The sequence below is a fragment of the Lonchura striata genome, chromosome 2 (genome assembly GCF_050655825.1).
Source record: "Lonchura striata isolate lonStrDom1 chromosome 2, ASM5065582v1, whole genome shotgun sequence".
Classification (NCBI taxonomy): domain Eukaryota; kingdom Metazoa; phylum Chordata; class Aves; order Passeriformes; family Estrildidae; genus Lonchura; species Lonchura striata.
The window spans coordinates 104,710,837-104,999,194 of NC_140704.1; the positions used below are offsets into that span (position 1 = coordinate 104,710,837).

The 288,358-nt window shown below is 38.4% G+C and overlaps 4 protein-coding genes and 1 long non-coding RNA gene across 8 annotated transcripts; 3 read left to right on the plus strand and 2 right to left on the minus strand.

Moving 5' to 3' along the window:
• Positions 1-7,226: 7,226 nt before the first annotated feature.
• On the minus strand, positions 7,227-28,999 carry IMPA2 (inositol monophosphatase 2). Its single transcript, XM_021527782.4, has 8 exons — positions 28,755-28,999; positions 22,621-22,754; positions 18,132-18,236; positions 16,122-16,167; positions 13,829-13,937; positions 10,266-10,374; positions 9,969-10,120; positions 7,227-9,163 (listed from the first exon to the last, which is right to left on the minus strand). Exons 1-8 carry the CDS (start codon positions 28,863-28,865, stop codon positions 9,048-9,050), a joined length of 882 nt encoding a protein of 293 aa, XP_021383457.3. The 5' UTR covers positions 28,866-28,999; the 3' UTR covers positions 7,227-9,047.
• Positions 29,000-29,049: 50 nt separating this feature from the next.
• Positions 29,050-52,254, plus strand: LOC146768359 (uncharacterized). Of its 3 annotated transcripts, XM_085573733.1 has the most exons (8): positions 40,561-40,696; positions 41,543-41,682; positions 42,258-42,338; positions 44,181-44,271; positions 44,962-45,148; positions 46,024-46,121; positions 47,437-47,587; positions 52,055-52,254. In XM_085573733.1, exons 1-7 carry the CDS (start codon positions 40,562-40,564, stop codon positions 47,563-47,565), a joined length of 861 nt encoding a protein of 286 aa, XP_085429859.1. In that variant the 5' UTR covers position 40,561; the 3' UTR covers positions 47,566-47,587; positions 52,055-52,254. The 3 variants fall into 3 exon arrangements, with proteins under 3 accessions (XP_085429862.1, XP_085429861.1, XP_085429859.1); XM_085573736.1 differs by lacking the exons at positions 40,561-40,696; positions 52,055-52,254 and adding an exon at positions 29,050-29,080 and having other exon boundaries at positions 47,437-48,964; XM_085573735.1 differs by lacking the exons at positions 40,561-40,696; positions 52,055-52,254 and adding an exon at positions 40,393-40,522 and having other exon boundaries at positions 47,437-48,964.
• MPPE1 (metallophosphoesterase 1) lies at positions 52,158-60,174 on the plus strand. Its single transcript, XM_085573732.1, has 9 exons — positions 52,158-52,432; positions 52,793-52,901; positions 53,535-53,638; positions 54,168-54,248; positions 56,001-56,109; positions 57,038-57,109; positions 57,223-57,345; positions 58,142-58,282; positions 59,695-60,174. Exons 1-9 carry the CDS (start codon positions 52,158-52,160, stop codon positions 59,875-59,877), a joined length of 1,197 nt encoding a protein of 398 aa, XP_085429858.1. The 3' UTR covers positions 59,878-60,174.
• Positions 60,175-61,448: 1,274 nt separating this feature from the next.
• Positions 61,449-240,086, minus strand: GNAL (G protein subunit alpha L). Of its 2 annotated transcripts, none has more exons than XM_031503998.3 (12): positions 239,606-240,086; positions 173,819-173,891; positions 172,941-172,995; positions 172,647-172,766; positions 116,165-116,262; positions 74,521-74,575; positions 72,039-72,112; positions 71,138-71,196; positions 70,774-70,894; positions 69,412-69,542; positions 67,350-67,417; positions 61,449-63,413 (listed from the first exon to the last, which is right to left on the minus strand). In XM_031503998.3, exons 1-12 carry the CDS (start codon positions 240,069-240,071, stop codon positions 63,267-63,269), a joined length of 1,467 nt encoding a protein of 488 aa, XP_031359858.1. In that variant the 5' UTR covers positions 240,072-240,086; the 3' UTR covers positions 61,449-63,266. The 2 variants fall into 2 exon arrangements, with proteins under 2 accessions (XP_031359858.1, XP_021383456.1); XM_021527781.4 differs by lacking the exon at positions 239,606-240,086 and adding an exon at positions 174,247-174,959.
• LOC144246514 (uncharacterized) lies at positions 174,743-188,467 on the plus strand. Its single transcript, XR_014953395.1, has 2 exons — positions 174,743-174,882; positions 175,378-188,467. It is a non-coding gene; the product is annotated as an uncharacterized LOC144246514 (long non-coding RNA).
• Positions 240,087-288,358: the final 48,272 nt, after the last annotated feature.

Genomic DNA, 288,358 nt, shown 5'->3' on the forward strand with positions numbered 1-288,358 from the left:
AATTCAACAGGGCTTCTGCATAGTTATGTTTGTTTTTAATGACCTGCTTTTAAGCTTCTGTCCCTCAAAGCCCTTTGATACAGATAAAGAGAAAAAAAAAAGTGACAAGAAATGTTGTTTTCCCAGAAAGAGATACTTCAAACTTAATGTGTGAATATACTTGGTTGTCAGCAGATGGCTCTATGTTGAGAGTGAGCTCTTGTTCTTGATGGATGCACAGAACTGAAAATGTTTAAAACAAATGATTTTATTTTTTCAAGCCAATGGAAGATGATAAAGGTCTATAATTTGTCAGTAGGAATGATAGTGGTCAGAGGAAAGATAATCAGTAAGAAACTCCTGCTTGAAGGAAACTGTGACAATAACAGTCTGCTGCTAGAGGAAATATCTGGTATAGAGGAAATATCTAGCAAAGCCATGTCAGCTTTGCTAGATATGCAGGTTTTCAGGCATGGCATCAAGCATTTTATTTCTGTTTGAGGGTTTGGATTTTTGGTTTCTTTTTAAAGTTCCTATTTTCAAGGTATGATGTCATTGAATGGAAGCACTGGGACATAGGATCATATCTATTTGATTGCAGTAAGTGGGAATCTTTCCATTTAATTCAGTGGGGGTAGGACTGGCTCCTCATTGCCTCGTAGTATCAGGCTGAGGATTGTCACGGTGGCTTTCTGGCAGGGTTGGTGTCTGAAAATGCTGCAGCAGTAGCTTCATGAATATATAAAAAGATATTCTTATCTGAAATGATGTTTTATTAGATAAACTATATAATGTGATTTAAACAAGAGGAATGTGCTTTCTCAGTATTTCAGCTGCCTTCTTGTTTTAATGGTGGGGAGCAGTTGTCTGTCATAAGCAGGTGAGAGGATCTTGTGTGAAAGTATATTTAAGAGCTTTTATGAGAATGGTGAATCTGAGAAAGGTTTTGAGGAAGAAAATTGGCTTGCACTGGATGAGTGGACTGTGAAGAGATGTCAGTATGTAAGGAAGGGGCAAAAAAGGAATATGTTAGCCACGATTCAATAGTACTGGCCATTTCCATACCTTAGGATAGATTAAATGTACTTATAGCATGTAAGTACAACAAATGTTGAAGATTTTTCAATGTTTTAATGAAATTCAGATAGAAATTACCACCTTTTTCAAAATTCAGCCCTGACCTTTCAGTCTTCCCTATCCTGTTCTGTGACATTCTGCTTGGCCATTAATTTCTTTGCAAGGTCCTGCATGTGGATTGAGAAAATCCCAAACACAGATTACACCATGGATCAGTTAAGCATGATTTTCCTTTCATAAATCCATGCTGACTCTTTCCAGCCACCTCCTTGTCCTTAATGTGCTTTAAAATGGTTTCCAGCAGTATTTACTCTATCATCTTCCCAAGGACTGAGGTGAGGTTGGCTGGCCTGTTGTTCGCAGGGCCCTTCTTCTTGTCCTGCTTGAAGACAGGAGTGACATTTGCCTTTTCCCAATGCTTAAGAAGGTCCCCAGATGACAACATTTCTAAGACAATCAAAAGTGGCATCAGACTGACATCAGCCAGTTCCCACTGCACTTGCAGGTGCCCTCCATCAGCTTCCATGGACCTGTAGTGTCTGGATAGAGAGGGAAAGCTTAAAAGCTTAAAAGCCTTAAGCTTTAAAGCAGCTCTCATGGGGAGAAGCCTCATTGTTGCTTTGTCCAGACCTTTCTTCAAAACAGATCAAATCACCTTTGCCTTGGATGTGACCAGCTAAATTCCTAAAGTCATGACAGTGAATATGTGAGGCTGGCTCTTAGGATAAACTGCCTGATTTACAGGAATAAAGGGGAAGTGGAATTCAAAGGAGGCAAACCATAATGAAACTCTGGGTTTTGCACTTGTGTCAGTGGGGAGAAGAGAGGATCTGTGCAAAATTTGCAGGTTTTAATTAAATTCTACTCTTCTATGGCTAGCATGAGTAATTTTGTTTTTATATCATCTGAGCATCATTTTGGGGTGTGAAGTTTGACTACTCTGCCTCCTGAGTGGATTTACTCCTTCTCAGTCTCTTCAGGAACTGGCAGACTCAGAGCAGAAATAGCTTCATTTGAGCTCATGTGCTCACAGAACTTGTTTAGAGAGGTGTGTCCAGTGTAAAAGCTATTTACACAAAGAACCATACAGATTTTCTTTCTTTCCTTATTACTATGGTAATATTGCCAATGCTTGTTTGGTTTTTTTTTTTTGGTGTTTTTATTTTTATTTTTTTTTTAATAAAAATGAAAGCTTCATTTGTGAATGTTTCTAACATGTACACTGGTCTAATGATTTCTCTCATCGTCAATTTGTAACATTAATTTTAAAAATAACAAGAAACTCTTGAACTTGTATAAGATACAGGATGAAATGCTCGTTTCCAAAGAACAATGCATAATGTTGCAAAAAATAAAGAGGAATACAACATGGATATTTTTGCATTTTTAAATTATGCTTCCATGATGAAATCTCTGTATGATGGAGATGAGCTTAAATTCAGCTGGTATCAGTGGGTGGAGAGCATTCTTTGAAATTGCACATGCTTATATGATGAGTTAATAAGGTTTGTTGACTTAGATTATTAGTTGTAAAAACTATCTTTCCCTTGCCTGTATAAAATATTTAAAAATAATTATTCTTAGCTTCTAGTATAATAATTACAGAAGGATACCTTAGGTAAGAAAATTTTATATGAATTATTAGGAGGTCTACATGAATTATAATGACTTTCATATTTTGTTCTTAGTTTACAGATGTACACTTAGGTTCAGATTTACTACAGACTTAGCAAATCAGTGGGGGATATCCTGATGTGATTAAGTAGCCTTAATCTCTTTTGAAATCAAGTTGCATTTGTAAGACTAATTCTTCCTCCCACTGATTTAAGTATAGATTAAATAGTGCGGGGATAGAGTGCATCTGAAAAAGTCTCCTAAAAGTGAAATATAAGTGCTTTTCTCTTAAACTTTGGAAACTAGTGAACCCTTCTATATTTATTTCTATGTCTGAAAAATGAATGTAAAATATTAATATTCTGTTAACGTTGCATGTCTTGTCCATTTTACAAATAATAAACACCAGGTGCAAAGCAGGGACAAACCAACATTACATTTTAAAATTTCTACATGTGTGTATAATAATGACTGTATTTTACATGAAAAGGGTTCTTAAAATATTTGTTGTCTCAAATGTTAAGTGTGGCTCTGAGACATGCTGACCACCTGAAGCAAGACTTTAGAATCATTTGGTGTCTCCAGAAGTCCTGGCTGTGTGTCACCTGATGGATGTACGTGTCTGTATCAAGGAAGACTTGGTGGTTGTTTTACCATAAAGGCAATTGATAATTTTGCTGAGTTACAGCCATGCTGTGCCATGAGCTTCACAACCTCACTGGAATGGTGGCCCCTTGTGCCAGTAGAGGTTTTGGGCCCCATTTTCTTCAAATTGGGCTCACTGGCATCATCTGGCTGTCTTGCTCAACATGACCTACATGAAACAGCTCCTGGCAGGAGAGAATACATGTGTTTCTTAGGAGAACAAAGAGGTGCCTATTGCAATGCACAAACAAAAGTGATGGAATTCTGATTTTAGTTCTGTGTTGTCAGGCAGCCTGGTTAATAATGCTTGAATTCATTTCATAATAGAATAAACCAGAATTTCCACCATGAATACATCCAATTCAGGGTCCTGTAAGTCACCACTAATGTCAGTTTTTCCAAGTCTTGCTGCATCACTCATACAGCAACAGTGCACTTTCATACACAGTTTTGCTTTATCAAATATCTTCAAATTCAAATACCACCATTGCATATTTTTGGCTAAAAGAAAAGCACTGCTGAAGGACACAGACCTTTCACACTTTAAGAGGTTTCTAGCTTAATGTGATGAAGATTATCCTTTCCCTACTGACCTCTGTAATACCTAACATAATCTTTTCTGTGCAAAGAGTGTGTTTGCAAATTTTTTTATCTTAGAAAACATCTCTGAATAAATGCTTTTCTTTCCACAGATTAACACTTTGTATTTGATTTTGACAGGTGGCTGGAGACACAAACACAGAAATTTTAAGACTGTTTTTTTGAACCTTTGTATTAATAATTTGTATTAAAAAAACTTATTCCAGACTCAATTTTTATCTATCATATCTATAAATTTATATGCATATATGAATAAAAATTATTGTTCCAGCATTAAATTAATACTGAAATATAAGACTGTATTAAGTATATGAATAGTATTTTTTTTTTCAAATTGTATTGTCACATATCCATTAGCACTGATTTTTGACAGTAAGTGCTTGGAGGAGGAAAACATTCCTGTTTGGAGCTGATTAATGTTCCATGTTGCAAACCAGGCATTGCTGAATGAAAGGAGGTTTTCCCTCCCTGTGACCAGATAGAAAATTCTGCCTGCATGAAAAAATGTTGGCTATTTTATTTCTCCTGAAAACAGGTACAACTCCACCGATTATTCCAATTCATCCTGGTGTTTGCCTTAATTTTGAATCCTTTTGTTTCAGTGAATTGGGAAGCAACAGTTTGAATAGAAAAATACTAGCTTTTAGTAAAACTAAAAGTCAGTAGCTAACTGAAGAAGCACAGTGCAGTAGGGAGCATGAAGTAGCAGTGTGCATATAAGGCTGCAGAGAATGATAATTGTATAAATGCTGTTTAGAAGGGTACGTACTAAAGTATTCAATATGATAGAAAGGATTTCAGTAATTGCATAGAAGTGACTGCAATAAAAGAACCTCTGATCACTGACCAATTCCACCTGTATGAAGAGACCCACTCTGGCTGCCTTGTTACCAGGCCACACTGTGGTACCTTTGTTGATATGCCTGGACTTCACAGCTGTACACAAGGGAAATTGCACATGATTTTTTTTTGTCATTGAAATAATAACCTTCACTATGCTGAGATACAGAATTCAGCTTCTTCATGTTGTGAAATATGCACCTTCCTGTTCTGTGACAAGAAAGGTCACACATCCATTTTAGTCTAAAATTCACTGTACAAATATAATGGGATGAAAAGGACAGAAGTACAAACCCACCATTGTAATGCATTTTAAAATTAAAACTTCAGGAGCAAACCCCATGGAAATCCAGAGTTAGTGTCAACAGTTATTCCTTTTTGGAATAGAATTAGTTCTTCTGCTATGTGAACACAGCATGCATATTAAATGCAGCATCCTATAGTGCTATTGTCATGCCTGGTGGATGGATTAAAAGAAAATGGAAATTCCTTCTTCCACTGCTGGTGAATGATTTGTTGCACTCCTTAGTGTTGGAGAGATATTCTATGAAAGACTTGACTCTGACATGCTGTAAAATGGAAACTGCTGCAGGAACAATAATTTTGACTTGTCTACATTTTCAGTTTTGACAATATAGTCCTGAAGCAGAGCACATTTTGGTAAACATCTTCCCTACTAGCATTAAAAAAATAATAATTTAAACAGTCTTGGCAGCTCTAGGAAGGTACCAGGAAAAAGGTGTGGTCTATGTTAATTTGATATAGTGGCTTAAGTGTTATTTCATTATTCAGAGATCCCCCTTGCACATCTCTATGCAGACATTGAACAGATCCAACCATGCTGGGGGAACAGCAAAACTCTAATTCCCACACTAGAATGGCTGCTGGTAAGTGATATTTTTATTCCTTTTATCAAAGCTGTGGCCAACCGGAGCCAAATTCTAGATGAAGCATGGAGAATTCTGCCTGTGGGCCCCTAGGTAAGTGCCCCAATACATGCATATTTTCTTCAATAGTGGAAGAATAACTACTATAATCAAGGGGAAAATATCAGTCCTTCAGCACACCTGAAACATGCTGGGACTTGTTCTGCACAATCTGACAAGCTCAACAAGATACACACTGCAGAGGAATCAGCCACTGACCATTTCCCAGAATTTACAGCTATTTTCATTCTTTATTCTACCAGAAAGCACCCTTTGAGACCAAACCAGCAGACTGCAGGTCATTCTCTGCCAGTGAGCTGGTGAGTGCTGCAGGCGTGAACTGGAATAGCTCTGGGAAGCTGAGCACCATTTGCTTACAGAGGAAGCACTCACTTTTTAGAGCACAGGCATCTTTGCTGAGCTGATGCTCAGGGAGAAAATCTTCATCCATCTTGGATACATTATGTACTCCATAATGTATGCAGTGGGAAACAGTTGAAGCATTTTAGGACAGCTGGCAGGAAAGAGTCCACGTGTTTCAGCGTTTTGGGGGATTTAAGTTTTTGGCTAATGTTCTGCACTATGAATGCTTGCACTCACAGGATGAGCTGCTGGGCACATGCTGAGCAAAATTTCATTTGGCTACCAAGAAATAAGGAAGAGGACAAATTCCAGTACAGTTTATTGCAGTCAAATAACTTTAAGGCTGCAATTTGATGCAGACTCTGAACTGGGATACTGTGACACCATCTGTGAAGGGAGTGATCCTGCTTGCCCCCTACTATCCCCTTTGGAGCCTGAAGTCAGCCGCTCATGGTGACCAGGGACTGAATTGGCTTGGGAAAATGGTGTGCCTCGAGAATAATCCCTTTGTTGTTTACTGGGGCACTTTGCAGGCAGATCACTTCACTCGTCTGGTCCCCTGGAAGGGTTCAGAAATGTTTGTCCTGGCACACAGGCAGCAGAGGAGGTGGGGGAGGCAGGATTGTTGCTCCCCACACACAGGGTCAGTTTAACATACTTGGACTACAGTCCAAATAAAAACGCAGACTGCATCCTGAGCACAAATGAGAACTTGGGACTGGGTTTCCACACTTCTCCCTTCCTGCCTTGCCTGGCTCCCAGCTTTGCAAATCGCTGGCGTGTGCCATTGAAGTGGATGCACAGATTTCCCTGCTTTGCCAAGCTCCGGGAACGCCAGGGCACACCAGCCCTAAGTGGGTCAGAGACTTTCTTTGTGCAAGTGAGCTGAGCTGCAGGGAAACCTCGCAGAGCCATGAAGCAGCTCTCACACATGCAGCGGGGGGACGGGGTGAGGAGGGAGAGCGGATGAAGTGGGGCTGAGCTCCCACCACACTTGGTTCCCTGCCAGCATAAGCTTCCTTCCAGGGCTTACAGGCATGGCACAAGCCTGAGTAAAGCCCCAGCTGCTCCCACGGCTGCCAGGGCTAAACAGCCTGGAATCAGAGCGGTGCCACCAAGCCCCGCATCTGTCACTCTGATCTCTGTGCTCAGGAAGTGGGGGGAGAGTGAACAAGAGACAAGTGAGCCTATTAGCATTTATTATTTGTATTGTTATAGCACCTCAGTGCCTAGTTGTGGACCAGAATCTCATCCTGTTAGCACTGTGAAAATCCAGAGCCAAACTACTGTAGTCCCTGCCCCGGAGGGCTTACAATCTCCTTTTCCAAACAGGGGTACAATGAAATAGTGGGGGTAAAAGGGAGCAGTGACAAAATATTGATCACTGTAAAGAAAAGTGTTGATTTTCTGCATAGAACCACCAGCTTTTAAATGCTTAGCTGGATTTAGATGCTACTCACACAGTCAATATTTTGTATTTCTCATGAAAAAAATACCAAGAGATCACAGAGAACTTCATGTTATATTCAGTGAAAAATATTTTTCATTGCAATAAACACACACAAGGTTATTTTTAAAAATTATTCTCTAGTTTGTATCTTCTAAGCAGATACCTGAACACATTTAAAATGTCTACACATGCAGTGTACATAAAAGATTTCTAAACAACTCTTTTGGCTCATTCCTTTATTCAATTTTCATTCTTGAAAAAAAGAGATATCTCTTAATTAAATTTTGATGAAAAAATAGAGGCGATTTCATATAAACTGCTTTTCTCAATACATGTTTTCCCCGTGCTCACAATTTAAAACAAAATCTAAATAGAAATTACAGGGTAGATACAGGGATAGAGAACTACTGTGTATTTAGGAAATCCATGTAATTGATTTTACAGGCTTTTCTGATGAAAAAGTGTGGTTACAACATTGTGCAAGAAGGACATGTGATTTACAACATTTTGCAAGCATATCTTATGTGCATATTTTTAATAACTTGCATGTAAGGGGCCAAATCCTGCTGTTCTGCTTGAAGTTTCTCTAAAATCAACAGCACTTTGACACTGTGCTCTATTCTGCTGGCCTCCTACTGCTGCGTGTCATAGTTAATACTGTGAATAACTCAGCTTGAGATCAATATTCCTGGTTTTAACTATAAGTACTCTATGGTATTAATTGTTTGCAGGTTTGAGTATCTTACAGAGGCCTATAGGACAGTATGATTATGCCCATGCAGAGGGATGAAGGGAAACAAAACCAGCTGGGCAGTTTGTAAGACATTTTCCATGGTCAGCTCTGCTATTTGCCGTTTGGATAGCCCTGACAGGAACCACCTAAGTAACCTAAAAAAAAACATTACCTGAAAACAGCTCCCAATATTAGCTTTCTTCTCTCTATGCATCCTCTAAGTTGCTGTAAACATCCAGGGCATCCATAGATATACACATACACCCCTGGGGATGTGTGTGTATACATGCATAAGTGCATATATACACACATATACATGCACATATATGGATACAGAGCTATGACGTCGTTAGGAAATAACAATGCCATTTTTATTGCATTCTTAAGTATCGTGGAACAAGGGTATTATTATAGGCACACATCTCAACTACTCCTCCTTTACTACAGTCCTAAAGTTCATTTACCTGAGATCTGCATCTGTAAAAATAAAGTTCCATTTTTTAGCTGCGTGTTACAAAAGACTAAATATCAGCCCCACAGATATGAAATTACAACTTAATTTTGAGACTAATTTGCTACAAGTAAAATATTCTATCTTATAAAAAAGATACTGCTGAAAGAGATACATATTAAAAAGGAAACACGATCCTTAGAGGTCTAAAAATCTCCCTATGCCTTCCCACATGGTAATAAATTTATAAAAAATATTTGACACAGAAAATCTCCCCAGAAATAATCCTGCTGAAATCACATACCCTTTCAAGATACCCATCTCGCAAACGTTACATGGTTCAGGAGGCAAACTCTGCACAATGAGTATTTAATTCTCATCGTCCCGCTGGTAGTGAATAGTTTGTATTTTCTGAGCTATGAACATGGCCATCTCTCTCGTGCCTGCAGCAATCACTCGGCAGGACATAAGATCCAGAGGTCCCCCTGAGGGCAAGAGGATTAACAAGAAGTGTCTTAAATATAAGCCATGCTGTAATTAGATAGAGTCAGAAATACAGAAACAACTTCATACGTAGCTCCTTTTGGGGTGGGAAGGACAACCTAATTCAACAACTCCTACATGGAAATCTCCAGCAAAAAATTATTTTATAAAATTCTAGATACCGAGCCAAAGTATGCAAGAGGAGCAGTGAATGCCTGGATTTGTTCAGTAGCCAACCATAAATGCAATATTCTCCTCTTCTAGAAATGGGACAGAAATTAGTTCATTCAGCATACCCTTCTTAATCCACCAGATCTTTCAGTAACCAGGTACTGGTCACCAGTAAACCATTACTCTGAGATGTGTACCATCTAAATTAATTAAGTAATAATCTGGAGACTGTGCTGCCCTTTATTCCGAGTGGTTTCTAGTCATATATGTCCAAACTGGTAACTCAGAGTCCTTCTTTCCCAGGAAGATGTCTCTGTTGAAATCTAATTGGAACATCTGAGCATACCTGCCAATCTCCTGGGCTGGCTCCTTACTGCAAATACGAGGCTTTAAGGGAATCACTCAAAGTCATGGAAATACAGTTTGACTCAGAAGACCTTTGATGTGATGAAACCCCATGCTGGAATTACATCAGTGTGTTCTGAATAACCAGTCTGAGCCTGGTGGAGGCTACAGACCTTTCTACAGGACATTGCTGGAAATGAGGCAGAGCCACAAGGGTGACACAAGCTGCCCCAAGGCAGCCACTCACCCAGTCCCCCAGCAGTCAATGGAAAAGCAAGGGCATTTGCTCACCTGAAGTGTCTATCACAGTGCCACCTGCCTCTCTGATGATGACAGTGGCTGCTGCCAGGTCCCAGCAGTGCAACCCAAACTGGTAATAGGCGTCTGCAGCGCCGGATGCCAAGTGGCACAGGGCCAGCGTGGAGCTCCCAATGACACGGACCCTACACCCCACAGCAACACAAAGAAGAAAATGCTTTTGACTTCAACCTATGTGTACAACACACTTGTTTCTTTTTTTTTTTTTAATTACTTTTTTAAAAGACTTTTTGGTCACAAACGTGAGACATATGCTGTAAAACATCTTACCCATGTGCTTGGGCCTTGAGCAATCTCTCAATGTTACCAAGGAACAATTTCAAAGTTGCAGGGTCACGTTTAGGACCAATTTCTGTTAAAATTAAGGCCTTCGAGATATCTGCAATGGCAGAGAGATGTTTTCATTAGTTCAATAGCTTCCAGGTAGGTTCCATAAATTTGTTCTTAAATTTAACAATAATCGGCTTTTCACACAAAAATAATTTTCATGCCCCTTTTTCTACCCCAAACTTTTTCATAAAGTGACAACTTCGCATGGAAATTCAAGCAAGACTATGTTTCTCCTATAAAATGGTCTGTTCTAAACACACTTAAAAAATAAAACCCAAACCAGGAGGATTAAAATCAAGAATGCATTCTTACATTCCTTCTCTTTCCATACATTGTTTTATTTCATTGACCAGTCACCTTTCAACAAGTTCACTAATACTAGCAGTCAACTAAGAATAATCCAGTAATCTAGTAACTGCTAATGATGTTAATCTATTCATATTTGAAAACACAATGGTTCTTGAATAGGGAATTCTAATGTAATTTGTTAACCAATTATAAACATTTGGGAACCCAGTAAGAGGAAAGAAAAGTTTCTCCCTAAATCACCAGTCACCTATAGCTCATTCTGGCATTTCAAAGACTGAAGACACCTTATGACAGAAAAAAACCCCATCTTATGACAAATTAAAGCAGTATTTTTAATCATAATATTTGGTGAAAGTTCTATTTGTCTTGTGTTCAGCAAAGGCAATGCTGTCCTAGAGGAGATAGAGATACCAGCCTTGTGTACAGTCAAAGGAGAGACTCACAATGGCTTGAAAGGTGTTGAAGCAGTCCTCATGTGAGATCTGAATACTACAAGATGTGTGCCAGTGTAGGTGGAGATGGTTGATCAAATGCCAAGTGTCCCTGCTCCTGCTGTGCCAGCTGAACTCAGAGGCATTAGAGGGATGAAAAAACTCAAAGGTTTAGTGGTTGAGAACTCACTGACTGGGCTGTGTCCTGTGCCAAGTGTCACCTCCTAACCTGGGCTAAAGGTGAGGCATTCACTCAGGTGGGCAACCTATACCTGGTTCTAACAGCTACCTGCATGAGATGAAAGTTCTCCACACAAGAAGCAAAAGGGTTTTCAAAAGCAAATTAGGCTGGAGTGAGGCACAATTTAATTAAACAGGCTACCAAAGAATTTAGTATTGCAGATGAACCTTATTGATTTAAGCAATGTGGTAAAATGGTTGGTAAGTAACAGGTATGTAATTAGATTAAAAATTACAAGGTGTCACAAATATGAACTGTAAGAACATAGCTTCAACTGCTGCTTTTTAAATTACTGTGTTAAAACAGAAAAACACCAATCCAGGCACGCTGTAGGGTATTTGTTGTTTAGCCACTATTAAAAATTCTGGATGGTGAAAGCAATCTGCCTTAGATTGTTTTACATAACAGACCCAGTTTATAATCAGAGAACATTTAATGTCCATCTCATTGCTGAAATGCACCAAGCATTCACACCATGCTAGTCATAGTTAGGTTGTGACTGAGACAGTTATTCTTTTGTTATTAAAAACATTTCTAATGCATAGACATATCTCTTCAATTTTCCTCAAGGCTACAGCTGGAAATTGGACGAACAGACTAAGGCTGATCCCTGCTCAGAAAAAGGAGCTGACTGATCACAAGGCACTATGAGATTTCAGGAATTCAAGGTATGGGCTTGGTAGAAAAGATCTAATGGTGATATGGATAAATTTATGAGGAAAAGATCAGTTCTGTTGACTCCAGAAGATTAAAAAATATATATTTTTTTATAGTATTAGCACATGTAAGCCCTGACATGAATCTAAACATGAGAAGAAAGTATCACTTAAGATAACAGGGAAGATGGAGCCTCAATTTAAGTGTACCGTAGCTGCATGGACTCTGTACCAAACCTCTATAAAACTGGGTGTTGACAAAGAACAATGCTTGCCTGGGCTGTGATTTCAGATGATTAAGCCCGAACAATGAAGTATAAGTGTAGATCAACATCATACAACAATCACATTTCCTGAAAACAAATGGCAGCAAGTGACATGACATCTTAGATCTCAAACACATAATGGCCACTTCAATTCCAGTGGCAGGTAGAGGGAAATACAAGTCTCTCTTCCAAAGTTGGTTTATTTCACTGAAGCCACAGCCCTTAGAGAGCAACTGTGATTTAAAACACTTATCAGTAGAAGTGAGATTAAAGCAGATCCAGCTTCACTGGTAAAAATTTCCCACCACAAAATAATGTATCTCAAAACAAAAGAAAATTTCAAAGCATTTGGAAGGGCAGAAGGTCTATTTCCCTTGCTGTGTTCTAGACACCCACATAGACTGGATGTCTAGAGAAAGGAAGACAGAAGTGACATGTGCCAAAATTGTTCACTGCTCAGCTGGAAATCAGAACTCTCTGACTGCAAAAGCATGTGAGGCCATTTCCACAGTGGCTCATGCAGTCCAACTGGGAGCGACCCCAGGTCTCCCTAACTGTCTCTGCCAGTACAGGCTTTTTTTGGAATATGAGATATTTGAGCTCTGATAAAAATGCGATATGTAATCAATGATTAAAATCTTAGGGATTTAATATCTACAATGGCTTTACAATCTGTCTCTCCAAATATGTAGACCCCAGATCACTATTAACTTAGATGAATAGAAAAACTTCCCAAATTTCAGGTGAAATCTTGATGCAAGGTCTGCTTCAGGCACTAAAGAAATCTGTGCGTCTAATTGCTTGAATTTACTGTGTTTTGAGCTCATTAAATCTCTCTTTGGGGTGAAATTTTTTACCACCTTGTGTGTCCAGTGGTGCACATTTCTGGCATATGTCTACTTCCACTTACAACTGAGTGCTATGCTCTCCTCTGCGTTTTGATTAACTAAAAGAAAATGAAAACTTCCCTAAATAATACCAAATTATTGTTTTCTATAATCATTAGGTAAACAGACAGGTCTATAACTTGGTTTAAATATAAATAAAAGATAAAAGAATTCAAGTATTGGCAAAGTGTTGCTGGCTATTTGTACATCGAAACACACCTCACACACCAGAGCAAGCTGTTAAAGGACCCCTAATGAAGCATGCACCCTTTAATTCACTGTTAGCACATTTGCCTACAGACATCAGACACTCTGTGATGTACAAGTTCATTGGAAAAGAAGTGAATAGCAGCCACAATAGTACTCCGAATTCGATTCACCATTCTCATTGCATCCTGCTTATAAAAAGTTATGCCAGTGCTCAGCTGGAATGAAACTGGTGAATATACACATTCTTCCTTATTTTAAACAGGAGTTGTGAAGTAAAATAATTTAGGATTATTTAAATAGTTCATATTCAGATGTATATTTTAAAAAGAAAAGGAGGAAAGTGATTTTTCAGAAAAAAAACAAACACAAAACAACAAAATTATCATGCAGGTGAAATATTTTCCATCAGGATAATGATGTTCATTATCCTAATGATGATTTGCAACAACTCTGAAACAAAATTAATATATTCCTTTTAGAGTTCTAACAAAATCTAGACCAACCTGTCTCTTTTGATACCTGAAGCCTTTTGTCATTACAAAATGCCCCTTGACCTCTTCTACCAGTGTATAATCGTTCTTCAGTGCAGTGGTAAATTACACCAAATTCAAGCTTTAAGATTTTGAAAAGGAAAGAAATGAATGCAACTCAAATTACTCATCATAAATATAAACAACTACTAATGGCAAAAAGATCAGCAATATTTTAATTGGTACACATAATAACGATTACACTGATGCTAAAAAACTAGAATAATTTTACTATTACTGTGATATTGAGATATAGGTTATATAAAATTCAGTTTATAAAGAGAAGTTAATGCAATGTGTTCCTGATCCTCTAAATTCTTGCTCACAGTTTGTTTCTGTTCACATTAGAATGGATTAAACACTGAGTTGTTTTCAAATGCAATTTAAATGTTTTTAAAGAAAATATGCAAGACCTCTGAGGCAAGACTCTGAATGCTTTGCTTTCACTGGTGAGCAGTTACTCCTTGAAGAAACCCCACTGACCTTGGCTGGACCACAAAGATTTGCAGCCCCAGGATCAGTCAGGCACCCAAACTCTGGAGTCATGGCACTCTTTATTAACAAAGGATTCTTTTGTAGGCACCTCAGTTTTGTGGTGCATTGAATTTGCCTGCCTTCTCAATCAAAGCAGTACACTCTAGTCACTTGTTCAAATCCTTCTCCGCAAGGTATTTTTATGAAGATCTCTTGAAGTCACAAGACTCCAAGAGAAGGAGTTGGACAGAAATGAAATGAAAGCTGAAGAGTGTGCAACACTGGAATTTTTGTGGGAGATTCTGTTTACCAATGAAAAGAGGGTCAGAATGGTAGTCTTGGTATTTAAAATTTCTATTACTTTAATAGGCTCCACCAAAAGACTTTAAAGCACTTTACAAACTTCAAGGGTCAGCTCTGAAAATTGCCCCTACATCAGCAATATTAGCATTATTTAATTTAGGGGTATACAAAAATTAAGTGACTTGCCCGAGGTGTCTGAAGCTGGCCACAAGGTTAAGAAAACATCTCAGGAGTTCTAGATTTCAAATCTTCTCCTGCTTCACTTGGTGTTCATCAGAGACAATTCAAAGGGAATAGACTGTCCTGGCTCCCTACCCTGAGGTGTCATCTAAACCAAGGGTTTTTTTCTGAGGAACACGCCATTAATAGACTCTTTCCCTAAAGACGTCTGCAGGAATTTCTTCAAGGCTTATAATCAGGCCAGTTCCCCTGAGTGTACTTTGGCTCCTTTTCAGTTTACTCTTTTTTCTGCTTGTCCTAATTGTTTAACTGAGGGAGATTTAACATAATTCTTTACTTTTGTTTCAGCTTTGTTTAGTCGACATAACCCAAAATATGCAGCATCAAAATCATGATGGTGTTCTAGAAAACATAAATATCAGCGAAAACTGTCTGGTAACAAAATGTAGTGTTCAAAAGGACCTTTGGCAATGAATAAATTTCAGAAAAGCATAGAAGTGTTTCTCTGCAGTTTCCATGTTGGAAAAGTCTAACCAGGGAAGTACACAACGTTATTGTGTTTAAATCAGTAAGAGGTACTAGCAAATCTGAAAACTTGGATGTTACAGCACAGAATTCTTGCTGGCTTTGCATAAAGCTCTACATATATTTATGATTGTGGAATTAGGCTGAAAGAGGCACATTCATTGTCAATTTGAGTAACTATTTATTTCATAGATACATATCAAATTGCAAACCAGCAACATCTGGAGACAAGGCGCTAGCACAAATGACTATAGCTAGGAAACTCAAAAGCTCTCTTGTGGTAAATATAGGTATTTTACTATGTAAAGAAAAATATAAATGCAGATTCAACAAACTAGGCCCATTATTTTGCACTCTTCATAAAATCAGCTCTACATTGACTCCTTGCAGGAGTTAGCTTTCACAGATATTGCTAGCAGGAAAGAGGCAATAACAACAACACAGGAACACTGGAATATATGTTTAAATTATGAAGAGGCAGCACTAAATTGAACTTATTATGGTTTTGTCTAACTAAACCTTGCTCACACCAGTACTTCCTTTTTCTCCATATAAATCCTGTAATACTTTTAATAATTCATAGAATTATTTTTTAATTGCCAGTTGGTATAAGTAAGTTTTGCAGGACTGATTTTAGATGAGTAGAGTATGATCAGATGCATTTAAAAAGCATAGGAAAACCTGAGTAGTGACTGATTTTTTTTTTTTAAATTTAAAGTTCACACATGGTTTTGAGACTTCTAGCCAACTCTCAGGTGCCCATCTTAAAGAACATGCTTCATACCTCTTTGTTAACAGCAAATCCAATGCTCACTGCCACTGTTGGAAATCTGCGAAAAATAAGAAATGAAGTAGTATTGATGAAAAATCTTTCAACTTACTTCTTATGCAACCCCCTTAGGCAACAAAATCCCACATGGAACTCTATGAGTTTACTTGTCAAAATGCCCTTGACATTATATTATTTCTCCTTTGTCAGCCTCTTTGTCAATTCCTTTTAAAATGTAAGTTAATATTGGAGAAGGCAAGAAATAAACTCATGAAGACATCACAATTTTTACACTGAATATGTAGTATATTTTAGGGATGCTTTTGCTTTAGTGTAATTGAATTATCCAGTATAAAACCACTAATGTTATAACAAGTCATTGCATTTAAGAACACACTTCGTTCAAGCTATGCATTGAGATAGCAATTAAATAGCATGGAGATACCTTGCTGCTGACACCAAAATAAAAAGAAACCAATTCCTCTCTGCTGTCGTTTTTCAAAGTGATGGTCATGCATTTAATTTGGTCATTTTGACTACTGTATAATTATTACATTTTAAACAATGAAATGAATTCATTTCTTAAAAGCACATTTCAAAAATGACTTTGGAAGCCCAGAAAATATTGCTAGAAAGAGGATACGTCACTTAATTACATGAAACATCACCACATGAAAACCCCCACCTCCCCTGGAATTCTGTGCAATTGCTCCAAAAGTCAAGGAAATGTTGGATTTTTTTTTTTTTTTTTTTTTTTTTTGGCTTTATGGAAGTTGTAGTTATTTTAAGTCGTGAACTATAAGGCAGGGTTTTTAAGTAGAAGTATTATGAATAGTCATTAGTTCACAGCTCCTAACACTCAAATGGTGAATTAAAAGTCTTATTTTTTGCAGCAATGACCCCTAGACTTCTTTTTGCAGAGGTACTTTAGAAATGTAACACCAGCATCTCTGTACAACTCAGTTTTCAGTGCTGCTTTACACACACGCAGGGGTGGCACTTCCCAGGAAGAAGGAAGCGCCTGTGTCTGAAGGGGAGAACTCCTAGAAGGAATGTGCAAAACCCAGGCGAGGCATGGGGCCAAGTGTCCTCACAGCACAGCCTTGTTCCTCCGGGCTGTGAGCTGGGAATGTGAGCTGGGGGTGTGAGCTGGGGGGTGTGAGCTGGGGGCTGTGAGCTGGGGGTGTGAGTGAGCTGGGGGGTGTGAGCTGGGGGTTGTCAGCAGGGAATATGAGCTGGGGGTATGAGCTGGGGGTGTGAGCTGGGGGTGTGAGTGAGCTGGGGGGTGTGAGCTGGGGGTTGTCAGCAGGGAATATGAGCTGGGGGTATGAGCTGGGGGTGTGAGCTGGGGGTGTGAGTGAGCTGGGGGGTGTGAGCTGGGGGTTGTCAGCAGGGAATATGAGCTGGGGGTATGAGCTGGGGGTGTGAGCTGGGGGTGTGAGTGAGCTGGGGGGTGTGAGCTGGGGGTTGTCAGCAGGGAATATGAGCTGGGGGTATGAGCTGGGGGTGTGAGCTGGGGGTGTGAGTGAGCTGGGGGGTGTGAGCTGGGGGTGTGAGCTGGGGGGTGTGAGCTGGGGGGTGTGAGCTGGGGCTGTGAGCTGGGGCTGTGAGCAGGGAATATGAGCTGGGGGTGTGAGCTGGGGGGTGTGAGCTGGGGGTGTGAGCTGGGGGGTGTGAGCTGGGGGGTGTGAGCTGGGGGTGTGAGCTGGGGGGTGTGAGCTGGGGGGTGTGAGCTGGGGGGTGTGAGCTGGGGGTGTGAGCTGGGGGGTGTGAGCTGGGGGGTGTGAGCTGGGGGGTGTGAGCTGGGCGTGTGAGCCGGGGGCAGCAGCAAAAACTCCAGCTCGCCCCCAGATAATGGCACAAACACAGCCTCCCCCCCACACACCATACCAGGTACCAAGAGGTAAAGGGATGGCTCCTATGTGTGAGTCCCCAGCAGGGAAAAGTACATTCAGGAGGAAGGGAGGACTGGTGAGAAGCTACATTTTGGGTTTTGATGTGTTTCTCAGGCTGCTGGCCATTTACCTGTGCACAAAGTTGCACGTTCCATCAACAGGGTCAATAATCCAGGTTGGACTGTCAGTGAGGACACATTTTGAACCTGCAGCAGTGGATTCTTCTGCAATAAACCTGCATTTGGTGCAAGGGTAAAACAAGTATCCCAGAACATTAGCTTAGATACATGACTTGGAAAGTACAACCCCATCATTCTTGTTTTTAAGAGAGAACTTGTCCCTCTCTCCATAAAACATTATTGTATAAATTTAAACATACATACTGCTTTTTAAATTTAGGAATTGGTAACTTTCATACAGACTTCGAGGGAGAGTTCTCAAATCTACATGTCAAAAAAGAACTCTATTTATGTGCATTTCCCCAGTACACCACTAAGGAAGCCATGAAAATGAATGCAGAAATAGATCTGAACTGGCATCACTGGAACTCAAAGAGAAGATTGTTTTATGCAGAATATAATTTTATGAGTTAGGTCTGTCTCTTGCAGTAACTAATATAGACTACAAACTGTACCTGCTTCTCTTCTGCAGTCAAATGCAATCAGAAGCAAAAAATACACTCTTAGAAAATCCACAATCTTTCTCCTATCTGTATTTTTTACAATAATCTGACTCAGGAAATAAGGAGGTTTACAAAGCTGGACTTTCTTTTTCCCATGACCCAGAAAAAAATCAACAAATTATTTTTGTTTGTTTGTTGTTTTGATGCACAAGGCACAAAATCTGAGATCATCTTCTCTTCTGTTGTTCTGTCCCAGTTTCTTTTAGTAGTTTTTTTTCTCCTTTTTCCCTGGGAAACGAACATCCAGTTCTGGCATATTTCCTGTCAACCTTAATTATCCCTGTTTTCCCATAAACTGCCCAAGGTCTCTTCCTGTATGAGATGTGCAGGTGCTATTCTCACAGATTTTCATAAAATCTTTCATGTACAGCAGGAGTGGAATCCAACTGCTAGTACTGAATCTTGCTGGTTGTTTCACATTTGAACAGCTGGTAGTGGTATTCAGAATTCATGCAAATGCCTGAAGACAAAAGAGCTTCTATCAAAGACATAAAGAAAAAAAAATAGGATAAAATAAAGAGAAAATGTCTTTTGCAGAAGAGTCCTTCCCTTGGACTAAAGTAGTAGCTATTTTATTTTGTGTCTTCAACCTGTACCTCATGATTCCAGGTAGCACTTGAAGCCATGAGTTTAAAATGTTCTGCACACAGCACAGGAGGAGACTTCCTGAATTTTCCAAGTGCTACCCTGCCTCAACCTAAGTAGAAACAGACTATTTTGATGGCATTATAGACACCCAGCTGGTACAAAGAGGGAATTAGGAGGTGTTTGTTACTATTTTCATCCCAATTAAAAGAAACAGCTGAAGGACAAAGTGCTAATGCACAACTGAGAAACGAGAAAGACTTGAACAGGTGTTTGAAACTCTCAGTTTAACATAACACTTTGCAGGCTCCTTGCTCTAAATATTCCATTGTTTTTTCTTGTTAGTGCTGTATCACTTGACTTTTCCTTTCACAAATCCTGTTATCAACATCCAAACCCAACCATGCCTTGTCTGTGCTGCTGGATGCAGAGGAGGTTCATCTTGTAGGTGGAGCACCTTACATCCCACCTCAGATTATCCATATTCCACATGAATTATACCTCTGCTTCAACCTTCTGCAGCTCCCCCACCTGGAAATTGAACCACAGCTGCTGTCCGGCCGAAGAAAGGTGAAATGAGAACCTCATTAAAGACAGGAGTATTTCTGTGTAAGATGATTTGCCCTCAAGCATCATGAGCCAGTCCCTCGCCTTTCCCTCACAGTGGGGGTGTGATGCTGCAGTCCCTGAGCTCAGAAATGCTAACCTGGAGCTGGGGCATAGCAGTGCCACTGATAAAATCTTCATGTTCAAGAGCAATTTTTCCAAAATGAATGTAGAACAAATCAGGCGCACATTTTATAAAATCTGGGCTAACGGGTAACAAAAAAAAAACCCTTGCTGCTATACAACACTGGGAAATGTGAGAGTCCTGCAAGGTCACCTCAGATGTCTTGCTCTGTGTCCTGTAAAAACCTGCAAATGAAGCAAAACACTCAGTGTGAAGTACTGGAGTAAATTCTAGGAACAGCTTGGAAAGTGGGAAGGGTAACCACCTCATTAAAATAGTTAATTTAATATGCCAGCCTGCCAGCTCTGCTGACCTCTGTTCAAATCTGGATTACACTTCACTCCCACTGAAAATGAGTAGAGTAATTTTAGCCAAGTCTTTGACTACATCTGTTCATACCATGGTGCCACTCTGGAATTCATTGCAGGAACAGCAGGGAAGCTGTAACATACCCCATAATCTGCAGCAGGAATGATACCCAGTCAAATGCAGGAGACTCATTCTGGGCAGATCCCTCACCTATCCCCATATGGGGATCCGAGGACAGAACAATGGGAAGCTAGAGTTGGATGTCACCCTCTTAAACTCCTGTGTCCTGATTTTAATGTCTACAGAATTAAGGCCACAAGGAACACAAAAGATGACACTTTGTGTAATAATAGCAAAGGTAAATATTGGGACAGCCTTTTGCAACCAGCAGCCCGTGGTAGTCTGGCTGTACCTACCCATTACTCTTGGATCTGTCTGAAAAAATATCCTTTTGAAAAGACTCACTGAGGGACATCAGAGTACTAAAATGTGAGCAAAGATTAAAACTTGAGTGAAGTGTGAATGAAGATGATACATACCACTTAACCAAAAAGAAAAAAGAAACATGGGACAGAATTACTTTTTGAATGGATTTTCCTAGTATTTCTCTTTACTTCTGAGTACATTTCCAGTATCTCAAGACTCATAAACACCTCAGTGTAAATGGCAGATTCTAATAAGATCCCTTTTAATTTTTCTAACACCAAAATCCATTTTTGATTCAGAGAACATAAGAATCAAGATGATTTAGAAGAAAAAGAAATCATGGAACTCTTCAGTGTTGCTTTCAACAGCCTGGTTAGGGGAAAGCCTGAATACAATATAAATGATCTTCTAATATTTTAATTGTACTTCAATTTAACCCCTGACTGTTTTTGTAGACTCCTCATTGCATGTGTTTTAATCTAGTCTAGTGAAATTTAGCTTTAATCTATTGTTTAATCTAAATGCATTAATTATCTAAACAAATTCTAAGCAAACCCAACAACCACGATCAACAAAATAAATTTGACTTGAAGAAAGGGCAGTTCCTTCATTTACTTATACAGTTAGAAGTTACCTGTATGGAGCTGATAAAATCTGGGATTTTTAAGTTGCTAGGCTTATGCTGACCTTACAACCCTTGTTCCCATTCTGAGTAACTTGAGCGTGTCTGGTGATTCGCATTTTATGGGAAATGTGTAGGTTTTATGTTCTCTGCCACTCTGCTCAAGGAAGAAAATTAACGTAAGAGTGGAGATGAGAGAAGAGCACAGGCAGCAATAGTAGAAGGAATATTACACAAATAATAGGCTTGTAAAGCCTGGCACTCTCTTGAGAACTGCAGCCAAGAACCACACATACTGCTTCAGTATGCCATCACATACAGCATGTATTTAGAAAGCCATATTTAGTATAAAAATATGCTTTCTGCTCCTTCTTATGGTGGTGTTTTTTTGCCCAGCAGCATCACTGACAATTAGATTAGTATCTGAGCCCTTCAGATTTTTCTCTTTGTTAATTTCTGCACAGTGCTAGAATGTAAGGCTCATCCCCATCAGAGATGCCCCCGGTTAGAAGGGAGTCTGACACTATTTAAGGGATACACAGGCCTTCCACTGTCTCTGCAGGAAAATAAAATTTATCCACTGAAGTCAAATGTAGAAATCAATGTCAGTCCCAGCATCAAACCAAACCTGGCAACTAATACAAACTCTCCCTCTAATATGTACATGAGCTGAGTTTTTATTTTCAAGCTGACCACAATAATTCAAGAGCAATCAACAACCTGATCGACTTTTAAAACCTTGGGTTTGCACCTCATGTCATAATTTATAGCTTGTTTATGAGTAGGCATCAAATAATGATGATGATGACAAACAACCCTGCTTCTCACTGATCTTCTCAGTATGGAACACAGGGTTAATGTAATTAAATGCACTTTTACCTCTCCTGATCTGGCAAATGCATATGTGTGACAGCAACAGGAAAGGTCTGCAGGGTGGAACCTTTGCTAGCATATATTTCTATTTTTATAGATAGCATTAGCATAATTCTTATACAATAGGCAACAGACCAGTATTCTGAACATCATGGTGATCCACATGAAACCTTCATCCATAATGTCCCTACAGGGGAAACATTGCTATTAATAAAGTACTAAGTATAAGGAAATGGTACTTTTTTAAAAAATAGGAGTCCTGAAAGTGTCCAATGGCAATAGGTTGATATATAAGAAAGATACACAGACTTTTAAAGTTCCCTTTAAATATCAGCCAGAGATGCAGCATGTAAAGAAAAAAAAGTCTATTGATAGTTTCTATAGGCACTCACCTGTGGGAGGGAAATTTCTCTTTCAGCACAGAAATTATTAAATTTTCCACAAAATGATCAGTTTCTGTCACAAGATCTGCTGCAGATGTCTTTGTGGACACTTGCTTTTCCTCTGTTAGAGCTTTCCTAATAATCTGAAACAGACGTTCATAAATTAGATTTTTTGTGCATACTAAAATAATATCTTCAATGAAAAAAATATAGCTAATCCTGAAAACCAGCTGTAGGTCTAATTCTACCAGTGGCTGTTATAATTTTTTGACAAAAAAGCCTTCTGAGCTTTTGGAACACGGCATTTTGAATCACTCTGCAATAACCTCTCTTGACAGTTCAGAAAAGGATTGATTAAGGGATGCAACTAAGGGAATAGAAGGATGATGGCAGACATCATGATTTAGAAAATTACCAGAAGTATACACAAGGTAAGAAAAATACTCAAGGCTCAGGCATTTTTCAAGGGAAGCCCTTTTTCTTTCTTCTTTTCTTCTTGTTCTTTTTTCTTTCCCCCCATTTTTTGTTTTTTTTTTTAAATTTACAGGGCCAATACCCCACTGCTCTCTTACTTTAAAAGACATGCAATAAGGCAAATGTAATTGGTTTCCATTTTGCCAACAAAGACACATAATTTTTTGGGAGGTGTTTTTGGAAATTTAAATGCTGTCCACCCTCGGGTTCCCAAATAATTGCCATGTATTTAACAAGAACAAAAATTGAAGCTTTCCCTAGATATGAAATCAATGATTTAAACCTGGAGTCTCTTCTGGAAATGCCTTTATCTGATTCTCCAGGGTATTACTGTTACAAGCTCAAGTACAAATGTACATATGGAAAAACACTTAATGAAAGCTTTTCCATTTTCCATTTCCCTCTTTTTTTTTTTTTTTTTTTTTTTTTTTTTTTCCCACTTCTTCATTAAAAAGAAAAATAAAGGGACAGGATGCAAAAGGAGATAGCTTATTTTTTAATCAATGATAAATTATTTGAAATTAAAAAAAAAACAAACCAAAACAAAGCAAAAATTAAGTACCACTTATTTGTAACCCAGCAGCAACAAGATCAACATTCTAAGTCCCATCTAAAATTTATATATTTCAATTGTTTAACTAAATTTCCACTAATCAAAGTATTTTAAAACCATTGAGAAATGTTTGATGACCAAAGAAAACAGTTCTGCTGCATTATGCATGGGAAACAGACCCAGAAACTCACAAATGTCATCTCAGCTCTTGGTGTTTGTAGTATAAAATACTGTATTGGAAGGGTGTCCTAACTGTTCTGACAAGTAATGGATATGGCCAGCTATTGCCTTAGTACAGAAGGTATCTGGACTAATGTTTCTGCTTTGTGAGCTGTACCACATCAGTTGTGCCTATTTACTGTGCTTGTGAGGGCACATGGTACTTTTCAGTTTGAGGTCTAGCTAAAGTTCATTACTGTGTATCAAAATATTAACCACTCTTAATCTTTTTACTTCCCTCAAGGCCTTGTGTGGTTGTCTTGAAGGATTTACAATAGAAGCATAAAATTGTAACTCCAGCAAGACTCTTGGGCTCCTCTTCAGCCCAAAGCAAAATCCAAAACACTCCAACTATTCTTAAAAAAAACTGGTATGCTGATACCTTTTATTTTATTTGCTCTTCATTACTTTCCTATTATCTTTACTGCTTGGAACTTCACATAGTGAAATAGATGAGGAATGTCCTCCTTTTGACAAAGAAAATTTTATTTTCTTCTTAGCAATGCCATGCTCTTGACTTCTATTCAGTTTTAATGCATAGTAGATTGGGACTTTTTTGCAGACATTTAAATCAGTGCCACTGCTCAGCAGGGCAGTGAGATCATACCTGAGCCTGGCTGGAAAAGAAAAAGTGGAGATGAAACCTCTCTCTTGTGGATGTGCTCTGCAATCAGCTGATTTCATTGCATGCTCTGGCACTTGATCCCTCCAGTTTGAGTACAACCCTTTGAACATCCCAGCCTCAAATTTATTTTTTCATTTCTGGTCCTTTACCCAGTTGCTCATGACCATTTTTAACTTTAATCCAACTCTGGTGGCCAGCATGAAGCTCCAGCCACTTTGGAGGTGGGAGTAGCCAAGGGTGTGCCTGCACTATGGTGGCTGATGGCCGTCTCACCCATCTCCTCTGTGGGCCCATGCCAAGGAGCCACAACACACATTTAGCATTCACCAGCCCTGCAATGAGCCCTTCTCCCCACCTCTTGCGCAAGCGGTACATCAAGACAGGAGGAAGAGACAAGTCATGGTGCTGGGCTGAGGTCACCAGCCACCAATGGGCACCACAACTCTGGAGGCTCAGCCACAGCACGCAGGATGGACTGCTCTGATTCTGCCAGTTCTCTGCCAGTTACAAAGGGCTTGACAAAAGGGACCCCATGCGTTTGCTCCAGCTTGTACATGCATGCAATCCAAGCCAAAGTAACCCCATTCCTGCGTAACTGGTGAAAAACTTTTATTCTTTGGAAAAATGATCAAACAGCTCAGTGTAGAATTCAATTTATGTTGAAAAATCCCTAAAAGTCACCTGCCTACGAAGGAGTGTTAGAGCCTGCTGCCTCAGAATACTTTGAGAGCATCACTCAACTCCTCTCCTTGCAGAAGCTTTACAATAATGTCTGTGGATACCTGCTGCAATTGCCTGGTCTGTCCAGATGGACATGGGGTTCCCTAAAAGTCTCACTCTAGGTTACAGGTAGCAGGCAAGCAGAAACCAAAGGAACTACAGAATGATGAAATGGAAACAGCTGGTTGCACCTTATCTCCATTGTACAATGAAATTGGCAATCAAGATGCTATAATTTGGCTGTAAATGTATTTTACTAGACTTTATCCCTGTACTAGGGTTTGTCCCTAGATTACAGAGATTTTTCAGCAATTTCTAAGCAAATGAATTTTGGGAGTGTGGTTATTTAGAGCAGAGCCATTTAACACTCTTAGCCCATGCTGCCCCTCCTCTAATGCAGATCTTATCCTAATACCCTGCTTGGGAGCTTTTGGGGGGTTATGCAAAGCAAGGGGCATTTACATCATTACATAGAGACCACACCACAGAGCAAGACTCAGGCTCTCCCTGCTCCCTCCTTCATTTCCCATGGAGCAGGGGAAATGGAGACACTGGGGCTCAGCATAGTCAGTCCTGGACTCTTCCTTTTTAAATTCCTTTGTGAAATTTATTACAACAAAGCAGAATGAAGAAAACAGAAAGTCAAGATGCCTTTTCCCCCAGCACCTGTCAGGAGAGTCTCCTACAGTAGTGTGCTCATGTCAGATATTTCATTTCACCATACTGCTTGCACCCACCATACACTTCTGGGAGATCCAAGATGGATTATGGATGCTTGCAATGCTGTCCTGAAATATTTACTGACTAATAAAATCAAACATCTAGATAAAAAGCGTGAGTATCTGCAAATAATTCAGGAAATTCCAATCTGGTTTGCTAAAACATCTGTCCACGTTACATCAAAAATAGCCTAAAATTTTCCCCTGGGATCAAACATCATGGAAAAATATATTGGCTTTTTAGAATACCAGAAAAATTTTGTCTTTTTTTTTCTTTTAGTGGTATTCTGCTAGATCTTTTATGCCTCATAAAACTATTTTCCAGACAAAAAAGAAAAAAATACTAGAGAGAAAAAAAAAATCAAACTTCAGCATACTATGTCCTAGTATCAGTTTCTTACTCTTATTTTTACCTGGATGTTTGTTTACTCATTTTGGTTAAGCTTTTCCAATTCTGCAATTGGAGAGAACAGTGAAGATATTAGTCAGTGCTCTTAACAGCATCAAAGATGCACAGATTGGTCAGGCCTGCTTTTCTTGAGCAAAAAATAATATCAAACCTATGGCTATACTTTCATGAACAGAGCAAGCAGGTTACTTACAGAAAAAAACAGAAGGGAAATTTGAAAAAGTGAAGTTATTTGTGGCCTTATAGAGTGAATTTAAAAGCAGGTCAATTACAGACATTACAAAACCATGACCATTCTTGTTATGAAACAGCCATATATATTAAATGAGAGCCTGTGTTATTTCATAAAAGTAATAAGAACTTGCCACAGGGCAAGAGAATCAGTGATTTTAACCTAGTAATAGAGGTTACTCCAGCAGCAATACTTTAGACACATAATCAAGCATCACTTCTTTATTGGCCTTTTAAGTTTAGAAGAAACTATTCTATAGTGTAGACTCCTCTCTGTTGGGAAGAAGACACATTTTACCTACAGTCATGAAACATAATGCAATACAAATCAATTGGTTGTATAAGCCAAAAGGGAGACTGGAAAACTGTGTTACTGGCTGACTTTTCCTAGAAATCCAAAATCTGGAGGTGCACATTTTTCTTCAGGCCAAGACTCTTGTAGACATTTTCTAATGATTCCAACCCTTCCTAACCTGCCACACTCCTGAGAAATGGAGCACCTTAAAAAAAAGGCTGAAGTGGCAAAGTCTCATCCAGAGATGGAGATTAAATTTAGATGTGGGGAGACACAGAGTGCAAGCAGATTTCTAGGGATGGAGGTGAAGGTGGAAAGGTCTGAGGGATGGGAAGAGAAGCAGAAGAAAAAAATGAACTTGGCTAGTGGAATTGACCGCTTTTGGTGATCAAGATAACCCCCATTTTTATTATTCAGTCTTCAACAAACTGCCAGTCCTACCAAACACATTTTGCACTGCACTAGGTGTCCTTAGCTATAGTTTATTTTGGTAATAGCTGGAAGCAGATTGACACTTAAATAAAATAATAGAGCCATACCTGCACCTTTTCTTCCAGAAGGATCTCCAGTGCCTTTTGTAACAAAAAAGATTCCTTAACATGACAAAATAATTGGAAAAAAAAATACCCAGTTTCCAAAGTCCTACTTAAACAACATCCTTGGCTGGCTTAAATTTGGCCTGCCAATGAATCAGGTATTTCATGCCATTTACAAGGTAGCAATGGCAAATTGTGATTTCAGATTCAAGGATTAGTCTTACGGAATGTTTATTTCTTCCAGGAAAAGGTGCTCAGCTGTGATTTTCTGAGCAAGTAAAATGATTGGGGAAGCTTAAAGCTGGCTTCACAAATTGGTGTTTTGAGAAATAAGGTGTGGAGGCTTGAGCAAGTCATGAGTCTCTTCTTGTGAAACGGCTGGCAGAATGACTGCTGGAGAAACTCCTGTTTTGAGAGTCTGTGAGAGCATGACCTGTCATCCTGATTTGGATTATCCATTTAGTCCCTGTATTACTAAAACAAGTCTCCTCTGGCATTCTGTTCACTTGTAGTTGTTTTTGACTAAGGAGAAAATCTATTTGATATTAAATTTTATTTATTAATACTTTTATTTATAAAAGTTACGGATCTTGGACTCAAGATTAAAAAGGGGGCTTCTTAAATCACAGTGTATATGTACAAAGTGTGTTTCAAAATAGAGCAGAATGGAAGCGAGAGAGAAATATACATTGCTGAATAAATTTGTGTTTCACCCAGTTTCTCAATCAATCAATCTGCTGATCCCACTTCTTGGCTCTGTTAGACCTGGTGGAAGTTTTGCTGCTGCAGAGTGGGGTCAGGCTGCCTCCTGAGATGACTAACCTGCTGTGTCAAAACACGGATCTGAAATAAGCTACTACAGACCTTCCTCACACAGCTATTTGTCCCTAGCAAGTTAATTTTGGCCACTCTAACAAGAGAAAACCTCCTTGACACGGTTGTTTTTCTCTGCACAAGCTGCTGGAAAACAAATGCTGGCCCCGAAGGATGCAACCCCCAAGGGATGCACCCGAGGGATGGGGCCTCGCAGGGAAGGGGCCCTTCGGGGGCATGCAGCCCCCGAGGGAAGTACCCCCAAGGGCTGGGGCCCCCTACCCCGGGCTGGGGCCTCGAGGGAAGTGTCCCCGCGGCATGAGGCTCCCGGGGGATGTGGCCTCTGAGGGATGGGCCCCCAGGTTCTGGGGTCCCCCGGGATGGGGCCCCGCTGCCGCCATCCCTCCCGCGGCCGAAGGCTCCGCCGGCGGCCCGGCCGAGCGGGTGCCGAGCCCCGCCGCCCTCCTCCCGCGCCCCGGCTCGCACCAGCCGAGCGCCCGCACGGGAGAAGGCTCCTCCGGCCGCGGGGCAGCCCGGCCCGGCTCTCACCTGCCCGGCGCGGCGCGCCAGCTGCACCGCCACCTCCGCGCACTCCTTCCAGGGGTCCCCGCCGCCGCCCGCCGCCCGCCCTTCCTCCTCCTCCTCCTCGCACGGCTTCATCGCGGCGGCCGCGCTGCCCGGAGCGGGGCCGGGGGGCGCGGGGGGCCCGGCTCCCCGCCCAGGAGCGCCCGCCGAGGAGGATGCCCTGGGCGCACACACCGCCCGGCGCTGTCACTGCGCGCCCCGGCCGCGCCCCGCCCAGCGCGGCGGGGCGGAGAGAGGCGGCAGCCGCGGTCAATGGGGAAGGCGGGCTGGCTGCTGGGAGCTGGCTTTAGGTGAGCCCCGGGGGCGGAGGAGGGCCGGCAGAGGCGGGGGTACCGCGGAGAGCAGCGCCGGGGCCGCGCCGAGAGGGCGGGATGCGGCGGGCAGGGTGCGCAGGGGGGATGCGGAGCGCAGGATGCGGGATGCGGAGCGCAGGATGCGGAGGGCAAGATGCGCCGCCATCGCCATGGCCGTGCTCCTGCCGCCCCTCCTGACATGGCGCCGGGACCGCCAGGCTGGGGCTGGGGCGCTCCTGTTTCTCCCGGGAGAAGGAGGAGCGGCCGCGCTCCCGGGCCGAGCGGCCCCTCGGGGCTCCGCTGTCCCCGTGTGCCACAGCCACCTCGCCCGGCTCTCGGCGTTACCGGGACTTTGGGGGAAAAGCTGGCGGCTGGCATTGGCTATCTCCGGAATGAAAGGGGAAAAGTGTGGGAAAAGCGGCCTCGGGAGTTCAGCTTGTTAGTGATTGGGAGTTCAAGTGTGTGGTAAGAAATACATGGCCCTTTCTATTTTTCCCTTGTCTTCGTGTGTCATTTTGGATTTGTCAAGGATGAAAAGAAGAGAATTGAGAACTCGCTGTTCCAGAATCCGTATAAGCCAAATTGCCATGCCGGCAGAGCAGGGAACAGAGCTGAGCGATTCTGGATCCGCCTCTCCGAAGGAGGGCAGCCCAGGATGAATGCGTGCTTATGCAATAGAGCAGCCAGACTGTTGTGCTTAAAACACCGAGTGAGTGTTGGGAACACACACTTTATCTGTCAGAGTGAGGCTTTTCCAAATGACTTGTTCCGATGCACACTTGGCATTGAATGGGAAAAAAGAGAGCCCAGGGACTGAATCCATCAGCGTAGCTTTTTGAAAGAGGCATTAGGTATACAGAGTGCATGAAATTTGTTATTGTCTTTCAGCACCTGCTTTGTGGTTGAGGGTTTCATTCCCAGGGCTAGAATAGAGATGCTTTAGTAACGAATTTGCATGAAGAAAATTGGCTAACACCACCATTTCCTATCTCTGAGCACAAAATTAATTAATTTCCTAGAGACTAGGCTAAATTAAATTGATGTGGGTATTCTACTTAATGTAACAGACCCTAAATCTAGACCTATTTTCTTTTGTTTTTTATCTTGTAGGACAAAGATGACTTTGGGATGAGAGGGATATGCTTGCCTAGGCAGTTCACAAAAATAATAGACACTTTCTAAAATTAAACACTTGGATCTTTTCCCTCTAAAGCAAGGGAGTGAACTTTGTGGCTTGTACCACAAGAATTCAACTTAATTCTTTAAATTTCTAAGCTGCACCCTGGCAGTGGATATCAGTCTACTTAATGAAATATTTTGTAGTCCCCATTTTGAATCAGGAAAAAATGGTAACAAACTATGAAAAGGTGAATTAACTACTACACAAAGTGTGTATGTTTGGTTGAAGCATGAAATTATGAAATTTTGTTGAATAAATCTTCACCAAATATTTGTCAATCTTTCTGCTGACTGATTTGTTTCCTCCAAATGCATATTTGCGTCATTCCTATGTTAGATTAGTTAAATGCAAAAAACCCTACAAACATGCAGTATAATTTGGACTAGTATAGAATAGAATTGGTCTGGATTCTTCTTTAGTCTGAATTTCCTCTAGGTTTTGGAAATTTGTGTTTTTTATTGCTGCCATAGCATGAGGCATCTTCAGGACCTTCCCTAGAGAGTTTCTGTGCAGGGCTAGATGGGTAAATGTATTTCCTTGTGAAATTTGTGGACTGCTGAGATGTAGTATAGACAGCTTTAACTTTGGTGAAAAAGATGTAGAGTTAATAATGGTTTTGCATTCCAGGAAGCATCTCAGACCATGATAGAAGTGCTTTCTGTGTTTTTTCTTGAACTACAAAGTTTTAGTTACTGAATTTGCCAACAATAAACGCCTATACCTATTGCTGAAACAGGCTAGATCCTAATCTGATGTAGTGCAAGTGGTTTCTTCCTGTATGCCTGGGGTCTGCCTAAATGCCTGGAGATTTGTTGTTATTAGGCTGCCACAGGGGCGTTTGGAAGACTATTTAAGGCATGTTTTAAAAGCAGTTAGTGTGAATTACAATGCAGTAGCAGGATACACTGTATACAAGTATCCCCACTGAAGGTATCTACAGAAAGTTACACACAACTTCACAGAGAAGTACTGTTGCAAAGAGGGGGAAGTGCTCCCCTCAATATTTTTTCTTCACAGGAGTGCGTCCTCTTTCTAAGTAACGTCTGGAAAAATAAGCTTTCAACAGTAGAATTTTTCCAGCCTTCTTTTCATTCTGGTGGTAGAATAGTGATAATAGGATCACTGGAGGCTGAACTTGAGAGGCTGAAATATCTGAATGAGTCCTCATTTTTTACAGATTTACTGCAGCTATGTGGCTCGTGCAGGGAGATTTAAAACAGGACTAGAAGGTCAGTAAAGAATACTTAGAAAATCAGTAGCTACAGCTAGTATTTCAAGACTTTCCAAAATACTTTGCAAGAAAATACAGCTGCCTGTAAGGCCTTTAAATGGTAATATTTCTCTTTATCATTCTCCTAGTCCATGATTTTTTCAAACCTTCCTTAGCCTAGACCTGCCCAGGCAGTGTGAGCTTCCCCATGTGAGCTGCTGGCTGACTTTGACTGTCCATTCACCTGCGAGCTGGTTGAGGCTGCTCTCTGCCTTGCTGGATCAGACTCTTGGCTCATCTTTCACAACTGCCAAGGTCTTTCATAACCTCTGATCTTTCATAACCCCAAACTCTAGCCAGTTCCTCTCACATGCCTTTCGTAACCTACACACACACCGCGTGTTTAATCCACTTGGAATAGGCCCATCCTGATGAACCTGAAATACAAGTGTTTCTTGGGTGCTTTGTCTGCCTCAATCCTCCTGAGCCCCAGGCAGACTTGTGTGGATGTCAGACTTCCTTCCCCGAGACAATGGATGCTCAGTGGAGGGGAAAACCTCCTCTTTGACCTCAGAGGAGAAAAGGGAGACTAGTCACGGATTTCCTTCTCTCCCGGGGTGTGAAGCCCTAATTGACTTAGGTGTGGCTCAGCTGGGGGCGGCGGGCTCCTTCCCTTCCTGTCCCAAGGCGCTGCGCAGTGTCCGCGGCGCGGCCGCTCCGTGCGGCGCGCAGGGGTCCCCAGCGCGGTCTGCTCGGAGCAAAACCCAGGGTCACTCGGTGGGGCAGCTGCCGCAGCTGGAACTGGTTTAATTCTGCCTCAGCAGACAGCTTGCCATTCTCTACGCCGATAGTAATTGCAGGCTGCAGTGATGTAATAAGGTTGTAGTTTTGCAGAGAGAGGGTGACCTCGCTGTAGCTACCCGGCCGTCGGCATGGGATCCTCAGATGCTCTCCAGTGCGGATCTTTGGCACTTCACGGACTTGATGGATCTTTGTCATTTCTTTGGTTTGATAGACGATCTCCTAACAGGGGATAAAATGGGAGGACAAGTGTATAACAGCTTTAATAAAAACAGAGGGGTGAAGAAAAAAAGAAAAAGGAAGAAATCTTTTGCAATTATTATTCTGAGTGTGAAAGAGCATTTCCTCAGTGTGACAGCCAGAGGCTTGCTGCACTGTTATTAAAGTGCACTTCAGTGGGAATCCATGCAGATGGCTTTTTTACCCAGCACAGGATTATATTGGATTAGTCATATAAAATTGTTGTTTACCATCTCTAGTCCTTTTCCCCAGAGCTTTTATCAGGAATCTCACAAAGCATGTAGTTTCAGTCTGCCTTTACGCGGTAACCCAGCTTTTTGTTTGTGCAAACTACTACAATGTTGTAGTTTAATGTAATCCTAATGTTGCAATGGGAGATTTTATACCTGATAAAGGAGGCTGTTTGGCCCAGATTTTCCTTTTGGCTATAAGAAATGAAGTTAGATCTTAAGGAGATGCTCTTTCTTATTGCTGGACTCTACAGAAGAGCTGTGCTGATCCCACTTCTGCTCCATCCGAGACAATCAGGGATTCCTAACACTGGCACTGTTTTTCATAATGCTCACTAATGAGTTAATGCTTAATTAATGCACTGTTCTGAGTGATGTATGAGATATTTCTTGTGTTCCCTTTCTATCATGCAGAGCCGTACTCTGACCATCTTTCTTCTCTATGTCTAGAAGTCTCAGGGATCACTGTGTGAAAAACATCAATCACTTGTTTTTTTTTTTTTTTTGTTTTGTTTTTTTTTTTTTTAATCTTAAAAGTTTATTAGTAATAAAATAGTTATAAAAAGTGGCAGTAAAATTAGAGTAATAAAATTTTTGACAATGAGGATTAGGACACTATGAGACAATAAAAAGCAAAGAATTATTGATGTTTTTGGGCACTAAGCTGCCAAAAACATGCCTTGTATACAAAGGAAGAACCCTTAAAAGCAATAGCCTGTTGCATATTTATATATCTCATACATGATGCATAATTTCCTTGCAAATTAAGAATTTTTCTGGGTTTTGTCAACTTCTTCCCTTTAATCCTGGTGGTTCCATAAAGATGGAGAGAAGGTGGAAGAATGTTTGTCTTTTCTGATAAGGAGGCTGTAACTCTTCAGGTTTCATGTCACTGTTACCTCTGTGCGAAGAGTTTCTTGATTATCTTATCCTTTTCTTGAGCTAGTAAAAAATATCTTACATCACAAAATGTCTATTTTAACATTATGTTGTAACCTAAAACTATATTTAACATACTACTTAAAAAGGATTAATACAGTATTGCAAAATAACCCTCCATAATATATATAGTATTCAATTTAATATTTGCAAAGAGCCAATAATAAAATGCGTATTTTTCACAACTGCTTAGACAGAGTCCACATTTTCCCTCCTGCCATAAATTAAGAACCTGCCTTAAACGTACAGTGCAAGGCTCTCCTTTTAGATCTGCCCTGGGGGTAGGTTATAACAAGGACTTTTTTTTTTTCAAGGTCTGACAGATAGCTCTACTGGTAAAATTACATCCTTCAGTGTTTTCTGGAGTTTTCAGACTGGCTCTGTCATCCTGGGAAATTTTCCCTTCCAGGTGGTATGGCTGCAAGAACTTTCCTGAGGTGTGAGTGCCTTTGATTCTACAGTGTGAGACGTTCTTCTTCTCTGTAGGGGGTTCTGTGACAAGGTGATACAGTCCCAAACAAGGGACTGTATCACCAAGGTGATACAGTTACTCTTTGCCCTAGACAGGAACGTGGGAACGTGGGTGTAAAATTGTATTTCTCCCTGGCCTTGAAAGGAGAAGCAGCAGACTGCCACATGCATGCTGGTATTGTTTTTTGATCCACTGAAAACAATCTAGTATTATAACATGATGTACCTGTCACTGGAGGGGATACAGAACTTCTATCAGTGTGCTGTGATAGGGATGACTGTACCCTAATTTGGTTTAATAAATATTGCCTCTGGTTTTGTCAGCTTTAAGATTAAATTGACTTTCTTATATATTACGAGAAAGTATTTTTTTGTCTCCAGTTCTACAAATGGTCACCTTTAATCCAATCATGTCTTGGTGCTTTTTCTCTTGATATGCAGGAAATGTTCATGAACTGAACTCTAAACTTTTGCTTTTAGCCCAAGTGGTCGTTCTGAGGCTTGGGAAAGCCAGACTGTTTCTCCCTGTTTCAGGGAAGGTTCCTGAACACAAATAGGATTGTTACTCTGTGACCAAAGATCTAAACAAGATGGAGAAGGGCCTTTTTTGTTCAAAGGCAATTTTGTTCAAGGTTGTTCCATGATTTTTAAACTGGCATTTGTCTGTGAGACTGGCAGCCTCGACTGTGCCACAGAACATACCATGCAGAAAAATCATGTTAAGTTTTGCCATCTTCCAGCCTGAAAGAGACTCAGGAAGAAGTCACTGCTGACGCCGCAGGTGGATGGAACAAAAGAGATTCATCTGGGGCAGGTGAATTTTGTACATGTGTCCTGGACTTACAAAGGCATGTAGATTTTCATACAAAAATTTTATTTCCTGGAAAATCAGATGAGGATGGTAGCTCTCTCTGGGGGTTGAAAGGACACATATTGACCTTTAATCCATGTAGAAAAAGGCTACACTTGGGAGTTATTGTAGGGTTGCATCATATTGTAGGGTTGTATAATCCCATGCTTATATATCTTCTGACAAATCAATAATTTTTGTGCACATGGAGGTGAAAAAGGGTGAAATGTGTCACATTCTTGCTCTTTGGCAGCAAGTAAGAGGCTCAGCACCACTGTAATCAATGACATTTTCATTTGTGTGAGCCAGCATGAAATGTGTGTTTGTTCATACCAAACTACATTAAAGCAAAAATGCAAGGAAAAAATATTGTGTTCAACAAACGAGGTAAATAATAGTGCAAGGAAATGTTTCTGCTATCATTATTTACAGGGGAAAGTATCTTAGTAGCATTTCATACATTCACTGCCACTAAGAAGTTTTTTATAAGTAATGTATTGTTGGAATCTTTGGAAAATTAACATGTTTCCTAATCAAGTACACATAAGTCTTTTATCGTTTGTATAAACAATGGGATATTTTGTATGCACATAGGCTAACATTAGCTTTTTGATTTTTCAAAATCTGATGTCCAATGCTACGCACCAGCCTTGGGCCAATTTTAAAAATCGATGGAGTATCTTTAATTTGGAAGAATGGATGCTCACTTTGAAGTGGAGCCTCCCAAAAATCTCAATGGCGATTTTGAAGATGTTTTATCATAATGTACATGATTAAACCAACAAGAGCTTCAGCTGTAGCTTTTCCCAAGAGTTTCAAGCTACAAGTAGGGGGTTTTTAGTGTCATTGGGATGGATCAATCCTTGTTTGACAAAATCTGCGTCTTACACATACTCCTTACAGGTCTAGCTGCATAGTTGAGAAACCTGGCTGTTGTCTGCTTCCTCCATCTGTCTTCAATTCCCCTGCCAGGCATGGAAAACTGGGAAGGGGGGTTGCATGGCTCGCTTTCTAGGTCAGAAATCAGGAATTCTTGTTTCCCTTTTAGCTCTGTTGGTCTATTTACCAACTTTTTTGTGTTCTGCTCGTAACAGTTTTTGTGTTTTGAAAACACTTGGTTCTTAAAAGCTGTGTACAGCTGCATTGTCAACTCCTGGGTAAGCAGGAGAGCCCAGACCTGATTGTTGTTTTGCTAGAAGAGCTGGGGAAACTGGGTCAGCAGGTTTCACACATGAGAATCACAGAATGGGTCATGTTGGAAGGGATCATAGTGGGTCATCTGTCCAACCTTACTGCTCAGCTGGGGTCATCCCAGAGCACGTCGCACAGGATTGTGGATATCCCACAACCACTCTGAGCAATCTGTTCCAGTCCACAGTCACCCACACAATAAAGTTCTTCCTCATATCCCAGAGGAACTTCCTATGCATCAGTTTCTGCCACGGCCTCTTCTGTTGCTTGGCATCACTGAGAACATCCCAGACACCCCTGCTTTAAATATTCATACACTTCGATGGGGTCCTCTCTTGGTCATCTCTCCTCGAAGCTGAACAGGCCCAGCTCCCTCAACCTTTCAAGTGACCCAAGATTCATCATGAGCTTGTTTTCTCTGCTATTTCTGACCTAAGTTGTTCTCTGAGTGCTGCCTTTGCCAAGACTGCTCTGGTTTCTGCAGAAGCCCTGAATTAATCCACCTGGGCATTTTGTTTTACTTCTACACCCACAGTATTTGAAAAACCCTGAACAACCCCAAACCAAAAGCAAACACCTGGGTACCATAGGAATGTTGAGTCCTATTGAGCCTTACGCATACTTTGTACAGTATTATTCCTTGATATTCAAGTGGTCTTGTTTTTTATGGTTTAAAGTGATTATGACTAGTGACATTCCCAGTATTGAGGTAACAACTGTTATCCTACTTGTACTGCCTACAGTGAAATACTGGTATGCAGGATATGATGGACTCCACTGTGCTGATCTCTCTCCACTGCACTCTTACACTTCAACCTCTCTTTGGCACTGAAAAAATTATTTCTGAATTAATTTTACAAAGTTTTGCAAAAATCCAGAATCTCTACTATATCAGAGTGTGTTTTCTTCTAAATCAATGACATAGATTCATTGAAATGGTGGCCTGGAAGGGACTTTTTGTCTACTTGCTTTATGTCACTGTGCTGTGCATATTAGATACACCTGTGTTCAAAGGCATGCCTGATTATTCTCTGATGTGTTTATTAATATGTATAGTGAGGAAAAACTACATGAATTTTTCTCTTTGATATCAAGAAATTTTCCCTCTCATCCAGCTGAAGGGATGAGAAATGTCTACTCTGTTAGTAACTTTATTTGTGCTCATTCTCCTCTGGAAGACACAGGAAACAATTACTATTGTCCCTTACAATAACCAAAGTCAGTTAAAATGATTGTGATTTCAACACCTCCTGATATGCTGTATTTTCTTCCGTGTGTAATTTTTATTCCTGTTTTACAGTCTCCTCACCTGAGACATTGTTTGTGTTGGATAAACCAGAATAAAACTGAGTAACTGCATCTCGGGGTATTGCTACTTCATCTGAAAATGGGATTTCCCTTTCCCTAAAGCACCATTGCATTGCTGGCTGCTACTATCCCTCCCAAGTTTATTTTTTCCTTGCTGCTACTGTAGCTAGTTACATCCAGCTGTCCTTTTACCAAGAAGTGACCTTGTGGTTTTCACAGCATGAACTGTCCATTGCTAATTGGTTCCATGTTAGTTGCTGATTTAAGTAGCAATTTTGATGCCAGGCAATTTGGAGTCACGGTGAATTGTCATAGGATCCAGCAGTTAGCAATGTTGGGTGGGTGCTTCTGGAACCAGTGCAGAAGTCTTCACAGGTAGGATTCCTGTTAGCAGGTTACTCCATGGGCAAGTCCTTCCCTCACATGGACTCTCAGGTTGCTGACAGCCTCAGAGATGGGATCTTGTGAACATCCTGCTCGGCACAGTGAAGCCTGAGCTGAATATAGACAAAGCTTTCACCTTTCACTGTGACCCTGTGTGAACTTCAAGAAGTTGACTGGATGGGTGACTGGGTTGAGAGTGGAGGAGGAGAGATGCCAGGTTGTGCCTTGGAGCCAGAGGTGTGTGACACTTCCCTTAATCTGATTACAGTTCCAGTTCCTGCTCGCTGCCCAACCTGACCTGTCTCCTGCCATGTTTTCGGTGAACTGTCAGCTCAAAGCAGGCAGTGATGAGCTCCTGTCATGTCCACACCCTCTTCCCAGGCACAGCAGGCTGAGAAAGCTGGGGCTCTTCAGACCTCACAGCAACCTCCCAGTATCCAGGGGGCCTGTGGGGAAGCCAGAGAGAGACTCTTTGTCAGGAATGGTAGTGATAGGACGTGGAGTTCCAAATTGAAAGGGGAAATTTAGGCTGGATATTAGGAAGAAGTTCTTTACTGTGAGGGTGCTGAGGCACTGGAGCAGGTTATCCAGGGAGGTTGTGGATGCCCCAGCCCTGGCTGGTGTTCAAGGTCAGGTTGAATAGGGCTCTGAGCAACCTGGTCTGGTGGGAGGTATGCTTGCACAGGGCAGCAGGTTTGGGACTAGATAATCTTCAAAGACCCCTTTCCACCCTTAGCATTCTATGATTTTGTGATTGGTTCTATGCAAAATTTGCCAGGCACTGCAATCAGGTGGACGACATGGTCAAGATGGAGGGGCAGGTAGCATCTGGCAACATTTCATAAGACAAAAAGAAAAAAAAAATAAGAGAAGAAGGAAATGTGATGTGCTTTAAGAAATGATTGAGGCAAGATTTTGTACAAAGGCAGGAGATGCAGAGAACAAGAGAAGACTTAGTGAATGAGAGAGGAACAGGAAAGGTTTTAAACTGCCACTAACAAAGGTTTGGAAGACCAGCAGGCAATAATCACTGTTTGCGTCAGTCTTGCTGTGATAGCTGCTCTTCCTGTGGCTGGTGAGTGCCTGCTGTTAGTATGGTGTCTGTAAGGTCCAGTCCTGAGGGTGGAATGCTTTTGTTCTGCCTGTATGCCCTGCAGCCTAGTGTGCCAAGAATACCAGAAAAATAAAAAACCTAAATCACAGAATCACAGACTGAGTTAGGTTGGAATGTACCACAGTGGGTCTTATGCTCCAACCTCCCTGCTCAAGTGGGGCCATTCCAGAGCACATAGAACAGGATTGTGTTCAGATGGTTCTCAAATATCTCCTGTGAAGGAGACTCCACGTCTCTCTGGAGTGTGGAGAGAGAGAGATGTGGTCACCCCACAGTAAACAAGTTCTTCCTCATACCCTAGTGGAACTTTCTGCAGGTCAGTTTGTGCCCATTGCCTCTTGTCCTATTGCTTGGCACCACCGAGATGAGCCTGGCTCCATCCTCTTGGACACCTTCCCTTTAGATATTTATACACAAAGGGCAACGCCCGGCAAGCAGCAGCAAGAGCACCAGCAGCACCGAGGACACAGCCGCCGCTCCCCGCGGGGCAGCAGCATTACCCGGCACGCTGCAGCCTCCTGCCAGGGGATGTCACTGGGACAGCCTCTACCTGTGGTGATGGGGGAGATGCAGAACCTGCTTTGGCAGCGATCCCTCCCTTGGCGTGTGTCGGTGAATCCGTGTATGTGCGGCCGGCAGTTCTCACCTCCCGGTCGGTGCCTGTGACAGAAAGTCACAGAATGTGCTGAGATGGAAGGGACCCAGCAGCATCACCGAGCGCAGCTCCTGGCCCTGCGCAGGCCACGCTGGGGATCCCACGCACAACTGAACCTGCGAACAGCACTCGTGGCAACTGAACAGGGACTGGCTGGCACCGGAAGGGACTGGCGGGGGGGTTGCCTCGCCTCGGCCGCGGCCGGAGCACGCCCGGGCCGGGGAGCAGCTCCGCTCCCGGGCCGCGCACCCGGCCGCTCGGCTCTGACGGCGCTGCCCGCCGCCCATCCCGGCCTATCCCGGCCTATCCCGGCCTATCCCGGGCCCGTCCCGCCCATCCCGGGGCTCGTCCCGCCCATCCCGGGCTCGTCCCGGGCTCGTCCCGGCCTATCCTGGGCCCGTCCCGCCCATCCCGCCCATCCCGGAGCTCGTCCCGGCCTATCCCGGGCCCGTCCCGCCCATCCCGGAGCTCGTTCCGGCCTATCCTGGGGCCCGTCCCGCCAATCCCGGCCTATCCCGGGCCCGTCCCGCCCATCCCGGGGCTCGTCCCGCCCATCCCGGCCTCGTCCCGGCCTATCCCGGCCTATCCCGGGCCCGTCCCGCCCATCCCGGGGCTCGTCCCGCCCATCCCGCCCATCCCGGAGCTCGTTCCGGCCTATCCCGGGCCCGCCCCGCCCATCCCGGCCTACCCCAGCGGCCTATCCCGGCCTATCCCGGCCTATCCCGGCCTATCCCGGCCTATCCCGGCCTATCCCGGCCTGTCCCGGGGCCCGTCCCGGCCTGTCCCGGGCTCCTCCCGGCCTGTCCCGGGCCCGTCCCGGCCCGGCGCCCGCCATGGCCCTGCCGGTCGTGCACAGGTGCCTCCAAGTGAGTGCGGCCCCCGCTCCCGGGAGCCCCGGCCCAGCAATGCCCGGCGGGGCCGGGTTTGCCTGCGGCGCCGAGCTCAGGCTGAGGGCGCAGCGCGGGGCTCGGGGCTGGCCCAGGGCGTCGCCTCTACTCAGTCCCTCTGGGATAAAGCAATCTACTTTTACGTATATATTTGTATGTGTATGTCTATATATATATGCACGCATATCAAATAGTTTTATATATGCACACACGCATATCCTATATATACGCATACACTATAGTTATATATGTTATATATGTAACTATAAATACATAGTTACATGTATTATATATATGCATATATATAAAATATAGCTTATATATACAGCTTATATATATAGCTTTATATCTTATATATAACATATACACATTAATATATTAATTAATATATTGTTTTATATATATTATTTACATAATATATATTATTAATGTGTATATAAATATATATACATTAATTAACATATATACATAGAGTTATATGTACAAAATGATTCTAGTTATATATTGCCTCATATTACCATAATATATATATATTATATATATATATGACTTCATACTGTTGGTCAAGGTCCAGCAGACATGCATGCAAGAATTTCAGCCAGTGCGGCTATCTTTTTGTCTCTGGTGAGGTTAAGTAAAAAATAAACACCATCTTAGTTGCAGAGCTGATGTTGGTAGTTTAGGACTATAACTTGGGTGCTTTGTCCCTCTGTGATTAATTTTAAATGCAAAACCAGTACCCTATGTTCCTTAATGAATTATGAAGTTATATTAGGCATGCTTAATAGATACCTGTTAAAGGACCTTTGTTGTAGTCAAATGTTCTTAAAATTTGAGCCCAGTTGTTTTTCCTGCCATTTTTCCTTTTGGATGCTTCTATGGTTTAGGAAAACTGTAGTAAAGTTTTTGGGGAGAGTTTTAATTTGAAGTGTTATCAGCTTAATTAACATTTGATTTGAAAATTTTCCTTGATTTTTTTGTTTTTTAATTCCTTTTCAGCTCACTGAGGAAAATGAGCAGTTAGTCAAGAAGGTGAAAAAACTACACATAAAAAATACGGAGCTAGAAAGGAATCTGGGTCAGATTCAAGAACAACTGTATCTGCAGCAGTTAATGCATGTCTGTGGCACAAGCAGAGAGTAAGAATTGTCAAACGTTTCTCTTTTGCATCAAAAGAAGTGCAGCATTTCAGGACTTTTATTTGCACGTCCTTAAGATGAGCTAGGCATTATCTGGTGTCTGTATTTTGAGGAGCCATCTGTGAAGAAGGTGGTGGGGTGAAAAATGCTGGGGGCCTTTAGAGAAATGAAGGAGGTGGGGCACCTTTTACAAAATTTATTGTAGTGAAAGAAACCATTTTAATTTCAAAAAGAAATACTTCTGCTTAGCCAGTACACTCTCTCTTGGAAACAAAAGAAAAAGATAGGTAAGATATAGATAAGTTGAGTAACATAAATGCTGTTTAAAATATTTAGAACCTAAGGACCTGAAAAACTGTAGTGCTACTGGTTTGGAGAGTGTCCTGCCAGGATTTACACACCGGTTCACAAAAATCTTCCAAGGCTTAAGTTTTGGTGCATTTATGATCCTGCCTGGAAACTTCTACCATAAAATCAATCTGAAAAGTAACTTGGCCTTTTTCAGTTGCTTTGTTTAATTAAATTAAATTGGTGAAGTATGCTTTTATGAAGCTGTTGTGTTTGTTTCAATTAAGTGTTCAGGTTCAAACAGAAACACATTTATGGCATAAGGGTGGCGACAGCAAGGATCTGGTTCTAGAGAGTGACAGTGTCAGGTGAGTTCTTGGAAGCTGCTTCTTCACAGAATTATTTCTTCTCTGTAGAGTAGAAAATGTTCATGATTAAGTCAGTTGATTTTTTTTAAAGCTGTTATGCAAGTGGCTTTCAGCCTTTGAAACAATGGGAAATCATTCACATTTTAAAAATAACTACAAAATCTTGGATTAAATTTGAAAAGAGTACCAAGCAAAGAGCAAAATTTATTTCTTTCTTAGGTAGTACATTGAGAGGAATTAAGTGAGCTGGGAACCTCCTTCATGTGTTTGTATGCACACATACGATCTTTTTTGTAGATTTTTTTAACCTAGAACCTTTGTGGTTTCACTTCTATTTTGTGGAACCTTTCTCAGCTCATTTTATATTGCTCACTGTTTTGTACATATAAAATTTATAGTCTCATTTTGAAATGAGCTAGAGAAGCAGTTCTACTTTTCAGTCTAATAACTTTAGAGTTGAGCCACTACTTACTGTAGTTTGCCAATAAGTGATAGAATCAAACTCTTGCTTTTCTGATGCAAAAGCTACAAATTTTGTCTTCAAGAAAAATATAGTGGAACATTTTAGCAACTAGGCAAGCTACGTAAAATATTGCTCCATCCCTCTATGACTTGATCGTAAAATTCTAGGCTGCTCACCCCTTCAAAGGCTGCTTTTTGTCCACTTACATAAATGTGGATCTTACACAGATCTCAGTTGCTCTTTGGCCAAGTGCCCTGTTTTTAGTGTTTTTAGGTGGCTGTAGAAGACCCTTTTTCTCTCTCTGTTTTTTTTTTTTTTTAATATCTTTACAGTGTGCTGGACTCTCTTTGCAAGCTGGGTAGCTGGGTGACTGGCTCTGGGCTCAAACTGAGTTCCTAGTTAGGTGCTCATATAGAAGAATTCCAAGTTAGTCTGTGAATTGAGTGCTGTACCTGCCTTATGTTATTTTGCATATAGATAACTCGACCTAGCTTTTTTTCCAGCATCTGTTTGTGTGTTCTTTCACAAAGCTGTGCTGTGCTACAGTATTGCTCATCCTGCTTGTGCTGTGCCGTCATGACTTACTGTCAATGGCAGCTCTTACTGTAATTCCTAAAAAAAATAGGAAAAATGTCTGCTCATGTCCATTGGCTAAATTGTGGGCCTTGTGTATGTTGGCTGAATGCTATGAAATGTGGTAAGAAATTAGTACAGCAGAACTCTATGCAAAATAATATCTGAGGGAAAGGTAACAGCCCTAATCTGTTTATTTGACATTTCTTTTACCCACTCATTTTCACATAGAATTCATTCACTCATATCCTCACACCCACACACTTGGAAGCAATGAGATGTTTTGTGCAACACAGAGCTGGGAACTGCCTCATGTATCCTAATCATGGGTTCTTGATTGGTGCTGGACAAACTTTTAAAAATCCTTTAGGAGTGTCCTTTTGCTATTCCTGTTGTGCTAATGGGGAGAGGAATGCTGTATTTGACATGCTGCAAGGTCACTGCCAGCCTCCTGTTGTTGCTGTCTTCCCTCAAAGAGTGATTTGCACTGAGGTTTCATTGGAGTGTGGCCATGTATGCTGGACAAAAACAACGGGGTCCTCAGTCTGGCTGAGTAAAAAGGATTCTTTGCCATCCATACAGACCATTCTTTTAACTTGCTTTGCTGTTATTTTCTGGTGCTTTCTCTTTCTGTGTTGACAGTCACATTTCATTCACTGCCATCTTAAATATTTCTATGACGAGTCTATGCAGCACAGCTACAGGCCAAGTGGTCTCTGTGGGGCATCTCTAATACTTTTACCATAAATGATGCCACATTTTGTTGTCTTTCATGTTTTACAGCAATTTATGCATTTCTCTTTTAGACTAATTCAGATGTATAATGAGCTACAGAAACGTTATGTGAAAGAAACAAAAACAAACAAGGAGCAAAGCGAAGCAATTAAAAATCTCACTGTAAGTAGAATTTGTTGGAGCTGGTATCAATCAGCCAAACATAAGCTTTTAGGGAGACTGAAAAGAAATTCTTAAATTTGTGAAAGGAGACCATGCTTTTCTTTTTATACTTAGTTTCTCATGACAGGGATACTGGAGGGTAGCCTGTAGTTTCCTTTAAAAGTGAACTCCGTCACTGGTGTGTCTGTAGCAGAAAGCTGTCTTCCCTTCCCTTGCTTTTCTCTTTACTCATCCGCCTACCCATCCTTCCAATTGTATTTGCACCTTGTGACCTTTTTTTCACCAGCTCTGGTATTTTAATGCATGTGTCATGAGCTGATTTTTCTCAGAAATTCGGCAGAAGGCAAACCAGATGAAGACAAAGAGTGTTGTTTTGGATAGCAAGGTCTATGGCCCTGCTGTGCAAAGAGTCTGGCATCATAACTGGAGCCAAGGTAGGGTTGTGTGGTCAGGAGCAGTTCTAGAAGCTTCAAGAGGGTATTGCCTATTCAGGCATGGAGTGAGCATTGCAGCTGACCAGTCTAATTTCCTCATCTGTGCTTTGCTTTTTCTCCTTTCAGACCTTTTGGGTGAATGTAGTTTTAAAATCAGCAATTTAAAAAGCTCTAGGTTTGCCTTTGGGTTATGTTTCCAGTTGTATTCAGTTGAACTACGTTTTTTCTATGCATTTAAAAAATATTTTCTTGACAGATTAAAATTAATGAGCTAGAGCATAGTCTTCAAGAACAGAGGCAAAAAATTAAGCAACTGGAATGTAAAAAGGTTTCTTGGAAAACTAGTGCTGCTTCTGGAAAACGAAGTCAAACCCCAGAGGGAGGCATAACTTCTCACAGGGACATTTCTGCAGAGAAGGAAGCCTGTTGCAGTAGATATTTAGGTAATGGTACAGTTTATTCTGATGATGTTCCTTCCCATACACCCAGCAAAGACAATGCATTTTATTTCTGCTCTAGAGGCCCTTCCAGGCTATTACTCCTTCAACCAGCACTACCTAAAATATTTTTTTCATTTTTGAAGACCTGTCATGTAAAAATGGCATTTTGTAATCTAGGATTCCTCCTTGCATTTGTTGGTGATAAATGTTTGCTGTTTTCTCTTTTTCTGAAACTGATCCATTGTTGTAATCAGAGGTGGGGTGTGTGGCTGTTTTTAGAGCTGGTATTTATTCTAGCAAGATGTATCTGTGCAGATCTCTTAGTAATAATGTTTGCTGCACCAGCCTTTGATTTTCAGACACTGAGACACAGAATAACCTGGTTTTAGCCTTAAAATGTTGGGCAAGCCTGGACAGAACTGGTTTCAGTATGTTCCTCCTTTCATAAATAAATCCAGAATTTAAGGCGTGATCCTCTTCCACTTCAAAGCATAGAAAAGAGATGGATGAGATCATATAATGTAGGCATAATTTTCAGGAAATGTGCTATCAGTAAGGGCTGATGTGACCTTCTCATAAGCCAGGAAAAGGTAATCAAGGCACATGATGTGTTTGTGGATTGTAAAATAATCCCACATCTAAGAATCCAGCAGATCCAGATTATCCAACTGGCTGATCCTGCTATCTTTCTTATTACCTGGGAATATGCTGGACCAGTTTTTAAGAATAAATCACTGTATGAAAAAGGTACTTTAAGAAGCTGAACTATAGTTTTCTAGTATCACGAAAGGTAGGCAGCTCTTTAGCTGTAATATGATTCATATGAGGGGGAGGTTGACTGTAATGGTTGAACTCTACATTTTTTCATTTGAATATAGAGCTATTGTTGAAGAAGATTAAAAAGCTGAAGAAAGAAAATAGAAAGTTATCTGCAGAAAAGAGAGCACTAAAAAACGAATTAGCTGGATTAGACAAGGTAATTTATTTTAAGACAAGCCTAACAGTAGGAGATTTTTGAAAAGCTAACTATTCTGCCTGAGCTGAAATTTCTTTAAGATGAACATATATTGTTATCAAGTAAAATACATAAAAAACCCCAGTGTATAGCATTTTGAGAGAGATGGAAATTAATGACTCCTTGAAACATTCATGTCCTAAAGGGCTACTCAGCTAAGGAAGACTGTGTTCTCTTGAACTTAAACATGTCAAAGTTATGCCTCTGACAGGACTCCAAGTTTAGGGAGGGCAGGGGCTTTGAATTTTTTGTTACATCTATAGGTGTAAAAAGTGAAAATGTGAACATTTGGTAATTCTTAAAGTTATGTAACAAGATGATGAGATCTTACCTAACTATAGACAACTCAGTTTAATGTACTGACATAAGGTTTTATTTTCAGCAGCAAACTGTTTAAACTGATTTTTGCTTGTTCCTTGTTCCTCAGGTCTTTTTGTTGTGTTGTGGTGTTTTTTTGGATTTTTTTTTTTAAGAATCTCTTTTCTTAGCTTTCACTCCTTTCTCCCCAACTAAATAACATTGTGGTATTAATTGTAGGGGTAAGAGTAAAAGAGGGTGATAGTTCATTGGATGTGTAACTTTCAGAACATTAAGCCAGGGTGAGTTCTAGATCCCTGTCTTTGGGAATCAAGGACAATGAGTAGGTGAGAGCTTCATCTTGCAGGAGAGATACATAAACCTGAGGTTGTGGCTTTTTATCAGTGATCTCTTTTTAAGGCAGTTTTAAGGCACTGTGTGTTATACGTATGCAGCTGTTCATTTTAAAAGTGCTGGAAGAATAGGGAAGAGAATGTCAAATATAGGTGGTTGTAGGTAGATACATTGTTATTTTGGTAGCTAGAACATTCAAGGATTGGTGGAACAAAGTCTTGGGTGATTATACTCTTCTGTCCATATATTTCCCAACAATTTCTGTCTTAAAAAGGATCAGAATGTCACATTATTCCCTTGTCATATTGCACTGTCATTTTGTAGCTGTCTGGTAAATCCATATTTTTTCCTTTTTACAATGGGTCCTTCCTACTATTAGTCTGTATTCCAGCCTCTAACATAACTTGAACTCTGCTTGTGTGTTCAGGACATAAATTATTAAATTATTACTTAAGGTTGTAGTTGATTGCTGTATCTCACCATAGCTGTGTTTGCACAACTCAGCCATACACTGGTAAAAATATAGAAAGTGTCTTTGAATATGGGAATAACTTAACTGCTGATTAGCTCTTACTGAGAATGTCTTTGAAAAAAATTTTAAGTGAATATTTTTGGGTTTTTCTAGGATTTTTTTGAAGAGGTAGAAGATCTAAAACATGCTGTACAGGAATCTGTGAAACTGAACAATGAGTATGAAAAGTGCTTGAAACAAATAAGTGTAATATATGGACTTCCTTTTACAGCACATTTGTAACTACTGGGTAATTTAATGCCAGGTAGAGTTTCTACATATTTTTTATAATTACTGCAACATTTAAACCTCCCATTGCTTAAGCGGTACCATAGTTTGATAATACAGATTCAGTAATGTGATCTCAATATGACAAGTACTTGGAAATTTTGTATTTTTTGACCCTGTTTTTTTTGTTTGTTTATATATTTTTAAATAAACTGTGATTTCCATAACTTCAACCAAGTTTCAAACCCATCTCTTTCACACTTGCAGAATATATTCTGGTTGTGGGTGTTTATGGGAATAAAATAAAATAGTTTTATCTTACAGAATTTCCCAATTTATCCTTTCTGTAACCTACATAAAATCAAAGGATCAGTGTAGATTTGTCAGTGTGCATGAATTTCAGTCCTAAGGATGTGCTAATGCAAACGGAAATTAATTCTATCATTAAATTATTGCAGAGGGGTTTCTTAAAAGAAAAATGCTAAATCACTGCTTGGAATTTTCTTCAATCCAAATAATAAGTGAAAAATTGTGGATGAAGGAAAGATTTATTGTTCAGAATTGGAAAGTGTATTCAGAGCATTTTGCATCATCAAAAGAAGAATTCCTCAGAAGCTTTTTCTTAATTCAACAGTGAGCTACTCGAAGAACTCTGGTATTTGAAGAGCTGAAAAGGAAAGTGGGAGTGCAGAAAGTCGCAGTCCCCAAGGCAGAAATGTTGTGTTGCTTCTGGGAGGGTGAGCAGGAATGAAAAGAGACAACTCCCAGTTACATGTGTAGCTTGCAGAACCTTGGGAGATTTGTAATGGCATTCCATGAAACATGTTTGTAATGACATTCTATGGAAATTTAACATAGTTACATTACAGAACTGTATTTTTCTGAGAGGTGTAGATCTCTACCTTTGTGACATTCTGGTGGTAGAGTTGAGTGAAAACTGCTCAGGGTAGAAAGACAGCTTGCTTATAAACTAATGCATCTTCTTTAGCTTCATAAAAATACATGGACACTCCTGAGGGATAGGACTAAGTGTAGGATTAAGACTCTTGTGTCCCAACTGGTTTGTTAGGACAGTTTTATGCAGTTGTAATTTAATAAAGAAATTTCCTTCAAAGCGTATATGTTGTTCAAAGTTGCATATTCACTAAGTGATAGGGTAGAACTTGTGCCTGCTCTGGCTGTAGACCACTGTGTTCCCTTGTTTCTTTCTTGGCTCGTTGTAAATTAAAGCTGGATCATGTTCTGAACAAGAGATGGGAAAGGGAAACAGAAGAGCAGCAGTGCAAATCTGTGTTGCCAGTAAACCTAATGGAAGAAAATAAGGAGGATAGCATGTATAACAGAAAATTATAAGTGCAAAATTGTTTATAACATTTGCTAATGAGTAAAATAAACATGAATGCTGCAGAAGAAAGCAGTGCTAGTTACTGGAGTCTTTTCCCCCACAGTGTTATGCTGTAAAGTTACACTTCCAGCATATTTAAACTTTGGTCCTGTTGTTAAATGATTCAGTAATTGTCCTGGTCCACAGGCTGATTTTTAAATGTGCAGAATAAGAAACTGAGGAGTCCTTCAGTCGTTTCTCACAGCTAAGGTCTCCCAGCCCTGGTGAGGAAATCTGCTCTAATGGGAATCAGGAGCCGTGTGAGGGTGCGCCCAGCCGCGCGGTGAGCCCGGCGGAGCGCGGCGGGGACGGGACGGACGCGGGGGGAGCGGCCGGGGCTGGCAGGTGGCACAGCGACGGGCAGGGTTCCTCTCAGCCAGCAGTGGGAGCTGTCTTTGGGCTCGGTCTGCATCGCTGACTTTCTAGGAGGTTGGGCTTTCTTTTTTCTTTTTCCATTTCCCTTTCCGCTTTTCCTTTCACTATCAGGAATGCTGGCGGTGTAGGGTGCAGATGGGGCACCTCTGGCAAGTTCCACATCTGCAGCACAAGTGCCCAAACAGTAACAATTAGCGGCAGAAGCGCCGGAGGAGGAATGCATGTGGAAGTGACCAGCTCTGTGGCATTATTGTGTCTGTTGCTGCTTGAGACTTTTGAAAATGGCAGTTTTGCTTTGAAGATATTTTTATATTCTGCTGACTGCAGGTTTGGTTTGTTGGTGTGGATGTTTTTTTTTTTAACTTGACGGTATCAGTTTGCTCTTGAAGCTGCGATATTTATTTATTTATTTATTTATTTATTTATTTATTTATTTATTTTCCAGACATGGCTAATGCAAATTAAATAACTTACTGGCATTTTCTTGTTCAAATTAATTCGGTTTTTATTGGAAGAGGAGACTGTCTCAGACTACCAAAGTATGCACTATTTCTTGCTTTGCAGGATAAAGCCCTATACATTTGTGGATAATAATATTCTTTGGATAAGAGTTTGCCTTTTTGTCCTTGTTGCTGTGCCAGTTGGCAGATACCTCTGCTTTGATCTTTCCTCCTTGTGAGATGTACAAGAAAGATGATGTTATTTTGTTTGCTAGTTAAAGTGCAGGCAAGATGAGTATTAAATAGGTTAATCAGTCTATGTCTGTAGTTCCACATACTGTGGAATTGTGACATTTGGCCACTGTTTTTTTTCCTGCTAAACCAAGTTAAGGTAGAATTGAATTCCAGGCAATTAAGTATTAGTCATGCTGCTGTTTGATAATGCTTATTAGAAATGTTTCATGGTGCAGGCTAATGGTGCTTTGTCTCAAATAAGTACTTTGTAGTGCTGATAAGGGAAGCCTATGTTTGAAAATAAGTGGCTATTATCAAATAGAGGTTTTGGTTGGAAAAATAATATAGAAAAATAATATAATGATCATGTGTCAGTATTCACTTTCCATGAGACATAAATCAAATGAACTAGTTCATAGGACAGTGAAAGAATTTGATTTTGTTCTGTGTTGTGCATGTAACAGGCTGAGATTTTAGAAATAATTCACTAATTTTGTGTGGATTTGTAATTTTATCCCAGTTTTCCTGATATGTGGAGTATAAATTTTCAAAGGTACCAAATATTCACAGCTATAGTCAGATTTAGCTAATTCAGACTTGGTCTGCTAATCACTTAATACTGTGTTCAGTAATTGCTCACATCTTGGATATTAGTCCTAAATTAGGATTTTTTCTATTGTAGAAAGCAAAATTGCAATCCCGTTGTTGGGTGGGGGACCACATTTTGTGTATTTCTCTGGAAGTTCTTCCTGAGCCTGTGAAGCCACACTTCTATAGGTGCCCTGGAGTCTCTTTTACTGTGACCATGCTACACTGTTTACCTTTAACAGGCAGGCTTTCAGACCTGCAGTGCTCTTCAGACTGAAATCCTGAGACCTGGAAACTGAGGGATTTCATTGGAGAGTAAGGGCTGGTGCCTGTGTTCTCTCAGCTGGGATACTTTCTTGTGGGCCCTTACCCTGAAAAAGTGTTCTTGCTAAGGGCTGTGGAAGAAACAGAAAAAAATACTCGAGTTTCTAAAGGGTAAATTCTCTGTTTAGGTTACAAGGTATCCAAGGCAACAAAGCAGAAAATTCAGTTATCTCACCAATTTTGGCTCATTAACTGTTTCTCTACAGTTGCAGTGAAGTTTCTTTTTTCTGAGACTTAGATGTTTCTTGTTTTCCTCTTGTCAGAAATGAAGCAGCATTATTACTTACCTGTGTGTCTGTGCCTGTGTTCCTGGAAACGTCCTGTAAACTTGTTCTGGGATAGTAAATTGCCCTTGGTTCTTGGAGATTACAATGAACCATATTAAAGGTGGTAATGCTATTGATCTGGTGTAGTCATGTTCTGCACTTGTGCCAGATGTCCTCTGGGAGTTGTTTAGCCCAGAGAAAAGGAGGCTGAGGGGAGACTTTATTGTTCTCTACAACTACTTGAAATTAGGCTGTAGCTAGGGGGGTGTTGGTCTGTTCTCTCAAATAAGTGATGGGACAAGAGGAAGTGGCCACAAGTTTGCCAGTGGAGGTTTAGATTGGATACTAGGAAAAATTTCTTCACTGGAAGGGTTGTCCTGTATTGGACCAGGCTGCCCAGGGAAGTGGAGGAGTCACAATTTCTGCAGATATTTAAAAGATGTATGGATGTGGCACCTAGGGACACATGGTGGACTTGGCAGTGCTGGGCTAAGGCTTGGACTCAGTCTTGAAGTTCTTTTCCAACCTCGGTGACTCTATATAGATCCTAATGGATTTCTTTTCTTTGTTGCAGCTGCTGTTCAAGCTGAGCTCTGTCTTTACCTACATTTGACCCTCACTCATAGTGTTTTCACTGTGACATTCTTAAAAAAGCATCATGCACCAAGATCCTGGCTGGCTGTAATCTGCTTTCCTTGGTGCTGGTGGGAGTGAGTGCAGCTCTGTGCTCAGCTGGCCATCTGTGTGCCTGGAGGAGAACTTGGTTCTTTAGGTCAATTACATATTCCCAAGCCTTTCAGGGTGACAAGAAGCTAACACTGTAGGCCTTGCATGGTAGCTTTCCGCAGAGAATGCTGACTCAATGAATATTTTATTTTGTATTTTCTCCACAGGAATTTCATGCTGACAAAAAGCCCAAGGTGATCCTTTGGGTAGCCCAAGCTGGTTTCATCTGAGAGAGGAAAACTTGAGCCATTGTCCTATGCTGGTACTGCAATGCTGAGTTCTAGCTCGACTGCTGTGAAAAATCTCCCTCTGAAGAGGAGGCTCTGTTTTCTGCTGAAACTTTTGTGCTTTGTCAGCTCAGTGTTAATATTTTGTGAATTTTTAATTTACTATGTGGTAATACTTCAATGCCGATGGCCAAACGTGAAAAGTGGAGCTCACATAACTGAAAAAGAGACTTCAGCTTCAGTCCTAAAGGCTATAATTTTAGCTGATACACATCTACTTGGTGAAATCAAAGGACATTGGCTGGATAAGCTAAGAAGGTAACTTATTTTTTTTAATAATCTCTAGCCAGTTTTAGAGTTTTCAGTAGTAGCTAAAGGGACAATAATTCACTGTTCTATAAAACAGCAATTCATTTGAACTGTAATGAAAAAATAAATAAGCTGGTATTACTTCTGGCATATCTTGGTCCTGATTGTATCACAGTACCCACCAGGTAAGATGCACCTACTGTCCTTACACCTGATTTCTAAGTATTTAATTTAGATTTCATAATGTATTTTCATATTTCAGTGTGTAAGAGCCAGTTTCCCATTCCTATTGCCAGGCTGTGTCTCTGTATTCAGAGCTGAGGATCCAGAGGTAAGGCTGTGATAACTGGTTCTGGATTTACCTTTTAGGGAATGGCAAATGGAGAGATCTTTCCAAACTGCCTTATGGTTACTGCAGCCAGATATTGTTTTTATTCTGGGAGATGTTTTTGATGAAGGAAAATGGAGCTCACCTCAGGTAGGACATCATCAGCTGTCTTGTTTCAATAAATGAGGATTTCTTGAAGGAAATGGAAACAGATTAGGTATGCAAGGCTTTGTTTAATAGTGCTACAGTTGGCCTGTTGGTAGAAGTTTCTAGTTTTTCAGATAGGAGTTGAAATACTGTGATTCTCCTTCATTTTTGGAAGTACCTTGACAGTTTTGTGCCTCCTATAAAGCTTAAAAAATGTGAACATCTGGGTCTGTGCTTCTGTGTTACATGCTTATGATGGGCTGACCCTGGCTGGATGCCCAGTGCCCACCACAAAGCTGCCTTGGCTGGAGAGGGGAGAGAAAATACAAATAGACCTGCCTCCTTTACTGACCTTGGTGTCTGCAGGGCTCTTCCTCTCACAAATTCTCACTCCTCTCTCTGACTGCAGTTGCAGAGTTCCCTTTTTTCCCACCTTCCTAAATCTGTTATCCCAGAGGCACTATCAGCCTTGGCCAGCGGTGGGTCCATCTTGGAGCTGACCGGCATTGTCTCTGTAGGACACAGGGAAGGCTCCCACAGAATCCATCCCTGCAGCCCCTCAAATACCAAAGCCTCACCTTGCAAACCCACTACAAAACCTCTGGTGCACTAATTTCTTCCATTTTTTTCCTGCAGGCCTGGGCAGATGATGTCAGGAGATTCTGGAAAATGTTCAGGCATTCAGCTTTTACAGAGCTGGTGGTCATCGCTGGGAATCATGACATTGGATTTCATTACGAGTGAGTCTTGTCAGTGACAGGAGTACACAAGTGCCAAGAATGAAATGTCAGCATGCCCACAGTAACTGGTGCTGGGTCTGAGGGACCTGCTTTGTGGTTATATGGAAACTTTTTGATCATGATCAAATTAGAAAGGGTTGTAATTTAGAGTAAGGCCTGTGCACAAAACAGGTTTATGCTTCTCTGGCCGTATGAGGGTTGTTCAGAGCTGATCCTTCTGCACTGGCGTGGAATCCTTGAAGCTGCTTTTCCTTGCATTGGGTCTCCTTAGAAAGGCACCTGAGCATATTTCCACTCCTGTTAGCACAGGAGAGTGTAAGTGCCCTCACTCTGCTGGTGCTTGTACTGATGGGAGGGGCTGGAGGACACAAGGGGTGTCAGACCATCCTTGTGAGTTTCCTGAATGATTATGTGAACTGGATAATGGAGCAGTAAGCTGCTTGAATGGTCAGCAAACTGTAAGCAACTGTGTCAGCTGAGTTCTGATGGCAGTTTCTTACCTTAGTTGTATTTTTGCTCTGTGACACAGAATGACTACTTACAAAGTAAATCGATTTGAAAAGGTTTTCAACTTTACTTCAGGAAAGCTGATAACTCGGAAAGGAATAAAGTGAGTATATTTATTTTTTTCTAATGAAATAGTATGGGAATGCTTCACTTAAGGCCTTTTTTTTTTTTTTTAATAATCTACCTTATGATGTATTAAACCCCAAACACTTTGTACAAGTCTGTAGTTTGATATGGACCAGAAGCTGTACTTAGAGCTGTGTAAAGTGTAACAATTTCCTTTTAAATGGAAAAGTACTGTAGAGTCTGAATCCATTTCTCTGGCCTGCCTTTATACTTCCTTGCAGCTGGTAATGAGCCATGGCTGTAAACATAGGATAAAAAACCATGAACCAACCCCCTCTGTGTTTACAAATTAGGAGTTTCATTAATTTTAATAACTTCTTTAGTCTGCAGAATTTAACCCTTGTTTGAGGAATTTGGAAACACAGCAGTTGTGTGCCTGCAGTTTTTCCACAAGGTGGGGTAATAATACTCGAGCTGGTTTTGGCTTAGAGCAGACCTCGGTGCAGTTTGTTCTCACAGCTGTGTCCCCGTGGCTGCACGTGGCTGTGTGTGCTCTGCTACCTCCAGACACCGTGCAGGAACCCCGAGAGGGAACGCAATACTGGGTTTGTGGAAAGGTGTTGAAGTCTCAGATTCGACATGGGATTCAATGGGAAGGGAAAGCCCATTGCCACTCTGTGTTTGGCATGTGTACCCTTGGGTTGTACTCACTTGTGGAAATGTGAGATTCAAAACCTACAGGTTTACACCGGTTCCCTTAATTAAGCAAACATATAAATGTTTAATTAAAAATTCTGAACAGGTGTGGAAATGATTTTGTCTATTTTTGGAAGATCTCTGATGCTGGGTCCTCAAGATACATATTTCAACTATTTAAAAAGTAATTACTAAGGAACATTTCCATGTCTCCTTTGATAAAACAGCACAGCAGAATTCTTCTATGCAGTTGCAGATTGCATGTCTGGTATCCATGAACTGCAGTGACCTGCGCTATTAATACTCCTAAAAGAAATACTCCTAAATAAACTGTTTTACAACAAATCTGTGGTATAAAAGCAGCTGAATGCTAAAAGAGAATTAATTTTTGTTTTACTATTGACAAGTATCTCTTAAGTGAAGGCATTCAGAATATTTTTGTCTATTAAACAGACTGAATTAAACTGGGGATGTATCTCAAGCTGACTGTGTGACTAAATGGGTATGAATCTTGTGGCAGAACTTAAGTTGATTTCAAATCTACAGGGAAACCTATTAAGAATAAAATCTTGTTTTGTGTGGCAGAGACTGCAAAGTACAAAACTGAGCTTGTTCAGGGCAGTCACTCAAATGCAGTGCTGTTCTGCTTTCCAGTTGTTCTGAAGAAATTCAGTGTCTCCAATTCTGTCTCTGAGATCTAAACTGTGTGGGGAGAAAAGCAAGTTCTCCTTTCCCTCAGAATTTAGTTTAGTGATGAACTTCTAACATTCCACTAGAATACAACTTAAGTGTCTATTAAAATATAAAAAAAATCTTTAGTGTAAGCATGAAGCATAAGGTACATTGTGCAACCTAATTAACAACTGTATAAAGGAGCCAACCAGGCAGAGACATGGCTGTGGTACAGATACTCAGAGGAGGATTTGTAACACATAATTTCAGGAGCTGTTACATTCTGGTGCTTTGTTGAGCTGTGTCCTGCTTGGGAACACTTGCAGTTTATAAAATGAAGTTTATCCCACACTTGTACCTGAACAACAAATGCCTTCCTGTCCTCCCCACTTCTTTTTGCCCACCCCCTGGTATTTTCCAGCTTTGTCGTAGTGAACAGTGTAGCCATGGAGGGTGATGGCTGTGCTGTCTGCCGTACCTCAGAGGCAAAACTTGTGGCACTTTCTCACAAACTGAATTGCTCCCAGCAGGTAAGAGATTATTAAAATCAGATTACAGCCACCGACTCCTCTGTCACAGTGGGAATGCTGATACTGTAGCATAGCCAGGATACAACCAGACTCTCCCGAAAAAGTCTGCTCAAATTCACAGTGAAACTTGTTAGCAAGTCTTTCTCCTGCTCATATCCCTCTTAACCATATTTACTTAACTATTAACAGTGTTGCTTAGCACTAATGGTGTCAGTTTCCTTATCAGTGCTGCCAACAGTGTAATTTCCTGTTTGGAGCAATGGCAGAAGTTCTGTAACCCTTCCTTTGACTTCAGATACATAATCCTGCATTTATATTTATGGATATTATTCTGTTTTATAGCCTGCAAGCATGTTATTTTAGTTTACCAATTCTGCTACAATCCTTTCCTTGTACCCTAGTAGTGTTTTAATTGCATTTTAAAGTCATACCAAATTACTTCTTGTATTTCCTTCCTCTTCCCTTTTTCATAGGCTGACTGGATGCACAGTAGGCAGCATGACTGACTGGGCTGGCAGTTAATCAGGAAACCAGCTCCCAGTGCAAAAATTGCCAGACTATCTCCCTTGGGCTGCTCTCAAACTTCTTTGTCTTGTTTGTGCAGAGGTCCTGCTGCTGCTGCTTTCTGCAGTTGATGAAGCTCAAAACTACACACTCAAGCAGCATAGAATCTGAAAAATACAAAAGCTAAAACTTAAGGCTTCACAGTCAGAAAGAGCACAGCTGTATTTACAGCATGTACAGAATGGGGAGCTTCACCAGTCCACAGTAAAACTCCTGGGAGTTCATACAGTGGGTAGTATTACCTGAGCTAAACTGCATAACAAAAAACCAAATTCAACAACAACCCCACCCTTCCTAACCACTTAAAACCTAGATTTTGCTTAATTACCTTCATCCCTTTTATATGGCTTGATTTTGTTCACAGAAACCAAATCATTCCAACAAAAGATGCAGTGATGTGGAAAAGCTTCCGGTTTCAGAACCCATCCTTTTACAGGTGTGTTAGAGGTGGGGTGAGGCAATATATCGAAATGTTGTTATTGTGGATTTATTACTGTTCTAGAAAGGCAAGATCATTAACAACTAATCCTTGCTTTTAATTACTCCCAGCATTACCCTCTCTATCGGAAAAATGATGCTGAATGCACTGGAGAAGATTCTGCTCCTCCAGAGGAGAAAAACATCCCCTTTAAAGAAAAGTATGATGTACTGTCTCGAGAGGCATCACAAAAGGTTTGATTTCTTGGGAACTTGAGTGGCAGGGGGTGGGTGAGAGAGGGACATGACTGTAGATATAAATGGATTAAAAAATTGTGGTAAGGCTGTTGGATGAGACAAACAGAGCACAGCTGCTCCTGTCTAATGAGGCCTGGGAGAGGATGCTTGTTAGAGCTGCTCCCCTGAGGACCCTCACCATCATGGCCTTGGTCCTGCCAGGTTTCCCAGGTACAGCTCCTAAGTCTTGGCACTCTTAAATCTGCTGTGCTGCCGTTGCCTCCACTTCAGCATTCTTTACTTTCTGTAATGTGTAAATTACTGACACACCTGGTATGAAGCCACACTTTCCCAACACATTGAAAGCATAATTTCTTCTGAATTAGTAACTACAAGAAAATTTAAAGTATTCCCCAAAAACCTAATGGTCCTTGTTTCTTTCCTTCTGCATACACATCTTCACTCAAAAATTGTCATTACAAAATTTTCTTTAGACAAGAAAATAGCATTGCTTTACTAAACCCAAAGTTTTTCTTTTTGTGATATCCACAGCCCACAGCATGCTGTTGCCTTTGTTCTTTTGATCTGTTTGAAAAAAAAAAAAAAAAAAAAAAGCCCACTACTTGGGATCAGGGCTAAATGGTTGTGACTGATATTGCAATACCAACAGATTCCTGCAAAACAGAAGTTAATAGAAAAAGCTTTGTAAGAATATGAGAATTGCCATAATGTTCACAGGAAAAAAAGGGGGTTTTAAGTTCAATTTCTTTTTAGCTGTGACTTAATTTTTGTGCTTTACTATTTTGTGTTCTAGCTGCTATGGTGGTTTCAGCCCCGTTTGATTCTCAGTGGGCACACTCATAGTGCTTGTGAAGTGCTGCACGCAGGGAAAATTCCAGAAATCAGTGTCCCATCATTCAGTTGGAGGAATAGAAACAACCCTAGTTTCATCATGGTAAGTTTTAATCTTTTTTTTTATTTTTGTCAGATAACTTTCATAGATAAATCAACATGGCAGTCAGCTATATTTTAAAACTGATTCTACCTGTAAAAACAAAAAATAATAAAAAAAAACTGCCTACCCACCCAACCCACTCAGTACACTGCATCCACTTTATAAAGTACATCTGTGGGAGCCACATGTTCTGTGTGGTACAAAGCAATGCTGCTAAAGACCTAATTAGTATTTGGGTACATTTTCTTAGAAAGAGGGTGCACTGTAAACTATTGACTTGTAAAAATAATCAGTATTGTGCACTGAACAGTAGAAAGACCAGTTTGGCTTGGCTGATTTACCAACTATGAAAACAAGACTGTATCCACCTCAAACCCTTTTTGCACGGTGATCATGATTTTCAAACGTGTACATTAATGCAGTGAAAGTGTTTGTGATGTGCCCACAGTCTGCCTCCTCATTGCCAGTTCACATTTTATACAGTGTGTTGGTTATGCTTGTGCAGGCAGTTCCAGTGCTCAGTATATCCTTAGAGGTAAATCAATTAGTTCCCCAGTTCAAAACTAAAACAGAACTCTTAGAAACTTGGAGTAAGAAGCAAAACCTACAATCTGTTTACAGAGTAGTCTGTGACTTGGAGGGGGAAATCTTTTATGTATGTTTTACTGCTGTTGAGTTTAGGATGCTTAATACACAGATAACCCCATATGTTTAAATTAATTTTATGCAACTGTAAATATTTGTTGTTGAAAGTAGTTCTGTTTGTTTCATAGTCCTGAGAGTAGCTGCCTTCAAACTGCACACACACAAGATGCCAGACAGTGCATCTTCACTGCAAAACAAGAAGTTGGCTAATTAAAGTGGCATCCTCTTTACTACTGTTTTAACTCCTCAGCCTCTAGCTGCTGTAAACGTTAATTTAAACTGCAAAGTCAAGCCAAAACCCAACAAAATTCTTCATTGCTGAAGTTCCTATTCCTAATTTGGATTAGCCAACGTGTGTTTTTGCAGCATGTACTGGGTAAGGAGGAAGGCTTGGGGGGGAAGGAAGGGGCACATTCACAAAACCTAACTTTAGCCTGGAAAGGCTCCTTTCAGGTGGATTTGCAGCAGCTAAAGTTAGGCTTTTCTTGAAGGCAAATCAGATGAGGAGCCCAGCTCTTTGTTTATGCGAGATAGAAAGATTGGCCTCTGGGCTAATGTTGGCCTGGTGAATATTCCAGTTAGTGCCCAGCACCACAAGGTATGGACTCTTCAGCCCCCTGGAGAAGGCACTGGTACTAGGAAACTGCCCCAACCCTTACCACCCAACACAGGGATTTAGAAATTAGAGATCTGACAGCTGTGGTGTTCACTCCTAATTCAGGAACCACTGTAACACAGCAAAGTGACAGTCTTCATTTCTTTTTCAGGGCAGCATAACACCAACTGAATTCTCCCTCCAAAAATGCTTCCTTCCGTTTGAGAGCAGAGTCTTCACTATCTACTGTGCAGCAGGTGCTCTGCTTGTGATCCTGGTACTAGCTCATGTTCAGCTTCTCACTCCACCGTTTTATTTTGCTCAGCGTTTAATCAGTAAGCATAAAGCAGTATGAAGAGCCAGACATCTGCATTCAGTCACTGAAATACCAAAGCTGAGAACAGTCAAACATCAGACTATATTCATGCCAGCAAATGACCTAATTTGATTGCTAGTCTGAAGGCAGGTTGCATTTACACATACCATAGAAGTCCTATACAGCTGATATGACTACTACAGGATAAATAATTAACTGAAATGAACGTTTCATGCTGTACAAAAATACTGTATTCGACAATCAAATGAGTCCTTTTCCTGCTATAATTTTTGTATCAAATATGTATATTAAAAGTGTAACTGTACATTATGTAAATCCTATAGCCTCATCACTTGTCTGCACTTGTGTCTTACCCTGGTGGAGGCTGAATCTTGCAAACTGGAAATGTTTCTCTTATTGCTGCATGGCCCTTCAAATGTCATACTTGTGTTTGTTAGGGTCAGGCAGAATCTGGATGCATCAGCACTGAGAGATGTGGATTTCTATAACCTTTTAGAGTGTGTAAAGAACTGTCATGTGTAAGGGACTGTGGTTTGGGACAAGAAATCTTCTGTTCCTGATACAGTAACTGTTAGCTGACTATAATTTGCAGTTATCCATCTACCAGACAACACGGAAGAAGCTTGAGGACCCAGTTTGCTGATACATACTTGAAAACTGCTTAAAAAACTTAGGGTGACACCTCAAGCTGCTGCTTTCAAAAAGATATGCTATGATGAGCTTAAAAAATGAGGGCCCTATTGCATCCCAGAGATCTGTGTGGTGAGGGGCCCTCCAGTTGCCAATCTCCTGCAAGAAGGAAGGTCAAATACAGCTGCAGTAACATTATCCTATGCCTCAGCCCTCAGTCTACAGCCAGGGATAGGAATGCACCTTATTTTACATTCCACAAGTTCTGTTGACTCCTGTGTAGTGTCACATTTTGAACTGCACTGCTCCTCTTTGGGGAGGCAGAGGCCACCAGCTGTGCCACAAAGATAAAATCTGAGCTCAGCATCTCCAGTGTGTGGGGGAAGGTGGGACAAACCTTCTGCTGCTCCCCACCCACCCCAGAAAAAACAGAGGGACTACGTCACACCAGGACCAGTTTTCCTGCTGATGTTGCTGCAGTGGCTGGGAGCTCTAACCTGAGCTCCTGGGCTAGGGCTAGTTGAGGAAAAAAAAAAAAAAAAAAAAAGTACTATCTTTTGTTATTTAGTTACTTTCTTTGGCATGAGAAGTAAGAGAATTCTGTTTACTGTTAGCTTATTCCAACCAGCCTTTCACTTTTTGGGAAATATAACTAAATTGAACGTAGAGATTTCTGGGAAGAGAAAATAGTCTACTATGTTTTCTAAAATGAGGTTGTTTTATATTCAGCTGGAAACAAGTTCTCAATTGGACTGCAGTCTGATTTTAAAAAGATGACTGACTGGGGTTTATAACTAATAACAATACAGTAAAAAGTTAATAAAACCTGCTGATTTATATGCCAGTGTGGGTTCTGTGGTAGCTCTTCATCTCTCCCTAAATTTAAAATGAAGTGGGGGGAATGGTCCGAAGTGTGGTAAAACATTCTATAAAGTAATGTAGTCTAACACTTCTCTAGGTTTCTGTTATTGCAACTGTAATTTTAGACATTTGTACAGGTTATCTTGGACACAGGAAAAGTTTATAGTCACAGACATAAAACACCTATGTATAAAATATAAAGCAGTGTTATAGTTACTAAAAAGGACATGCCTTATTGCTACAGCAATTCTTGCTTTTTATATATTGTACTGTACCACAACTTGTTTTGAGAATGTCATTTGCATAAATTATTCAAGTTTGAGAAATATTCACACATTTTGATTCTACAATATTTAAAATAAAATAATTTTCTAATGTGTCTCTTTATTAAAAGAGAAATAAAAATGTCATCTTGTAATTCTCTTAGGCCAGACACAAGGGTTCTTACACCTTTTTTTTCTTATCTTCTTTCTTGCTATTTACTTGCACAATGAAAGCCGCTGTTGGTACAAAGATTGAAGAGCTCTATATAATGGTGCTTTACACATTCACAATCGGTCTGTGCAATTGTGAAGTTCTATGAATGACCAAAGAATTACCAAACATATTTTCTAAATATAAAGGACAAAAGAAAAAAGAGGAAAAAAAACCCAAAAAAACAAAATCCTTGTTTCCCATTAAAACAACACCAGGTTGCAATTTGGACACTTGAATGAATTCCAATGTTTTAAAGCTGAGACTTCAAAAGAGAAAGGCATGTTTGCTGCAACATCCGGTGACTGTAATACCTTACTTGGAAAGGTAAGTGGTTAATTTGCATAATTTATAATTTTTATACTAAAGAGCATTTTTATATAAACCAGAAAAAAACCCCTAAACTCTACAGATAAAGTTCTTACCTCCAGTCACTGCTGCAGGTAAGGTTGACATCAAGCTGTACAGCGCAATCAAAAACATACTTACATCTTAGCTCATTTTACAGGTACAGCCATAATCAAGGCACAAAGATCTTCTACAAGTATTTTTCTTCAATAAAGTTGTACAAAATAATATTACATTTTACAGTCTGTACAATATAATAAACCAGCAGTAAAACAAAAAAATATATATAGGGAGAGGACTATTGTCCAAGAATGATCGGAACTAAAAGGATCATTTGTGGACAGCACAAATAACGTAAGTGAGGGTGGTAAATTTTCTGCCTAGATGCAACAGGCTGAAAAGTAGCTGTAATTCAAATGCCTGAGGTGTGCAGAGACACTTAGCTCCAAAACCCCAGAAAAATTGCTTTGTCTTCACTGTTCCTCTCATTATCTACTCTACTTCCTGTGCCAGTATCGGCTTAAAAGAGGAGGTCACTTTATCAGTTGACCTGCAACTCAGAAATGCTAAAAACTGTGACAGAGTAATAAATATTGTGGTGCTGCTACATTGTGTGTCTACTTCCTCAACAGTATTTAATAACCTGATACAAAGTGCATTAATCTTTTTTTCACCCATCAAGTACTCTTCAATGTCATGTTAAAAAGGAAACCCACACAGAGGGATAGTATGACTTCAGTGTCATCCAGATGACATACTGGTCTGAACTGAGGTTAACCCACTGGAAAAAATTTAGCAGGTCACGTTCAGTTTTAAAAAAAACAAAAACCTAAGGGAACAGAGGTAGCCAAAGGGCTTAGTGGAATGACGAAGAAGTGGCATGTCAAAATAAATCACAAAAATAGTCCCAAAAAGCATGAAGGGAAAATAACCCAAACTTGCTTCAAATCAGCTTTAAGGTTAAACAATTAAAAGTAAACAAAGTGAAGAGACTGACATTTCTATAGTATATTCTTCCACCCTGTGTGGGGTAGTATCAAGAGAAAGAGTAAGGAGCAAAGAATTTAAAACCACAGGTTCCACGGTGATCCCCCTCACAAGAGTTCGTACTGGCGGAGGTGCATCCTCTGAATGATGTCTCGACAGTCGTTGAACACTCTGCGGATGTTTTCTGTGTCCACTGCACATGTGAAGTGTGGGTAGCAGTAATGCCGGCCGTCTCCACTTGCTGTACTTATCCTCTGTGGAACACGGAGGCAAAAATAAAAAGGATCAGGTGCCATACCGTGAGAAGTTTCACATCTCAGCAGTCTACAGATTTGCAGGGAACCAAGAACCCTGGGAAATCAGTATATAGATCACTAAAAAAAGTAAACAAAAAGAAGGGAGGGCTGTGGTCTAGTTAGTCTGGATGACAAATTTGAAATGAAGATTACAAAACATTATGGATACTGGGGTCAGCACAAGAGTCCTTTGTGGGAGCCATGGATGCCATCCTTAGCTGCACAGGCTGTTGCCATTTGTGCATCACTGTGCAAGCCAAATCTGTGCTGCTGACAGCTGTGCAGCCTGCCATGCAGCTGCCCCAGGAACTGTTTTCTTTTTTTGGTGCCATCATGTGGCAAATTCTTGAACTCTTGTTTTAAATAAGCAGCACAAAACCAAAACACTCTCAGTTGTAGAACCAGCAGTGGCAGAGAACAGCATTCTACTGCTTCTGCTTCTTGTGTATGGGCCAGTCAAGTTACCTTCACTTAGAGCACCTATAAAGCCAGCTGGATGCTTGGTATCATCATTGCACCCAAAATTTGGTGGAATTATCACCGAAGTGGCTGGGTTCACTTAGAGTAATAAAGCATGCACAAAACCCAGTAAACATCAGACCATGTGGAATTACATTATCTCAAGGCTACTGCACAACTTTTTAGGTTCTAACTTAAATCTCTAGGATCACTTTGCCCATGGTTATCTTGTCAAAATACCCCAAGATCTTAAAACACATACTAAAAAAAATCCTAATTTTTGTTCTGTATTAGTGTAGGACTGACAAATATAAATCCATTCTAGATGATGATCTTGCAGAATATAAATGAAATGTCATGTAAGCAGAAGGTCAGTTTTTTAGGATAATGATTTTTATAACTATTTTCTAAATTCTATCATAATTACTATTATAAATAGCGAAACAACAAAAGATAGTGTTCTATCTCACTTAGGCTACACCATGTATTTTTAACACAGGATTTATTTTACATGTAGGTTTGACCTTTTAAATACCTGAAGCTACAGATATGCAAAACTATAGGCATTTAGCAGCCATGATTTATGTAATTAGATCAGCAAGAAATTGCAGATTTTTTTGGAAGTAATTTAGGTAATATTACACATTCAACACTGATTACGCATGGGTGTTCATACACAGTCTAAAAATTATTTTCTTAGCATGCTAGTTTCAATATTTAGTTTGAGGCTTACCCTCATGAAAAATACTAAGAACCGTCTGCTTGTGTTTATCATGCAGTGATTTCACTCATGTCTATGGCAATAAGCTGCCCAAAGTGTCCTGGTTACATACACAGCATGCCAAAGGATGTACTTCCAAAATATTAGGGGTATATCTGTTTTTGTCACCTGATAGTTCTTGTCCTGTCATTTAAAGATAAATGCAGAATTGTCACCCCTACTTGACACTCACTTTGAATAGTAGCATGTTACTCAGCACCAGTTCACAGGGGAAAAGATATCCCCTGGGACACTGATGAAAGAACATTTGCTTTCCAGGCAGGAATATTAAATACTGGCATCCCCACACTGCAGGGGTCAGGATGACATGCAAATTTAAGGAATCCTGGTTTGTGTGTTTGAACAGCAGCTCCTTCACCTCCCGGATTCGGGTTTTGTAAAATCCAGGACAGGAACCAGAGGGGCCATGCCACTGTTCTAACGGGGGTGTATTCACACTGGGAATGTATTCAAACAAAACATCAGCAGCTAGAGAGCCCTGTGTGCAGAACACCAAAACAGGGCTGGGGAGCAGCCTCACCCAGGAGCACACACTCTGATCCTGGAGAGTCTGGGAGAAGAAAGGATGTGCCCAAGCTGAAGGAGAGAGGATTTCCCACAAGACACATTTCCAGTACCAGGGGATGCCCTTGCCAGCCTAGCCTTGAGGTGCAGGCACTGTCTGGGCTTGGGCCAGCCATCCCTCCCATGATGCTCCCTAATTTAAATCTGAGGGATCCCAGCCCTGTTGCCCAACCCCAAGGAGCCACAGTCCCCACTCCAACCCTGAAAACGTGAGCTGACATGTTTTGCCTTACTAATCCTCATATACTACTGTGTAGCAATAGTTACTGGAAACATGGCCAATTTCAACCTCCCATGAAAATTTCTCAAATTACAGGCTTTAAATTTGCTACTACCATTCCTACAGCCAGGCAGTTTTAAGGGGTGTGACACCATGGTGATGTCTGTCACACATATCGATGGTTTATGCAGACCTACTACCATGATGAAAATCACAATAAAGAATAATAAACACAGGCTTCTCTGAATCATGCCTGAAAATTTAAGTAAGTGGGGCAAGGAAAAGGTCATAAATGAAGAAACTTGGGAAAGAAAGTATAAAGCATAGCCAAGGCAGACACAGGTAGAAAATACAGGCCTTTTCTTCCTGGCACCTGGGTAAGGCCATCAGATCCTTGCCAGTCTGTACTTCTGTGCCTCTTATCACTCCCTCTCTGAAAACTCAGCCTTTTGTACCTGACCCCATGGAACTGGCAGTGACTTGGCCTTCTCCCACCTTGCCCTCTGCAGGCATGGCCACGTTACTCAGAGCACAAAGCTAGGAGACAGATGTGTTACAGAGGAGATGCTCTCTGCCAAACCTGCAGCACTTGCAGGGAAATGAGGGAGAAGCTGTTCTGGCCCCATGCCTGGCAAGCCCCAAGGAATGCCTGGCAGCTGGCAGGTGCTGGCCCCAGCACAAGAGCTTCCCTTGCCCCCAGCACCCACAGGGGTTTCCCGTGTGGCTGCAGTGCCTACACCCCCTCCCCTCCCTGTTTCATAGGTGACCTCCTTCTGTAATGCCAGTGAGTCATGGCAGGTAAGGACCTCACCCTCCATGTGTCTTCTTAAATCAAGAAAGTAGATAAAAGTGGGGAGTTTCACCCTAATTTCCCTGTAACTCATCTCTCAGAGCCACTCTCCTTCCACACTGGATATCATCACCTGCTTCATGGGATTCCAGCATTACCACAGGAGAGATGAGTTTTTTGGTAACTCTTTACATTAACACAGCAGAATTTGACATTTTTCCTCAGGATCTGGAAGGCTAGGGTGGCAGCTGGAAATCCCCAAATTGTGAATACAGTAAATTGCTTCTTTCTTGGTGCGCCAGCAGCTGTAAATCCTAACAATGCTCGTAAATACATAATGACTTTAAAATTCTTAATTCTAACGACTCAATTTGTTATCTCAAACACACACATGTAGTGGGCATGATGGATGAGGTTTGCTTCTGGTCTCTGGTACTGCTCTGCACCGTGGGAACAACTCAGAACGAGTGAAGCCACAAGTGATACTGGATTACACTCTCTGACAGCAGAGCTGGGCTGTGATTGTGTGCCTGACAACTACTTTCACCTTCAAAATGTAAACACCACCTCTTCACTCCAGCTACAGAGGAAACCTTCATTACAAGAAAAACATGACTAGACAAACTTTCTTATGATGCTTCAGTAGGGCCATGACACCAGTCCAAAGGTGAGGTAAACCTCCTAACTGGCATACCAGAAAACTTATTTAAGCATAAAATCATAATTTTTTTTTTTTTAATTCCTGCTGTCAGCTGATCACTGCCAAACTCCTTGAAGGAATGCAGGATAAAAGAAAGAAAGCAAATTTGTTTATGCATGGACTGTACATGACCATTCTATGCACTAGCACCTACTGTGTGACAATTTGCATGGCAGGTGACTTTATACAAAATGGGCATAAAAATGTGCAGCACTGAGGAAGGTTCTGCAAGATGGACAGCTGAAAAGAACTAGGGAATTGCCAGACGTTGCCCTCTCCTTCTAGCTTTCTGCAAAACTCCATTGGTTTTCCCTAAATAAACTATGCCATCTGTCCGTATTTCCTATGATAGAATCACACATAAGATGAAAATTACTCACTAAAAACTCATCCCGGATGAAGAACTTGGCTCTTGTGACTTTGGGGTCTTCTCCTGCGTCTGGTGTTGCTGTTCAGTTAAAAACAAATGACATCAGAAACATGAAAACCAAACAATCATCTATTTGCAACAAAATATTTAATAAGAAGGAAGTAGCCCTTCAGTACAGAAATCAAAATGTTAAATACTAGAGGAGATCCCCGGTAGGTAATTCTAAAATGAAGAGTACAGTGAAATCTGACTATGCATACAACATATTTTAGGAAATTGAAAATTGCTGAAACCATTGCAACAATGTCATTGGTCATATCACAAAAAGGCTTACTCACATCCACAAGTTTGTTCATATAGATGTAAAACAAGTGGGAGTTAGGGTTTAGCTTTTATCACAAAATATGACTAGAAAAAGCAGCTGAGCTGTTCCGTTTCTGCAGCAGAACAGTGTCTCCTGAAAAAAGCTTCTGCAGGCAGGAATGTGAGTTTAAAAATGGTTAGTCCAAGATTACACTTGAAAAAAATGATAGCATTGAAAGACCTTTTGATATATATAAAAATGTATTTTAATTACAGGCCCCAATTCAGCAGAATATTTATGATATATTGCCCATCAAGGGGTCTTGGATTAAATTCTTGTTGAGCAGGAGACTTGTTGCTCAATATTAACTGTTTGTCAGCAGATGAAGTTGTCACTATCTAGGCCATGCAATGACTGTTTTTACTCTCAGTGTAAAAAACAATGCAGTGAAGAGATGGCCTATTTACTTCCTTCCAGTGTTATCTCTCATCTAGGATACCAAAATCAGATGCTTATAAACATAACATTGTAAAGGCCAGAATTTATCAGAATATGGAAATGTATTTTTCATCCATAATGCTGGGAGTAAAAATAGAGCAGCAGCACAATCAACAGCATATTGGAATTCAATGTTGCTGCCCTTAAATAATGTGAGCTGAAATTCAAGAATAAGTGAAGATTAAAAATAGAGAGCTGTTTCATGTGTGAATATTCTGGATCGCTCTAGATACCCACTGTGAAATCCCTTTGAGAAATAACAAAAGCAACTTTTTTCTGACAAATGGCTTATTATAAAAAATACTGAAAATGCACTCAAGCTCTGTCTTTGTAGTGCATGTTTGAGAAGGGGATATTCGGGTGAGGGAGATAAGATTTCTTCTGACAGCCCTTTGCATTACAAAACAGATGCCAGATCAACTCAGATTTTATCATAGTTCATGAATCCTCTGTACCTGAAAGCCAGAATCACACTCATGAAGTTCCAGACCACAATGAAGGCTGAAAATAGATAATCACCACCTTCACCTCTGTAACCAAGCTGTTGGCGGTAGTTGGTGGAGAATGAAAGCCTTTTCCAGCAGGTGTCTGCAAGCACCATGCCAGGGCCATCACTCAGGTCAGGCAAGTGGTCAAAAAAATAGAAGTATTACCACTTTTGCTAGACAGATCAGAGACCTTTGGGGAGCTCTCTGCCTGGTACACACCTGGCATAATACCAGAGTTTACCTCTGCAATATGTTACTGTGGTGCAGGAAACATTACACTTCTTGAAGATAAGAAAATTATCGCTTCATCACCACAGCTCTCTTCCTATCAACTGATGTGGTTTTCCTCCATAAAGTTCACTTACTGTCCTGCTGGGTTTCCCATCAGTATTTCAAAAACTGAAATTTACAGTATTGGAGGACACAGAATGGCTGCAAAATAAATCTCATGAATCCCCAACAAAGTTCAGCACTGTGGGAGGCCCAGGCAGAAGCATCTGGGAAGTGGGGAGATGTGTGGCTGCTTTGCTGTCCTGGGTCTGCTGGTTCCTCCCCTCAAAAGGGGAGGGCAGCTGCTGTGGAGCTGGAACCCCTTCAGACCCTACCCACAGTGAGCCTGTGAGCTACATGCTGCTGGCATGCTCCTTACCTGACCAGCAGCTCTTGTCAAAGAACAGTGTGTGCCTGTGAATGTGTGTGTGAGACAGACAGAGAGACAGGGAGGGGAGCTATGGGCTGGGCCATGCCAGCAGGTCCGATCCCCGCACGGGGAAAAACCTTACCATCCTCAGGTACAGTGTAATGCGCATATTCAGGAAAGTAATCTTCAATTTTTGATTTCCCTGCCAAGACTTTTTCAGCCAGCATGTCCTGTTTATTCAAGAATAAAATGATAGAAATGGTCCGTAACCACCTGTCAAAAACAAACCAAATGTTTGTGTTATCTCTGACATGTTAGTCAACAAAAATGTATCACATTGGTAGGAAATTTACTGGCTATCCCTCTGTGGATAGAGTGTGCAGTAGTGTAGACCATGCTTCAACACTAAAAAAAAAAGATGACTTAAATGATTGTTTTGATTGGTCTGCATCTGTGCAGACCAATGTGTGTATTTCTAAGGTCAGTAAATACATTTATAAAAACTAGGGTGGACGCTGCTGAAGGGGACAGGTTTCTATATTTTTTTCTAAATTCTCTTTTAGATATCAAATTGGGAATATGATGACATTTTCTAGAAGCACCGCAGTTCACAATCAGACATTACTGTCTGCTTTATTTGGTTGTGATAAAGAAAAAAAAAAGCTAGAAAGCTCCCTTTCCCTCAGACTGCTCTAAGCTACTGCTCATCCACACAGATATCCCATCTTTTAGCGTGGCCTGTATGACACCTGATGAATGGAAAGAAAATAATGTCTCTTTTCTTCCTCAATTAATCCATCACTGTGACAATGTGCCTTGGGATGTGCAGTTAACATTCCTCCTTCACTCTACCTTCAATCACTTCTCAGTGCAGAGCATCCTCACAGGTATGTGCTGAAAACTTCATCACCTTATTTTGCAGATTGTTTTTACTTGTTCTCTACCAGGAGCCCATTTGGGTTGCTATTTGGTTATGTACATGATTTACAGGCACTGTAGCAGGATAGCAATTTAATGGCAGTTCCAGTTAGGTTAGGTCTGAAGCATCATCCCCTAAGGCAGAGGCACCCTGTGCTCTCAGAGATGATCCTTACGAGAGCAGCTGCCCATATAGGGAAGAAGCACAGTGAGCTGCTCCTGCTGCTGCTTTTGAGGAGATCAAATGTTCCTCAGAGGATCTTGGTCTCAGCCAAGAAGCAGGGATGCCCGGAGAGGGTTTCTCCTGCCTCCCTTGCTGCAGCCAGCCTGTGGGTGGCTGCCCTTTCCAAGCTGTCCCCATGCCCTGCATCATTTTGGCAGGAGTGGTGAAATGCTACGTGCACTGTCCCTGTGCCACAGCCCTTGCCAGGGAAGGGTGTCATCATGGAGACACTCTGAGACCGGGCCCAGCCTGGGCCTGATCTGAATAAACAATCTGAGTCTACAGCAAGGGAAGTCCTATTTTCAAAGGAGTTGAACTGTAATTAAAATGGGGAGGATGGGTGGGAAATGAGGTTTGTTTTACCTATTATTCCAGATACTTTTGAAAAGGTCCAGGGATTCCCGTAGTCTGTTTGTGTTATTGTCTTCCCTTATTACCATGTTGTAGCTACTGCAAGCCACAACGAAGATGATAGCTGTGACATCTGGGCAGAACACACAAAGAAAGAAGGAAAGAAAGGAGAGAGAACAGAACATCTCTGTTATCCCAGCACATACTCCTCAGGGTAACACTGCCATTACTCACCAATCAGCCAAAAATACCAGAAAAAAGTTATCTGTAACACTGGACTTCTGTGCTAGTGAGATACTGTGCGTGGATACGAACACTAAGCTGCTCACACCTCAGGGAATAAGTTCAAAATAAAACACGGAATGTTTTTACTTACCATTAAAGCATTGGATCCATTTTCTTCTCTCATCTCTCTGGCCACCTACATCAAACATGCTGTTAAAAAGCCATAGGATGTTATATCACTTATGTGCACTAGGAAAAATCACATGAAGCATGCACAGCACGAGGGTTCAGTTTAAAAATATGAGAGCCCCAAGTACAGGGCAGTAAAATATTGCCTGAAGAGGACAGAGATCTGCTGATGGTGCACTGCATGTCAGAGACAGCTGCACTGCTCCACCTGCCCTGCTCTGCCAGAAGAAGGCTATTAAACCCATAAAATGGGAAATACACTCTTCAAGGACAAGTGCTGGCCTTTCCAGTCCACATCAGCGCATATGGCATGTAATACTGCAGTATAAACAAGTACAGGTTTCAGGATATTTCGAAGGGTGGCAGGGAAAGGGCTTCTCTGTATGGAGGAGGACATGAGGCAGCTCAGCCCTGTAAACACAGGCACCTTTCTGGGCAAGGACTGGCAAGAGAAGCCAGTCTGCCTGTGGGTGTTTTAGAGACACAGCAAAAACCTTGGACAAACACAGAGCTTGCTGCCCCCTCTGGAAGAAGGGAGGATTCCCACTGACTTCTGTGAGCTCTCATCCCCAAGGGTATCTTATGGTTTTACAGTGCTTTACCAATGCACCTGTTTTTACAAGAAGGCACACACAACCCTACTATAGAACGTTGCCAATATATATAACTAGTTAAAGCTATTTTTGCAAAGTATGAGGTAATTTTACTAGGGTCTCTGGAAAGAGAGCTAAAAAGCCAAATCAAACAACAAAAATCCAGCCACTCCCATCCTAAGCCTGCTATACCATGCATACATGAACAGAGACATCTAAATGAAGCTGTTAAAAATGAGTATGATAATAAATCATTACTAACAGACTTACTGGAAATTTACTTTATCTACTTGAAATCTTGTTTCAAAAATCCCTGATGTCAACACTCTGCATCTTAATAGGTCCTGGAAATGAGAACACAAAAGTTGATTAGTAAGGCTTTTTTTCCTAACCTAATTTTGCTCTTAAAAGCTTGGAATATTATTTTCCATGAAAAGTCTTAAATGTTTCATTTAATGAAAGTTCAATCAGACCTGTTGGTAAACTGTCATTTGTCTGTACTGACATGGTAAAGAAACTTAATAATGATCACTGCATTTGGTTTGTGCACTCAGAAAGCAGAGACCTCATCTATGTTCTCCTAAATGCCCACTGAAACCTGTTCTTGATGGTTACACACCTTGGTATGTGATGAGGATAATGAATTCTGAAGTTACATAAAACTAAGAAAAATGTTATTCATGTTGTAAAGTCAAGTATTCAAATGTTAGAAAACTCCAGATTTACAGTTGCCTAGGCAACCTTAACTCTGCCCTTTTTTGTACTGAATGAGACAGGAATCCTATAGAAATAATAGCTTGTGACTGAGTAATTAAAGCTCTGTTACAGAGCACAAGGGAACAGAATTTAGGTCGTGCAGAAATATGGCATTCTTTCCTATTTTTAAAACTAGCAATACTTTACAACTTAACCAACTCTCCTTTAGTAATTAAAAAATAATAATTTCCTCAATTCTCAAGGGGAGTAGGCAAAAGCAATTCATGATGCCTCCTTCCTGGATGGAAGCAGGCAGCCAGTGGTACAGAGTGCAGGCACAGCTTGCCTTTTTTCCCCTACCCTACTGCTTCCGGTAGCCAAGGCAAACCATGGCTGCTTTGGCAGCTGCATGCACTCAGCTGAAGGCCATTTATTTAATACTTAGCTATTTTATATGTTACTGGCATTTTCTGTCCTTTGTTAACTTTGTTATAATGCAAAAAAAAACCCCAAAAAAACAAAAAACAAACCTAAAAACCAGAAAGCAAGGGAAGAGAAGAAATAAGTTAATTTTACCAGTTAATTCAGCAAGGCAACTGATACAGCACAACAGGACAAAAACAAAAACAGAAGATAATTCCCTCCACAGAGCAAGTTTTCCACCTGCCAAATACCAAGGGCCTTTTCTGATCTTTCAAGACATTTCTCCCAAAAGGAAATATCAGGAAAAATTTCTAGGTGATGAAAGACTACTTCAGGTAGAGAAAGGCCTCCCAGGAACAAACAGGCCAACTCTAATGTAGATAATGAAAGCAAAAATTAGGCTTTTCTTCACTGACTTCTCTCTCCAGGTGAGTGATCTTGATGCTAAAACCATGAGGTCTAGATGGAACAAACCCCAGTGCTAATTCCTTTGGTCTGAAAATGTCTTGAGTGATTGAGTAATTGATCCTATATTGGGTTGACTATAGTACATGCTTGTGGTTATGGACCTAAACTAGGTCTGAAGCAACAGGCTCGTCTCTGCATGCTTCCTTGGGTGATCTCTTGCAAGTCACCTAATTTCTCTGAATTTCACTACCTAATTGCACAGTGAGATTTGACAATTCTGTTTATTTTTTAAGTGCATCCACCTGTTATATGCCTTGCATTGTTAGACTGAATTTTTCAGTGCAGGGATTCTCTTCTGCCACCTGTATTTGGAGTTTATGATGTAGCCCACAATCCTGGCTGAGACTGCTATATGACAGTGGGATAGTAGCACTGAAAAATAACAACTTCAGAATGTTTGCTGAAGAGAACAGCAAAGGAAAGCACATAGCCTGAGCTCAGGGAAGGCAGCTGAAGCCAAGCAACATGGTGAAGCCCCTCCTTCAAGACCGCACCAGTTCAGCCTTAACATGAATGTGTTTGCCATTAGAGCACTCCATCAAGATGTATCACAGCCTCTGGGAAAAAAAAGTACTGTCTTGCAAATAAGGCTTGAATAGAAACTCTGCTACCAGCAGGAGATGGGCACAGCCTGCAAAGAAGGAACCTGCAGGCCTGCAGAAAAGTTTGCAAGCTCTGCTGCTGCCACTGGTGCTCTCCCCTGAACCTGGACACCTCATTCACTGCAAGCTTTTGCCTCTGAAGGACCCTTCTGATAGACATGGGATGTCTCCCTCTGGGACCACCTCCACCACTGAAATAAAGCATTGCTTCTCTGCAGCAAAGGCTGGTGAGGGAAATCACAACTTTTTACATTTAGGCTTTCTGTTCTTTTTTCCATTCACTTTTTTTTTTTTTTTTTTGGTGGGACACAGAATGGGAAGCATGAAGACAAAACGGAAGTATTACAAGAATCACCAGCGTAGATGTTACAACAGTAAAAGACAAGTTTGCACCACTAAAATGCCTCTTCTTCTTTAATATCCATTACTTAAACTGCAAGACCATATTTTGCTATACTGCCATATGCCCTATTTCAGCTGCAGTAGGGATTAAAATAAATTACACAGAAAATCAAGATGAATGTCAGTTTTAGTTCAGACCCTACCCCATTATTTTTACTAACCTGATCTGTGGGTGTGTAGTCATCCATGCTGACGCTGTCAATTCTTTCTAAAAAGCTAGAAGAAAAATAAACATGCACTTAAATATGTACAATACCATCTAGTAGAAGACATTTCACTACCTTTTCTTGTTTACAGTCCTGCTGAGAAGTAAAACACAATCTGTATGGTAAAGTTAGGAGCCTGATTATTTCCACATATTGCTCAAGGTTACATTTTATAAGCCAAACAAACACTTTACCCAGACCTTTCAATCCAGCACCTTTACCATTATGCAGTACTCACAAGTGGTTCAAAATACAGTTAAAATATTACAATTTTGTGAGGTCCACTAAAAAATATTACAACTAACCACAGATCATAACATCATGTGGTTGTTAAGACTTAAAAAGTATTTTTGGATTTAATAAAGAAAATGTAGCAAAGGGGTGCCTTTATTTAGTATAATGCTGATAAAGTATAATGTAATGTTAATTATGATCTCAGTAATGTTAGCAGAAATGCTTGCTGGTATATACAAAAAGCTTTGGATTGACTTGGTGCCCCCCAACACTGCAACTAAAGCACAGAAAGTGGAGATTAATGAATCTGATTCTCTGTGTCACCAAAACTCAGTGACACGCATGGAGTGAAAGAGACAGATGCAGAGAAGAGCAAGAGAAAAGAGAACCAGAAAATCAGCGGGGAACTACACTCTATGATTATTTAAAAGATTCTTCAAGCTTTAATTCTTTCCTAATATGTGTTAGAATGGCAGCACTTACGGACATAAAAATGTGATTTTATATTTATTGCTAAAGAGGCAGGTTCTCCTCTCTCACTTCCACCCATTTCTTAGATCTCCTGTGAGCCCAGCTGGCTCATTTTCCCCAGACTGCCTGTATGACTTAGAATCTTTCTTGAATTTCTACATTGTTATTTGGTATTTGGCAGTAAATATCCCATTGGCTGACATATCCCACTATAATATAATCAAGACTTCTTTATCAAAAGGCAAGTTTTCCCCAATTTTACTTGAGTGTGCACATGGAATACATGTCCCACTTAATTGCAGTGGGAAAGAAAGAAAAACCCAGTGAACTTTGGACTTAAAATGTAACTCGCTGTTAACACAGGGTCACACACACTGGCCAGTTGAAAAAATAGCCCCCTAAAAGCTGTTTGTAATTCTCATAGCAGTTTCCCACGGATATGAACTGAAAGGAAAAGAAAATACACTGCATATATATTTACTTAATATATTTTTCCTTTTCAAACCTCCATTGTTATAGCAGGGAAACAGAATACAGTATGTACAGTTAGAATATCCAGGTTTTCTTTCTGGATGATCAAGGTGTGATAGATAAGCACAGGATTTATAAAAAACAAAACGAAACTGTTTAACACAACCCAACAGATGCCTGTTAGCAAAACTATGTGGAAGAAACTCTGAAGCAAAAGCATATTTTCACAAATACTCCTTCCTTGCCAAAAGCCCTATAAATTTATATAAGGATATAAAAGTATATTTTTATAGTCAGCTACAGTCACCATGGGGAAGCAGTTTGATTCAGGCTGAACTTTTTGGTCAGATACTTGTCATCACCTTGACTGAGCAAAGTTTAACTTCAGTTGTACCACTGCTCGTGCAGACACCGGAGCAGAGTGATGCATTTTTAAGTGACACACCTATTATTGAGAGAACTCTTGCCTCATGCTGGCAGCACAGACCATGAAAAAAAGAAGACAAATAAGCCCAAAGCAAAAATGCCTCCAGGCTGAAAGTTCCTGATTAGAGTAGTTTTCCTTAACATGGTTGTTCTTTGTTCCAAAGCATAGACTATGTCTGACACAGAAAGGGATCTACTTAAGAGTGTGGACTGAAGTCAGTGTTTGTGCAAAAATACAACTCCATCACAAACCCTGCAAGACAGTGTGAATTGGCTTTTTTGCAGAAACATGTCTTGTGAAGTTGGTTCATAAATCAGAGACAATACATCTTGTCTCCACAGTAGCAGGACCATTTTGGCAGGACTCATCCAAAATGGTTCAACACATTATTAAGTACTCACTCACAACTTTCTCACCTATACAACAAATACTTAAGGGAAGTTTTTGGTTGTTTGCACTTGCGTGTTTCAAACAGGCAAATCATGGTTAGGAACAGAGGAGCGAGGAGTAATGCAGTTACACTACGCACAATCCATGGCAGGTTGGGAAAGAGGCAAGTCTCCTAATTAGATATCCTACTTATGAGCTGAAGTCATCTTCCACTTCTTCCCAAGAGAAAGATGAGTTTTGAATACCCTGAACTGCAAGACCACAGCTAAGAGACAGCCAGCTCTGACAAATAAAATGTGTTTAAAAAGTGTCATTTGACACAGCAGCTGTACCATTTTATGCTTTTAAGGTTGTTGTCTACATGTAAGCTGTATTAAAAGAAATGCAATGATTTACAAGGTTTTACCTGCCACCTTGCTGTAACAAGCTGGAACGGTATCACTAGCATCGAGCTGCTATTAGGATTGGGATAATTTTTGTAGCTTTATAGGAAATTAACCTTTTCAGTGTGTGATGAACAGGCTTCCTAAGATTTCTTCTGCAACGACATTGTTAAGTGTGCAATGAGATTTCTTACACAGAGAAACAACAGACAGCTACACTCCTACCTTTTCAAAAGAAAAAATCAGTTCTTGATTATCCTTCATATGAACACCTTACTTGGCTAATTAGAACAGCATCAAAAAAATAGTCCTGACAGGCAAATGTACATACTGGGCACAAGAAATGGATTCCAGGTGAGATAAGGAGTCAGTACTGCCTCATTTCTAAACACACTAACTTCATTCTCATTACCGTACTAAAATGGGAAAACTGAAACTACTTTAATCTGCTTTCTATAGAATGTTAACTTCATCTAATTGTCTTGAATAATTATGTTTTGACAAAGTATAGATTATTTTATACATATATATAAATACATACATAAAGATCAGCAAATTTTGAATTTACATGACTGAAATTTCCATTTAAAGAGCCTTAAAGTACAAAAAGATCAACTGTGGCAATGCTAATGTCTAAACTCAAAGAATCAGTGTGAGGAAAACATAGTAACAGAAGAATGAATAAAAAATGGACACCAAATATCACTTACTCTCTTTTCAGATTTTTTTTTTTCAGCTCAGGGATGTAATTATTTTCACAGAATCGTGCCTTTTACAATACTAACAGGTCTTCTATCTATCTAGCTTCTATAGAAACCCATACTCAGGATTTCCATTAAGTCTGCAGTGACTGTTTTGCATGCATGTGCCATGAACTTTAAATTCCTACATTCAGTTCAACAGTGAATAAAACAATAACATGATACAATATTTACACTTCTATTTCACAGTTGTGGTTTTACTTATAAAGGATTAATTCAGATAACTAGTATGACATTTATGATCTTTTTAATTTTACATAGGGCGCTTTACATTTCCTTACATGGAATAGCAGAAACTATCCTTTTCTTAAGAAATTAATTAAGCAAGGTATTGGAAGGAAGGTCTCCTCTGCTCTATTTGGAAATGCAGTGGTTTGGTTTAGCAGCAAATTAAAGCAAACTAAAATGTACCAATAAAGTAAAAAGAAAAAAAAAATGAGCTACTGACATTATTATATCTATTATTAAGCTGATCTGTAGTTTTATAAATATCTTCAGTGAGTTTCCTAGGAAACTCAGCTGACACTTAGTTTGACAAGCAATCTCTAAATTTTATATTATGCAAGCTGTGAACACAAAAGTACAGGTTTTAGATGTGCCTGCCAGTGCATGTGGGAACTATCAATAATCATTATTCTCTTTAAAAACCATGGCAATTTGAGCAGCAGTAGCAGCTATATAAGAATTTCTGAAAAAAGGATTCATAAATGCACAAATAAAGAGAGGGTAATCGTACATGAACATTCTTTTCTCACTGAAAAAATCACTACATGGCTCTGTGTAGGTATTCTGACTCCACAAACAAAATGACAATTAAAAGAAAAATCGTGTCTTGAGAATAATATGATCGACAGAAAACCCATGTTATATTTGTGAGAGCATACTTTGACATCCAAAGAATTGGAAAGATGAAGTGCTAAATCACAGATCAATACAACAAACTAGGTATTTTAATAACTCTTGATCTTCTTCAACCATTTTTATGCTCTCACTCGAACATTTCAATGGCCTTACATCAAAAAATTCCCATGGAAAACAAGAAATCAAACCCATTCAAAATGCTTGTCTCTTTAAAAGGAAAAGGTATTATGGCAAATCTTTAAGGTTTTATGTTCTCAGAGTGAAGAATCTCAAAACTATATTCAGATAAGAGCTTTGCAAACATCTCAGCCAGGCTCAATAACTATATATATATATATATATATATATATGTATATGTATATGTATATATGTCTATGGAATCATCCAGCACTAGGACTTTTAATTCCACTCTCCTTGGATATGAAGTCACAGGTGAGGCAGATACTTCACGAGAAAGACACACACCCCAAGTCTCTAGGGAGGTGAAATGGAAAATACTTTTTCTTTTTAGTTTCTGCTGCGGTTCTCAGAGCCAACATCAATATTGCACTTTTTTCCCCCCTTCCCTCCTATATATACATATACATATACATATATATATATATAAAAAAATATAAATATATATAAATCAGCTAAGCCATTACAATCCTGTTAATATTTCCAGCAACATTTGAAACAGGAAACTGTGGATTTCTGTTTTTGAGAATACCTGAATACTTTAGGCTCTAAGGTTGGGCTTCAAGCAAACTCACACGATCCTGATGTATTTCTAGGTAACTGAGAAAGACATAATGAAAACAGCCTCCAGTAATATTCTAACCCCTAAAGGATTCATTTTCCCAAGTCATTTGCTGAAAATATCAGCAGAAATCCCTCAGAAGGCTTGGCAAAATTTAGTGGCTAACGATTTTCCTGCCGAATTTAAATAATCACTATATTTTAAATACGGCTTTCACGTGCTAGAGGAGCGCTCTCCTTCTCCACCTCCACACCACTCTGCAGGCACTTCCCACCAGGAGGCAGCATTCGCGTGGGGGCACAGCAGGACAGAGGGAAGAGGGAGAACCAGACCTGTTTGGGATCCACCCTGGCTCACGGGTGCTGTGCCCCAGGTTTTGAAGCACCAGTTGCCGCTGTTGTGGAACAAAACACCCAAAACAGACACCCGAGTGCTAACGATGCTGCTGGAAGAGAGCGCCGCCTCCAGCAGGGTTGGGACCCACGGATCGGTGATGTGCTTGCCACACGCTTTGCACCTGCTCCGTGCCGTGTGCTCGAGGCTGTAGGAAGGCTCTGTTTCCCCGCATCCCTCCAGCCGCGGTGCCACGGGCGGTGACCGCCGGGAGGGGGCGCGCTCTGCCCGGCTCCCTTCCCTTCCCTTCCCTTCCCTTCCCTTCCCTTCCCTTCCCTTCCCTTCCCTTCCCTTCCCTTCCCTTCCCTTCCCTTCCCTTCCCTTCCCTTCCCTTCCCTTCCCTTCCCTTCCCTTCCCTTCCCTTCCCTTCCCTTCCCTTCCCTTCCCTTCCCTTCCCTTCCCACCCCTTTCCCGGAGCGTGTCCGCAGGAGGAGGGAGGCTCTGCTGGGTCTTGCCGTGAGGTTTTTGCTCTAACACAGGTAAAACGTGAATTTAGCAAAGAGCTTCTGAATTCACCTTGCTTATCCCTTTTTTCAGTTTGCATTCCCGTACTTGCGCACGGCCTGCCAGCCTCCCAGCAGAGCTCATGCTGCGCTGCCCGAGGGGTTTATCCACAGACACACACCCTCACCTATTCGCACCTCGCATTTCGCCAGCAAGGAGAGCCTGCTGTGTCAGGAGATGAAAAGGTTAAACAGGACACCAAGAGGGAGAGCAAAGCACAGTCATGCCCGAAAACCGCCAACTCCTTATCCACCCAAGGAAGTTTGAGGATATGTGGTTCAAAGGATCTGCCCAGCCCTCTGCTTGGCCAGGCGGGATGCAGCGGCTGGAGCTGGGTCACCACCAGCCTGCTGGGGACCACGGACAAGTGAGGGGATTGTACATCCTTTAGCAAAGCCATATGTTTCCCTGGAGCAGCACCAGCCACTGTGCTTGCTCCAGAGGGAGAGGGGCAACAAGAGTGGGAAGGTCTCAGGCCACCGACGGTGACACCTTTCCTGGACACCCAAATTTACTGCACGAGCATGACTGGGAGTGCATAATCTGTCCCGTTTTGTCCCTGGCCATGGCTGCTGCCCCGTGCCATGGCCCCAGCCATCATGAAGTCATCAAGAGCACTACTGTCAGGAGAGGCTTCACTGGCACCAGCCAACAACGCTCCCTCGCCATCGCACAAAGCAGGACAAGTCCAGTTTGAACCCTATTTACTGATGGCAGCTTTGGCCAAGACACTAAAAGCAAAGACAGATGATGATGGCTGCAACCAAGGGCTCACAGACCATTCATAAGGCGACCTTCTCCTGCAAGGAGCCAGACTGCTGGTGGCAATTTGGGGCACATTTGGTGAGGAGGTAGAAAGAGGCCAAAATCTGTAGTTCTCCTGGTCTATGGGTTTGGTTAAGGGACTTTCCTAGCAGACATCCATTTCAACCTCACTTTCTCCACCGCTAAGTATGTACTGCAGAACATCTCTAAGCTTCACAGGCTTTGGTACGTGTCCAGCTATTAATCTAAACAAAAGCACAAAGAGTTCAATTGCATTACATATTTCATATATATGAGTAATACTCCCCTTCTGTTTAATAAGAACAATCTCACTTTTAACTGAAAATACATGAAATAAGCTAAAAAATGAATAAACAGTATTTCTTCCATAATTGCTTGCCCCCACTGGTTCCCTAAAGTTTTTAAGATGCAGTGCAAATTTTGGGAAATGCATTTCTTCCTTCTAAATTTAGCAAACTAACCACTTCTTGGCTTAGCAGATGTTTTTGCTTTCTGAGCGAGAGGCCTATGGGGATCATCATTAACCCTCTTCTTAACATAAACACTGACTAAGACTTAAATCTGGAAAACTGTCATTCACACAGAAAGGTTAACAGGCTCCTGCAGAAATGAGACTCATCATCTGCAACTTCTGCCCCATGGGATCTCAGAGAACAGGGAAGATGACAGGCAAAGAAAGAAAAAATAAGAAAGGTAATTTATTTACTTATTTTAAAAGGGACATTATTTTTCTACTGCATGTGCTCAGACATTTTATTCCCAGGGGTGCAAATGGTGGAGCCACTGCAAAACACAGACTAAGAATGAAGCACTGATAAAATCTGAAGCTTAGACTAGCACATGCAGACCCTCCTTCTGACCAACTTGAATCCACTAAATTCAGTGTATCTCCTTCTTCCTTGTGAGTAGATAATCCTAGGCAGACAATTGTTATGTGCATATTGATACACCCATGGAGTGTTTATACATATACAGATTTGAGTTCTGCAATATAAAGGCTACACAGAACACATTCTGCAGTCATAAGTGCAATTTTGAATAGAGGACCCAAAGATAAAAACCTGAAAACAGAAAACTCATATTGTGGTATCCAGAGAGATCTGGATCCTAACTGCTTTGTGAGCTCATGTATGGCAGATTAGGATCTCTTTATCCACTGTTAGAATGAAACAACAGTTTAACATCTTCCAGCAACTACACAGACTGGTGCTGGAAGGGAAGCTGAGAATACCTGAAACATCATATGAAACACATGGGCAGAATGCAGCTGATCCATCAGGCCCTTCAAAATGTACCTTTTGACAGAATAACAGATTAAAACCTTGGGTTTATGTCCCACTACCTAAAATGCATTGAAGACCTCACCTCCATCTCTTCTGGCAAACTCTTCAAAAAGAACTTGGACTTTTATGTTCAGGAAAGCTGAGCTGTGGGAAAAAGCCTTGATAATACTCAAAGCCGTAACATGCATCAGGTTTACAAGCACCAGATACATACCACAGCATTGTCAGGAGATGTAAAAAGTTAACAAAAAGTATTTTCACTGGATCTTGCAAGTAGAGCTTCCCTTGTTGCTTACAATATTATCTTGCTGTCATAACAGAAAATTGTTTCAGTGCAACTTACACATTCTGGTTGATGGTTTTGTTTTCAAAAATGGTTGCACTGTAGAGATCTTCCTAGTGTACACAAATTCACAAAGTACTGTGAGCCTGAAGAATGCCAAATCCAGGTTAGAAACAGCAATGGTTGTTGGAAATTGAAGATCCCTTACTCTGGTGGAAGTGGTTTGGAATAATAAGTCTGTTATGGTGACTGCCAGAAAGGAAAAACCAGTTGGACTGGAAGTTTCTACAGATGAGAAAGCAGAAAATACCCAAATGGGAGAAACAAAAGTAAAAAAAAAAAAAAAAACCAGACTGAAGAGGAAGTCATGAGAAGTTTGTGTTTACCTGTGGCATCAGTCCAAACTCAGTGCAAGAGAACTTGCTGCCAATAGTTCTCAGGCCTAAAATCAAGCCAGATGATTCCAAAAAGAGGATCCTAATACTCTCTTGAAAACTCAGATGAAAAAAAGTGAATTCTTTAGGGTGGTGAAGGCTCCTGGCCAGAAAAAGCACACATGCATGTTTCTTACTGTTTTTAGACCTGTACGTTTTTGCTGACATGTAAATGAAAGAAACAGCATGTTAGAATCCTGAACAAAATGAGAGTCTATCTGTTTGGTTTTACCTATCATGCTTCTCAGGTGTTGACATGTCCAAAAGAACTGACATAGTTGGAGTCTGAGTGAGTGCTGGGGTTAAACAGGAGAAAGGCAGTAGGTTTAAGGATTAAAATTTGAATCACAGGATCAGCTCTCATGAGAATGTCTTGGAGACTCCATGACCACAGGTAGCATCAGGAGTTTCTACGGTAACACCAATTCAAGGAATATGAGAGCTCCTAACAACCATCCTACCAGAGAAGAAGGTTTCTGGGGTTGCATGTAAAACCTGAAGTATGCCATCAGTGTAAACTAAGGAAACAGAAGAATATTTCTATGGAAAAGTCAAGATGGCAACAGCTTCCTGCACAGTGGAAAAAAAAGAAACTCTTAATGTTGACCTTGCAGAATACCTGGTACAATTTCTTTTACCTAATTGCAGTTTTGGAAGTGTGGAGACAGATATTTCTGTTCTGCACTCCTTAATCCTTGTCCCAGCTTTAACAGTGCACTCTCATACCTTTACCTTGTGTAAAGGACATTTTTCACTAAAGGTAAAGGTCATGCTGGACACAACTCTGTGAGCAATCCTTTGATGTGCTGGGCTGCTGTGTGGCTCACCAGCTTCTTCTCAGTTATATGACATAGGATATTACCTTGTCAACATTCAAGGCAAGAAAACTTACATAACAGGGCAAAAATCAATGGCTCAGGAGTTAAAGGACAGAAAGATGATGAGGACTGACATCCTTCCAGCAGCTCCTGAACATTTAACCCCCAAACACCCAACAGAACCACTTCACCCATCATTCAGAGGTAGACCTGTTGCCTTCCCTTGAGCAAAACAGTGACACAGCAACTATTCATCTTCAATGGGAAGGACTCAAAGCTTGCTCTTCCCAAACTTGCTCATGTCAGGCACCAGAATTTATTAGGGCTTCCCTAACTGTAGTCTAGATCAGACAGGTTGTGCTTCTTATTCTCATGCACAACACACTCCAGAGCTATTAATGAAAACGAGTATCAGGTAAATATCTGTATATGATCATCTGCCTTAGAAATTACCAGATGAAAGTAATAACATCAAGCAGAGGTCTAACAGTACAGATAAAAATGCCAGACATAACCATTAGAGTCTTTAAGAAAATTCCTGTATTGTTACAAATGCTGCTGCTGAGATGTTTTCATTAAATCACCATTATTCTGCCCATTTTAGAACAGAATATATTTAATCACTGAATGTATTCAAGCAACTGGTCACACCACCTACGGCTTGGCTGAGTGATTACCTAGGGTAGCTGGAGGAAGGCATGGAGCTAAAGCAAGAAGATGAATTGTTACTACAAAAATGGAAGGAGAAGAATGCAGTAACTATATCCAACTTGCTAATAATTGGCCTAATTCCATTTAACACCTATAAGCTATTTAAACAATGGTTATAAAACTCAGTGTTAAAAACTAGCCCTACAACCCTGCTAACTGTACATTTGAGAGGAAGTCACGTTAACAACTGCTTACTATTAATAGAGCATTTTGTGAAAAGCATTCCTAATGCTGCACTCCCTGTACATTTCTTTACATTTTACTTGATTTTTACAGTGCACAGTGCATTTGTACTATTAAAACAACATACAATGAGTTGAGTTTGAGGAATGAGGAAAATAATTATGCAACAAACTGACTATGTCCTGCTTCAAGTTACTTTAAAGATTAGGTTATGCTTCTGTTTTTAATCTCTCTACTCTGTACCCAAGAGGTAGTTGCCATTTCTTGGGTTTATGAAAAGCTAGAGCAAAGGGATCTTGGTTTGTGGCTAATGGAGAATTTGACACCATGGGCAATCCTTGTTGCTCTCTGTGTGGCCTCCACACTGAGATGTTGGCTGCCACCATCTATGGGAGAGCTTGGGAGGGAGGGGGTTGAGCAGCACTGGACATGCTGTGCTGGTGCTGCAATACAGCAGCATGGCCCAGCCAGCCTGAGGATCTGCAGGGAGCTACCTGGGAGCCTGGCAGCTGCAGCTCCTTGCAGGATCGTGGCCAACATCACCACTCCTCAGGGCATGATAGGCTACTGTAATAGGGCTTTTACAGATGAAAAGTCACCCTGCCACTTCCTGGGAGCTAGTGCTTTGTACTATGTTCACATCTGCAAGAAAGGGCAGAAACTCGATAAAAGCTACCTTATAAAAAAAATCCACCAAGGTCAGTTTAGAATATCCCGGACCACTTTTAAAACTCCTAAAAACAGGCACCAAGAAGAAAGCTGAACTTCCTAATTTGTCTTCTCCATCCATATAGTTAGTGGAAAAAATGTGGAAGATTTATGCAGTAGCAGCTGGAAAAGGTTGAAAAGGGATATACAAATAAGGCATAAATGTCAGAAACCCAAAGCTACATGTCAGTTCAGATCTCAAAATGTTGTCTTTTCTCTCTTTTTTTTTTTCTTTTAAAGAGAAGATTAAAAACACCATTCCCAGCTTGAATGTAACCTGTGAACTGAAAACCAGGAATAATTTGTTCTCCAAATATGGAACGGTCACTCGTGTTTATGCAATGATTTATAGCTGCCTACATATATAGGCAGGTCACCCTGCAGTCAGGCTCAGAGTCCAGGTGTAAGTTTTGTATTTTCAGGGAGAAAACTAGATGCCTTTTTATAAATTTGCTTCTTCTTTCTCACTGGAAACAAAAGGATGTCTAAAACAATAAATTCCCTAACAGGTTCTCTTTTCCTTACCAAACCATGTGTATGACACAGTGGCTCAGACGTTGGGATATGCTGAGAAAAAGAGTGTCCAGCACTCATCCTGAGGGTGAGGACGACTCTTGTGATGGCCTCTAAGGATCTGAACTGGTTTCACAGAAAGAGAAACCAAACTTCTAATAAAAAAGTTCTTCATACTCAGGAGAGTTGGGTGCCTTCAGGAGGTAGAGGTAGAAGGATTCAATATGGAATGTAAGGAAGAAGACGAAGAAGATCCTCTGGGATCTCAGCTCCGCAATGAAATGAAACTCTCAATCACAGAGTTGGACATTTTTCAAACAAGAAATCTGGGAAGTTTCATTAAGTGATACCATACCTAAACTTAAAGTTACAGACAAAGCTCCAGTGAAGGAATATCCTATTGAACAACTGTCTTTGCCCAGTACCTAAAAATTTACTTTTTAGATTGACTGTATATTATTTTTAAAAATGGCCTTCCCTCCCCTAAAAAAGCCTTTCTTCAAAAGGCTTTTAATAATAAAGTGCATTGCAATCAGTGAAAATTAATTAGAGAGTAGACATTGTATTGAAATCATTACAGAAACAGAATTAAATGACAAAGTTTTGTTGTTGTTTGTTTCTTCTACTTCCAATCAAACATGATTTCTGATCCCAAATATGAGAGCACAGGTATGGCAGCCAAATCTGCAAGCATTTATTTTAATCAAATAAGCACACTGATAATTGCTAATCTTATAATCCCTTCAAATTGTTAGTAACCTCCTGAATTAGATTACACATAATCCAGTCCTAATACCAGCACTACAAATACTGAACTGCTCTTAACAAATGTCTGTACTGAAATGTGGTATCATGCATCAAAGCACTTCCTTCAGAAGAATAATAACTTTGCTTTGTGGGGCATTACTTTGTTTGGGGGTGCGTTTGCAAAAATTTTAAGCAAATCCAATAAGTACAGGCTTACAACACAACTATGATATTTTGAAAGCAAAAGCCATTTATTGCCTCAGCAGACACTGACACTTCATCTGTTTTGCAAGATGTTTTTTTGAGAAGGTCTCAATGCAACTCATTCAAAAAGTGAAAACAAATAATACTCATAAATGAACTGTTTTTGACTATGGTTTCTAAATTTCGGTATTTTAAAAAGCATTTCTAACACCTTGAAAACCCTACAACAAATCAAGACATGTAAATAATAAACAACAACACATCTTTAGGACATGTATCTTCATTTATTGGTTACATGTTGGATTTGGGGCTGCTCTGACCTAAATTCAGGTCAACCACTGCAATGCACTTCTGAGCAGCTTTGGTGTCAAAACATCATGTGGACAAAAGCCAAATCAGAGAAGTGAGAAAATGGGGATGATTCCAACCTTTCTTAATGCCTTGTGCTTGTGTTTCTCCCTATCTCAACTCTGAGAAATTGTATGATGGGCTCCACCACCACCCTTTGTGGATGTCCTGGGCCACCTCTGCTCCTCTAGAAAAGACATGGACAGCCCATACCAGCAGGAAAGAAATGATGACCAAAATTAATCTGGAGCGCAGTGAAAAACTGCTGACCCTTTCCTCAAAACTGACATCATTTTAAAGGTAAGCATATTTCTCACAGAAGCTACAAGTAAGAGGGAATTTTAATACCTGTAGGACAACAGTAGGTAAAATAAACACAAACAAATGGCAAGATATTCGTGGCAGTTTTTGAGCTTCCCTGTACCTTTTTTATTATGTCAGAATGATTACATATTTCAGATATACAGAAAGACTAAGAAGTTCAGTGCAATAAAAACTTTCATTCTACCAAGACTCACTCATAAGCAAAGTTTTAAGGATGTAAGTAATCCTACTGAATACACCAAGATCTTGGAATTCAATGGGACAGCACTCATGCTTAAAAGATCAGTAATGTGTGCAAAATTCTGGATCTCTGTATCCCCAATGAAGGCTTTCCCCCCTCAAAGCAAATAAACACCCCACTCTTCACTCACTGCAGCCCAACTCTAAACCCCACAGTCAGAAGTACTGCCCAACGCTATGTGACATCACACCATGTCTCTTTACTTAGAAGGTACAGAAGTGGCTTTTTATTCTGGGGAATGATCACAACTATGCCATTCTCACAAGTGTAATTATCTTGCTATTAAGAGTAATCTGTAATTTTTCAAAAATCCAGCAGCTCTAGATAAAGACTGTTAGTCCTTTCTTGTATCTTCAATGCTTAGCACAGGATATAATAAATGCAAAAAAAACACCCTACCTAACAGTAGTTTTGCCCACATGTGACCCAAGGGAACCACCAGTGCACATTCCACCACCAGCACTGACAGGCTCCTCTGCAGCCTCCATCAAGCCACCAGGATCAGCAGGCTCCAGCTTTACCTCCTAGAATGGCACATTGTATTTTAAAAACTTCTCCTCAGTATAACGTGGCTGATCCTATGGGGACACTGCAACAAATACACAGCTTAGGTCAGTGTCCTTCCACTTTCCAGGAAGTGCCTGCTGTCTCCCTGGTGACTGCCATGGGCAGTATCATTTGCCACACCAAAACAGGGGCTGGCCCATAAGCTGAGGGGGCCCCAGGACACTCGCTCCTTATACAGAAGACCTGCACAGTGATCTGTTGAAACAACTAGGAAAACTCCATAATTTGCTATCATTAATACCAACTTGCTTCTTGAGAAGAACAGCCACACAAGTGCTAAGAAGGTTTTGTTAATAATGCATGCAGGATTTGCTTTCCAGTGTAATTGATTTTCTTCAGCAGTTCACCTTAAAATGTTTTCTGTTCTGGCAAGGAGTACAACATCATGCAACACCCATGCCCTGTTTAATTACATCAGAAGAACAAAAAAAAGACCAGAAAAGTGAATTAAGCTATAGAAGCTCAGCTCTTTACAGCCCTTCCTCACCTCTATCCTTTTATAAAGTGTTTTTAAGTTAAATCTGTTTGCTTTGAGAATCTGAATGACTATGGTCTTTACATGTGACAGAGAGGTGCTGGAAGTAGAATACAAGGGCACAGGATTGGTGATTCAACTAGACCTTTTTTGTATTTACTGCTTCAAACACAACTGTACTGATTATCACCATAAGTGTGGTAATGAGATGGCTACAATTAAAATTTAGTAGAGATACCATATAGACACCAATAGTCAAAGGCATGCCCATGCATAACACTGAAAATTCAGTGCCATGAGGGATTTAAAGTAAGAGTTTTATGAAAGAGCCAGTGCACTGTGGCATCATAATTTCTACTAAAATGATCAATGTTTTAACATTAAACATGACCTACAACTGTTAAGGAAAGGAATGGAATGAAAGATATAATGAGAAAGCAATGTTTTAACATTGATAAATAAAAATAATACTGCAAAGTGACACCCAACTGAGAAAATGAATTATGACATGACATGAAACACACACGCAGTGTTTTGAGGGAAAAAAATGCATTTCACATAAACCCACAACCAAACATTTTTAGGCAGTCCATATTTTCTGTAACTGTTAATAAATCCATTTACCTAGATGAGCACCAAATCTAGACATGATATCTTTTATTCTAACTATCCCTAGAACACACATTCAAGTGATCAGGACTGCCCCAGGTAGCCATACAACATATTTAGAGTTTTACAGATACATATTGATATGCATTTTTATTGGTGTTGAAGAGCTTTGTTCTATTATTCAAATCATCTACTGAGCATCTGAAGGAACATCCCTGAACACAGCAGGACAAAGAGAATTATGGAAGGAGCAGTTTAGATAGAAATATATCAAAATTGAAACCACTAAAGAAATAAAGGTTTGCTTATTTTTAGTACAAAAGAAATTCCATCTGGTCAGGCTGTGGGTTTTTTCTTGTAGAAATTAAACAGGAAATTAATTTCTCCCCTTCCCCTTTCTACAAAGCAAGGCATTTTCACTTATGATGCCAAAAGCTTGATATTTGTAGATTTGTCTGCCATCAGTCATTAATCAGCCTCATACAGTTTATAGGTAGACGGATATTTCCTGACAGATACAGAAAACAGATTTAAAACTGAAGCTGAAAATTATATAAAGACAGATATATAGATACACATCTTAGCACCCTGGAGTACATTTCCAAAAATAAACTAGTCAAATGGTTATCGTCCTAAAAAAGCCGATTACATAAGCATAATTACACTAAACACAAGTACCTGCACTATCTCTGTGCATGTTATAAATAGTTCAAAGTTACATTATACAGTCTTATTCTAAAACGCTATTGTTCTAAGTTCATGCCTTCTCTCACAATCCTTTCTAAAAAGGCTCTCAGCTCTCACCATTAGCTATTTTCTGTCACTGCTATAGAACTTGTTAGAATCCAAATACACTACTTCCACCTTGCAACCTGCACTCATTAGCCAAAGAAAAATTCCAGCAGTTAAGAAATTTGCTTGATTCTATCACTCTTTCTCTACCGATGACCAGGATTCCTCTGCTTGCTTACAGGGTCTTAATTTTTAACTCAACAACTTTTTGTCATCCTGTTAAAAAAACAACTGAGAGAGGTGTGTATTTCAGGATACAATTTATTCAAGATCCTCTTCAGAGACCTTCAGCTGAGACTGTTGAGAAGGATATTCAGTTGGATCTAAAAACTGAAAAAATCTCCTGCCAAGTATGAGATGAGAGAAGCACTATCTGCTGGATGCACACTGAGGAGAGAGTGCTGGGTTTTTTTCCTCACCTATCTTGCTTTGTGACATAAAATTCCACTTGCTGAATTTGTGCAAAAAGGACCAAATCTCAGCCTAGCAACAAGTAGAAAGTGAGCATAAAAAGCACCTCTGAGAGGAGGGAGATGAACTGGCATTGCCAAGCATTACCACATAGCACTGTTCATCAGTATCAACTCAGCACTCAGACAATCACCACTGTGATAACACAAAACATCTATATTTTTCATTGAAGTGGTTAAATCCATCAGTGATGAGTAGCTGTTTGATACAAACTCCAAGTTTAATTCATCTGTCATTTAAAGGTCAAGACCAGGGGGGCAAACCTAGCCCCAAGGAGGAGGCCCTCTGTAAGCAAGAGCAGTTCTGCCGCAGGACACAAGCACGACAATGCTGTGGGAGGGGACCCTTTGCATGACGTTCTGCTGACAGCAAGGGTTTTGTTTAGAAAGAGGATACAGATGAACTGTAGTTTGTAGCAATGATGACAAAAAAATATCACCTCCTCAGCTCCATTTCTGCATGTTGCATATGCAGTAGGTAGTTCTTTCTATACATGGTATATAATAAGGAATGCAACAACTAAAAGCAAGCCAGCTGATATTACTTAAAGTTACTGAAATAATTGAGCATTTCTAAGAAAATGCACAGAGACTCAAACAAAAGACAATCAACAACAGCCGAAAAACACCTGTATGCCTTACTCAAATATTTTACAAAAAATAAGGATATTTCTGTCTTCTTTAGGGTATTTATAACAAAGATTTTTTGATGTTTAATCTCATGGGGGCAGACTTTTTTCTGCCCTGTGTCTAGCTCATAAAACAAGTGTCTAGCCATGTTTCAGCTACTGGAGGGATTAAGTAATTTCTTAGAGCGGTCAGGCACTGAAATAGGTTGCCCAGTGAGGTGGTGGAGTCACCATCCCTGGAGGTGTTTAAGAGGTGTCTGGATCCAGCCCTGGGTGATGTGGTTTAGGGTTTTACAGGGGTAGTGTTGGGTCCATGGTTGGACTTGGTGATCTTACATGTCTCTTGCAGCCTTGATGATTCTATGAATCTAGGTAAACATGCAGCTATGAGCTTATTCTACTCCCAGTGGAATCAATCCAGCAATCTGACCTTCTTTCCTAGAATGAAATCAAGCACACTTTGCAATTTACCTTTGAAGCTCAGCAAGGGGTGTGGAGGCTCCTAAATACATCACATTTGTAGAACAAGTAAGAAGGGTTTTTCCCAATGTGTTAGGAAATATGATTATTAAAATCCAGTATCATTAGTTCAAATTATACGAGTTGAGAATAATGGAGCAAGATGTTGAAATGAAGAAATAAAGAGAGATAAATATCAAAGAAAAGTCCATTTGGATAAGGAAGAGGAAATGCTGAAGTAGATCTTACGAAACTCACATTACAGAGAAAAAAAAACACCTACAGGATAGGTACATACATTTGAGAAAATTATACCTCAGATATTATCTTCATGTGATCCACAGGCATACAGAGAATCACTGCAGACATCTACTGAAATTTAAATTAGCTAGCTCAGTTATGGATAGCAGTATATCAGTTATGTCAAGGCTTTAGCACCTGAGTCTTGTATTTTAGAAACCTGGCTGTACTTAAGCTTATTTTTCTGCACAGGTGCCCAGACTGGCTAGGTTAATGGCAGGCTGGGTGTGTCCACACGGGCTACAATTGTACCTGTAGTCTGTGTCAAAAGATTCTAAGAGCCTGAAAAGGAGCTGGCAAGAGAAGAAATATGGGGAAAAAAACTTCTGAATTTGGTAAATCAGTGGAAAGTTAAGGCTCATGTACAGCAGCTTCTTCACCAGAGATTGTGGAACAGAAAATTACATCTCTTGCTCTTACAAGGAGTTTACAAATACTATGACCTTGCAAAGGTTTTGCAACTATATATAATAATGCCAGCTTTGATCTAGGTGTATTTAATTCACTACCTAATTAAAACAGTTCTATGTGCCAAAGTTAATTTAAGCAGTCATATGTTAACCCAGCATAATTTTCAAGAAATCTTCTTCCTTTACAATTATATTGCCGTATGTTAATATGATGGCTTTTAATAGATTTTTTGTTTACATACATGTCATAACTGACCCACTGAAAGACTGTATCCTAGTATCTGAGTAAAGTAGCATCTGTTCTAAGTTCCCGTGTAGCTAGCAGTTTCACAGCAACTATTACTTCAACTTGCAATTTTTTTGCATCACTAAGAGCTCAGTGCAATTACTTCCTAAGTGTGCCATCTCTGCTCTATGCTTCATTCAGTAAAATCTGTTTTATGGGTGTTTTAGTGGCGAGCTGAGCTGTAGAAGCTATAATTTGTGAGCTGGATGTGACGTACAGCCTCGCAAGCACACCGATTTATTTATTTTCCTTACTCCTGATAACAGTGAGATGTGTGTCTGAAAGGCCACACGGCATCCAGTGAGCAGGAGATTCCCCACCCTTGCTGCCTGCCTTGGCTTCCTCCCGGGGCTGGGACAGGAAATGCAGTGGTTGCAATACACACAGCTCCCAGCCCTCCTAAGCAGTGTCAGCACTGCAAGGCCACTTAGTTTGGCCACAAACATGTAGGTGATTACTGACTTCTGTTTCGGTGTGGCAGATATGCTGGGAATAAACAGCAAATTACTTGCTACAGAAAGCACAATGTTTGCTAGCATTGACCAAATCACAATTAGGTACTACTCTCCAAATTCTGTTTTTCTGAGACCTAAACACACCACAAAAATTCTAGCTGACAACCAACTACTTTACTGTGATTTACTGTTACTTCAAATCAAAATGTTTTCAGTTTATTTGTGTTTTGAAGTTACAATGGTAGAAGCCATTCTAGCAAAAAGAGGCATGAGAATGTGTTGCAGCTTGCATTTTAAAGAGGAAGAGATGGATACTGGAATGAGGCAGTGTATCTGTGCAAGGGATCTGAAAAGAAGTAAGTTCAGGGGTTTATTCAGTGACATTTATGGCCATATCTTGTTATTGTAGCTTACAGTAAGGCAGTATGGTACATGCAGATTCTCAGTTCATGCAGCAACTGTGAATTCTGAGTTCAGGTGGGTGCTCCCTTGGTTTGGCACTACGGGCACTTCCAAACCTAGCCCCAAAAAGTCAAAATACTTTCCTTAAAAAAAAAAAACCAACAAAAAACAAAAAAAAAGCCCACAAAAAAACATCTGAATGAATAGTTTACAAATGCTTGGCTCCAGGTGCTGAGTTACCCAAAACATTAGACGAAAAAAGAATTAATCATTATTGAATGAATTTAGAGTGCATGAAACATTCTTTAAAAATTTTCTGTTTCTACTCTTTGTTTTTAGCTTCTCCTACTCTCAACATTACATTCTACGCTCAGCATTACATTCTAGTTCATTTTTCTTTTCCTGGCTGCAACTTGCCTATAATAGAAAATAAACAAAAATGTACAGCCAGTGGATCACACGGAGCTACAGTTCCTCTTTGACATCAAAGTCTACTAAACTCACAATTCCAAGAAGACTCACAGCACCTATACAGGACTCATGACACGTCTAATGTGCCTAGGAGCCCATATCACTATTCCTTCCAAACCCAGATGCCAGCTTCAGTGACTCTTCCCCCAGCCCAGGGGGGAAACCCAGTCAGGAGCAGCAGGGAGGTAACAAGAGGGACTTGTTGCATTCAAGAGCTCTTTTGTGCCATCGGTGACTCAACTGGCTTTGATATTTGAATTTGTCTTGACGTGCCTATTGTACATTAATCTCATCTGACCCTGCTTTGCATAGGGGGCTATTATAGGGAGATAATATAATTCAGCTCAGGCTGACAACCTCTTCCCTAAGTCTTTTTCCACAGCTATTTGCAATAACTGTAAGGGCAACAATCACTCTCCCATTTCCCAGGCTCCTGAAAGATAAACCCCAACAAACTCAAGCCCTGAAGTTCATTAAAATACGTGCATGTGCAGGATCAACAAAGGATACATCACCTGAACAGGTGGTTTCCAGGAAGAAGGAAGGCAGCTGGTTTTTGCTGGTTTTTTTTAAACTATCAATTGAAGTGAAAAATTTCAATACTTTTCTTAACCTTTATAAAGGTTATGTCTCAGCTGCTTGAGTAATAATAGGATGATGCTACAGATTGACCATAAGATTTCATGGCATGGCCTTTGCAAGTGATTCTGAGTAACAGACAAGACAGTCTTGAAACTACCTAGTTTCCATTTGTGTCTCTGATAGCATGCAGACACATGGAAAACAAAGTAAACAAAGTAAAAGTTAATCTTTGAAAGGTTCACTGAGTATTTACTCAGGTTAATGTATAATTTCTGAGGACAGATGCATTTCATCAAAAATCACACAAAATAAAAATACCAGTTATGAATGGGAAAACTCATAGAAGAATATATCAATCCAATTCATGTGTAAGAGGAAAGCATTTGCTCATATTACTCTTCTGCTTGCTAAAAAACATCTCCCAAACTGTAAAACTGTGCTTTCACAGCAAGGACATCCTCTGGGCGGTGGCTCTACAGACAGCTGTACGTGCTTCTGCTACACTCACTTGTCTTCAGACAACGACCACACTCTTGACAGAAGATAGAAAATTACTACATAAAAGAGAAAATTTCTAAATAAAATGCCTGATGGTAAAGACTGCATTGAGTGAGACAATGGGACACCAGGAAACATGGAATTCTTATTAGGCTCTCATGTTTGCAAAATAGGAAAATCTCCTAAGAAACAGAGTTGGTGCATTTGCCTCTTGTGTGAGGCTTTGATTTGGGTTCTTTCAGTACCTGAAGCTTGTTTTTTGACAGCGCCCTTGTTTTGTTTACAGTGCATTGCTGGGATACTCCCTTTGATTCAGCCTGACACACGTGAAGCTCTGCCAGCTTCTGTTCTGCAGTGCTGCTGCTGCTGCACTAAAAATAGCCTCCGCTTGCTTTGGCTCCACATCTAATTTATGGAAACTCAGAGAAAAAAAGGTCCCTGTTAGTGGGTGAGCGACGTACGATTCCTACAGCATGTCCTGTTCATTTCACTCGGCCTCCTGAAATGCATCACTGAAAATTTAAAATTTTACGTTGCAGTTAATGGTGGGTAAGGGGAAAGACAAAAATGCTTAATATGCTCAATTTATTTTTAAGGTGCTTTAATGATAATTTAACTGAAAATGTCAGACATTTGGACTATGCTATGTAAGAATGCCTAGAATTTAGAACAGAAATTTATAATATGATTACATACCTCCTGTTGGCTCTAACAGCTTTCACATGTTCTATACAAACTGTTTCTCTATGCCACAGAAGTCATCATGTAAATATGCCTTTTAAGAAATTCTGATTTTACTGACGTTGCCACAGAACTCAACTCTGTGTGAAACATTTTGCATCAACATAAATCTGACACAGAGCTTTCTCTGAAAAAAATCCAAGTTTATGCTAAAACTCAAAATCAAACTAAGTTCAAGAAAGTGGTTACATCTCTTTCTACAAAAGAATGGGTTTTAATTCTCTAAAGCAAAAATTTTCAGATGTTCAAAGTACTGCGTCAAGGTGTGTCACCAGCTGAGCTGAAGTTAGTTTCAAGGGAAAACCAAATTAGAAACAGGGATGGCAGAAGTCTGGTATCTGTATTAATGCATTTTTTTTAATGCTTTAAATTTGAAGTAATGAATAAAAATTCCAAAATTGAAAAGGAAGGCCTGTTCTAAAAGTTTTTAAAACTTTTAGAGGGAGTAATGAAGGCTGTACAGAAATTGGGATTCAGATTTTATTTTAGATATGAACTTTAAGTTAAGGAAAATTCAGATGGCTATCAGCAGCTAAAGCAGAGATTTCAAGCCTTTCTCTTGCAAAAACCAGCAAATAAACTATCTGGCTTTATCCAGAAAGGCTCCCTGCATAAATTTAGCAATTTGTATGCAAACTATCAATTTAAGGATTGGTGTCTAAACTGTTATCCAAGTAGGGACATTACTTAGCAACTACCACAGCTAAAAAGGAATTTTCATAAGTCTCAAGAGAGGTTATGAGTTATTGACCAAAAAATTCCAGCAGAATCCTGAAACCAGTTTAGGCTGGCTACAGTGAGTTACACGACTAAGGAATGGTCACAGTGAGTCCATATCAACCTATTTATGCAAAAAATACTTTGCTGTGTTACCGTTTGAAAGGTCTTTAATTGAACAGGCAATTATTAACTTTAATAACTCTTTTTGGAAAACCCTTTTTTTTAACATCCTGCCGTGGTGGGGGGAGGAAAGGACAAACAAAACTACGTTACATGCATATGTGTTCAGAAGGAGGGTATAGTCTATGAGAAGAATGAAAAACAGCGCTCTGCAGCAGAGTTTTTACATGCAACTGTGTGTGATGGAGAGGGAGAGGAAGAAAACAAGGAAACGGTATGATTTAATGCTTGCAGGAGTGTCATTTTCCTTTCCACCCTAACCACTGAATTCTTTTATTTTCAAGGAGCTCAAACCAGAGCTTTAAAAGCCTCTTTTTTTTTTTTTTTTTTAATCTGGGGTATATAAACATGAAATTCTGTTTACACTCTTAATTATGAACAAGTATTGAAAATCCCTAGTCTATCTCCAACCCCAAATCAGCTTGATAGCATTCAAATCAATGTTTATAGTCTGGCACTTGTTGCCTTTGCAGCCTCAGTTCTGTGTGAAGCATGAAGTCCCACAGCCTTGCAGTACAATTGCTAGCAATCAGATAAGAGATGGGCTGTAGATTTGAGGTTTTAAGATTAGGAGCGGAGAGAGAGCAGGGGCAGCCATCCCTTTAACCACCTCACACCCCACTCTGCTCATCTCCCCTATCAGCAGCAGGATAACGGCATGTGAATACAAAGCTCAGCCCTGCCTTGATATAATTCTGAATGTTACATAAGTGCTTGATAAACAAAGCAGGCAGCTAGAAATGAGATAACCTAGCCATGTGTATATTCAGATGACTACTCACTTAGATTCCCAGCTCATATGCTATGACTGAAAATGGGCAAGAAAACGGCCATAAATACCAACCTCTAAGGGCATTCCTGGTTCTTTTAGGACAATGTAGTTTTTAACACCAGTTGCAGAATAAACATGCCAATATCTTAAATATGGCCAGACTACACTTTTTATTTCCTTTTCCCTCCCCTGCTCCTAAGGACTAAAATGGTTAGCAACACAGGAAACATTTCCAAACCATTTTCTGGCCTACCCACAGCAACACAGGACAGGTCACATCCTTTACATGCACCTTCAAAAATGTGCTAGAAACAAAATGGTACTTCTTGGCTTTGTGAACTTAATTCCCAGGCAATTAAGGTGAAAGATGCATTATCTAAATGTCCCACCGTACAAAATACATGGGCAGTGTTACGGAAGATCCCAGGAAAAACCTCTGACAAAATCTCTAATGTACACCTTCCACAGTCTGGTAAGAAACATTTATAGCAATGTCAATTGAATCTTTTGTCTTACTGATGAATGAAAACAAAAGCATGAGGCATGAAAAGAAAAGTAAGCCAGCTGCACACCGATAAGCAATGTTAGAACTCAGTATGTTTCTAGTAAATTAAAAGATATTTTAAAAAAACTTCACAAGTACATTTAAACAAAAGCACACTGCTCCAAAACAGCAACTAGAAAAGCCATGGAAAGGAAAGAAAGAATGCATGGAAAGTGCTTATAAAAATCCCTGAACAAAATGAAATAAACCAAGGACCCTAAATGAGAGTTTAAACATTAGCTATACTTCTAGAAATCTTACCTTAGCTGTATTAAAAATGTACATCAAAATGCCCACTACTGCTATCTGAAGCTCCCTTCTGTTGGGCCCTCTTCCTTCAGATCAAACAAAGCTGTAGTAATAGCCAGCTTTCTTCCAACTTTCCCCGTGAACAAGGTCTGCTCATGGATATAAGCAGTCAACCACTGCCACCAGTTCTACAAACTACCACATTTCTCTAATCTTATTCATTGTCTTGCCTGATTATATTTTTAAGTGGTTTAACAGCACATGCCAGTATTTTTTGTAACTCCTTGGAGGGGTGCCTGTTACTTCTCATCTATCACCATCTCAGGTCAGACAGGAGGCATTGTCCAAATGCTACACATTTCTTATGAAGAAAAAGATGATCCTGATCTCTTATATTCAATATGTCTGGATTTGTAATTTCTCAAACACTACAACTTTTTTACAACCACAAACCATTTTGGCTGCCCTGCACTACAAAAAGAAGCACTTTCTCCCATCTGGCACATAAAGCAGTGTTTTTCATGAACAGAGTTTTCAGTTTTTTATGCCTTGGTTTATCTCAGGCTCAAGCATCAGAAGAAGCAGAGACAAAACTTATCTATGTATGCAATTCTGAAGGATTGCCATGGCTCATTTAATCACCTGCAACAGGATGTGTAAGGACCTTTTGAAATTATCTGAAGTTTACTCAACTGAATGTAATTTTTTACTTCCACTTTGAGACTGTCAGTGTCCAGTTCCTGAGGAACAAGGACCATTCATCAGAACCAGTAAGTTTGGTAGCAGCTATGACATGGTTAAGAAACTGGCTGCTGCAGCAGATGCACGAGGCAGGCCCAAGACTTCCCTTCTACCCCCTTCCAAGTTCTCACATTGGAAGCAGTAAAATAAGAGCAAGTCAGTACAGCATGCACAGTGGTAGTGTATCTTGCTGTGAGATTAAAAATAAGACATGGCATATCTGTGATTTACAAATGTTGGCTGGTTCAACTCTGCAACATGCAATCAGCACTTCCCATAAAGAGCTAGTGTTTAATTCAAACATGTTACCATTTATGCTATACCTTTCAGCCCTCAGAAATAATTCTCAAAATTATTTGAAATTCCATTAATATATTCTTTTAGGAGGGCTACCTACTACACATGCAAAGATCTACACAGACAGAACCTCCTAGTATCAGCTGGAAAATCCGTACTAAAAATAGTGAGTTTAGTTGAAAATTCAGTGACAACTCTGGAAACTGCTTAAATGTGAACCTTAAATACAAACATGATTTATGCTCAGACTACTCACTGCATGACAAAGAAAACAGCATAAGCCTCACCACTGGAAAACAAGTTTACGTTAAGAGTTGTTATCATTATTAGTTGCTTTCCTTCCCAGTTCTATCACATCATAAATTAAGTAAGTAGAAATTTTTCTAACAGCTTTCAACTACCAACTACAGCAACTAGAAGAAAATACTTACTTTAAGACAATGAAGTATTACACATGAAAATGAATGCCTATACTGTTTTTGTTCTTATTCCAGAATGCGTTCCCCTATAAAAATCACAGCCACTAAAGAGAGATTTTTTTTAAAGGTCAGATCAAGCAACAGACCTAACAAAATAAACGTAAAGAGTAAGCCAGCTTAGAAAAGGGTATTTTGGAACTACAAAATAAAGAAAATAATATGAGCTTTAGTAATAGGCTTTTCAATTCTTCTGAAAAGTGCCTTTACTTTTTCCAATTCTTCTTCTCTAACTACAAGATTTTGCTGCACTATCTGCAGTAGATGGGATAAATGGCAGAGTGGCTGCACTTGGCTGCATGAAGAGAGACTGCAGTGGGGCTGCCCCCCTGCTAAGAATGCAGAAAGTCATCCCCACTAGAGCTTGTGGATGGAGGAGATTACTGAATATGTTTCTCCAAAGCCTTTCTGGAAAATCGCTCAGGAAGAGCTCTGTATCAATGCAGCCATGTTGATTAAGAGTGTGACTCTTCTCATGCTCCTCTTCTGATAAAACCTCAGAGAAGGCCAAGCCTTTCTGTAAGGCCCAGTCCACCCAGGTCTATTGCTTTGCATGCCTAAAATGGCCAGTGGCAGATGAAACTGTAATATAGTTTAATCAGCAGGAAACTAAATAGCATATATAATCTTAGCAGTCAATCCTACAGGACATTCCATTCAAACACTGCCTACCTGCACTATAATTACTACAAAAAAAGAGATACTTTCCTGTATCTATTCTAAATGCAATAACCACAGATTACACTGAGTTATCCATTTTAGAGACAGATTATTGCATCTAACAATTCAGAACCTCAATGGTCACTTTCTCCCTAAGCTGCTGGATCACTGGAAATCCAAACAGCTCCTGCATGAACTCTTCAAACTGATATGATGGATATTGGTCTGCTGACTTCACTGATGCTTCTGAAATGCAGTCTGAACTAACTACAGGCAACCTTCTGATGACAATATTCTTTGACTCATGTGGGTGCTTTCTTATCATCTAGCTTGGCTCCTCTCTAGCATCCTCCATGGAAAATACTCTTTCTATTAAGAGAAGCATCTGACATTTGGATGGGTGTATTATGTTTGTTTTACAGAGTCTAAAGCAAATAACCCTCAAAGCCATTACTGGAAAATATCTACATAAATATCTACATTGTTCCCGACAGTTCAACAAGCATTAATGTTGGTCATAGACTTCCCACATTTAAAAGCTCTTTGGTGTCTGCATTTCACAATGAACAACTCAGGCTTTGTCTACATTTGGCACACAGTAAAAACACACTGACTACTGAACACAGTTTTACTGTTATTACAGATAGAGAAAATAGCTCTTAATGACGTTGGAATTGGTCACATTTTACACACTGGTCCTTATGCACATTAAAGTCAAAACTGTGAGCTAATTCTTTTCCAACATGGTGTATTTTGTCACTGTGGATGGAGAGTTGAGCTGGTTAGGGAAAAATATTCCTCAATCACATTCTAAATTTTCCTCTGCTGTTTAGAGGAACTTGCAACAATCTCTGCATCACAGATTAGATAAGATGCTTATGCTGCTTTACTTCTGTCCTTAATTCTAATGTAAATATTTTTCTAGAAACTTGAGAACATCTACAATATTAAACAATATTTAAAAATATTAAATTTATAAAGTGGAATGAAAAGATATTGGCTGCATTTATTTTACTTTTACGAAATCTGACTATTAGGATTCACATCCCAGCTTTTACAAACTTTTAATTTGCTCTCATGTAAAGCTGTAGTGAAATGGAGCAGAGTTCATTTGATGTGCTGTACAGTGAGAATTGAGAAGGACCAGACCTGTATCCGTACCACACCAAACACCAGAAGTATTGAAGCTCTACTGATATTTTCTAGACAGAATAATGATGTCCTTGGCAAAGAGTGGCACTAGCAATTACTTCACTGCCATCAGAAAGACAAACTGATATCTATGACTGCATTGTACTGAAAAAGTCTATGACTCCTCCACAGTAACCTTTAATATCAAACAGGGTAACAGCTTTTACAAGGTCTTTAGAAAGGCACTACCCCATTTATTTTCACAGATAGGTGAACTGAAAGACATGTATAAAGTACCCAAGGCCAAACCAGGTAATGAATTCTTCATTAAAGCTACATTTCAAAGCTCTTCTTCCTGATCTAGTTTGCCCTTTTGCTTGTCCTGTGTAAATAAGGAAGACAAAAGTCATAAGAAACAGAAGTAATGCATAACAGATACCACAAATCAGCATGATACATGATTACAGCCTGCTGTGACCAGCTCACAAACTGAGGAGAATTCAAACAATAGCACATGTTCTGTGATTTGGACATTGAGAATTCCCTTGACTCCTTTTCCTGTGAGCAAGCCATTGAGAAACACTGACATTTGGGCAATAAAAAACACACGAAGAGAACACTGACTGCCCAATACAACTGCCATTGTGGTTTTCCTAGCTGTGAACTGATTCCTCCCCCTTCATTTCCACTGCTGATTTGTCACAGGTCCTTTAACCAGTGCTGACAACAAGCCATTCACATACAATGTGCATTGTATCACACACATGGTTTCAGACTCATCCCTAAAAAGGCATCTAACTGTATTGCAAACTACCAAAAAGAAAAATAGAAAGCAAACATACCATAATTTGCAAAGGACAGTAAGCAGGGAATAAAGAAAAATCCAAACAAATAAAAGAGGATGAATGCTTTCAATTTAGTCCCATTCTTTAAATAGAACAGAATATTACAAATGGAAGAGCTAGAAGATCCCCACACCTATATACTTTCACTAACTGGGCTTAGGAATAAGTCTGCTGTAAAACCAACAAATGAGATCAGTGAAAAAACAGTTTCCATAACATTTTATCTTACCATAATCAAACAACTTACATGGGCAGAGCAAAAATCAATCTTGAGCTTTGTGAACAGAACACAATGCAACACAGGCACAATCATTCCAAGAAACCAAAGCCAATTTACTCCTAACTCTGTCTTGCACAAGAACAGAAAGTCATGCAGTGACCTGAAATACTGTTTTTTTAAATGGTGAAACACTGCTGTTTGTGATACTCTAGGAACAAACACAAAATACTGGACCATCGTACTTTGTTTCTGAGTCAGCAGAATGTCTCTGGCATGGTCTGACTATAGTGTGTCAGTGCAATACAGTGCAGTAAAGCTGCAGATTTGGCTCTATATTACATATCAGCATACTCTTCTGAAAGGCATCCCCTACAGATAATACATGGAATATTTATGAGCTGGAGACTAAAGTGTGCCTCTGGGAGAGAATGGTATAGAGGAAGTGATATATGGGACTGGGAAGAACTAAAAGGCAGAGCCCCATTTGGTGCAGGGAGAAGAAAAGGGAGGAAGGAAAGCACCTTGTTTCCATAGTTCCCTTACCTTCTCAAGTTGGTAGCAGATCTGGAAGTCGTCACTCTGGGGAGAAATACTCTGTATTACCTGCACATGTGCAACACATGCACTATTGCTCACACAATTGTATATGCAGAAAGAACTTTGCTGCAGAAAACTGCATCTGCATCACTTCTAGCTCAGAGCACAAACCAAGGCCTGCAGATGAGTGAGTCACAGATTTGAATTGATACCTGCAACTGTATTACATTTAAATCAAAGGAGATACATGTTGAGAAAGGTCTGGAGTTTAAACATGTGAGCAGCTCCTGGGAAGAAATGCAAAATCTAAACTGGGGACCCATTATGGAATAAAAAGACAATTAAACAGTTGCAAATAAAGGGAAGCCCCTCTCGTACACAGCGACAGTCACCCTGTGCTGTGCTGTCTCCTGCCACAGCCCATGTCACTCAACACCTTCCACTGTTCGTGGGAAGCATTTTTATTGCTTGTCCTGTTTTAAGGATGTTGAAACCCAGTGTAATTCCATATATTGCCTTTCCTTCACACTCCTTACTGGTCTCCAGTGCACAGCAAAGAGAAGACTAATTTCAATGCCCTCTTCTATTTATATTTTGAGAAATGACTGGGATTTGATTATTATCTTTTAGCAAGGGAGAAGTAAGTGAAGAGTCCTCACTTTCCCCAGAAATGAACATAAGTGCTTCATCCAACTGGGCAGTTCAGGCTTTTTCTGTTGAGGCCATATAACTGGAGAAGGAATGCTCCTTCATTGAAAAGGTAGTTTCTTACAGAAAAAGAGGACTTCAAACAAATAAATACTTTAAAGGATTATGTTTTTAGGAAGTTTGTATCCTGAAGCCAGGTTCTACTTGTTACTTTATTTCTGTCATCATCTGAGAAAGAGGTGTATTACCTGTCTACTTTTAAACTACTTAAAAGCAGAAATGCATATAAAGCCAAGTCTTTTATTTGTTAGTAGTTTTATTATGTATACACAACAACAGGTGGAATTTCCAGCATATTCCAATAAGAGTTTCAGATGGATTCTTTTCACTTGAGAATCATGAAGGAAGAATGGATTTACTGATAAGATGAAAACATCTGTTCTGAAAAAAATGCCCATTTCCCCCTCTTTTTTTCTGCTGGTATGCTTTGTCTGATTACATTAATACATAAAATAGAAAAGGATGAAATTATTAAGAAAAGGTCAGAGGATTGGGAATTGCAGATAGATAAGCCATCCTTACATATGCAGGTAGATATGCAAGACATCAACTGTGACTGACAAAAATGACACATTAATTTCTATCTCAAGTCCCCAGAGATCCAAATCATAGAAAATAGTCAATTTATCAAGAATAAAACAATGAACAAAGAAAATAGGGTAAAGCAAAGAAATGGATGCAAAGTTATTAGTAAGTGGAGAGAAAAAAGGGAAATATGTCAGCCACCAAATTTAGATCAAGACCACAAGTAAGTCACAGGTCTGTGCACCGGAACAGAAGAAAAAAGGCAATGCAAATAAAAATCCAAATATGCTGGATTCTGCTCAGAAGACTTCCAGCCAGTGTTGCAAAAACTGTTACACATGTGTAAGGTGAAACATTTCCAGAAAATAAGCAGCTTTTATGCTGAAATCTCTCCAAAAGAGTGTGATAGCGAGATATACTTCTGACTCCATTTTCAGAGAGGAAATTGATACAACATCAGTGATGCTGAACCTTTCAGGCGTTGGAGATAGTCAGTAAGTCTCCTGAAGAACCCATGATCTTTTTCACAAGTTCTCATAGATTTCTATGGAGGTACAGGGAATTACTGAGTGTTGTCCTTAGAGAACACTGTTCTCGATAAACATTTTTGCAGGGAACTTTTTTTCAGGCAAAGAGGACAGCACCACACTAGTTATAACAGAAGCACCCGTCTTGGTGCTCTGAGGTCTGCACTCCAATTTAGAAAACTAGAATCAATCCCATTAGAGGCAGAATGAAACTGAGACTTTTGACTTGGAAAGCCTTTCTTATTTCTCCTCTGGAAAAAAAGTGTAGTTGTGCTCCTAGCCTACTACTGCAGATAACACCCATCTTCTGGCACAATGAGGCTGAGATGAAGAATCCTGTCTTGCTTGTGAATAAAGACCTTTGTCTCAAGCTCATCTCATAGACTGAAATGTTTAGAATTAAATGTTTTGGAATGGTCCTTCAATTATTGCCTTTCTAAAGAAATTCATGGAATGCACAGACATTTAATTTTACTTATTTTTTTCCTCTTTAAGGGTTTTTTTGTTCTATATTTCAGTTTTTGTGGTCTTCTGTGTATTTCTGACAACCTCACAGTACACAAACTTATCTCATGTTTATTGTAACTGCCTTTTAGCCAGGCTACCTTGATTGCTCAGAATCCAACAGTGCATTTATTCAAGCTTCTGAACATTCACCTGTGTTGTGCTCTTCACGTGGTGTGGAAATAAAAGATCTCACTAGCAATGTCTCTTTGGTTGCTTCCAGCATCTTATGTGATGGTTTGTTCTTTTTTTCTCGTCATATCATTCTACTCACTTCCATCAGGACATAGGCTAAGCCCCCTCAATACTGTGCAATCCCATACACTTAACATTTACCTCATTAAAGAGACATAAGAGACTGAATTTCTGCCAAAAATACTTGGTGCTTTATTACTTTTGCCTTATTTGTGAACCCATATTTATTATCTTCGCCTACATATAATCGTTTATTTTCATCTTCTTTTCATCCTCTAAAAAGGTATAACTTGTTTACAATTTAGTAAAAGCATGCCTAAAATTATTTTAATAATAATTTAGTAATTCTTTCAACATACTGTATATTACGATGATCTCCTTGACACAGGTACAGAATGGAATATTTATAAGTAAGTTAACAAAATTCTATAAATAAGCTTTAATAGAGGTCTCATCCTTGTCATTTTTATATAACGTAATTTACTGGTTACTATCAGGTCAAAACCCCTAAATTTTGCCTGTGTTAGTTGTGGTCTCTGCATCACAAACTCCTCTGGAATACCTCCCACCTTGACGTTAGCCCCTACTGACAGGAGCTGCCTACAAACCTCGGAGGAAAGGGGTGACTAACCAGTGCAGAACACAAGCTCTGCTGTGATGCAAAACAAAACAAAACAAAACCAAACCAAACCACCAAACCCCCCAAAACAGAAAGACTTCCATGTAGTTAAAAGAAAATGAAACTTGGGGAAACTAATGACTACATTTGATACACTTTTTTTGAAGAATTGTAACAATGCTGATGTAATGAACTTATAGTTCACTACAAACAGTTCTATGGAATGCAGAAAAATGTTTCCTGGCATATGCCTCTTTAGAGAAAAGCTTTTCAAACCCATGATGTTTGTGGTGAAAAGCAAGTTTACGGCAAACTTGCTGGGGAAAGGGGTTTCTAAGATCCTGACAATGTAAGGAAATAGGACAACCAACTAAATGAATATAGAAGTCATACTGGACCAACAAGTTCCTTGACGCTTAAAGCTTACTTTTACATTCCCTAAACAGAATCAACCCTGGTGACAACACTGCTCTAGAGCATTCCACTGCTCTTTAATAAACTGTTTTTTAATAATTGCTGCAATAGTGTTGGCAATTACACATTTGACATAGCTGTGCCAATAAATAAGAGGAGGCCAAGAAATTGCACCCATGCTGACCATTAAACTTCTTCACAATGTAGTTGGAAGGAACTTCAAAAAGATTAACTATCCAAAATCTGTACCACTAGGATTTCAGGATGCTAATGCTCAGAATGCAGATCTTCCCAAACTCATCCTTCTAAACCAAAAGAAAGGTAGTGAATCCTTCTACAAGAAAGACAAAAAACAGCATGGAGGCAAATGCAGGGAATAAAGAAATGTAGCAAGGGATTTTGGTCAGAAAGTGTACTTAAGGGTTATTTTGATATTCAGTCCAATTAATTTACACAAACAAATATCTGAAAAACAAAATGAAACAAAACCTCCCAGCCTCCTTGCCATGTTCATGAATGAAAACCAAAACTGAAAGGCTGTTCTCAGAAAATCCATACAACTCATTTCAAGATTCACCTTTCCCTGCATTAGTACTTATATGTGAAAACTGCTTAAACTCATCTCTCTCTTTTTTGATTACAATTAATGGAATTATCAGGAGAGTAGTAAGAGAAGGAACAACTAATTTTTGAACCAATTCCAGAATTAATGATCTTTCAGAAATTTTATTATTTGGTATGCCCATTAAACAGGATGTCTACTGATAAGTCTTATACGTATTTTCTTTTCTGCTGCTTCATTTAGGCACAAATTAAACTTCAGGTTGAACCCCACAATGTAACAAACAATTCTAATTAAATCAGAAAGAATACTCTTACAAAAAACACAACTGAAACAATTTCTCTAAAGTCAAATAAACCCTTAAAAATTTTGGCAGCATCACTTTTGTCTTGTACTAAAATGAACTAATTATGAGAAGTGGAGACACCCTTGAACTGCTTACTTTCCTAGTCTGATTTGTCTTAAAATTTGGATTACAAACAAACTGATAAACACCATGACTCTCTTTTGGTTTAGTCTGAGGTGTAAAATTTAGTTTTCAAGTATAGATGCTTAGTCTTTTGACTTTTTCAATACAGTATCAACTGTGTTTTATTTTCTTATTTCTTAACTTCTGCATTCCAGCATCTTTTTATTTCCAAATCTGTCAGTGCAGTGTTAATTTAGAAAAACACAGCCACCCAAACCCTGGCTTCTTGTAGATCCTAACATAAACAAGGCTGTGTACATCTATTATTGCAGAGCAGCCTGTGTATGCAGAGTCTGGCCAGTGAGGAGCTTCTTCAGGAAGAAACAACTCTTGTCATTTCTTTATCCTGTCATGTGAAACTGACTACTTGAAGAAAAGAAAAAACAACCATCTCTAAGTGAAAAAATGCATGTGGCATTTAAGAAAACTCAAACCTCAAGTGTTAATATTTGACAATATCCCATATAACCTGCCATTAAATTTTCAATGTTCTTTTTTAAGCATTCAACTCACAGTCCTTATACAGTTCTCATACTTATACAATTAAATTTAGTATGTAAACATGCATTTCACAGTAGATTAGATTTAAAGTAAGAGAATATGGAACACACTTTTTCTATAGGGAATAGTAAAAAAAAAAAATCCCACAGACAAAACCTAAAATACATTTGTGTTACATAATGATAAACTTATTAATAAGTGATGTATTCTTTAACCAACTAATCTCTGCCACTGAGAACATGCACACACTCAGCAATGAATTGTAAATGAATAGACTGAATTAAAATCTGTAGAAGTAGAATAAATATAAGTGACTCTCAATGTTCTCTGCAATATAATGAAGCTGGCTTTGGTCATAGTTTACTTTTTCTCCCACGCATACACTGGAAGAGTTCTACACCAAGAACAGCATATAAATAACACCACAACTGACAGAATGACCTACAGCTTCCTTCTGAAATCCACTCATAAATCCCGCATGCAGATTCTAGATAACCATCATCGGCAGTTTTACTTCATTTGGAGACATTTTGAGATGTTGACCCTGAACATTCATAATCAGGATTTCTGGAGTTAAGCTGTATCAGCATGTTTACTGTACTCTTTCTTTAACTTGCCAGTAGGAATACACATTTTTTAAGGTTCTCTTTATTGGCAGTTATCTGTACCCCAGATAAGAGATAAACTTTAAAGGCAATTTCAGAGTATGCTGATTAACTCTGCTATTTTCCTTTCCTATGTTTTAGTAAGTACTTATAAAATTTTAATATATTAAAAAAAAAAAATGTCCCTCAGTGCAGTCCAGTCTTACAGAGAAGCCTTCCTTCCTGCTGCTCAGTATCCCAGAGTCTGGAAATTTTCTCCAGTCACACTGGCCCGCTGTGCCAGTTCACTGATTCAGCCCTGTACCAGCACCTATTCACATCTGTCCTCACTACTGTGATGCAAAATAAACAATCTTTTCTCTTTTAATAACAAATGCAACAGAAGGCTCTTTCTTTGTTATAAAGGATATTGATGCTTTAAGAGTGTATATGCTGAGGGTGACACTGAGTGCCTTGGTGCTTCAGCAGTCTTTTGCTCAGGATTGAAAAGCTCCTCAAGTTTTGTATTGCAAACACAATTGCAAAAGCCTGTAGTTTAACTCTGTAGAAAGGACAGGGAAAAATAAATCTCCAAATTAAATACAGGATACTAATAGAGAAAACTAAATGCAGACAAGCTCAGCTGATGGACCTGCTTGCAATTCTCCAATTTAGTGAATGGATTACATTTCCAAATGAGGCTGAGTTGCCATGTTACACTAACATGTCCTGCACCTATTATTGCCCCACGTGTGCAGTCAGGAAAAAAAAATTAGGAAAAACATTAATCAGTTGTTCAGGAAAAACTGAAAAAATTGATGACTAGGGGAGGAAAGAACTGTTTCCTCAACAGAATAAAGGCAGCTTTGCTGTATTTTTTCGAAGAAAACTAACACTGTCTAATAAAACATCAAAAAGAGTCAAAGTGTACTTTCATGCATCTGTCATAACTCTGCCTGGTCTTTATATTTTATTATTCCTTTAAACTGAGTTTAGGGAATATTTTATGTTTTTCTGCCTTTGACTTTCAAGCTTTTTGCTTGTTCTAAAACCGCAGGAAACAGACCCAGTCATACACAGTGAAGCATGTGAGAAAATGAATGGTTTAAATTTACGTTTGAGCAGCCCATCTAGGGCTGCTTAAACAGTTCTCCAGTGACAATTAGTTAATAAAAAAAAATATTTGTCACATCAATTTTAAAAGGCAGAGAAGGTGCTGTGTTTATAAACTACCTTCTATCTTATTTTTGTATTTGAGAAGTGCTATTTATTCTCTAGGTATGGAAGGCATTTGTGAACTAAAGTGGCTTAAACAGGGGGGTACATGCCTGTATGCCACTCTGGCTATTTGTAAATGGTATTTTCATACTGCTTCATCCTCCAAATGAATAACATAAAGGCATTTTGGAGTTTTCTCCAGCTGCTTCTTATTCTGTATCCTTGTACTTCTGAATACTAGGATTATAACATCATGGTTACATTTTGATTACCAAAATTAAGATAGAATTGGCTAAATCTCATGATTTTTTGTTTCAGAAGTGAAGGCAAAAAGGGGAACAACAACAACAACAACAAAAAAAAATCACATCAACATATGAAAAGGTTATTTCATAGAATTCCCAGTGCATATTTTAAGAAACCACAATTCTGCCTCTTGAGAGTGTGGTCTATTAGTTAGTAAACAGTGAAAAATGTAAGCATTACACACTGGAGAATGACTTCTGTCCTATCTGGCAACCACCTCTGTTTAGAAGACTCATCAGTGAGGCTAAAGTGATTACTCTATAAATACAACCTCTCTCTTTTTTTTTTTTTTTTTTTTTTTTACAGTTAAATAACAATTTTGTGGTTGGTTAAGGCTTATAGTTTAGATCAGGTAAGTGGAGAAAACTTGTTCATTAATTAACCAAACAAAATTTGCTTCTAACTTAAGCAGTGAATTTTTAAGGTTTGAAAGTGATACTGCATGAGAAACTTTAAAAGGAAAAAATGAAGAAACTTTATCATCACAGTGAGTTGTTTATATATGAACCAGAATAGATGGAAGAAAATAATATTATGGTTTTATTGTATCACCATAAAAATTTAGTTCTTAAAATCTCATTACATGAAACATTTCAAATTAATACTTTTCCCTCATTTCTCTAAGTAAGAAGTATTAGTCCTATATTTAATAAGAGTTACCAAATGTAAAAAGAATCACTCCTTTAAAAAATAATGCTCTCTAGATAACAACAGTAATAATAACAACAGTGCTTAGCTTAATTTATCATAAATCTATCCACATTTACTTCACTGCCCCTTATGAAGAAAGAGTATATCAATACACCTGACTACAATGCCACATGAGACACAAGAAGCAGAGAATGCCAAGGCAGCTTTTCTGACCTCAGACTATAGAAGGAAATTTACTGATGACTATGTATGCTAGCAAATAAACCTTATGTATAGAAGAGTGAAAGGCAAGTAAAAAATATGCTTGGTTTTAAGAAGCACTGCTGTTGAGAAATAAATTTTTTCTCAGATCAAGAGCTGAATCTGGAGAGCAACACAGAGCTGGTTTTTGTTTTCAATTATTCTACCTAATACTAGGATAGACATCTCAGAAATTGGCTGAAACCCTTTTCTAGGACAGAATAACTGCAAAGAGATAGAACATCTGTATCTTTTCCATCTATATCAGCTCAAATATAAAATCAATTTTCTTTGGCCAAGCTCACATCCCCTGTGTTTGCTTTCCTGAGAAATTGCATAATGAAGTTTTATTAGCCCAAATGTTCACAGAGAGACCAATTTAGCCCTTCACACTTAAGTATATCAGAAGTGGTTTATTTTGCCCAGGAAAAAAGACTGATAAACTGGGACAAAGTACTGGTTGAGGGCAGGGTTCCCTTAAATCCTTGGTCTACTTCCTATCCCAAGGAACTCAGCAAGCTGAGTAAAACTTTCCAGCCAGGGCCACTCATGAACACATGTGCTATTTCAATGCTATTTCAATGTGAACACAGTGAGACAAAATTCTATTCTGGACTTCTCTAATAAACCTGAAAGGGGTTGATTTTTTATTTCTAACAACAGCTTGAGCTTGAGCTGTGTGTGACCTAAAAAGAGAACTAAATGTTCTGCTTTTGTCTTTTTTGTCCCTTTCCCAAAGTGCCTAGTTCTGCTGGTCTAGTCTTGTACTCTAGTACTGCCACATTTCCCTGGCAATATCTGAGCACTGCAAGCATCCCCACACCGTTCTTTCTGATCACTGAAACTAATTTTAGCAAGCCACCTGACAGGTGAGTAGCAAAACTAAGTTAGTTCAAGGCTTACTTGATAGAAATAACAGATGGACATCACCAGACTGGGGGTGCCTGATATTCCCCAAGGATGACTGAGGTTCTGAATTGAATTTTTATACCTCTTCATTGCCAAATATATTAATTGACTTAAATTTACAAAGTTTTTAAAGATCTAATCAACTCACAATTTTTTTTTTCTGGATAATTTTTTTATTGAAGGCCATCATACCTGAACCTTTGTTTTGTTCTGTTCTACATTTACAGAAGTTTTCTTTGTGGTTCAATTCCATGGATACAATAACATTTGGGTATTTGGTAACCAGTATGAAGAAACTAAATATTAAAAATGGCGCTGTATTCATCATATAGGAAACTAACTTTGAGAAAACTGTCCTAGAATTATAGCAGAATTTTAATTTCTGCCTATTGTTTATATACTATAGAGTTCAATGCCAAAACTTCTCTAAATCACAATCTGAAAGGCCCTAACAGACCTAGAATTTCCTGAATTTAAATTATGTGAATACAGACAAAAAGCACAGTTTGAATAGCGTTCAAATAAGTTAAAGTTAGATGGGAGATTGATCATCATAAACAGAATAAATCTGCTGAAATCTGTCTAAGTCAAATGGGGACACAACTAAATAAAATCAACTTTTCAGAGTAAGTATCTGTTTTTGAGAATAAACTTGAAATTTACCTTGTTAGAAATATTAAATCAGACGACAAAGAAAACAATAACCTGTCAGTTTCATGATATTAATCTCCAAGAAATATGAAGGTCATTAAGGAAAGAAGATGGTTGATGGCCATGCAATAATACCCCCTCCAAGAGTTACATAAATGTCTTTGTAGCTAGTCATAACAATCCTGATCTTTGCTGACTTCTGGGTTGCCCACAGATTCATATTTGTTACTAATATCACATGATGCACCAACATGACGTGTACACTAAATGTATTCCTTAGTGTGAAATGAAGTGAAATAAATAGAGAATCATGTAAAAATATTAAAATTATTAAATTTTTAAATAAATGAGAATGAGGGAAAAGCAGGCCTCCATTCTCATTCCCGTGAAGGAAGAGTATCCTGATAATTTGAAAGGGCATTGAGGATCAAGGAAAATTAACTTTCAGGCATAACGTAAATAAAACATTTGCCTCTGTGTCCTTCTACTACCTCTGATTCCAGCAAAATACTTCTCCCACAGCAATAAAGAAAATTAGGTTAAGTTTTAAAAATACAGAAGCCCTGTACTGTAGCCAAATTAAACTATTCCAAAATACGCTGTATTTGCAACTCATTTACCAGTCAGCAAGTTTGGTCGCTGACATTATAATTTGCTAATAATGCTTTTCAGCATTCTTAAACCAGCCATGCAACTTGCAGTCCAATGATATTTTTAACACATGCTGGGATTTTTTAGGTTTGGCTTTGTGCTTTTCTAAGCTGAGAAGTGGTGACCTACTGACAATGTTCTTCCTTCAGTACCAAGTAAAAGATTAGTATTTAGCTGATGGCATGGGATGTTTTCTCCTAAAGCCAGTGTAACGGAAACACTGCAGATGTTTCAAAATCCCAGAGTAAGCATGTGTATCAGCATTACACTCCTTCCCTTTTCCTTTTCACCAGTGAAAGATGACCACGGACAGGTTCTGAGAGAAATGCCACACGCTCCTGCTGAGCCAGAAAACAGCACCCTCACCCTCACTATTTTCTAAGTGCATGAACTAATTGATGTGTGGATATCAAAACTGGATTTCCAACCTCTGCTTACAGGCTCTCAGTTAAGAGGAGGATGTGACCCCACCACCCTGACAATTTTTCATCCAATGCTAGCACAGAAATGTTCTTCTGGATAGAGAGGCAGATAAAAGTTGGGTACATTTTTAGCATCTTTCTGTCAAGATTATACTTCAGTGTTTGAAATCAAAAATACCTGTGAGAAAAAGGCTGTTTGATCAGATCACTGAAACAGCTGTACTTGAATTTCAAGTTTCTGCTCTAAGACTGAAGGTGTGTAAACAAGGATAAGTCACTCAGCTTTACCTTCCGGTAGATCATGACATGAAAAGCACAGATACACTCAAGGAATATTTAAATATCAAATGATACTTCATAAAGGGTCTTGAAGATGAAGAATTATGCAAATGTACTCACTACTATAACAAATAATTTTAGAATAAAATATACCTTAGAATAAAGGAAAAGCAAGCCAGTTAGAAGTTATGGAGGGAAGAAACATAAAAAAAAGTCTAATAAACTTGCTTTAACCTTTAACAGAAAAAAGGTAGTAGGATTTAGTTTTCTGTTCCAAGACAGTGGACTTAATTCTAGATCAAATTTTTTTCTTCATTTGTATTTTGGTTTTGGACACAACATGAGACCTAAAATTCTTCCTGTCAGAGCTTGTAGATATGCATAATTTTTTAAAGGGAAAACACACTACCATTAGCACTATAATTTGGTGTATTCCTGGTTTTGTCTGGCCCTTTCACCACCATTTTTCAAAGTAGGATTGTGAGACCCTTACTGATCACTGAAGTAGGGTTCAAATTCACGTATTTTAAATATGTATTGTTACTCTGTTTTCTTGGTCTGATGTTTTAGTGTGTGAATAGATATGATAAACAGACTGCACTTTTCAGCAAGCACAACCCAGATCTGTACTATGGTGGAGGTGGTGAGTGAGGGCAGAGAGGAAACCCACTGATTACAACCTAGGACAGCTGTCTAAGTCTCTCTGTGTACAACCACTGCTTTTATTTCTAGCTACTCTGGACTGTGAGCAAATGCCCAGATTTTGGTAAATGCACTGAGGTCAATTGAGTTCCTTCATACACATATCTAATTTTTCCTCACTTCCATGTGCTGATGAATCATTTTTTCCCAAAAATGGTCTGGAAAGAGGGCAAACAAACTATGACTTGCAACACCGAAATTCTCCACTGTGGCAGAAGCACGACAAGTCCTTTAGTGACATGGACCTATTCCTTTGCTTCAGACTCAGCACCAAGAGCAGAGAGGAGGGAAAAGCAAAACACTGAGTGCAAGAACAGACTTGTGGTATTGCTGCTGACCATACTGCCAATTAGATAAATCATAAAACACTGGAGCGTGTTCTCTGAAAGCCCTAAATCACATAGCAACTGTGTGAGTCTATATTCTTGCAAGAGCAGTTCACATGAAATGTGTATTTTCCATGGAAATCTAATTCAGATCTGTGCTACTATCAAGGACAGCTGAGTTTGTAGCACTTGTAATATTAACATATTATTTTTTGATTAATAGGTTTTTATCACTGTACTATGTATATATGATTTGCACCTTCACTATCTACTACCACTTTTCAGAACATTTCTGACCAGACTGAATCTGTTTACAGATTTTGACTGTGCTATGTACTTGTGTACCACTCCACTTTGAAGGACACAATACCAAATGTACTACTGTCTTTAATGAAATACTGCTTGTAATTTTTTCCACCTTGAAAATATATTAGTAATGCAGGTATGCATCTGGTTATGTAAATGTCTCAGAAATTTTTCTGGAATGTGAAAAGACAGAGCAATTTCAGCACTGTCTCGGTCTCAGAATTTTAAACAAAGGATTCTTCTTAGATTGACTCAACATTTTTCCAACTTAATAGTTTCAATTGAAATGATTTTATGTAAATAATTTTAAGTAGAATAAAGATACTTAAAGATAATTATTTGATTTTTTATACTTTTCTTTATTGGATGTGAAATATTTGAGGCAGAATATTTAGCTGTATAATAATGGCATTATGATACAACTAAATACAACTATGATAATACATTAATTTTGCTATACATGCTCCAGCTATATAGAGAATGAAAATATTAATTCCTACATTGCAAAACCCTTAAATTGCACTTATATATTTTCTAACTTGTTAGAGATTATCACATTCTTGGCTATAAATTTCACAAAAAAAGAAATACTTACTACTGTGCACAGTCAATCAGTTGATATTCGTTTGACCTCTCGAAGCACGCCTTTACACCTTCATCATCCCAGAGCTTTTTTGCATGTTCAAAGAACTCCTGAAAATTGGAAATGAAATAAATCAGAGAACATGTCTCAATTTTTTCAATCCCCAATCTGCGCTGTTCCTTCCCCCAACCTTCATGCTTTATGCTTTGCAAAATGATAGATTACACACATACAGAAGAAAAGCTATAAGCATTTATTAGCAAAATTGCAATAAAATCTACAGAACATATAGCTATGAGACTTTCCAGCACATGACATATAATGAAGACTGTCTTCAAAATTCATGCCAGTCCATATATAAAATTTACTTTAAGTACAAAAGTTACCTAGAAGCATGTTAATTTCATTTTCAACTGAATTTATGCTTCTGTCATGGAAAAGGCATAAAAGTGATGCAAAAAGTCGCTCAGCTTATGAACATTAGATTTCCAGAGAAAGAACCAGCCTGTAACTTTAAAAAGATTGTGCAACTTTTCCTGAAAAACACAACTTTCTGCTACTTGGTATTTTCTCATGCAATATAATAACTTGATTGCACGACTTTCAAGAGTCTTTGCTCAACACCACATCCTCTAAACAGCTGCCTGGCACAACGTGCTTTTCCTAGCAGCTATCCCAGGCTACCCAATCCAGAAATGTCTGCCAGCAAGCTTAATTCAGAATTATTTGAAAGAGGAACCAAAGCTGTCCTTGGTGCCAGTGAAGCTACAGCCATACACATGCAGAGAGGTAAGTCCAACTCTGCCTGCTGACCCCTTTTTTCCAGCCCCAGCTCTAGAGACTCAAGGACCCAGCTTGTTTTAAAACTCGGAGCCCATTTAATGTTATATCATTACTAGTAAATTACACTGTAACAGAGTTTTTCAGCTACATTGTTCTAAATTCAAATGAAGGATGTTTAGATGAATTTGTATTTCCTTTATTATATGTCTCTTTCCTCCCTTGAACAAAATTGTTAAAGCAATACATCAACTCAAATACAGAAGTTGTTTTCTTAACACCTCAACACTGTTAATAAATCACTGGAGTCCTTTGGTTAGTCACAAATTTGTGAAACCTAACAAATTGCTTTTCCACACTTCCATTTGGCTCTGTGTAAAATGGGTGTAATATCACAATTCACTTCATGACCCTGTCAAAATTTTGCATAAACATCTTAATTCTGAAACTTTTCTGAAATTGCTTGCCAGTCTCTCCCCACATCTTTTCAGGCTTTAAACCTTTTGCCTCCCCCCCACAACTATACCATGCACAATGTAGAGAGACAGAAAATTCCATTCTTTAAGACGTTTTGAAAATGTTAGAGAAAAGAAGATATTAAAGCAGGCATGAGACACCTTTGCAGAAAGTCTTGAATGAAGAGAGGAAGTAACACCATATATAGATAGATGCTTATACTGCCCTTGAAATTTATTTCTTCACTTGTCGAGGACATGTTTATTTAGTCTTTGTTATTTTAATTACTTATATAATGACTGTTTTAAACACTGCAGATCCACCTTTTGAAGTGATGCTGCAGCTATTATAAACTCTCTGTTTCTACAGCAGGAAAAAAGCAAAAACAAGCCCAAGAAAGGACAAGCTATCAAACTAAAGTAGGAGAAAGCAGACACAAATAACAGAGAGAACGACTACAAGTAAAAAAAAGAACAGGAAAAGTCAAAATGATAAATACCAGAAACTATGGAACATTCCTCAAATATACAGCTTATGCTTGATTGATACCTGGGGCATCAGCTGAATGGCTCTCATTTGCTGGCATCTTTGGCCAAAGAAAAGCATTGCCTTCTCAGGGGACAGAGTGAACTGTGGGGAAGTGTCAGGTCCTGAGGCAGAAGGAGCCAGATCTCCATCCCCTCAGATGGGAGCAGTGTCCAACTCAGCCCTTCCTCCCACAGGCACTCACTGCTACAGGTGTGGGGTCTGAGCACAGAGTGGTTGCCTACCCCTCCACCCCATCTGGGGTGGGAATTCCCACCCACCCCAAAAGCCATCTCTAAGGGGAATAAACATGTAAGAAACCATTCCCATTCTGCCCCACAGAGGCTAGAGGAAGATGAGAGGATGAGGAGGAGGTAAAGTGTAAGTACCTCGTGTAAGGTACTTTCTGAAGAGTGGCATGGATTGAGAGATCAGCTGAAAATATAACTAATGAAGTAAATAAGCAAACAAATAAAGTTGCACAGCTATAGTAGTTCCTCACTACTGCCTTTACATCCTCTGTATGAGCTTCATTTACTTTTAAAAATCTCTTCTGAAAAAGAGGCAATCATTTCAGCTCAGCTTCTTGAGACCTTACAAATATGTTGTAAATACAGGGTTTCCATATCATATGCTTCAAATATTTCCACCTGACCATTATATCTCAAAGCAGCCTATTTGAAATGACTTCCAGACTTCTAGTCCTAAGCAAATCATATAAAACAGAGCAAATATACTTCCCTCATTAAAATGTACCAATCTACTGCAGAGGAGTACACTTGATTGCAAATTGCCTCCCACACAGCTAGCTATTCGATCCTTCCTCCCAGGTGACTAAAGCCTTCCAGAAAAATCCTGTTTCACTTCAAGGTGCCAAGTACCATGATACAACTTTCACACTTGTTTTTAACCCTTCTCTTGTCTGCTGTAAGTTCCTCAGTATTTTTTATGCTCATCTGCGCAAGGCCCCCAACTGCAAGCACAGAGGATTCTGCACATGGCAAACATATCTGGATGCCAGCCCTCCTCCATCACAGGACAACATCCAGACAGCAGCTACCACGTCAGCTTCAACCCCTGCAATCAAGACCCTTTTGCCTGACCAGCCTTCCAACAATCACTCCCCTCCCCTCAATCCTTACAACTCATCCCTATGAATCTCAATGCTTGTCACTTCTTCCTTCTTCTGCCCACCATGGCCACACTGTGGCCACCTCAATGGTAAGCAGGCCCTGGTGTGGCCTTTGGGCTCTGACTGTCCTGCAGAACTTGCTCTGGGGTTGCAGCATCCTTGGGGTGGCAGCCACAGTTGGCAATTCCTGTCATGAGGAAGAACCAGGATAATTCAAGGAACAGAGAATTCAGCTTTGCTCCAGCTGCTAAGGGGAGATGGACTAAAACATTTTAAAACGTTACCTTAGGTCAAGAAAACACAAATCAGGTTTTTAAGACTAAGCTGTGACTGTAGTAGCTTACATTCCAAGTTGGTCAAACTGAGACCTTCTTAAAGGTGTAACTCCTGGAAAGTGCCTTTTCAGTTCTTAGAAGCCATAAGCCAGGTCCTTTAAGAAACCTCGACTGGGACAGAATAAACAGGGACATGGTAAAGAACTCTGGTAATCTGATGCACTGTTTGCAAGCACATGCAGCTGACTTCTATCAGATGAAAGCTACCAAAATCTACCAAAAATATTTAGCATACTGAAGAGAACCAGGAAATAATTTACTGTGTTTGAAAGCAGAAAACAACCTTTGTCATAACCAAACAGGATAGTTGCTTCAACCAAACGTTTCCTTAGGGATGGAGGCATACAAATAGTTGCACCTATTAATATACATATAAAATGATCAATATATTTTAAATTTAGTATTTTAATTGGAGTATTAAAGAAGTAAATTATAATGCTTTAGATCTCATGAGATACAGGTGTCATGAATATAGGTACTTTTTACGGACACATTGATTTACACCATTTATCTAAGAATTGATGGCAACCACTAGACCATACAAAACCTTGATGTGATATTTGGATGTCATCAAAATGAAGATGTGACACACAACACCTCAAATATTTATTAATATAAAACTATTTGAAAATTTTCCACTCTTCCTGAGACAAAACCTCAGCCCTGCATTCCTGAATCTCCTTCTCACTAGCAGATACATTTTGCTATAAATAATCATATATCATTCAAAAATCAAAAAGAGCCAAAAGCAAATTATGATTACTTTTTTTGTTTTCAGAAGAAAGTTAGTTCAGCTGTACAGAAATGTAAAAACACCCTGAGTTGATATAACTGATCTAAACAATAGACTATTCTCACTGTGTTTTAAAATGTCTTGTAAAAATATTTTCACTCACCTAATTCAGGGAAAAAATTTCCTGGTTCAATGTATTCCCATACACAGCATTCCAAGAAAACAATACAGATAACAAATGCAATGTAATACAGCTAAGCCTCAGGGCACTGTTTTTCAACTTTGTCGTACTAGAAGTTACAGCCTAGTCTAGAAATTCAATTTCCCTTATTTTGGAAATAAATTTATTTATAGGTAGGTTACCTTAGAAACCTCCTCCCCCTTATAACTCCTACAAAAAAATTCAAGTAGCTAAGAAACGGACTTATTTCACTTTTTATATGCTTACATTTTGAATAAACACTATTGATAATTAAACAATTACATATCTTCATGAACAGATCTTTTTGTATTTTGGAAAACAAGAACTTTTCATCTAACTGTCTTTACAAACCACAAAAGTTCATGTTAGGTCAGGAATACAATTTTTATTCTACTAAGATCCTTTCTGCCTTATTTCTGGATGGAGCATGCATTTAATAGCTATCCTGGTGTCATCTTCAGTCTCCCAGAAAGTGGAATGTAGAACGCTCCATCCAGAGCCATATTCTCTACTCCTGTTAATATACTGTAAACATGGAAACAAAATGCTTAGATCAATATGAAATCAATCTCCTTGAAGCCAAAATTTATGCTCTTATTCTCCTAACCTTCAGGACTGTCAGGACTGTAAGACAATTTCTCATCTAAAACACAGAATAAACCTGTCTGATTACCTGACAACCACTTAAAGAAGTGGAAAATGTTAAACATTTTCATAGTTCTGCCATTGTGGGTGTGAAATGAAATCATCACTTCTATTCTGAATTTCAGTTACTACTTCTTCTCTCATGTACTTAACCAAACAAAAAAGTAAATCACACAATGCTTTAAAAATTCCCACCTAACACCTCCCCAACTCCCAGTGACAACTGCAGAGCAAGATGATCCAGAGAATTAATTCACATAGGAAGTGAGGTATAGGCCTCCCTGCCGAGCAGGGTACTTGTACCTCCCAATGCATAGCGCAGGGGTTATGTGTATCTATATCCATACAGGCAGTCCCAGTCTCCCATCTATGGAACTATGGAAACATTTTGTGGAATAAAAGAGTGACAACTGATGGGGAACATTGTAATACCATAAAAGATGACACCCAGTGGAGTCAAATGAAGGGTGTATAGGCAAACTACCAGCATGGTTTTCTAAATGTGGTCAAAATGGAACCAGATCCATCAGCCTGCAGCCCAAGTCACGGAGCATGACAGCAAACAGCAGGATCCTGTGCTGTTACAGCAGAGGACAGACAGCAACATGGTGTGGGAGAGGTGACTGGGAGGAAGAACTCAAACCCAGCACTTTCATCTCCTCCCACAGAGCTGTGAGTGGTGCCCAGGGGATGATCAGAGTGACTGCACTGTGGGTGATGGGAAGCTCAAGCTCCCCCTCATGCTCCAGAAAAGTTCACAGCTCCTGGGGCTGTGCTGCTGCTCTGGCAGATGCCACAAATCTGATCAGTGTATCAATATTCTGTTGGGTTTTGCAGCACAAGCCTTGTAAAGAAACAGAAAAATGGCAATTTTTAAAAGTTTATATTTGAGCTAAGTAAACACCTGGAATTTAACATTATGAAGCAAAAGCTCCCTTTGTGGATCCTAGACTCTCTTGTAAGCCGTTACAGTCTGTACTCACTGTAGACAGTCTCCATTTTGAGACCCTGACTTAAAACTTGAATCCTAAAGCAGTTTTTAACTAAGGTGGCTGTAAACTGATGTTCCAAGAAACCTGCAAGAGACAGCAAGTGACTCCAATGATTACTAGTTTGCTTGTACAAGTGTAGCAACTAATTTCCTATTAAAATTGTTCTTCATCCCCAAGCATCTAGAGTGCAAATGCAAGCTGTGTCAACAACAACAACAAAAAAAATGCAAATGGATTTAATGACTGGGTGAAGTACAAGGTAAGGCACCCAAGAGAGAAGGAAGCCTGCTCAGTTACCTCTTCCACAAACAAGCACAGCCTCTTGATAATCAGCCTCTTGTTTACGAGTTAAAAGTGTCCCTTACGGCTCAGTCAGCTCTCCTTAATCCTTTATGAAATGTTCTGCCTAACAAGGGAGCTGTTTTGCTGTAGATATACAAAATGCAGCTGCTCAAACTCCTAATGCCCGCAATGAAGACAGGCAAACAGTTACAATTTAAAAATAAAAGCAGAACACATGACTTGAATTTCCCCAACAGCAGCACTGTCAAAACCTTCATTAGCACCAAAGCAATAGCACAAGAAATGCTGCAATGATGACGGAAGGAGGGGTGGCCAAATGGCACACAAGGACCATGATCAACAGTAGGGTTCAGATGTTTCTAAAAAACCAGCACTTACAGTAGATTAATTATACAGAAACCTTTAGGAAAGTACAACCTCCACCCCCTGCAAAGTATTTTCTGTTGTAATTTGTGGGTGTGCAATAATCAATGCAATTACTCTGCTAGTTAGTGACTCACTCTGATAGGCACAGCAGCAGTTTGGCCTCTAACCCTCCTCCAAAACCTAACTTCAGATCTGTCTAAGAGAATTACAGGATAATACATCCAGATCTACCTCTATTCATTTTCATTGTGCTTATTTTGCCTTTTTTAAACACCAGATGCAACAATCTTCAAGCATGATCAGTCTGCACTAAGCATAACCTCGGTTCATTAGAGCTGAACATGGGAGAATGGCAAATACTGCCTTCACAGAACACAACCTGTGTAGAGGCATCTCATATTCCAAGAAAACAAAAATAGTAATTTACTCCTGGCAGAATCTTACCTGACTTGCAAGGAAAGAAGCTGAGGCAACAAACAGCATTTATAAATGTATAAAAGCACGTAGCCACCACATGCCCCCGTGTAACACCACTAGACAAAATCCATCAGCTGTGGAGCTTGCCGACAGTGTTCACAAACCACACATACAACCAGCACAAGATACATTCTACACCCCTTTCTTGAACTATTTCTGTGACTTCACTTTTAAGCTCTTACTCTACACTACATTTCCAAGAAATGTGTGCAGCTGATGGATCAGCCTGATCACCCTAGCAGTTCTATTTCTGCCTGCTGGAAACATGTTCCATCTGCCATCTTATTTTATAGAAATTAAGAAGTTCAACTTTCATAGAACTCATCTGCAAGGTCTGAGAAATATATTAATACATGCTTCAAATTTGTATCTGTCAAACACTAAAATGGTCTGAAAGGACTTTAGATCATACTAGCAAAAATAATAACATGACTTTGTGCTTTCATAATATTTTGAGGCCAGCACTGTGGTTTGGATAAGCTTAATAAGAATACATTCTAAGTCAGAGAATAGTTCCACATGTTTTCCTTCACTACCTGTTAAATAGAGGAGCCTTTTTTCTGAGCTACATAACAAAGCTTTTATCATACTAAACCAAAAAACCTCTGATTCAGTCTTCTAGTTTCCATTTTAACTGTGTACTTCAAATTTCAGTCTGTTCAAATCCTTTAACATTGCTGCCTACCTGCTATTTTAAGAGGCCACCAAGCTCTCAACTAAGAAAAGAAGGAGAGATAATTTAAGCAAATTACTTAGTGTATATAGTGCCTAAAAAATGTGTTGAGGATGGAAAGCTTACACCTGTTCTTTTCCTTGAAATTATGGTGGTTTTGGAGAGTCAGGACCCCTCTCTGAATGTACATAAAAGCTCTTAATTAAAAAAAAAAACCCACCTCTCAAAAAATATTTGTGGAAGTAATTAAAGATGTATTACACAATCCTACAACATTACTGTCCTTTGTATTTCTGAAGCACTTGTGAAAAGAAAAATGTAGGAACTGTAGAGTTTTTTGTGGACAACAGATGATGACAAGCATGAAATTAATCTGTACGTACACAACAAGATGCAAAAAGAATGAAAAATATACAGTGACTTGACAAAAATTGGGAGCAGGTGATTTATCCCTGTTATCAAAATGCTGCTTACACAGTTATCTTTGTAGAGCACTGAGCCTTGAAACTGGAAAAATTACTGAAAACCACATAATCTGTATGTCACCTGTATTGGGAAATGTCTGCTTGTTGTTTATTTATTGAAAGTAATAATGGCACCATGAAAATATACACATTCTGTATGCCAAAATTTGTTCCCTTAAACTTACTAGGTAAGACTAAACAGAACAGAGTCCATGTGGAATAAAGGATGGCAAATCAGCCCACAGCACTTTTGTTACTGCTTCTGGTTCTGCAATAATTTAACGCCTGGGCCTTTGCAATGAACACCATATTCAATTTTAAGTCAATATAGCATCCAGTCAGTGAGTATGTACATATTATTCTGCAATCCTTGATGAAGTGAGTATAATTGAATTGAGAAGTGCTGCTGTTAGAATTTTATTATAAAATAGTAAACTTGCGATTTCATGGCAGGAAATATTAGTAAGATTTTTATCTTCAAAACACTGGCCAACAGCACTTTGTCACCTTTTGACACTGAGAACCTGACACCACTATGCAAGCTCCTCCTGCATGCTTTCAGCCCTTCTTAAAAGTCTGCCTCTGTTGTAATTTCTCAGAGGGTGAGGACTCTCCCAAAGAAGTCAAACCAGTGGAATACAACAGTGAGGCAAGGCAGCTCTTCCCTGTTCCCAGGCAGTTCTCCTGCCCTGCCCATAGCAAACCCCTGCTGCTTCTGTAAATACAGTTTCAGAGTGAAGACAAGCATCCAGAGAGCTGTACAAACACAGGACTGCAGCCGGTGATTCTTCAGTACGAAAAGTTTCTACTACTCCCAGCTTGAACTGTTTTCCTTAAACCAGTTTTGAAGGTCATGCATCAAGGAATTATGTAATGCTCTAATATGTACTTTATTATATGTAAGTAATTTCCTACCAGACAAGTGGTTTGCAAGGACAGAGAACTCTCATTTCCTTTTATAGATTTGATTCGGAAATAAATGCTGGCAACATCACGTGACAAATGGGCAGCATCCACAACTTGAGCAACTCTCATTATTTTATCAAAAAGTAATGGAAAAGCCAATCTGCTGCTGCCAGATCTATTTAGTGTCCTACTCCTTTGCCCAAGTTTTATCTAAATCCTTCAGCATTATCTCTGTTCTTTTGACACTTCTGGTCCTTATCCATGTGCAAAACCCTATCTTCAGCACAGTAACTTACTCATTCTTAAATATTTATAATAGTAGGAAAAGACAATACAAGTCTTTATTATATCTCTATGGCTGAACTGAATTGAGTTTCAGGAAATTTCTTCTTCTAATTAACAACTACAAGTATATATATATGTATACAAGTAAGGTTTTCCTATGAAAAGCAAAAACTTCTTTGTCTTTTCTATCTGACAGCTGTTGCATTTTAGAATTATTCTGGGAAATGATTGGATAAAACTGCATGATCTAGTAATTTTGACTATCTGAAAGCAATATATTTGAAAGGAACCCCATAGTTTCAAGATGTTCTTACAACATTTATGGATGTAAAATTATGTTATTATTCAGTAAGATTAAGGCATTTTAATAAAGCTCTGAGAAGTAATACAAGTAAATGCAAGTAAATCTTGGCTGCAATTTATATAACTTTCAATATTCTTCTAATGCCAGTTTCCACAACTCTACTGTTGCTGAGCCCCAGAAATCAACCTTTTCAGACTAATTTGAAGAGATTTACCTAGCAACTTCAGAAAAGTAAAATTTTTAATTCCTACTATTTGGTTCTCAATTCCTGTAATTTTCAAGAACTATGATAACAACAGTCTATTATGCATAACATGGAAAGAATGTATATATTGTAACAAATGAAATTGTTGAGGCATCAGAAGATAAGTATTTTTTGTTAGCCCATAAATATTTTTACCACTCAGAAACTGCTTAGAAGTCAACAGAAATGTATATCCATAGGAATAATAATCTGTGTATTTATAAACATAGATGACTAGAGACAATGTCCAATTTGTAGATGGGAAATTCTGTTGGAATTTCAGAGCTGAAAGTCACTAAGGGGGCCCAACTGTTTGGCATGTAGATGTTTCAAGGACACCTGAAAAAAAAACTTTATAGAGCCTAAGATAGCTTCTTCCCTTTCTTCCCAGTCTTTTATTTATTATTTGCTGCAGGATTATTTCTCACTTGAAATGTAATCTAACATGAAAGCTGCTGATCAATATTGTAAACAGATGATTAGTGTCTTGTGGCTGCCAAAGAACTGTTAATGAATCTCAACAAATGATGCTGAAACAGGGACGTGAGGTAAAATAATTGAATTGAGGGAGATAATAAAACTAGATAATTCCTTCAGTTTAAAAGGCAAATATTGCCAGAACTCCTTAAAGAGAAAGAAACTATTTACACTTGTCTCAGAAATCCATTTCTTTGTATTGATCAAACTGCCACCAACTGCAGCACTGCCTACCTGAAGTAAAACACAGAACTTGAGAGTCTGAGGTCATTGATACTGGACCCTTTCAACCTGTGACAGCTGAAGTGAGACACCAAGGAGCCTCCCTGCACCTTCTCTCCCTTCTCTTTCCTTCAGGTACTACTTGTCTATAGAGCCTGTCAGAGCCACCACAGGTCCATCAGCAACCTCCCTGCAAGAGTGGCTGCACAGGAACAAAAAGGACCTGCTTGATGTTGCACATGGTGAACAAATTTAATTTAGCTGGATCTGGAGAGAAAACCTGACAGACGTGTCAGTTGTGAAACACTGAAACAAAGTGAAGACGAGTCAGACAAGGACTTTTGTTGCCTTCTGTTACAAAACCCAACCAACCAACTTCAGAATTAAACAGAGAAATAAATAACATCTTCTAGTTGTGACCACTGTGAATTTCTAGGGAAACTCCATTCCACAGACATTCAGTCTTTTCAGACCACTTGACTCCTGAAAGAAATGGCTGGGCAACAAAAGCATACAGGTATTCCCAACTCTGTAAGTATCTCCTTGAAGAATGCCAGGAATGAGTGCATTGTAGACAACAGCCTTTAAGCAACCAGAGATTTTTGAGAACTGAAGCCAGTTCATCACCAGTAGTTACTTTTAAAGAAACAAACAAACAAACAAACAAATTCTAGACAAGCTCCTCTTCCTCTCTACCTGTCCACTGATCCATTGTTTATTAGTACATAGCTTTTTCAATTTTCCAACTTAAAATACACTAGCAAGGGAAAGAGCCTTCTTCATTAATTTGATCAAAGACTTTTGGCAGTTAAACCAGAAAACATATGTAAACACCAGAAGTGAAATTCTTGATCAGTTGTAGCAAGTCCAAACCTTTACACTGTGAAATAATCCAATATCTACATTTAAAGCAAACAATAAATATTTAAATACACAAAGGAAAAGGTGTCTATTTCCGGGGGCAAAAAAGGCATTGACTTGGAGAACTCAGGACTCTAAACAGTACCTCCATCTGTCACACTTGGTGTATGACACATTTGGTTAAACATAAATGCTTTCTTCATATGGAGCAGTTTTGCTTTTAAGCTGTGGTTTTCTTATCTACCATTTAAAGATTGAGATTTATTTTTAATGCAATATAATTTAATTAAACAAGAATTTAATATACATTTTAAAGCTATTTATAAAGATAAGTTCATGACAGATTCAGTATGTAAGATGAGGAAATTCGTGTAAGAACTTTGCTTTTCAAGATTTGCCTTCTACAGGTCCATACTTGGAAACTGCATTTATGCTGCAATTAAAAAGGCAACTAAATACTAAAGCCTTTTTCCTACTATACTTTTGTTGGTGTAATAATTTTTCACAAAGATTTCTTTACATGATACTATAACAAAATGTGAATAAAGAGCAGTGATCTTCACAAGAGAACAGTGATCCACAAACCAAAGTTTTGTGACTTTTCTATTGAAAACTAAAGGACACTCGCATCCCCTATATAAAGTATGGTTTTTTGTTGCTCAGAATCAAAAAATATAAGTAGGATCTCATTCACTGACTTCTAGAGACCATATTGAAACATGAAAATAAGCAAGTATTTTAATTCACTGGCTCTTCAGTGCACTGCATTTGTACAGTTTCTTCTTAATGTTTCCCGACACAGCTGAGTATTTAGCACTGTCCTTGGGTGGCGGATGTTTCCCACACAAAACGACTGCACTGAGCACACGTAGGCTGCAGCAAATCTCAGCAAGGTTAGAGGACATTTTGCTTTTGCACCCCCGGCACTTGGTGCAATGGGACCCTGATATTAATTTGAACCTTTAAAGTACATAAACTACTGTGCAAGGCTCCAGTGGCCATTAGCATCTTCAGACATCCCAGATGGGGCAAGGCTTTAACCTGTTGTTTGCTCCTGGCTGGCAGAACTATACTCTCAACACAGCCTGAGCAGGCTGCTGCTCCCTTAAACAATTATTAAAAATGTAGAGAAAATACTGGCTTCCTAAAACACCATTTTAATACAACAGCAGTTGCACTTCTGTTGATGGTGACTGTTGTGGACAACAATGAATACCTTTTTTCTACATTTTCAGTAGAAACAAGAGGGCAAACACACTGGCCCAGTTGATTAACAATAGCTACATGGTCCATAGAGCTACACCACACAAGAAGATGAAATGAACAAGGTCTGCAAGCTAACCTTAAAATAGCATAAATAAACATAGTTAAATTGTCAGTAATTGATCCATGATCACCTTGTTTATGATACACTTTTAAATCACAAGTCAGTGCTAATAGTCCCTTGATGCACAATTATTATCTGGTTCATTATTACATATACTTCTAATGGTACAAGATGGTAAACTGCAAGATATTTATTATCAAGAGAGTACTGAAAAGTCATTTTCCCTTTAGAAGCAAGATAACAAGAATAACAAGACAACAAGATAAACATATCTGCTTCTACTGAAGTAAACTGAATAGCAGGATTCAAGAGACATTTCAGGTTTTTGGTGAAGCAACAGGTAAAGCACCAGCAATATTGCATTTGCCATGATTTAATTATATAAAGACTCATTCTAAAATAGATGCCAAAGGATTAGACAGCTAGCTGAACTGACTTGATATATTTCACCAAATATCTTAAGTGGTTCCTGTTACTACAGGTAAGCTGATTGAACGAAACATCTCCAAAAGGAAAACTGCATTAAGTTCCTAAATATGGTAGAAAACAATTTGCAACAGAAGAGGACAACAAAGTTATGATGGAATATCATTAAATAAATGGGAATCTTCGTTAGGTAATAGCCACAAGAAGAGAGTTGATACATATTAAAAACAACCCTAAGAATTTTTATAGCAAAATTGCAAACACTTCATTGTTTTTTTTTTTTTTTTTGCTTAGAGACAGATATAAGTTGCATATCACAAAGTTCTGCTAGATTAATCACACCTGATCAGTGTGTGAGAAATTCAAATCTTTGAATAGCAGCAGTGTAAGAACAAAACCTAATGTGAAGGCAAATATTTCACAGGAGTGAGCCTCTGATAGCTTAATTGCATCACTCAAAAAGAAAGCATGATTACAATAGTGGAAAAAATCCTTAGGTCAGAATACCTATTCTACCTTGATAGATCAATGCGGATACACTGCAATCATATGCTGTATGAATTAAGGGATGTAATTTAATAGGCCTTACATTTTCAGATATTATGCTCCCTATGACTAGAACAAAATTTTTATTAAACCTTTTGGTGAAATTGTGACATTTATAAACCTCACTCATCAATTCTACATCATGCAATTTACGTTTTATATTTATACATTGTTTTAATGTATCAACATAAAAAAAATTTGATCTTTCTTATATTTCAATTCTCAAAATATATCTCTTTAGAAACATAATCCATAGCTACCAGTTTTTAAATATTATTGAACTGTGTACCTGATTGCTAATTTAAATCAATAAATTCTAATGGAAGCTTACAGAACAATTAAAATATTCTTCTGAATATATAAAATTATTCTCCATCACTGCAGTATAAATCTGGTACACTGCAAATGCAGAGTCAATCCTATGACTTGGAAATTTTCTGTTTGCAAATTTAGAGCCACATCAGCAACTTCCAACTGTAATTTACTGCTACAGATACTGTATTCACATGTAGCAACTAACACTTACTTGCTCATAATGAAGATTTCCAGGAACAATGTTGGAAAACGACAGATTATCTAACATACCTCCCAGAAAACAGCTGCTGTCTGACTACACATCATAAACCAGACACAAGATTGTACATCATAGACCATAGATGTAGAGACATTCATCTTTGAGTTCTTTAGTTAAAACATTAAGTCAACTGGTAAAGTATTGAAATCTGGAAGTATTTCCCTCATCATTCATATTTTGCTACTCATCTCGGGCCTTAAGAAAGATCAGAAATAAAGTGTATTGTAAAATAAAGTCAGCACATCTATTTGCATATTCAGCATCCAAGCTGCTCTTCCACATCCAGAGCACTTAAGTGTCAGCACTAACAACTTAAAAAGTCTTTGAAGAAAAGCATGCACTTTATTTGTGGATGCACTGACTTTTCCCTAATGGTTTGTAAAACAAACCAGTCACCTCTTGTTTAACTCAGGGCTCCCATGCTGCCATGCCAAACCACTGGGATGCCCAAGCCACGGGATGACAGGAGGCCATTCCTGGCTTTCCCTGGAGGCAGTCACCCATGCCCCATATGGAGCAGCTGCATGAAAATGGTCAGTCTCCCCTCTTTCCATGGCACACTGCCCAGGAAAGGCAGTGCCCTGCACAGACACCCCCCCAGCCTCAGTCTTGGGGTGGGAGCTCAGCTGGGCCAGTGTGAGAGGTAGGAGAGAGATGAAAACACCCCTAGGATGGGGATCCAAGCTTTCCCTGGGCACTGACAGTGCCCAAGAAAAACACCAGCTGCACATGCATAGACAACACTTTAATTGACTTGGAGTTAAAACTTTTAACAGAGATAAATCAAACACATTACTAAATAATGGGACAAGAAATCCCATTCTCTTCGGCTTTACAAGACTGGTCAGAATTCTTATGATGCATGAAAAAATATCTATTTTTTACTAAACTATTTAAATTCTACACTGATATCCCATGGAAAACAAGTGTTTTCCGTATCTCTTTCTAAGTATAAACAGTAAGAAAAACTCATGTGCTCTTCCAAAATTACTCAAGCACAGGTCACAAAGTACTTCAGCTGAAACTGAAACATGTCATAGCTTTATACTAAATCATTAAGCTCACTTCAGATGGTTACATTTATCTGGGATTATATATCTTGCTTAGACCACTTGGAGAGCCAGGGCAAGCATACAAGAGAGTCCAAAGAAAGAAATACAGCTTGCCCTTGCCTTTTCTTCAAGAATTTAATTTTCTCTTTGAGACTTTTGTTTAAAAGTTATTTTAAAAATAAACAATTAGTCTTTCCCAGATCACAGTAGAATTATAAAAAGAGGGAAAACCAGTGTGTTGCTATCCATTTTATTAACTATTCCATGTTAGCTGAAAACTATTAAATATTCTAACACAGAGATCAGTTCCAGTGTTCCATCTTACTTTTTCTTTTTCTGGACAGTCTGGACCACACAGTCTATGAATTATCCATATTATTATTATGATTTTTTTAAGAAATGGGGGATTTTTTAAACATTCCTATTTCAGTATTTAACATAAATGTAATAAGCCAATCATGCTGGCAGAAGTACAGCACACTACTGGAAATACCTGTTCTTGGAGGTGATTTGGATTGAGCAACTGGGTAATGCTTTGGACAGAAATTATCCAAGTCCCTGTTGGAACATTCAACATGAGTAGGTCAAGTATATGGCTAGATGTTGTGTTATTCTTTGCAATTCAATAACAGTGCAAATATGAACTGAGACTATTTCTCCCCTACAAACATAAAAAAGCAATTACAGCCATATCAGCGATGAAAAAAATATGAAGTACACTGTGATTGTTGGTTTGCCTGCAAATTTTCATGCAGTAATCCTAACAAATCCCCTATATAAACTCACATCCCCTATATAAAGTCTGTTTTTTTATAAAGTGTAGCAATAACGGCTTTTGGAGATGATCTGCAAAACAAGTTCTGCTTATGAAACTTTTTTTTTTATTAAACTTCATCTATTTGAGCCAGATTCTCCAAACCACTGAAACTACAGGCAACCAGCTAATGAAAGGGAATCATAATACTTAAGACTGTGGTATTCTAGGAGAAAAACAACTAGCTACTGCCAAAGATAAATCAACTTTTCTAACCCAAACATCCTGGGGAATGGACGACTGCCTAACTGGGGATTTTGCCTGACAGAAGCGGTAGAAGCTGTAAAGAGAAGTTTCTCACTGGCTTCTTAAGGACAAGCATTCATGGTAGGTAGCATTCATGACAAACAGCAAACAAAGGAGGCACTGGGGGGAATGATTCTTGCCTTTCTGGAGGATAAGCCACCAACAAGGACAACAGAAGGAGAAGAAACAACCTTAGAAGCATCTGCCTTCAGCTGAGCAAATTCTCCAGAACACGATGGGAATGTGCTCACTACAATGAGTGTTTTAGTCTAGGTCTGTTTCTCTTCTATGCCAAAAGTACAGGTTGTGGGGGAAAATCTTCAGAGATCTACATATGCACCTTCTTTGAGAAATTGCCTGAAGAACATGGCTGTATTTCAGTTAAAATCATATACAACATTCCCACCTTTAGATAAATAAACATTTTTGAAACACTACTAACAAATGTGCTTAGATTCCACACTAAAGTAGTAGTGAAGTTTTGAATCAGTGGCGTATTTCAACCTCCAGAACATTTAATTTAATTTAACATTTAGTTGTAAAGCTCCTATGATATGGTTGAGATCTACCATATGACTAGATCCTTTGTACCAGAAAAGAGACTCTGACCTTCCAGTCAAACTATAGGGGGAAAAAAAAAAAAACCCTGAATGTCTCCTCAGATAGAGAGCTCCTTCTCCTTATCATGCTAGCTCTCAAGCAAGATAAGTTTTGAATGTGATTTTGATTTCACTTGATGTACTGTTAAAAACCAGCTTACTCTAATATGAGGAGTAGATGGGAGGTTATTTTTTATTCTAAATTTGTTATCTCTTCCACTATGCAGCTAGGAGGAGAAGGAGAAGGGAGAGTTTGAAGAGAAATAAAGCATTCCAAATAAACTGAATATGAGAAAAAGAATAAAATAATTATTCCTAAAGGAAATTAGGCATTCTTAAGAGAAAGTTTCAAAACTTGAAGGAAAAAAGGTCAGTTTTAATGACTAATTTCTTCACTTGACAAGAATTCACAACCATCACAGCTAACCCTCTGGCAATTATAAAAATGCCCTGATTGGTGCTGTCTTGTGACTTCGATTGTATTTTGCAAAAAAAATTACATAAAAGAGTGATTTTTAATTATTTTTCTCTGGCAGTCTAAAACCTTTACTTTCTTAATTAGATTTCTGATATCCTAAAGACCTCTTAAGCAACAAATAGTTTTAATGTGGAAAGTATTTCACTTGAGCCACATCAGTGTGTGTAACTCACTTAAAATCTGGAGTAGGCATCTTGATTATTTTAAAGGGCAGGGGAGAAAGTATATAAATTTGGTTATGATGGTTTATCTCCAGATTTTAACAATATAAAGTACTGAGGAGAAAACAAATGAACAGCAAGAGACAAGCAAAAGCATATCAGAATACGTAAGGAGTGAATGAAGTCACTGAAAATTTGTTTTCCTCTTCATGATTTCCAATTGGACATCCAATTAATCTCATAGGGAATGTCATAACTCTGTTTCCTTGCTGATGAAAAAAGAGAACATTTGCTGTAATTAAAATAGAGGGAAAAAATGGTAGACATTCTATGATTTACAACATTTATCGTGGAAGTCAATCTTTGCTCTGTAAATCAGCCTCAGCATCTAAGTACCACCCTCATAGTAGCTATGGGAAAAGTCCTTGTAGGACCCAGTGGTTCTCTGGAATTAGAATGGCAGATAAGAGGAAGAATGGTGCTTGATCTTCAAGATTTAACACTAGAGTTACTTGTTTTTCTAGTTCTTCTATGGTAAAGTAGCAGAAAAGAAGTGTTATTAAAGAAAGCACTCCAACTGAGAAGAGACTGAAAGATCCACATTCATTTCTGCTATGACTCTTAACAGTGGTCCCTGTAAAAAACCTAACAAACCCAAACAGCTCTTCCCATAGTGCTCTGCTCTCCCTGTGCTATGGGTTTTTAAAGGATGCTTTATTTCACCTTTGCTCACATATTTTAATGTATCTCCATTTTGTCAATTGGGCTTTAAGGTATTTTTGACTTTCTAACTTGTATCATCATTAGTCAAATTAAAAAATTATCCTCAATTTTGTAACAATAGAGATAACAAAGAATGACTTTGTACAACAGTTTGTTACTAATCCTAAAAGCCAAAACGTACCTATTATGTTTTCTTTCTACTGCCAAATTTTATCTCACTCCTGAAATACTAATTAAAATATGTTCCTTAATTATTTAGCAGTGAACTATTTTTCCCCTTTTGACTTGCCATTTCAAAAGTTAGAATTATTCAATACAAAATAAATTGAAATTCAGCTGCAGCTAAAAATGACATTTTCCTCAATTTAGTAACATCACTGCATGAGAAGAATGTAAGCAATATCTTGATTTCTATATATGCTTGCATAAAGACAAGGCAAACATTTTGTAAAACTTTCACAGAATACTCAACCCAGCAATTTCTAATCATACCAAATGAATGGCAAAAATGCATTCAGTGGAATGTACACATGCTTACACAAGTAGATTATTATGAATGCTATCAGTAAGATTGATAATTTGCAAATGATTAAACTGCAAAGATAAATAGAAGGTTGATTTTTATAACTTGATTCTGCCTAAAAGGAATTGATGGAAGGAAGGATTCTGCCTTTGCCTGAAAGGACTGATGAGGAGTTGGTACAATTGTCAAATAAAGTAATGAATCCCCATTTTAGGCATCTATTTATTTCAACAAAATTCCTAAGAGATACTCCGTTTATAAGAATTAATATTTTCTATGGTCAAGGAATTTTGAAACTATTCTTTATATGAACATAACTTATTTATTTTTATTCAGTTTCTCATACAAGACTTGAGACTTTATTTATGTGGTAGTTTTATTTAAGGCTGTTTTTCTTGAGATTCAGAAATAGGAATGCTCTTACATTTTTTCACATTATCCTCCCAGCATACCCTAGATACAACACTCACAGCTTCATGCTGAAAAATATCCCATGACTATTCTGTCCCTGCATAGATGCTCTTTTAATTTTCTAACTTCTCTGTAAGAATTAAGTTGAGAACAGTAGCTTTTCACTCCGCCCTTTACAAGTTGTTACAGTACTTAATAGAATAATATCTGAGACTATGGAATCACGTATGGAAGTATGCAGCATGTAAATGATTACAAATCAGCACAGCACATCAGCATCCAGCCATGAAGCACAGCAGCCAAGACCCCACCCTTTTCCAGCCAAGGGCCCTGGTGTGCTGGCTGTGATTCTGAGACAAAACTAGCTGAGGGTGAAAGTGCTTTCTAGCAAGTGAAAGGGACAAAGAGCATGATAGCTGACCTTGTTATTTCCTGGTTATTGCTCTTTGTGCTGAGGAAACAGGCATTTTAGCAACATCAGCTCAAGCCAGCCAAGATTGTCTGCTTTTTAGTGGATTAAGATAACTTTTCCTTATAGAGCGACATTTGTTTTCTGTTTGGACAGTAAAAAGACAACAACATGAACTGCTGCTGTGTTTGTTCCCTTTTCCAGCAGCAAAGTTTTTAAAGACACATCCAGTATGTAAAAAATCCAGTATTGAAAATCCAGTAAGTACGTATTAACATACATCAGTTAAACCTACACTTAATATCTAAACCAAAGAGAATTCCTGCAAATACAGTGACTTGGTGGTCCTGTCAGTCCTCTGGGAAAAGAGATATCTTGCTCTGCCCTCTGACTGAGAACCAGGCAGAGCAGAAATCTGAGTTTCCCAGATGAGTGCTCTGTCTGCCTTGGAAGCTCTCCCTGGCTGCACATTTAGCAGACAGTTTTGTTAGAAAACACTCTTCCAAGTTTTCTTGGATTCTTAAATACTTTTGGTTTCAATGAGTCAGCATTTCCAGAAGAAAGGCTGCCATACTGCAAAATTAATGAGCAGCTGTATTTATAATAATCTCTGAGATGATATTTATCAATTTTGTAGTTCTGACTGAGCAGTTAGCTATGCATTAGCAGCTAACTTGACCACTAGAACATACCCTCCTCCCCTTCAAATGCACTTAGGACTTAAATCAGTAAATTATTAAGAACTTTAAAATTTTACTGATTCAAATAAACTGCTCTTCCAGGAATGCATGTTCTTATGATGTTCATGTATCTGTGTCATTATGGAAAAGGAGAGAACTACAACTTCAGTATCAAATTGGTAGTTTCCTCGTGGCTGCAAAATAAGGAATTACACACAAGAAGATACCCCACTGTGGTAAACACTCAAGATATATTTAGAATAGCCAAACTGTACTCTTCCGTTCTATAATGTTTAAATACAGATAAACTGTAAGGGACTTAAATTATTAGAATGCTTCATTAAAAGTAGATATACTTCTCATTGCTACTGTAAATCAAGGTCCACAGAAGAAAGCTTACTCATAGTTTTCTCACTTGACAATATAAAAGGTTTGTTTCAGGTATGGTTAGCACTATTTTCTGATTATGCCCAAAGGCCTCTGTAAATATTGAAAATTAAAGCCTGAACATAGCTTTTTGTGGACTTCAAAATGCCATTTGTGGACTCTCAGAAGACCCACTGAGACTGTATTAAAGCATTCATTCTTCTGCTGCTTTGGAAATCCAGGCAAAAGCTCCCATTTGCTGTGGCAAGAGGGGAATGCACTGGCAATGTAAGTATAGACTTATAATTACAATTACAAACAAAAATGGACACCTCCAAACATGAAACAAACCCACCTCTCTACGCCTGCATCTCATGAAACCTACTATTTGTGCCAGGACTGATTCAAGGAGAAAAAAAATGTAGCCGTTTCAAAATACCACTTCAAAATTAGTGATGACTAGCACACAGATAACACATTTTTGTAGAGTCCCATCCACACTGAATATACAGTAATTATCTGGAAATTGGTCAGTGCTTTATGTGACGAACACTAAGTCACTACATTATTACTCTTCCACTATTGCTAAGATGGACATGGATAAGCAGAATCCTTGGTAAGTTGTAACTGCATGTAATATAAGCATTCTGATGTTACCATAGGAAACCAATTCCTTAAGCCACAGTAATCTAAACTTTTAAACTAAGCTAAATCAGGTTATAGTAGCTAAGTGTAGCTTGTATCTCTAAAACATCTGTTCTCACGTAACTTTAAAATAAATTTTAAAATTATATATTAAATCTCTGTGTTAAAAAACATGAACTACACTACTACAAAACCAAAATCTGTCCAACACACTTATATGAAAAAAAATCCTTCTAAGTACAAATATTTATTCTTAAACTTCACTTAAGAGGAAAGAAGAAAAAGATTAATATTGTGTCATGGCACATAAAAACATTTGCACTTTCCCATATGACTGCCCTTTCAAGTCAGCACAATGTTTCTTCAACAGATGAATTTCTAAAAGCAAATACAGGTACACAAAGCTACAGTTTCTTACAAAGCTAAAATACTTATACTACTACTAAAATAGTCTCATGCAGCAAAGTCCTGTCCAAGTTTCAAGTGTCCTTCTTCAGCTGCAGTGGTACATACTGTTTTGTATTAAGTATTCTCAGAGCATGCACTGTCTGCACAGCACAAATGTGACACATAAGTCTAAGTGACATCCAAGTCTAAAAGGAATGCCCAGTACCCACACAGAAGATACCAGCTCACAAGTTGTGTTTCTTGGAATATGTTGTGTTGAGAAAACAATGAAAAGTCATTTAGAGAAGTACCATGGAAAAGCCCAGTAGCTCTCCCCTTCTCCCCCAACACACACACATACACACAAATAAAAGATCTGATTTCTTTTAGAAAGATTCAAAAGTATTCCTAAAAACTACTTCCAACTCTTCTCTGATCTGATGGATATAGCAGGAAAAAAAGCATCTATATAGTTTTGCTTTCATTGATCTAACTGCAGTTACCAGACTGAAGCAATTATTGTAATTCCTAATCTTACAATGTTTTCTTTAGGTTCCTAATACAGATTTCCTTAATCAACATTAATACATCATCTGATTTTCAAATGATCCTACAGAGTACTCCATGAATTTCTGTGGAAAAGGACTATTTGAAGCAATACATGATTTTCCTAAGTTTTCAACTTCCCAGGGAAGCTAAACTTGCAAAATTTAATGCTCAAATCTTAATATTTTCTTTTGCAAACTGTCAGTTTAATTTTCCTCAGTCTTAGTTTCCTAAATAGCTTCATACTTGATCACATCACATCTGTACTTGGCCAATAATTTTACAACAAACAGAATGCAAACCAGGAGATATGTTACCATTTTAAAGAGAAAGAATACAAGGTTTTGCTCTACTTAATTAAACCTAATCACATTTTAAAAGTTGAAAGAATAAAAGATTTAAATTGTGCTGGAACTTTAAATAATCACTAAAAGTTACTATGCCCACGCAGACCACCAAAGCAAATTTTTTCACAATCAAAATGAAAGCTGGAGATTTACTTATATTTGGCAAACAATTGAAATAATCTTATTTCAGGTGTACACAAACAATTGAAAATTATCCTTATTAATTTTCAAAGCCTAAAACAAATTGTTCTGGCCCAGGAGAAATGGAAAGCAAAACGAACTGCTTAATACTCTTGAAACCTAATCTGTAACAATTTCCAAAGAAGTTTACCTTTATTTGAGAGAAAAATGAACAAAGAAACGCTTCCAAACCAAGCACAATGTGGTGCTTTTGAAGTCAGATGACAAAGCTGGCTAGCCAGCTTCTAGAGCAATTCTGAGTTCAGAGACTCCGATTGCCTCACACTGTGAACGCCAGTGGTGAACTCTTGAACCTGGAAGCAGCAGAAGCAGCTCTGTGTCCATGGGCCCCAGCAAAAGATCACAGACCTCCTGATGAGAAATGCCCAAAACCTCTGCTCAGAACAGTGAGGAGGCTGCACACTCCCAGTATTCAGGACCACAACTCAATCTTTCCTAATTCCTGTATGAAGTCTTGACTAAAATATCTTTTGCCTAACCCTTTCAGCATGTACAACATTGTCACAGACATGAGGGCTTACAGTTGGTGGTTTGTTTTTGTTTTTATTTTTGTTTTTTTTATAAGAAGGACCTATAGATGATAAGGGAAAGTAATATAAACTCAAAATAACTGATGCAGTTTTTCACTGGCTGTGCCATTCCATAGGATTGTGTCTTTCAGAATAAACTTAAAATTTTTCATGTCTTAAGAGCTTCTGTAATAATTAATCTATTTACATATTGTTTATTCCATCTCACTCATAATCCTAGCTTTAAAAAGAGCATAAATCAATGAAAATAAAAAAAAATAACAATGAGGAAGCAGATGCCCCTTTTCAAAATGTTAGCATTAATACAGAACAACTATAAACTGTCTTTCAAAATAAGCAAAACTCATATTACAGATTTATAATGAATCCTTAATTAAAATTCACTAATGCACAAAAATCTTTTTAAGAAAGCCCAGCAAGTCCTGTTTCTCTTCCTTATAGAGGAACAGTCTTGAAGTATAGAAAATTCCCTTGAAACAGTGATAGCTGATGGATAAAAAGGCAGTAAGAGGCATGTAAGAGACTTTGCCCATATTCTGTCAGGAATTCCAAAGGATTAGATTAACTCTTTCCAGCTGAAGTAAAAATGGAGAGAACTCGCACAAACAGTGTCTGTTACTGATCTGGGCATCTCACGACTCCCTGCATGCACAGCTCACGGGACGTAGATTCCATGCCTTGAGGAGTGTGCCGTGTCCAGCACAGCAGCATCTATTTGCACAGCTGAGTGCGGAACACTCCTCCCTGACCACTTCCATCATGTACTGCTGTCCCAGGGTTGCCCACAGCAGTCCAGACTTTGCAATGGCAGAGATGAGGTAAAAAAAGGTTTGACTTGGCAGCAGCTTCCTCTCAAGTCTTGCCAAGCCTGGAAGTGTTGCAGCAGGAGATGTGAATGAAGTAACACTTAAAATGCAGCTGGGAACCAACTGTGTCATCCTGGCTCAAAGGAAGTGACCATCTGACTCCACAGATGCAAAGTCCCACTGAAGCCTAAAAGAAGGAACTTCTTATTAACAGAAATCTGTATCATTAAGGAATCCTTAAAAAACCTTTGCTTGAAGAGAACCCCATCTTGTACACAGAGCCACAAGCCATGGTGAAAAAGAAGAGCAACCGTGTCTCCTTCCAGGCTACCCCTAACTCTTGTATCTGAGAAGGGAATACACAGTTGTCTTAGATGGTATTTAAGAAATCTGAGTCAGGAGCTTAAAACTATGACAACATGTAAAGGAATAATTATATATCTAGTGAGAAAGGAATGCATGAGGGAGGGATACTTTGTCCGGATGCCAGCACCAATGAGTAACAGCAAATGGTTCAAACTGGAAGAACTTTTCCCTTAAAAGAACCAGCTGGTCTCCATTGTCTGGAGGATCCCTGAGCATTTTGCAGGTTTAGGGCTCTACAAGAATCTGCTCGGCAATTTCTGTGGATACTATCTGATGCACTGAATCCTGCCTCACTTACTGTATTCTGGAGCTTTGATATTTAAAGCTGAAAACTTTTCTTTTTTTTGGTAATACTTAGTAAACATCTCACAGAAATAAGGGGAAACATCACAGGATAAACATATTTTAATTGTGCTAGTATGTACAAATGTACTGCCCTGTAGCTACATTGTTATCTCATGCATCTTTAAATCATCAAACATCTTCATTTTTCATCTATGTTCATCCCTCATAGTAAATGGAAATGTATCATAAGGATAAATGTAATAAACTACTACAGTCAATATTTTTACTTAAATGGTCACCAACACATTTTACCTTGCACTTATTTGCTGTAAGAACGTGATTTAAAAAAAAATACTTGTATTAGAGGAGGAGTTTCTTTTCCCAGCAGTTCAAACTCAGAGTCTGATTACTGCTTTTGGACCTTAAACACTAAGGTTCTATAAACATGAAATGAAACAGAACCATGAAGAATTAAATAAACAAAAACATTCCAAATAAGTGTTGTCTCTGATTTCTGAATCTTTCTTTATGATCTGGGCAAGAAATTAATTTTATTTTTCACAATTACTAAAATAATAATTGTCTTAAATTATTCAATTTTTCTCCTTTATATTCAGTTGTAGGTGATCTCTAGTTCTCTTAAGTTTTGTTGAAGCAACAAAATGTCATGAGGTGTACATATGACCTGAGAGTAGTAAGAAAAATTTTTTGAGAACTTTATTTTAGATTACACTGACAGTTTTCTTATGCCTTCAAAAAGCATCAGGATTTTCTGCCTTCATGGACACCTATCCTATCACTGGATAGAGTCTCCAGATGTTCAGACTATCCAACACTTTTATTTTAGAATAGGAAATTTCTCTCGTAGATAAAAGAAAAAATATTTTTTTGCATTCCCTCACCCCCCAGTTCAGACTACCCCCCATAACAGGAAGCATCCTGAACACTTTGAGATAAACTCACAGAGTTTGTTTTCCAACTATTTAACTTCAGGCAAACATCACAATTAAAGCTGTCCATCAGTGTTCACTCTGGCTGGTGCTCCAGCTCTTGATCGTTGCTGCAGACCTATTTGGCCTATTTGGCAAACCGCTCCTGAACCTCTTTTTGTTACCTACAATTGTTATTGCTTAGATATTTTTTATAATATCTTATAGATTTTCATTTTTTCTTAAGATTTTCTATGCATTTGCTTTTCAGATCATCTCCATCAACTGGAACTTCTCACACCTATCTTAGGTTCTGCAAAGTAAAATAACTTTGCAAAAAATGATACCTTATCAGAAAAAGCCTCAAACCCACCACTTTAATATAAAAACCTTATGGGAATCAGAAAACCTTGAAACACTTGGAGGGCATCTTGTGCAACAAGTCTACTAGGCAAAAATGAAAGCACCAGCTAAATTTCTTTTGCTCTCTTCTACTGAGAGTTTTGCATTATCTGTTTTTTTTTTTTCCTTGAAGACAACATAAAGAATAATCCATGACTTAAAAAACTTGATCTGCTTCTGATCAATACTCTTAGTACATCTTCCCTATGCAATGGTTTAAATTCCAGTAGATCAACTCCTTCTCTGAACAGTCATACACATCAACTAGGGCCACAGCATCTGAGGCAAAGGGAAACTAACATACTGTATTTGGTGCCATTTATCTGTGTTTTTCTACATGTGCAGGAGTGAAAAAGATTGGTTTCTGTAATTTCTTGCATTTCTCCAGAAACAAAAATGTGATGTTGGTGTCAGAATGAGAAGCCAGGATCACCTTGACTGGCAAACCTTGGAGACTGAGCCATGACTCCATCTAATTCTCTTTCCATTTAACCTAAAAAAAAGGAGAAATCCTTCAAGGCGATGAGAGAAGTGGGATTTCTTTTTTTAAGGCTGTCTGGTCCTTTAAGTTAGAATGACATTTTGTACCATGCCACTGCTGCCTTCCCACAGAGAAAAGAAAGTACTTCTATGAAGGTTTTTTACAATACTATTATTTTAAATGAGCTACATTTGAAAATTGATTTGTTTTTCAGTCTGGTAAGAGCTCAGTTTCTCATGACGAGTTAATAGTTTTGGATGGAGAATCCTCATTTGTTGAAGCCTGGTCACTGGAATCCCCCAGATTTTTTTTCACATGCACTGTACAAGGATCCTTTCAGATAGGAGATCTTTGAGATCTTTGGAGATCACTAACAAAGAAAAAACTATGCAAAAAGCTGTATTATCTTGATTATATTCAAGGAAAACAAGCAAAAAATTTATGAATGTGGCAGACATAAGAAGCAGATTCAGGAGACTTTGCTTTCAAAACCTCTTTCACAAACAACACTTTGAGCTCTGTGCCCTCTGCTCCAAAGTTTTGTGAACTCAGCATTTTCAATGAAGTGTTCCTCTTCATGCCAGCCTATGTATTTTGCAGAGGCCTTAGATGCCAGACAGAACCTGACATTTTAAAAGGTGAGTAGCTCTTTACAATATAAAATGAGGCACAGGATTTCAGTAGCTGAAGAAAATACCTGAAACTATGAAATTGAATACCTAACATTTCTCTAGAAATAAAACTTCACACTAACTGGTGAACCACTAAAACCAAAATTCTGTGCTTAAAGATTATTTGAAGGTAAACGTAACACTTTAGAATCCTTAGGGTTTTTTTAAATCCACAGGATGTTGAAGGAAGAAACCAGTGAGGTTATGGTCCCATCTTCCTTTATGGCCTCAGATTAAAAATGCTTGGTAATAGCAAAAAGTAAGGCAAATAGGGTATGCATGTGTATATTTGTGTAAAAACATGAAAATGAAAACTGCTTTTGAAAGGCTCTGCAACTAGGATCATGGAGAGGACCATTTGAAAAGAGAAAAAGAAAAGAAAAACAAAAAAGAAAGGAAATAGTAGCCTAGATGCCAGCTACTGGTTATCTGCACTGTTAACACAATAGGTCCTGTGTTTTTAGTGGACACTGCCAATGCTCTTAGTCTTAAATTAGAGCAGGCAGCTGTTTTAGTGTACAGCTGAGCATGACATAAGCCTGCATAAACACTTTTCTCTGTCACATTCTCTAAGTAGCTGAGGGTTCTATTTGTCTCCTTTCATGTAGAATAATCCTCTTCTCCAAAAGTTCCAAGTAACTTGTAAATTGCACTTTAATTCTGCCATTAGAAAAAACCCAAAAGACTGAGGGGACAATATAATTTTTCAGGTGGGTGTGTGTATTGTGCATCAAAATGTCTACTTTTAAGGCTAGCAAGTTCCATAGCATTCCAAAAACACATTATTCCTGTTCTCTTGAGCCTACATTTTCCCATGTCAACACACTTGGCAGATTCAAAGCCAGTTCTGATGATAGTGATAGGAAATCCCTACCTGTTGTTCCTATGGGTTTCATATATAAAATAATCATAGAGCATGGTAATACACTTCTGTACCTACGAAGAAACACACTGCAAGAAACAAGTGACTTGGTTCCACAGAATTCCTTGCTCTCCTCACATTTTAAGTGGACTAAATTACTGAGGATTTTTAAAATTGAAACATTAAAATTGCATAACTAACACTGGTAAATTGTGAAAAACCTAGCAGAGTTCTCAATAAACATCTCTCTATCTTTTCCTCTTTTTCACTTCAGTTTACATAAACATTTTGGGGCACCTATGGTCAGGCAGAGAACTTGTGAACAGACTGCACAAATTAGCAACAATTTGCACAGTAGCAAAATTATTAAGTTGAAATCATGACATTGATTTGCATGAAAAGGCAGCTGACATCCATCTTATGACTTATTTTTACACCAAATGAACTCTGAAGTTCACATACAAAGGCAGATAAACTGCCCTATCTCCCAATTTTCCATTCACGACTGTGGAGATGGAAAAATTCATACCAGAGTAGCTAGGCTCTTTTACTGTATAGAGACAAAAAATTTACTGTAGAGAGTGGTTGAGGACAACACCAGTCAACTGACAAGAACAAAAATTCCTGGAAAAGCTGCAGCAGAAGCAACAGGTCACTGCAGAGATCTTGCTAATCTGAAAATTACTAAAGCAGCCAGTTTAATACTCAGCTCTCACTCTTACCTTTACATGCTACATTTTTAAACACTGTCCCTTGAAGTGGGATGTGTAATTTCTGTGGAATGTGATTCCTATATTGTTCTGGCCCTGTAAAACTGTGCATCTTACTTCTAGGTGAGCTGTCTTCAGGCTGTTAAGGATGGCAGCTAACACCTACACAACAGGAGGGACGATACAAGAAATATGCTTGCAGCAGGAAACAGTTTCAACTAGGCTACCTGAAACAGGGGAACAAGTCTGACAGCAGTTAATGCTTTCTCTTTCTGTTACCACCTTATACCATCACCACCCTGGCCACTTCTTCACAGGTATACTTGGCTCTCAGACAAATGGGATCTACACAGCTGAGTCACAACAGTTCATCCAATGCTAATCTAGATGCTTTTTGTTGGTGATTCCATCCATATAACTTGAATGTTGTTTCACAGATGTTCTTTCACTTTCACCATGATCAGGAAAATTTATAAACCAAGAGTACAAGCTCCATCTTTAAGTTGTTCAAGCTCTAAGTTCAGGTGAAAACAAAAAACCAAATGTATCCGCAGGCTGCTTACTGCTTTAAAACTTCTTGATTGTGTGATATGCATTATATAAAGCTGTATCTTCTTTACAAGGAAGATGTAGATCAATCTCACTCATTACAGGTGCTCCAAAGCCTGTCACCCCACAAGGATACACGTCTGGCACAAACCAGATATAGGCACAGAAGCACAGAGAAATTTATACTGAATGTGGTTTCTGGATCACCCAGTCCATCCTGCGCAAAGCAGGACTCATATCACATTTACAGCTGAATCTTGACAAATCTCCAAGGATAGGGCTATCACGTTCATCTGTTCATGTCTGGCCAAAGTGGATTTTTTTCGTAATATGACGTTCCTTGTTGCACATGAGTCTGTAATCTCTTGTTTTACCCCTGTGCATCTCTGAGCGGGGTCTGGCTGTTTCTGTAACTCCCTATCTCTTTTAAATGGGGGCTGATTGTTATTAACTCCTGCCTTAGCTTTCTCTTTCCAGGCTCAATCATTTTCCTCACTAACTTTATCAGTTGTTCTTCCACTGGACTTACTGCAGCTTTCTGGCATTTTGGGGTGGGTGCAGAATTGGACACAACCCCAAGACAAAATCTTAGGAGTGTTGTGTAGAGGAATAATCCCTTCCCCTGACCAGCTGATACTCTTCCTAGTGCTACTCAGTATGTACAAGACACTGCTGACTCAATGCTTACTGTCTCCCTCAGACCTCCAAGGTAACTTTCAGTGGAGATACTTGGACAGCTGTTCACACTGATTCTCCAGGGTTTTTTCATCCCAGGTGCTTGACACAGCACTTTTCATTGCTGAACTCTTGGAGCCCAGCTCTGCAGACTGTACCAACGTTCTTGTGAATGGCAGCCCTGCCTCCAGCTTTACCCAGTTTTGGGGAATACCAGTCATAGGTCCATTCCAGTCAAATGGCTCATCCACCCTGCAGCTCCTGCAGTGAATGTGCTCCTGCAGCTGTCTACTTTAGAAAAAACTGGTTTTTTTGGGGTTTTTTTTTGTGTTTTTTTTTTTTTTTTTTTTTTCAAAATACTGGCAGCACAACAACAGCAGTAGTATGAATTGAGGAAAGCTGCTGTTGGCCAGCTTTTAGACTTCTGCTGCTAAACTCGCCAAGAGAACAGCAGCACATAAAGGTTAATTCAGATGCTTCTATATTAGGCACGTATAGGCAAAATTGTGAAGAACCGAAAAGCCAAGAAAACCCTCAGCAGAACAGATAGAGGAAAAAAAAAAAAGGCCTACAAAACTGGGAAGTGAAGAAGTGATTTAAGAGAGACTAGAAAACAGTTTGTTTTGCAGTCATTAACCTCCTTTCCCATCTGGTATTTATGTTACACACACACAGATACACAGAGCCACAAAGGCATGCATATATATTTCTACCCTCTGAATTTCAAGGCACACAAAACAATTAAGTCACCTAGATTTTTAAAGCAGATAAAATATTTCTTTAGATGCTTTTCTGACATCTGCAGGCAGTTATCAGTTTGGTTTCTTTCTTTAAGTTAGATTGTTTGCCTCAAGCATACACAGAAAAGTTTTACACTAAACAGGAAAAAGTTCATTGAGATGAAGGGAAGAATTGCTAAAAGCAATTGCACAGAAGAGATTGTCTTGCCTGGTAAAACCAAAGAACCTGTAAAGTAGAGGATTGCTCAGTGGGGCCAGCTACAGCATTACCTGCCAAGTCAGCCACTCTCACAGACTGGGAACTAGCAAGCGAGAGACACAGCCAGTTGGCTTTGGTGGAATATTTAGGGAGGATGCAGAGGCTTATTTACTGAATAATCTGGAGACCATCTGGTGGTATCCAGTGACAAGAACACTGAGCTGAAAGTAGAAATGCCTGAGCTCTATTTCTGGCTCTGCCAATTATTCTCTGTGACCTCTGGTGGCTCAGTTTGCCCATATACAAATCAGGGAAAAAAGCTACTCTCTTCTCTAGGAAATTTGGTACTTCAGTAAGAATTCACACTTACTACTACTTCAGTAGTATGATTATTTATTTACATTATCAATAATAATTTTAGAGTTAGTAATTATTTTATTTTTTGAATCTGAATTTGCCCCCTTTATTAACAAAAAGATTACAACCACGTCAACAGAGGTAGTACATAATGTAGAGTTAAACCAAAAGAATTTCAAATCAATCTGGACAGTATTCTTAATTGGGACATTTCTAAAATAACGAGATCTTTTTTTTTCTTCAGAAGAAAATACGCAATAATCATGTGAAGGAAAGATCTGTACATCTTACTGGACCTTCCCCACACCCAGCCTAATGACAGTGATATCATTACTGAGCTGTAGAAAGTATAATCTAAAATACTCCTGAGTTCTGAATTCCTTACCATTTTGCTGAACCTTTAACTAATCATCTGTAGGGAACAAAGGCAATTGAGTAACCAGATCAATATCTAAAAGACATGCTGATTCCCCTCACCACCAATCTCCTGTTTTCAGAGCCCCACAGACTTTCAGATTAGTAGCAGTATGTAGATATATTGCTGAATTTGCTTTCTTCCACACTCTACTGACAATTTACCATAGGGTAGTGCAAAATCAACCCGATGGGAGAATAAACACACAAAAAAAATCCCACTAAGGGACAGTAGCTCTTCAAGAAAATCTCCAGATGACTAGAAACTAGCACTAACCCAGACTCTGATTCAAGCCAAAACCAAAATTTCTGCAGCAAGCAAGAACCTGCTATCCCCATTGAAAGTGTTTTGTTGGACTCTTCCATAGGTGCTAACACAGCAGAAGTAGACATTTTCTGCCTACCAGGAGGATTCCCACGCAAACAGAACCCAGACACCTCCCACTTTCTTCCAAGGGTGACAGAACTGGTCACCCTTGCCTAGTCTTCTTAAGTCATCTGGTGTCTCACTGGGGAAGTGCTATCTAGGACAAAGAAGTTGGTAGGGATGCTGGCAAGAGTGGAAAGTGAATCTTGTGACCAAGTGCACTGGGGCTGAGCTGCTCAGGAAAATGATAATGAAGTGGAAGAGCTCTATTTTTAATGGGGGATAAAGGTCGAAACATAGCAGGAGGACCCCATCTCCCTTGGGAGGGAGACGAAGAGAATGAGGAAGGAAGAAATGCACTTCTTTTCACAGATACACAGGTCAATAACTAAAAACACAACAATGAAGTTTAAATTTAAACACCAAGTTATTTTTTCAACAATGGTTCTGTATATGATAGCCCTAAACTACGACCTTTCTTTGCTGATGCTGGAAGAGATCCAAGATACTTCAGGAAGAAGTTGGGTCTTCAGGTAAGTAGATTAACTTTTATACAGTATGTAAGATTTTCCTGACAATGTGTGGATTGGAAAAAGGCTTGTGTGAAGATCCACGTTTCTTAGGAAGTAGAATAAAAATAGCCAGAGGCTGCAGCAACTAAACCAAGTCCTGAAAAGTCAGCAGTGGACTTCCAAAATAAAAATAAGGCATACTGCTTAGAAAGTATTTCAGTGGGAGAATAATACAAACCCATAAAATTGAATCTCTTTTCTTGTACTACAATCACAGGACCGCCTGAACCTGCATGATACTATGTATTTCACAATGCTTGTATCCCTGCAATCTTATGCAGATATTAATAAAGTATGGCAGGATATACTTACAAACTATTTAGGCAGCTTTACAATTCAACCAACCCTGCTGACAAGGAAGGGGGAAATCACTTTAGTATTCACTCATTGGACTGAGAAAAGTACTGTATGACATGGAATGTCATTAGAGGTTACTAGGGACATACAAAAAAATTAACTGTTTGCTTGCTTGTATTCTTTTCTAAAGGAATTCTAAATTCACACATTAAGGTCTGTTTATATTAATATATTTTGTACATATTACAGTAAGATTGTATTAAGGAAGATGACAATTGTTCAATATATTTGTTTTCAACCCTGCTAAACTAACTCTAGTGCAACAGATTTTTGTGTGTGTGTTAACTCCGTCTCCATGTTTTTTGAAATAATTCTGTACTACAAAAGCTGCTACAAATCATTATTCACTTACTGTTGATACAGAGTAAGGACTCAGACATAAACCCTATAAATTTCCTTGTTCTATCTCTTAGTTCAGCTGAAATTCCACTGTCCACCTTGAAAAAGTAAATCACCCCAAATATTAATGGAATTTTGGTTAAGTTAGTTACAGTATTGAATAAGCACTCTCAACTGCTATCACCAGATTTTCTCAAATTTTCAATCAATATTTTTACTTCTCTAGCTATGCTGAATGTTTTCAGAATGAGGTTTGCCCATAAGAAATTTAATACTATGATATGAAAATTGAAATGATACCTGCAACTTTTAATGAAGAGCTATGATATTTAAAGAAAGCAAACTACTTAGCTAAGAACTGAATAATCTCATCTCAAAAATCATTAAATGCTCAGTAATCTGAACAGCACTACACCGCTCGTGTCTTATCTGCTGTAAGGCAAAGCAGAGCTCTGTTGTAATTCACTGAAACACAGTGATATCATATTACTCTTTTATTTGTAAAATAGCTATTTACTTTCACTGACAAAACAGCAATATTAAATTACAAAATTAAAAAAAGAGAAGTTATTAATGTAGTATTTCAGGCATCAAAACAAGTTTCTAAACACTGTTCAATGTACTTAAAATATCAAACCATCAGTACCATGCAGGATAGAAGTTTTAAGTGTTCTGACATCAGGAACCCTCTGTAAATTTACTTTCAGCAACATTTCCCCTACATTGAATGGCATAGTTTGAAAATGATGGCTATGCAACTCTGCATTCTGTACCACCCACAACCACTTTGGCCAGCCCAAGGCAATGATGAATTCACCCTACAGGAAACAGACCTATGACAGTATATCTTTCCTTGGGTGAACACAGAGCTTGGGCATGTTGCAAGGTATTGGCTCCTGATGCCACTAGCAGTTTTGTCACTGGAAGTGCTGTCACAGCCTTCCAACTACAAGGCATGGCTGAACTGCACCTCAACAGTTCATGATTTTTCAAATAAAAACTTGAAGCATGTCTGTTTAGCCATTAAGCTCTGCCTAATTTAGAACAGCTACTGGAGGTTTTGTTCTAACACACCATTAGATTGCATGTCTTCTGTATTTTGAAGTAAAAACTTTTCACAACAGCTATCCTCTTTCCCTTTTACATTCATTTGATGAATTACAAGAAAAAGCTACACATAATGTTTCTAGTTAGCAGTGCACACTTCAACTGAACTTTTTTTATGTGGATGTATACATCAAGAACTATCTTACTGTGGACTTAATGACATGAAATTAAAGGGGACACAAATTAAAATGTAGAAAACCATATTTTTGAAAAATTAGTTTAAAACCTGCCATTTTTCTAATTTGAAAGTTATTTTCTGTAATGATTGTATTTTAAAGGTGGTTGAGAAGTGATCAGACTTTAAAAATGAGATAATCACTACAAATCTGACAGGCACTGGTGATGATAGATACCAACCCCAAATCCAATGCTGTTCTCCAGCAAATCATACTCTTTATGTTGATGATACTGACATTGTAAGACAGGATCTTTTGATAAAGTACAGGACATAGAACATCTGCTTCCACAGCATGCTCAGGGAAATTAACTTCCTCATCTAAAATATACTTAAAAACTATTTTTGTAGTTAAAAACTATTCTATCTCAAATTAGCTGTGCACAATTTGAATGTGCACATTCACATTTTTGTGAAAATCAGACTTGCGCTTTGTGCACGACTAGAAGGACAGAAATTGAGATGTGTTATGCTTGACTGAAGCAGGCTAGCAGAAAAATCCATACAAAAAAACCAGAAGGACTGAAATGAAAACTTCAGTTGATACAAACACTTTACAACTTGTTGAAAGAGCAAGAAGACACATTAACAAAGATGACACAAGATCCACTTTTATATAGAACATTATTCAGAAGACTCTGTACATCTAGCAAAGACAGACTCATGCAGCAAAACACTGGGGCAAAATTGCACTCGACATTCTGCGCCTGGGTCCATCACTCCACCCATCTGTTCATAAGAATTCATTTATTTTAACTAATGAGCAAAAAACCTTCCATTCTCCTTGAGAATGAAAAGTATTATGCAGCACTCCACAGTTCTTTAAAAGTATACTGTCTCAAAGGAGAAAGGTTATTGGCAACCATAAGCATAAAATGTGATCATAAACATAAAATATACTTGTCACATTTAAATTTCAGTTGTAGCTTAATTTACCAATCTGTTTCAGCCCTACTGCCAAGGTATGCTGCCTCAGCTTAGTTTCCTAAGGAATGGTGACTTACACTGTTGGATTACCTGTCTGACAAGCAGCCATGGCTTTCACCTAACTCTGCAATCAATTAGCCAGTTCCAAACAAATGCCACAAAAAGGCAGAGGACTCAAAGAAGGCCTCCAAGTCTAACAAGACTGCCCTTGGCTGGAGAAAGGGGATGGTTTGACTCCTTGTCATTGAAGGGAAGTTTTCAGCGTTTTCAGCAGTAATAAACAAGTTACCTGTTTGTGCTGAATTACCTGCTGATGGACACACATGGTCTGACCAGCCAGCCAGCACTTATTCACCAAAAATGCTCTGACATACACTGCCTCTTGTCCACCTGGAAGGGGACTAGGACTGCCCTGAGGGGATTCAAGCAATAGACCTGAAGGAGAAATGGGCTATTTACTGTTACCGGAGAAGTAGGCTGGGTGTCTGCAACATCCACAGACAACCAGAATTCGTTACTTCCATTTCCTAGAGAACAAATTACACTCTACAGGACTGAAAAAAAAAACACTTAAAGCTCCTGGTGAAGACTAAAAGATTATGCCAATCACATATCCCATTCTCTTTCTCTAGGAAGAAAGGCAGGAGAAGGAATGGAGGAAATGAGATTTAAGTTACTTGCAGGAAATACATAGAGATCCAAGCTGGCTGTCAGAATATGCCTATTTTTCACATTAGGGACTATTTACTAACTCAAACTGTAGTTCAAGTGCTAGTACTATGTACCAAGGGTGGCAATATAAAACTACGTTAGCTCATTTGTATAATATCCATGTATAGCTATATCGAGTCACTCTTTAATACTATATATTATATAACACACACCATATGAACCTTGCAGAACATTTTCCCCAAAACGAAGAAACTTCTATGATGACCATCATCATCATAATTCTACAGAACAAATTTAAGATACAAACCACAGCTTTTTTAGCAGCTTCAGCAACCTCAGAGCACAATAACTCTCTGGGCTAGCTATTTAACAGAAACTTCTGTAATCAAATACACAAACAGCATGGCAGTCCAAATTAAAGTCAAAATTAGATTTAAATTGTATTTCAAAACTCTAGTACCTACCAGAGATATAGACTTATTGCTATATTGCAAAGTGTTAGGAAACTGCTTTTCCAGCAGCAAACATTTATTAACTGAATGGAATGTTCCCATCCCATGAAAAGAAGTTTTTGTTTTAGAGCATCTTTAGGAGTCGAAAACAAAACATTATTTTTGTGCTTACTGTCTAAAGTAAATTAATACAAATAATCAGAAATAGTCAGAAATTAAAATTATTTCAGTCCTAATGAACACGGTTTGCTATCGGTCACTAGAACTTTCAAGACACATAGTGAGTGAAGACAAAAAGAGTCCAAATAGGTCAATGACAGAAAAAAAAAAGTCTTCTACAAATCAGAAGAGCTAATGATTTTGAAGTCTACAGTGATGTTTACAGGAAAATCAAAGCTGCAAGTTATTCAGTTCCATATTATATCTAATGGTATCAATTTGCAGACAATTTTTAAATGGTTTTCTTTTTGACAAGGTGTAAAACAGCATTTTTAAAATTCATCTGCTAGAGAGGTGCAATTTCTTGACTAGATAAAAGCATGAATATCTTTGTAAATGTGAGTGCTATTTTTTTTCTAGCATCACAGCCTGCTGTTTGTTTGCTCTCTAGCTATTTTTTTTAATACATTTTGATACTTTCAGACATGGGACATGCTTCCAGCTCCTAAATGACCTGCAGTGCAATTTACTGTAGCGTGTACTGTACAAAGTTCTTTGGTATCCACAGGAACAGTTACCAACTGATGTGAACTTCCTTCCCTAAAGAGCTTGTTTTGAATAACAAACTACTCCAGGGGGAAATACATTATCTTGTCTAATCAAATGTTCAAGTGAGGCTTATTTCATTACAGGGCTTTACTATGCATTGTGGAAATGTTTGTGGCACTGACCTTTAATTAATCTCAACCTTAAAGGAAGACAGTAAAAGCTTAGAAGCCCAGATTGTGCATATTATTTTAAAGCTACATGTAAATGGTTTAAAGAACTAATAAAAATCTCGTATTTTTTAATGACTATGTTCTCTAAGATGTTTGCTTTTATGTAATCTATATAAAAGGTTTTCGTAAATATCAGCAGTTATTTGTTCTTACTTTGTTCAATCAGGTTTAAAATACAGATGTTACTGATATATGGTTTATATTACCAACATGCTTCCTTTTACCCAAGTGTATTTATTCAGTGCTTTTTGATTAGCTGGAAGTGTTTCCCACTGAGAAACATGTACTTTAGACAGAAAACAATTCAACAGGACAGTATCACACATATGTAGGGCAAAAGTTCATTTTTCACGTCAGCGAGCTCGTGTCAGGTAAAAATATAACTCAGTGATGTCTGCCCAGGAGGCATGAAGCAGAAACAGCCAAGCCATTCCTGAGAGGCCTTCTGCTGAGGAGACATCTTTGGGGGAGTTTACAGGTCCCACCAGGGAGGAAAGGTCAAGTCAAGGATAGCAAGGAAAGAAGAGAAAATCCGAGGAAATATTGGGGTGCCTTCTTCGGCATCTTCTTTCCTTCACCTCAACCATCCCAGAGCAGAGGTCCCTAGAGAGAAGAGCTAGCATGTTCATGGAGAGTTGGGAAAGCAGAGCAGGAAAGCCTTACTGACATTGTGAAAAGCACTAATAAGGAAAGAAATATTCTGATGAAGTATACTCAAGTATGCAGTATTGATCATGTGTATCCATAAAAAAAGGAAGAAACCGACATAATTCCTGTTGTTAAACAATCAATACTGAAAGCTTTTGATGCTTCTTTCAGACTACTGTCAGACAATATAATAACACTATAAATAAAATAAGCAGTATAATATTATAACAACATTTCAAAACCTGGTGCAATACTCAGGTTTATACATTTGCTGTAATGATCAAATGCTGTTTTTACTGTAAACACTTTACTAATGCATACAAGGTATAAAGCTCTTGGAAAATCAGAATAAATCCATTAAGCCCCAAATATTATTGTTATTTTTGCAACTGATGAAAACCAATTGTACTACATTCCTTGAACATTATCCACTTGTAAAGTGAACAATCACAAGTTTCAGGTATTTTAAAAAAATGGTACTAATGATTCAGTTCCAAGTCTTATTCTCTTTATTTTTGATGTATTTTTGACATCCATTCAGGTAAATAAGAAAACAAGCTAGTTATTTCTCTTCTTCACTGATAATTTTCAGTTCTAGTTGGCTGCACATGTTCATTCTAAATTGGCTTGCTTTCAATCACATTTTCTACCTACCACTTCATAAACTTTCTTGGAAACTTATCTTAAAACTCATCTTAAAAAAAAAATCACAAAAAGCAATACAACAAAATCTGCTTAAATTAAAACTTTAACTTTGAGTAAAATGTCATTATTCTTGTTTTATACTTATTTTGAAGAATAAAGTAAAAATACTGGCTTCTACTAATATAACATTGTTCTAGTTTTAAACGTAGTATGTTTATATTAGATAATTTATGTTTAGACACAGATGGAGAGCAATTTTATTCTAGTCTAAAGTGGCTTGATTTTTTTTTAACAAACCTGGTGACAAACATGCTCATGCCAATATTTTACTTCACATAATAAAAAAGTGAACTTCCTTTCCAAGTGTCTCTTTACATGCTCAGGAAACATCACTGGTACATTTTCCTTTTGATAAGAGAGGATTCTGATTCTGGAGAACTAAATATGGAATCTTAGGTAAAGGATGGCAGTAGTACAATTTAAAATTACAAATATTACTAGATGCAGTATTTGTAATTTTAGTACCTTTAGCTTGCCTCCACATAGTACTTGTTATTAAGTATTCAGCTTATACTAATTAATATATTAAGTATTCAGCTAAATTGGCATCAGTATTTTTGCAAAGACTGACATATTTCTCCTTCCACTTTGTCTGGTTACATAAATCCAGGTTGAAATGAAAAGGAAGTTTTAGTTTTCCTCTTCTTACCTCCATGAGAAAAGAGATGAAATAATTTAATGCTTGAGTTAACACAGGCACAGATACTAGGTTTGTATTTAACATTTTTAGCAGAAGTTGAAAAGTTCAACTGAAAAACTTCACTGGACTTTATGAAGACAAAACATTAGATCGTATCATGTTTGCTCTCCATTTATCTCCTAAACAATACAATTTAGCTTAGCTAAAATCTGTATTGATCCTCAGGCTTTTTAAGTATATTGTGAAACTTCAGGAGCTTCACTGCTCCTGTGGAGAGCCCTTTCCCTTCTGGACAGCCACAGGCTACCTCATCAGATAACACCTTTTACAAGGACAAGCTGGGAGAAATGACTTGATGATTTTCTTGTTGTAGAAGCCTCTCCCAGCTTACAGAAAGAAAACCAGAAAGAAAACCATAATGGATTCTGGCAAGAAAGGCAATGTGGTCTCACACTTGCTATGGTGCAACTGGAAAAATTAAGTAAGGGATAATAGGGGAATCTCACTGGCATATAAGCCAAAACTTTCACCTGCACAACAGCTATGATTCATTTGTTCTTTTAGTTAACCTATTTAAAAATGAATCAGCATACTGCTGATATGGGATATACTGGAAAGTAATCTCTTCTGGAAATGACTTCTTAAATCTTGTAGCAAGAAGGCAGGGTCACACTAGAGCTCTTTCTAGCCTACTGTCCTTTTTCCAACAGTGGATGCCCAAAAAGAAATGGGCAAAGTCAGGACAAGGATACATAACAACAGTCTTCCAAAACTTCTCAAGAACATGAGCCAAACAGGCTTTCTACATACTCAGGAGCCAACAGCTGATTTCTGTTTTGTGAACTCTGAACTCATCCCATCTCCTCCAAAGGCCATGTGAACTTCATAAAATAGCTTTGATTCTACATACTATCACTGACGTGACATGCACTGGGAACAATGCTCCATTCTTACTTTACAACCACAGGAACACTTAGGCTGGCTGATCCAATAACATGGGAAAATGCAAAGAGAATTTAAATGTGTATATATGTACATATATAGGTATGCTCCCCGGCCATGTCTTTTGTGGTCAAATGACCCCTCATGGGATTTCTGCATACCTATCTAGCGTATTTTCAGTAAAAACAATAGAGTACTAGAGTGGAAGTGCCTTGCACTTACACAACAAAACCAAGAGAAAAGGGTTCTCATGACATAAGGCTCAAACAGCATTGTAAGTCTTTTGTACACTCAAGTTTATGTGAGTCGATTGCTTTTGAAAGGCATCAGACTAAGCCTTAAAGCCTTAAAGCTCCAATCCACAAAGTTTAGGAATAACTACAGTGAATGTTGCTGTGTTTACTTATCCAAAAGGGTAAGGGTGAGCAAGACAGACCTGTTCTTATACCATTTAACCTCTTCAAGGAATGTCAGTCTTCACATCAGAAGAAGCAAAACCAACACAATACGCTGGGTTTCTTCTGACACACACATTCTCAAGTGGCTTTTGGTCTGACTCTAATCTCTGCCCATAGATACAGAGGTGGAGGAAGTAAGCCTACTTGTTTAGATAGCCATCACCTTCCCATTACATCCTACTGCTTGTTCCCGTCTCCAGTCTCCACTTTCTTCTTCTCCATTTTGTGTCACCCGCCCTCAGTTAAAACTACGGAAATGATCCACACTAAAAATAACCTCTCCCTCCACCTCATTTGGTCAGGCCAAACAAACAGCTTTACCAGGATGCAGCTGAGGGCACAGTGCATAAAAATGGGAAAGTGGAGTGGATGGTTATGGGGGAGGGTTGGAGGAAGGGGGACAATGGCTTAGCCTGGCAGTATTGTTGGAAACAATGCACATGAAACTAAGCAGTAGGCACTCCTTAGCTGCCCAGAGCAGTGACATGACTCAAAGACTGATGACTTGCTTAAATTACAAAAGCTGCGGAGAAAAATAATTGATGTAGAGCCATGAAAAGAGTATCACATGACCCTAAAGATCTCAAAAAAGTAAATGAATTCCAAAGTCACTTGGCCAGTGATAGACCTTCCAGTTTTGAACATCAGGTCCCAACAAAAACCCAACCTTTCCACACTGGAAAAACCTGCCCAGAGAGAGTATGCACTGACACAACTGAGCTAGTCCTCAACTACAGCAAAGAGTGCTCAGAGCAAACTTGCTAGGAGCAAATGCCTGGAATTCTCCCCCAAGTCAAGCCCACTGTTAGAGTCACAATTTTCTCCCTACTACATCCTCAATTCCACAGAGCAACTATCCATAAAGTGCTGAAACTTTTTATTTTAAATTTCCCTCTTGGTGTCTGGAAGCATACAAAACAATATATTTTACAAAAAAAACCCCCAAAACAAATGCACCTAATTATGCTATCTGCAAAGATGTTTTGTTTGTATTTTAAAAAGGGAAAAAGTAAAAGAAAAGAAAAGTTTTATTTGCTACATATTTCTTATCTCTGTATTTCCCCATGAGTCCAACTCCCAATGTTTAAGTATGTCCACATCTATCATGTAAGCATGGATCAGGAATGGTGTTAGCATGACATGTGGCTATACTTACAATAAGCCCACCATGCCTAACAATTGCAGAATCAAAAAAAAAGATAAGCTTTTCAATGTGACAATCCTTTGAGTCAACAACCTTGCAAGATGCATGTCAGCATTTTTTCCTTCAAATTCATTCCATTAGGAAAGTAGGAACTACTCCTAGTTGGAATATGAAATGGAAGTTGTCTCTTTTTTTCTACAGATTTTGCTATCAGAAGCAGGAGAACTAATGAAACCTGGATGTACTGTGATCTGCGTCTGTAATTCTTTAAACCTCTCACTAGCAAAATCAAGAGCTTTGTCTCAACTCTGCTCTGAAACCCTTATTCTGAAGACAAATGCAAAACACACATCTTCAAAAAGCCGGCAGACTACCAAGGATGGCACTTGACACAGGACTCAGAGTTTACTTCCTTGTGGTGATAGCTGGGAGCTGTCACTAACATTTCAAAGCTACTCACCGCCATGCTCCACCAAGAGAACCTTCTCACTGATGTCACAGACTTTAAACAAACTTGTTTTATCCTCCAAATTCTATTTTCATTTCCATATACTCCAGGGGCTACAGCTAACAGCCTCTGAACTGGATTTTTCACCCCACTGTTAGCCACCAGATGTCCTAGGTCTTTAATAGATTAGAACCATGTACAGAAGTAGGAAAAATTCAGTAGGAAAAATCTTATACATAAATGCACATATGCGTGCCAGTGCACACGCTCATGAAAACAAAAACCCTTGCCTGCTGGTTTGAATTGAAAATATCTGAAGGCATGCTCTTTGCTCCTTTGAGCCTTTAGAGATAATACTCCTGACTGCATTACTTCCCTCAGAATTTTTTTTCTGCTTTTAGGAAGGAAAATGTTAGGCTCTGTCAAATTAAGAAATGTGCTAACTCTCCATGAGAAGTGAATCATGTGCATCTTGCCAGGAGTTAGTATTAAAACAACCAGCATGTGTAAGCACAAGAGAGTTTTGTGTATGCTTTTATAGTCTGCTACACTGTCTGACATAACACCCTGGAAGAACATGCACTTTTTAAGAGAAATTATCACTGTCTGTTTATACAACATAGCCACGGCAAAATTAGTTAGATAATTAATGAAGTCCTAGATTAATTCAAGACATGATTGCAAAGATTTAGTTTTGGAAAAGATGTCCCAGAGGCTTTAAATCAACATGCCCATAAAAGCTCTGTGAACAGAAAATGGCAAATGTGTAAGACCAACTAACATGACCTAGTATCTTCCAAAATTTCCCAGATTTTCAGAAGTTTCTAACTTCTTGAGCATGACCTGATTCATGTCACTGAAAATGCAGATGTAAGTGTCTGAAATTGGGCACTCGTATCTCAGTGTATTTTTGAGATTGTGATTGTTGAATTCACTGTTGCAGAATATCCCAAACATGTGAACTGCTGTACAGCATGGAAGAAAGGAATTTTCTCCTCTCCTCAACTTAATTTCCTCCCTCTGAACCGACACGCACGAGAATATGTAATTACAGTTTTTTAAATACTAAAAATTGTACTTGGCTCCCTTTTCTCTTCTACTTGGAGTGATCGCTTTCCATGAGTAAACATATCCAGTTTACTCTGTCTCCTCTTACTCTTGATGCTCTCCTCTGGACTCCATTTGTGTACTTCTTTTTAAATTCAGTTCCCAAAATTAGACACAATACCCTAGCTGAGGACTCACATTGCCAAAGAGAATAGCATAATTACTTCATGTATTTTTGTACAACAGCCTTGTTAATGCATCCCAGAATGAGTTAACTTATTGTTTGTGGTCCATTACTACAACAAAGAATTTTTCCTGCACTACAAGCAGTTTCTTTGCATCCTGTATCCTCTTCCATTCACTTCCCTAGAGACTGTCTGTTTATTCCTGAGAGGCTACCAGAAGGGGATGACTGGTTGACCTGCTGGAGATAACCATGTTTGACAGACTTTAATGTACAGATTTAGTATTACCAAGGTCCTAGAGCAACTAGTTCTTAATTGCTTGTACTGCTAAAAAAACCTGAAAAGTTAAAGAATTGAATAATTTTCTTTGAAATGTGCTAGTCACAACTGATAGAGAAAATATGAAGAGAGGTACAGATTTAAAAATGAAATAAGTCAATAAAAAGAAGTATTTTAGCAGTAGAAAGAGGCCTTCTCTAGTAGCCATTCTTTACTATTTTTGCTTCTTTAATCACAATCTACAACACTTTTTCCCACAGACCACAAGTGCTGAATCATGTAAGACCTAAATTGACAGAAAAATAACAAAATTCTGCTACTTGCGGCATTTCCCCAAGGGAGATCAAAAAGTTCAGACTATTTTCTCTTAGTGACACACAGCATTAGGAACTGCAAAAAAAAAGGGGCATTTTGTATTTTTAAACATTTTATTTCTCTAATGAGAAGGGTTCATAACAATGGTGTTCTTTTCTGGTAAATCAGGCAAACTGTAATGAATGATTAAGGAACTATGAGCAGATTTGAAAGCACAAATGTCCTTTGTGGTACTGTAAACATTGGCTTTCCAAAATCAGGGTGAAAAGCAATTTATTTTCCATTTTAAGAACAAAAATAAAGTGTGGTCTCCATCTGTATGGAAGAAAATATTAGTCATGGTACATAATTTTACAAATGCATCTTCCTAAGTTATACATGGCAGTATTGCAAATGAGAAACGTCATTACACATGAAAGAATAAAAAATTGAATGCAATGGATTTTTTTGAACTGACTAGTCAACATGTATAACAGATCTGAAAATACCTGAGATAAGGATAATTATCATTAATAGCACCCTTTGGGCTCTGCTAATGTGTTGGTACAGAGGCCTTCATGCACATTCCTCTTACTAAAATTGTGCTTAAGCTCTCATAGAATTGTAAAATAAAATACTGTAATTATACAAAGATACCAACTCAGTGTCAAAAACTCCCCAAACCCTACCAACAACAAAACACCAATAAAACCCCCCACCCCACAATAAAAAAGACTAGATAATGAAAAAGAAAACAACACCTTGAACACTATTTGTAGTTTGGGTTTCTCATTGCCAACATGGTCTTGTAAAACTAGAAGGGCAACAAGAATGAGAAAAGACACAGAACAACCCCTGTGAGAGAAGTTAAGGAGACTCTTTAAGTGGAAAGACAAATATCTGGAGGTACATGATATGCAATGTTGGGGGCAATGTAAGAAAGATGAAATATTTCTGATAGAGAAACTAGGGAAGACTTGTGGGCAGCAGACCTGGAGGGAAAAATCCCAACAAAACAAACAAAAACCTCCAAATCAATCAAATCAATCAAGTGGCACTTCCTCATACAACACACACTTAAACTGCAGAACTCACTGCCATAAATGAAAGCTCATACAGGTAGGGGGGACAAAAAAAAATTCCTGGAAGACAAATCCACCAAAATTAAATTACATCCATAAATACTACTTCCAGTCAAAAAAACCTCAGCCATAGATCTATAGAGACTAGGACAACCAATGTGGGAAACTTCTTAAACTCCTTTTCCTGTTTCACTATCAGTCACGGTCAGAGATGAGATCTGGTACTAAATGAACTCGTGATCTGAGCTGGTACAGTATTCTTATGATTTTATTGAGCTGTGCAAATCAATTTAAGGTAAATTATCTAGGACACTGTGCATAAAACCTTTCCTTCTGCACAGAAAGTTATGCTGCTGCAGCCTACTGTTCAGCAAGCCTTTTAAAGATATTATTATTAAAAAACCCCACAATATGAAAATGAATCACAGTGATTGAAAAGACCTACTGTTCACAGCTTAATAGCATCCAGAGAACTGTCACTTATCTGAAAAAGATTTTGCTTATTTCAAGTTCTGTGCCAATCTCTAACCTACACAACTTTACCCACCCCCAAGAAAATCCATAAAAGTGCTCAACAACCTCCCAAATATAAAAATAATAGGGGAAAATGATTTGCTTGTTTTGTTTTTCAATTGCAAGTATTTGTGATTTTTATATTAATATCACTGCATAACCGGAAGCTCAGCTGTATGAATGGTGTGCTGGCAGTATTATCTCTGCCTTTAGGTCCATATATATCCAACTGTTTAAGCCTTTGCAACATTAGACCCTTGGGAATATAGCTGCTTAGGATGACTTCTGTATTTCTGGAATATAATAGTTCTTGCCAGCCTTTCATTCATCAGTGAGAAGAATCAAAATCTGCTCTACAGAACTGAAGGCCAAGGACGAAATTTAAAACTTTATTTCTTTAAAATAGAGTGAAAACCCTCTACAGTTTGAATGGCTGGCTCTCAGAAATGTCAACAGTCATCTTCCTCTATTGACATGATTTTTAGCCCCTAAAATTATTTTTTGATTATGATTATGAATTCTCACTTACACATTCCCTGACTTATTATTCTTTTGGTCCATGATATACCCACACTCTGCTGTTGGTTAGTGTGTTAAGTTTGCTGCCATTAAAATTTAAGGAGAAATTCAGCAGATAACAACAGTGATTAGAAATGCTAATTCTAGGGGTGGGAAAAGAAAAGCTCTATTGTTCAGCTAAAAGTATGCCATCCTAAATAAGAGTCTTTTCTTCCCAAAAAGACAGGCAGCACTGACATCCCGAGATGGAAAGAAGAGCTAAAGTTAGAGGACACCTGCCTGCCAGAAAGAATATTCTCACTCACATTTAAAATCTACAAATCCTATCGTGAAGACTCACTCTGCTGTGATACCTGCTGGAAATCTAATAATTAATGGCAGGGTTTCGGTAGCATGTGGTGACACCTGACCTCTTCCCCTAGTGACCACACATTTGCTACATAGTTTTTTCATTCACATTTCTCCTCTGCTTTTTTTGTTGTTGTTGTTTGTTTGGGTTTTTTGCCTGGAGAGCAGGCACACAGCCTGTACCAAAGGCACTCTGGAGCTGACTGACAACCAGGTCCTGCTGCTGTTTGTGGTCAGCCATAGGTTTGCAAGCAAGGGGCAGTTTGTTGTCTGCACAGAGGGCAGCAAGGACACACTTTCCCCTATTTTAGTTAACTTGTTCTTCGCCTTTTCTTGTTTTCCTACCTGACAGTTCTTAAATTTGGTATTATTTAGCTCCTATGAAAGAAAGTATGTGGGTGTATGTTAAGAAAAGGATGATCTGCACAGCTCTGTCACTTAACATCCTCTGGAAGTGAGGGTGGACGTGATCAAAAAGCATTCACCAAATTAACAGAGATAAGAGGAATTGCATATCTTTAGCCTATTTCATCCTGCTAAACAATTTCAGTTCAAAACAGTGGGATAATTATTTGCATTAAAATATGTTTAAGTCCTACTGACAGCACCAAGAAAACTCAAATGTAATGAATTGGCAGAAGTGTCAGAAAATGTTTACTTTTAAAAGACTTAAAAGGCAAAGTTCATCTCTAACGTCGATGTAGCAGAAAAAATTCCAATATTCTATCTTGCCTAAAGATAAGTATCCTTTCAAAACATTTCAAAACATAGGTTTTTAAAACAAATACTAGTAGATTAATTACAAGAGTATAATTTAAACCAACTGAAATTAATCCACTGATTTAAAGCAAGAAACCTTAATCTGCATGCTTCATGTAATAGCTGGCATGCTTACAACCAGAGGTAGCTCCGGTCCAAGAAATTATTACAAGTTTCCAATGTAAAAGGCAATATGAACTTGAAACTGTGTTGTACAAATGACATTCTCCTCCTGACTCTTTTTAAAGAGAAGGCCCTGAAACTTGAATGGAATCTCTTTAACTACAGCAAAACAAATTATGTGACCAGGGTGCAGAACAAAACAATAAACATTTTGTGGAAACTTTTAGCAGTTAACTGCAAATGTGCATTACCTTTTATCTGCTTTATAACACCTTTTATCTGCTTTATAATACCTTTTATCTGCTTTATAACAGCCCTATTTATATTTATTATAAAGAGCTTCTTATATCCTCAGAGGAAAAAAATTGTTCATAATACCTTTTGGTTTTTAACCTATCTATTTCAGTATATGCAAGGTATACATGGAGTCTTCTGTTCACACTATTTAGCTTGTTCTCTGTTCCTCAGCTCAGGTTCTCAGGTTGCTACCTTCTGCAAACAAAATATCCTGTCTGTGTATGCAGTCTTTGTTGACATTAAAAGAGGTAATCCGCTGTTGACAATAAGTACAAGCCATGGATGAAGCTATGGAGGTGATGAAAAAAACAAGCAAAGGTCTAAGCTCAACATGGTTACAGAAAGAGAAGCTGTGATCTCATCAGGTGCTGAAGAAAGGGGAATGTAGCTCTTTGCTGCTGTGCAGATGAACACTCACTTCTTTAGAACACCAAATAATGACACTAATATTATTTGAGTAGGTGATAATCTCTGTTCCCTAGGTTTCCACTGGCTTCAGTGACAAGGTGCATACATGTGATGATTTATCTATGATCTGTACACTTTCATTATGGTCACTGAAGTAAAAACCAAAGATTCTCCCTGATAGTAAACATACTACTTTTGCAGAACACTCAAAAATGGCAAAATCACAAATAAACCTGCGATCTTTGTCTTAAGAGATTAAAGAATTAATTGATAATAAAGACAATTCTGAAACATACTCAGCTATGTCTACCTTTTCTCTGGCTGTGATGGAAAATCTGTTTTAATGTAGTTTATAAATAGTGCAATTCATAAAAAATTTCAATATCCTTCTTCTGAAAACTGCCACTTTTGAAAGTCTGAAATGTCATCATCCTTTGACTAAATGTGTCTTCATTAAGAGTGTGGTTACTTTTTTGCACTTATTTACATTTACTTCCATTATGATTCAGTTTGATTTACACATAAGTGGAAAAACAAGTGAATTTCTTGTCATCATTTGATGTTAATCTCAAATCTTTATATATAAACTGCTTGGTAATTAAATCTTCTACTGAGATTTCAGTGCACCTCAACAGCAGTAGTAAAAACGACAAGAACTTTTGCTGCTTGCCTTAAAATAGATTGAGAATCAGGATCAGTTTGTGATTTTGGCCAGGCTACTACACCTCTGTCAAGCATCACCATAGGGATTAGTGCTACTCCATTGGCCATTTTTCCAAGCTTTACCTCCTAGGGTGGCACAGGACTGCTGCTACCTCTGCACTGCAGGATTGCTTTTAGAAGATACCTGTCAGCAGCCACAGTTGCGAAGGAATTCAAAACAGTATACCACAAAAGCAGCTACACTTTAAAATAAATCTATGTCCTTCACAGGTCTGTGGCCAGGACAACAGTAGTACAGGCTTTAACCTATTGATTCTGCCTTTCTTTAATTCAAAATTAGGATGTACACTGAAAAATACTTGATGAACAAAAATATTCTAATGTTCAGAAATTATCCTCTAATACATTTCTGGTTCTGTGAGGAGAATCAGTCACTCCTACTTAAAATGATAATTCAAGTTAGTCTTCCCGTTGCCATCAACTCTAATATCCAAATTTAGATGTAAAAATATTTTTATCTTAATAAAATGGAACATAAGTATATGAACTTTTCATCTCAAAATGTAGCAAAAAAAGGCAGAATGTGACATTTAGGATTAACAATTTACAGTAGTTGACTAGATGCTGGACTGACTGTAAAAAACACCTCTAATTAATTTGTATTAATAGGTACAAAACTTGGAAGAAATACCAGAAAATGTCAACAGGTTTGGAGACCACAGAAATAACTTAAGCTTTACTTAGCAGCAGCAATAATAATAATAAAGAATAATATCTTTCCAGTTTCACAATGAAAGTCTCTGTGTTGTGTGATGATAATAATTAAGTCAGGCTGGATAAAGTGTGAATACCACCTCACTATCTGGGAAGTCAGACTCACAGTATAAGACAACAAACATTTAATTTGGTGTTACTATGATGATGTAATACTTAATGTAACATTGAACTTTATTCACAGGCACCATTGTTCACAAGACTTCCTCAATTAACTGCCTTTTCAGAATGGAATTAATTATTTTACACTGTACGAAAAAAAATATACACTAAAAAATGCAAAATACTTGTGAAAACAGGGAACCTTTTCCAGATATTTCAAAGTTGAATCTGTTCTTAAAAATACTGAGACAGGAAGGGTTTGAAACAAAATTTATTTTCTGCATCTTCAATTTTTTCTGAATACAACTCCTATTTATTAACTTTGGATCATTTGTGATAATGTACAGGATTTCCTATGGCTCCCAATCCCAGTATTTCTACTGCTAACTCCTGGGGGCCTAAGTAGATCCCTGAGCTCCTTTCCTGGGATACAAATTTAATTCTTTACTTCTCATTGGTATAAACTGTTGTGGGTCAGCGAGTTTGGAACAAGGGATGGAAGAAATATGTTACACTTTTATTACAGAATACTTCGTTTTATTCTTGAACATCAGTTTTTTTGTCCAAAGCAAACACCATCCCAAACACAAACTATGTATTTTAAGCAAGAAATCCTGACCTTCACAGAAGAGCTGTATTTCATACACAAACCAATCCAATTTTAAGCTCAATTTGTTTTCTGTAAAGTCAGAATATTTATTAAGGAGATAAAATAAAGGAATTTAAGAAAACCATGGTAGAGTTTTATAATTTTACAGTTCCAGTATGTATTATACATTTGAGAAGTTCAGACGTTCTGAGATTTGTTGATTTGGGGTTTTTTTCCTTTTTTTTTTTCCCTCCCAAACTGTCCTATATTTGTTTGTAGTATGATCCAAGTTGCAGTCTTGTATTTTTGAAACTACACAGTCAATATAATAACTGATTATTTCTGAAAGCACTACTGGATTGATTGATCCATCAAAAGCAAATGTACTGCTTACAAACAAGTAACAGCAGAACAAGTAACACTGAAGTATTTTTTTGATTTCATGTATGAAATGCTTGTAACTTTAACACTGACTAATCAGAACATTAAGGAGTCAGTTTGCTGATTTAATGAAAAGCAGAAAACTTAAGCCACATCTGCATGCAAACAGGTATTTCATATGGAAGAAGAGCTATTGCTGAGCTTTAGCAGAATCTGCTCTTCACATGCAAAGAGCTCAAATTCAGTATCTGCTGTTAATGCATAGTGTACAGCATGAAAAAAACTGCTACCACAATAAAAAATTTCATGGGCTACCTAATTGCTTCTTGTCCCTAACATCTCTACTTTTCAACATCAGTTCTGACAATTTTAACCTCTGTATGAAGACTAAGGAGGTGCCAGCAGCTGTAACAGCCAATGTGTTTTCAGCTGTCCTTCTCTGTCAGCCTTCTTCATTAGCTCTTCAGGTGTTATTAATTCAGGGCAGTAATAAGGTTGCCAGACCAACACAACTTTATTGTTGTCTGGCCTTTCAAAAACCTTCTGTGTTTGTTTAAATATGAAAATATGTGTTTATGTAAATATGAAAATCTACCAATTCACAGAACACCACAAATTACTTCATTTTTTAAAGTCTAATTGATTTTAAAAAGTTAATATTGATGTTACTATTGAGTAATGTTAAGTACTGCAATCACAGGTAGTTATGAAAACCTGTGTTCATTCTATCCAAAATGGTAAAAGTCCAAAAGTAAAAATTTGGATAGAAAATAAAATCAAGTGAAGCTATTTGAGTGGCAATATTCTCTGCATTCTCTCTTTTACATTATTTTCAGGTAAAACGTTGTATATTTTCACATTTACAAAAAAGATGGGAAAATGTAATGTGATGCTATTTTGTAACTCCTTTGGGCTGTATGAAAGGGACACATAAACAATTTGTGGTCAAATAAAGTTACAGCATTAACTTTATAACCTAAGCAAGTTTAACTATGTATAAACCATACTTATCATTTTTTTTTAATCCAGGATAAAGACTTTCTACAGCCCCACACTACACTTCACCTAAGCAAGATTTTCAGTTGCTTCAAACATTGAGATGCACACTGTGAAAAACAGCCACCTCCAGGCATCAACACAAGATTGAATTTGAATACCAGTTATCAGAAAAATTTGAAATGCTTAACAAAATTCTGTGTAACTTCAAATTCTGAGCAAAAGGATTTTTCTTTATCATGTCTTTATAATATGGATATGATGCCCTGATTTTTAAAAAGAAAACCTGATGGAAAATTAAAGTCATCAGCTAGAACTCAAATTGCAATATTTGAAAATGTAAAGCAAACCGCAGACCTGATTAATCTAAAGTACTTTCCCTGTCAATGCCCACATTAACATTTCATTCTTAACAGCTAAATTAAAGATCTTGCCTGACTAATAAAATAGCTTTAAAAATGGTATTTAAAACTCACACACTAAAATCAGCACAAGTGACTGCATCCACACAACTTAGGAAGTTTCCAAAAAATACTTTGCCTCCCTAAAACATTCTTTGCAAAGGAAGATGAATCTTCTGAAAACTCTCCCTGCTCCCTAAAACCTGTGAAGTGTTTACACGTTCTCTACTAAGCAGACGATTTATGTCCACTGTTAACTGGTTTGCATGACCAAACACTTGACAATGCAGCCCAGGGGTAGGTGACCATTACCTGCTATAAACCTACACAAAACTGATCAGATGAGCTTCATTCAAGACATGTTTTATGCAAAGCAACTTCATTTGGCTACATTTTTGGGGAAGACAAGGGGTAAAGGAATTATACACTGAGCAGCTCTGAAGTTCCCAGAAAATTCAAAAACTTTAATAAAGACAACTGACCTTGAGTAAACACACACTTGGATAATACACCACAGCTACCAGCACAATATGGCCTTAACATGTTCACCCTGATTCACAAAGGACAAAATAAATCCCCATCAATAAAGGATTAAAATTGCCATGGGTCAATTCCTGTTAACTTCAGCAAATATCAACACATTGCCAAAAATAAAAAAATCCTTTTCGATAGAGCATGTATGCTACAATTCCAGTGTTGAAGCACTTCCGCTGATTCTACCTTTGAGCAAAGATAATGCCTTATCTGGTCAAACAAAAATTTATCTTGATCCCTGTCACAACTTCAAGAAAGAAAATACAGTGGACATTTGACTTATTTCTATTTATCAATTTTGTAAAAACTCCAGATCTAATTCTCATGATTTATACAATTAGAATACATCAGTCAGCCAGGAAATACTTTGCAAAAATTGTACAGTCTTTTACAAAAGTAATGTAAGACTATGTAAAAATTATAAAACAAGTCCAGAAAGCCTTCAATTTTTTTACCAACTACAAGAACCATCAAGGTAGCATAACCAAACCATATAAATAGTGATTTTTTAAAGTAAGTAAAACTCTTGCGGGGGGCACTCCACAGACTCTTAATGCAATGTTAAAACACTGTAAAGAGAAAACCATTTGTTTTAAAATTTGTACCACTGCTAAATAAAATATTCTGCTTACATTTTAGAGGTATGTAATTTAAAAAACCAGGCAAACAAAGACCCAGAATATTTTAGTCTAAATAGGAAGTCCTCATCTTTATTCAAGTTCCTGGAATTTCAGTCACAAATTGCAATTATGAGTATGATTTCACCCACAGGAAATCAGTATTTTCATATCCACTTATTTTAAGGATAATTCTCACAATTAAATGTGTATTAATTAATTTGTATGCAATTTAAGAATGCCTGTCCAAGCACACCCAATATGTCACAAATATGCTCAGATTAGCACCCCAGGAGTATTGGTCAGATTGTGCCATCAGTGAAGTTTCTGCATGTCATCAGGGATTTCTCCTTAAAGACTCCTGATAAGGTGCAGTCATTTTCTCACATTTGGCATGCAATGTAGCTGAAATCCATCTTCAACTAACACACATCGATTTTTATGACAAAGATTACATGGCTAATGTCATCCAAAAAAATGACACATCTGTAATTCAAATTGCAACACTAAGGGTCTTTAACAACTCATCACCATTCATACAGTCACAAACCCTAAAGCTGCCTCTTCCCTCACTCAAAGAAGGGTAACTTTTGTCACTCTGTAGAATGTGCCAAAATGTGCCACAGAGCAGCCCGTGTCCCTTCACATCTATTTTGAAGTGAGGACGATTAGCCCTAAAATCCTGTGTGTCTACTGCTAAACACTTGGTTTGGGCTCAGAAGGCCTTACTCCATACATCAGCTATTAATTACAGAATCAGTAATGCTTAGCAGAGGCTGACTGACTGATTACTATCCAAGTATTTATTTTTATATCTGTCCTTATCCAAAAATACTAAATGGGTCAAAATTTATTTCAGCTGGAAACCTAATTTTACTTTATCATTGGCTTAAACTGGAGTAAAATCAAGCCCTGAAGCACAATAGCATTTTTTTTCAATCTGCCTTGCTCACAAATTCTCCTGGAGATAAATAACATTCTAAACCTAGAAAAATTTAAAAGCCCCAAAAAATCTTGGCATACTTTACATTTTACAAATATTAAACATAAGAATTGAGCTGAGATGAAAACCAAAGGGAAAATATGAATGTGACACAGAAATATATTTACTTCTAAATCAGCATTAGATTGCTCTTCTTCTTTTAAACTTGTAACAACCTTTTAAATATTTTTTAAAATTAGGACTAATAATTGACACTATTTAAATAACATGATGGTATTTTCAGAAAACCTATTTAATTAAAAACCACTTATTAATATTTTTGTTTTAAACCAAAATGGACTTTGAATTGAGATTTCAAATGAATTATTAATTGTTTCAAAGTCCACTGGGTCCTATTCTCTTCCTCTCCAAGAAGGTTAAATTTTCCTCTATATAAAATACCAAGCCATGAGTCAAATTTGACTAGATATAGCCAGCTTCTGTGAAAAAGGAGAAAATCTGAAAGCAATAATAAAATCAAAATATCTCCAGCCGTATGAAAAGTCCAGTTTAGCCTACTTTTATCCCAGAAACTCAAAAGAACATATGTACTATAGGGAACTGCAAAGTACATGTATCACCATTTCTTAACTCATCTAAGGATTAAAATGCAAGAAAAAAAAATCCACATAACATGAGCAACAAATAACTCAGAATTGTAATGCCTGCATAAGATAAATACTTCATGTCAAGCTCACATTCCATTTCTAAAAAGAGTTTCTCATTTCCACTAACTTACATCCACCAATTGAACAATTATGCAATATGTGGGTGTACCTTGCAGTAGGTTTTTTTTTTAACATCTGCATTCTGTGTTAAATTCTAACTGTACAAGATGTCTGATAATTTTTCTTTATCTTGAACCTTCAAAGTGGTAGGTTTACCAGAGACAAAACCACACATCAGAGAATATGAGTCATATAGTAAAGAATTACTCTCCCCTTCTCCCCTTTGCGCCCTGAAGCTATAATAACCTAAAGACACTCTATTGTAAATGGCTTCTTCAGCAGTATTCGATAGCATGTACAACTCACAATCATTTAGCCAACAAATGAAGATATTTTTAAGTCCTCACTGTATCCATAACAAATTGCTTTCAGTACCATTTTAAGGCAAATTCAAACGTGCTACAGCAAAAATAAAATTCAGAATGTCTATGCACTTGCTTTCTTGTCATGCATAAAATATGAAACATTCTATACATGTGCCTATAAATAATAACATAAAAAGATAAAAATAATGTACGATGCCTATGTAAGTTAATCTGAAAAGTATCTCTCATTTGTATACAAAAGATCAGCCTCCACGCAGAAGTCCCACATTGATTCCATATCAAATTAAGGCAACATTTACATACAAGCAAACCACCGTTCATGCCAACTACAATACATGAGGAAGCAGAGCACCTCACTTGACCACTGCTTACGCAGGATTCCACTTGGAAGTGCTGTAAGTATGGGAAACAACACTGAGGCCACTCTAGACTTTTATTTTCTTTTATATCCTTTTCTGCAGGTAGACAGTTAACTCCTCAGACTAACATCCTGCATCTAATTCCACATAGGAAATCAGCTTTCAACAAAGTCTTATTTGATGTGTCAATATGTAAGATTGCATCAGAAAATCTGAAGAGAACTAAATGCAGAGGCAGCATTTAGAAACATTAGCACATAAATCCATAACAACACAGAACTACTACCACTAAAACCTTGCACCACTAAAACAGGTGCAACAACCACAGTCTTGTAAGAAAGTTAACAGAGGTGATGCTGGCATAAGATCTTTCTATGACCACCTTCCAAAAAGTAAATAATCCCAATGTTTCAGTAAATCCAAGTGAAGCAATATATTCCTCCTCGAAGCAGAATAAATCAGCGGTGTCCATTCTTACCTGTGTATAGTCAAAGTCAGAAAGAGGAGCTATACTCTTGATGTAGTCCATTCGAAATTGGTTTTCTGGGTTGGCCAATGGAACTGGGGGTATTAAAGTGCTCATAGCTGAAACTATAGTCTAGAATTGGATAAAACAAAAAAACAAACATATTAATCTGGATACAGGATCAATAGAAGATAATCCAATCTGATCAGCAAAATGGGATTTCTCTCATCACAATCTTGGAAAGAATAATCCTTATAATTTCCAGTACAAACAAGCATGTAAGAACAGTATAAAGTGTGTTCTTACCACAATCGCATCTTTAACGTTTTTCCGAATATCCAGTATTTTCTGTTTCTTTTCTCTGCATTAAAACAAAAATATTAACACTTTGATTTTTTTCTTCCAAAGTAGTTCAGTCACTTGCATTTAATTTTTTTCACTGATTGCTTGTTTATCTGTTCTTCAAACATCAAAACATACTAACAGTAAAAAAAAAAAAAAGGCAAGACAAATGCATTTTGCCCTTATCCATTTTCTTGCATAGTATGAAGAGCAGTGCACATTAATCCCTAATATACTTTTTAAATCATTCAATCACAGCCAAAGCTTCCCCTGATAGAACTGGAAGTCATTCTTTTATTTCTACAGCATATTAAATTAACAACACATAGGTGAAGGCCAACAAATATCTAAAATGCATGCTATGGATTAATAATGATTTCTGGCAAAGAGTTCTTTAGAGACAAAATGATGTAGCCTCACAAAACAGGAGAATTTCTAACGAATAGCCAAAATTAGTTTCAGTTTTATGCTAACCCCAGAACCGGAAAAACAGCACACAGTGTCATCTGATTATGATTTGACATGTATTTTTATATTGCAGACAGATGCAATATTTGGTTATTTGCTTCTATGTAAAAAGTAGTCGCCATATTGTTGCTACACAGGGGCCTGTCAAGCGCTGCAGTAGCAACAGTGTAAAATACAGTAAAGGGGCCAGAAGGAGAAAATGCAAACATACAATAGCAGCAATTTCCTTATTCTCACTCCCCTCCCTCCCTCGAAACACGGTGTCATGCCACCAAAACATAGGGGATGAGAGGAGAAATTTCCTAGCGTACTGTGTGTTAACCTGTTTCCAACATTTAAGGAAAAATAAGTCACAAAGTGTCAATAATTCTTACTCTGAATTAAATCCATTGACATGTAGGATTCGCATTTGTTTCACAATAGTGCTTTTTCCTGACTCACCAGCCCCTAAAAGAGAAAGAAGGAAAGGGAGAACATTGTGATACACAGTTCAGGCTAGGTGGTCGGAGAGTTTTTTTGGTGGGCTTTTTTTCCTGGTTTTTTTTTTTTTTTTTTTTTTTTGACGCGACAGCATCTCCCACCTCGGCAGCATTTCTGTATGTGTGCATCCATGTGGCTCAGGCGCTGAGCTCGATCTGTGGACGCCTCGCTTATTGCTCAATACAGCAGCCTACATTTTCCATAGCCAAGGCGCTCGCCGCATCTCCCCTCTCGGCTGCGCCCGCCGCCCCTTCGGGCTGGGGCTGCTGCCCCCTCCTCGCCCTGCTCGCCCCGGCCCCCACCTCTGCCGCTTCCTCCTTACCCAGCAGCAGCAAGCGGTGTGTCGCTTTATAAGCCAGCCTCTCTTTCTGCAACTGCTTCTCTATTTTTTTGTTGGCTTCTCGCTGCGCTTTCTCATCGATACGCTGATCCTCCGTTTTGCTGTTGCCCAAACACCCCATAGCCGCTGCTCAGGGTGGATGTCAAATCGCTGCCTTCTCAGATTTAGTATTTACAAGGGGGAGGGAGTGGAGGGGAGGCAGAAGACAAGTCTTTATATCCGTGTGTATCCCTGCGACGTTTTCTCTCCGCTTCTTCCCACCCGGCTCGCTCACATAAAATGGTCTCTGGCCGCTTTCCGATCGCAGCGGAGTTGGCTGCTTCGCTCCCCACCAGAGATGCGGAGAGCAGGCGGCAGAGGTAACCCTGCCCCGGCGGGGAGGGGGTGGGGGGAGAAAGCTGTGCAAAAATGCCTAACATGCAACGAGAGGGAGAAAAGGGCTCCTCCTGGAAACCAGCCGGGTGCCGCTCTCCGCTCTCCCTCCCCACCGCGCACACAATCCCTATATTTCTCTGTAAAGGTCTATTTTTGTCTTCCTAACTCAGCACTGCCTCTTTCTGCGAGACCAGGAAACAGCCCCGCTACCAGCCCTACGCGCAGGGAAGCCGAAGGAGAAAGGTAAAAGCCGGACGGATCTACCTGGATCCTGCGGGGCCGGGGCCAGGCGGCGCCGCGGGGTCCGCGCCCCCCGCCCCGGGCCGCCCCGCCCGCCCCGCCCGGCGGCCCCGGCCCCGGGCGCGCTGCTGCCGCCAAAACCCGGAGCTGGCATCGCCGCCGCGGGACCGCGGCCTCCGGACCCTCGCCCGCGGCCTGCCGCAGGGGCAGGGAGCCGCGGGGACCCGGGGGGGCTTTTCCCGACCTTTCCCCGCGTTCCTGGCGGTACTGGGGGAGCCCGGCCGCTCTCCCAGAGCGAGGGTTGGCACTCCTGGGTCTAGAATCCCACGCTGGCACAGGTGATGGCTGCCATCGTGACTGACCTGCGGCAGCAGCAGCCAGCCCCAGGGTGTGGGACCGGCCGGGGTCTGCCCGTGTGAGCCCCGACACACAGAGCACGCGTATGCACAAACACCCTGCCTCGACTTCTTAACCAACAAAATATCCCTTTCCACACAGGTAGTCACGGCAGCACATGGGCCTTTTTTCCTTTTCAATATTCCAAACTGCATTGGCTGAACCAGAAAATGACGCTGTCCAAACAGCTCACGATAACGTGTAATCTCAACACGATAATATGCATGTCTAATATCACTACAACAACAAATGTCGACAAGAAACCGTATCTCCGTTCCTTCATTTGCCTCCATTTTAGATCCTAAAATGAAACTTCAAGTTAGACAACCCTATAGATATTCATTTTTGCTTCAAACCTCTTGCCTTGCAAACTGGCACCTCAGTGCAAAAGCAGCAATACAGCACCTGGCTCATCCTAAACTCCCCCTGCATAGAAACCACCTGCACTGTTCAGATGTGATGCTTGATACATTGAGACACAAGACTATTAAAGGAATGGACGTTACTCTGCAGTCCCCAAATACTTTCAGCTTTTATCTCCAAATAGTATTAGTCCCCAACTTTCAAAGATGGCTTACTGAAAACTTAGTATTTTGACAGATACATAAATGTGCAAAATCTTGGTCCAACTAAAAGAGAAATTGCCACACTTGAAAAGTGTGTAGCAAAAAAAAACCCTAGATTTTTACAAGCAAAAGGATTTAGTTTAGTTGTTTCTGTTTTTTTTTTTCAATGGCTCCCTCACTCAGGTGGGAAATGTTGAATCAAGGAAGAGAAACTGGTACTGTCTACTTCGAGCACACATCAGGAAGGTGAAAAGGGCAGGACCCAGAAAATGAACAGGTATTGCTCCACCTGCGGTTGGGTATGCGGAGTTTTCAGGAGACTATGGAATTCAAGTGCCAGAGATGTGGTTTTATGGTACTGCTTGATCTTGACTCTGGAAGCTGTTGCTGTTTTCATCTTCCTTCTTATATAGATGGGGGATGCTGGGGGCAGAACACACTTCAGGATTGACAGGACCTGCCAAGCCAAAATATGCATTTTTAAGCTGCATATTTTGCTTAGGACAGACTTCTTTTTTTCCTATTGACATTTTTCTGTCTGGAGAGGCAAAAAGCACCTCAGACACAGATAGGTTTGGAAGCACAGTTCAGGGTGACTGCTGTTTTTGGAGGCTGTCAGACACAGGATATATGATGAATAGCTTTTGTGAAAAGCAGTCATGTTTGCTCCCTGCCACAGCACTATGAGAGCTCAAAACTGAATGGCTTGGTTAGAAATCACTAACTGGGTCTGAAATTTCATAGTCCTTCAGTATTAGAAGCTGTAATTTATGATGCACAAGACGTGTGTAGCAATATTAATTACCTATGTACATACCTCAGTTTGAGACCTGAGTCCCAAACCTGGCTAGTATCAGTCAGTCTGCAGGAATCTGCCTTGTTTCTTCCCCTCCTCTCTCCAGCAGCTTTCCTCTTTCATGTACTAACACTGGGATTTTTGGTGCAGGCTTGTTCCCAGCTTTGAAACGGCTCAGTGCCAATAAACAGAATTTTACAGGATCCTGGTATATCCTGCTTTTACCTTTCTCCAAAAGAGGGAAAGTATTTCTCATTTCCTCTCTCTCCCTCGAAAAACCCCATGACCCTTTTGGGTCTCTTCCTCCTGAGAAAAGATCACACAGTTCAAGAATGATATGTGCAAGCAACCTGTACCCAGAAAGAACTTTTAGCTGTAATTATATTCCCAACCCTCCCTTTGCTTTTTCCTCAGAATGCACTGTTTGTGAGCCTCAGGCTGAATGTTGGGGAGCACAAGCTGCTTGCTTGAGGCCATATTTGCATATGGGGAGTGGACTGACAACCCAGCTGAAGCCACACTGGGTGGCCACTCCTGCCCACATTTCTCATGCCTCTTCTGCTTGGAATAAGAAGGGACAAAACCCCAATAAGAATTAATGTGGAGCTCCTACAGATGCAGCTCAAGAGACCTAGTTGCCCCTCCAATCCAGAGCACGACTGATGCAGAGCTTTTTCTTGCAAACACTAGGTAAAAGTGGAGAAAGTTTCTATATAGCAACACTGCAGACCATTTGCAGCCCATCTTCCCTTTCACAGCTTCCTTTATGGCTTTGGTTCCATTTTTTTAAAAAAAGAAAATAGAAAGATGGAGGTAATCAAAAGCATAGCAAGGACCTAAGCCACTGGTAAAGAGAATCTTCTGGCCTGCCAGTCTTCCTGCATCAACTTTCAGAGGGATCTCTGAACTCTCTGCTGACACTATCCTCAAGTATGGGCACTGTACTAGGTGTGTAACACTGGTGACCTGATCTCTGCTTCTCCTCACTGACCTCTCTTTTTCATGTAGCCTACTGTTGCAAATCAGGATATGCAACTCACTAGTGGTTTAGTTTTTACTCCAGCTCAGCATCAAACTCAGAAGGAAAAAAAAAGAGAAAAATTAATTGTAACTACATAGGTATACAAGAAAAATAATTTTTCTCTCTAGTAATAAATTACTGGTAAGTTTCTCTCTGTGTAGAAGTCAAATATTAACACAAAAGTACACACTCAGTGGAAGGCTACATTTGGAGTTTTATAAGATATGTGAACCATGAACCAAAAAAATTATGACTCTAACTGTGTTAAAAATACTGACTAAAGGTTTAGGAAAAAAACAGCATGTACTTTGCAGAGAAGTGAGTATCACACTCAAAAACAAATGTAACCTTCATCCTTTTGTTTAAACCAACGACCTCAAAAAAGTCATTACAATTTTTTGAGAGGGGCTCATCTGTTTTAAGAAGCAGGATGATGCCAGAAAATAGGAGGTATGCATTTGCACAGTGACCATGGACCTGATCCCGAATTGCCTTCATGTCCATTGATTAAGGACAAATTCACTGAAGAGGGTCAGGCAATGCTGAGGGGCCTGGCAAAGCTTTGAGTAGGTTCTTGGCTCCCTGACATGGTTTGCTGTCCTCATCCCCAAGCCATACTCCTTTACTTGGCAGCTGCCACAATGTAACTCACCTGACAAACCAACTTCTCCCATGCCTACTCCTCTCCCATCTTTGTGCAGCACAGGGAGCAAAAGGGAGAAAGCAGCAAAAGGGAGAAAGTAGAGGAGAAAGGAGGCACATGATGGAGTAGAAGGCTGTGAGCTTAAGATAATAGTCTGAAGAAAAAGAAAAGTTTTCCACAGAAAAACTGCAGGCAGCAGTCCACAGAAATGACAATGACAGCCTTTAGCCTTGAGAAAGTATTTGTGAAGGAGAGGATTACATCTAGCAGGACCAAGATGCTCCTCGGGAAGCCTGTGTAGAAAAGCATTAGGTGAAAAGCGTATTTGCAGTATGATTACACTAAAGAAAGAAGACAATGCTCTTTCATTCAAGCTAGTTATTCCTCATCCAAACTAGTTATTCCTCATCCATGACCCACAAGAAAGCAGAGGGAACAGGAAACTTCTGCTATGGCCATCCTGTCAGCTCAGGGCTTCCCTTTAGACCCTTACTGGTAAGGTAATTCCGGTGTTTATTCTTGTCTTTTCTGACTAGAAATTCCTTAGCTATGAAGAGAGACGCACATGGCATCATTCCACACACATCCATCTGTTGGTACCAGAGGCAGAAGCAGCTGATTGAAACTAACATAAATCCAGCAACATCCTAATAGAATTTTAAAGCATAAGCAACCTCCTGTGGTTTAAATATTCTTACCTATTACAAGGAAATAACATTGTTAAACAAAATGACACGGATGCCTTTGCAATAAGCAAAAGGGACACTTCTTTTGATGAATTTGCAAGACAACAGTATTATAGGATATGTTACATTTTTGGCAAAACAGGAGGCGCTTTTCTGTCAGTATCCCAATTTATGAGGAATTTCACTTGGCTGGACACGCTGAGGACACTTCCCCAACTTCCCTCCCCACCCCTTGAACAAAGTAATACGTTCCCATTTTAAGGTAGTGGAAAATTAGTTCTAACCAGTTGTTTAGGGGAGTCATTAGGATTAAACAGATTAAAGCCAGGCAAAACATGCTAATATTGCCCTAATTTAGAAGTGAATTAATCAATAAATAAAGAAGTCAGCTAGAATTATAGCTGAAGTTACCACTTTCAGAAAAGGAGTAAAATCTATACAGCAGATATGTCCTGGATTCTCTGCAACATGCTGACTAACATCTTGCACAGCTGCAACAGCAAAGCCAAATAATGTCTGCATTTTCTAAAAGCTTTTATATGTCACGTAAAATTTTGCATTTAATAATAAATGTTCAGATCAACTATCATGATCTCACTAGTTGGACAGGAACAAAAAACTGTAAGGAAAACTAACATGGGTGACACTGAACGTAACTGTGATGTGCCTTAACCTCACCTTTAACTCCAAGGAACACCTCTGAGCAGGACTTTTACAGTCATAGCATGCCTGCCTCCACTCCTGGTCTTTAGACAACATTCTGCTGAGCTAGATTTTCTCTACATTTACCCCAAACACATCCGAACTGTGATCTCCTTATATTACCCCTCTATCTTGATATAAACTTAGAGATATTTTGAGTTTCTTCTCAGCTGTTTTAACTTCTTTGCTCGAGAAATTAAGTTTTAGCTACTCCAGGAAATAGTTAATTTAAAAAAAACCCCAAAAACCAAAAAACCAAAAGGAAGTATATGTTTAAAAAGTAATGCTCTAATTCCTGTGAATTGCCTGAATGGTTAGTGGTATCTCTCAATAGAAAATTCTTACAAATATAGAAAATCACTGCATTCAACTACCTTAACATGAAGTTAGGAATTCTATAACTGTTTCTTAACCCTGTTTAAGGATTCTAACATGCAATTACACACAAGAGCAATCATTAAAAATTCGCTTCAGGAAATAATGTTCCCAGTAAGTTGGTAGCCTCATGCACTCACGACCTGATTTACATCAATAATGTTTACCACAGAAATACAGCTTTTCCTTGGCAGCATGACTAGTAAATCCAGATAAAAGATCAAAACTTACTGAATAAACAACAGCCCAGTATTTTTCTCCTGAAGTATCTAATTTTTTAAACTATACATCTGCTTGTAACAAATACCTGTTGAGTCATGTTCTGCTTGGCCTTTTGTGATATTAGATCTTAAGTTTCCTATAAGTAGTTCTAGAGTATATTTATACAAAGCAGATGATCTCTGGATTAAATAGCTCTCACATATTTGCTCTTAATTGAAGAGAGATGGCTTGTTGACCCATGTGGTCCTTTCCACAATAATGTTTATGTTACAATTAAACTTCAGGCTTTCATGACATGAATTTATTTATTTCTCTGTATAGAGAAAATGGTCAATATGAAGACCAAGCAGACTATATAGATGACTATTCCATCTGCATACCTATGTGGCAGAGGGGGAAATACAATCGTAAAGCATGATAATCTCCTGGAAAGTAAGACTATTATTTTCTCTTTTTCTACTGTTTATTTAGTCACATTATTCACTGCTAGTCTCAAATGTTATTCTGATAGAACAAGTTCATGAAATTCAAACTCATATGATTTTACTGATCTCATTTTTACCAAAACACAGAAGTTTTTTCCAGTATTTACTGGGCTGCTTGTTTAACATGGATTAGATTCTTTGGAGCAAATATTTCTCACAGGATCATTTCACTTGGGGTGAAAGGTGATAAAAGCATTGGTGCACGAAGGAGAAGGGGGAAAGGTTGTAAAGTCCACAGAACTTGCAGACATTTTGGAACAAACCATTTAATAAGTTACTGAGGAATCTGTATTTTCTCACATACTTTGGGAAAGAAGAAGTTTGTTTTTACAATAAAAACATACAGTGTAAGAAAATTTCCTAAACTATGGTAACATTTTCTCTGGGTTTAAAGTTTCAGACTTATCAACAATGGTGCCACATTTCTGTACAATCTACATAATTGTAAGCTTGGTTTTGGTTGTTTTATGGTTTGGGGTTTTCTTGTTTGTTTGTTTGTTTTTAAAAGAGAACCATTCTAGCTTGATGCCTTGCAACCTCCTTAAAATTTTAAAATCTAATGCCCCAATGATGCAGCACAATGGCTATGCAGAACTATCACAGCAGTGTCTGAGGTTAGGAATAGCACAAGTGTAAAAGGGGTTCAATCCAGCAGTTTCAGCTAATGCAGCTGCTCAGACACTGTACTGTATGTTTTAAAACATTGAGAAGGTTTTAGAAAGCTTATAGGTGCTTGGAATATTTAACAACTTACAACAACACATCATCAACCAATTTGCCTACCAATCCTAAAACATTTAAAGGGCTTTAAACCTACCCATACGCAGACTCTTCCTGCTCACAATCAGCTACACACAATCTGCCACCCACATCACTAAACACAATGACAAGATTATGCTTCCATGTCTTTGCAGCCTATTCTTCACAATATGCAAATCTTCAAGAGCTGCATTTCTGATCCTGATGCAACAGTACAAAAGCCATTGTCGTAAGAAATGGTTTAACCTGTCAGCAACACTGTCACCACTATTACTACCACTAATAAAGATATGATCATAATCTGCCACTTAAGGATCATTAGATACATTATGACTATTGTATTCTATTACATAGCTCTTTTACATGGACACTAATTGAGAACACTTGATTTAAATAAAATCAAGCACTATAAATTTTCATTGACAAATCTGTTCTTAACCTTTAGATTGAGTAGGGTGCTGCTTGCTTATGTAGGAAAAATCAGCTATTAAAAAGGCTAACCCTGCAAAATATTTATCAGAAATACAAACCACTTTAACACTGTGTACAAAGAGGAGAGTTTGGAAGAAGCACACAAGGATGCTCTGTCTGAACATGCAAATGACTTACATTAAGCTAGGTTAAAACTCCTCAGTACCATTCACATGCTTGTGGTCCATGCAACAATTTACAGTGTGTTTGGAATGGACAGCTGTACATTCATAAAGATTCAAGGCTTGTATCTGTAAAAGGCACAGAGTGCATGACAGAAGTTTATTCAATATAATTATTTTTATATAATTTTATTGAGGCTGCAGAAACTATAAAAAATATAGAAAATGCCTAAAAATGAGTTGTATATTCATCTCAAATGCAGCTCTTCTGCCTGTGTCATAAAGTCCTCCCCTCTGAAAGCTTAATTTCTCAAAATATTTCATCTCAGAATGACCATGAGCTGTCAGAGTGACCATGAAAACAAATCAAAACTAAACAAGGATATGCCCTCCTAATATGCCAAATTGGGGGCCCAGAACAATCAAATAAGGTATTCCTTACAAAGAGAAAAATAGTAACATTACAGGAATCTGTGGAAAGCATGATCAGCATTGGTCACCTCCCTTGAAGATGGCTGGTATCAGAGCAGGGAGGAGGAGCAGGATTTAACAGACCAGGGATCACTGTGTTTGCCTGTGATGACCAGCTGAAGCACACAGCACACCATGGCTTGTCTTGTCATCCTGGGCACAAGGGCTGCAGCTTCCTACTACAGCAGGAACACTGCAAAGGGCTGTTGCAGACTATGTTGTATCCAGAAATGTGGGTCAGAACCACTGATTTTGTCTTACAGAAATCAAAAGGCACATTGCTGCTTTCCAGAGAAGTATAGGAGAGCTTTCCCATGACTAGAGAAAACAATTTAATATATTTCAAACAGAACTGTTTCACCTAATTTAACAATTCTGGCTTGATATGCTGCAAGCCATGTGTAAATGAGACAGAAAAAGAAATTAGATTCAAGCCGCCAAAAGAGCTTGGATTTGGTAAGAGCATGACTGGAGAAAACATCACTCAATATCCACCCTGGTCCAGCTCAGAGAGTAGTGCAACTGTCTCAGGGGAGAGAGGGCACCTGGGCAGCACTTTCATCATGATCCACTTTATCATGGTGAGCTGCTGTTTCTGTTGTGGAAGTGCAATCCAGCAGAGGGAAAGGAGGCAGAAGATGGCAGACATCCACACACCTTTTGGAGCCTATTCCTTCTATTGTGTCAGCAAACAATAGCCTCCTGCTAATCTGTGAATCTCCTCAGGCTCCCTTCATGCCTTTACCATACTGCTTCCCCATCCCCAGTTACCTTCTCTGCTATTTACAGCTCCCTGAACCGCCAGATTATTTCTCTGTATGCCCTGCAAGAAGGTAAATTGAAAAGAGAAAAAGATGTCACTGAGTCAAGTGCCTACATTTTCCAGTTTAACTTGGATACTTCCCATATGCTATCTCTGAAATTTTATGTGATTTGTAGCATGAGCCAATGGCTCCGCTATCTTCTGTTAACTGTACAGAGCACGCAGCCAAAGATTAACAAAAAACCGGTGCTGTGGCAAAATACTTCCAGTACTGCCAAAATCTGTGCTTCTTAGTAATTTTAATTTCCTATGAAATCCTGAATTAGTGTTAGCATACAATGCACAATTTATTGTTGCCATGGACTTGTTGAATGGGTAAGGAGCCATGAGCAACTTGGTCTAGTGGAAGGTGTCCCTCCCACTGGCATGGGGGCTGGAACTAGATGGTCTTTAAGGTCCCTTCCAACCTAAACCATTCTGATTCTTTTCTGTGCCTTTCTGGAAAACACTGAATGGATAGACTGCACTTCAAAAATTCAAAACATCAACAGACAAAAAAATACAAACACTACACAGCTATTAAGGTTTTGTTTGTTTTCTTTTTTTTTTTTAGTTATACAATCAGATTTTAAGAACTAAATCTTAGCAGATGATTGATCTAACTGTTATTGCAACCATGATGGCAACTCACAAAGTCATGATTTATACTGAAAAATACTCTGGGAGTATTTGGATTACTTATAAACAAAACAAACCAATACCATATTATCCATATACAATACAAAAATAATGGGGTTTTTTTTTGTTTTTTTTTTTTTTTACAGCTTCCTCTATTCCAAGTGTATGCTACAGTGTTTGTTTTTTTTTTTAATTGAAAATTTTTAATTACCTGGCACATGAAAACCCTGACCCAAGATTTAAATATTTTTGTTACATATTCCAAGTTTATGCTTGGAATCTGTTCACTTGAACATTTTGGGGTTAACAAATCAATGATAAGCAGAGAAACCTCTGCTATGGGCCACACAGAAAATCTGCTATAATCATCACACTGAAGACATGATGTTACATCCACTAAGAGTTAAATCTCTGCACATTATGCAAAACTCTACCATCAGTAACAATTTCAAGCAACTGCAGCACAAAGTACTGAATCTTATAGTAAGTCAAATGTGGGGTGCAATGCCACAACTAAGATCATTCTAACACAGATGTTTAATATCTAATTACAAAAGATATTACATTATTATTGGATCAATCCCTCCCTTGAAATGCCTTTTTCTCTTCCTAAACTATAAATCGATTCAAGGTGAGTTCATTACGAGATCTAACAATCAGTGCCCAGAAATCACTGTGAAATGCAAGTAAAGGTTACTAGCAGGAAATACAGCTGAGCAACTGCATTGCATGGCAGCAAGCCAAAATTAGTGAATTCTCATTGATGTGTAAATAACTTGGAAAGCCAAGGTGCAGAGCTAGTGACCAATCAGTGACAGAGCTTGGTCACCCGCAAGTGACAGAGCTTCTGCATACAGTTCAACAACTCTGCTGATGATTCATCATTTTTAGTGATATTAATGAATCCAGATTTTTCTTAAGAATTAATGCTAATGGTAATTTTAATCTTTCAATACAGTGCTGTTCAGTTTAATCATAAGGCATCAAATGACCTCAAGCAATGAGAAAATCCATATGAGCAAGCAATTAATACCTTCAACATGTCATGAAAACAACTCCAACTTCTGTGATGCTTCTCAAAGATGGAAGGAAAAAATGCTTAAACTGTAAACCACTCTGTATCTACACTCAACAGGGATTTTGACAATACATTATCCTTTGCATTATTTTTTTGTACTTTAAAATCCTCCCCCTCTAAATTCTACCACAACTGCAAGCTACGACAATTTGAATAAAGTGCCTTATGTGTACTGATGCTAGTATATCTGAAAATTAGCATTTACCTGTCAACTCACTGAGGCAAGCCTGAATTTCCCTTAAAATAAAAATGAAAAGCAAGGAACATATCAGAGCTTCCCTTTTTCTCCATGTAGAATTATGTAATTAAAAGCCTAAGGTAATAGGTATGTTATTGGTTTGTATGTTAATTTTCTGTCTCTTGATGTGAAGATACCTTGTACAAAAATTTTCTGTCTCTTGGCATAAAGTTACCTCTCCATTTAAAGTTAGCGATATAATCAAATTCATCAACTTTTTCACAGGCTCCTCACCATCCAAATGTGGACAGAGTGTTCACCTTTACTGGCAGAGTTCCATGGAGTCTGATGAAACTGCCTTAAGATTCAAGGCCTATAAGGACTGCCTTCTGAATTTTTTTTCTCTAAATGACCAAACCTTTCATAAAAAGAGGGAATACTTGAAATCTGTACATATTTCTATAAAGTGAACAAGATAATGCATATGCCTAAATTGAATTCTTTTAGATAAACCCTGCTTGAAACTTTAAAACGATTACTGTAGAGAGCTGCAATGAAGTTATAATGGACATTATTAAATTTAGTCATCATTCTGCAGGTATACCCCTATTTGTGTTGCATTTTTGGTACATTTATTTTTGAGCTCTTCTTCACTATTGATGCCAACTTCCACAACTTGTATTAAAGACCTGTCCATACCAACCCTCTTATGAAGCAGACATATATGTTCTCAAAAATCCTGAGAGTCAGAATACAGACAGACCTTTAACTCAAGAGTACACAAACTTATGAGAACAAGAGAACAAAGAGAAGGCACACCACCTGCCAACATGCAAGTTTGCAGATTTTGCTAATATGTTCCAGTTACTGGAATCCACCTGCAAATGCTACGAGTTTTGTCATACAGTTTCAGTGTGCAAGGTGGACCTTGCTCTTTGATACTTCCTTTCTGGGAGGAAGAGTGTGACAGGAGAAGAAAGATCTTTATTTTTCCACAAAAAAATGCCAGAAGACTTAGGTTCAAGCTACCCAAAGTCAACCTACATTGAGCAAGACTGGTTACACAGCAAAATGAGAGCCCAGTGATTAGATGAGCTACATGAAGAAGCTGTGAAATCACTGAGCAGCTTGCCAGTTTTAAGCTTTAGCTCCTGACAGGTCAGACAGCACAAATAAGAATTATTCCAGGTGTTTTGAGAGGCAATGCAGAGGCAGAGCTGGGCACACAGAACAATTTTCCTTTGAGCTTGAAAAATCTGCAGCAAACAGGATTCAGTGCCGTAGTTCACAAAACCTACACAGACACCAGTAGGGATTCATATAACTTTCCACAGCAGCCCAGAGAAAGTGCTGATAGCAACACAGCTTGTTTCATTTCAGACAACAGCTAGGCAAGGTCAGGCAGCTGGAGCAAACTGAATACATCCTGGTCTACAACGACTCTGTCATACCACTGACATTTTTATTGAGATAGCTATCTTTAGAATAGGAAGTAAGTGCATTAAGCAATACCACCTTCCTTTTCTTTCTTGCCTTGATTGCCTTTATTTGCTTTCCAAGTCTAATTGTCAGGATCAGCCTATCATTTTATGAACAACTACATTCTCTAATTCTTATAGATGCTTTCTTCGATAAATTTCTTTCTTCCCCCTTGCCTCCCAACTTCCCCCCCCCCCCCCCCAAACTACACCTCTGCTCTGTACTCTCTTTTTTGGGCCCTCTTCAGTACCTGCCATCCACTGCAACAACCAATACCAGCAGCATCAGTATTATCAGTTTTGCAGGAAATCATACAGATGATTTCAAAAAGTTGTGTGAGAACCCACAACCATCATAAAAGAACGATATAAACTTTAAATCCCCCTCTCTCTATCTTTTCATGCTTATAAGAGCTGTCAGCAGTAGTCTCTTTTCCTTTTTGATACAGATGATACACATTTCAGAAGATTGCACTGAATATGTAATTACATAAAGATAGGACCTAGCCCATTGAAACTCTCCTTCCTGATTTATATGACATAAAAATCTCTCTCAAAAGAAGCAGCAACACTCTTATTTCCTGAAAAACTCCTGCTCACAGATCAGTATATAAAATTCTAAAGTCCCACCCCATTTCTCAGTGCCTCTTTTAAGCAGCAGATTAGGTTTTGAATGATCTTGAACAACAAAAAAACCTGACACACCCTACCCTCAAATATACTTTTCAAGAAAAGCTTGATTAGAACTGGTGAGGGAAGAACTCGGGACATTGTGATCAGAAACAAAGGTATAAACTGTGCAGGCCTGATGTTAATAGAACATGTTGTAAGGTATCTACTTTTCCTCAAAAATCAGATGTGAAAACATGGAAAGCTAAGCATGTTCATTTTTCCCCCCACAAACAAATATATATTCATTTTAAAAAACTTTGTCCGTTGTTCAGTACCTTATCTATATCTTAGAAGCAATGCTAATCAGCACATTACAGTTGAAGTACCAAATGAGTAACCCTCAACCTAAGGCTGAAGGCCATGTGACCAACCTTAGAGATGTATTCACATTGTTATTTTTAAAATGCACTTCATGTCATATATTTCATTACAAATTTTTAGATTCCAAGTGTGCAATAGGGAAATAAATTAAACATAATAAACATGACTTATGGAGATGACCTCAGAGCATAGGAGGGACTTGGCTGTGGAACAAACAACTTCTGGAGATGTTCCAGGACTACAAACTCCCTTTTTTTTCAATTAGATGATCTAACAGACCCCGTGATGATCCAGCACAACAAACAAATTGTCTGAGGACATGCCAAGTAGTAAAAGCAGTAAAACATGATTTTTGCCGCTTAGCATTAGGAATTCACTCTCAGTAAAAGAGGGCTCTTCTGATAAAAAAATCCAGTACTGTAATACACAGCACTATGTTTCACACTTATGATTATAAGAAGATCCTCTTGTTCTAGGAAACTGAAAAACTTTGCTGCAGGACATTAAGAAGTTTAATACAGGGACTACCCGTCATCAACACGGGGTAGTGGTTAGCAGGCTTCCAAGCAGTTCCAGTTCAGACAGTTTGAAACCAAAATCAAAGCAAAATCAACTCCTAAACAGGATTATCTAAGGACTCATCACTGTAAAAACAGCTCATGTGTTTGATGCTCAGTCATGAAATCACTTTACAGAAACCCCCCCGCCCCCCCCCCAAAAAAAAAAAAGGTGTACATATACACACACACAAATACTTTTCTGATGGTAATCACACACATGTAGAATTTAAAACAACAAAAGATATCCAGCACAGACATAAACTAAAAGGCGAAAGGAACCCACAAGAGATGTAACTCAGAAACAACAGCAGTTGAATAGTGAGAAAGCAGTGCTGTAGGGGCCTTAGTTGGCTGCTTGTCTCCAGGCGTGCCCCAGTGCACAACTCGTGTGTTTGGAGCATACTCCCCCCCCCCTCGCTTTCTCGGCAGAAAAGCTAATGAAGTCTCAACAAACAGGCTTAAGTTCAAACATCATTAATTCTGCTATTAAGGTATATCACTAAGAGGTTCTCTCACTTACATAGTTATGAATTGCCTGGCAACAACGACATTTATAAATAATTTCTCTAAAAAAGGAAAGACTGGCCTGAATTTTATTGGAGATCACTAGCTGTGTCACTTTTTACAGTTTCAAGGCCCAGAACAGTAGCAAGATGACAGATTCCCCCAAATTCACACACAAAAGGCTGCTGCCAAAATGGCATAAACTAATTTGCTACAGATTCATAACACAAAATGTCTCAATCATTCTTTTAAAGCATTACTTATGATAAAAATTAACGAGAGCCTTCAGACTAGAGCAACATCAGGCTCTGAGGCTGTCTTAAAAGCAAAGGTTTCAGCAAAGCCATACTAATAAGAGTATGGCTGCTGAACTGCAGGCAAAGCACATCAAGGGGGTGTCTTCTCTAAAAGCCCAGTTCAAGACATCAGATGGCACCAGTCTTGAAGCCCTCCCTTCTCTTCCCCTACATGGGAGCAAGGAGTGAATCAGAAAGGACCTGTTCCAATCAACCTTTCTGTGCCGTTCTCTCCCTCTTCCTTCACAGTGACTCCACTACCAAACATCTTATGGGTCCAAAAGTATTCCTTCCCCATATGTTTGGCATGCTTTGGTTAGAAGACAGCAAGCTGTTACACATTTCCTTCACAGTACCAAAAGCATCTAGTATGAGAGGCAAGAGTCTGCATTTTGGCCAAAGAGGACACGTGCTTGGTTGTATGATGGGGAAGGATTATACTGTCCAAGACTCTTCCACAGACACCTCAGGATATGTGGTCTCCTCCAGTGATAAGCATCACCATTCACAGCAGTGTTGTTTCTGAGGAACACATGAAAGGGGCTTCAAGCTGTAGATCACATTAAAAAATCTGGGATCTCAAATTGCATGCGATGTTTTTGTTTTCTTGTTCAATTTTCCCCTGCTTGAAAGTAATTTCTTCAGTTATAACACTAAAGCTGAATACCATGGAAAGAACTGAAGAGCAAGCAGCAAATTATGGTCTAAAGTGCCATTAATGTTGTCCATTGTCCTGCCATCAATGAATCCACCTCTCCCAAATCTGCACAGTACATCTGTCATCAATGTTCCTACAAACATACTGCACTCTCAGGGTTTATCCTTTATCTCCAGTGTCACCTGAGTGTCTAATGATGACAACAATTTGGCAAACTCAGAGCTGCCAGGTAGGTACAGACTTCCCTGTAAGAACATAAACACGGTTCATGTAATTGTCTTGAATTTAGTTAGGTCCTCTGAAAAGTGTTCTTCCATGGCTAAAAAAGCCCAAATACTCCAAATGAACAAAAATGGCAATTTTCTCAACCAATGTTCAGATAAAAAACAGATTATGATCCACTGCTACTGATGACTTCCTTTCAAACAAAAGTACATTAAAAAGCATGAGAATGCTTTTTAGAAAGAACTGATAGTGATGCAGGAGTTTTTCAGAGGTGAACTGAGGCATCATATGAAGAGTCTCATGCAGACTTGAGGAAGACAAGTTAATGTAAACATGTACTCATTAATACACAGATCATAGAATCATGGAATCATTAAGGTTGGAAAAGACTCCGAAGATCATCAAGCTCAATCTTTCACTAATCACTACTTTGTCAACTAGACGACAGTACTAAGTGCCACATCCAGTTGCTTCTTGAATGCTTCCAGGGTTGGTGACTCCACAACAACCTAATCATCCTTTCTGTGAAAAAAAAATAAAACATTCCTGATTTCCAGCCTGGACCTCCCCTGGCACAGCTTGAGACTGTGTCCTCTTGCCCTTTTCCTGATGAAGTGTATTTTTCTTTCCCATCTCTTTTTAAGACATATCTAGCCCACCTAAAAATTTATTTTGAATCTCTATTTGCAGAACTTAGTAAATTATGCAATTCTGACTAAGATCTGAATTAGAAAAGATGAGAGGTAAATTAGGTCATAAGTAGACAACCAACATTGTAATCAACCCAGGTTTCATAATTTTAAAAAAATGAAACCATTCATCAGCCACCAGATTTTTTCTCAATCTCTGAAGAGCATGTGACAACCATTGAGGTTGGAGGTGGCAGAATTTTTCCTAGATACCTCCTGATTCCATTAAATACTTTATTTCAACATTCTTTTGATCCTCTTTCCCAAAATAGTCTCTACAAATACCACCTTCATGATCTCCAGTGCTGACATGAAAGTTTCCAAGCTTTCTTAATCTATGGATGCATCTGTATTCAATTTTAAACTACTGACGTTTTAAGTATCTTTAATGTATTTACTGATTCTTTGTTTCAGCTCTCACTTGCTTATTACTGAAAAGCACTGTATGAAGGCAACTGTTAATATAGCCACATTTTAAGGCAACATTTTACCAAAAAAGCTTTGGTAAGTAAGTAGATAACAGTTGGATGGAGGGAGGTTTAATGCAATACATCAAGAAGAACAGACTGAAGACATTTCACCCAAGCAGACCTCAGAACTGTATTAATTGGGTAAGACGCGCAACACGTGAGATGCTGAATATGCAGAAGTGGGAACGCTGCTTTGAGATAGCAGCTGAAATGCCATTTGCCACACATATTAAAGTTAAAATTCTGCAAGATAAACAGGCCTGCGATCCACCTAAAGCAAACATGTGAAGAGCTGTAAAAAGCAAATGGAGCTCTTGAAAGAAGAGTTTAACAGGTATTTGAACTGCTTTTGGACACTTGAAAATCTGTTACTATTAAAAAAAAAACCAACCAAAAACCTAAAAAAACTCAACCAAACAAAAAAAAAACCAAAACAAAACAAGCGCAAGTATACCACTACATGTCTCAAAGGCAAAGAAAAGAAGTCATTAGTTTCTGTAACTGTGCCAAAATATAGGCTTTCCAATGACAAAAATGAAGAAATGTTCCAGCTGATTCCCCTAGCTCGGTCCCTTTCCAAGTTCCTCAGCCTTTTCTAGATTTGTGTAGCCAAAATATCTCCTTTGCCTCCTGACAGATATACAAAGACATAAATTAAAACTTTTTCATAAATCCATTGTTAACACAGATAAACAGATAACACACTAACATAATGAGACTACTCTATCAGTCTCCTGTGACCGTTTCAGTACTTAGTTGACCGCCCCAAATAAAACTTGTGAAAGGCCTTTGAAAGAGGAAGAAAATTGTCTGCCGATTGTCTTTACTTCACTATTCCCTAAACACATTCGAAGAATTCTAGAAAATGAGTGAGACACTATTTCCCTTTGCAGAAACTATGTTGCCAAGACGAGCCCTTACCTCTTCCAGAGGAGCACATCCAATCTGTTTACTGCTTAACCAGAATGAACAAAGCGTCATTAAATCTATTACACAAAAAGAAACTTTAGAGATTGTTCTTGGTTAGAACTAAGAATGTTTCTGCACACTTAGCAGCTGCCAACTCCTCCAGAATGAAAATGCCGCCTCACTGTCTCCTCAAAGTCAAATTTCCACAGTAATATGTAAACAGATAATGTTATTCTATGTAAAAGGGTACTTCAACAGATCAGAAAACAAAGCAAAATATATGGACTGTTTTCGATTGCTCTGAAGATTGGCACATTTATGGGGACTGGGGCAAGGGGCAGGAGAGGAAACAGGTAACATTAATGCTCTTAATTTGAGCATCTGTAAATAAATGCACATGTAAATCTGAGATACAGATAAATTTTTCTTTACCCTCACCATATTAGCTTCTCTAAATGCTGCTCTTCTTTTCCTACAATATAAAAGTGACTGTTCAAACCATGGCTTAGAATCTGAAAGTTTTCTCTGTCTCAAGACTTTTCCCCTGGATTTAGAGTAGAGCATTCACTGTACAGTCAAAAAAGCAACACCAGATTTTAGGCCCAAATGTTAGTCCAGGCACATGTTTTATGATTAAAAGACAGTGTATCTGAAAAAAAATATATATCCAAATTAATTTCTAGCTGATTAGTTTTCACTTGATAAGAGAGGATGGATGAGACAGGCTAGGCACTGAATTTAAACTGTGCTCCAACAGTATCAGTTTACGCAACAAGACTGGAAGAAAACTGAAAAAAATTGTAAGAAAAATGCTACAATTGACATTTGTATGCTTTTGTTTTGAATAAATGTTAGCAGAATTCTTAAGAATCAAACTTTTTTTAAAAAGACGAACTGCATACATGAGTGCATGATTGTAGGGCCAGGAAAATTCAAGAGTGAAGTAAAGAGCTAATAAGAAAGGGAGATTGAAGCTGTAGTGAAAAATGATGGGAATAAAAAGGTGCTGCTCAGGAGCAGCAAAATTTAATGCAGGTAGAGAGAAGAAAGGAGAAAAGAGAAGATCCTTATCCAGATGCAGAGAATCCAGATGACAAAGAAAATAATATAGGTATTTGACAGAAAGGGAATATTAGTGGGAGGAATGCTTGTCAGCTCCATACTCCTTTCCCTTGAATTCAAGATTGGAGTAACCCTTTCCTTTAAGTTTCCTTTTAAATTTCTTTAAGATCACCTCCCCTGCTCTTCAATTGTGAGTGTCATACTCTATGCAAAACCAGGAGAGAGAGCAGAGCTTGTGGATGTGGTGGGGAGAGGGAATATAAGCTATTTGGCTATTCTTTAAAAAAGCCTTGACCACTATATAGATTTAACTTCTTCCCTGACCAATGTGTTTTGTGATCTAGGGCAATTCCAAAGAAAATCCTGGTGTTAGAGTACTGGTAGTCTGGGAGTATAAATATAAATGCTGGCAATATGTACTGAGTTCTTCCTGCAGAATGAAACACCTGACAAATTCTACAGTTTCTTCACTCCTATGCCACTTACAATAACTGTTCAGTAACGTCTCATTAAGCCTACAAACCACCATCACCTCCCCTTCACAGCTGACAGATTTATGAAATCACATCTTTCTCATAACATATGCATGATCTTCTGCATCACATTACAATTCCAGCTCTGCCAACATATTCCAGTTGTTCCTACACCATTCCGTAGGGCTGGAGGGTGGCTGCAGCATTCTCACAAAACTGTCCAAACTGCTGCTGGCACTTATTAGGGACTGAGCAAAGGTGGCATGTGTGTGTCCCATATGCTTCTCAGTGAATTTTGTAAAACTCACTACTCTGAAAAACAATGAACTATCATCACAAGTCCTCTGAATGCTCCACATCTGGACTGAAAATTCTGGGCTATGACTCCTAACGTGTAGCATATCTTATTACAGCTGTCAGATCAGAGAGAGGTGCCAAATCTTGAGATCCATCTGTGTTACAGATATCTAAAATATTCTAACCAGTAATTTGCAAAGTGACCCCAAAGATGCAAGATCTGGTTTGGATTGAGAACATCACACGTGAATAACAATGAATATGAATAACAACTCGGTATGAACTAAATTAAGGATGTATCAATTCCAACTGCATATGCATGTATTCTTTCTGTCAAATTTGTTTGTTGCAGATTAAGAGTTTTCTTATTTGAGCAAAGGATGTGGTTATTTTCCTCCACATCAGCAGCCCATGAATTTCTAATGCAGTAATTTGAACAGAATTCTTGTCCCCACTATTTGCCTGAATTACATAAATACAATGTATTGTAGAAATTATAGAAATTGTACATATAGAAATATGATGTATTACATAAATCAGTGAATTATCCAGCTAGGAGCACTAGGTGAACCAGCAAAGATGATGCTTTAGGTCACTAGTGTTTCAGTGATTCAGCAGATTACTGTGAGAACTGCCTTGTTGAAAACCTTAGCATTTTGGTGTGGGGACAGGAGGAGACATGTAAGAATGAGGAGAGAAGAAGGAGGTTAAGTTCAAGAATGAAAATAAATAAATAAATAATGCAAAGGCTTTGCCTATGTAAAATTCTGTGCAGGTCTTGGGAGGGAGAGCATATTTATCCCATACAAAGTCTAGCAATTATATCCTCCTTAGTTTTCACCTCTCTGACTGAGCACTTTTTCTTGTTTCTGTTATCAAATATAAGACACACTAACCCTGCCACATTTTTTATGCCACATCATAAGCAGTGAGCAATATCAATATATTTCCCTCCAAAAATTTTTGTGATCCCATATTATTGACTTGAAACAATATTTCAGTACTTATGATAAAATCAGACCTACTCTTAGAAAAGCACATGGAATAAATTATACAACACATTCTTAAGACTAGGAAATATTGATGTTCTGTTCAATATTGCAAAATGAAGAAAATAATACCAAGATGGTGCCTTCAGTAAAAACTGGAATCACACCACTTAACTGGATGAATCAAAGCTTGGAGATGAGCTTAAATTTCTGACAAAGTTTAGTTCAATCCCAGCCAGAAAAGCCTCAAGCAACTCCATGTTCTGAATTGTTTTAGCTTTTCTAAACAAATCAGAACAGCAAGTGCTATTGGAGTCATAAACAGACTTCCTATTTAAAATGCTCAACTTTAAGGCTATTGACCACATTCCCTCCCTTCCTGTCCCAATTTAAACTTGGCTTTCACAGCTCCTGCTGAAACCTGAGGTGAGCCAACTTTGAACCAAATTTAGTTTTGTCTGCTTTTAATTTGATTGGACTGGCTTTCAAAACAAATCAAGCAAACTCTCACAACACTGGGATTTCTAGTTACTGAACTTCTTTTGTATAATCTCCCCCTTTTATTCCTAATAATACACGTTATGCAGGGCTGATAAAATATTAAAAAGATACTTTAAAATTGAGGTTTTGTGGTTTGTGGGTTTTTTTAGATGATACAAACAATTTAAAAAAATTAAGGCTAACAATTGAAAATTAAATCAATGTGCTCATCCACACTTGAAGCAATGCTCAATATGTATAAGGGGTGTGCAGAAAACATGGTCCAAAGCTAGCATTACAAAAAACCCTCTAAACTCGTTGATACTGGAAATAACCTCAAATCAGACAATTTTTAAAGATATCAGTATGAAAAAGATGCCTCTTACCACAGGCCAACTAAATAGCATGTTCTCACAGTCTTACAGCCCTGCTCTTGGATGTCTCGCTGATTTATCCTCTACCTGCTCCTGTCAAAGTTTATTAAATCTTGTTAAAAACATCCCAGTGTGATTACTGAGCAGAACTCAGGCAGCTGTGACTCCTACTTCTGTGACAAGCTCAACCTAATACCTGCTGAAAGAGAGGAATGCCTTACCCACCGCACAGAGTTACAACAGATGCTCTACTATGGCATGGACTCATCACCTGAACATCAGCTTCCTGTCCTCCCTGGCAGGAAGTTGTGCAAATCTAAACCAGAAAGGAATGAGCAACTCCATCACACTTTTTACACAGGAAAAGAATTCCTAAATCAGTGAAGACTGAATTCTTACTCTTCTAACTCTCAGAGAAGTTCTTCCTGACTAATGACCATGCTTTCCTAGATAACAAGATACAAGAACAAGGAGGCTAAATACTCCTCTAAGAAAAGTTTGAAAAGGACTCTCCAACCAATCTTTCCCACAGCTTGCTTAGATTTATCATATGTTTAGATAAATAGGATCCATAGTCCAAGACAATAGTTTCTACTGACCACAATGTGCCAAGCTTTTACTCTTAGTAATGATCTATTCAGAAAACAAGGAGAAAACAGTATGTTTTGAAAATAAAGTTTTAAAATGCCAGTCTCTCAGCTGAGTATATAAGGCAATCTAAACAAAGAAGCAGCTTTAAAGAAGCTATTACTTAAAGTGATAGGCTAATTATATAGTTTTAAAGTATTGTGTTCCACATGGAGGTAATAGAATTGCTATATATATATATATATACACACCTGGGCTAGCAGTAAAAATATTACAAATATTTGCTTTGTTATATTATTCATAATATACGTCATTGCTGTGGCAGCAGTGTGTTAAAATCAGACAAACAGCAAAGCAGTTAATGATTAATCCCTGCTATTTCTACTACTGCCAATCAGCTGGCTGTAGAATACCATCAGCACTCCAGTACCAAAAGTTAGTCCAGCTATCACTTTTACTGTTCCTACTTGCTCCAAGTGAGTTCTTTCCAAAAGTCCAGTCTTTTTAAAATTTTAGTTACTAGCCTTCTGCAAAGCTGCTGTTTGCCATGTCACCAGATTTTAGTTTCCCTGGGTAAAAGTACAGGCTTAAGGTTGTTCTGTGCTACCCTCTGTGAAATAATTTTTTTTCGTTCTCCAGGTTCAGTGCACTTTTGTTATTTCTTTTCCATACACTTCACACAGGAACAGTTTCCAGCACCAAAATAGCTTGTCCACCACTGGGAAAAGAGAAAGTAGACCCATTTTCCTGTACACTTCTTGAAATGGTCTTCTTGCCAAGCATTGTTTCTCTCTGTTGTGGAACATGACACCCTATTTAAATGTCAACATGAGTTCAACTGGGGCAACCAATGTATTTTTGAAGTGGCTCTACTCTGAGCTTCTTCCCCACTACCATCAGGTAACTAAGAGACCATGCTTACAGTCTCTGGATTAATAATAATCCCAATGTTATTTTAACCTTTATATACACCAAAATTAGAGGAACTGTTAAATTAAGAATTTCTCATCTGTGCACAGCTATTGGTACTCTGCCATCTACATGTCACACTGCACCTCTAAAGCCATGATCACTGAGCAACTCGGAGGTTTGTGAGCTAAAACTAAGTCCCATGGGCATTTGTGCAAGAGCTAGTATAGACTGACTTAAAAGGTGAGGGGATCTAATACAAAAGACTGCATCTGAGCAACTAGGCTCCAGATGTGCATTATGAATGTTGAAAAATGAAAAATTTTAATTAAAATCAACACACAAAAAGTATTATTTAGGCAGTCATTAAGGAACTACACACTTACTGATTTCACAACAAAAAGTGTGAAAAAACTTCAAGCTCTTGGTTAGCTTCCAAGAAAAAGGCAAAACATATAAACATTCATAACCCCCCCAAATAACAGGTGTAGTTAGTTAATATAGCTTCAAAAAAATGCATATATTTAAGATCCCCAGATACCTTGTCTTTTTATCTGTTCTGGTTTTCTGGTTTTTTATCATAGCTGACAAAGAGAGGACAAAAGAGAGGAAAACAAAAAAAAAAAGTTCTTTTTATTTATTTCTTTTAGAGTTTCTCTGCCTAAGAAAGCACTGCTCTCATACACCCATGTTCTTGAAGGAATGAACAACTGCATGTCCACTGACTGGTGCCACAAGATAGTTAGAGAGATCAAAGTAGATTCACCATTCCAAGGGTTAGCTTCCACTGCTGCCTCACTATCTCCAGAGTATTTTGGAGGTATCTTTGAGAAGAGGATTTCCTGTTGCCCAAGCACACAGCCAAGAAGAGACAAGCTCTAGGAAAAGCTTCTTGGGATGTCTCAAAGTACAGTACTTGGTCACAGAGGAGACACTGAGAGTGTCAGCTGCAAGCAAGCCCAGCTCCTAGAAGCCAAATCATTGAAATCTCAGGATTTTGGTCACACTGCAAGTTGCTCAGTAGTTATTTTTCAGATAGTATTGATAATTAACTTTTGTTACTTTTGTTACAAAGTTAATGTAACTTTTGTAACTTGTAAGAGTTTAGTTACATTAGCTACATTAGTTTGTAACTAATGTAACTTTTGAAAGTAATTTGTAACTTTTGTTACAAAGTTAATGTTTAGGGCATATATATTATGAAATAGTTTAGCTAATACTCAGTGAGATATTTCTCATATGTGTGCTTCAAAGCTTGTTTCAAAACAGATGCTAGAAGTCATAGAAGTACCTTCCAGAGAAAATACATATAACATCAAAATCTTGAGCTCACAACTAAAAAAACCAAATTCTTAAATTGAGAATATAGAATATGTTAGAAAAAATAGAAAGGTTTAGTGGGATGGAAATGTACTGGAATAATCCAATTTATTTGACAGTCAAGGGTGCTAGGATAGGAACAAAAAAGTCTAAATGCAAAGTGGAATGCGATAACAATACTTCCCATAAGGTGCTTTCAGGTCTTAACAAAAGCTACGCTTCTGAAAATCTCTACAGTTCATGGCTAACAAAATCACAACAACATTAAGGATAACTGCACACCCAGAAAATTTAATATGATACAGTAACTTTCAATTTTTGCATACTCTTCCACTTTTCCTAGGAAATGTTTACTTTGTTCTTCCAGACAAAAACAGCCTTTGGTTATCACAGATGACTATTAAATTACAAGAATTATACTCAAATAATAACTACAAACTCTGCTAAACAAAGCAGCAACAAATAAGGATTACAAAAAACAAAGAGGATGCCAGAACAATCTTATTTTGGTCCTTGGCACAGACAGGAAGAGCAAAGACTTTAATTGAAGGTTGGTGTATCAAATTTTCTGTAGGCCATCTACAGTGAGCAAGCCAGCTGCTTTCAGCATGATTCAAGGCAAAGGTAAAGACTTTTCTCAGAGTCCTGCTTCACTTTCACAGAAGCTGTGTGGAATTGCATCCATACAAGGATAGCAGTGAAGAAAAGGCTACAAAGCAATTTCCTGGTCAAATAGTATGAACAGACATGTGCACAAGAGAAGGACTGTGGATGGACAAAAATAGCTTCTCTTATTTAAAACATTTGAACATTGTTTTGGACAATTGGAGTCTATCTTCATCTCTAAATCCATTTGTAAGCATGTATTTGGATGGATATTTGATTTGAGAAACAGTAACACTTGGATAAAAATAGTCTGACTGAATACCTGTTTGGTAGGTTCTGAATTTAGAGATAGCATCTAAACACTTGTTCTATTATTAAAATACTTCAAATTTGCTAACAAAATTAGCAGTCATTAATTCTTGTACTATGCAACCACCTCCTTGCTCTGTAACACCACATACTAAAAGCCTCTTATCTGGATATTAGCTCTAATTAAACACTAAATAATTTCATTAATGAAAAAATATTAATGCATTTAAAACCTCATGTAACATTGTGCACCTTACACAGTGTGATCCACTTCCTTTACACTGTGTATCACTAGAAACCACAGTGAGCTGAAATTGTTTTACAAATTTCTGAGAAAAGCACAGCCAAACTTAACACACATCTCATAAGAACACTGAAATTACCAAAATTTGAAATACATGTCAATTCATTATCAAGACCCAGGAACTTTGTATTCAGCTGTTACACATATATTTTAGTCATATTTCAAGGCCTAAATTATTTCTCCCTCTCTCAGAAGCTTCAGGTATATTTTTTAGAAAACCTGCTGTTCACTGGCCTGCATTTATAGACACACCAGTGTGAAATATCTGAACGTAAATAAAAGTTCGCAGTCAGCAGAAACCAGTGCCTGTGATCCAAAGGAACAGTGAGGCACTCAGCTACAAGCAAAGCCAAGGGAAGGGGAGGGGAGAGGGAAAGTTGGCTGAGGGGGAAGGGAAGGAAGCTGTGCTCTGAAGATATGGTATAAATTTTGTAATTGTTTAAAATTTGGCAAGCAACAAACATCTGGCAATCTCCGTCACAGGAGATTCTGAACCCTGCCTATGCTTTGGTCCCTCATGCAGTACAGCAGGAAGACACTCACACATTTGATACAGCCTGAAATCACAAAACATTTTAGTAGTAATAGCTATTAATAACTGCTCCTGCTTCGCAGGCAAAGAGGAACCAAGCCTAAACATACAAGAACATCAGTTCTGCTAACTTATGTGCCAACATGGAAAATCTGGGCTCAAAGAGTCTCACGAAACTTGAGAGAGCAGCGGACCTACGGGTAACTACGTTCCACTTCTGCATATTTCATGAATATTTGCCTTCATGGACGGAGATTTGTAGGGTATTTTTTTATCACTGGAATGCCATCTCCAAGGAATTTAGGTTTGCTTAAGCTTTGCTTTCCACATTTTCCTACTTATTTAGAAACTATATATATAGTTAATAAATATAACAAGTCACATAAAGCATAAGGTGTGCCAAACTACCTTCTCTTTTCAGTATTTTTAGATTTGGCTTAATATATTAACATGGTTAGACCACTGTCAGGTAGGAGGAACTCTCACTGCAATAAAGAGGGCAAAGTTTAACTTAAGCTCTAGGTATCATATAGTCTATAAAAAAAAAGTTACTCAATTTAGTATTTTAAAATTTAAATATGGAGTTTGAACTCTATTTTAAGGCTGTTTTTAGACTTGATCCAAGACCCTTGGTGCTTTAAAACACTTTTGAAAACAATTTTCTTTAGTGAAAAAATGTATTTCTCATTTAAGAAACTATATTAAATATGTGTCTGATATTACAGTCTTCATAAAAAAAAATCAAACAAATATACCTTTCTCATTGATATTTACTATGAGGAGAATTTGTTTTTGGAAATATTTCAATCAAGGTGTGAATCTCCATCCTAAGATTATTTTTAGAAAATTTCTTCACTGTCTTCTCTTAATTTGAAGCTAATGAAAGACCTGAATATTATTTGAGGGATGGGAAAAGAAAATATTGAGAAGTGGCAAAAGATAAGGCAAAAAATGCCACTCAGCACTTCCATGAGAATGTGACAGACTGCAGAGTGAACCAGGAACAGTTTTGCCATGTTAAAATTGCATTCTATTATTTACTTAATTTAATTATATTCTATTGGCAAAAAACATTTGAAAGCTCTCATATTTTTGACTTTTTTTAAAGATGAAGAAGCAAAAAGTTTGCTTCTTGTCATGGTTAGAGCAGACCTGGCAATCTTCAGGCCCATGCCTCAACAAATCAGCTTGCTGAGAGTTTCCCCACTTGCCAAAATTAATCTAATTCCAGGCAAACACCTGGCACCTGTTTCCATGGTATATTTCAAATGTCCATTTTCTTTTTTCTTTTTTTTTTTAAGTCTCTTTCCTTAAATAGGAATAATTTCATGGATCACTTCAGGCAATGAACAAGACACAGTGACAAAGTGATGTTTTGTGATATGTGTTTGCCAAAAACTGTTTGTAAAACACAGGGAAACGAAAATTGCAAGAATAAGAAAAATGGAGCATATACAGCAAATCTACTGTTCTTTCCCCACTTTCTAGAAAGAAAAAGTAACCTATTCCTCTACAAGTTAAACAATTTAGCAGGTGAAATAACAGCAGCTTAGCATAGTCCTTTCCAAGCTAGTGCCAAATACCAAAATCTACCACAATGTGATTTTAGGACCTCATCAAGCCCGTGCCCTGTGCTTGCACTACCTGTCCCATGTCTGCAGTAAGGGCACAAAGCCATGCAGTGCCTTCCGGGTTCAGCCTTCTGCAGTAGCAGCAAGATAAAGATCATTTATTTAGCCAACCAAAACTTCCTGCTCTGAGAAGCTGCCCCAGCCCCAGGTGCCTGCAGCCACCCGGCCAGGCCAAACCAGCCTGCCTGGGATCCACACTTCTGGCTCGGCAGAGGGGAGGAGGCTCTGTCCTGGGATACAGGCAGTGCTACAGGGCACAGGGCTGTGCCACCGCTGAGGGCAGGAATTGTGCTGGGACCTTGTGTTTGCATATCTGTAGGGAGGAGCAGCACAGAAGAGCAGAGAGGGTATGTGCTGGGCAGGCACGAATTAGATGGGAGTGAGAAAGGGAAGGAAGAGCACAGGATTGTGTTTTGCTTTGGAGAGAGCTCCTTTTGCAGTGGGGAGGGAGGGAGCACAGGGTTAGACCGACGTGTGACAGAGCACATTTGAAGAGGGTTCAAATTTGGAGAAGCTGGAGGTAGTAAAGCATGGGGCTTAGGATATTTGCATGGGCATTCTGGATCAGGGAGATGAATGGGATCCTGAGGAGGGTTGATTTCTGCTTTGGAAAAGAGTTGTTGCATCAGTATGCTGGGCTCCTATCCTTGTGTGGGATTTCCCGGAGAGAAATAAATGCATGTAGCTTTTCCTCCTCTGCTGGTCTTACTGCAGCTGTACTGTACAACTGATTCACACCCATGCACAGAAATGCCTGGAATTTTTCAGCTTATGGCAGCTCATTTAGACTACTGTATCATAGCTTGAACAAGCTTCCAAAAGTCTGGAAGCCCCTAAGGAAAACATTATCAAAGACAGGCACGAATGCATAGTTGCTGCTGACAGCAGCAGCTAAGCAAACTTGGTCTGGAAATTCCACATCCATCCTTTAGCACAAAGGCGTAATTTCTGCATGGGGAAGAGTTAAAGACAAGAATACCAGGCATGTCAACATAATTACACAGCAAAGCCTACAATCTCAAAAAAGCAGTTGCTCTCCAACCATCCAGCCCCAGAACACGCAGAGGACAGATGAAATGTCTGCTACAGCAAACAGGGCTTCACACTGTCCACAACGTGATTTTGATCCCCTCAGAGGATCAGCAGCTGCCAAAATCTATTCTTAGATATTTGAAAAAATTAGAGCATGTTTGAAGTGTTTGAAGATGGGATACATTTCTCCTTCATAAACATGATTTTTATTTTGTAGGAATGTTACATAAAGTGCATGATTATAAGCCATATTTAGTAAACCTCTAAGTAAGAGGTGTGAATCCATTCCACACTATACCAGAATGTTTCTAATAAAACAAGTTTAGAAGACAAAGTTTATACTTAATGGACCAGCCCATACAGATTTCAACCCTCTGCCTAAAATGAATAAAGAATATCTACCAGTATACACAGGAAAAAAAAAAAAAAAAGGGGAGGGGGGAGAACATTTAAAGGATTCTGCTATGGTACCCACATATAAAAGCAGGTACAGCCATCAATTTTGTTAGGCACATCCCCATAATGCAAGTTAAGATCCTTATTTGAAACTTTTAGGCACCAACACAAACAACTGAGATTCATAAAGAGACACCAAGTGAAATCCAGGAAAAAATGCCAGTGACAGTAATGCAAAAAGTCATCTTAAGTTTCAGACACAGGCTAAATTTCCTCAAGTAAGGAAACATGATGCCTTGTACAGATAAAAGTAGCACAGTAAACAATTTGCCAAATATAAACTATTAGTTCACAATATGAGTTCACAGAGTTTAATGGAAGGTACTGCCACATATTTAATAAAACTGAAGCCATCTGTTCAAAACATCTACAATGGAAAAGCACAAATGAGAAAGAAAACCCCAACATAAAAATGTTTCATTCATGGGTAGAACTGAGAGCAGAATTTCTTAAAGAGCACTTTCTTTTTGGCGACAACAGTCATAATATCATAGACTATCCTGAAGGACCTAGAGGGATCATCGAACACCAAGTCCTGGCTCTGCACAGGACACTCCAAGAGTCACACCATTTGCCTGAGACCATTGTCCAAACACTTCCTGAACTCTAAAAAGTTTGATGCTGTGACCAGAGAGCCTCTTCCAGTCTCCAGTCACACTCTGGGTAAGAATCTTTTCCAAATATCTTGCCTAAACTTCCTCTGACACACTTTCATGTAATTTTCTCTGGCCCTGTCACCAGTCACCACAGAGCAGAGATCAGTGTCTGCCCCTTCTCCTCCCTTCATGAGGAAGTTGTAGACTCCCATGAGGTCTCCCTTCCTCCAGGCTGAACAGACCATGGCTTCCTTTCAAGCGCCTTCATCAACTCCATGTCACTCTGTGGGATGTTCTCCCACAGCTCTCCCTCCTTTTGACACTGTGGCACCCGGCACTGCTCACAGGACTCACAGGCGGGGTAAATCCCTCCCCTCATCCAGCTGCCAATGCTGTGTCTCGTGCCCCCTAGAACAGTACCAAGGGCAATTTTGCTTGTGTTGCAACACAGACAGCACAGGTTAGAGAATAAACTGTAAGAAAAATGATCACACATCTATGGATTAGTAACAGGAAATTAAATTATATACACAGTTTGGCTGAGGAAAGGTCCTAACTTCAGGCCAGTTGGCAGGACTGTTCTGGCACGTAATGATGTGGCAATTCTCCCTGTGCTCCTTCCCTTGATGACAAAGACTGAAATTTCTCCTGAGGTATTGCAGAATGGGAAAGAGTGACATAACAAAAATTAAACTTATATTACTGCTTTGAAGCATCCATTTAAGCTGCTTTATAAAAGCTGTTGTTTCATGGCTGAGAAGTTATGTCATACTGCAGGAGTCTAAAAGTGGGCACTGTGAACACCTTTAATCTATGATTTTATCACTAATTATGTAAAACTGGTTCAGTTAATTGAATACATTTACAGTAGCTTTTCTGGAGACAGGTATCGCGGCAGCATTTTACTAATTTCTTTTTCTTGTCACCTGTGGTGTTCTTCAGAAGAAATTTCACTGCATTTAATATTCAAGTTCTTTCTTTTTTAGACATTTACTTTTTTATTATTAAAATATCTGTACAACTTGACATGAGTACACTTTGAAGATTAAGTCTGTCTTGAATACTAGAACTCCTTCAAGTTTGCTAGAATGTGATGCTGTTATGGATATTGCCTTGTCTTTTAATAATGCATTTTAAAAGAGCTTAAACTTGTTTGACCTCAGAAGTTCAAAATTCTTAGAAAGCAGAATTAGTTTTCCTTATTCTAACATAGTTTATTATTCATTCTTTATTATTCTCCTTATACATCAATCTGGTTTTGATTATTAATTTCTTAGATTTTAAGTATTTGGTATAATGATAATCCTGTTTTTCAAAATTAAAACTGTGAAACCCTTTAAATGGACTCCCAATTTTTAATCCCTCTTAGAATAACTCTGTTCCATTGAAACATAATTTTAATGGGAGAAAAGCAGAAAAATTACTATTTTCTAATAATCCAAACATTACAGTTGCACATTTTACCATACATGCCCTGATATTTCGATGAATTTTAAAGTGTTATAGGAACAAGTAAGTTACATGGTGACCAAGAAGCTTGTACTTACTGGGCTGGCTGAGAAACCCATCCTCTAAAGTTCTGGCATACTTATTTTACTTTAGAGTGCTTTTGTGCAAGCAAAATATGTTTTTCAACAAGTACTAATTATGGTTTGGAAAAATATAGAAAGGACTTCTAATGTTATCCATTTTAAGGAGTTTACCATGTTTCTGTACTAATTTAATATGTCCTCGTACAAATATTTTCAGGCTCCATTTTTACCATATGCTAAATACATTAGAAACCCATACATACTCAATATTTCCTCATTGTGATATTTCGGACATAATTATAGCCTCTTTTAAAAATAGCCAAAAACATGTTTAGCGTTCCCCCCAAATTAAAAGCAAACCAAAAAAACTCTTCTAAAGCCACGTGATCTTCCAAATTAATTAGAGCAAGGAAGGACAGAAGTGTTTTAAAGTCTGCTAAGCATTTCAAGAAAGACATTAACAATGTAAAGGCAGTCTGAACCAAAATAAATTTCAAAGTTATAGCTAAGAACAGCCTATTTTGTATTTGCGCTCATTTTAAAATTGATTTCAGCCTAAAACTGCTACAGTATTTTGTACAGATCCATATATCTTACCAGGAAGTACAGTTCATACTACTCTTAGGAATCCAAATACTAATGTTACTTTTTAAACTTAGAATCAGTATTCACTTTGAACGTGGGTGACATTGCAGGAAATGAAAAAAACCTCCACAAAATTTAAATTAGATTATACCTCTGGACAATGTATTAGCATTAAGAAAGCCCACTTCCCATTTCACAGTGGCTAAGACTGGAGCAGTACATATATGCAGACCTACAGGTTTAATGACTTCTGTATTGGGTTTTTTTTTTTTTTTGGCAGCTCAATAAAACCTTCCACAGTAATTTCAAAAATATGCTTTCTAAAAGTGTGCTGTGTAAATAAAGTCTATTCATACAAGGCTGAAAAAGAAAGATCCCACAATGGGTATGCACAGTCTTCTGCATAAAATGTCTAAATCTACAACACATACACATGACCATTTCTGATACTCAGAATATGAAGATCTGGCCCTACTACAGAAGGACAATGCTATGTTTTTATGGTATAAGTTGGTATCTAAAGTAGACTCTGGACTTCAGTCCACACTGAATGGCATTTCACTGCTCTGCATCATCAGTTGGAGACAAAAAGGTTTGAAAGGAATATGGATATGAAGGGAACAATGCCAAGTTCCTAAGAATTTTCAAGCAGCATCTATAGCTAGGCTCCTGAATGTTTTTATGTGAAACAAGTCCATCCATAAAAGATGTCACTGCTCAGTTAAAAAAAATTACTTCAAATCTTGCTTTTTTAAAAAAAATGTGGTGGACTATTTCCAGTTAGAACATGAAAGGAACACTGAAAGTTTCAGATTCTTATAGGCTAGGACCTTTTTTTGTGTTTATTTTCTTTTCTTTGCACTGGCATGAAATTATAGTATACTAAAAATGTTCAAAATAAGAAAATTTTCAAGATATGGACACAGGGTCAATGAAGAAAGAAGTGCCATTATGGGAAAAAAAAAAAATTTATAACTTTAAAAGAAAAGAGAAATCAGATAAAACCACCTGCAGCGATGATTAATGAAGGGTGGTTATACAGAATCTCATGTGCCTAAAGAAGCAGAGGATTGCAATGCAAGAACAACATTACAAACTCATGTAATCACAATCATTCAAGGCAATTAGCTCAGAGAGTCCAGAGTGCACTTCTAGTGCTTGCTCTGCTCCACAGGCAATAAACATGACATGCTGATCTATGAGAGCATGTCAGAAAAGAGCAGAAGTCCTAACTCTAAGTTCTTCTAGGAACAACAGCAAGGTCAAGGGTATCACCAGTGCCTGAGGTTCCTGCCAAGGCAGGAAATGTGTTAATGAACTTGAAAGCAGCACACACCAGCTGGGTACCTCGAGTAAGGCAAAAAACCACAAACAGTAGCATGTAAGACAATTATATTTTGTCTCTAACCAAATCTTCTGCATAATCACAAAGACTTCCTTAAAAGACAAAATTACATGCCTGAATTCCAATTATGTTAGTGTAATTAAAAAAAGGAAAGAGAAATTCCCCTCCATAGTCAAGAATATAGAAACTGAACTAATGTCAGATAAAGATAAGGACTATAGAGTGAACAAATGAACAGTCTTGCTATCTTTCAAAACTCACTGAATATATCAACATAGATAAGGATCCATATCACAGATACAAGGCTTTTTCCTCCTAGGAATTTCCTAATCCATCATGCAGGGTTTTGTGCAAGTTTGATAACATAAAGTAATTCAAGCTCACTGTGACCTAGACTGCTGTCCAAATCAACAGTGTTCAAGTGGGGAAGAAGCTTTCAGTTCTGCACTTAGTTTGATCAGCCCACTTACAATTTCTCTAATATGCCAGTCAAAAATTAAGAGTCATAGGAACCAAGAGGTCAAACTGCTGTTTACATAGCATTTCAATAATTTAAGTAATACTGGAGTGGTTGTATAGTAACAGGTGGGACAGGGCCCAAAGTTTAATCCTGATTGTTAAACACAGATTTTTAACAGAAAGGAGGATATTCCAGGAGTGGGTAGAGGATATAGCTCTTTAATACACTTTACAGGACTTACTAACATGAGCTGATGTTCATGTTTGAACTTGACTTTCTCAAATCAGTTGTGGAGAACAGTGTCCAAAAACTGCAGCATGTACAAAATACCCTACCTGTAAAGAAAGACTGAACAAATTGTGTTTTATAGAAAAGAGATTAACCTGAGACAAATACAAAATACTTTTTAAAATGCAGGAGACTATTGCAAAGAAGATACTGATCAGTTCAGTCAGAGAGAACAGGAAATATTTATCTTAATTTGTAGCAAGAGAGTTCAGCTTGATACCAGGAAAAGGCTTACTTACAAGAATCACATAAGGACTGCAACAGGTTAATTCAGAAGATCAACAACTGGAGGATTATCAAGAACAAGCTGGAAAAATGTTTGTCAGGTAGAGTTTAAATATAGCTCTTTATCAGGGAGGTCCATCTGAAAGGTCTTCTTTAACCCTGTATTTTTATTATTTTCCTCTAAGTCCAACCATGGCAATTCAAATGTCTTTGCAGAGCATACTCTGAATTTCATAATAGTGTATGGAATATGTCAACCAAATGGAACTTTTCAACAGTTAATCAAGAAAGCCCATCATCATAAGCCTAATCTGCACTGCTCCAACAACAAACCTGATCTTTCTTCTACTTTGATGGATGTAAGCACAGATTCAAGTTTATTATGAAGATAATTATTTCAAATACTGACAAACACCTGAAATTTTCCAAGACTGAATTGCCCTGCAGACAGGAAGTTGTGTCCTGGATTAAAACAGTTAAGACTGTGGTTCCTAGACTAAGGGGGATATGCAGGCTGTCATCATTACTGACAAGTTACAGCTGACATCTCAACCCAAACAGTGTCTCCTTTTTAATGCAGACTTCCTAACAGTACTGCATGAAACATATTCATCACCAAACTACAAAAAACAACTTGAAAATTTCAGTGAACTGCCTAACAGCAGACATTTAAAAGTAGCTCCTAAACTTTTTACGGTCCTAAGTCTGACAATAAAACCTTAACAATGCTGAGGCTTTAAAAATTAGACAGACAACTGCATTACAAATCCATACTGCTGCATAAGCAGTGTAACTGTGGAGTTCAGTGGCTGTCATCGATGACTAGCTACCTAAGTTTTATAGAAAATATACATATTGCAGTAGAAAACACCTAGGGCACCTCAAGTTAAGGAGCTCTTGCGATGAATCAGTAGCAAGGCTTCCAAGCATGCCTATTAATAAGATTGTCCAACAACTTCCATTAGAAGACCCTGCTATCAATTGCTTGTGACTTCACCAAATGTTAGCTGCTGTGCAGAAGTGTTCCGTGCTGGGAGTCATGTCAGACTGAACCTTTTGTAAAATTTAGCCAAAACAGATCACTTCTGTGAACCTAGAGAAAATAGTTTGCTTTGCTTGGTTTAACGTACTCTGATGACGTTAAAATCAAACTAAAAGCTCATGAACACAACATAATCAAGTTTGATCATCCATATGATTTAAGTCAAGATTTGGAAGTCTGCAGGGCAATGTACACTTTAAGATCATGGTACCCATCTGCTATCCATATGAAAATCTGCCAAAATTAGTCAATTTTCCAAGCTTTTTTGTTTTGAAGTGGTGTCAAGAAAGAGAAGAATGTTGCACCTGCTTTGTACATACTTGCTTTCCCTACGTGTAATGCTTCAACCCATGAGCAATTCTGTATTCCCAAAACTGCAGATGATTTGGGAACAGGAAAGTCTGGAAAAAACATATACTCCCCATGTCTTCTGTGCAAGGTTCAGATGTCATGGATTTTGAAGTGGTATCATCAAAAGGCAGAACAGGGGCTGTTAAAAGAAAAAAAAAACCTGGGAATGCAGATTAGTATAAAAAGGTAGAGAAAACTTAGAACTGGTAACTATGGAGGACAGATTGGGTAGGAGTGATGTCCGCCAGAACTTGGGCAAAGAAAAAGACAGGCTATTTCTGGAAGGAGAGACTAATGGAAAAGTGAGTGGAACTGCATTTGATAAACTATGGACCTGAGACTGACAAGTACCTTGTTAAGCAGTGAACATCAGCTCAGCGACATCCTGTGAGATGGCATTTATTTTGTGGCAACCACAGACACCACAGTGCAGGAGGAGGTTAGAGAAGTGGAAACAGAAAGCATTTTGGTCACACTGACATGACTGTGCTATATATCAAGAATGTTTCTGGAAGCTCATGTCAAGATGATGCAAGATCTGGCATGTCTCATAAGTTTATTTTACTACAAATACAAGAATTAGTAAGACACAGAGTCTTCTAAACTTAGAGTACCTGTGTGACTTTTAATTCCCTCCATAACATTCTCCCTGATGAATCTGTTTTATGATGCAATGTCCAACTAAATGGCAATGTCTTATTTTTCCCAGCAGGATACCTTCCTTATGCTAAGCATAAAACTGACTTCCTCTGGGAATGAACAAGTGTTATGCTGTAAGGGATACTTGCTTTACGACTCTTGATTCCTCTCTTGCAAAGTTGTCATGACTGAGTTTATGAACTGCAAAAGTCATTAAAACGATTGAACATTTCTTCAAAACAAAACAGAACATGAAAAATACTCTCTCTTCTAATTTCATAGGATTTCAGTGTGAATTTCAGCAATTATTTTAAACCAAGCCTTCATCTCAACTTTTCGGGATGTGGGTGGGGTTTTTTTTGGTTTTTTGTTTTGTGGTTTTTTTTTTTTTTTGTGGTTTTTTTTTTTTGTGGATTTTTTGTTTTGTTTTGGGGTTTTTTTGTGTCCCAGATGCTAGACTTGGCAGCCATGCCACTTATATATAGGTATCATGAGCTCAATACATAAAATGCAACATGTATTTCAAAGTGCTTACCAGAAAGCATGGAAAGTCTTAGGAGCCCTAAACTAGATAAATATAGTGCATCTCGAAAAACCCCAAATAACCCATACCACAATTTAACAAACAGTTGATCATTAGAGTCTATGAGATTCAGTTTCCAGGTGCTTATGCTACTAAAATCTCCTCTCAGTTAGCTGCTATGCACATCAGTTTATTGGTATTTGTGAAATCCACATAAATGGTGTGGACAAGTGTTCCAAGAAGCCTCAGAACTACCAATCGCTCTCCAAAGCACTGTTAAAATGGTTCCTAGCACCATATCCCAGCCTTCTGTCATGCAGACCTTTCCTCACTGTCTAAGTAGGATTAATGTACATGTTCATCACCTTCCACCTGGGAAATCTGTACAAATTGTGGTGTGCGAAGTCATACAGGAGCTTATCCTAACCAAATCCCTGGCTCCTGCCAAAGATCCCCCACAAAAGACACCCGAGGATCAGACTGACAGAACTACAGCAATATAGGGAGCTTGTAAGGAGCTTCTTATTTAAAGGGCAGCCAAGAGAGGATTCAGCAAGCTGCTTATGCCAATGCATAAAAGCAAGTGTTCTTGCAGACATCAACCAGGAACACACAAAGAACAGTCCTCATGTGTTTTAAGTGAGCACAAGCTCTGTGCTCACAATATTAATGGTTATGAGTGGCCTAGCACTTTCCTTTAAAAAGAAAGTGAGAAAATGTCATTAGCTTCAATTTATGAATGGGAAAATGAGTTAGAAAGAGTTTTATCACTGCCCTGAGTATTCACACCAGCATACTGGCACTCTTCTGTTAGAGATGTGCTGCCTCTCAAGGGACTTGTTTCTCATGCTTATGTTCACTTGACTTTTCAGATGAGAACAATTGTATTTATTTCTGTTCATAAAAGTTAAGTTTTTCATGCAAAAACTGTTAAAGAAAGACTTCAAGGATGTTAAGTTGTTAACTGACATGTGAGTTATGACAGCCTATTTAAACTTCTTCCAAAGCAGTCTTTGGGAATTGTTAAAACACATTTCCAACATTTGACAAAAATAGCTTTCAGACCAGTGATATTTGCTAAAATACGTGCAGATCTACTGCGTTAATGTTATGAAACAAAGAATCCAAACACAAGAATTCTTTGCTATCTTAGACACAAAAATATGACATTCCCAGTCCACAGCAAAAATCCAATAGTCTGTCTTGCAAACACTATCTGCAATTTAATCAATGGAACTACCAATTGGTCACATTAGGTCAGATCCTAGGATCTGACAATTTTATTTCCTCTTGTCTCTTCACTTACTTTCCTGCAGAGATTTCCACAGCTCAGTAAAGCAAATGCATGCAATGCTTTGTGAATTCTAAACACTTAATGAAACATTACACAAGCATTCAGAATGACAAGTTAAGTAACCCTAACTTAAAGCAGACCTTGAGCTACAGCACACCAAAAAATACATTTGGCTTTTACAACAGCATGATTTATCACTTGAAAAACAAGATTTAAAAATTGGGTGCTTTGCTAGGTCAGAAGTTAATTTTCAGTGATACTAACATGCATTGCTCTTGCACTCATTTCCATTTGCCTTCTTCCTTCCTCACGTAAGTTCACATGTTACTAAAGAAGCTCTGAACCCTGAGACCTACAAATAAGTTCTCTAAAGTGGGGACTAATTTGCAGTTGCATAAACATATCTGCACTGCTTTTCTTACTGGGTTTCAAATAATAAAGACAAACATACCTCAGTACATGGAAATAGCCCTGATGTTCAAAAATGGTTAGCAGAAGGACACTTAAGAAAATAAAACATGAGTCTGATTTTTCTCTGATTTTTGGTAAAAGAGAAGATACATTAGAAATGAAGACAAGACCTACATTTTATAGGAAATCTGGTAAAAATTGGTGGTGTGTTTGAATGGTTTGCAATACCTGCAGAGGATGGGTTAATGCAACCACTGGCTAACCCTTGCACTGAGCCTTTACAGTGCTCTTCACAGAAGCCAAGTCATAACAGTGACATAAATATATTGTTTATTAGGTAACATTCTAATATACTTGGCCATCAGCTCTCAGTGTACCACTGTCAAGGTTCAGTGTGCCCTGTAAAACAACAACCAATCCTCTCTAAAAACTGTTTTTCTTGTTAGAAAGTGGCTATACAAAAAAACTTGGACTAAAAATTTAAAGATCTAGTATTTTTTAATCCAGAGTTATTTTTCTTAAACATGTTTTAAGAGTAAAGAATGCTAGCATTCATTCCAAGTCACATTAATAAAAACATTAAAGTAGAACAGATTTACCTCACCCGGGATAAGTAATTGAGGATCACAAGGTCAGGAGTTCATGACTTAAATCCTCTTTCGTATGCAAAGACCAACATTTCATCATGTTTCCTTCTTAACTCCTTAGTATTCCGTTATGGAATTCACAGTCTACGATAGAAAGAACTTTGGCTCTCATGAAAATAAATCTGTCCCATTAAAAAATACACATTAACCCCAGCTATTAACTTGGAGGACTATTAGCAACTTCCCCTTTGTAAAATATGACTATAAGGTTTGTAATTATTCAGTCTTTTTATAAATTATTGCTTTTCTAAGTGACATTCTGTAACATTATGAAGATGAACCTTTTTGAGTAGAAATGTGTACCAAAGATGATTTTATTTCCTATTGAAGAGGAGTATTAGCTGCAACTGATACCATATTTTTAAAACCCAACATAACCACAGCACCTGACATATCACATATTTATGCAGGGCCTGCAAACACACACCATTTCCCAAAAAAAACAAACCATAGCTTTAATAACATTGATTTTCATACTACTTCCATGAGACATTTTCAGCCACTTTCTCAAAATTTTATAAAGGACTGGTACCTGAGTAGAGTCCTTCATAAACAGAAAATGTACCATCATGCTGCTATCTGGACATGGCTCCTAGATTTATTTTCAAAACTCAAAGTCAGTAACAGTACCAATAATATCTTTCTCATGGAATTCATGGAAAGACACCACCCCAGTTTCACATACTGTGCAAATGCACAGCCATTCATGAAAAGTTATCTGTGGCAGAACCGAACATTCTCAGGTGGTCAGAAAGTACTTTTTCAGTGAAACATTAAATCTTAATCACAGACCAGTACTCCCAAATCACGGCGCACATCACGTAGTGCAATGTAAGGCCGTTTTCAGCTGGTACATGGCTCACCACAGGCCTTTCTTAAGGGGCAGTTTGGATGGCCAGCCATCCACAGAGTGGAGGGCCTCACAAAAAAACAGTTATGAAATCCTGATACAGATGGTCTACTGCCATTTTTGGATATTACCCCCACACCCCAGACACATGCATACAAGAGTTATTAATTATCAAAGCATGGGAATAACTTTATTGCTAACAGCCCATCTTGTGCTGTCCCAGGGAACTTGGGTAGAAGGCAGAGCAGCTAAGAAAAGCCATCTAAGTCATGAGTTTCATAGAGGGGTTCTCAGTAGTCCTTAGTCACTGCTGTTTGATGGACTGCCTTGGGTTTCCCATGACCTTTTAAAAATCCTCTTACTACTTACTCATACACATACACCATTCCCTCCAAGGCTGTTGCAATCCTTAAGCCTTCAGTTTTGCATCACTAGTACTGAGCTCCCAGGAACATAAAACAATTTCAGGGCCTTATTGCAGTATTTAAGCTATTATTGCAACAGATCTACTTCCTCTTCAGCTCCAAGACTGTCTTTAAGCTCCCTAAGAATCAATCATGCCACTTCTCTTGCAGCAGTGAATGCCAGAAGATCCTCAAGATAGAAAACCTGTTTCTGGAAATCCCTTTTTATAACCCTGAGGTGGGCTGTAGTAGTGGAGAGAGTGAAGTAAAATGGTATGGGAGTGTATTTAAAATAAGGGGGTGTACACACACACAAAAAAAAAAAAAGAAAGAAAAAGGAAAAAAAAAGAACACCCTACAACTTTGATAAGACGCTGCTAAGATCTCAAGAAAGTACATTTGTCTGTTATTTAGGCTGGAATGGAAAACTGATCCACAGTCTGAATTCCCACAGTGCTGGTTAGAGCGCTACCCTTGTTGCTCAGCTGTGTATGACAGGAGGAAGAAGCTGGGTGACACCACCTGCATTCACTGGCATGGATTGTAATGAAGAAAAGCATGTAAACTGCACCCTTTTGCAGGTTCACAAACAGGCTTCAGCACATGCTATTCTCCCAAGGGGTCCTAAGTAGTCAGGATTTCATCTGACTAGTTGATTAAAGAGATTAGTTCGCTTAGTCATTACAATGAGTGTCACATTTATAGCGAACACAAGAAAAGGCTCAGGCTACAGTAGAAAAAAGACCTCACTTTACCAATACCAGTGAAAATTATTTTCTCTCAACTGCAATGAATGTAAGGGTTGCAAACCAGGATTTTTAAAATACCATTTTTAGGCAGAAGAGACTTCTCTGCTTACAGTTCACCTCCTTCTCATTATGTGAAGAAATAGGAACAAAGCACATAGCAATATCCTGTGAAAAAGGCAAGACTGTCTTTTTCTGGTTTTAATATTACCTATGTGGCTCTCATTTCACTCCTCTACTATCATTTTATTTACTGTGAATTTTATGTCTTTCCAAGACCAAAAAAAGAAGCACGCCCATAACCAAATGAAGAAGCAACTCCATCCTACAACCCCAGATGCTCCTTGGACATCTTCCTTTCTCCCACTTCCCCAAGTCCCAGCCACCCATGCTAAAAATGGATTTGGGGATACTGCTAGAGCTGCATGATGAAAAATCAGTAAGTGGGAACTATTTCGCTGCTGCTACCCCAGTGAAGCTGAAGACAGCTATAATAAATAATTGTAAAGGGGATTTTATATTTTAAATTGTATAATATCTACCTTATGAAGGCGTTTTTACTGGAGATTGACAAGTGTGGGAAGTGTGAATAGTGCAAATGTTCACAAATTATAAGGATCCAAAAAAAGTTGAAATGCATGTGTTATAATATTGGGGACAGGGGAAGAAAGTGGAGGTGTCATAAAAAAAGGGAAAAAAATGAAGGCATTTTGTGAATAATTTACCTAGAAAAATTAAAATGGTACCATTTCTTCATCGACTTTCACATTTTGCTGAACTGTACCTGCAGTGTTCTTCATGTATTTATTTGAATGTTCATTCTACAGATACCAAGTCTTTAAAAATACCTTTTTTGTAACAAGCACTAATAGCAACTTCATGATTACATAAGACAAATAGAGCACTCTCGTAACACGCACAGTTTATCTAGCAAATTTATCTGAGGTCTATAGCCACATAATCAAATTAAAGATTAGTTCGCCTACCTCACTCTTACTATAGAAAGTACAAAATCATAGGAAATTCTAAACACAGAGCTATTATTAAAATGTATGACTCAACATTAATGAGAAATACAACCAGACTGACTGCTTTAGTACTGTCATAACTGAAAAACACAAAACCACAACATTTTTAGGAACACGGCATATAATCCCCTAAAAGGTAAAGGTTCTGTAAATTTTGATGGATTACTCAAATCATCCTGTGTAGCTAATTCTTACAGCCTCTTATGCTCTAATGCTCTAGTCTGCTCACATGACTACCAAAAAGGTTTACTAAATACAAATATTCAAAGACAGCCGAAGGAGTGCCAAGGAAGCTGTAGAGCTCAGTAAACCCTTGCTCTACTTCCAGCAAAGGGCAATGTGGATTTGTAAAAGGCACTCTTCCAAAAAAACATTCAAAAGCAGAGTCTGGAGCTGAGAAGTTCTTCTGCAGGAAAACTGAAATAAAATTAAAAAAAACCCCAAGAAAACAAGATGATGTGTGCCGATTGTGAAAAACCCAACAGATTTATCATAGAAGAAGAGGGCTATAAAGGAAAGCAGAAGAGAGACAAGCAGACTCGTAGGTATGTTCATGGTTTTAAAAATATATTCTCCAGGATATTTTTTTTTTTGTAACAGACAATGCTGTGCCTTACAAAGACTCTTCAGTCAGGGGTTGGAATCCTCTTTCTTCTACAAGGAATATAGTCTCAAAAATCTGGACACAAGACAGACATTAAGAGTTGCAGTTTATAGATCCCACATTTTAACTCAGGGAGAATTGACCGATCCCTCCTGGAACCAAATGGATGACTGGAGTTCATGAGGGAATGATTAACAAAAGGAAGGGGAAAGGACATGAGCTCAGTGACTGTGACACAGATAACCTAAACCAGATTTCTTAATGTTAGTCAGTATTTTTTTGTCCTTCAAAAATGATGCAGCTAGACAGCCTTTTAAGGATTTCATTACATTTTAAAACAGAAATTAGTTTACTATATCAAATATACTTCCATATATATATCTTTTACAGACATAAAAACTGAATTTATCTGTACCATAGGCAAAAGAATACTCCAACTCTAAATCAAGACCACTCCTACCTAATAAAAATATTTTCAGTTCTTACACTAAAGTCCCGACTCATGCCTAAAAGAATCTTAAAGACACAGAAGACCATATGTTTATATAGAGATCTCAAAATAGACCCAAAGTCTTTGTTTACTTACTCCAACTCATCCTCTCCAAAGGAATAGCCTAAGAAAGTGATGGAGATCTTAATAGATGCTGTCAAATGGCTGTATATAAAAACATTTTCAACTTAGTGACAGACATGCTGCAGAAGGATGCAGCTTAGACCTTTATTACCCAAAGCTCTCAACAGCTGACAAAATTTCCTCAGCATGCAACACCATCCAAGAGAGAATAATATGTTCAAAAACTTATTTTTGGGCACAGCAAGACCCCACAAAGTAAAAAGTGTCCACATTCACTTTATTGTACAGTAACAAAGTGGGGAATCATTGCATCTGCCCTTAACTATTTGGTAACACTCTGTAAGCCACGAAAGACATAACATTCTATGTCAATTAAAATGGATTTGCTTACTTAGCCTGGAAAGTGAATCATGCCAGACTCAACTGCCAATATTTTGTACAGAAATCTTTTTGACTCCACCCATAAGCAATATCAGTCTTTGAATGTTGCTAATACCACTGAAACATTGTGGTTTGAAAACCCCAAAGTTTTAAATGCAAAATACATAATAGATGAAGCAACCAGCCTGCTTCTTAAGCAATTACTCTTTGTGTAGTATATACCTACTGTACATGGGAATTGTTTTTTATCTGATCCATGTTACAAATACTGTGAATTGGTGCTGTTCAACAATTAGAGGTTGCATGTGTTGTGCAGTCTTAAAATAAAAGCATCACAGGGCAATAAAGTAATATTTTGATGCTAGTAAAAGAAAGTATGTAATTTCATACAGAAGGCTGAAGTGCTATGGCCCATCTAGAGAACCATACAGCCTCCAAAGACTATACAGACACAAGTACCTATAAGTGACTGCAGCAAATATGTCTTATTTTCTGCACCTTTCAATAACACCAAACATTCATTAAAACCCCCACTATTCGATAAATGCACCAACTGCTGGCCTAGTTTTATTGCATCCACAAGTGCCCACCATTCCCCTTCCCCCCTCACAAGTACAAAGCAGTAGCCCCTTCTACAAAACAAGTAGCCCAGTGTATGTACCAAGGTGCTTCACAGAGAAATCAATTCTCCTAAAATTCATGTTACAGATTACTTTTTTGAACTCCTGCATCTTGTCATTTTCCCTCTGAATTTTCAGTCTAGGACACTGTGTGTCAGACTGTCCTTGGACAGGACATTTTCTATGACCATATCTCTTCTTGAATGCAGTCTTAGGTTGCCCTGCAGGGTTCTTCAAAGGTTTTTCAAAACTCTCAGCAAAAAAAAAGCAAACCAAACAATGTGCTCAAAGAAAAAAAAAAAATCCCAGTATCAAATCATTCCCCCTTTTCTGATCATAGAGAAAAAAAACCCAACCACACTTCTGCATTCCTTCAAAGGTGGTTCAGCTTCTGCAATACATTGGGTTGTAGAATAACAGCAAGGCTCTGACCATAAAACACACAAATCCTTATGTACACAACAGTTTACCTACTTCCAACTACCCCAACTGGTCTAATGTAAGTTCTCTTGCTTTACACTGTGTAATTAACAGGATGAACAAAGGAAAAGAATATCCATCTCAGTCACCAAGAAAGAAAGAGTACTTTATTTGTACTCTGTTCTATAATCACACTGCACCAAATAGTGCTTTTTCAGCAGTGAAGATCAGTAGACTATATTATATTTATATTTACATGAAAGGGCAATCCCATCATTAACACTTACAATACAAGTAGTGATTTGGGTAATGGAAGTTCATAAATCTACCACATTTAACAACATAAAGCAAGGCTATTGAGCTTCAAAAATTTTCTTGAATGAGACAGTGGCAAGAAGGCAAAATAAGTATTATGAAAAGGTAAGGTGATCTGCCAGTTGTTGAGTTACACTGTAGTTACAAGATCCAACACTGTGATCTTTTGGATAATTCCTGGTATAGCTCTTAAACTTGCATGACTGAAAATGAAAAGCTGCACACATGAGCTTGTCCTCTTCTGGATGCAGCCTAGGCTCATACATAAGTTCTCATTTTAGAAAGTATGCACCTTTTTTAATTGTGTTGGCCTTGATGCATGCTCCCTGTAAGACCAATATGAAAACAGAACATATAGTTCTTCTTTCTGGTAGTATTTTAATGCCCTTTATGGAATGAGAAACAAAAAATCTTCTTGATTCTCATACAGTAACTATTTATTCTAGTCCTATAACTAGTTCTGCAGAGACTTCCACCTTGAGCTCTCAAATTTATTTGAAAAAAGACTTCAAATAACTAAAGATGCAAAGATAAAGAAGATGTTTATAGGCACAATGGTCTATCCCTTCAATTTGTATTTATTTTAAAATTCATTATACCCTAAACAGCTCAGGAAGGTAGAGCCATTAAATTGGCCTTTTAGCCCACTTCTGAGATACTGAAAATGCCCTCACTTAAATATTTATTACCCATTTTCCAGTTCTTGAATCTTCTAACTGGAATACAGTGCATATTTTCATCCTTACTTGAGTAAGGAACACCTAAATTGTTCCTGAAATTAAACAATTTCAGGTCAGATACCAGAAGTAGTCATGCAAAAAGTACAGACTAGCTGTTTTCCATATAAACTGTTGTTTGTTTTCCTATCTTATTTTCTTCTTCTAGGTACTTTATGGATTTCAGTAATACTGGCATCAGTTCCGGAAGATTGATATATATGACAAGAGCTTCACAGAATGGACAGGAAACACTGAAGGCAGAACAAATACTTGATACTTTTGGTCAGGTGAAAAAAGATCTCAAGAAACTGATGTGTGATTCTGAGGTCAGGCAGATGACATGAAATGAACCCATCCTGTGCTGGCTTACAAACCAACACTTCTACCCTGAAATAACTGTTCACTCACATTATCAAGTCAGTCTACAGTAAAATATTTGCCTATGATGCTATTTTGGAAAAGGCTGTTTCAGATAGCAAAAGTTGGTTCTATCTACCTTCTTTAATTAGCACAGTGTAAAACCTGCAGTCAACTTTCCAGTGTATTAATGACTTTTCAGTTATTTGGTTACCAGTACCTCATTACTAACATTTGGTATTTCTTTCTTTGCCTTGTGTTGATAGGTTTCACTGGATGCCTGACACTGTCTCTCTGTTTCCAACAGGAATCCATCAGACAGACCTTGACTTTGTGTGCAAATTTATGAACGACTACAGCAAGGTAGTACCTTGGACAACAAGAGTGCTGGCACTAGGGCTGGGGTTAACAAAATTCCTCACCATTCAAAAACTGCAATAGTCTTTGGATAACATTTTGGACACCTGAAACTTCAACCCTGCCATGAAAGTTTTCTCAGCAGCTCACGATCTTCACAAATGCTGCCTTTAGCTGCTGGTGTGGGGATGGAGAGGAGAAGAAGAAATATATTTCTTCCAGCTAAATGTCTCTCAGAAGTTCATAAAAACTGACATCGCAGATGATGAAGTATTCACTCTGTTTTTGAGTTTCCTCACTGGAAACAAAAGCTGAAAGTGTAAGTACGAGCACGCTCATTTTAACTAATTAAATCGCAGGTCAGCAGCACTCGGCTGGCTCCCTTTCTCTTGGCGTCTGCTGCCACCGCGAGGATTAAAGACAAAATGCAAAGAATGCAGGAATTCCTCAAGAACCTGGTGAGAGCAACACTCAACTGCAAACCATTCTCCAGTCAGTCTCACTTCTGGGTATTTTATCCCATTGCAGCTTATCACTCTTAACTCCCTCTGAAAGCCATGAAAGGGTGAAAACAGGGAGAATTCAGGGACAAATCAAGCAGGGAGACTCTCCAAACTAGCTAAAATGTCCTAAACTGAGAGTCTACAGCTGAGAATCTGCACCAATCTCATTCCTCCTGCCATGTTTATACACAATTTATGCATCCAAGTTTTACTGAAAGAGAAGCCTCCTCCTAATCATCTTAGTGGTCCACACAACCATAAAAATTTTGGAAAATAGTCCAGTATTCCTAGTGACAGTAACACTGTTTCATTAACATCACCACTAAAATGTCACACATGCTATATTGATAAACAAATCTGTTCACAAATTTAAAACAACAACAAAGTCTCAAGCAGTCAATTAGTCATAAGTTTTCTCAAAATATAACAGGACAAGCACATTTTACAATTTTAAATCAGAAGAAAAAAGCACTGATAATTTTTATAAAATTTTATAGATTATCAGAGCAGACAGACTTTTCTTAAATTCTTCAGCTGCATATTTTGGTAGCAGAATAAGCCTGTATCAGAACATTTGTATTTATAGTGCTGGTAAATTGATATACACAAAACTGTAGTAGTCAAGGACATGTGATCCCCTGAGAAGACAAGAACTTGTAATGACAATATTCATATTACCAAGGCAAATTGCTGCTTTCCAACATCTTTAAGGAAACATTACATCCCCTTAAATATTTTTATTTAAACTTTCCTAATCCAGGTATCAGTTATAATATGCTATCCCTTCTGCATCAGAAAATTGAAAGGTTTCTCAGCTTTGCTTTTTCTCTCAAAACTTGACATCCCTTTTTGAGTTTGAATCAGCTCAAAATCAGTTCAAGGCAAAATAGTATTTAATGAAGATTAATGAAGATTTAGGGAGATTTCATGAAGTTAGGAACACCCACCCAAAGACCTCCAAGTTTATTATTTGCTCATTACGAATGAGTTTCAAATGACTGATGTTTGCAGTTAATGTGCACACCAGTGAATGTGCACATCACATTGCTCAAAAAGAAAGGGGATGAACCTATGGGAACACTTTATACTCAAGCTTTCCTCAAGCTTAACACACTGGTGTATCCAGAAGAATAAAGCCATGTGTCTTGAAAAGTGATGTGATTTTAGAATCACATCTACCACATCTTGGCTAAGATTTATTGCAACACAAAGTTTAACAGATGACAATCTCTCTATCTCTAAAGAATGGATAATACCTTCAGTGAATTCCATTGTATGAGGTTCAAATCAGGGTATCAGAAGGGCAACTCAGACATCAGTCACAGCAGAAGGGTCTATTTATTTAAGTAACTAAGTTTGTGGATGGGTAAAGGTGATCTCGCCTACGTCTGATTCATTTGGCAACCCAAAAGCAGGAGGAAAACTCAAGAGATGAAAGGTGAACAGCTGGCAAAAGAAAAATCAGATGCACCTTGAATAAACATGAGTCTTGTTTAAGACAAAGTTGGTGAGACTTACTAGTTTACAAGAAACAGGGTGAGGCTGACCTAATAGAGTAACCCTGAGTAACACTGGATACTGCCACCACTCAAACCATTTACACTAAGTCAAGGATAGTCACCACTCAGTCCTTCTTTCCATAGGGCTTCAAGAACAGCAGTTGCAGAAAACATGAAGGGTACATGAACTGGTTTTAAAGCTCTCAATGTCTTCAGTATTTATCTTCAGCCAGAGAAGATTCTCCTTACAAGAGGTTCCAATAAAATGGCCAAGTTGGAGAAACTGTGAGACAGGAAGGAAATAATTGAATTGCATGTCTGTTATCTGCTACCCAAGAACCAACATGGAAATGTAAGCATTGCATCCAAAATGTGGCGTAAACTGGACCAGGGCGTGGTGGGAGTGGGAAACTGAAGAAAAGTAAAGCACGAGTTTTAACAAACTTTGACAATTATCTTCAGAGCTGCTGTTGCCATGTCTACAGTTAACCAGTTAGCACTCTTTAACTACAAAGACTGAATGCAGCCTGTAGAACACCTCTCCACTAAGACTATTTACAGTGACCTTTGCAATTACTGTTTTGGTGGCAATGGGTTTATCTGCGACTTAAGGTGCAAGAAAGCCTTCCTCATATAATGTCACAAAATAGCTTAAGAAATATTTAAAGGAGTTAGCAGTCTTATAACGTGAGTATTAACACAGTGAGACACCATCTAACATAAGGTCCTTGGCACTTGCCTTCACATCCCTGTGTCTATGAAAACTGCACCTGCCTTTTTGGGGCAATGCCACAGTGTTCCATCATCTGCATCTACTTTTAACATGGTGTGATAAGTGCCAATCTAGGGCACCTCACTCCATCAAAGTGCTCCTAAAGACCATATGGCTTTCCAAAAGGACCTATTTCCTACCATTAGTGGGGAGAACATCTTGCAGAAGTTTTAACTTACATCTGGCAGAAGAAGACTAAAAATATATGGGCTTGAAATATAAACAACCATAAACAAAATCTGACTTTTGCATATTCTCATTCATAGGCAAGACGTGGAAACTGATAAAGAACATCTACTAAGGCATGTGAAGTTTGCAACTCTTTACTAAAGAGCCAACAGGAATCTGAGAATTTACTTCAGTCTGCAATAAAAACAATGGCTACCATTATAAAAATGCTAGACCAGCAGTTTCATCAGAATATGGTATTTCATGAGCTGATATTGAAATTAACCATCATGCACTCCCAAGTTTAAAAAAATTAAAATCCATGCTGCCATCATAATGAAATTACCACAAATTTTCTTTCCAAGTTTACTCCCAATTTTTCAAATTGCAAAACATTAACAGTCCTAATCATGCTGTAGGAAAAGCCATGGTAGTTTAGCTACAGAATCCTGCTTCATTCAGGGCAAAGCAAATGGTGAGTAAAGAGCAAAGAGAGGCGATACAATGGTACCTATAAACTGGGGAAACTAGTGTAAGAAGACATGTGGCTGAGCCAAGAGACAGATACAGTTTTCTTTGAGAAACAAGAGCTGTATGCCTCTTTTTGCCACAGAGGAGTTGGCTTCACTGCACGGCAGGTCACACACACAAATCCCTTCCTGTGCAGCAGCACTTTTCTTCACATCTGAATCAGCAGGTAACTGGGAACACAAGTGGAGACAGCTTTGAGTATCATAGCTTTGTTTTGAGTACACAGTATCTGTTTAGATAGTCATTCAAATCTAAATTTAAATTTACTAATTTAGTCCACATCTGTAAACAAGTAATTGAACTTTCTTTATAATTTTGCTAGCTCTTTTAGAGCAACCAGCAACAGCCGAAAGTTACAATACCCTGTGACTCAGTTTTTTCTGAATTACTGACATAGTTTATCCAACACTGACGTCAGCTTAGATAAGATCCCAAAGAATTCACAACAGGTAGAAGACAAGCACTGAGGAACAGAGCAGATGTGTGATTTAAAATAATAAGAAAAAAATGCATCTTATTTTGGATAGGATTTGGATCCCATTTTTTCCCAATAAAGGAATACAGAATTTCCAATCTACACTGTTATCAAGCCCGCTATATGACACATTCAATAACTTGTTCTGCACACAGAAATATTTGTGAAGTGTTACTTTTACAGTCACACACATTTTCTAAAGAAAAAAGGTAGATCTATTAACTACACAGAAATTTTGTAATAAAAATGTTACTACTACATAAGCACTTCTATAACCAGAGAAGGTAAACTTAAGCCATGAGCACGATGCAGGAACTTGACCATACCAAGAAAATCCTGGTAACCTCCAATTTATTAACTAAGAATCTGCTTCATCTTGGGGTAAATGAGATTACTGACTGCAACAATGAGCTGCTGCCTAATTTTCTTCCCATGTACTCTTGTCATGCATTAGCAGCAAGGGGCAGGGACAAAGTTTTCCCTCACAGGAGTGTAGTGTCCATCTGTCTAGGCTCAGAGACCTTTGCTTGGTGCAGTAAGGAACTCATTCTTTGCTTAGCCTCTGGCTCCCAAAGCTGGTCAGATGGAGAGTTTTCAGTTATGGAAATCTGCAGCAGCAATGCAGTCTGATAATCTGCAAAATGGGGCAGTTACTCCAACCTGGCATGCTGCTGCCAGGACACCCTCTACTACACTGCCTCTTATGCTTATCTGAAGTGAGACAAGAGGATACTAACAGTTGCTACCAGTCAGCATTTTTCACTGGACTAGAAGTGGAGATTGCACACAGGAAAGCCAGGAACACTGTACTTTTAAGACATTCTCATGCATTAAGACAGGGAACCTGTCTGACAAGTATCTGAGAGGCCCAGACCGTTATGGTGGCGTGGGGACAATAAAAGCAGTACCAGAAAGTTCAGTTTCTTCACAGCTGAGCTTTCACATCTTGGATGTGTAACCATCAGAGGAGGTCATGCAGCTGCAACATTAGTGCTATATTTGTTTACTCTCAAGATGTAATATTTTTAATCTGAGAAGCAGTTTTCAGAAATTAGAGTAAATATCAACATAATAATTTGGACACCAAATGTAGCACTTTATTTTAACAGCTCTCTAAAATACTTTTAGAATTAGGCCAAGCTGTAGACATCTAAACTAACAGTTGAAAACTAGATCATATGTAAATTTAGACATGATCCACTTATACTTTTATTTTCCATCTGCACAAGAGGAAATATATCAATGGTCCACTCCTTGGAAAAATCCATACTAGACACTAAAGACTTCTGTATATAGTGCAAGAATTATTCCACATAAAAAAAGAAAAGATGACATACAGATAACATGTTGCATTTGCTATTATTTATTCTATGCTGCATATGCTGCAAAGAATGAGAACACAATGAGGAATAGAGAAAGGAAGCAGTCCTTTAATCCAAGACAACACAACACATGTTGAAGTAAAACACACGTACCAAATTTTGGACAGATATCCTTCATGATGGAGTACCCAACTTGTGCATGAATATTTGACATTTCAACTACAGTTAAAATCAAACCCAACTGATCCTTATAGTTGAGTCTTCCTAATGATATTCATTATATGACATTATCCAGCTGATTCTATTATGTTTTAACCTCTCAGCTTAAAGTTTTCTATCATGAATACTAATGGATACTTATGACCAGTATGGAAAATTAGGAAAACAAGCAAAGAAGCAAAGAAGCAAAGTTTCTCCAATATTTTAATAAATCTGTTGTTCTGAAATCTGCTCCAGTTTTTTCAGCACCCTGGTGTTGAGCCAGAAGTTACATGCTGCATTCTGTAGGCTTCAGGAAAGATACAGCATTTTCACTTTTAGGGCTAAGAATGAGAGTACCCTTAAAAACTATAAATTCGACTCAAAATAAGTAAATTAATTAATTATTAACATCACTTCCATACATATTCAAGGACCGAACCAAGTACAAAGTGTCAAAAATACCATTAAAACAAAAATTAGGATTATTCTCCTTGAAGGAATTGATATATTCAGACTGTGAAACAAAACACTTCGTAAGTCTTCATCAGTGCTGACCATTTGACTCCAAATGAAGCTGGTAGAAGACAAAACCACTCAGTACTTCTGAAGCACTTCTGATAGCATGTGCCAAATTCAAACTGAGAAATCAGGCACTCAGGAAAATTTTCTGCCATGCTTCTGGATCTCAGCTTCCTCTTCCAAATTAAGCAGTAAATTCCAGACTGATGACACCACAAAATTAAGTTCACATTTGGGATTCCTGCAGTCACAGCAAGACTTGCTATGCTTTAGTGTAAAAGCATGTGTTTTACATACTTTCACATTACACTGACTTAGAATTTCAGATCTTTATATACTACAGCAAAATCAGAAACAGAACTGCTCCTATACTTGCAAGTAAATTTTCCTCCTCCACAGTTTATGCTCACAATATATTCTGGAAATTCTTTTAAAATAAAATGCATGTTTTCTCCATAGGAAGGTCCCCTGTGTGGAAAGTTAATTAAAATGCTAGAAGACCAGGCTTCATTTAGAGTCAGATTTATCAGAACACTCACTGAAGAAGGGCTACCCTTTGAAATGTTAAATACATTGTCAATCAGGGATGGCTGGGGGGGGGGGGGGGGTCAAGAAAGATTTTTCAAGCCATCTGATGCTCTGAAAAAAATGTGTACATGTCATAGTCAAAACCTGTATGTCTATGATGGGATGACAGACTTGGTCAGGTATTTTATGAACTGAGATAATTGTTAGTGCATGTTTAGGATGAGTTAAAAAATGAGACTACCCCAATGCATTCCGAGAGACTTAATTCATCAGTCGAATACCTATTAATAAAGAAAAAGACTATGAAGGTAAGAACGCTTCCTTAATATTAGTAAAAGGTTAGAGTAAGAATTGATTTCCAACATGTATCACATATAAGAATTCTGGCAATAAGAAGTTTTTGTATTACCTTTCCTAACTACTATTTAAAAAATGCCACCAAAAATCCAACCTAAAATGAAAGTGTTAGTTTACGAAATGCTTGAATTTAAGAGCTTTACATTTGCACTTGACCTCCTTTATGGTGACGATTGTTTCAAAATCTAAGTAATTTTTCAACCATAAACAAAGAAGACAAAAAGTAACAAGAGTCAGCTGATTTGAAAGACAGCATTCATAAAAGGTCCAAGCAATTGTCTGCAAGATCTAACATAGTACAGAAGATGCTTCTGGACCAAAGGCAGTAACAAATAAAAGAAAACAAAAAAACACAACATCATGAGATTATCTTTTTTGTCCTGTGCTTGCCTGTAGTAGCAGGAAGTATTTAACTGGCCTAGTACTTCATTTTGATAAAGCACTTCAGATTGTTGAAAATATCAGTTTAAACAAGCAGCTGGTTTCTTTTTTAAGGAAAGGACACACAACAGTTTCAAACATCCTAAAATCAGACTATATAACAGAGATGAAAAGGCCTGAGCAAAGTACTGTGGTTTCCAAAGTATCTCAAGTTAACAAAATTATTTGTTTTACAAGAAATCGTAATAGCAGCACCCTCTTCTGCACCATGCTAGACCAGGATGCAGTTAATCAGCTTCATTGTTTAATAAAAAAATTCATATTGACTCAGAAATGTCAAGTTAGGTTCTTTACCTTAAAACAGAAACAGCAAATTGCCTTGTGTGTCAACACAATTAATTCTTTAAACAGAGATTCTTGCCCTCTGTCTTCACAATGTGATCTGAACAGTTATTTTCTTAATATTTACAGGATAACTCTCTACAAGAAGGATCTGAGCATGCTCTGCAAATCACAACAGATAATGGCATAAGGAATGTCAATCAAATTTACTGCTACTCTGTGAGATAACCTGAAGGCATCAGAAAATCAAGGGTTTTTTTGGTACGAGATCCTATTATTTAGATTACACGTAGTTTGAGAAAAACCACATTCCATCAAGCACAGGACTAGTATCTACTATCTAATGCCAACAAATCAGTAATAAATTATTTACCTAATTAATAATAAATATTTGAGGGATATTGATAGCAAACACAGTTGATTAAGTTGAAGGCTTATGTCAATATAATTTGATATTATAAATAAGAAGCACATGTATGCCTGATGTTACTTGAATCAGGAGTCCGATAATATATGGATTTCAAGAATGAAGTGTGAACTAGCTACAGTAAACTTTTACCACTGATTAAAGATATCACTGTGAATAATGCTAACTTATAAAAAGACTCAAGTGAGGACAAACAGCAACACTGGAGAACAGCAACTATGATAAACCTGGTAATATTCTTCCATGAGCCACTACAAGGTTGTATCCCTAGAAGCAGCAGAAGCAGAGTAGAAAGACTTTTATACGCCAGTTTCAGAAACACTTGGACATATATTAATTATGAATTGTCAGATAAATAAATTCAAAAAATAAAACCAATGCTTCCTGCAGAAAAGAAATACAAACACTATTAAAGCAGGCACTGGTCACTTCAGATACACTGGATAAAACAGTCAGACAAGAGCAATAGGTGATAAGCACACTTGGCTTTTAAAGAATATATTCCAGAGTGTTTTCTTTCAAGGAATGGAGTTACGGAGTTAACCGTGTGAGTTAAAGATACAAAACAAGATGGAGAAAGCAAGTGTATCATGAATTCCAACCCAGTAGAAGATGAAGTGGCTGGGTAGAACAGTGTGTGTCCTATTCTGAACTAGGATTCAAAACAGTAACGCTGCTTGAACACTTTGCATGAAGTAATAGTGTCATACTCATGTTAAAATTCAAGCAACTTATGAGTTTAGAGCACAGAGACTATGAGGAAATGAAATAATGTCTTGGTTACATATATAGTCAAAGTAGCCACTTTTGGACTTTAGTCTAATTATTCATAAACTACTAAAGTCTGATCCACTGTCTGATTGCTTACCTCAAGCTGATTAAGCAGCTACCAATAACAAAGTTTTTATCAGTTCAACTTCAGAGACACAGAACTGTGTTGGGAATAATGGACTGAACTCAAAAGATACTACCTATTTATTTATGTGGGACTCAGTAATATTTTCAAACTATTCTTGTCTGACACAAGATTAAGAGAGATTAATCCAACATTTCTTTCCACATCATGTGAACAGCCAATTAATTCAAGTTTCTAATTATTCTTTTATCAGATTATCTAATTATCTTTTATCAGGGTATCAGTGTACAGCATACATATTAAAAAAAGCCCCCACCAACAACTGCAAATCAGCAGTTCTTACTTTTAAGAGTAAGGGTAGGAATGGAAAAACAAAAACAAAACTTTTGCTCCCATACTCATCCAGCCATCTTCATCTTAAGAGAAACTACTGTCAGTAAGAAAGGTTACATTTCAGTGGCAGTCAGTGCAGTAGGATGTACTGATGTTATGCTGCTTCAGCTTGAGAAGGTTATGTATTTGTTTTGTCCTGCACACAGTCTACATGCACTAGAACAGGAGGTGCTGCAGAACCCTGGCAGACTGTGACACTACTCACACAATCAATGCACAGAAACTCAAAGAACTGTGGTATTAGGATGAATGGCCTCCTCCTAGAGCAAACAAGGTATTAACATGTACCTGCTCTTCAGCATTGTATAGGGAATCAGACCAAGTGTGGAACAACTGTTCATTCTGTTTCAGAGCATCAGAGCCCCTATCTGTTTTTACTGAAACAGCTGGACCAGTAGTGGTACACAAGGGAGAACAAGCAGTGGTATTTGTTGATAGCATGAAGCAGCATGAAAAGATGAAAAGATAGTCCCATCTTCCCTGCCCACCCTCCAAATACCCCTCTGCATATCTGAAAGGCTGTTTGACCTTTCACTGCATTGCTTTAGCTTTTCCTGATATATCAGAAAGCATTAATTCAGTCTCTGGCAGATAGACCACATATCTGTGAATCTGCTTTAATTAGAAAATAACTACTGCCAAATGGCAGTTGATAGGGAGTCGAGTGCTCTTCAGGTGATCCTTTCTGCATTAAATATGAGCAGCTTCAAGTATAAAAAAACTACTCCCTCCATTTCAACTTTTCCATGAAACAGTTTTTCTGCTACCTCTGGTAGTTCAAAGACATAGCTGACATACGTCTGGAGACAGGATCAGTATTTTGTTCTTTTCCCCCCAGAAAAGAACAAAATACTGAACAAATATTTTCATCTCTATACACAGAGTTAAGAAGTAGAAGGCCCTTGGAGTGAATATGTACCCCCCCCCCCCAATATATTATTGTAGTTTCCCCATTTAAAAAAAACCCAGAATATAAAATGAACAAGACAACAACTGTACTGCTTCAATAGTAACCAAGTTGGAAAGACACTGCTAAACAAACAAGCTCATGAACTCCGATGCCACACTGAACAGAATTGGAAAACGTAAGGGAGCAGCAATAGAATTTGGAACAAGAGAATTATGCACTCAGAGTGCACAAGGAACTTCAAGGAAGAGGGACTGATATGGCTCCTGATCAGGAAGCAAGATGTCAGGAAGCATAACATCAAACTCAACTCTAGTGTTTCTCTATTGCTCTTCAACTAAGGCAAAATAAATGCTTTACAACACTGAAGAATCACAGAAAGAGTAAAAATATTTCCAAAATTAAGAAGAAAAATGTATTTCCAAGAGGAGCAATACATGACATTTATTTAAAAACAGCCTGTTACCCAGTCTTTCTCTAAGTGTCAAAAGCTTATGTTCACCTCTAAGTGCTATTTCATCCGCAGGGACAGTCCAGATTAATATGAATTTGAAGTACAGCTCTGTTAAACAAAACAGAGCCATCAGAATTTACATGACAGATGGGTGGTTTCTTGGTTGGTTGAGTATTTTTTTTCCCCTCACCCCATCCCAAGTGTGAGAAAATACTCTAAAGATTTTGAGATTTCTGTTCTTTTTCAAAATGTTAAATCAAAGAAGATCAAATACTCAATCAAAACCAGAATTATTGTCCTGTAGTTCCCATCTGTTTTCATTCATGGAAATATTTACAAAGAATAAAAGCAAAACAGTTGAACAGCTACTCTCCTGTCTTCAGCCATGCTCACAAGTTAGTAGACTAAACGAATAAAAGGATACGTACCTGACTGACAATGTGCTATGAAGTTCTTAAGCACAGCTGAAGCAGTAGAATGCCTCATACACATCAAGGAATTTTTACATTTATTTAGTTTTTAAAATTAGGTTATGAAATTACTAAAATAAATTAAAGCAGACACATTATGAGATGTAAATACCTTCTACAGCACCTTGCTACCTAGTCCTTTTGCCTATCTAAAAATTACATTAAAAAACACACAAACCAAACCCTACCAAAACCTTATAAAAATCAAAAAAAACCCAAAACCTCCCCAAAACTCTTTAATTATATCTTTTCAGATTATGAAGTGGTTAATTCTATCTATGTCCTTTAAACAAATTATTATATTCTTCTGCATTTTAGGTTTATAGTTTATAAAAGAACATAAAAATTAAATACATTTTTGCAACAGCTGACATGTTCAAAGTGCTTAATATCATGCTCCTATCTCATCTAGACAGTGAGTTAGACAAACACAAGAAGCTCAGAACAGGCAGAAGATAACACCATACGTCTGTTTTGTAATTCAGATGTCCAGTGAACCAAAGGATGAAGAAAAGTAATCTTGTTACAGAATGCATTACACTTGCCCTATGCTTATGAAGATTTAAGGCTATGAGATATGCCAGGACATAATCCAACCACAGGCTCTTGAAGGTTGGTTTATCTCACCTGGACTCCTCAGAGCAATCTCCTCCATTTTACAAGAACTTCAGTGGCCATGTGTGCATGCACAGACAAACGTGTGCACCTCTAACTGAAAAAAAATATCATCTGGAATAGAAAATGATTCTACAATCAACACAAAAAAATAAATTCAATCATAAACCTGGAAAGAGTTTTCACTTAAGGGAAGTTCCCCTTCACTTAAGGGAAAAAAACAACTTGCTTTTGCTGTAGTTTCATCCTCCACACATGAGGCATTTGGGAAAATAAAGATGATTCTGAAGAAGGCACTGCTTAGCACCATGAAGTGCCTTCTGCATTTGCTCCAAGATGCAGAATGATTAACTCCCCGTAGTTCAGAGAGTTGCAGCACGTCAGAGTTGGCAATGCCTCAGCAACGTTCACAACAGTTTTCAATAAAAGATTAAGTTGCTCAATATAAATTACACTTGCATACAATACTAAGAATCTGTGTTCACCCACACTTTTGGCAGGTTAACATAGCCTTCATTCTTCAGGATGGAAAAATACAGCTCTTCCTTATCCATTTTAATCTACAGATGACAAATTAAACATGAAGTATATTACATGTATCAAAAATATAGATTTTCAAATTAAGAAAGAGAGGCTGGGGGTGAGGAAATAATACCCAGAGAGAATGAGGACTCAATTTATTGTTGGGTTTTTATTACAGATGTTTTTCAGCCTGCTACTGATCTCCATTGCATGCACTAACCCAAATCAACCCAAATCACAGAAGGAATGGTCTCATTTTCTGAAGACCAACTAGATAATTTGCTTGAATTGACTACTGAGAAGAACTTTCTTTTTGCCCTTTAAAGGAATGAAGTCCTCTTAAAAGAAACTGTTAAAAATGTATTGTGTATCATAGAAAAAGTGCAAAACTTTTCCCTTTTATTTCTTTTTATTTTGAATACTTGGGAAAAAAAAAAAAACACCTTATACTTTTAAATAGCTTTAAGCTGAAAAATGTATGTTGTTCCCACAGGATGTAAATTCTTTAAGATAAAGATAATAGCATAAAATTTATAATTCTACCTGGACCTGACTTACTACAGTGATGGTATTTTCAAAAGGATGAATTTATTATTCTTGAAACCTTAAACATAAGTGGAATTTATAATTATTCAAATTTAAGTTTAGAACCAAACAAACATAAAATACCAGAATCTGAGGACTCAATTCAAGTTTTACTTCAAAGAGATCTTATCAGCTAAGATGTTCCACTACAGGTGATTGATGTTGCATCTTATGTTACAGACATTAATTGGCAGCTTTTTTCTTGGATTTTTTGATCTTCTGTACAAGAACATAGAAAAAGAAAAGAATAAATCCTTTCTTAAGGAGTTTTTACCTATTCTGGTCAACACAACAGCAGACATTTCTTTTTACAGCTTATTCCACAAGGCTTCAAGTTATTAAACTTTAATTTAATATTCATATGCAGAGAAATCACAAGACACAGAAGTTTCAAACATACATTCATACAGTGCTACAGGGATAATACAAAATATACTAGTCAGTGTACTTAACATGCTCATCCACTCTTGGAAAAAACATAAATATGACATGCACAGGACAGATACAAGGCTGCATTTTCTCCAGATCCTGCATAAGATTCATAAGATTCTATCCCTTTTACATGAGAATAAGCAATACCTCTGTTATCTTATATAGTTTCTCTACTGCAAGTCAAAAATCCAGAGAGAAGAACCATTTCAACGCCATGCAGCCAAGACAAAATGTTTCTAGAAAATTGTTACTATCAAAAAAGTTAAATTTGGTAAGCAGAAGGCAGCCCATATTTCTGCCACAGTTTGGACAGATTGCTGGATTAACAAAAAAAAAAACAAACAAACAAAAAAAAAACCAACAAAAAAAACCCCAAACTTTTAAAAATTAAATTCAACTTTACAAGCTCAAATGGAACCTGACTTGAAAAAGTAAGCCACAACTGTATGAAAGCCTCCCACCATTAAGTATTTCCCCAAATTTGTAATCGCACTGTGTCAAAAACCATAAAACGGAAGAAAAAGAAATTAGATGAGTGGGTAGGAATGAACGTAGTAACAATGCTTCAAATTCTATTCATTCTAAACTGTTGGGGCAGGGGGAAAGGGAAAGCAAATATTCAAATTAGGAGTTTGACATACTCTTCAAAAATTCAGCAGTCAAAAAGTTACAGTAGTAATGCGACGTTAACATGATGTAATATACCTGCAAAGTTTGCTTAGTTAAGATACCGCATTCCAAGAAGCATTCATGGAATACCCACTGATACACAAAACTTGCCTAATAACCAAAAGTTCTAGTTAACAGCTGAAGAACCCACCCTGCCACAGCACTTAAAGCCTCCCACTATTACTACACTTAACACAAGGAAAAATGATTTAGTTTTTTTTTCTTAAATATCAAGTGATTCAAGCTACGCAAAATCAATCAAAGAATGGAAATAAGTTAAAACACCTAAATATGGGCTAAATCTAATTAGCTTTTAAATTTATACATAAAGAAAAGCTAAGTATTGTAAGTCAGGGATTGTTTTCAGTACACTTAAAACTCCCCCAAAGTTAAGCAGTGATCCCAAATGTCCTGATGACTTCTGCCTACTGATTTCCTCCTATGCAAGGAGTGAATAATTACAACAAAAGCAAAAGAGCTTTTGAAAAGACATTGCAAATTATGAAAAGTATCAGGGATTATAAAATGCTTTTGCATTATTACAATCATCAGTATTTGCAGCCCAGGATTTCAAAGTCCTGAAGCTCTCTGTTCCTAACAGTTATCTGTGCATTATCTCCACATTAGAAGTAGCTGGCTGTATGGATCCTAAATACATTGAGCTCCCTTACAGACCAGGGAAGGAGTCCTCTCTGGTGGTAACAGAAAAATACCTCAAGCATTCAACCTTATGCAGACACAAGGAAAGTATCACCACATCAAGCTAAACTGTATTCAGGTATTTATAAAAAACATGAGCTGACACCATATAAAAGTTAAAATTATTTTCAAAATTAAACTCATTAGGATTAAGATTTAAAATTGGCTTGAGGATGCACGATGAACTTCAGCATTTGTGATGCAGAACACGTATGAGACCACAATTTCAGTCTAAAAGCCACTGTCAGAGCAGAAACTCTCTTTGCACAAAAAGTTCATTTCCAACAACAGTAATTTGGTGCATAGTTAAGAAAAGCAAAAAACCCATTACTCTAGTCATACACCTCTGAGCTTTCTAGGATCTCCTGTGTAGGAGTTTCCCACGCTTGACAAGGCATCTTTGTGTTTGATTTCCATCAATTCAGAGGAACTACTTTTTTTTGGTATGTTTTCTATACTTTTGTACATGAACATTACTAAACATATCTAAATTTCACTATCAAGTCAGTACTTAAATATGACGTAAGTAGTTCCAGTACCTTTCAAGTGAAGAAAATCACTATCTCTCTTTCCCCTCCCTTAATTTTTCTATCATTACTTTCAGTTTCTGTGGAACAGAAAAGCTTTTACTCAGAACACTTTCAGTTTCAATTTAGCAGGTAAGTGTAAAAGAATGAGTTCTGCTTGAGAAAGACATCCAAAGTTAGGACAGCAATCAGGAGTTAGGGTAAATGGGAAAAATACGAGTCAGAGGTTAGACTATCTCAGAAAAAAAATTAAATTTATAGCTTACTTCAACATTACATAAGTCTTAATTATACCACAATAGTTAACAGTGTTTAAAGCCAATTCCCCTTCGTCCCACTTACTCACAAAATAGTTTAAAATATGAGACTGCAAATGAGAATGTAAATTGCTCCTATAAAGTGATTTGTAATGTTTCTACAATTTATAGGAAATCAGGAGCCAAAACAATCTTGCAGAAGAGGTTGACTGCAATTCTTTGGAAAAAAAGTCCAAACAAAAAACAAGACAGAAACCAAAGCTAAAAACTCTGATCAAGCCCTGCAAATATGTTCAATAAATAATATGCTTAAAAAAACCCCACCACTTCATCTCAGGGTTAGCAAAAGCATCCTAAGAATTCTGCACAGATGAACACTTCACTTATAAAAAGAAAAGGAAATAAACCCCCCTGCAAATAATACAGCACCCAAGAATAAATTTGATAACCAATCAATTTATTGTATTTTTACAGTGGATGTTAAGCAAGAAACAGCCAACTGTGGTGGAAAGCCAGTTTCTATTTTATGTGGGTTCTTCTTTCAGAAGAAGAAAAACAAATGGACCCAAACTATGTCTGCTGCTGCTCCAGTGCACCAGTAAAGCCTCAGCATCACAGCAACAGCCACCTGATACTTAAACACTTATTTATGTGGGAGGTGCAGACTGAGAGCTGATCCTGAGCACTTACTGCACGCCCTCCCTGTCACAATCACTGGTTATGACAAAACACATTAAGTGCTTCCGAAGGGGAGAGTGTCAAAACATCACATGCACCACGAGAAATTAGTTGGGGGTAAGCTGTGACAAGTAAGAACAGGCTCTTTGAGAGATATTTAACAACATACACTATGAAAAGCCTTTGAGACTTCATAACATCTTGGTAACTGATATGCACAGCTCATCACAAAACTGATTGTTTTCATTTGACATAATAAAAGAGTAAGTGTGTTTTTAAGGAAAGGTCATTTTCAAACATTTATAAGCTTCTCTTCTAATATACTACTTATTTAGACTCTAAGGATTCTTAGTATCCTTCATTAGTGCATTTATTTGCATACCCTTTTGATATCTAATAGTAGCTCCTTAAAATATACACTGTATTTTTCTAAAATTTCAATAATATATTCTAAACTTGCTCCAGTAAATGTAGGACATATACAAGGACAAGCCAAAGCGAGGCTATTATTTACAAACTTGTGTTTAAAAAAAGAAACACAAAGCCCACGCCAATGCTGTTGCTCAACTTTGTTTGTTCTGTGATAGTGCTCTGCTGTCACTGCGTTCACCATTTCGCCTCTGCTGTGCATTTCCTCCATGTTGATGTTCAAAAACATTCCTCCTCTCTCTAGCAAAGGTACACTTTTCAGGTTCACTCTGCCAGGAGGACCTTAGGGGCAGGGATCCAGTTATTTACAATTGAAATGCTATAAAATATCAAACTGGTAATATTCTTTACCCCTTCTCTGACAAATAAACCCTTCCCCATTCTAAATAATTTCCTCTTATATACAGCAGCATTTCCATTACATTCAAAAACAATATAGAGCACCTGCAGCTCTCCCTACATCCAAACGAAACATTTAAGTCAGGCCCTGATCTGCAAGGCCTGAAACAATAATCCAACATTTCCTCCCAGCAATACGGAGATCAAGAGAATCTTTTTTTATTATGACGTGAATTTTAAACAAAATTGAACACAGGGAGTCCTAGGAGCGTTGAATTTCTTTTACAGCGCAAAAGGTCAGAGATGATTTATTTTTAAAATGGCATTGTTTCTGAACAGGTGTTTACTGCTCTGGCTTACTATGACAACCAACCATGTTATAGACTACACACAGTATCTATTTGTTAGAATTCTTTTGTTCAATGACAATGCTCCCTAGAGGAAGGCCACCAAAGGGATCTCTGCCTTCTTGCAGCCATACTAGTCAAAACACATGTTCAAATGCTTCAGGAGGAAAAAACATAACAATTTTCAATATTTCTTTTAAAAAAGGCGTATTGAAGAGTTAATTACTGCAACAGTTCAAGAATCAGAAGAGACATTTTACCACTGCTGCTACTAATAATTCCATATAATAGGAATTATGTCTTCTTCCTCCTTCCTTTCTACAGGCTGCACTAGTATCCTACAAGCTGGTATTTTATGGGTAATAATAAAGTCCATTATTTGTTTTTTGGAAATCAAGCACTACAGTTCTAACATACCTTTTGTCCACTGCTGTATTTCATATTTTCTCCTCCCCTTACCCACCAACAGGAATGAAGGAATCCAGTAAAACAGAAACAGAGTTTTATAAAGAAGGATGTAAAGACTACTCCAAATGTGGAATGCACTTAGATAAGCACCAAGACTCTGTACCATGCAACTTTACGAGAACAGGCAAAGAAGCTAATGCAAAAGCAAATCAGTATTTTCATGCTAACAGAAAACAGATATTTATGACCACAGCTAAGAGGCCAAATAAGCCCTCTGCTCAGACCATAAAAAAAAGGCCTGCAGTATGACTGTTCTGTTTCCTGCAGGAAATGAGATACTTGTATTAGATACCCCTGTGGTTTTCATACTGTAAATGTATCAGCTGGTACAAATCCTCCGGAGAGGACTATTAACTAATGCTTAGAAAGAGCAGTGGCAACAGCAGACCGCACGTAGCACCTCAGAGAAGAGGGGACAAAAGCTGGCAAGTCGTCCCTAAAAAATCTGAGAGCCTACAGCTGAAGAACACATCTTGTAGTAGAGGCGATGTCTGAGGAATGTACATATCTACACCCTCTTATTTCCCCTTACTCCGCTCACTGCTACTTTAAATAAGGAGTCTATTGCTCATCACCACTCCTCTCATTTAGGAGCCTCAAGCCGCTCCTCATTAAACCAACCCTGCTTACACGCGGCACAGAAGGACCATCCACAGGCTACACACATCTCATGCATACATGGCCATTTTTCCTCCTTTCTACCGCGATTTAAAAAAAAAAAATGGTTATTATTTTAATTTTTTCCCGTTAATGTTTCCGAGTTCCGAGGGCGCCGAGCGAAGTTCCCGCCGGGGGCGATGGGGCAGCCCCCGCCCGGGCAGGGCTCCTCCACCCGGGAAGACCCCGCTGCTCCCCCATCCGCATCGCTCCCGCCCGCCCGCCTGGGTGGAGCCGCTCGCCCTCGCCCGACAAGCGCCGATCGTGTTCTCCATTGCAAAACCACTGCCAGGGCCAGAAGCGGGGAGGAGGAAGGTGTAAACCTGTCTTGGGGACAGCCCGGGGACGAACACGGCCGGGGGGCGGGAGGGCAGGGCCAGGGGGACCAGCGGGGAGACAAAGGAGGGATGGAGGGTGCCAAGGAAAACAGGGGAAGCCGGGGAGGGGGCGCTGCCGGGGAGTCCCGCGGGGCACCTGCCCGCCTCGGCACACCCCCGCACGGACAGACAGACACACGCACACACGTACCGAGCAGCAGCAGGCGGTGCGTCTGCTTGTACTCCCTCTTCTGCTCCTTGAGCGCCCGGTCGATGCTCTTACTGACTTTCCTCGCCTCCTTCTCCGCCTCCCGCTCCTCCAGGCGCAGCTTCTCCCAGGTCCTCTGGAGCGCCGGCGGCTGGTGCAGCGCCTGCTGCCGCGCCGCCTTCCCCCCGCCGCCAAGGCCGGGGCCGCCGGCCTTGGGCAGCGCCGGCGGCCGCTCGGGGGCCGCCCCATTGCCGCCGCCGCCGTTCTGCAGCAGCAGCAGCGGCGGCCCGTCCGCCTCCCCGCCGGGTTTGCCGCCGGGCCGGAGCGGGACGCCGAGAGGCTGCGGCTGCGGGGCGGCGTGAGGCTCCGCCGGCGCTTCGGGCTCCGAGGCGGCGCCGGCGCTGGAGATGGAGCCGCCGCCGCCGGCGTCGCCGAAGAGCCGCGGGCGCAGGCTGTAGCAGAGCCCCATGGCTCGGTGCCCCCGCCGGGGACGGGCTGTGGCGCGGCGGCGCTGGCCTCAGCGCTTCCCGCCGGCCGGGCAGGCGGCGGCGGGCGGGGAAGGGGCGCCGCGGAGCCCCTCACGGCCCCGCTGGGCCATCTTGCATCTTCCTCCCGGGCTGTGGCGGCGGCTCCTCGGCGCCGATCACCTGACACCGACCGAGCTGCCACCGCCGGGTCCACGTTACCGTAAATACCCCAGCGCCAGCCCACCGCGCAGCACCGCCGGGGGAAGGGCGGGGGCGCCGCGCCGGCACACAGGCGCACACGGAGCGCAGCCCCCCGCCCCTCGCCCGAGGGGCCGGGGTCTCCCGGAACTCCCGCTCCGCGCCCCGCCCGGGAGACCCTCACCCCCCACGCCGCCCGCCCTCCTTTGCTTCCTCTCCCACTCCTTGCTTCCTGCCTGCCTGCAAGGGCCGCCGTGCCGCCTGTGCGAGCCCCGAGAGCTGCACACACCCCCTAGCCCTCCAGGGCTATGCCCCTGACAGACAGCGTCTCCCCCGGCATCCCAGGGGGAGAAGCCGGGGCGGAGGCCTCTCACCGAGAGGGACCCCGCACGGTGACAGCGGCCCCGGAGAGGCCGAGGCAGCCCCCGCCAGCCTGGCATCCTCACAGCTACAACACGGCTCTGAGCCCTGAGCACGCACATGCGGCTCCTCGCCCACGCGCTGACTAAGGATGCCGTGGGAGGAAGGCTTTGGGTGCGATGGTAGGAGAAAATAATAGGCAATGTTGGGGTTTGTTCGCTGTCTCAGTCAGTGTTGGTAGCAGTAGTACTCCAGCAGCGTGCTGCTGTGGGCTGTGGAGGAAAGGCTGGTGCTAGAAAGCCAGTTCCAAGGCGGTGGCAGGCCTCCTCAAGGGAAGACCTGAAAAAATTCAAGTTACTCGGAATGTACCTCGAATAGGCTCTCCTTCTGCTTCGTGCATCTCCATGTTCTTCATAATCTCAGCAGTCCTTTTTCAGGGGTACGTGGCTAGTGGATGAAACTGGGTCTGAATCTTAAAGCAGAGGTCATGTCATGTGTTCATTATTATGACTGATGTGTACCTTAGCATAATTTAGAGACTCTAACTTCAGCAACCTTGACTGTGTTCATGAACATCTTTATTCATGCAGCATCTTTTTGGATTCTGTAATGACCTGTTGTGTTAAGTCATTGGTTTTGTCTCCTATTTTTGCAGTGACCAATATTCTGTTAATCGATGCCACTGTTTATATAATGTGGTATGAAGAAATGGAGGGAGGTAAAATTCCCATACTTCTTACAATTAATGAATTAAAGCAAATATGCACAGTTTTTAGTTTCTGGATATGGGAAACAGAATTGGTTTCATGACAGATCTATTTGTGTCAAATGGTTTAACAAACATCCTATAAAATACATATTTACCAAGCAGTGAGTTGTGCGTTAACATTGACTGGAAAAAAATCCCCAACACCCTACACAGGCATAAAATAAATAGATTTCTTTTAACTGAAAATATCAACTGTCTGATTTCACCACACAAAGGAACTTTTGCCACTGAAAATACTAGAAGGATCCAGCATACTCTAGATGTTGTTCTCTTATACCCTCCAAAATGCTCACCAACTATTTAGATGCTTTAGCTCCAAGAAACCACCCCATAGCTTTTACTTCTATTTTATGTTTTAATACCTGTCCCTGCAGTGTCCTGGTTGCAATCTTCTTGCAAAACATGTAAGCAGTTACATCACAGCAGAGGATATTTCACCACTTTCGCAGAACTGCTCTGCCTTGGCTCAAAATCTTTATGAACCATAAGGATACAATATTTCTTAGGTTGGGAGCGAAAGATTTCAGCTTTTGGCTGAAAACAAACAGGATTTTGGATAAGAGGAATCTAAATGGACTGGGTAGCCAGGTTCCTGGGATTAGTAGCTGTATACTTTCTTGTGTAATTGGATCACATTGGAGAATTTACTACTCATCCAGCAATATAATAAAACCATGAAAAAACCCCAACAACAAGCAAAAGCCAAAGTAATGGTGAAAGGGATTTAATATTAGGGATTTAATATTTGAGGTCCAAATGTTGATGGACATACTTAGTTTTGTGAAGGTGTTACTTAGCGCTCGATGCATACAACAGCATTTGCAGAACCATGAACTGGTTTCCAAATAGTAGAAGAAATGCCATAACCTGGCCAAATGAGTTCAGATCAGGTAGAATTTCTCCTGCTAAAGTGCTCCTGGGCATGTACAGTGTGCAGTCAGTGAGTAACAGGGAAGGTGAATGATACATTCACAATTAGAGAAGAGACCTGGCAGAAAAAAATGGTACTGTAAAATCACGTGCTTTGTAAGTAATTTTGAAATAGCAGTCCAACAACTCTGTATAGTTAGGATCCTTAAAAGAACTGACTGCTCTGCCAATCACTGAAATAAATGCTCTACCTTATAAAGTGTCACATGAAGTATATTCACTGAAAGATCCTTCAGTGACCTATAAGAGCAAACTGTGTCTTCAGAAAGAAGTCTTCCAGAATTATTTTCTTATAACTTCTAATAAAGAACAATAAGCAGACTGTGTTCTCTCTTCCCCAGAGGAATAGTGATCATCACTACTTCCGGATTACCATGGACTGAGATTTTCAAGAATTTAAAGTGAAAAAAATTTAAGAAAGAATTTAAAGTGAAAAAGTCAGTATGTTGCAGTTTTCTAATCTGAATACCCTTTGAAGAATCTTTCAGGGAATTTTTGGAGGTTAGTCACCCAAACCAGAACTTAATGACTGGCTCAGCTTTTCAGTGGCACTAATTAGCCACAAGTCTCATTGTGTTAACTGAAATTAGAATCATAGGATCATAGAACAGCCCAGGACTGTTCTCTGGGGAAGGGATCATCAGAATTTCATCTGGTCTGACCTTTCATGGGAAAGGCAGCCTAGATGAGATTGTCTAGCTGCGTCTTGAAAACCTCCAGCAATGGGGACTCTATCATGCCCCTGGCAAGGTTGTTCTAGTGAATGGTTGCTCCCACTGTGAAAAATTCTTTCTTGCACTGTAATTAAACATTTCCTGGTGCAACTTGCACTCATGACCTCTTGTCTTCTTCACATAGCTTCTTATGACATTCCTCTTTTGTCTTTGTGACCACCCTTTAAATACAGGAGTATTGTAATAAGGTTTCTCTTGAGCGTTCTCTTTTCCAAGGAGAAAAGAAGGTCACTCCTGAACCTTCTCCACAGAGAAAGGATCTTACTCTCAATCTGCTCACGAGGTAGGTTCTGCAGCCCTTGGATTATCTTTTTTGCCTTTCTTGGAACCTTCTCCAGTCCATCCACATTTTTTTGTGGGGATGGTTAATAAATAAATACCTTTGGTTATGAACTTCTGGTTCATAACTTTAAGACTTTAAACTGTTTCTTCTTCTTTTTTTTTTTTTTTTTTTTTGCTTTCAATGTATAGTTCTGCCAAGAAATAACAAATTAGAGGTGGTATCCAGTCATATAGGTATGTCCATGAGATGGCTTTATTTACTCCAAGGAGTAATACAAGTCTAGTAAGCAAATCTATAAATATTATTCTTAAGAAGATGTGTCTTTACTGTTTCTTAAGAAGAAGTGAAAGTTGTGCATTTCTTAAACTCTCATATGAAAATGATTTGTATCCTTTTACTAGTTTTATAATCATTTTGATTTAACAATATTTATTGACACGATATAACTTTTTGGGATTTATACAATGTTCTAAGTTTTAACCAAGAAATGAGTGCTTGTCATCAAACCAAAACAAATATAATAAATAAAGTTACCTTGAAAATATAACTGTGCAGTAATTGAAGGGATTCCAGCTAAATTAATCTGTAAGAATTTTGATAAAGCAAGAGTCTTAAAGGCAAGGAAAAATCTGTTCTGGGGCTGGAGATTTGTTTATGTTCTTTTTCCTCTGATAATGAGTTTACCCATATTCTGACTACAGTCTTGCATTATTGTTTTTCTGCATCTTAGTCCGAATGCTGCTATGAATTCAGAAACTAAAAATTCAGAACCTGTAGTAGAATATTGTTTCTAAATGGTTTTGACATATTTTCCTTGAGAGTTTTCAGAGCCTCAGTGATGATTAGTGAAAAATGCTGCAAGACTTCCGGGTTTATTAAAGATGAAAGCAATGTGCTAGAAGGAAAAAAAAGTAGGAGGTCATGTGCGACGACAACTACTAGATATTTGCAAAGCTCCTGTTGAGATCAATTTTCCTCATGGATAAAGCGTCTAGGATTTACCCAGCTGCCATAAGATAATGAACCTCTTTTAACTTCTTTGATAAAAACTTGTCAAAAATCTACTTGCTTCTTATGGAATAAGTACTATTATCCTTGTTCTGTGTTTCCCTACTGTATCATTGCAGGTATACAGCAAGAGGAAAATACTCCTCCTTGATATATGCTTTTCTCTCTAAAGGCTGAAACCTATGCTGCTGATAGACAACTTGCTAGTAAGCACAGCTACAATAACAAATCTCTATGTGAAATGTCCAGAGATTAGATGAGTCTCCTGATCTCCTCCCTGCCTCCATTTGTCCAAACACAGAAGACCACTGAAAAGATAGAAAACTGTGTATTTTCCCTTGGTCTTCTTCACAGAACATTGCAGGATTTATAACTTATCCATCCTACACACAGAGACACACAGAGACACAAATACAAACTCTCTCCCCATCCCCCTCTCCCCACTCTGTTTTCACAAAATTTTAACCTTCACCACAAATTTTGCATACTTTTACTGCTCGCTTGAAGATTTTTAAAGGGGGAAAAAACAAGCTTTATAGTGGAAATTCGGCTACAACTGTAATAGTTGTAGAGCAAAAGTGATTCAAACCTAATTTTATCAAATAATCTCTCACTCATCACCATGGTATTTTTTGCACCTTGTCATATCTGAGCATGATAGCAGTAAAACCATCTACCAATTCTTTTTGGAAAGTTCCTTCCATGTAAATACTGTAAACAATTAAGCAGCTCTTAAAGCATCCTCCCTAAAATATCCTGCTGAAAAAACTGAGATAAGCATATTAACAGTCAGGCCATTAGTGACACCAGTAGTAAAGTTGCCTGCTATCTCCCATTATTAGACATTATTTTTCCTTGCTTAAAACTGTACAAAAATTTCAGCTAAATTGCAGCACCTGCTGAAATCTGTCTCAGGACTAATATTTTTGTTTTGTTTACCTTCAAAAATACCTCACAAAGAGTTTAATGAGAAAAATACTGTTGCAATGTAAAAACATCTTACTGGGTTTCAGAAGGGCCAACAGATTAGCATTCTCGTATCAATCGTGTTAGATATTTTTGCTTTAAGAGAAGTGATTACCAGGATATAGAAGACATTTTAAGCAATGTCGGAGTAGACAAGCTTAAGGGAATTTACTGCAAGTACCAAAATAAGATAAAGTAGGTCAGCTTGCTGGAAAACTAGGTTCTGAGCAAATGAAGTAAGAAAACAATTTGAAAGAGATTTATAATGCAAATTGTCAGGAAAAGTAATTTTCTGTGGTACTGCATAAAGCAGGGAAGGAAAGAGTGATAGGAAAATAAATAAAATTGAAGTTTTTGTATGCCTAGCAGTGTTACCAGGTAGCAAAATAGCATAATGCTCTGTTGTGGAGGCATAACTACTGCTGTCTCTTTGGCATTTAGTTTGTTGCTACTTCTAAAGGAATTTGAATAATAAACTTACAAGGCTCCTAATGATCTCTTTAAAATATCTTTGTAGAGATTTCTTTAAAAACTGCTGGCCCATGGCATCAGGATCAAATCAGGGATTTATAATACTTTTTGAGCTCTGAACTGGGATTTTTGCTTTGAGAAAATCTGATAGAATCAAAATAAATTGTGACACTTTTAAAATGTGGCTTGCACAATCTGAAATACAGAGCAAAAAGCCATCGCAGCTTGTTTTTACAGCAAGGAACAGTCCTACTTGCTACAGACCTGATCTAGGCAGAGGGAAAGGACATGGCTTCGGGAACACTTCTATTAAAAGATTCTGTTCCTATTTTGCATGTGAATAATGTATGTATCAATCACATACTGAATTTCTTTTAAGTCAGGGAAGCATGCTTTATCTGTGCAACTTCAATTCGTTTTCATATAAATATTCATCATGATGCAGTCTTCAACTTCACACAAACAACTTCTCCAGACTAAGCTGTTTGTTTTGAGGACTCTCTGTTCTTGATGTGAACAGCCAGCAGATCTGTAAAAAAAGTCTTAGCAAGCAATAGGGACTCCTAGAACCTTCTGAATAACTGGGAAATGTGTTTTATTTTAGAAGATCCTTTTAGATTATTGCTTAAATGCAAAAACTAAATTAAGGCTAGAGAACAGAAAACAGATGAACTGAGGCCCACACGTAGGTCATCATACAAACTTTAACTTTCATTTTAATAGTAAGCAAATTATTCTTTCCATTTCAACTGAGAAAACATGTAAAAAATATACTGAATAATAAAATAATGAAAAAGTGCTGTTTGGAAGGGAACTCTGGGTATTGTAGTTTAAATGTGAATTTTGGAAGCTAATACAAATAGAGGACAACAATATAAACAGGAATTGATTACAAAATTTGGCTCATAAAATAGTTATTTTCTGCAGTGCATTGTTTGGTGAAAACTGACAGAATTGTTAAAATCAGAATACTCAATCAAAAAATTAAATTAGGCTACATGGGGATTGACAGTTCCTTCCAAGACTAGCCACTTAACAGGACTGAAATAGCTTACACTAGGGAAAGCAATGAAAATAGGAAAGAATTAATCAGTGCTTATTGTAGAAATCAAAGAGAAAAAGCAGGAAAGAGTATTAAATTAAGAGCAGACTTTATAAAAATATGTTGATATGATGTTTGTCTTAGGTTAAAAATATTGAAATAGTTTTTAAGAGAGCATGAGAAAAATCTTCTTGGATTTTTATGACTAGTGAAATTAATTGTTATTTCTTTTTACTGAGAAATCCATTCAATGGTGGAAACCCCAGAGCAATTTTTATAATTATAACAGTGAATTCTTAGTCCTGTGTTTTCTAGATCCCCAGGACTAATTTAATTTAATTAACATGGAAGAAATTTTCCCATTCCTTTCTTCCCTTGTCTTACTCTTATTCATTTTTTGATTAATTATCAAGAAAATAAATTTGGAACCTGAATTCTCAGCAGCCTTCCCACATTTCTCAAGACTGACACAGAAGAGAAGTTTAAATCCATCAAGATTTCTCTTTGCTAGGGAGAAACTATCCCTTTCAAGTAGCTTTATGCTAATCCCAAAATCTAGAGTGACACAAGGTTTCCTCTCCTCAAAAAATGTAAACAGAGAGGATCATCTGCTTTCTTCATCTGCTTTTCTCTCCTTTTAGCCTTCATTCTCTTCTTTGAGTAGAAGTACCAGGCAGATTTCAAGAACACAAAAGTTATATCTGAATTTCACTCTGCTTTACTTGACAGTGTTGGGTAACTGCCATCTTATTTCATTTAAGGTATGTTAAAAAACAGTGCAGTGACAGAGCCTCTCAATTGTATAGCAGTGGACTTCTGCTTTCTGTAAATTAGTTTTCCTCTAGTGGTCGTTATAAGAAACTTCAGGTCCAACTTGAGATAAATTTAATTAATCATTATTTAGGCTGGGTCTTGCAGTAGTAACCTGCAAAAACTTATTCCATTATTCACACATAAATGGCCTTAGTGACGGTCTTAATGTTATTTAAATGCAAATGTAGAATTCAGCTGTTCTTCTCTAAATTGGATCTGTTTTTGTTCTTAGTGCAGAGTGCACAGCTTTCAGCACTGTTCTCTTGTCCAGGATCATGCAGGTCGTGAGGCTGTCAACACACTGAAACCAGGGTGGAAAAGGTGTGTGAAAACTGTGGTACTTGCATGGGCAGGACTCATCATTTTATTTCTTGCATTGTGGCTCTCACAGCTATAGTGTGCTATCACAAGAATTTTCTTTTCTATAGTAATCACGTGTGGCCAAGCCAGCATTCAACTGTGAACACTACAAAAAAGCCAAGAGAGTTTCCTGAGATGTTAGTGAAGGTATTGCATGTATCAGTTTCTGGTGAAAAGTATTCTACTTGTCAAACTCATTTATTTTCTTTATTAGTTATTAATATGAGTTGAAAAATAGGTTATGATTATTACCTTATTTTTCCTGATAGCAAGGTAAAATATGGCTGTTAAAAACACAATTAGGGAGCATGATCTGCTGATATGCTGCCTGGATTATGTAGGCAGACATGGGCCCTAGGGTTTTTCTGCCACTCCTGCCTCTAGGATACATTTCTGAAGCTTCCCAGCTGCTTGAATGGATAGCATAGATTGGCCAGGCTTATTTGATATCTCTTCATGGCTGTGCTTGGACATGATGGCAAGATCTGAAGTTCAAACAAGTTTGTAACTCTTCACAGAGTCCTCAGGTGTCAAAGGCTAACTTGGGGCAGGGTCTCATATCTGTGATTGTGGCAGGTGCACCCCCTGCCCCAAATATTTGCTCCCAGCCAATATGTGGCGGCTGCCAGGCCCTGATGCCGGTATTTCTGCCCATACCAGCACCATTCCATGGCTGTGGCACGCACACCAGAACCTCCCCTTCCTTGCCCTGTCACCACCCAGCAGCAGGAATGGAGAAGGCAGGACCTCTTGGTGGACAGACAGGGTCCCCATGAGAAGCCTCAATCCAGAGCTATTTCTGGACCATTACTAGGTATGACCATGAGCCTTGACATCATAACCAGGTTATGGAATTATAGAATCATTAAGGTTGGAAGAGACTTGTACAGTCATCAAATCCAACCATTAACCCAACACTCTGATGTTCACTGCTAAGCCTTGTCCTCACATGCTACATCTACACATTTTTTTAACACTTCCAAGATTGGTGACTCAACTACTTCCTTGGGCAGCCTATTTCCAAGCCTGACCATCCTTTCAGTGAAGGATCTAACCCTATCCTGGTGCCACTTGAGTCCATACCCTCTTGTCCTATAACTTGTTACATGGGACAAGAAATCTGGCCCCCACCTTGCTACAACCTTTTGGGTATCTGTGGAGAGCAATAAGATCTTAACTGAGCCTGCTTTTATTATTGAAAACCCCCAGCTCCCTCAGCTGCTCCTCATAAAACTTGTGCTCCAGACTCTTCACCAGCTTCACAGCCCTTCTCTGGACATGCAAATAGGGCCCTGCCAGAAATGCCCTGGATCTGGTTTTCATTGGAGCAGTGGGTCTGTGAGGGGAAGCTCTCACCCAGGATTGGATGCTACCCTGCCAATTTCTCGCAGGGTTCCTAAGGTCAGGGTGACCCCAACAGATTGTAGAGTCTTTGAGATTGTGAGAGTCCTCGTTCCCTTAGCCTGAGCAGCCAAAGAAAGAGTCTGGAATGCTTCTGATTGTGCTTTCAAGGTTGTTTATTTTTTCTTATCTATAAAATTCTTTCTCTGACCTGCCAAGCTCTGTCCAGAAAGGAAGTCATGGCCATCTGCCCTGGAGCCTTGGGCAGCTCCTACTTTATATACTCAAAACTACGTGTGTTTGTTTACAATTTCTTTACCAATTCCTATCATCTATGTTAGACTGAATCTCTACTTTAAACCAATAAAAAAGTGCCACCATCACACCAAGACATGGAGGACAAGACAAAAGAGAAGGCTAGGACACACCCAGATTCCTCCATCTTGTACCCCCTTGAACCCCATTCTAAATATCCCAAAATTCTACTTTTCCACCCTGTGTTAGTTCAAATATCACACTACTAAAACCCTTGTGGCTTGTAATTCCTCATCAAGAGTTGGCAGTTGTCCACATGCCAAAATTGAAGCCACAGGTGTTTTTGACTTCATGCCAGGGTCTCTGAGACCCCTGCCAGGGTCTCGAGACAGCCAGGCTAGCCAGAGGGATGTCCTGAACTCCGACACTACCCAAGGAAACTTCCTGGGATTGAGTTCCCTCACCCATACCATACCTCTTTTTCCTGTGTGTCTGTTTTACTGCTGGATACCCCTGAGTGATTCTTTAACTCTCTGGGTGAGGCAAACTGAACTTCTGGGTACCCTGGAGTGAGAGGCCTCCCCTAGTTTGCAAGTGACTGTGCACATGCTTTGGATCATCTTTTTCATGTCCGTGTAGTGATAATATTCCCAACTGGCATACCAAACTGGTAACTTGCTATATATAATTGGTATCCCTCTTGTTTGTTTTGGCATTGGTTTTGATTGAAAAATAACGTTTGTCTGAGTTATCTGAGGGAAGCTGTTTTTCTGTGCCTCCATGGCAGTGATAGACTTCTTTTTGCAGCTGAAGACACTGTGCATTTACCAATCACTGTAGTCAACAACTTTGATTAGAGTTATGTTGGTCATTTTGGAACTTGAAACTACAGGCATCAAGAGTTTTAGAAATGTTGATGTTGGAAAAGCACTCTAATTCACTATCTGTCGTGCTTCTGGGAAAAACAGATGGTCATAGACTCCAAAGGAGGTAGTCAGAGATCTTTTGCCTTCTTTCTCCATCATTTTGGGATCTTGGTGATGCTTGCAGGAAGAGAGCAGCTGATACTATTTCTGTGAGGTTCTAAATCTGTAAGGGAAACTCGATGGCATTGGAAAACTCTGTTTTTTCCTTCTTTTTTTTATGAAAGACAAACTTATTCTTTTTCTAGTTGTTATATAATATAGTTTCTCTAGGCTTCATTGAATTATCCATTTTCTTGATCCTGCAAAAAGTTGAGCCTTCAATGAAACGAAATATCTGCATGTTCTCAGTACAGGGAACCAAGTACTGCTCAGTTGGATTTTGGATACTGAATGGCGGATACTATCAGAGTCCTTGTCTCCAAACACAGGGCCAAAGGAAGAGGAAGGAAAATAGTACATGGAAAGTAAAGGTGTTCTGGAAGGTTGTGTGGGTACAGTGATTTGGGAGGCTGGAATAGATGTGAAGGCTTTGAAAGCCATAAAATTAGAGTAAGTCTCAAGACTAAAGTTACATTCCTTACCATAAACTTGCAGTGCTTTCATACCTATGGATTGTTTCCATAGTGGGAATTAGGAGAGAGCTCAAAATCAGAACTTTAAAAAAATCCAGGTTTTTTTTTTTCCCTTTCTATTGAGCTATTATAAAGGTTGTTGAATATCATTTGAATCCTGATTGTCAAAGCCAGAATCTTCCATTACACCATATCATGTGAGATTTTTTGTTGGGAAAAACTCCCAAACCAACCAGCAAACAAACTCTATAAAACTCCATCATCCTAACTGACAGTGTCAACTCTCTATACTGTTAGTGGAGTATGCTTCTTCTAAATAATGCCAATTTTGAGAAAGGCCTGTGTAGAACGAAGGATGTAGGATTATACATGTGTATTTTTCTGCAGTGGGGTGGTGACTAAAGCTAGCCAAGTGCCAGTCAATGCAAGCTGTGAATGGCAAGGAAAGTAATATCTTTAGAAGGGTGGTATGCTCCTACTTGAAATTCCTAGATAGACTGTAATCTTAACTGGAGATTATTTTTTGTCAGAGGCAATGAGTCCCTTTACTTCTAAACTACCAAGCTCTCCTTATCTCTCATTTCTTTTGATGCATAAAAAATTACATTATGGAGTGAAAGTGCCATCTGTGAGATAATTTTCAAAAACATCTACAGAATGGCCCTTCATGTTCACACTTTTCTCTCGTTTTGATCACATAACTTATGCAGCATGTTGCACAACACAAATACACAGCCTTTTCCAGAAATATGCCCATGCACACTATGTAAATGGAATGTCATATTGCACTTTTCAGTTGTGCTAGTTAGAATTTAGTCTGTTTAGATGGATTAATGGGCTGCTTAATTTCTCAGCAAGTATCTCTTCTTGACAAGTGCATTTACAGGCTAAGTCTTGATAACAGGAGATTCTGCATAGGATATTTTGGAGATTCTGCATAGGATGTTTCTGAAGCATTATTGAGATATAAGAAAAGAGAAACAGTTTATTTGAATCTATCACAATATCTCTAAAATGATGGGGAAGAGGTCAGTTTATCCAGGATCCACTGTTGCTCTGAAATGACTGCTTGTTGTCAGAAATCTGATATGTGTTAATCCTATTAATATATCTGTGTAATGTAGCATTGTTGTGCTGTGTCCTTTCATCCATGTTTATATGAAATGCAGAAAGTCCACAACAAAGTGTGAATATTTCTCAAGTTCAAGACTAAAAGCACTATGCCACTTGAGGACTTAATATTATTTCATACTGGTTAAACCCAGTACAGAAAATTAAGTTCCTGATTGCTAACTGTCATTCTGGAACACTGCCAAGTGAATTTTAACATCTCCAGAATAGGAGCTGAATCGATGGGTTAGGTTAAATGTAATAAGGAGGGAGCTGAACCTGAATGACTGCTGAAGGGTTGATCTGGACCACGAAATCAAGAAGGAGTATTTAGTGCTGCCTTTTCTTTTATGAAGGCTAGTTAATGGTGTAGAAAGGACATGAGAAGCAGGGTCCAATAGCCAGGCAGAAGCAGCCAGTGGTAGCTGAATTTGAAGGACAAGAGAAAGCTGACAGTGATAGGTGGAGGGGCAAGTATTGGAGGTCTTTTCTGTCAAGCTCCCTTGTTGTAAACTTTGTGAACCACACCATTTACTTTGTATTGAAAAGCCTCCTCAGGGAAAGGGTTGTCTCTGCTAAGCTCTGGGGGTAATTTTGTATTAGTGACATAAAAGAACGCTGTATGATACCTCTAGAGGCACCTGGTGTGGGCAAGAATGAGAAGTACAACTAAACATTCCAAATAGAGAGATAGCTTGTAAGAGAACTTAGAGAAGGCAAAAGCCATCACCCATATCTCATTAGACACAATATGTCATTTTTTGCATGCAGCCTCTGATAAATAAAACTCTACCATCCACCTCTACCAAGGTAGAGTAGAGAAGACAGTTTTTTCTTCTCTTCTTGTGGACTAAGTTGTTGTGGGGCACAAGGCTGCCACAGGGAGCTGTAGAATGTATGTTCATGTTCCCATGTCAGTAAGGTGGCTACTTGTCCTCTGATCCCTGCCCTAGAACAAATCTTTTCTCTGGATGTGCACTGCAGATGTACCATGGGTGTGAGTGACCACAGCCTCTGAGGTGCCAAAGTCTGCTGGAATGTTTAGAAACCTCTGCTTTGCAACAGTGTCAGATTACAAACCTCTGCTTTGGAGTGGTGTTATAACAGGAATGGGATTGTTTTGCCCATTCCTGTACTCAAATAAGACACAGGAAACATGCTCTATATTCTCTGGGCGGTCTTTGATCAGCTTCAGGGAAAATTATTATAGCTTGTAATTTATACAAAACTTCTGAAGACAATTTCAATGAAGAGTAAAAAACCTGCTAAGAACAAATGTCATTTTGTACACAGCATATTTGTGATAAAAATATGCATATGGCACCTGGGAACACTATGAGAAATTTGGGCCCAATTCTCCATTCATCCTGTTTGGTGTACCACAAAATTAAAATAGGGATAGTGCTATTTTTCGCCCATTTCTCATGTTTGCAGCAACTTAGCTCAGCTATTTAGGCATTGTCAGAACACAGTACTATAACACTGTTTTCTTTTATGGTGTGCAAGAAGCAACCATTAACCTGTGATTTAATTTCTTTAAATTCAAACATATGTACAAGGACAAGGCACACCAACATATACTGCAAAAGGAACCAGAGTTGGGTAGCTGCAAGTTTTCAAACCTTGTACATGCAGAAAACTGGTGTCAGAAAATGTGTTTATTTTTATTTGAGAGAGGAAATTAAAAAAAAAAAATAAAAAAAAATAAAAGGGCTCCCTGTTGCGCTTTGGCACTTTGCCTGTCGCAGCTTTGATGGAGCGGCAAGCATCCTGCAGTCTTCCTGGAGCAGCAGCAGGGTTCCAAAGTTGAGGGTATGATCCTACATGGAAAATAACTGCTGGAATTCTGCTGGGGATTGTTTTAGTCTTGCTCTCTTGCCTCTCTGTTTCACCTAGAATGAGAGGTTTGGGTCAATGAAGCCAAAAAATCTGTTTTGGGGTGTGCTGTTTGGCCACCCCCCATGGCTGGCTGTGAGTACTGTTCAGGACATTTCTCTATCCCAGTTTTCTTCCAGCTTGGATTACGTCATCTTTGTTGAATTGTCAACTTACTGGTGCAGGTTTGTCCACCTCAGCTATTGAGGTGCACTACTTAGTATTATCACAGGGCTAGACTAAGGGATTGTGTTGTACCATAATATGCCATGTCACAGCATCTTATCTTAGTAATCACTCTGTTACTGCTGTGAAAGAGCAGAGTTAAGTGTGTATGTCATTACCCCTGTTGCTTCTTAATTGAGTGAAAGAATCAATTTCCATTTTTCACATGTGTTTATTTTTTAAAACTCAATGATTACATCATGCTCAGCATTTTAATCTGCTTCTGTTTTAAAAGGATGTCTTTTACTTGGTGCTTTATAGCTTCAGTGATATGATTATTTACAAGTAACATAGCTCATACTCTGAACTAACCCCAGATCTAAGAATAGAATGTGCAAATTTACAAAACACTGAGCTTTGTTAACTAGGTGCTCTAAACTGCACTCAGGTAGGAAACATTAATCTCCAATATATTGGTGTTCTCTCACTCTCTGATAAAGTATGTTAAAAAATAGCAATCATGCTGGAGCAAGCTATGTGAGTGAGAACCAACAGAACCTACTAGAAACACGTGCAAAATTTAGAACCCACATTTAAAATTAGGTGATTAGCTAATTTGTTTCAGTTATGGAATACCCAATTTAGCTTGAATTTCATGCTCACGTAAATGTCAGGTTCATGATGGCAGTCTTCTCTATGAGCTAATTGCAAGGTTTTCAGAATTTCTTGGTGATGTCCAAGTGATTTAAAAATAGCCTTTAAGATCCAATATCTGGCTTTAGAGGCTTCAATAATGTAATGGGGGATCTAAACAACAAAAGAAAAGAAACTAAACAGGAGCAATATTGGTAGAGTGGACTGGCAGCTGTTATTATTAAAGAACAAATGGGGAGAAGTAATTATTCAGATGTACTTGTCTAGTGATATGGCTCAGACAACAGGATTAAACCATACTCTCAAAAGTTTGGTTAAGTTATTGCATACTTAATATTAATATGCTGTGAATGTTACATGTCTTTGGGGATGACCAAATATAGACAAGTAAAAGAAAATATCAGTACATTTGTGGTAAAAGCAAATTCAACCCTCCCTTTCCCTTTGTGGATTTAGGTAAAATATTTGCCATTGAGCTCTATGTAAGTTGATAGATTTTTTTTATTTACAAAAGTGACTGCAAGTCAGCTTCATCTTTGAACACCTAGGAGAATGCCCCAGTTTTCAAATGTATTATAATGATTCAAGTTTCTCCCAGGTATTATAATATAAAATTCTTTGTCTGGGTTTGGGCTCTGCAAAATATTTTAATCCTAGTTTTCGTACTTATGCAAATGAAAACACACCAGTAATTACACCACCTGAAAATATCTGAAATGGAAAAGGTTTAAAACAATTATGATCAGACCTGGAGAAGCCTACTATTGCTAGCTGAATTAAACCCACACAAGCAGGATGATCAAGTTTTATTAAAAATAATTTGCCAACAGTGGGTTGTTCTTCTTGGAAGAAAGCAAGTAAGTTTCTGTGGTTCATTGAATTTTCACTCTTTTAATTTGCCTTTGCAGTCTAGTTAATCTAGAGGAACCTTAGGCTTTTTGCATTTTATTTCTAGTGTTAAAAGAGATAAAGTCCCTTTCTTAGGAAGTTTGTGGACAGATTTCCTGGCATCTGTAGCAAGAAAGGGGAGAAAAGTGGTCAGGAAAGTTGACATTTAACAGCTATTATTATTATTAAGAGTACATCCAGCTGCATTTTTTTAAAATTATTTTGAAATATTTATAGACTTTTTCCAGTGGAATGATACTTAATATTGGATAACTTGAGCCCAGTCCAATTCCTTAATTTGTTAAACTGAAAGAGGTACAAAATCAAGGTTTCTCTTTTAAGTAGTAGCATAGTTTTAGCTATTATTGTCCAGTATTAAAATATTGTTTTAAAAATATTTAGCCCTTTTTTTTTTCAACTGTGAAATCTCAAAAAGTTTTATGAGTACTTTTCTTTTCACTTTCATATAAAATCTTTGTGAATTTTCACTGTTGTTTCTTCAGTATCTTTACAATGGTCATTTAATAGTGGACCTTAGAGATACATAGAAATCTGTAGGCAGAGAAAACTTTTTCTGTACAAGTAGTTTCTGAAGACAGAGAATATATATGATCAGGAAAGGGAATAAATGTTTAAGAGAAGGAAATTTTATTCTAAAATTTCTAAATGGGAAATTCAAAGAACACAAAAAACCCCCCAAAAATTACTAAAATTGACTACAGCTTAGTGTGTGGATAAGCCAAATCCCAAACGCTGGAATCAGAAAGTTACATGTCTTGGCCCCTTTATAGCACAAGGGGGCAATGTTGGCCTTAGAAAGTGAATTTTTCTTTTGCCTCCAGTCTAAATGCCATACCTAAGTTAGAAGTAACAATGATTTCATATAGAGCTGAGAACTGCTTTTTCATAGAGCTGTCTCACAGGACGGGTGACTTTTCATCAATTTACTTAAGTAAAGATGTGAGATAATCAAGAGATGTGTAATGAATTTTTGATCCTGATTCCAGCCCAAGGAATGTCATAACTTTTATGTCGTATACAAAGGCTATAGCTTTTACAAAATTCACAATTTTATCAGAAATACAAAGTCATCTAGGAAGAGATTGTTGAGATTTTTAGCAGCTATTAGTCACACTTTCTACACATTATAATTTCCAATTCAATCCAGGATTCAATGAGATATAAACATTTTCTCTATGAATTGCTAGCATTCCTTCTAAGAAACTGACAAATAAACAAACAAAAAAACAATCTTTATTTTTTCCTTTTCTTCCACACTGTTATGCAGATAAAGCAGACATTTGGATGAAGTCACTGCAGTTATTTAACAAAAACTCCCTATGTTTGATTCTATTAAAAATTTACCAGTTCTCAAGAAACAGTTTGTTTCATTAAACTAAAATAATGCTACCAAGGTGATTGAAAATAGCTGAGAAAATAAAATATAAATATAAATCATAAATAAGTAGCAACAATAAGGGAATAACAATGAGGAAATAGTGTTTGTTACACATGTTTTGTACTACAGAAATTACAAAAATAGGCAGGGCTAACCAAAACTTCTAGAGATTAATAGACAGAAATATTTTTCCTTATTGCTTAATGTGTGTTGAACTAAGGATGCTATGCTGAAGGGCTGCACATCATTAAAACAAAGCTTTATTGGTGAGAAAGTAATTTCATTGTATAATTATAATTTTTTTAATGGAAGTAGGCCTCACTGAATTTTTAGTTTGACAATATTCTGAATAATGTGTAAAAAATTCAGTGCTATGAAAAAAAGGAGTCCTGTAGATTAATAGTTAATGGAATTATTTTCTCTATTAAAAAAATTATATCCTCCATACATAATGAAAAATATTTCTTTAATTATCTAATTTGTGGATTAATTTGACATATTTATACCTACTTTCAGAAAACAGAGAGAGATGGACTATTATTGCTCTATCATTGGGAATATTCAGTACTGTTTTAAAATAAATCTATTTGTTTTTCTTGAAGTTGCTTTGATTGAAGAAGTTTCATTTATTATCATTTTTTGATTTCAAACCCTCAGTAGTCCCTCAGCCAGTTTTACAGCTGCCTGCTCTGTGCTTCTGACTCACACAGAGCAAAGAAAAGGAAGGGGAAGGAGAAGCAATTGAGCCTTCCTCTAGCTCCTGGCCCTAGCTGAGCATAAAAGCTGCTAGAATTTTGTTTTCTAAAAAGAGGAGATGATACAAAAATTCAGGAAGGCAGTACATGAGTGTGAGGAAAGCAAACAGAGCTAATTCCAAGAGAAGCTCCAGTGGTGTGTAGAGAGGGTGAAGGAGGTTGCCACATCATCTGCAGAGTAAAAGAAGCTTGGGGAGGAGGGAGCACAGAGGGGTCAGCATTGGGAGGGGCTGGTAGGGAAGCCCGAAAAAAGAGAGAAAGAAGCAGAATAATGGGAAGTGGAAAACTGAGATTATTTGATTGAATTTTTTATTGTTAAGTTGCAATATTGCCAGTGGGATCTGGAGATTCATTCAGTGGAGTGTCCTGTTGAGATACTCATGTGGTATAATTTTATGAGGAAAGGGAATGAACCATTTGTGATTTCTGTCATTTACTCTGAGCAGAAAACATAAATATTAGCCTGATAGGTTTTGAAGCTTCTGTTTTATGATATTGCTATTAAAAACCCCCTGAATATATCAATATGAAGACTAATCACCATGAGGCATGGTGCTGGGTTCACGTGGGTTTGGGGGGCAGATTTCTACCCTTTTAGCCCACAGAGCTCTGCACTGAGCAACATGCTGTCGTGGGAGGTGCTGTGTGTGTCAGGAGATGTGTTAAAAGCAAGTTCTCACAGCTTCATCAGAATTCCATGGCTCTTTTCACGGCACTGGGTGTTAACTCTGTAAACTGGCCAAATGTGTATTTGAATAATTATACTCTGCCTTCTGCAGAACATGTTCCAGGTAGTCTGAACTGGAAATTATTTTTCTGTTTTGTTTTATTGAGTGGGGGCTTCTAAAAGAGCCTTGTAAAAATTGGTTATAAAAAATCTGTTCTAACTTAGTTCTATCCCTGTTTTATTGATAGGTAAATGACCAGTCTCAGCTTTCTTTTATACCGTTATTGAAGTACTTTTGATGAAACTGTGTTTAATTCTTGTTTTCCTTGTTGTCCTCAAATGCGCAATATTGGAAATCCCCAAGTTGTAGTTTAGGGGCTGTAAAGATTGGTCAAAATCAAAATTAGAAATGCAGTTAACATTAAAAATGCATTCAAATATGCAATATTCAAGAAAACTGTGAATAAGTGAATAAATGTTATAGACCTACTGTATCACAACACATGATGGAATCCAGGAGAACTTTGCTTGAGCAGAGACTTTGGGATTTAATATGTTTTAATTGTTTTCAACAGCATTATCAACATGTCTTGCAGTTTTCATACAAAAAATGCACCTTTGTCCTTTGGAGCTAAGACAATTTCATTTTAACATGATTGCTATTATGTTTCAGGATATGCCTGAAATAAGTTACAGTAATTTCTGGATACAAAATGCCTCCGACACCATAAGCCTCTCAGGGTTTTCTAGATTTAGAACAATTTCCAAATCGTGTCCACATGTTCTTTGAATGGAGATAACATCTAAGAAAGACATGTGTGATTGAATATGCTGAAGTCTTCAATGTCTTTTAGTAGTGTTTTTAGGGCTGAGGACAAGGTTTATAACTAACTAATCTGCAGGCTATCTGCACTGCTTATCTGTTGGGGTATCTCTTAGCAAACTGGTGCACTTAGGGGTAAATCCTCCAGCACGACTGCAGTTTGCTCAGGCCAGATTATTTCCAGTCTGGTTGGGCTGTGGCTTTCCATGCATGGTGAGCCATTTTCCTGCATGCCTTTGTGCTGGTATCTGACAGCAGTAGAAAGCAGACGCCAGGCAGACAAAAACCCAGCACCATTTCTTGCAAGGCTGTGGTGTTGTCTTCAGGAAAGGAAAATGAACACCCTGTGAGCACGTCGATCCAGGCTGGCTGCAGGCAAATAAGAACTTGGAAGCAGAGTTTTGGGAAATATGTTTTTTTAGGTTCCTCCTGGCAGCTACCAGATCAAGTACAACATAGATATAGACTGGGAAGTTATAATGCGGCTTTCACAAGAAATAGGATTTTTGTCCACACTTTGAAGATTCTTCCTCACTGTAGCATAGAAGCCTCTTGAGAGGTAATGCAACAAATTCTGTTTTCTATTTCCCCTTGTTCTCTTAAATGTTGAAAAATGTGCAGCATTTGCTTGTTGATGCAGTGGTGGTTTGACTTCCAGATAAATAAAGAGTTACTGCAAACTCAGAAGGTATTGTCAAGTCTGGCTTTTCACATGTAACAGCTCCTGGAAATTTAGCCATAGCTGCTTTTGCAATCTCAAAAAATGACTAGACCACTTCTTCAGTCCCTTAAACTTGAACTTTTAGAAGATGAGGGAACCTCAGAATGTCTAAAAAATTGCTCTATGCTGCCCTTTAAAGATTTAATTTTAACCATTGTATGGTCTACACCTGCACCTATCTGCTAGTGAACTCCTGAACTACCTTTGGCAATATGTACAGGTTCTCTACTAAAAGGCTTGGCTTCCTCAACTGAAAGTAAGTAGTAAAACAATAAAGCTGAAATTTTACTTAAATAATAATAATAATATTTTTGCATGGGACAAAATAATATAATGGCCTTAATGCTTAACAAAACCAAAAAGATTCAGTTAAGAAGAATTTTATGAAATTAGTTGAAGTCTAAATAATTGTCATAAGTTTCCAGAAACATGTTACTAATATAAATATTTTCTAAATTAAGGTCATTCTTTAACATATTTTAATACAGGAATTCTCTTTAGCAGGAAGATTTCAAACTGATACTCAGATCTGCTATGCTTAACTATCAGGGATTGTGCTTTCATTATGTGCCATTGTACAAATGGCAACTGATTTGAGGCTTCAGCTGCTGTTCAGGACAATCTCCCTAACCACAGGGCGTGCATAAAAGTCATAACTTCTGGTAGCTGTTGTGCTATTTCTTGTGAAAAGAAATAAAGACAGATGCTATAATAGAGAGAAAAATACACGAACAGGTATGGAAGATGACATATTTAAGGAGAGGTGTGTGTAACTGATTTAGCCAAGGAATATTTTGGAGCACAGCAGCCCCAGTGTTGGAGGCAGCAGACCTTCCTGGGGAGGAGGAGAGTGGATTGGTCTCCTCACTGCCACCCCTGGGCAGCACCCCCAGGCACTGTTCCCCCAGAGCCACACGGGGCAGGACAGGCAGCACTTGCATCTCTGCTCTCATTTCAACCTGCAGAGGTGCTAGGGTGGAACTGCTGTTTGCAATTTAATTCCTAAGCATAGATAATTTGTGCTTATGAGCTTGTCTTCAAAATCCTGTGAACCTTCCTGTATTTTCCCATGCTGTAACTTCATCTGTGTGACACACTTTGAAATGGTGAGTTTTCATGAAAAACAAAGTGTCTTCATTTGAGAAGTGTTAATGGGGCTTTAACTCTTTTTTTGACCCATACATTATACTATCCTCAGGAGAAGGTATGTTATCACCGAAAACTTCCCCCCTTTTCAGAACATTGAAAACATTTGCCAAGCATAATTTTGTGGATATCAGCATCACAAGCATGGGTTAAATGGCTAAGAAATAAGCTTTATGTAATTTCTTTTTAGCTCATTGTGTTTGCACAGCACAGGTGGCCTGCAGCTGTGCTAAATCTGATCCTGCAGTGACACGTACTTCATGCTCAGGCAGCAGGAGCACAGTAAGTCCAGTGCTTTCCAAGAGAGTATGTGGTGTGCAGTCTGAGGTTTTGCTGAACAAATTGCATTTATGGGGTCTGTGCACTATAACCCCAGGCATGTCAGAGTGTGTGGTAACAGGCAGGAGTTACTGGGCTTACCTACTGATCCAATTAGGCTATGAAATGTAAGGAAACCCTAAGAACCCCCTGGACAGGATTTACAAGGTTCCATCCAGGAAAATAATACAAGAAAATCCCCTGAAGGCTACACTGAGATTCATCATGGATCTCTTTGCACTTTCTGTTTCATGCTATTCTGCAATTAGCAGCACCTAAGATTCGATATGCTGATTAAAAGAAATGTGTCCTAGTCACCTGTTCAGGAATCAGAATACAAAAAGAATATCAACTTCCTTATTATGTCTTGTGCTTTTGGAAGGAGCTTTCCTCTGACTGTCAAAGGTGTAGAATGTCAGATGGAATAGTATCCAAGCTTATTTGGCTGAAATGTTACCTTTATGCATATATATGTATTAATGAGGACTTAGTATAACCTTGAAAATGTCAATGGAAAACATGGGGAGAGGACATACAGAAAATATTTTGTTTCTGATGGATTCATACCTCTAGAGCTTAACTTTTTGGTTGTTCTAAATCCCTGCAAAGCCCATTAGTTTGCATATACTTAGTTCTAAGTTTCTTCCCAGCATCTGAGTGAAGAAAAAGGTTCTTTGCTTCAAATTCCATTTTAGGATGTATTTTTTTTTCAACAGCACTGCTTATCAGTGTCTGTACTTCCTTCCTCAGCTGCATTTGCCTTGAAATAAGCTTTGAATTAACTCAGAATTTGAAAAGTACCAAAGGAAGTCCTTTGTTTACTACCAAGGCTTGTGTGAACCAGTATGCTGGTGGTCTTTTATGCAGAGATTCAAAAGGGTGTCCCACAAGGAGGCTTTGAACTTGATTCCCATTTTACTTTGCCACTAATTGATATTTCACCTGTAAAATGTACAGGTTGTGGTGATTTATGTGACATTTATGCAGCAGCTGTACCAGGGGCCATTGACAGAATCAAGGCTCTTTAGTGCAGTACGCAGATAAAAGGTAGGTATGTCTTCGAGTCTTTATGTGCACTAAAATAATCTCAAGGTGTTCCTGAAGAATCATGGTAACCCTTTGTTTCAGCAAATTAACTCAGAATCTTGGAGCATGTGATTAACTTAACGTAGCTCTGTTGTGTGAGCATTTCTTCTTCTTTCCCTGTACCCTGTGGGACAGTGTTTAGTAGCAATGTGTCAAAATAGTTTCAAACACATCAGGGTCACTGGTCCTCTTTCCAGCCTTTTGAGCTTATTGTCTTTAAATCCATTGCTGCCACTGGAGCAGTGGGAGCTGGTAGTGCTGGAGCAGGCAGAGCCAGGTGGAATCTGCCAGCAGAATGCAGGAGGATGACAAACCTGACACACCAGCTCAGCAAATGCTTGCATGTCAAAAGCCAATATCCCCTCAACACAAACCCATTAAGCTGCTTAGGAAATACTGTCAAACTAAATAGTTTCTGGGTTTGTTTTAACCCTGATTGCTTTAACACTGCCCATGGAATCTTTTGCAGTCTACTGGGGTTGTCCAAAACTAGTTGAAGAGGAAGTTTTAACCACATTGCTTTAATTTATTTTACTTTGACTTTTTAGGCTAACATTTGCAAATGTGCTTTTGGAATCTTCACACATACACTTGGGAGATAATTTTTCCTAGGAAAATCTTTGGGGGTCAAATGAATTTTCCATGTTAGGATTCTAGTCCCTAGAACCATCCCAAGAAATAAGAACTGTCAAGCTAAAGAGACTGTACATTTAAAATACTTTTCTCACTTAAAAGGTGAACAAGTGCTACTTCCTGACAGCACCTTGCATGTTGAAGATGTGCTGTATTTGTTCTGAAATCTTTGAAATTAAATCAGCTGAGCAGTTTCTGGTATGGGAAGGTTTGTTTCAAGCTTCTTGACAGTTAGTGATAAAAATTTGCTATAAAAGTCATGATGAAGTCTTTGCTCCACTGAAAAAGACACTGAGTCTCAATATACAGCAAGAAAAACAAATTTGTGAGATTTGTGGAAACCAGCCTTCAATCACTTGTTCACATCTTTCTCTTGCACCCTGTCATAGAGGTGGCACAATGTACTTCCAAGTTCAATATTATCTTAGTGGGTAAAATGACAGCAATACATGTTCTTTTCCAGCTGTAAAAGCAGATACTTTGACAAAGAGAGAAAGATTCTGTACAAGGAATTACTTTTTTCTCTTTTATCTTCCTCAATTTTGTTGTGGTGCCCTGCAAATGGCTAGACAGTTCTTCAATTTTAGTCCTTATATCCTTACAGTCCTGCTGTGCATCAAATATATATTTCAATGCTTTACACAATATCTTATCTACATATCCAGAATCTTCTCAGAGAAGAGAAAGGAATAATAATATTGGGGGGCAAAGTTGTCTCACACAAACACTCAAATTGACCAGATATATCTTGTTCCAGGATTTTGTATTTCTCTTCATTAAAAATGAAAATAGACAGCTACCTGATAAGGAAACTTCTGCTACAGAGGTTTAAAATTAGGTACAATAAAGTCTTATTCTATGAATTTCAAAAGGGTTATAGGAATTAATATGCTAACATTGACCCTTCCTGGTAAATATCTAAACATCAAGGTAAGGACAAAAACCCCATAATTTAGATGTAAGTTTTGGTGGTGACTGTAACAGAGCTTGGGTTTTGCTTTACTCATTTCTCCTACTGGAAGATTTCATTTTGATGAAAAGAACCTACTATTCTCTATTTTATCTATTTTCATGGATTGTTTAATATCCATTTCCTCTTAGAAAAAATTCTTCTTTACATGATATCTTCTCTCTTTAATATCTATGTGCTCTATTTATCATCTTTCAAACCACCTTTGTAATTTTGTATTTGTTTCCAGCATTCATTTTTCTGGACTAAGCAAACGAGTCTCTTTTTGTAGGTGTTATTCTGGTGTGCCATAATCCCTAATTTCCCTAACGTGCCTTCCTATATTCCAACAGCTATCCTGAAGTTAGATACTTAGTGGATCCAGTGAGCATTTATCTTCTTTTACTGTGTTTGTTCCTGGTGAGGAGCTATTATTTCATAACACAAATGGTTGCCATTATTTACTAAATTTTATTGGATTTCTCTATCTTAATTTCTCAAATCTGTATTTTAATGTCATTTTGCAGTCCTGCCCTATGTTTGCACTAAAGGTGAACTTTCTAATGAGTGAATTTAACTAGCTTTTAAAATTTTTTTTTGGCCAGAGTGATTACTGAAAATATGAAATAACCACGTCCAGAAGGCCATTCATAATGTCCTCATATTTTAATAGTTTTTGCTTTCAACACAGTTCATTACTCTTTTCCCTTTAATTAATTTCAAATGCATTCCAAGTGCTATTAAGTCTTCCATTTTCTGTTGTTTTTAGCTCTCCATGCAGACTGAATTTTATCTGTCTTATCAGGTGCAGTTATCGCACTAGTTTTTCAGTTATAGTTTACTCTATTTGTCTTTTTTCCATATTTTTATTGCACTTGTTTTCTGCCTACATATTATGTCTCATTAGCAGGCCTGCAGTTGAAATTAACCAGCTTTCCTTGCTTTTTCAGTACATTTACTTGAACATTTTAATTCTTTCTAGAGACCTTCATGACTCTTAAGAGGATGATAGCTTGCAACATTGTTATAACTGCAAAAATGGCAAATAAAAAGAGATTACTTGTGAGGCTGCCTGTTGTACAGGGTCAATGAATCACTTAAGAAACACCATGTGTATGAAATGAAACTTTTGTTAGTGTGTTTGTATTTCAACTTCTTTCAATTATTTGTCAAAGAGCTCTCTGAGGCAGGATCATATAATGAATGTATGAACAGATTTTTTTTTAATGGTCTGTATTTTTAAAATTTACTGTTTAGTTAAAGCTGTTCTTCATTCCTCTTGGAAGCTGTGCCATTATCTAGTGTGTAAAAATGTCTTTTTTACTATTGATGAAAGCACCTGGTGTGCTTTTAAAGTGGTGTCAGGCTTATGAATGCAGCTTTACAACATGATGTTGTATTTATGAATAAGCCAAATTATTATCTATAGAATTTTACTGCTGGGCAATTATATTTATATGGTATAAAAATTTGTATCACTGCAGCCTGGCTTCTGCTTCCAATTCTCAAAAATGAAATTGCATCAAATGTTGGAAAGAGTTAGACTTTTTTCTTTCTGCTTTCAGTCACTTTCTCCAATGAGTTGGATAAGTACTCTGTAATTGGACTCTTTTGGCTTCTTTTACTACTGAACTAAAGCCAGATCTATGAATTAATTCAGCTTTTACCTCTTTTAAAATGGATGAAATTCCTATGAAAGTCCCTTAACATAGAATTATTTCATAAATAGCAGATTTAAAGGCAATATAAATACAATTATTTGGATGATTACATCTCTTCTTGGTAAAAGAAAAGAAAATACTTTAAAGTGAATCACTACCTGCCCTTTACAGTTCTCTATGTAGACACCATTGTTAATAGTCAATGACACTTGGAAAGACAGCAGAGTTTATTGCTATAAATATCATAGCAATAGAATATAAAAGTTCTTTGAGTAGGCTTGTCATTCATCCATTGAAACCAATTAGAAAAAGAGGAAAATGCCTGCCAGTAAGAATGCTTGACTTGATCATGAATGTGGTAATCTTTGATTGACCTGACCCGTGCAATAAGACTATTCATGAAAATCACATATGTACTTAAAATATAATGGAATGAAGGAGACTGGAAGGGCATAAATCTTCAAATTGCTTTCAAGGACTGGCGCCTTTGCAATTAAAGCAGTTTGGAAGATGCACTAAACCAAAGGATATTGTGCTTATAACTCCTCCATTAACTTGTGAGCATATGGAAATACAAACAGATGAATGAAGTAGTTCTACTGAAATCACTTTGAGATTTTATGACATTTAGATAAAATTTGCTTGTGGTGTCATAACATTCATTCTCTTCTGGAGTGCTCTATCACCTATAATTTGATCACTCTATATTTTGTTTTTAATGGAAGGCAACTAACTATGAAAACTTACATAAAAACAAATTTGCTGCAAGGTGACTTGCCAGTCAGGATGTAATTGATTGTATACTAGTCCAGTAGTCATCAAAGGGCTCTTGCTGAGCTGCTGTGATGAATTTTAGCTAACATTGTTTTCACTGCTATAAATTCATACTATCAGATTTTTATTTTGATATCACTGTTTAAGTCAGCGTTAGTCATTCAAAAAACAATAAATGTGTATTTCAAGAAAGGTGTTTTGCTTCAACGTAGCATTGGAAGTTATTTAAAAGTCCATAAGCCAAAGCTAAAAGGGCTTACTTCAAAACTTCCAATAAGCATGTATCTGATAAATAAACAGATGCAGGACCTACCCCTCCCCAATCAATAGGTTAAAAAAATGATGTTATGCTGCTGAAAATGTTAGCTGCAAGGTACTGCTTAACTATTGATACACTCTTCAGGACAATGTTTTCAAAATCTTATTGAAAAATATATTTCATACCAATTTAAATTTCTGTCTAGACCAATAAAAAGAATTGTGCATGGGCCAAACCAGAAGGGACAGTCAATCCACAGTTCTTGGTCTAGTAAAGGGGGCTTCAGTCTCACAGTCCTGGAATATCAGGCATGGAAGGTGTTAGATCTGCCTCATGAAGGTCTTCTTTCCAATGTGCACTGCCTTCTGCTGCCCTGGATATGGATTTCCTAGTCTGTGGAAAGTCTTCCTGTGCTTGGACTACTGAGACAGGTTAAGCAGTTGATGTCTCAACCTTTTCCTTGGTAACCCCTTAGTTACATTTCCCCTGAAACTGTAAGGCTGTTCTTTCCATTTCATTTGCTTTGTCTAGGGCAAATGCACAGGTTGAGGGGTTGAGATGCCAGTGTTGCCTTGGAAAGGCTTTCCCTCCTTTGGACAGCTTCTTGTCAAAAGGATTGCTCCCAATATTTTTTCTATCCTGATTTCTAATTATTCTTACTTACACTTCACTGAAAAAAATCGTTCTCCTCAAAGACTGTCATTATTCTTTATATATCCTAGTAATTTGCACTCAGAAAACCTAATTGTATCTGTTTTTCTTTATGTAATTCTTTAGTTATATTCTATGAAACTTTCTACTTGATTTTATTTTCAAATGTTAAAAAATTATATCCTTCACCTTTTAAAAATTTTTGTATTTCTGCACAAATTTCTGGGGTTTAAAATGTTTTTTTTTTTTTTTTAAAAACTTTTATATTTTTTTATTAAAGACCCATTTAGTTCTGAAAATGATTTTCCAGAGTCAGAAAGAGAGCATGACAGAGAGAGGCAAAGATTAAATGTGTAGATCTCAAGAATCCTTTATACAGAGAAGACTGAACTAATTTTCTCCTGCCTTATTTCATTAGACAAATTCATGTCTAAATTTCTGGTTGTTGATTCATCTAGAATAGTTTGTAGATTTTTTAAATTTCTTTTTTTACCTATTACCTTTGTTTCAGGTAAGGTTATTTTCCCCTGATAATGTTGCGTGTATCTATTTACATGTTTCCATGTTAAAATTTTCCTTTGCTTGTTCTATCCTGCACAAAATTTATGTAGACCCCATCTGTCTCATGCACTTTAAGGAAACATACCAGAAAGTTCTAACTAAAAGTTAATGGCAACTACTTTAAAAACACATGAGAAGACAGAAAAACCTCTGATTCTGTTCAAAATGTGGTGGAAATGATTAGGATCTCAAACAGGAACCCAGTTTCCAGTTGGAGGGTCATCAACATGAGAGCCTGGTGACTGGCCAACCTAAACATGAAGGAGAATTTCAGAAGACAAAAGTAGCAAAAACAATTACTAATAGGAAATTAAAAAAAAAAAAAAAAGGGAACTAAAGGCATTTTTCCATTGATTTTCATTTATACAGGATTAAGTTCTGTAATTACTGTGTCTCATTTCATCCCCTTTCCTTGCAGTCAATGTTCTTGTGACTTGGGAATCACTCAGATGGTGCCATACTGCTGTTTCATGTGGTGTTTCCCTCACTGGCCCCATCTTGTACTGTCCTAGATGAAATCAGTCATGTTTTTTGCAGGAAGAGCAGGTTTTCACTTCTCCTCAGAAGAGAGGCAATATTTTATAAAATAGTTGATCCATACAGGGCAAAAATGCTTTTTTTTTATAATGTAGTTTTAAGCTTCAGTTTTCCCTGCTGCAGTGAGAGGGTTCATTTTACAAGTACGCTGGCTTTGAGAAACTTTAATTTGGATTTCATTAATTTTAAATATATACTTTTAACCTTTTGTAGAGGTTTTAGTTTGGGATTTAGAGTGAATTGTGCCCAAATTGCATGATATAACTTTAATAAAGGGAAATACAGCCAAGCTACATGAGAGTGTCATTAACGCATCCATGACATCCCTGAGAACTGAAAAAGGATCCCCAGGAGATTTCAGAAGTTAGGAACAGAGCAAACTTATTTAAAAGATCTATGTCTGTATAACTTTGCTTATTTAACTATAGTCTTGAGATCTGGACTGTGTGAAAAGAGATTTTTTATTCTTGTAATTCTAAAAATAACATCAGGTATAAATGAAAAGTTAGGTTTCTTTAAGACATTCTCTTTAGTCATCAATAAATGTGTCTAATTCCCTTCTCTCCTTCTTCCAAGCTTTGAGCAATGAAGAAAGTTATTAACTCTTGGGCTAGCAACATTTACACGGAGTAAGGGATATTTTTTATCATGCTGGGATCAATTTCACCTGCAAAAGGTCTAAATGTTGGAAATGTTTCACTTAAAGCTTATTTAGGAACATAACTTCTACTGTTTTAGCTGGATAATGGGCTGTTCTAAATAGAACAAGAAAGTGACCCTGCAAGACTCTTTATCAGGGAGTGTAGGGATGTGTCAAGGGGTAGGAATTTTAGACTGAAAGTGGGTAGATATAGATTGACTACAATTAAGGGATTCTTCCCTGTGAGGGTTGTGAGGCACTGGAAGAGGTTGCCCAGAGAAGCTGTGGATGTCCCATCCCTGGAAGTGTTCCAGGCCAGGTTAGATGGAACTCTGAGCAGCCTGGTCTAGTGGAAAGTGTCCCTGCCTACAGCAGGGTAGCTAGAATTAGATTACCTTAAGTCCCTTCCAACTCAAACCATTCCATGGTTCTATGATTCTGTGAGTCTCTAACTTATGGGATAACACCCACATTCCCTTCCAAACTAATTTTTCTATAATTCTTAAATTTTTATTATTGACTAAATCTTGTCTAGAAAAATACTTGATCAAAATTGTCAGTTGTACTTTACTCAGCTTATTTTATATAATACCTCTGCAGTTCTATCTAAGATTTGCTTACAGATAACTCCAGACATTCCTCTTTCCTGTTACTAAATCTCTGGGTCTTAGAATGCATCTTTAAAAGTCTTTAAACTTGAATGGCTATAAGGTACCTCATCTTTTTTCCTGTGGATATTAATCTCTTCCCAAAAGGTGTGGTGTAAGTTAAACATTCATCCATCAGTTTTAGATTGATCTAAATATTCTTACAGTGAAAAATTATTATGAAATAAATTTTTATAGCCCTGCACTTCTGTATTTCAACCTTCAAAATTCAAAAGCTTCAGCCTTTTTAGTAATTTCTAGAATAAAAGTTATTAGGAAAGGCTCATTTACTAAATATGTACTTGTTAAATGTCAGAAAACTGATGTAGAGTCTTTATGAAGTCAATAATTTTTTATAGGACAGCTTGAGAATAAAATATGGGTTTAAAATGAAAGTGTTTCCTTTGAAAAGGTGACAGATATTGCTTGGTGAATTGCTTGGTGAATATTGCTTGACAGATATATAACTTGGTGAATGTCCTAAAATCTTAGTGAATGCTAACAACCAAATGCCATAATGGGCCAGGATCTATGCCATAATAGCTCATCTATGTGCATTTTATGCTACAGGCTTGGTTCACTGCTTTGGAAGAATCAAAGGGTGTCTTCAATCTCTCTCTTCTGGACAAAATAGACTGTAAAAATTATGCTGTGCTCTGTAAAACTGTATATCATCCATATGTACTTACACATAGAGATGATTTATAGTTTTATATAATGTATATACTTTTAATATACTTTGGATAGTATTTTACTGGTACATAATGTCACAGATATTATTTAGACAACCATGCCCCTTAATGATCTGTAAGAAATTTCATAGACTCAAAGAATGGTTTGGATTGGAAAGGGCCCTAAAAGCCGTATAGTTCCAACCCCCTGCCATGGGCAGCAACACTTTCCACAGGGACATCTCCCCTAGACCAGCTTGCTCAAAGCCTCATCCAGCCTGGTCTTGAACATTTCCAGGGATGGAGTATCCCCAGCTTCTCTGGGCAACCTGTTCCTATGCCTCACCACCCTCACAGTGAAACATTTATTTGGAATCTCTAATATAAACCTGCCCTCTTTCAGTTTGAATCCTTTCCCCCTTCTTCTGTGCCGACACGCCCCTGTAAGAGTTCCCTCCCTGTCATTCTTGTAGGCTCCCTTCAGGTACTGGAGGGTGGCAATTAGGTCACCCTGAAGCCTTTTCTTCTCCAGTCTGAACATTCCCAATTGTTTCAGCCTTTCCTCACAGGAGAGGTCCTCCAGCTCTCTGGTCATTTTGGTGGCCTCCTCTGGACCTTCTCCAACAGGTCAATGTCCTTTAAGTGCTGGGGACCGCAGAGCTGGATGCAACACTCCAGCTGGGGTCTCACTAGAACAATGTGGAGGGATGGAATCTCCTCCTTCAGCTGCTGCTGCTGATTATTTGGAAGTAGCCCAGGACATGTTTGACTTTCTGGGCTGCAAGCTCACATGGCTGGCTGATGTCCAGCATCATACTCTCACCCACCAGCACCCTCAATCCTTCTCAGCAGGGCTACTCTTGATCCGTTCATCCCCCAGCCTGTATTGATACTGGAGGTTCCCCAACCCCGATAAAGCCACATGCACTGGGTGGGAGAACCTCATGAGATTTCCTTGGGCCAACTTCTCCAGCTTGTTCAGGTCCTTTTGGATTCCATCCTGCCATTCAGGTGTGTCAACTGACTGCTCAAATCGGTCATCTGCAAACCTGATGAGTGCACTTGATCCCTTCCTCTGTCTTCATTTCAAGAGGGATTCGCCAGTTGCCTGGAGTCACACTCTCCAAGTTTCTACTTAACAAAAACATCTGCTGTGAGGTTTGTTGCTCATGAGTCTGCCTAGAGCACCTTTGGAAAACAGTGGGGCAAGAGGGTTTGCCACCTGTTGATGTCAAACATTTTCTTATTGAGCTCGAGAGAATTGAGTTAATTTATAAACTTTCTGAGATCTTGATTTATTCAAGCCAACACTGAAGATGTTTTGTATTTCTTTACATTCAGCTTCTAATGAACATTCTGTCAGCTATCAGAAAGTATATTGTTTATTTATTATACTCATCACATTGAGAAACAAATTTTTTCTCTCATACAATTAATATATGAAGAAATACTGCATAAAAATTTACACTTGTATTCTAAATGTGAAATCAATGTCTCTACTGTCTTTGGAGAGCAATGGAGCAAATAAAAACAGTGTCTCTACAATGAATCCTAATGTATTACCAAATGTAAAATAGGTTCACAATTTGAATATTTTCAAACAACAATGACAGCGTCTCCTAAACTAATGTCAACCAATGTCTGCCAGGCAGCCTGGACACAAATACAGTGGTGCTGCTCACTCTCTGCCTGTGCTAGCAACAAGGTGGGAATTTGCTTCCCAAGTATATAATCTGGTACCACATTAACTAGACAGGAAATAGAGACAAAGATTTAGCCAAATCCAATCTGTAGGAAGTCTATTGTTTTTAACATGTTCCAGAACGACTCAGGAAGAATAGTAAAAATCATTGCTTATTTGACAACAGATGTATTATAAGAGATTCTCATCTAATTATTGCTTGATTTGGATTATTCTGTTTTTCTATGTTTTGAGGTCTCATGACTTCAAAAGAAGTTTTTCATGTTCCTGTATTTCTAAAACAAATATTATATACATATACCAGACTTTAGTGGGAAGATTATAGAGGACCTCAGAACAGAACTACCTAAAAACTGGCTTCTGCATATATTTCTTGGCTTCAAATAGGAAGTTAAATATCTTTCATAATATGGAATTAGATTAAAAGACTAGTAGTTTTCCTAAACTCTCTCAGAAAAAGAGAAAGGTATGTTTTTAAGGCTAACCAAAGAAAACCTCCCTAACTATAAATCTGCCTATTTTCCTGCTGATAGTATATTTTTCAATATTTAAATATTAATGTCCTTTGGCAAGTGCATTAGGACTCAAGTGATAAATCTAAAACATACAGTTGCTTGTCTCAAACATTAAAGTTAGCCTGATGGTCTCCTGAGAACTGGGGATTGACCATATATACATTATTCATCCAAGATGGTTACATGTCATTAAGTCCAGACTCATTTTTATTTCACTTCCTCATATGCTGTAGGCAGCAAGACTAGGTATATATTGACATTTGCAAAGTATTGCAGATCAATATGATACACTTTAAGGTAATTGTCCCTACAGAAGGTGTCCACAAACTTGTGAGTAAAAGCTGCCTTTTATGAAGAGGTTAGTTTCAGCATTTTGCCTGCACATATACTCTCAGTTCTGCCCTTTCTGTGGTAAAATAAGCAACCCTCTTTTCACAGCTGTCTATTTTGAAAGAAGGGATTAAACAATGTTTCTTTATTTGTCTTGTGCATGGTAGCACTTTTGGGCTTTCTGAAATCAGATTGCCCTTCTTACATAATCAGCTAATCAGTTTGCTACTCTATCAATCTGTTGTATATTTCACCTCATGCAGCATGTTGTGATGCTAGCATTTTGTTTATAAAAGAAATACATGACTTAGATCTGTTTTCAGAAAAGTAAGTAGGTGACTGGCTTTCTATCAGCATGAGGGGAGGAGGACTGGATTGAAATTCTCACAACAGAAAATATATAACACCTCCTTTTTATTTCTCCCAGGTACTCTAAATATTCATTTTTCTTTAGAAAAAGAATACTTGTGTTTATAGGACCAGCAATGTCAAGAAAATTCCCCAGGAAAATGTACTTATTTTTTTATTTATGAGTTGTAGTATAAGTTCTGCTGGAAGCCTCTGTAAAAATCTGGAACCATGAGTACATATTAACAGAGCCTGTTCCACAGAATTAAAAATCTAATGAGACAAAACAGATGGTGGATGTGGAGAATTGGAGGAGTGAGAGATGAAGGTGTTTTTGTAATGTAACCTTCCAGTTGTTTAATAATGGTGGGAATGGAGTTAAAAAATCCAGTCTTGCCACTTCAAAGCAGCAGAACCCACCAAATCCTTCTGCTGGTACCTCTCCACAACTTGACTCATTCAGTTCAAATGCCTGAATCCTATGGGCATCTTTTTAAATTCTGATTAAAAGTCCTTCAAGAGAAAGGCTATCTGTATTAATTATTTCTGCAGAACATGTTTTGCCTTTCCCTACTGGCCAGTTCACCCATGCAGCAAAAGTTCCTCTATCTGTAACATGTCTCCTAAGAATCACCTGAGTACTGAAGTGTAGGGGTTAGTGAATAAATTACTTTAGAAATAGTTAAAAAAAAAAAACAAACCCATTTATATATTTTTTGCAATCATAACTCATGCTGTGTTGCTGGAAAGCCACAGCTGAAAACTGTAATAATTATATTTATAGGAAAAGCTTCACAATTTTTGATGTTTATAATTTAGAAATAAATAACTTTAACAGGGATTTTAGAATGGATCCCCAAAGGTTCCATTCCTATGTCCTCTCTAGGAAGTCAGTTTGTCCAGTCATCAAAGGGAAATGATGAATATGTAAGCTTTCATAATTATAAGAAGATTAGGTGGGACACTCATGAACACTGATAAATGTGTAGGGAACAGAATTCAATGACTGGGCAAGTAATGAGCATCTGAAGTTCTTCTGGTGATATGCAATTGGGCTTATGCATTACACTGTGGACCATTTTCCAGGGTAAAATGTTCATTGGCCTTGAGGCCATAAACTGTGCCCAATTTTCTAAGCCTCTACCATCCATTATGTCATGGGGCTCCTATCATGTGAATAATATTCTAGTTAAATATAATATAAATCATTTTTTAAAGTCCCTGAACACCAATTTACATGACATATTGTAAAAGCTCCAAAAGAGCCTCTTTCTGAATCGTTACAGTCAATTGCAGACTTAACTGGTCTAGTAGGGAGCTGAGAATCTGAGAATTAAACTGCTCCCAATTAGGCTGTAAAAAGTATTTTATAAATGAGAAACACACTAGTGATTTGAAGCCAATTTAGAAACAGAGCACTACTGTTTCATATACAGGACTGAGATGGGAGGGCAAAGGGCAATTTCAAGAATACCAATTTTATATTTCATATACTTCTATGTTCAAATAAACCATTATGCTATTTAAAATCCACTATAATGATTGTATTTGAATTGGGTAAGAACATGACAACCCACTTTAGCCACAAATGTCCAAATACACTCAGTACCTGGCTTATTTCTGAGAAAGTACATCCAGACTTAGTCTTTCTCAGGGCCACCCTCTAATTTCCAGTTTTGCTAACACTCTCTGAACTCTAAGTTCATGTGGAAGATGCCCAAATTATTTCAGTAAGTTGTGCCTTCCTGAGTATTTGTTCTGAGTGCCTATTGCTCATCTATAAATCAAAAGCCAAATCCAGCTAAATTTGTTAGGAATGTGCTCAGATATCCTGGATCACAGGTCTTTGAGACAGCTAGAAGGTCTCTGAGCTCAGAGATGTGCCTTGCTTAAGAGAGATAATGCTGAAGGCCAGGAAAAGTCTTCAGTGATGCAGCTGTTCCTCTGTCTCAGAGCTGATGACTGGGTGCATGACAGCAAACAAGGTATGAAAAAGATACAGCTTAACTAAACTAAGGCTATGGCCTGCAGTCTTCCCTTCACTTAGTAGCAGGAGTACATTTTCTGTGCTCCTGAATGGATCTCCCTACATAGTTTTATCCTGAAAAAACCCCATTCTGTGTGCTTCAGGAGGGCTTTGTAACATGATTCAAAGGTTTGTCTTCTTTTGAAAACTTCTTTTCCCATCATTTCCTGTCATCACTAATCTTTTATTTGATAGAGCCAGGAACCTGCTAACACAACATTATGTTTCATAATAGGTCACCTATTACTCAACACTACAGATAAATGGTCTTATTCAGAAAAATAAACAAAAAAAGCACAGCAAAAATGCTGAAATTATCCATCTCCATCAAAAAAGAACATCAAAAGTGCTGCAATTTCCTCCCCTACGTATTAAAAAACAGACATTGGAAAATTTTCCTCCTGTCTTCTACTCCCTTTTGTAGTCTGTATTATCATTTAAATACTCATAACCTCATTCTGCCAGCAGGTAGGCACATTACCAGCCTATTTATGCTGTTGTGCAGGTTGAACTGTTTCTTCTGCCCTTGTGATGGATTTAATTTCTCTGTGTTCCAGACCAAACCTATTTGGAATGACTGCCTCTTGCAGCAGCGACAGCAAAAGACATTAACTTGGCTTTTTTTTTGACTGAAGATGGTTTGTATTTCATGTCTGTATTTCCACAGTGCTTCAGGAGAACAAGATGTTGGCTTTGACAGCCTCAGATCTGTACTGTAGTCCTTGTTTATGGGAGCTCATATAGGCAGCTTTGTCCAGGGGCCTGTGCTGCTGACAGTTTTGGATATTCTCAAACTGAGTTAGGAAGTCACTGAGGAAACAGGCATCCACTGGAACTAAAGGGCACATGATGATGCTTCATTTGCTTTGATAGTGCTTTTGGACAGTTTTATGACCCAGAGAATCACACTGGGTCCGTTAACAAAATGGTCAATTAAATGTGGCTACAGCAAAAGAGTGTTAGAAATGATGAGCATTAGCATAGTACCCTTGCCCCCTGTGATTTGGAAATTGCTGACCTCCATAACCATGACAAAAGACTATTTTTCAGCATTACAGAGATGTGTTCCCTGAGCACACACACTCTGTTCTTTAACGCTTGATGTGGTTTGACATCAGCTATGAACAAGTACTTCTCAAATCGCTGGAATGTAAAATGAAACAATCATTTTTATCTGCTTTCAACATCTATCACTTATTTTTCATTTATTAATAGTAGTGAGCAAAGATCATAAAACCACACCACCAGAAAACACAGATGTCTATGGATGAAGACTTAAAAATATTCATATTCTTATCTAGAAAAATAGTCAACTTTGCATGTTGGCGGACTTGACTGACATAATAGAATTTAATGATTATCCATTTCAATACTTTTAAAATATAAAGGCTACTTTTGATTTTTAAATTATTAAAGATTTATATACCCAAAATTTTTAATCAGGTGTCTGTGTCTGATTTCTTTCACTTTTGAAAACTAGGGCTGAGAAATATCTTTCAAGCAGCAGAGATAATGATAATTTATTAAAATTCTCAAATATTATATTAATATCCTGGTTTTTTTCCCATTGAGCTTAACAATACTGATAAGTAGAATAGAAAGTAAAAATACCAAGTCTGAATTTTCATTGAAAGAAACAAGAGGTTCTGAGTTTTAGAGTTGTGTAAAACAGAATTTCTCAAAAGGTTAATGCTTTTTTAGTTTACAGTATAGTAGATATTCTGACTTGGCTGTAATGATTTAAGTGATTTAGAGCATAAAGACAAATGCTTTGATGCCACTGAGAGAGGTGCATTAGTAATACCTCTTTATAACTCTGTTGGTTCAGTAGCAGTCTCTGGATTATTGACATCTTCTTGGCAAGACCAGTGCTAATGCAATATACTACAAAATACCAAACCATTTTCTGACTTGTCTGCATCAAAGGCAAGCTGAAAGAGGCACCCGTTCAGAGGAAAGGAAAAATGAGGACATGAAATGACCTTGATGTCATTTTTCAAGTCTTCTTCTGGAAGCAGCCACTTTATGAAGGTTTGCCTAGAAGTTCCATGTATTAAACTGGCTCTGTGTCCCTACAGGGAAGTCCATGGAGACATTTGTCCATTAGTGTGGCTGTCTACCTTAACAGCAATATCTTTTTCCTGGATGCTAGGACTGAATTAAGGGGACAGGAGAGACTCCACTCTCACCCTCTTAACTCTTAACAACAGCCTCTTTTTGTGCAGAGCTTTTCACTATCACAGCACAAACTACAATCACTTCTGAAGGTTTACACCAAATACTTCTAAATATGTTTCACTTTCAGAGAATGTAAAAATCAATTTGGGGTGTGACAGTCACTTGTGAAATATGGTGGCTCTTTAGGGACTTATACATGAAATATTCAACTTGTAACAGAACCATTCAAAATAAATATAAATGTGTTTCAGCTGTCAGAAATATTAAACTTTGTCCTGCATTAGTTCTTGTAACAAGAGAGCCCACTAAATGTGAATCAATATTCATTCTGAAGTGTTAACCAAAATATGTTCTTATTCTTATGTTTGATGACCAGAGAATTCCAAAAATAAAAGTGTCACTTAAGTGTCAGGGTGCTGTACTTGGGATGTAAAATATTTACTCATGTGATTGTCAGTCTATATGAGCTGCCATTTAGAAAAAGATTCTTCTGCTGAATTTGTCTCTGAGTTGCAGCCATTCAATCATACCTACCTTGAGAAGGGGAACTCACATGTTTCTGTCAAAGAAAAAGATGAGGCAGAACCTTTTTTTTTGTAGTATAAGTTCTGCTGGAAGCATCTGTAAAAATCTGGAACCATGAACACATATTAACAGAGCCTGTTCCACAGAATTAAAAACCCTGGTGATTTCACTGGGTTTTTTCAACCTGTTCCAAGATTTGTCCCAGAAAACATACAGGAAATTCTTGAGGGCATCTTTTTATATAGATTATGATCCATAACAGTATGTGTTCCTTGGAGTAAGGGGAATTTTTGGAATATTATTCCTGTAGTTTTCTCCTACTAAGTTAACTAGAAGTAATAAAGCTGACCGAAAATCTTCATGGTAAAATATATAAGTGGAAATACTTTAGAAGTTTATTTATTAAAACAAAAAAAAGAATTAGAAACTGTTATTGAAATAAAATTTTGCCATGTCTTTGAAATCAGATGTTATTGTTTCCACACTAAATGTTGAATAGTTCCTTTCCTTTCGACCTTAAAATAAAAGCACACTTTAAATAAAAGTGGTTTTAAATTGAGCTATCATAGAAAGGCATGTATTAAATCTCACTTATCGATCCATTTCCTGAAAATCGGTTGTTTATCCGCGCAGCCGGTCTGTTTATGACAGCTAGAGGCACGGACGAGGCTCAGATGAATCTGTTCATCAAGCAGCTCTCGGGCAGTTCTCCTGCGGGGCCCCGCGGAGCACCAGCAGAGGGTGCGAGCGCCCTGCGCGGCCGCGGCAGCGCGGGGAGCGCCCGGCTCCGCCCGTGGCATGGGCAGGGCATGGCTGTGACACGGAGGCAGCGGGGCGGCTGAGGCCAGGGAAGCGCACCAGGCACGAGGGCTCAGCCTCAGCAGCTGCCCGCTGCTGGGAGCCGGGGGCGGCCAGCGCCCGCCGTGCGCCTGCGGGGGGACGCGTCCTTCGGGCACAGCTTGTGCGGTTTGCATCCAGAGAACCACTCTAAGAGGGGAGAGGCTTTGTGACCCTGGGGCTTTACGGGAGAATGAGAATAGGAAAAAAAAAAGCTCGAACTGGTCCAGTTTCTAGGACTTTCTCCCCCTGGAGGCAGTGCCCAGCGGGTGTGTAACCCTGCTGGAAGGACATTTTGACCCGCAGCACTAAAGGAGACCTATCCTGCTGGGGCAGCCAAAGCTAACATTGATGGGGAAAGCGTTTCCTACTCAGGAGTCCAGCAGTTTCTCAGTTATTCCTCAGTTTTTTGTTGTTTCACGTACGAGAAACAACCAAGAGAAGCGACGTCCAAGCCCGGAGGCTCCTGGGCGCTCCTGGTCGGTTCCCGGCGCTTTGGGGAGCCGCGGTCAGCACCTGCCCCGGGGTGAGCGTCAGACCTGCCTCTCCCCTTGCAGGAAACTAACCTAGGCATAGGCCTTCTATTTTAAAGTATTTTGGACCTTTTTATTTTATTTTTTTTCCCCCCCAGTTTGGAGCAGTTTTTGGAGTTTGTGGAGTTTTTTCTTCAATTGGAGCAGTTTTTCTACTTTCTAAGCAATTCATTTTCTCATGCCATCCTTCAGCTCTAATTTCTTTCACAAAATAAATGTCCAAGTTCACTCTTGCTGGGATTAACGTTGATTAAGCCAGGAATACATCAAGTTGGAAGTCTGAGGGAGAGGCAGGGATAAAGTCATTAGCTTGGGAACAAACTCTAAGCTACGCAATGGCTTTTGTGTGCCACATTCTCAAACCCTGTCCTCTCTGAAAGCAGAGCCAATATTCCTTCCCAGCTTTTAATACATTCAATTTATTCACACATTTTTGCAGATTTCACAGAGGAGTTGCTTCATGTCTGGTCTGTAGAAAGAGTTTTTCTCTATTCACTCTTTGACACCTCAGAACAATATTTTTTTGGTTACAGCTTCTTGAATTTAATAATCTAATATTGGAATATATTTATAGAAATGATTTTCTGTAAGAAATGTTTTTGAAGAGAAAAAGATTAAAATCAATATAGGTACTGATAAATCAGTAAGTAAAAAATGTGTCTCTTATGAAATATTGCTAATCTGTGAATCTAAACCCCATACAAGTGCAAGTCCTTTATGTGGCATGCCTGGAAAGGACCAACTTTAATCCAGGCAGAAAATAAGCTATTTAAGAACTTTGATTTTAGTGGAGTGGTTAAAATGTTTCTTTAAAAACAATGGGAGAATTCTGGGAAGTGTTTGAAGATGGTTGCAGCAGACATTTTATCTGATGAGAAATCCTGCTGCTTCATTTACTCAATAAATACATGGAAGGAAGGGCTTTTCCTTGTCACTACAAGAAAAGGTCAGAAAAATGAAGGAACTGTGTAATGCAGATTCAGAAATGGCTAGTATTTCCTTTTTAACAAATGAAACAGTTCATTTCATTGTTGAAGTTTCTACATTAAACAAATATTGAATCCAACATAGACTTGATCATGGTCATAGCAACAAAAATAGAAATATTACAACTATACTGTTTCAAAATTCCATCCTGATCATCAAAATGCTGTTACATACATTCTAGGGGCATTTTTATGTGAATATTAAAAATTTCTTTTTTTGAGGGCACTTAGAAGTTCCCACAAAAAACAAATGTAATCTGAAGTCAAGGTCTGTATGTAAATGGGTGAAAAATGAGTTTTCCAAAATTTAAAGGCTTTAAAAACAGCTGTAAACGTAGATTTAAATATTGCAGTAATCTTTTCTCCCTAATGCTGCACTTGCCTCACTATTAGTCCATATCTGCCAGCACTTGCTGTTAATTTTGTTGTGATACTTTGTATTTCTTTGATTGTGACTTTATTTTATTAATGGACTCCTTGCGATGCTCAGGACTTGCAAAGTGATGAGATTCTCCATATTGACAAATACAGACCTCATTATATACTTTCCACTAAATTACTCATTATCTTATGCATCTGGAAAATATTTACTGATTGGAGAAGTGTGGGGTAAGACTACATGCATAACTGCCAAAAATATATCATCTTGCATGTGGAAATTATAATGATGATAGTGATGATGCACTTATTTTTTCAAAGATGTTTTAGGTATATAGGCCTAATTTTACTGCCCATTAAATAACAAAACAAAAAAATTATATGACACAATGACTGCTTATTCAGAACTCTCTAAAGAAATAATTAGATTCACCACAGAGGCTTTACTAAGCTGAAGCCAGTCAGACCTCTCCTGTGGTCCAGACTTGGATGACTGTGTGGCTGTGCACATGCAAACAAAGGTGTTAAACATGCATGAATTTGCTTCATCTTGTCATCACACCATTGACAGCTGAATAAACCTATTGAGGGTTGCATTTGAAAAAGTGAAGTACCAATGCAGACATGTAGACTGAGTAGATGTGTGATGTGTAGTTGTATGAATATTCAATCATTTTGTATCTTGGCTAAATGAGTACATTAACATGAAACTACTCATCTGTACATAGGTTTTTTAACACCTGTAGAAATGTGGTAAATTTGTGCAGCTGTCTAGTTATCATCCATTTCCATTTATCTGAGGATGTAACTTCCTGACACATGCTCTTCATCCTTGTAACTCAACTTGTCTGTTACTTTGGGGTAATTTTTCCAATTGTTTTAAGATAGGCTTCAGTTCTTTTTAACATTTTCCAGTGCTTTTGCTTCCTTCCTTCAGGTCTTATGATTTTGTCTTATTTTGTTAGTGCTCTACCAGCTCTTCATTCCTATAATTTATAGTCTCTATTTCCAATTATGCTTTTTTAAAAGCCATTGAAGCAGTGGAAACCTAAAACTTGCCATCACTTTGTGAAAAGAAAGGTATATTATAAATATTTCTAGAAATTTGTTACTTTCCTGTTAATGCTTCAAAAAGCACATGAAATTATATATTCCTGTATTACATACCAGGAATCCTGGTTAATTTTTGAATTTTGGTGAGGATTTGTATACTGAGAGAAAGTGCTCTAGCCACAAGGTATATGATTTCTTACTGATAAACTTGGAAAAAAATAACAGAAAGAAAAGAGAGAGAATGGAAGAGTGATTCATGTGATTTGAATCCCTGAATTTAGAGAAGTCAGATATCTGGAGATATGGAGCTCGGGCTTATGTACAGAAAGAAATTAAGGAATATGGAAGTGGTGGTAAGAGTGGGACCAAAAAATTGATTTTGTGGTGAATCAGAAGTTCCTCGAGCACTGCAAGGGAGAAAGGATTAATGTCATCTTTAGATGCATAGGCAGGTGGATAATGCAGCATTTGGGAAGCGTTTTGACTTGCATTTGGCTTTTAGCATAGCATAACTGGCATCCTATCTCTGGTTTTGATATCCACATTCAAAGGAAGGCTATTAGTAGCAATAGGATTTAGTAAAGAATTGGAAAACATGCTTTATAATAGCAAGTTTAAGATGAATCTGCCTATCAAACTGTTCTTTCTCACTGAAAGAAATAAATACTTTAAAAGACAGATAAAAAGGGAAGATTTTGGAAGTTATATGAGAAATAGAAATTTAACAATGGTCTCTTCTGGCTAGCAGGCCAAATTGCAACAGGATCCAGTAGCAGGAAAAAGAAAGCAGTCTAACTCTAACTAGAAAGAAATATTAAACCTTCAGAAGAGTTAAAAGCACTTGAAGTGGCCTAGACTCTGGTTGTACAAGATGAAATTTTATAGTTTGTATACCATCACCATGTTGAACAGTACCACTATTTTCTACAGGGTCCCAGAGTTTTGAAGAGTGCTGGGGCATGCCCAGGATACTCTTTTGAAGCTCACACCACTGCCCCTTGGTGGCTGCAGTTGCTTATGGTCCTTTGGAGCAGCCTGCGCTTGGCAATTGTCCCTTATTCCAACTTCATTTATACCAGTGAAGCTGACAGCTTCTCAGAGGTGGCCATTCTGAGATGACAGCTTGATAAAATTATTAAGAAAGACCTGCCTCCTGTTTTAAAATTAACATGTGCTCCATCTCTGCTTGTTTGGATTTCATTTACTAGCTTTTCCCATGCCTTCTGAAAAGTGAAAATACTTTACAGAAAAAAAATAGATTAATTTAGAAAAGGAAGTAATCTCAGAGATATTTTCCATGTAATTCAGAACATTTTCTAAAATTTAATACTTGCTTTGAATGAAACAAGGACTTTATACTAGCTCCTCAACAGTTATTTGGCACAGAGATATGGCTCAGGAGACAGCTCATATATGCGTTACAATTGAGGGCATTAGCTTTTGGGAGTCTCAAGAGGCAGAAACAGTGGGCAATTGAACATGTGGAAATAGAACTCAGAAAAAAACCCAAATAGCAATTGAAGAAATGCATAATGAAAAAGTTTTTCTTCCTGATTTCCTATTAAAAAAAATACCCTGCAGTCTGAAGTGCATGGGCATGACTTCACTCAGTATTCAAATGGCTATAGATTATAGCCCACATTTTACTAATTTTGTACAATTAAATGGCAAAATCCACTAAGTTATGGCAAAACTGTAGAAAACAGTGGCAGTGTCACAGGAGCAAGGTGAAAAATGTGGGTTCTAAAAAGTTTCAGGACTATGGATTCAGGAATTCTTCCCAAAGCCTTCATTGAGGCATATAAAGCATAGAGCATTTATCTTTTTGTTGCAGGTTCTCAGCATTAGATGAATAATACAGTGCTCTATGCAGCAAGAAATACAAAGGCTTCTTTTTTTATTTTTGTGGCTAGAGAAATAAAGCACCATCTTAAACATTAAAAATTTTGATAGACAACTGCAGTATGAGAAAATGTGTTACAATTCACTGTGAAATACTCTTATCCTATCTTTAGGGAAGTATAGTAACAAAGCATGCAAAAAAAGGCCTTTTTAATAAATATGTGATGGTATTTCTTGCAGTTAATATATTTGAACATTCACTGGGGATATTCAGAATGTTGAGGATGCTTCCTTAGGAAACATCTGGTGCTAGCTACAACTTGAAGCAGCTCTCTAGAACAGATGGACCAGTGGTGTACAATGATGTCTTTGTTCTCAGTGAGTAAATTTAGGCAGATGAAACAGGGTGAGCACAGGGTGAGATCAGGAAGCAGCATGACTCAGAAAAGCGTCCACTTGCTGGACAGAAAGTTGCTGTTGCAAGATATGAAAGATAAGTGAAAACACATAGAGAAGTGGCCTCCAGTTTTGTACTAATATATGTGTGAACAAAATGATTCCCATGCTGTTCTCATGGATTCCCTATCATCTGCTTTGCAGGGGAAGATGCATTCTGTCACTGATTCTCTCCTCACAAATAATCTAGTCCCATCTGTGACCAAAAATGCACCTACATTTCCACCTCTTTGTGGAACACCTTTGGGATCACCTCTGTGCTGCAGCATTGCCATTGTCCATCAGTGGATTTCTCCACCATTCCCACTGGCAGTTTGGCTGTCAGTCTGAGATCAGCGTGACTAAATAGGGCTCTCTATTGAAGCTTAGATCTAGCTAATACACTCCTAGGGCTCTTTGTGTTGTGGTTATGGGCACAGTTTCATCCCCTCAGGTTTTTTGTGTGGGACTGTGCAGCATTCTTACTCATTTTCGGTGTTGCAGCCCTAGGCCGGTTTTAAACTTTATGTTAACTTGAGCATGCCATCAGTCTGGGCCAACTTACAGCTTATGGGGAGATGCAGGGAGGGGTCGTAACTTAGAGGCCTCAGTAGGAGGGAACATTTTAGGTTGTTATTACTACCCCTGGACTTAGCTACTGTCTTCCCCAAGAACATAAAAAAAAGTGGTTGCAAACCTGTTCAATTTGCTTTTCATAAAAATGTATGTAATTTTGGAAGAGTTTTGAAAGGTGTTGCAGGTTAAAAAGTTGTTGATTGAACTGCTGTAATGGGGGTTCAAAAGACAAACAGATTGTTTTCAAGCAGTGATGAGTGAAAAATCTAGATCTGAGCTTACAGCTGTTATACACCTTTATTATATTAATGTGCTGAGCAAGCATCAGAGAGAAGAGCTTCTCCAGGAGAGAAGAGGCCTCTGTATTTAAGTGTATTGTCCACCCCAAGCATGTGTTGAGTGTATCTAAGATTTCCACTTTCAAAAGGCCAGTTGCTATTGGTTTATTTTATTTTTCTAAAAAAAACTGCAACATGGTATATTTCTCAGTGAGCTTTTCATTACTTGGAACTCAAAATCCTTTCAGAGTTTATTGTCTACTTTGTTCTCCTTGGTCTTTTCTTTCCTGCTGTCTAATCCATGGGATCTCATGTAGCATGCTTTTTTTCTAGTTTTTTTGGCAAACAAAAAGAACAGGTGTCTTTTTTATTCTTTTCTAAGAGACACTTTTGTGTTTCTGTACTAAATTGCCTTTGATTTAAGAAGCAAGGGAAAACTTTAGTAGAAATAATATTTTTTCTTTGGTGGTGTTCTGCAGTGATCATATAGATGTAGGTTCTGTGAATTTTTTTTTTTTTTTCTCCTTACACTATGCATTGTGTTTCTTACAAAAAAGGATTCGGTGAGAATTTTTGATACTTCTGTTTTCATTACCATTGACCACACAGGCAAATTGTCTCATTCCAAAATGAGTAACCAATGAAAATCTTCATGGTTTAGCTTTTCAATTGTTCACTCAACAGCTTAGCACCAACTTTTGGTTGCAAATTTAGCAACTTCTCTAATAATTCTGTTGCTGGTTAATGAGAAGAATAATAATAAAGAATCTGGTTGCATTTTCACAGAATATAGGGACAAAATTGATGCTATGATTGTACTGAAGATCTACCAGAGAGGTAGGTTATCCTACAGTTTCCTCTGTTGAGCATTTTTTCTGTTTTAAAAACATATTTATGGGTAAAACCAAAACATACTCAGTGACATTTCAGGTGGGATTCAGTAATATTTTACTGTACGTGTCTATTACTGAGACTGTTTTCTTGATTTCCAAGGTGAACTGGAAGAAGCTGTCTTAAGTCACTATTAAAATATCTACTTTTAGTCAAGATGTTATGTCTAGAAGTACCCATCTTTTGAGATGCCCCCTTTTAATTGTACTGATTGTCTGACATTCTCAACAGCAGAAAAGATATTTAGTGAGATTACTACATTGCTAACTTTGGGGAATTTTTTTTCATTACATTCAATTTGTGAAGAGGAACAATTTCTTTGCTGTGTGCTGTGGTGGGTTGACCATGGCTGTATGTTCCTCCTTGCCACCAAAGCTGCTCTATCACTGCTCTCCTCATCTGGACAGGAGAGGCTAAATATGAGAAAGGCTCATGGGTTGACATAAGGATGGGGAGAGATCACTCAGCAACTACTTTCACAGGCAAATCAGACCTTATTTGGGAAAATTAATTAATTAAATTTATTAAAAATCAAATTAGAGTAGGGTAATGAGAAATAAAACTATTGATTAACCTTGACAATTTCCTGGGTAGGGGCCTCCACTATGCTTCCTGCATCAAGTCTCTCTTCAATCATTTTTCACAAAAGTCCTGCAGATAATGTTCTGTTCTCACACTGAAACGCCATAAATATTTAAAAGAAAATTTAAATGTCATTGTGTGATGCTATTCTTTGTTGGTGACAAGAAACTTACAACTTATGTTTAATCAATTTTTGGAATTCCCAGGTTCCAGGTGCTCTGTGAAACTAATTTTCAGCAGTTGTTCCAAGTATTGCATTGCTAAAGTCATTGTGTGTTGAAGTTTCCTATACAGTCATCCTATATTCTTAACTTAATATTTTCTCTTATTATTTTTTTGCATATTATCAGATTACCTGAGAAATAATGCACATCCCAATAATCCAGAATCACATGGCCTAAGTTTGAAGCCATAAAAATTGCTGTCTCAGTCATTCCATTAGGCACAGCAGCCATTAAGGAATGAAGGCTCATTATGCCAAAATTTATTTAAGTGAAAATAATTGCTAGTGATAATAAAAAAGCATCTCCTGTAAGCAACTTTGTTCCCCAGCCATGTTCCCTTCTTCACACAGTAAAATAGAGTGGATCAGAGCACTTGATCTTTAATAATGCTGAGCTAGATGGAGCTACCATTATGGTGTTCAATGAGATGGGAAATACATTCAGGATTTTGTAACTGTTATCACCTATTTTAATCCATTATATCACATTCCTTGATTAGGTCATGTTGGCATTTTTAGCTCCCATGGTCTTATTGTTAGAGGTATGGGAATAGTGCTATGGATTGATGATCTTGCATTTTAGAAGGTACTTTATTGCTATCAAAACAAGAAACAGCTTATAGAGTAAACTTCAAGTGTAGCACAAGGAGGAAAGCTTAAAATCTGAGGTTGATTACCAATCCCACATATCCACCAATAATTTTCTGCTAAATTAGCTGTTACTATCAAGGTATTTTTTTGATTATGCTATTAACTTGTGGGGTTTCCTCCATTCTCAGGATGGCAGCTGACTTCTGCACGATTTCTGGAAAGCAGCTGTGAGTCTCTGGCTGTGCTGTGTCGTCCTAACCTCAGGATATTTCTTAGACTAAGGAAATTTACCATGGTAGTCACAGACCTCAGGTTAGATCATGACTAAATTCAGGCTTATTCCTAGGGTACATAAAATGCAATTTAGTAAACTTTCAGGATCTCAGAACCACTGCTTCTACCTAGACTGTGTATTGCATATCGAAAAATTGGAAAATACCCAGCTGCACCTCTTTAATGCATATTTATCTGAATTTTATGTTCCTGCTATGCAATTTAAGTCATAGAGTTTACATTTGCTTATGTAGTTCTCAGCTTCCAGTTTCATCAGATCCTAATAGCGCCAGAACTTTAGGCTTTGATTAATAGCATTAATAAGTGAAACCAGGGATCTTTGGACAAGATGTAAAGAGTCTCAAAATAGAGCTTAGATATTTCAAGTGCATGGTCAGCTAAACATGATTTTTAGATTTCACATGCATAATATTCAAAGCTAAGGCAAAGGAAATTGTCTACTAAAAATAACTTCATGGTTAATATTGCAGATGTATTAATGCTGTGTTGCCTGACCAAACCTGATCTACTATATAAAAAAAAATCCCTATGACTATTTTTATTATTAT

What these genes read in the sequence shown, in the direction of transcription:
- MPPE1 (XM_085573732.1), top strand. Translation starts at nt 52,158, where the DNA reads ATGCTGAGTTCTAGCTCGACTGCTGTGAAAAATCTCCCTCTGAAGAGG. An exon ending in ATAACTCGGAAAGGAATAAA is followed by an intron (nt 54,249 to 56,000) that starts GTGAGTATATTT and finishes GGTATTTTCCAG; the next exon opens with CTTTGTCGTAGTGAACAGTG. An exon ending in CAGAACCCATCCTTTTACAG is followed by an intron (nt 57,110 to 57,222) that starts GTGTGTTAGAGG and finishes AATTACTCCCAG; the next exon opens with CATTACCCTCTCTATCGGAA.
- LOC146768359 (XM_085573733.1), top strand. Translation starts at nt 40,562, where the DNA reads ATGCCCGGCGGGGCCGGGTTTGCCTGCGGCGCCGAGCTCAGGCTGAGG. An exon ending in CTAGAGAGTGACAGTGTCAG is followed by an intron (nt 42,339 to 44,180) that starts GTGAGTTCTTGG and finishes TTTCTCTTTTAG; the next exon opens with ACTAATTCAGATGTATAATG. An exon ending in AAGCAATTAAAAATCTCACT is followed by an intron (nt 44,272 to 44,961) that starts GTAAGTAGAATT and finishes TTTTCTTGACAG; the next exon opens with ATTAAAATTAATGAGCTAGA.
- GNAL (XM_031503998.3), bottom strand. Translation starts at nt 240,071, where the DNA reads ATGGGGCTCTGCTACAGCCTGCGCCCGCGGCTCTTCGGCGACGCCGGC. An exon ending in ACGTTAAAGATGCGATTGTG is followed by an intron (nt 172,767 to 172,940) that starts GTAAGAACACAC and finishes ATCCAATTCTAG; the next exon opens with ACTATAGTTTCAGCTATGAG. An exon ending in ATGGATCCAATGCTTTAATG is followed by an intron (nt 70,895 to 71,137) that starts GTAAGTAAAAAC and finishes TGTTCTGCCCAG; the next exon opens with ATGTCACAGCTATCATCTTC.
- IMPA2 (XM_021527782.4), bottom strand. Translation starts at nt 28,865, where the DNA reads ATGAAGCCGTGCGAGGAGGAGGAGGAGGAAGGGCGGGCGGCGGGCGGC. An exon ending in ACGTGCAACTTTGTGCACAG is followed by an intron (nt 16,168 to 18,131) that starts GTAAATGGCCAG and finishes TATTTTTCGCAG; the next exon opens with ATTTCCAACAGTGGCAGTGA. An exon ending in CTCAAGGCCCAAGCACATGG is followed by an intron (nt 10,121 to 10,265) that starts GTAAGATGTTTT and finishes TGTGGGGTGTAG; the next exon opens with GGTCCGTGTCATTGGGAGCT.